At 44.1% G+C, this 229,410-nt stretch overlaps 1 protein-coding gene across 1 annotated transcript; it reads left to right on the forward strand.

The window, feature by feature from the left end:
* Positions 1–30,864: 30,864 nt before the first annotated feature.
* DRC11 (dynein regulatory complex subunit 11) lies at positions 30,865–200,476 on the forward strand (the record flags this gene model as incomplete). The annotated part of the gene is made up of 18 exons (XM_079710231.1): positions 30,865–31,185; positions 34,803–34,922; positions 38,728–38,919; positions 41,370–41,441; positions 63,453–63,658; positions 92,704–92,788; positions 101,770–101,892; positions 118,148–118,223; positions 125,301–125,407; positions 125,572–125,673; positions 143,876–143,943; positions 147,389–147,471; positions 155,136–155,243; positions 159,147–159,346; positions 172,969–173,055; positions 183,060–183,237; positions 190,427–190,665; positions 200,261–200,476. The coding sequence occupies 18 exons, from the start codon at positions 30,865–30,867 to the stop codon at positions 200,393–200,395; spliced, it is 2,502 nt and encodes an 833-aa protein (XP_079566357.1). The 3' UTR covers positions 200,396–200,476.
* Between the last annotated feature and the right edge of the window lie 28,934 nt (positions 200,477–229,410).

Consider the following 229,410-nt stretch of genomic DNA (forward strand, 5'->3'; position numbering starts at 1 on the left):
GAAAGAAAGAAACTAAATTTGTTGAGGAAATTATACCTTTTGGGGAAAGTGCAAAAAATAATAAGAAAGTAGTAGACGGGAACACTTTGATCATAAAATCATTATGCACTTTTCCCTCTGTAGAACATCACTAACCTTGGCTCATAAATAACAGTAGTAAAAAGATGAAAATGTGAAATTAAAAGCAGGCCACTTCAAAAAAGTGAAACTCATGGAATCTAAAGCCATTCTGAAGGACGGACGGGTTGTAACGCTCTCATTGTGTCCAGAGGTGTTCCAGGGGGCCTGCACCTTTTGTATTTATGTCAGGGTGACCCGACTAAAGTGGCTTTAAAACTTGGGGTCATGGGGCTTCCCTGGTGGTGCAGTGGTTTAGAGTCCGCCTGCCGATGCAGGGGACACGGGCTTATGCCCCGGTCTGGGAAGATCCCACATGCCGCGGAGCGGCTGGGCCCGTGAGCCATGGCCGCTGGGCCTGCGCGTCCGGAGCCTGTGCTCCGCAACGGGAGAGGCCGCAACAGTGAGAGGCCCGCGTACCGCAAAAAAAAAAAAAAAAAAAACTTGGGGTCATGGGTCATTAAGATGCTAATAAAAATTATGAACCTGCTTCCTGGAAAAGTGCACATACACCCATGTGCACACAGCTTTACGGACCATTTCAAGAGGTTCAGACACTGCCCCTGAATTTATTCACGGAGCCCTGGCCAAGAGTCCCTGTGCTGAGCAAAACCCATGTGTTCACCATTCCCTGCTTCCTGATGGCTGATCCGCACGCGACCTCTCGCACTTAGAGCCGAGGCAGGCTGCCCGCGGGGCTCATCTTGCGCCCTCCATCTCCCTTTCAGCAGCTGCCAGTTTCAGTTTCCCGGCACCAGCGTTCCCAGAATGCGATTACAAATTCCAGGATGCTGGCCTCGGTGTCACATGGCCAGGTGACACCCACCATGTTTTTTCCAAGACAGAGAGAGCAGAGGCAGTGGAAGTGCCCCTGTGCCACTCCCCGCGTGACCCAGGGCCAGTCCCTTGTCTCTTCGAGTTTCTGTTTCCCTATCTGTAGATGGGGACGATGATGGTGACCACCTTAGGGGCTGCAGTGAGGATGACATGACATTAGTATATAAAAGTTCCTGACATGCAGCAGGCGCTCCAGAAGGGTTAAGAGGCCATCTATTCCAGCTGTCACATAGTTTAGATTTTGATGTCTGCCTTTAACTGTCAGTGTTGCTTCACCCTTGGACAGTGATTAACAAATGGCAAAGCATCTCCATTGGAAATTAATTACTGATAATACTCACAACACCCACGGGATAGGAAAACTCGAGATTAATGCTCCCATTTTACAGGTGAGAAAGTTAAGTCTCAGGTTAAGTGAGTTGGTTCCTCCAGAACCAGACCACCGGGTGGAAACCTGATGTTCCCTCCTCCAGATAAAAAGACACAGGTCACCCACAAGCTACCAGTGAAGTTCATGACAACCCAGGGGCTACTCAGTCCTGATGCCCAGACCCACCAAAGGGCCCTGGAGCTGCATTCCAGTCCCTCCTTGAGCCCCACCCCATGTCCTCTCCTCCCACCTTCTCCTGCAGCTGGGTTCCTGCCGTTGCTACCTGTCGGCACCTCCATCTGCGGCCTCAGGGCTGCCCTGTGTCCATGACACCTGCCTGGTACTCACATAGCCTAGAAGTACCGGGGAGGGACGCCCTGTAGTGAGGTTCCCGACGCGGGGCGCAGGAGCCCCAGGGAACTGCTCCCTCTCCCTCCTCAGGTAGAGCATTCTGTGAGGCAGGCTCCATGTGGCGCTCAGAGGGTCCTAGGGGATGGGACCCGACAGCCCTCAGTGGTGGCCAGTGTCAGGAAGCACCTAGTAGGGCCCTGCCCTCCCAAGCTTCCCTCTCTCCAGGGCCCACAGCTGCCCCCTGAGATGACCTACCCAAATAAACTCCATCCAGCTCTGCTTTCTGGAGGGGAATCCAGGCTGAGACAGGAGCCCACTCTCGGCCTCCATCTCCCCCAAATGCCCACCCTCCTTCTGTGCCCACCTCCCTCAGCTGCCCCTGCTGATGGAGCCCACAGGCCAGTAAGAAAACCTACCTTCGAAAAAGCCACTGCAACTCAGGACTTAGAAGATTGCCGTCCAAAAGTACTGGGTTCCAATGTCAAGATTCCACACCTGACCGCCTGAGACGGCGCTGTCAGCTCTCCCGTTGCCTAAGGAGGCCCCAGCTGAGGCCTGGGCTTTCCTCGGTCATGGCCAACCAACTCTGGGGGGCAAAAGCACTGTTCCTAAGCCCCCAACCCAGGGCTTCGGGTTTTTCCACCACAGAGGAGATGCCGGCGAAGGCAGTGGCCTGTGTGAGCTTCCACTAAGCCCGCCTTTCCCTGCTTTGATCACCGGTGGGCTGCCTGACATGTTAGCCAGGACCCTGGTCCCCACCCTGGACTGGAATCAGGTCGGGATGGCTGAGTCCTCGGAGACAGAGCCTTCTTCTGGGAGACCCTTGGCTTTCGGTGGGTTCCACACACAGCCCCACATAATCTCCCACACCAAGGCCTGCTCATCCTGGCTGGCTACTCCAATGCCAGGCCCATATCTGCCCTGTATACTTCACACACACTGCCAAGCTCTGCGCATGAAATGTTAGCAGTGTGATGAACCAAAACCATGGTTTTCCCTGGCACAGCTTCAAAAATCCTGCATCACTCCCAATCCCCCTGTTCTAGACACCAACCCAACTCCCTGCTGAGGTTTAGACTCTCTTTCCATCCCCTTCAAGAAGACCTCTAATCATGGGGGAGGACATGCCAGGAAGCACAGCAGGCAGGGCAAAGGTGGCCCCTGCCTTCAGGCTGGTATGTTTCTTGTCTCTGCTCCGCCCACGGTTGGGATGGGACTCAGTTCAACCCTCCAAGTGCTGTGGGTAAGTTTGCTACTGTTTATGCTAACTGGTGGTCAATTCATTCTGAAACTCAACAAGCCGCTCACTAAGCTCTGTCTTCTCTCACAGAGAATTCCATACCCTTCACACTTCTCTCTGGATTTTCTTACAGTTGTGCCTCTGTTCAAAATCAACTTCCCGGGCTTCCCCGGTGGCGCAGTGGTTGAGAGTCTGCCTGCCGATGCAAGGGACACGGGTTCATGCCCTGATCCGGGAAGATCCCACATGCCGCGGAGCGGCTGGGCCCGTGAGCCATGGCCACTGAGCCTGTGCGTCCGGAGCCTGTGCTCCGCAACGGGAGAGGCCACAACAGTGAGAGGCCCGCATACCACACACACACACACAAAATCACTTCCCTTGGGGGATGGGGGATGTAATTATGTCCTTTGCTTACTCATGGGAGGGAACATTTTTCCATCTTATTCACTAATTGTATTTATTCTTGTGAATAATACTCATAATCCTGTGCATTTGTTCACCAGCTACTTGATGCGACTCTTATCAATTTGTGTGGATGTCAACGTAATATGGATATTTACTGTTAGTTTTCATGCAATCCTTTCCCTCGTGTAAGTTATGATTGTAGACCTGCCTTGACCTTCCAGTTTGGGAGCTATTTCTGGATCCATCTCTGTGGTGAGCATTGCATAAGAGCATCCCGTGAAGGCCTGAAGCGAGTCAAGTTCATCATTTCCTGACTCAGCTCAGATGTTCTTATCCATACAATGGAGAAAGCTGGGAGACAGAGCCTCCTGGTACTGAGGTCTGTTCCACCATCTTCTCAGATGCCCATCGCGAAACTTTCTAAACAACATCACTACTGTTTTATAGCCTCATTTTTATTTACTAATTATGTTTTCTCTTATATAAAAAAACCCATGATCTACCCTTTTCTTTTTTTTTTTTTTGCGGTATGCGGACCTTTCACTGTTGTGGCCTCTCCTATTGCAGAGCACAGGCTCCGGACGCACAGGCCCAGCGGCCATGGCTCACGGGCCCAGCCGCTCCGTGGCATGTGGGATCCTCCCGGACCGGGGCACGAACCCGTGTCCCCTGCATCAGCAGGCGGACTCTCAACCACTGCGCCACCAGGGAAGCCCGATCTACCCATTTTTAATGTGTGGGTTAAATTTCATATTCAGTGTTGAGGATCAGTAATAATTCTCTGTACTAAAACTCCTATATTGAGAAGATTCTATTAGAAAAATGAACGAGCCCAAAATGTTTAATACAGATGGCAACGTATACATGAAATTCATCTGACGTACTTTGTGAAGAACAATTTCACCTTGTTTAAAATGATTTGCAATTTAAACTTAATATATAATAGTGGCCTTTCTGATAACCTTTCTTGTTCTTGAGTAAAGAATCTATTAGAATGTATACTATATTTTATCAAACCTGTGCTTCCTACTTGTGAAAAGCGATGGACTGGGAGGCTGAGTTTACACTCTGAAATCTGACAGAAGAGAAGAGAGTGAAACACAGAACAGATGAGCCGAGGGAAGCAGCTCCCCAGGGACGGAGCAGGTGGGGACGCAGCCGACCTTCCTCTGGCAGTTTTTCTGGAACTCCGGCCCTCGTCAGGTCCAAGTAATCTTGGATTCTGGTTATGTCCTTGAATCTTCTTTTTTTTCAGGAACAATTGTTTATTCTTGTCTCTCCCTAACTCCCAGCACTCACGGTCCTTAAAACTCTGTGATCATATTCAGCAAACTATCAAATACAAATCCAAACCAACATGAAGGGCCTAGTCTCTGCCAGACTCTGTGTCACACAAATAGAAAAATGTTTAAGGGAAAAAAAGCCAAGTCTCTTATTTTAAATCCTAGATGGACAGTCCGAAATAACTTGTGGTGGCATGTACATAGGTAACTTTAGACTGTAATTTTTTTTTTTTTTTTTTTTTTTTGCGGCACGCGGGCCTCTCACTGCTGTGGCCTCTCCCGTTGGGGAGCACAGGCTCCGGACGCGCAGGCTCAGTGGCCATGGCTCACGGGCCCAGCTGCTCCGCGGCATGTGAGATCTTCCCAGACTGGGACACGAACCCGTGTCCCCTGCATCGGCAGGCGGACTCTCAACCACTGCGCCACCAGGGAAGCCCTAGACTGTAATTTTTATGGCACTGTTAGTTCATGATCAGTCTTCTTCAAATGGGCCACCACTGAACCTTTTTAACAAACCCTTCTTTTTGTGTAAGTTAGTTTGTGCGGGATTCTTTTCCTTTTACCATGCGGTTCCAATAGGAATGTACTTTCCAAGGCATTGTCAAATGCCATTTCTTATCGTAGGAGGCTTTGGAGTATGAAAGTCTTAGGGTAACTCCACTCCTTGCTAGCTGTGTGACCTTGAGAAAGTCACATGACTTTCTTTTCCATATTTATACAATAATAATAATAAGCTTGCCTCACTGGTATGACGACTGAGATATATATGAAGAGTGCTCATAAGCTATAAAAGGCTACATAACCCTTTGATATTATTTTGTCCTCAAAACAATCCTGAGTGTTTTGTAAGGAAAATACCATCACAGCTGCTTTCTGGGTGAGGACTCGTGTGATGTGGAACAGGAGGCCCAGCCCAGAGCCTGGTCCACTAAAGCTTGGGCACAGAATCAGGGCTGAACCCCAGGCTGGGCCCTGGTCCAGGCTATTTCTACAGGTCCACAGCGGTGAGGACCTGGGGAGGTAAGGCAGAAAATGAGTATGTCTGAAGTGATTTGGAGCTTTTCTTTCTGGAGAAAATACAAATATAAACAATAGGTTTTAGACATGGCAACAGACTCCCTCATCAGACCCTTCCAGGCAGAGAGCCAAGGCATTTCCAGGAATCCTTCGCTGAGTCCCCAGCCAGGGTATTTAGACTATTGGCATTCAGTGCAATTATTGACATGGTTGGGTTGAGTCTGCCATCTTGTTCTTTATTTACTTTTTCTTCCTTTTTCCTCTCATCTTGGAGAGGTCCAAAGGCCAAAAGCAGAACAGGCTCCATGATGGAGTTGCCCCAGGAAAGAGGCCCCATCTCAAGCAGGGAGGATGGGAAGGGCTGACACAGCCTCGGATTTTTTAGGCTCCAAGAAAACACAGAACACCCACCATCCTGTCCTTTGCCACTCAAACCAAGTTTATTTGATAAAGTTAAAGACATATTTTTGACTTGAGTAAAAAATGATGATTTTAGTTATTCAAATTGCCACTGTCAGTTCTATTTTTCTGGTGGCACAAAAAAACATTATTTTGGCAAATGCTTTGAACTCATTTCTTCAAACAGTATTTATAAACATTTAGCAAAATGGATTATTTCCTTCTTGTAAACTGGAAAAAGACAGGCAATCATCACCACAGATCAGAGACTGCAATGCGAATAGTATATGAAAATATCACATGTCTTAGGTTTTGAATGACACTGACACGAAAGACTTTAAAATTCAAGCACAGATTTTGTGTCTTTTACACTGTTGCAGCTTTTCCCCAGTCTGTTGCTGTGCAGTCATCATGCTAATATTTGTTAAGAACACTAGGCACGTGTGAATAGGTGACACTGCTTCAGGATGATTCCAAGGTAAGAAGCAGGAAGCATATTCTTGTGCTAATAAGTCAATTCAGTAAAGATTAGCCCCTCCTCAAAGAAATGCAACAATAATTTTAAAGTAAAACATTTTCATTTGCCATAAGTCGTAAAAGAAAAAAGTTCTCATCGTCTATCAATTAATATTACTTTCCGTCATTAACAACATAAATCATTACTGCACTTCCCAGGGCCCAGAAAAACAGAAAAGATACTCCAGTAGTCAGATCTTCTAATCACACATGGAGCGAGATCTGTTCATTCATACACAAACAAAAAGAAAGAAATGAAGAAGTGATCCAGAGGGAAATATTAGAGGCCCCATAACTCTTTAAATGAATGGATGGGGGCCGAAGCACGGCTGACGCGGGATCAGCTAGAGAAGTGATCCATCCCAGGCCACCGGGCAGGGACTAAGAATTCAGTCGGAGATGAAGAGATGCTCGTGTTTGCAAAAAGGAAAGCAAACCCCAATTTCAGCTTTGTGTGAAGGCTGCCTTAACCCCAAGGCTTTTCAGGTTTGCAGCCAATAAACAGTGCTTGTCGCTAAGCCCACTGGAGTTGGTTTCTCTGCCATTTACAACCTAAAAAAATAAACAACAGCCTCGCGGAGTTTAGATGAAGGAGAGATTGCTGTGGCTGGGCTGGTAGAAAAGGCTTGTGGCAAGTGCTGGTGGGATTCATCTGGTCTTTGAAGGTCACAGAAGAATGAGGTTAAGTGAAGAAAGGGGAGGGTGAGATCATTTGTGATGGTGGCCAGGAAGGCGTCATTCAGTAAAAAGTCTCAACTTGGTGGAGAAGAAAGAGAATTAAAATTTTGTTCTTCAGAAGGCTTCAATATTAAGAAAACAAACGTGGATGTTCTGGTGGAAGGCTTGGTTAATCTTTCACTGAGGAGATGAGAAGCAGCCCTCGTCTGATAAACAGCTTGAGATTCCAAATACTCAACATTGTGAGAATTCATGGAATAAGGTTAGTCTTAAGTACAGCATAAAAAACCCACCCAGTGCAGCTACTCTGTAGAGCGACTGAGCATTCTCTCTTAAGTTAAAGAGAGATACATCCTTCAATTCCACTCCGCTCCACTAGGATATATTCATTCAATCAGAAAAGCATTCTTGTACACATACACAATGGATCATGGGCCACAATGTTGGTAGCAGCATTGCCTGTATTAGAAAAACTTGGAAATGATCTAGATGTCCCACAAAGAAAGAATGGCCAGATATATTTTTACAGTAACTGTATAGCAGTAAAAATGAATGAACTAGAGCTATGAATATCGGATGAAGCTCACAATATAATGCTGAGTGATAAAGGGAAGTCACAGAAGAATACTTACATTATGATATCATTTCAGAAAAATCTAAAATCATGAGAAACTAAAGTTTGTCGATACTGTAAAGAAAAGGAAAAGAATAGAAAGAATAGGTTCATAGTTACCTTGGGGGAAAGGAAGGAAAAGAAGATGATTGGGGAGGATACATTGGGGTCTTCAACTGAATTAGCAAAGATATTTTAAATCTCTGGAGTGGGAATCTATGTGCTCATTATGTAAATCTTTACACCTTTTTAGTTGCGTAAGATATGTTATAATAAAATGTCAAAAAAAAAAAAAAACAAACCAAAACCCTACCCAAGCGGGAACTTCTAGTCTAAGCTGAGATGTGGTTGATGACTGTTATGGAAAGCATGCCTTGTGTGCCTATATTTAAGAGAAAGGTAACTCTCTCTGAGCCTGGAAAAGGAGAAAGTCTTTCAATAATGCCTCCTAACTTGCTACAAGTTCAAACCAGGTCAACATGTCACTCATAATTCCTTCATTCTGCAGAGTACGTGGCTCCACCACCGGTATTTATTTTATGCCACGAGCAATAGCCTTGTTGCCAACCCTCAGTGAGCTGATTTCAGCAGCCATGAGGATGCTGATGGTATCTGTGCCTTACACCACATGACTGTCAAAAGCCCACCACACTGCCAGATTTCCCTGTAAACCAGATTCACCTCCACCTGGGAGGTTGGCAGCTCCAGGCTAGTGCAGCTCACCCTAGAGGCCACTGGTTACTACTGTGAACTTATAAAGTATGTCTGTGTTCAGTTTCTTTTTTTTCTTACAGTAAGTCAAAAGTAGTTCAAAATGGTATTTCGTGCCATGATGAAAGCCTCACTTACTCCTGCTTAGAGTATATTGTTTTGTTTTGTTTTAACACAGAAGCGTCTCTAAGAAGGCAGAGACCCTGAAGAGTCACTGCCTTTGGTGACATTTTTCCTGCTGACTGAGGGCACTCAGTAAATGCTCCGTAAAGGGAGCCAGTGAAATCGGCTGAGGAGGACCCGCCAGGACCGCGGCAGCCCCTCCCCGCTGCATGATGCCTGCACTCAGCCTCACAACATGCTGCTTTTATGGTGGATTATTGTCCCTTTATTTTTTGGTGGCACTAAAGTGGATGCAAAAATGATTAAGGTGCAAACTCTACAGTTGGAAAGGTTCCAAACTGGTAAGGAACAGATATAAAGTACAAAAGAAATGACAAGAGAAGGTGGCGTGTGTTAACTTCCTATAAGAGGCTGAAAAGGTGATGGGGGTGGACTTCTGGATGGGGACACGAGGAGGCAGGTGACATAGACGCAGGCGCACGCGCGAAGGCACACATGAGTCCCAATTCTCTTCTACTTGTGGAAGCTTTGCACGTGCAGGAGTCCAGTCAGTCTTGTAACAGCCGCACTTAGGACCAAGGTTTGAAGTAGCATCTGCATTTTACAGAGGTTGCAATTAAAAGACCTAACTCCTAATAATGTCTACTAATTGTTTTCTTTATTAGCCAAAGTGGTGGGTTGTTTTTTTATAATTGAAGTAGAGTTGATTTACAATGTTGTATTAGTTTCAGATGTACAGCAAATGATTCAGATATATATACATACATATATATATATGTATGTATACATATATGTGTATATCTGTCTATTCTTTTTCAGATTCTTTTCCATTATAGGTTATTATAAGATATTGAATATAGTTCCCTGTGCTATATAGTAGGTCCTTGTTGTCAGAATGGTTTTTTAAAAATCACCTGATTTCATAGCCTGTGGCAGGTAGAATTCTAAGGACTTCAATAGTCACGCCCCCTTATAAGCCCCTCCCTGAGAGGGGGCAGGCTGGTGCCTGGGATGGGAGAGCCGCCCCCTTGATCAGGTTAGAAACTGTAAGACTCCCTTGTGGCTCCCACAAGAGAGAACGTCTCTGGCTGGCTTTGGAGAAGTGAGCTGTCTGTGCTGTAAGCGGGCCCTGGGGCTGGGACCTGAAGGTGCCTTCCAGGAGCTGAGTCCTGGGGCCTCAGTCCACACGGCAGGGAAGTGAATTCTGTAACAAGCTGAATGAGCTTGCAGGGGGACCCAGAGCTCCAGCAGGGAACGCAGCCCAGCGAACACTCACCTTCAGCCTTGCGTGACCCTGAGCAGAGACCCCAGCTAAGCCGTGCGGGACCTCTGACCAATAGAAACGGTGAGATACACAATGGATGCTGTTCAAAGCCCCCCGGTGTGTGATCATTATTACACAACAATAGAAAGTGCATGGAGAGCACATCTTCTGTGATTTGTATCCACTTCTTTTTCTTTTTGCCTTTTCTTCCCATCTGGCCATTTCTTTTCTCCATTTGCTTCTCCCTGAATTCTACACCCATTGTATTGTTTAATAGTAATACAGCCTCCAAATCACACAAAAAAGGAAAGGTGACCCGAGTCCAGCTCCTTTTCTAATTCATCCAGGCCTTAAAACAAGCAGAAATAAAGACAATCCCTGGATGACTTCTGGTTGTGTAAAAAACAGAATTTTATCCTCACCAGAGGTCTCTGCATCTCTCTGCAGATGAACTTAAGCGATTGTCAAGATGCAGGCACTGTCTGGTGTAGGAGGACAGGGCAAGGCCTCTGTGCTCAACCCTGACTCTGAGGAAACCAGAACCTCTTTCAGAGTCTGCAGACCTTCAACATCCCACTGCCAGCCAGGGAGATGCGGGTCTGTTGAATCATGAAAATAATAACAACAGACCTGGTCTCACCCAGGCCACCTCACCCTTTTATCCTATGAGCCATAAATTCAGGCCTCTGGGGCACTTTGATTTTTTCTTGTTCATCCTAATGCCTTTTTAGAGGAACATGGATGATGGCTCCAAACTCAAGAGGCTTGGGAAAGGAAGCCCTTTCTGGGAGGGGCCATAGGTTAAAAGTTTGGATATTCTAATGCCAAACCCTTCTGCACAAGGAAACGAGAGATGGACACACATTTCAAATAACTTCTGCATTTGAAACGCAAGATTGGAAGGAGTATTCATGAACAGTGACAATAATACATGGATGAAACATTTTAAAAGTTCAAGGAAATAACTGAAAATAATTTTGACTGCATATCTTTCAATTCTAGATTATTATGATTTCATAGTGTAATATCATGTGATCCACCACGTTTCTGAAATGATTTTAAATTCAATCAGTTACAGTAATAGGAAGGTTATCAGCACAGCAAACGGAGGCGCTGCCGTTTCTTCTTAACTTCCTGTTATAGTTACTGTCTCTGCCATTAAATCTAGATGTAGCTAAAGCATAAAAAGAACAGATGTTAAGAAAATCGTTCTGAAGCAGAAACTATAAAGGAAAAATATTTGGCAAAGAAGCAGTCTCTCAGTTCGCTGGGAAGAGGAAGCTAAACACAATTATTTGTTAAAATAAACATAATAATTCTGTCCAGCCCTGTTGAATTCATTGGTACTGGACCAGCCTCCTGCCATAAACAACCATACAACTGGATAAAAGTTGGGGGTAAACTGTTTTTCAGACAGTAGGTAGTGAAGAATCTGAGAGAAGAGAAAAGCAAGGGTGGTGGGAATCACCTCCAAGATTAGGTTAAAGAAAGTCTTACTCACCCTCTGGCTCACTCGCTCCCATGGAGTCCAGTCCCCTTCTGTGAGCCGCCCTAGGGAGAGGTCTATATGGAAAACCCAAGAGCCAACACGGAACTGAATCCCTCCGTCCAAAAGCCCAAGAGGAACCTGATCCTGCCGACAACCACGCGACTAAGCTAAGCCGACTCTGCCCCAGCCAAGCCCTCAGATTTGTATTTCGATTAATTTTCAATAAATATATTTTCAATAAATATATTCAATAAATATATTATTTATTTTCAATAAATATACTCAACATAGACGTGTCAGAATACATCAACATCATCTACAAATTAATAAGAAAAAGGCAGAAAATTCAATAACAATCGGTCAAAGATTTCCATAGACAAATGCCCAAATGGCCAAAGAGGCTTATGAAAGGGTTCTTGGGACCTTTATTTAGCAGGGAAATGCAAGTTAAAACCACAATAAAATAATAATACCACAATTTCAAAGAAAAAGAAAAAGAAAATACCAAGTATTGGTAAACGTGTAAATTGATCAAAATTCTTATTGGTAAAATTGAAGAAAATGCTACAACGACTTTGGAAAACTTTTTGGCAGTATCTGCTGAGGTTAGACCTACGCATACTCTATGATCCAGCACAGGATGTGCAGTAAGAGATATGCAGGAGATTGAGCACAGCAGCATTGTTCATAATAACCTCAGCCTGGGACCGTCCCAACTGTCCCTCATGGTAGAATGGATAACCAAACTGCAGTCTGTTCATACGAGGGAAGGCTGCACAGCAGTGGAAACAAATTGCATCTCCGTGCAACAACGTGGATGAACCTCACACTCATAAGTAGGTCAAAGCTGCGTTCAAAATAATGCACATCATCATATCATTCCGTCTTATAAAATGTAGTCTTCCTTTTTAAGGGAAAAATTAATCTTCGGTGTTCAGCAGTGTTTGCCTTTGGGAAGCAGAGCCAGGAAGACATTAGGAAAGGCTCAGGGAAGCTCTGGAATTGTGTCTCGATCTATACAAGTGTTTGCAAGCTGAGAAGTTTCATTGAGCTGGATGCTTAAGAGTTTCACAGTTTTCAGCACTTATTATACTTTAAAGTATTTTTCAGATAGTAACTATTATTTTTTTATCTGCATTTCACCTGTTAAGACAAAAGAAAAGTATGAAATATTTTTCTTAGCATAAAAAGCATACGGAAACAACTCCCTGGGAATATCTCAGGCAGGCACATGCCCAAGATGACATTAATATTTAAGCCTTAAGCTCATCTAAGGCTGCGCTGGTTATCTGAACCAGTAAGATGCCTCAAGGAAGAGGACCCCATCCTGAATGCTGTGGGGCCTCTCATGTCCCAGCCCTGGTACAGGGCAATCCCACATCTCAGGAGGACCACACTTCTAGGGAGAAAGGATAAACCGAGACGGGCAAGCAGAGAGACAACTGGAAGACATATGAAGAAATGCATATAAAAATTCTTACTAGGCTTCTGCCTCATTTTTTTTTATTGAAGTACAGTTGCTATTCAATATTATATAAGTTACAGGTGAACAATACAGAGATTCACAATTTTTAAATCTATACTCCATTTATAGTTGTTGTAAAATATTGGTCTATGTTCCCTGTGTTGTACAATATATCCTTGTAGCTTATTTGATACATAATAGTTTGTACCTCTTACTCCCCTCCCTGCTTCCCTCTCCCCACTGGTAACCACTAGTTTGTTCTCTACATCTGTGAGTCTGGAAGACGGATGGTGGAAGAAATGTGCATATAAAAATTCTTACTAGCCTCCTGCTTGATTTTTTAAAAGCAAGATTATATTTCTATTAAGTCTGGCAGTGTAAATTAATTGATTAAGTAGGTGTTTTCTCTGCTGTTAAACTTCATCTTACTGCTGTAGTCAGGGCCATTGGCAATGCAAGTCCCTAAATAAGCCTCATTAATGTACCACTTTTGTTTTATGAACAATACAGCTGCTATTTGTAATTGGCTCTCTACCCTGGGTACCCAAGAACTATTGTTTCATTATAAGCATTGTGAGAATAAAATAGCAAAAGAGGAGGGAACACGTATGAGAGTCAAACGGAAACAAAACAAAACAAAACAGAAATTGGACAGACACATGCTGGTTATTCAGAAATAGTATCAAAATATAGGAGACTGTCATTTTTGAGGAAGGTTTAAGGTTGAATTTATCAATGGCCTGTGGAAATCGTATTCATTTTAAAAGACAGCAGGTGTTAAAACAATGAGAAGTGACCTCCTTTGCACCTGGGTTACAAAAGCTGCCCCAGTGTGTGTGAAAAAACAGGATAATAATAATTTGAAAAACATCCTGCCTCCGGCTAGTTCCTTTTTATTTTTTTCTCACACTGGACAGTTTTATTTACAGATAATAAAGGCAGCTTATAAGAATCACACACACACACACACACATACACACACACTCTTACACTCATTTCCCAGTGGAAGTGATGTTTATGTGACGTAAAAGAGCTTTGGTGTTTGTAGACTCTGTTATCTTTGGAATCCCATCCAGAATGTAATGTTCAGATTGCTCATATCCCTTTTAAATCAGTTTACTAGCATATTCTCAACAAACTCTACCAAATAAGACTTATTTCCAGTCCAAAACATCCTTTGATATGTGATTATAATGGACTAGAGAGAAGCCAAGATTCACAATCAAAACTTCTTGCTGTTTGGGAATGTCGATTTCATCTGCTGGAGGAGTTTGCAACTATCACTGTGGTGAACCCCACCTATGGAGCAGGTCTTTGACACCCAAGATTTCTGTGAACCCCTAAATTAGGAATACTGCTAGCTGAGTTGGGGACTTTGAGCAGACACCTAGGCTCTCCTAGGAGCTTAAGGAACAAGCTGCCACACAACAGCATGTGGTTCTAATTAGTGCCAAGTGCTTTACCTACATTATTCACCTAGTCCTTTTCATAATCCTTGGAGGTAAGTGGAACTGTCCCTCTTACAAATTATGACATTCATGGACATTGGGGGTTGGTCAGGAAGAGTCAAGACAGGAAATATTTCAACAATAGAAGTCTACCAACGCTTACTTTAATAATTATGAATTAATGAAATCCATTCTTGATTCATTTCCAGTTGCGTATGCAAACATAACAAGTTAGCACTTTATCGATTTGCTTTGGTACAGACATAACATCAGACACAAAAGCTGGCGTGTTACAGCAGAGTTTAATATCTGACATTTTAAAATATGCCTCTTCTGTAGAATGACATTTTATACTTAGAAACATAGAAAATGCTTCTTACAGCTAAGTTGAGAGGAGAAGTCCTTCAAATTCGATTTGAACTTGAGACCTTTACACGTTTATCCATCCTGCTTCCTCTGCCTGCAGCCCTGCAGGCCCACCTGAGGAACACGTTGGAACTGAACCAAGGTCCACTCTGCTTCCTTCTCAAGGTGCCTTCAAGGCTCATCAGGCCAGGGAGGGAGCACAGCCATCACTCCCCAAACTCCGTGGACACCTGCATGCCAGCCTCCTCCCAGGCGGAGGGAACTCGCCTCTGAAAGATGATTCCTGTCCCAGGCGCTCAGTGAGGGAAGTGGGGAAAACTGCCAACAATGCTCAAGCACCGAGTTTTCAGAAAAACATCATGAACTAAACCTCCAGAATCCTAAGTACACAGAGTCGTAACATCCAGTATTCCAGCACAGGGCAATTCAAAGACCACTGGAGGAGGAGGTTCACCACGGGCTTTGAGTGATGCAGGGTTTGTTCTCACTGAGGCTCAGAAATGGTACGCAAGCTGCTTCAAGTCACCCTGTTAGAAAACGGAAGGACTGGGACGAGGTGTCTGACGGTTCCAATTGTCCGCTATTCCATTCATAGTAATAAAGCCCCCAGTTTTTATTTTCAAATGAACTATGGGCTTACAATTTGCCTAATTACACTGTAACATATTTTTGAGCATCAGTGGAGCAATTAAAGTATTAAAGGAGAATAAGCGACATCCTGTGCTCTACAGACTAATAAGCATGATCCTCACACTGGTGGTGTTTCAGGAAATCTGTAACTGGGCAAAGGATGGAAGAGACGCAACGTGACACTGGGCAGGTCCCCGCCGAGAGGAACACACGTGTGCTGCTCCCTAGAGATGGATGTGCTGTTTTCTGGGTACATCTGGGGTGCTGGGGGTTACAGAAAACCCACAGAGACTTACCCAAACTGCATTGTGCTACTGACTCCACTCACCCTTCAAAGGTCAAATTCCATTGTATATATGGCACAACATTTGCCATTTTAACCAATTTTAAGTATATAATTCGGTGGCATTAACTACGCTGACAGTGTTCCACAAACATCAGCACTATTTCCAAAATTGCTCGTCACCCCAGACAGAAATTCTGTAATCGTTAAGCAATAACTCTCCACTCCCTCCTCCTCTGCCCCAGCCCCTGGGAACCGCTAATCTCTTTTCTGTCTCTATAACTTTGCCTATTCTAGATATTCATATTAAACAAAATCATATGATATTTGTCCTTTTGTATCTGGCTTATGTCAAGGTTCATCCATGTTGAGACACATATCAGAACGTTATTCTTTTTATGGCTGAATGCTATCCCACCGTATTTACACCTCATTGCGTCTATCCACTCACCTGTGCTTCTTGACTTTTCATTGGTCTCCCTGCCCCACGATCATGTGAGTCCTCTGCGCAAGTGGACCTCCACAGTCGATAGAGCTCAGTCCAACTCCTCGGGCTCTCCCTGAGCACACACACCATCTGGCCGAGGGCTAGGATGCCAAACCTATACCCAGATCAGATCGAAATGTCCACCATCCGATGAATAGCTCCCCACACTTCTGCTTTTAAGCCTTTGCCCATGTTGTTTCCCCTGCCTGGAATGTTCTCCTTTTGTCTCCTCAGGTCAAAACCAGTTCAAATCCCACCTGCTGCATAACCCCTTCTACTTTCCCAAGGGCACGGTGACCCCTCTGGCTCTTCTAAACTCCCAGGGGACTTGGCACGGTGGCATTTAATCACCTTGGACCTATCTCTCTTCTCCTCTCCTCTTTGAAGGCAGGATTCACCAGGGTCATCTTTTTTTACTGCCCAGTGTTGAGTACTGGGCTCTGTAGAGAAGGGACATCAGTCAACCTCTGCCCAGTTGAGGTCACACATACCAAGAGGATGATGAGTTTCCCCAGAGGGCTGGCAGTTGGATTATGAGGCTGTGTAAAAAGATATGAACATTTTAAATGAAACAAAACACCAATTATTAGGACAAAGCATAGTCACTGCGGAAAAGATACTGATCAATTTAGAGGAAATTACAGAAAGGTGAGTCAGAATAATGATTTGGGCCTCAGCTGTCCAGGGAAGCATAGAGCATGGTCACTACACAAAATGAACTTGGCATTTTCCTGCCAGAAGAGGGAGACTCTAACACACCTGGGCATGGCAGGAAGGGGCTCTGGGATAGACTCGGCAGGACAGAGAGAGGTCAGGAGGAGAGCAAGGGTCTCCCAGGAGGCCCAGGGCCGCGCTGAGTCCTTCAGGGAGCTGACCCCCAGGGCCATGTTGCTGCATCTGGTCAGTCCCCCAGCCGCACTGCCTGGCTGAGAGTTGGGGCCTTTCCTGGACAGGGTGCTCGGTCCAGCTGTAGAGTCTGATCATAGGGTAGAGTGCCTTCCTGCTTTATGTTCTAGTCTTGCTGTTAGTGGGAAGAGCAGAAGGGGGTCTGCTGGTAAAGGAGGAGGGCAAGGAGGCTGGGTCCTTGAGTGAGAAGGTGGCCCTGGGAAGCGGGAAGCAGGGCCCCATGCTGATTGGTTAGTGGCTTGTGCACCACCTGGTGGTATGAAAAGGCCCTGCTCCTGCTGGCAGCTGGAGTTGTCCTGGGCTGAGGTTTGGACAGATGAGCGGCTCTGGGGTGTTTTAACTCTGGTGCAGGCCTTTCCGGAGACTCCGGTGTGAGTGAGGACCCAGGTCCCTGGGGCTGGCTGAATTACCATGCTTCACAGGAAAGCAGGGTCCGGTGGAGAGGTTCTCAGTGACTGGTGACTCAGAAAAGAAAAGAAGGTCAGGGCTTCCCTGGTCGCGCAGTGGTTGAGAGTCCGCCTGCCGATGCAGGGGATGCGGGTTCGTGCCCGAGTCCGGGAAGATCCCACGTGCTGCAGAGTGGCTGGGCCTGTGAGCCATGGCCGCTGAGCCTGCACGTCCGGAGCCTGTGCTCCGCAGTGGGAGAGGCCACAACAGTGAGAGGCCCGCGTACTGAAAAATAAAAAAAAAGAAGGTCAGGTTCTGGTCTAGTGAACTTCATGCGGATCCAGAACAGATCATTAAAACGATTTGTGGGTTCTTAGAAAAGGAAGCAGAGACAAGTGGGTTCTCTAAAACAGGGCACACCAGATGACCCTAAGTTTCAATTTCCATAGTGACTAGCCTAGTAGAAAAGGACAACGCTGCAGATGTAAGAGGGCTGTATGTTAGCGACAAACTTGACAGCACCCTTATCTCATGGACTTGTTGAGGACAAAGAGGAGACAGGGTGGCTGGGGAGGTTGATAACTTGTCGACTGATGCTAACTTGGACACATGTCTAGTGCTGTTCTGTCAGTCTGCTCAGCTTTCTCATAGAGAATGTTTTCATTGATGGCCTGGACCAGATTTGAGGGATGACATGGAATTGGATGGAAAGGTGAGCACACGGAATGACAGAGGGCTCAGCAGGTTGACTGTGGTTGACTGTGGCCGCCCAACAATAGATGGAAGGGGTGGGAACCAAGGTATGGCCCCTGATGGAGTGCCTACCAGCCCCCACCTGGAAGGTTCTGTCTCATGGGTCCATGTCTAAAGGACACTGACAGTGGACAGAGATACAGAGGGACTGATGGCAGGGGAACTTGAAATCTGCTGTTGAAGAACGTGGTCGGGTTTACTCTGTAATTAAGACGGGCGGGGAGGGGATACATGGGTTTAAATGTTTAAGAGTCTGCTCCTGGAGAAGAGGGTTGTTCTGTTTTGCCCTGGAGCTTTGATGGAAAAGCCGAGACTAATAGTGAGAGTTGTCCAAAACCAGATGGACTTCGTAGAGTGGCCAGTGGTCCCTCCCGCTGCCAGAGTGTGGGCAAGAAGGGATGCTCAAGAAATAGGAATGTCCTGGGGGCTTGAAGCATCTGAGACAGAAGTAAATCAGACAACCTCTGCTGGCTCTTCCAGGCCTGTCATTCCTCCAGGAACGGGATGATGAAGCCTGAGATCATCATCTCCTGGATGCTTACCGCCTCTACTCCTGGAAGGCAAGACCCGCTCATGCCAGACTCATCTTTTCCTGATGAAAAGAAGAGTGGGAGCCATTGTGCTTTGCATATAACAGGCATCATTTAATATTTGCCCAAATGACTTCACATATATCCAGAGGACCGAGGAGATGAATTTGCCCAGAGACCTGGCAGTCTGATTAGTAAGCTGCATAAATTATTAAATACTGAGGACAAAGTCACCTTTTCTACTGGATCTACATAATTAAGTAGCAATGTTTTTTTCGTAAAGGAAAAGTAGTTTGGGGAATACTCTTCTTAGTAACATTTGCCTCACAGGAAACCAAATTTTTAAACAAATATCAGTTAAGGTAGGTGTGGTTACCAGCACAGAGATAATGATTAGGGGTGTGGTCTTTAAAGGGAGACTAGCAGGTGGTCCGAATACCAACCCCACCATGAACTGGAGGATGGCCTTGGATACACAGTTACTAAACCTCTCTGAGTCTCAGTTTCCACGTGTGTAAAATGGGCATGAAAATATTACTCAACTCATAAAGTTAGTGGGACGATTTAATGAATGAATATATATCAGGTCCTAAACTGTCCCTGGCGTAGAAAAAGTGGTCAATAAGTGTAGCTACTGGCAGAGCTCAAGGGTTATAATCAGAGAACAACTATGTTTGTTCTCCTGGTATGCAGAGTTGGGAGACCTTGTTTCACTGTCTTATACTGAGTACCTGCTCCTCCTTTTCACATGACTTGTATCTTTCAATCACTGGATTTCATCATCAAGTGTTTTATTTTCCATAAGAGCTCATGGGATTTGGCTCACATGGAATGTTGCCTACCCAACAGCCCATACTGCCTGATGCGCTGCTTTCATCTACCTCTCTCTCTCTTAATGCAGGTAAATGCGATTATGACAATAATGGTGGTCACATTTCCCAGCTGGTCCTTTTTCTATCTTGAGATGTTACAGAGTAAGGCTGTAACATCTAGAGCCACTGTAGAGGGAAGCCATCTGACATCCCAGGGATGACAGCTCCAAAAGATAGAAAGACCATCAAAGATTGATGATGTCACTGAGCCACTGAAATAATTGGCTCCAAAATAGCCTCACCTCTATTCTTGTTAAGGGAGATTATAAATCCTCTTTTTTTTTTTTTTTTTTTTGCGGTACACGGGCCTCTCACTGTTGTGGCCCCTCCCACTGCGGAGCACAGGCTCCGGACGCGCAGGCTCAGCGGCCATGGCTCGCAGGCCCATGTGGGATCTTCCCGGACCGGGGCACGAACCCGTGTCCCCGTGTCCCCTGCATCAGTAGGCGGACTCTCAACCACTGCGCCACCAGGGAAGGCCTATAAATCCTCTTATTGTTTAAGCCATTGGACACTGGGTTTTCTATTACTTGCACTTGAAAACATGCCAACTTATGTGAGTGCTGTATTACCTGAGAGCTTTCATATTTTGGAATATTAATTGCAATGAGTAGAAATATCCTGGTTTACATTTTCCCCCAAGAACTTTGTAAATACCTCTAGCTTTTCATCTGACATTGAAAACTACTGCGGAGAAATTCGAGGCCAACCAGATTCTCTGTACCACTTCTCCTTGAAGTTCAATAACATATCCAGGATATCTTAGGTGTTGGTTGTTCTATGTCAGTTTTTCCTGGAACACAATGAGAACTTTTGATCTGTAAGTTTCATTCTTTTATTTCAGAAATGTTTCTTTAGATCTTTGAAAAAATTAACTGGAGCTTTCTTTTTCAGGAATATCAAGTAAACCTTTCTAATTGCTTAAACATCTGTCTTTTCCTTTTACCTTCACTGCAATTGATTTAAGCTTTTCCTCTAAGTCAGTAATTCAGATGAATTGTGCCCAGTCCATTCCTTGGTTTTTCTAATTTAGTTCCTATATTGGACTATTTTTGATTTTCATTTGTTTCATTAGCTATACAATCTTCTTTTCCTTCTAATTCTGTTGTTTTATATTCTCTCCCAGCATTTATTCTATTAAACTTCTATTCTTATTAACTTATTCTATAGTATAAAACACATGTAAAGAATTTTCTTCTGTTTGGTTATCTTTTTTCCAGGCTAGGTTCTTCACCTGTTCTCACCCATGCTGTAATCCTTTTTTTCCTTCCCCTTTTATTGAAGTCTTGGATTTGGATGGTGGATATGCTGCTTCTTATTCATATTTAATATGGATTGCTCTTTGTATATCTTCCAGTTCCTCAAATATAATGTGAGCAAATTCTCCTTGACTGCTTTCTCATTGTATCTGACTGAGTTTGAGAGCTGGAAAATTGTATTTTTATCCACCTTTCTATAGCCTGGATACACGGTAAGGATAAGGACTGATCCACTGAATCTTTGCAAGGTCTGGGCTCTGCTTTCTCTTCCGAGATTTTGGTAAACTCTTTTACCACCATCCCTCACCCTTCTTGGGAGTATATCCTATTCCTGTGACAAAATGTCCTTTGACTTTGAATCTTTGCCTCAATTCAGTGTAAAGTCCTAAAAAGTGGCAAGCCCTAGTGATTTTTTTCTAGTTCCGGAAGGGCCCTGTGGGTGGTAGTGGCTGTTTCGACTAGTGATAGTTTTATCTCACCTGGATTTCCCCAGGTGGCTCACTTACCCTATTCACCTTTCATCTCAATTCTCAGATTCCTGTCTTCCTTGTATTGAAAAGTATTAGTGAGAATTCTTGGTACTTTGCCTACTTGATACCTTCTCTCCCTAGTAGGGATTTTGGGGGGAGTGGGGATGAGATTAGATGCCATTCTCCACTGCAGGTTTCTATTTCATTGAGTAGCTTTTGAAGTTTATGGCATGAAGTTGTACTTAATTTTTTGTTTGGCTCTCCTTTTCTTTTCCTTTTTTTTTCTTTATTATTTTTTACTATTCTTTTGTTCATTTCATTAGTAATTGTGGGAGAAGGGTTGTGTGATCCAGATTTATTCTGTCCCTTTTACGTGTTTGCCCTCTATATACTCTTTCAAGTGCATTAGTTCTGAAAATGTTCCACTAGTAATTGCAGATTATAAAATTTGCAAATAAACCTCAACAGTTACCAAAGATGATGAAAGAAGAACAATGCACACAAACACAGTGACTTGCTAATAACTAACATCCACACGGCATCTTACGTTTACAACGCACTGTCGCCGTATTTCATTTTCATTTAGCCCCAGAAGGGCGTCTGCATCTGCCCTGCACCCCCAGAACCTAAGTCTGCGCTAGCCCAGAGTAGATACCCAGTAAGGTTTCGAAGGAACGAATGACTGTTACCCCACTTTACAGATGGGAAGGCTGGGGCTACCATCATTAAGGACCTCGCCCAAGGCTACATATCTGAAGGTGCAGGAAAATGGGCAAACGGGAAAGCGGAACAACGGCGTGGAGGACAACGTGCGAGGGGACAGAAGCTGGGGCCGATCCCGGGGAACGCTGGGCGGGTCCTCCGGGAGGCGGGTACTACGCATGGTTCCGGCGAGGAACGCCGGCCTTCGCATTCGGCGCGGTTGCCAGGGAAACAGCAGGAGGCGGCGCAGGCGCCTAGCGCGAAGGGGGCGGGAGCGCGCCGGCGGCGCGGACCTGCGCTGCTGAGGCGTAGCGTCCGTAGCTAGGTTTCGCCTTGCGCCTTCTCACTGCCGGGCCACAGTAAGGTTCCGGAGCCTCGGGGTCTAGACGAGAAGGCTCGAATCCCCCTCTCGGCGGCTGCGCGCATCCCTGCCTATCGCCTTTCCCTTCCCGAAGTGAAAAGATATCCCCAACCCCAGTCCCTCCCTCCAGAAGGAACTTACCCCAACGCCCTCTGGCTGTGTCCTGACCCCTGCAGCCAGCCGCCCTTCAGAGGACAACAGAAGAGCTTCCCAGCGGGCGAGGGAAAGAGGGAAAGTAGCCAGCATGTCGAACGCGTAAGTGATGGGCTGCCCGGCCATAGCCATGGGGTGGGCTTCTCCAGACAAAAAGATAGCCTGCTGTGCTTCTTTTCTCCCCCACCTCTTCTTTTTGCAGTTTTAGCAAATAAAGATACACCTCAGCAGAGAGCATCAGCTTCTGTGGACAGGGAATGCCATACACTTAGACCTGCCAACTCCCCTGGTGCTATCCCTGCCCCGCATAGAGATGAGCTCCTCCAGGCCCAGTGCTTATGCCCGCTAAGCCCTTGTGGATGTATTTTTGAGGAAGCAGTGTCTATGTTCAGTTCATTGCCTGCTTTTTTGTTAATCTAACCCGGTACTATACAGTGCTTTGTGAAAACACCCAGGTCCCGATATTTAAGTTAAGAAAGATCTTGAGGAAGCTTTATTGTACCACGTTGCTTTTCACCAAGAAACGCCAGTCAGGTGGCAGTGGCACCAAAGAGTATTCACCCAGCACTGTGCCATTTACACCGCACCAGCCCAGCAGTTATTTCATAATGGTCATCTCAAACATCTATTATAGTGCTGACTCTGCAGGCACTGTCTGAGTGCTTGAATATAATAACTCATGACTCCCCTGTAATGTAAGAGCCGTTAATATTATTTCCATTTCACAGATGAGGACTTAGGCACAAAGAAGCTGAATAGTTCATACACAGCGAGGACACAGTGTCAACCAGGCACTGCAGCTCCAGCCTGCATTCCAGCTCTCAGTAACCCTGTTTTCCAGGCCAGGAAATAAGAACCCCGAGTCTAAGGGCTTGCCAGGCTTTGCGGTTGGGGTAGATCAGGAGCTCGGTTTTGGACGTGCTGAGTTTGAAGTGCCTGTTGGACATCAAGTGGACACAAGTAGACAATTGACTTGAATTCAGATGAGAGGACTGTGTGTGAAATATAAATTCGACAGCTCTTGGCATACACGGTCTTTATGAGACATGGGATGAGTGTAGACAGAGGAGAGAACAGGTCCAAAGACTAAGACTCGGTCATCCAATGGCAAGAGATGGAGGAGGAGAGACCAGCAAAGGAACCAAAGGTGTGGTCATTGAGAAGGAAACAAGATTGTGGTGCCTTGGAAGCCAGGAGAAAAAGTAGAGTTTCTTGGAGGAGGGAGTAACAGACTCTGTCAAATGCTGCAAGACAAGCCAGAGGAGAGCTGAGAATTGACCATGGATTTAGCAGTGTGCAGTCCAGCGGTGACCTTGACCTTCACGGGGGTGATGGAGTGGAAAGATGGACTAGAATGAATGTAGGAGAGAGGAAGAGGAGAGAAATCATAGACAGCGCAGCACTGGCTCTTTAAAGACATTTCGCTGTAGCTGGTGGCAAGGGAAATGGGGTCCAGAGACAGATTTTTTTAAGATAGGAAACAATAGCCTATTTGTTTGCTGAAGGGAATGGCCAGTATAAAGGAAGCGGGATGACATGGGAGGAGGAAGGAGAAGTGGGGTGACATCCTTGCTAGTGGGGGCACGGGCCCCAGCAGACAGACAGAGGAGCTCAGGTGGTTTATGGCGGGAAAATGAGACAGGGTAGAGGCTGTTTTGTTTTGTTTTGTTTTGCGGTACGCGGGCCTCTCACTGCTGTGGCCTCTCCCGTTGTGGAGCACAGGCTCCGGACGCGCAGGCTCGGCGGCCATGGCTCATGGGCCCAGCCGCTCCGCAGCATGTGGGATCTTCCCGGACTGGGGCACGAACCTATGTCCCCTGCATCGGCAGGCGGACTCTCAACCACTGCGCCACCAGGGAAGCCCGAGGCTGTTTGATAAAGATGCTGTTCGGTGGGTAGATGTCCTGGTGGGGCCTGGAAAGATGATGTAGATGGTAGATGGTGGTGATGCTGAGGGGCCGAGGGCGATACCCTCTGATGAAATGAGGTTCCAAACCAGGGGGTGTCGGGGGTGGGAGGGAGAATGGTCTGGAGGTGGGGTCAGGAGCCAGGATCTGGCCCTGCTCCGTGCTGTGGTTTGAGGGCTCTGGGACGGAGGGAGGGCTGAAGGAGAGGCTGTGTTCTGTGGGGAGAGCCAGGCCTCCCTTAGAGCAAGAATGCCAAGGAATATTCCAGAAACAGTACAAACACCTAGATAGTATTGGAAGAATTTGAAGGCTTATCATATATAAAATAACTTGAGGAGAATTCCCATTTTGCAAGGTTTTGTATCGAAGTACATGTTTATGTCTGAATATTTAAGTCTTTTTTCCCCCTCCGCCCACCTATGCATCATCCCTCCATCCCCCAGTTATAGGAAAACTGCCAAGCTGTAGAAATAACAATCTGGTCTTTTTCAACTGTCATATTCAGTCTTCTGCACCCACAATCCTCCTAACTTCAATATCTGTAACATTTCTAGGTCATATGCTGAAGTCTGAAACCAATCATGTACTTTAAAAAAATTCTAAGTGGTCTCATGGATAAAATACTACCTTCTCTTTACAAGGCACATTTAAAATTTCAAGAACACTTTCACATCTGTTATCCCATTCCTCAGTAATCCTGTGGGGTGTCCACGGTAGGTGTCATTATCCAGATTTGCCACTTGAGGAAGTGAAGGCACAAGGTTAAGTGACCCTCCTGAGACTGACTACCTCAAGAGACGGGTTCTGATTTTAAGCTTGGAGCACTTATAGCTTTAAAAACCACCTTGCCATACCCCAGAGAAAGAAAAACATAGGTCCACACAAAAACGTGTATTGGAATGCTCATAGCAGCATCATTTACAAGAGCCAAAAGGCAGAAACACCCCATATGTCCATTCACTGATGAGCAGATAAACAAAATGTGGTATATACATGCAATGGAACATTATTAGACAATAAAAAGAAATGAGATAGTGATACACACCGCAACACAGTGGGCTTTGGAAAAGTTACACTGAGTGAAAGGATCCAGTCACAAAGGGCCACCTGTTGTATGATTCCACTTATGTGAAATGTCCAGAATAGGCAAATAAATAGAGACAAATTAGATGAGTGGTTGCCAGGGACTGGGAGGAAGGCGGATAAGGGCAAATAGGGAGTGACTGCTAGCGGGTGTAGGGTTTCTCTTTAGAGTGATGAAAAGGTACTGAAATCAGAGAAAGGTGAAGGTTGCCCAACTCTGTGAATATGCTAAAAAAAAAATAAACCCACTGAACTGTGCACTTTAAGAGGGTGAGTTTATGGTATGTGAGTTACATCTCCATAATGGTCCTATTAAAACATCATCTTGCCACATTCCGTGTCTCAGATCATCTTCCTGGGCACTGGCTCAGCAGAAGGATGCTGAGACCTTGGCTTTGAGGCAAGGTGGGGCTCAGGCTGGACTGAGGCTTCGAGGGACGTGGAGGCTGCACTGGCTGGGGGTCCAGGGAGTGATAGGGTTGTAACCAGTGGACACACGTGGAAGGGCAGCAAGGCAGCAGGGAAACTGGAAAGCTGAAGCCAGTCTCCAGGGGAAAGGGTAGCAAATGCAGGGTTGCATGCTCACACAGCTACTGAATATCTCCCCATCAACCAACCACCTTGCCTGGTCTCTCCAAGGGTCCCCCGAAAGACAGCAGGTGAGGAAGAAAGAGGCTGCAGCCCACATGTCAGGACTTGGAAGGGTCAAGCCACCAGGATGGTCTTTGGCCCAAAGTTCCAGTTAGGAGTCAGCTCTGCCCTGGCTCTGGAGGCATTCCTGCCTCGTTGACCCTGGGTAGAAGCCCGGGAGTGCACTGAGCTAGGGCAACAAGGCTTCCCCAGGCTGGATCTGCCCCAAAGCAAAGTCTTAAATTCTAGGTGTGTCCCATCCATTAATTTGGCTTTTGTTTCCCCTGGTGGAAGCCTCCTTTACCCAAGATCCCTTGCTAATGATTGGTGTGGGTCTTTATGGGATTCAACTCACCCCCCTGCACCCTATGGAAGCAGCCTCCATGGGTGGCATAACACACCTTAATGCTTACTGGTGCGTTAAATGCTTTGAAGTCTGATAAATACCCTTTATCTTTTATTATCAACTCCACCCCTACATATAGAAATTATGACTAGATTTATTTACAGAGTCTCCTGGATATTATTACCAAATTCTTGGTAATATTAAATCTGCCTGTCAGTCTCAAGAATCTGCTTTCTTTTTATCTGTTCTCTCCAGGCAGGAACAGAGACTGCCTTCTGCCTGTTCCAGTCCTCTGCAGCTAGCATTCCAGAATTTTCTTCAGCTACGTCTTGTGTGGCTCTAGCCATATTTATTCTTTTTTTTTTTTTTTTTTTTTTGCGGTACGCGGGCCTCTCACTGTTGTGGCCTCTCCCGTTGTGGAGCACAGGCTCCGGACGCGCAGGCTCAGCGGCCATGGCTCACGGGCCCAGCTGCTCCGCGGCATGTGGGATCTTCCTGGACCGGGGCACGAACCCGCGTCCCCTGCATCGGCAGGCGGACTCTCAAGCACTGCGCCACCAGGGGAGCCCTGGAATTCTAACTTTTGATGGTCACTTTTCTCTGTTATAATGAAGGTGTCTATCACAGTGCTCTTTCACTAGCAGTATTTTTAAAATATTGCCAAGTGTGGAGAAATCTAGTACTTGAACCTGAGGAGTGGAGTGCCAGGGGCAACATTTAGCATCCAGCCTCAGTCGGGTGCTGGGAGGGAGGAAGAGTTTCGTTTTTAGCTATAAATCTTGGTTTCCTTGTGGTGTCCAGCACCTCTGCCCTGGGATTTGTCCTGACGAACTGGAGGCAATAAAGGTTCAGAGCCTGTACTCTGGAGCCTGGCTGCCTGGGTGCAAATCCTGTGTTCAAGTCACACAACTTCAGGCAGTCACTTCTCTGTGCCTTGGTTTCCTCATCTGTAAACTGGAGTAATAATAATACCCACCTCATAGGGTTTTGAGAATTACATGAGTTAATATATGTAAAGTACTTAGAACAGTGACTGATACGATGTAAATATGAGCTATTACCCGTCATCATCACCAAAACCCTAAAGACTTCACATCAAGAGAAGCTTTTCACTTTTGGCCAGGAAGATAAAAATCTCCCATCTCTGCTCTAAGCACATAAAAATGATAGAAACAGCAGAAATTAATACAACTTTGTATATCATCTATACTTGAATAAAATAATTTTTTTAAGTATAGAAGTTAGTATAGAAACAGTAACAGATTTAAGTTCCTTTCTTGTTTTATGAACACTAACATGTCAGTAGGTTTAGAAATTAAACAGAAGTCCAACGAACTGAGGTTTTATTAATACTATGATTTCCATATTTATCTTTCTCTAAAATTAAGGATGTTGCTTTGTTCTTAAATTATTCCAAATACTCAGAATTAACAAAGGAAATGTTTCTTTTGAATTTAAGGTGATTTATTTAGAGAGCAGAGGTAGCTCAGTAGAGTCTAGCACAAAAAATGAAGTGACAACACAGTACTTAATTTTGAAAAATGTTCAGAGTATAGCTAAGTGGCTTTCCATATTTAAATAACCTAGTGTATGACATCTACTTAGTAAATGTTAATTATTTTTAACTTGGAATTTCGATCAATAAAACAAAACAAATTATAAAAAAAGATAGAAAAATATTTTTAAGGATTATTTTCATTTTTTATCTAAAACTTTTATTTTTAATATTTTTATTTATATTTTAAATTTATAATATACTAATATTAGTTTATATTTATATATATATTTATATTTTTATTTTTATTATATATATTTAATATATATTTTATATATATATTAGTATATATTCAATGGTATAATATTAAATTATAAAATAAAACTAAAATATTTAAAATTGAAAATAAAAAACTTTTTTTTTTTTAATCCAAGTTGAAAATCTCTGCACCAGGAACAGAGTGGAAACCCAGGGCAGTGAGCAGGCCAAACCAGGAGGCCTAGTCAGTTCTGGCACAGGGGTGGGCAGTGTACTCTGGGATTTCAGCTCCTGAAAGGCCTGGGATCAGACCCTCCAGGAGGACTGGAGCTGGACTCCCATGGAATCCGGGGCAGGACCACCCTTCCCAGCTGGGTCAGAGGCAGAGGGAAGGGCCACAGCCCATTCTGGGTCATAGTGGGAAGCCAGCTTTTCAGCCAGAAGGCAAGCTGTGGAACACATAAACTCAGAATACATAAAGAAGCCCCACAATTTAGTAGAAAAACGATCCCATGTAAAAACAGGTAAAACAAATGGATGAACAATTTAAGGAAGAGAAATTGCAGATGACCAGTTGCACGTGGAAAGATACTGTCTCGGTAGCAACCGGGAAAATGGACACAGAAGTCTTATTTCTTACTTGTCATCGTGGCACACATTCTGGCTGTGTGTCTCAGGGAGGTGGCAGGGGCTCTTTTATTTTGGGGAGAGGTGGAAGTGGCAGTGTGGTTTGAATCGTGGTTTCAGCTCAGAATCGTGTAGACCCGGGTTTAGACGCTGACCCCGCCTCTGAGGGGCATCATCTCCCTCCCACCCCAGTGGAGCAGTGGGAGGCTTCCCCAGGGGTGCTTCGAGGATGACACGCAGCATGGAACGTGGCAGGTGGTCAGTTTCAGCGCGAGATGTTCACACTTTTCTTACCCACGGGAAAGTGGGGCGCATGCTTGAGGAAGGGCAGATAGTGGATCAGAGGGCCAGAGGGAATGCCTGGGAATGACCTCGGGAAGGGGCTGGGGGATCCCCAGTGAAACAAGGTGGATTGACCGGCATATTTATCTCCGAATGGCCTCCGAAATGGCAGTAAGGGATTTAAAAGGCTGTAAACACACGAGGGCCAAGAGAACATTTGAGCATTTGACAAGAGACATCAGGAAAATGTAGGCGGAGGGAAAGCAGACTTGGATGAGAGGGGAGAGGTGGGGTAGAGAGCGTGGCCTGCAGGCCAGCAGAACCCTGGGAAGGTCTTTCAGAGGTGGGGGGAACTGGTTGGAGATCAGCAGAGAGCAGGTGCTAAGCTGCTCCCATCCTGGTGGAAGAGGCCGGTGCAGCAGCCTGGACCCAGGATGCAGGACACAGGTGGGCGTGGGAACGGGAGGCCGGGCTGACAGCAGAAAGGCAGTGAGAGCCCGCAGCCCCCTGGACCCACTTGCTTCTCAGGCTGGAGGTTGGAGCCGCCCTCACCAGTGCATCCTGGGAAGACCCTACAGACAGAGACGGGCATTGGCGGGTTTCACCCTCATCCCAGGGAGATGGCCAGGATCCTACCCACCCCATCATCCCCGGTTAAGCCCACTGGTTAAGAAGTGCCTTCCCAGACACAATGAACTTCTGGTTAGCTTTTCAGAGCTGGGTCTTGGATATAAAATAGGAGCCCAAAATCAGCCAAATTTTGAAAGAAAATAAAAGTCTCTGCCATGGTGTATTGGTCAGAGTCCCAGCAGGAAAAAGAGGGCATACTCAGCAGGGTGGCTAATAAAGGGACCGGTGACAAAGGTGTGAGCTGAATCTCGGGAAACCAACAAGGGATGGGGTGGTGTCCTGGGGGTGGCAGGGCTGTCACCACCCTAAGGCTTTGCTAGAAGGAGGATCGTTTGTTGACTCACTGGGGGGCCGCGAGAGAGGACACATCCCCATCTCACTCTCCCACTCCCTGGGCTTCCGGCTGCACCCTCCACTGAGTGGCTCAAACAAGAGCGCGGAGCCGGCCTCCCCAGCCACAGTCTGCACCTTACTTCCTACAGTCAGTGTTATGGTTCCGAGGTTCATAGGTGTTGCTTAGAGCTGTAAGTCGTTCATTTCTCACTGCTGTGTATTAGTCTGTTGGTGACTATACTACAATTTATTTATCCATTCTCTTATTGATGGACATTTGGGATATCTCCAGGTCTTTGCTTTTATCAAGAAATGGTACTGTGATCATTCTTAATGCAGATTTACAAGAGTCTCTCCAGGGTATAATTGTTCATTCGTAGTTATGCCCATGTTCAACTTTACAAGGTATTTTCCAAAGTATGTGTTCCAATTCGTACTCCACCAGCTGTGTATATGGATAAATCAGGTAACTATTCTGGTTATCAACTTCCTCATCTTTTAAATGGGTATAATAATACTGGCTTTACCGGTATAGTGAGGAATCACTTTATACCATTTAGGCAAAAGGCTTTTTTAACTATTTATTTGATGATAATAGCCATGGTCATATCCAAAAATCACATGCATAACAAAACAGGACATAAGTGGTCTAAAGAGCCTTGCAACTATGCTCAGTGTTCTTAGCTCACAGTTACGGTGTGTTACATTTTGTTATACCAGATGCCCAATGTGTATGCCTTGCAAAGTAATTTTTTCTTCTTGTATTGTTGACCCTGTCCTCCCTCAGAATGTATAATAAGATGTGGCATCAGACCCAAGAAGCCCTCAATTCTTTGCTTGATAAAGAATCTGAGATGATGAAACCACAAAGAAATCAAGTTTTCATCTTCCAGATGTTAGCCACCTTCTACATAAAATATGTGCAGATCTTTAGAAACCTGGAGAACGTCTATGACCAGATAGTCCATCCACAGAAACGCATACTGATCCGAAAAATCCTGGATGGGGTGATGGGTCGCATCCTGGAGCTGAAGAATGAGATGGTTGAATTGGAATTAACCGAGTTTCATTACTTTGATGATATCTTACAGGATCTAAAGTTGGTTCCTGTAAGTACTCAGGGTTTTTTTCATATTGGTTTCTTCTTCTTATAAATAAGATATATAGGCCTGTAACCAATACTCTGCAGACTTTCTGGTCGTATTTATTAGTTACATGTTGTATTGAAAGTCGAAGCATAGCCCTTCAATGAAACTATACTGCCATGGACAAGGATTGGGTTTGCTCAGTTTTTGGCGCAGACAGATCTTTGAATGGTCCTGGGGTCTGCTGGACACCGCTGTTGTGGTCTTACCTGTCACCATGGTGTCTGCCCAGGTAGGTTGGAATGTAGTAGGACGAGCCTTTCCCAAATATCCTCCCAGTTTCCAATAGCCACGCCCCTACTTCTGTTTCCAAAGGAAATCTCTCTCTGGCCTTTGTTTCCCATCATCTTCTAGATGAGCAGCCTGTTGGTTGCTGGTTCCTAATTCCCAGGAGGATGCATCTCCTCCTTTGCTTTGGGTCAGTGGTGACTCAGGAGATGTATGACAATGGGCCTTTGAGCCTCCGACACCAAAGAAGGGCTCCCTCCCCTTCTCTCTGATGCCCTGAGCACTCCCTGCCAGCACCTGTAACCACAGTGCCTTCCTGTGAGCATTCTGTCCTGCAGCTGCCCTTACGACCACTGCCTGAGGCCCGGGATCTCTTCTGGCTGGGTCTGTAGGGGCTGGTGGACACCCTGCATCAGTGTCAGGAGTCATATGAGTTCAGTCTTCATTTTGAAAAGATCATTTCCCTAAAATAAAATTGGGAAGAGAAAGTGTTTAGTTTTCTACACGAGGTTTAATATTTCTTCCTTTTGAAAATATTCAGGCTTCTATAAAAGGATGTCCCTATCTGGGATAAACTTTCCTAGCATTATTACTGTATTTAATCAGAATGGACTAAAGAGAATACCTGGAATGAGTGAAGATGTTGAAGATTGTCTCAAAATGTTCATGTTTCTTGCATTCATGTATAAGAGCAGGGGTTAAAGCACTAGATTTTTTAGGTCAGGAGTACTTTACCCACCCCCAGTGTGAAAATATCAAGAACAACTCAGGACAAACATGAAATAAATAGTCATTAAGTCATGATAATAAATTTAATTAATGAGGTAATATTCAATTTATTAATTGAATTCCAAGAATATTAAGTAATACTCCTAAATTTAAGGAATAAGCGGTTTATGAAATTTAAATGGTGGGCTCCTTTAGTTTTTTTTCCCTGCTTTTCATCCTGCCTCAGCACCTGTGCACTGGCCGGTTCATCTTCTTGAAGGCCATGACCATTGAGAAGGATGATGACTGAGTGACATCATCCAGGCAGCCTTCCTGATAGGAGATGATGAGCTACGTGTTCTGCCAGCCCTGGAGGGTGTTGAGCTCAATGACACTGAGCTCCAGGTGCTTAGGGGGTGCATTATGCAGCCTCAGCACGGGCTCCAGGAACAGTGCCCTTGCCAGGGAGACACACATGGACCAGCCTCTGGGGATACCTGTGTGGCCCAGTTCTGCATTTCAGGGTGAAAGCTTGACCAACCAGCATCCTCTGTGGCTGGGCCTCTGTGGCTATCACCCACAGCTCCTCTGTGTTTTGTTGGGCCAGCACGCAGATATTCATACAACATGACCAACCCTGACCATAGCTTATTGGCTCAGGGATGGAGACGTTGGTGGCTGCACCAGCCAGTCCATCCTTGAGAGATTCTGAAACTGGGACAGAGAGAGACTACTTTCTGTCTCCAATTCTGAACTGTAGTCTCCCAAACTTGTAAGTAGTTGGAGCCTTTGTTCACCAGATGCTCCAAAGAAAGAAGCTTCAGGGAGAGAGAGTGAGAGAGAGAGAGAGAGGAGAACAAAGCAGGATCACCAAGAGGAATAGAAGGAAATGGCAGATTCCTGAAGGCATCGTCTCCCCTGGACACATCCCTGTTGCTGACACACACCCAGCTTTGTTCCTGCCCTTGTTCCAAGAGGTCCCAAATCCTTCCATCAGTGTCCCCTTTGGCTAAACTAGCCAGAAGACTGTTTCTTTAGGTCCCCATAACATAGAGAAACACGTAGAGGAGAGAGAGAGATTCTCTGTTCCAACAAATTTACTTTGATTCCACCCCATGGAGAATGGAAACCCCAAGGCATCTGTGATGGGCATAAAATATATCACGGATGGGGGCTTCCCTGGTGGCGCAGTGGTTGAGAGTCCGCCTGCCGATGCAGGGGACACGGGTTCGTGCCCCAGTCCGGGAGGATCCCACATGCCGCGGAGCAGCTGGGCCCGTGAGCCATGGCCGCTGAGCCTGCGCGTCCGGAGCCTGTGCTCCACAATGGGAGAGGCCACAACAGTGAGAGGCCCGCGTACCGCAAAAAAAAAAAAAAAATCACAGATGAGATGCAGCAGCAAGCCTGAAGCAAGGGATACCTACATTCCCCTCTCTTGCATTCTCAAGTGCTCTGGTTGCTCACCTTCAAAATCCTAACTGTAACTTCATTGGTCCATGTGGACCAGACAGAGCCACGTTAGTAAAGTTTCATCTTAAAATTTAGAAAAGCACAACACTTGAACATGCTTATTAATAAACAGAAATCACAACATTAGATAAAAGTGTCATCATTCTCCACTGACTGTCCACACTCACCCACTGGACCCTAGAAGCTCAGTCTTAGTTCACCCCAAACACTCCATTAGCCTAGGAAAGTTTTGGTTTTCAAAAACTGCTGCCACTTCCTGGAAGAAAGTCCTGGGTACACTATTCCACCAAGTCCTAAAGGGACATTCCTGTATGCTAAAATGCTTTTTCAAGGGAAGGCCTCTTCAGAATTCTCTGGGCTGAGGAGATGTGGGGAGTCACACCAGAATGGGAAAAGGCAGAGCTGATCCCAAGGACCAGAACTTATTTTCCCCCAGTCAACTGGTCTACCAGAAGGCAGCCATGAGTGTTCTCATAGAGTATCTAGGACAGTGTTTCTAGATACTAGGGCCAAAGGCCCACCCATATTCTTGAATAACACTTCTACAATCTTGATTATTGACCTTGGAATGGCAAACATTCATCTGACCTCCACTAATTTGAAATATCTGTACACAAATGAAGAACAGAAGTTTATATTAGCGTATAAAAACAAGTTTCCTAATAAAGCAAATTAATTTTGTAAATGATTTTTGTAATGGGGTAATTTAGGTCAAAATAAAACCAAATTATTTTTTTTTAATTGTGACTGTTCACGTACACATGGTCAGTGGTGCTAATGATAAATTATTAGGTTTAATTCAAAGATCTCTATAGCTCAATTCTATGCTATCCTAATTTGCATTATTATTTTAGGTAAGCTCAGATAATATTATATTTCTTTAAAGAAAATTTGTTAAGCTATCGTTCGTTAATTGAGGCCTAATTGGTACGAATTACTGGAATTTTACAGTAATGATCAAAATGGGATATGGTTACACTTTCTCCTTTTGACTTCATTTATGTCTCCTTAGCGGGAAGAAACTGTCTTCACACCACTGGCTTCATCACCTCTTAAGTGAGGATGGGAAGTAAAGCGAGTCTCTGATGCCCCTGTCCTAACTGTATATTTTAAATGGATTTGAGTCCTGGAATCATGACCAAAATGCTCTTTTGCCTCTTCTTTCTCTTCTCTAGCAACAGTTAGATATCCCTATACCGAGGTATTTTCTGAAGGAGAAGTTGGAAGTAATAAAAGGAAGAGAGGAAATGCTTGCTCAACTATTAGCCGACAGTGGATTAGGCGTAACTGAAAAGGTTTGTATATCATTTTAACAAACATTATTCCATAACCTGTAAAACCTCCTTTTCTGCTGTTCCTAATTGTGTGAGAAACAAGAAGACTGTTTTCAATGCGAGGAACATGGCACCCTTTCTCCCGTGTTATTCAGTCACTAAGAAGTTGCATAACCTTTGGGTGTGTTTTTGATCAGTCATAACCATTCTTTTTTAAGATCAAAACATAGTACTTCGTTGGTTAAATCAGCATCTCTAAGCCTGAGTAGATTATTGACTCAGTTTACTGGTTCATCTCAAAGTCACCCAGCCTACAGTCAGAAGCAGAATGTTGTTCATATAAAATAATTAAGTGCTGAGATAACTAGGAGTTAAAATTACAACACTCTCTGAAAATGCTGATTGACCTCTTGTACCTTCAAGCTGAGTGGCACTTAGATCACCTCGAATGGACTCTCTCTGGGGAAAGCGGGGGAAACCCTTAGAGACCCCCCTGGAAAGTCAAGGGCAGAACCCAGTGGGTGTTCTGGCCCCATTCCTCCTATATCCCCAGTATGTGCATGGCTGCACCCTTCCCTGTTTCCGCAGCTGTCTTCGCTCTGACCCTCACTGCCTTCTCATGGATTCTGTGGTCATCTCTGTTCAGCCTTCTGGTGGGCAGCCCTTTCCGCAGGGCACTGCCAGATCAACCTGATCAACCCCTCACTGCCGGCAAAACAGTGCCTCCCGCCTCTGGCTGGTCTTCATGGCCCAAGCATTAAGGCGGCAGGTGAGCATCCACACAGGGACAGTTCAGAGTGACAGGGGCACTGTTAGTAGCTATGCTGAGACTGTGCGTGCAGCCTGGGTGCACAGGGCAAACAGACACCTGTGGTCTTCGGGCAGGTAGGCCCCGTGGGGTACTGCCAGCCTGGGTCGTGGTGTGAAGGAAGATTCCAGGTGCACCCAGGATGGCAGGGGGGAGGGAGAAGCGTGTGCCCTGTCTGCCTGCCAAGGGACACACCTGAAGTGCATGCACCGGATCAGCACACGCACCACGCCCCGAGCTGTCTGTCCTTCTGCACAGGCAGCGTCTTGCTGCACAGAGGGTTTGGTCTCTTCGCTGTATCCCTGTCAATGTGATGCTAATTCTTCAGAGCCCAACGTGGCACAGCATCCCTGGAGAAACCTCTCTTGACCCACCTCACTCACGACCACCCCTCCTTCCTCTGCCCCTTCTCCAAACGACCGGCCCCCCTTCTGCATTCTACATTGCTTGAAGTGGATTCCTGGGAATCTGGCCTGGGGGTTGTCGAGCCGTTCCTTCACCACAGGCTCCTGGGTCTGTGCCTTCTGTCACCGCATCATCACCAGAACGGAGCCCTCCCTCCCCAGGAATCCACCCCAAAGAGGCCCTGGCCCAAAGTGTTGACAAGCAGTGCAGAATCCGCGGAAGATCTCCTAGGGAAGACAGAGAAGGGAGGTTACATGGCACACGCTGCAGTCAAACCCAAAGATGTCCTCTCTGCCGTTTCTCCTCTCCACTGTCCCTCTCGGTTTGTGCGGGGTCAGCAGCAGGAAGGTTTCTCTCCTCCCTCGCTCCACATCCAGCCCTGGTGGCTCCTTTCTCCTTGTTAGGTCGAGCCGTTCATCTCCGCTCCAGGCCCTGTTTCAGGGGTGCCTAATGCCCCGCAGAACACGGGGCTTCTGAGCAACACCCAGGCATCTGTGTGACTTTCCCATGCCCTTCAGTGTCTCACTGGACCCCCGCTCTCACCTTAAGCCGCTTATTTCTTGCAGGTATATGCAGTGTACACCCCAAGAAGAATTTTGATAAGGGAAAATTGCTGCCCACGCCTATAGTGGTCATGCTGAACATTTCACTGCTGTTCAAAAAATCTTTGTCGAACTGAGTAGATGACACCAAATCCCTCACAAGTATCCCATAAAAGCTGAAATTATTTTTAGAATGACAGTATGGAATCTAAAGGAAATAGACAATAATAACTAATGTTTGTCGGGCACCTGCTCTGGGCTTAAGGGTTTTTACATACATCAACTGCTTTAATGCCAGCATAATATTCATTTTACCCTCACGTGCAAAACACATTATTGAAAAGGAGTGCTCACTGAAAATTCGAAGCAGCAAGATCCCTCTGAAAACCGAACCCTGAGCAATTGTTGTGTGAAAGAGCTTCCTCCTGTAAGGCTCTAGGTGTCCCCATGCTGAGGGGCAGTGGGTGCTTTCGTGGAAAGAGGGTGGTCCGGCTCAGTTCCAGTGGACTCCACCCGTGACTAACCATGGGAACTTGCGTAAATTATTTTACTTTTTCCACCCTCGGTCTTCTTAAGTGGTCACAGTAATACCTGTCTTGGCAGTTGCTCTGTGAACTGGATGAGAACGCGTGTGAAAAGCATCTGGCATCTGTAGGTCCTCAGTAAATGTCCCGTTTCTCCCCTACTTGCCCCTTTCTCTGCACCGCCCCCTGTTGCGCAGAGAAATGACGGTCCCGGGAAACTTTGGTCCAGGGGATGAATTGGAGCACCTCTACCTGGTCCCACAGTGTCTTGCCCTGGACCCTGATGGGGTGGCCATCGCTGTCCTCTGAGGCCTGGAAGAAGGCTCAGCCCGTGAGTGTTGTTCGAACTCAAAAGGCCTCTCCCTTCTGCCTCTATCCACGCAGGAGGCTTGGGTGAAGCCAGGCTAGGTCCACAGCTTATCCCTCCTTCTGGGAACAACGCCTGAGCTCATGCAGGACCCAGGACGCCCCCAGCAGCCTTGCTCTTGTCCCTCTCCTCAGAAAACAGCACCGCGCCTCGCCGGACCTTGCCTAAACACACCCCACTTGAGATCTCCAAAGACAATATCCTATTGCACGAGCCTGATTTCTCAGTCTTGATAGTAACCATCCCATCCAGATGTTTTAAAGTGCAGGTGTGCAGGTACTGGCACACATTTCCCACATAAAGGTTTTTTTTATTAATTTTTATTGGAGTATAGTTGCTTTACAATGTTGTGTTAGCCTCTACTGCACAGCAAAATGAATCAGCCATGCATGTACATCCATCCCCTCCCTTTTGGATTTCCCTCCCATTTAGGTCACCACAGTGCATTAAGTAGAGTTCCCCGTGCTATACAGTATGTTCTCATTAGTTATCTATTTTATATATAGTATCAATAGTGTATATATGTCAATCCCAATCTCCCAATTCCTCCCACCCCCGCTTTCCCCCTTGGTATCCATACATTTGTTCTGTGTCTGTGTCTCTATTTCTGCTTTGCCAATAAGGTCATTTATACCATTTTTCTAGATTCCACATATATGTGTTAATATACGATAAAGTGAAATACTCCTAAAGTGATTCCAATATTAGTCATATTCACTAGATCATCCTGTAATTGATATTAAAATCAACATTTGACTTCATCTGTATTTCACATTTCAAATTCTCATAGTAGATATGTTTTGAATTTGTACATTTCTACTATTAAGTTAATGAAACAGTGACAGCAATTTCAAGTTTATTTCAATCCATTTTTATTGGCATTCCTCGTATAATTTGCTGCCAACCTAAAACCTTGTGGAGCTAATTAGTATTTTGTTCAAAACGGTAGAGGAGAGCTTAAGGGGTCCTTAAGTATGGGCCCATGGCGTGAATGTGGCATAGTATCAAAATATACGTATTCACAGGAAAAAATGATTCATATCGAATGGCTATCATACTCTCTATCAGCAGTTTGGAGACTCTCAGCAGGGTGGTGTTAGAAGTTAGCATGTGATGTTTCTGGAATCAGCTGATGTCATGAACATGTTTAAACACTGATTTATCTTAAATGTTTTTGCAGAAATACCCTGTAAAGCCTGTCCCCCTAGAAGAGGCTGTTAAATTAATCCAGGTCGCCGAGAGGGCACGGCAAGGGCGCCTAAGAGCCATGTTCATGAAGCAAATCTATCTTCAAGAATACAGAGCAAAGCAAGCAGGGTTACTGGGTGAGAGAGTAGCAGACGTGGAGACTGCTGCACTGTGTATCCAGAAGGTATGAATGGGGCGCTTTTGGACTTGGGGGCAAGGTGTCTTGACACAGCTGGAGATGCAGACCAGGGACGGGGGCGGGGGGAGCTCTGAAACTCAAAATTCCCACATCCTACCTTTAGTAGGACTGGCCTAAATTCCAGAAGGACTGATTATCTTACCCTGGGGAAACTGTTAAGCAAGCTTCGTTATATTTTTTTTAATTTTGTTATAAATAGGTATGAAACTCAGGCATTTTATTGAAATATTTTTAAAGATCACCAATAACTGTTGGAAAGAATGTTGCTATATAAGTCCTCACTGAATTTTTAAAAATACATTTACACGCAGACGTAATTATAGAAGGGGAGCGGGTTAACACCTGGGAGCTTGCAGAAGCGTGTGCCATTTGCAGAAGCTCCAGTGACCACCACTAATAACCAGAACACAGGTGGTCCTTTCAGAAGGGGCCCTTGAAGTTTCCTTCGCTTTGTCAGATGACCACCCTCGAGTTCTACCCCATCTTTTTTCAAATTGTGACTAAGGTTGCTCATGGGAAAATGCAGAAGATGGCAACGTGACACAAGTTAGAATTAGGTTGCAGAGAAAGTAAGTATAAGGACATAAAACAGAGCCAGAAGATCAGGAATCTTGTCCCTAATTGTGTTTGAATGGGAGTGGAGGGGATGCTGGGGAGAGACAGATAGACTATTTTCTTTCAAGTTTCTGTGGGGATATAAGGTTTTTTAATATTTATTTTATTGAAGTATAGTTGGTTTACAATGTGTTAATTTCTGCTGTACAGCAAAGTGATTCAGTTATACATGTATATATATTCTTTTTCATATTCTTTTCCATTATGGTTTATCTCAGGATATTGCATATAGTTTCCTGTGTTCTACAGTAGGACCTTGCTGTTTATCCATTCTATACATAATAGTTTGCATCTGCTCATCCCCAAACCATCCCTCCCCACCCCAACCCTTGGCAACCAGAAGTCTGTTCTCTATGGGATATAAAGTTTTAAATGAGCGTCTGAGTTCAAAGCTTGAGTTGTACAGTTCTTGGGTGTTGCTGTGTTATATTTCTCCATGTTACAGTGGAAATTTTTCTGTTAAAACTCTGAAGTGCCACCCTTAGATTTAGCCCCACACTTCTGCAATCTAGATGTTTCTCTTGAAGAAATACAGGTAGAGGAACCTCACTAACAAAAACTATAGGCTATTTCTTTTTGCTCCCCAGCTTTATTGAGATATATTTGACATATAACGTTGTATAACTTTAAGAGTACAACATCGTGATTTGATATAAATGTGTATATCAAAATGATTGCCACAGTAAGGTTACTTAACACATCCATCACCTCACATAATTGCCATTTTTTCTTGTAATGAGAGCATTTGAGGTCAACTCTCTTAGCAATTTGCAAGTATAAAATACAGTATTGTCAACTATAGTCACCATGCTGTACATTATACCCCCAGAATTTATTCATTTTATAACTGGACGTTTGTGTCCTTTGACCACCTTCACCCATTTCCCTCATCCATCCAGCCCCTGGCAGCCACCGAAGCTACTCTCTATTTCTATACATTTGTTATTTTTAGATTCCATATGTAAGTGAAAGCATAAAGTATTTGTCTTTCTCTCTGTGACTTATTTCTCTTAGCATAATGCCCACAAAATTCATACATGTTGTCGCAAATGACAGAATTTCCTTCTTTTTGTAGCGGAATAGTACTTCACTGTATGTATGCATCACATTTTCTATATACATTCATCCATCAACAGACACTTAGGTTGTTTCCATATCTTGGCTATTGTGAATAATACTGCAGTGAGGTACATGGGGGTACATGTATCTTTTCAAATTAGTGTTTTCCTTTTCTTCAAATAAACACCCAGGAGTGGCATTTATGGATCATATGGTAGTTCTATTTTTAATTTTTTGAGGAACCTGCATACTGTTTTCCATAGTGGATGCACCCAGTTACATTCCCACCAACAGTACGGGAAGGTTCCCTTTTCTCCACATCCTCGCTGACACTTGTTATCGCTTGTCTTTTTGATAACAGCCATCCTAACAGGTGTGAGGCTGTTGCTAGGTCAGCAGCGGACCCTCCAGTTGCTCCCAGGGACAAGGGTGGGTCCTGTCTTGTCCCTGGGTAGACAGAACTGCCTCTAGTACCCCTTGTTCAATAGGGAGGCCCTGGACAAAGGTCCTCATCAGGGTCCACAGTTGGGTCCTGGGAGAGTAGACAATGGTATAGGCCACTTCTGTGATTCATACTTTCTTTAAAAATTTTGCTTGTGATCACAAAAGAGAAAATACTCCATCAACACACACAGGTGCACAACCTTGACCACATAATCATTACATCATTTGGGATATGCAGGTTACATGGGAGAAACAATATGACCATGTTTTCTTTATTTTTTTATGTATTAAACAAGTGACCATTTATTTATTTTTAGGTTTGGCGAGGTTTCCATCAGCGCAAGAGAACAGAAAGAGAGAGAGAAGAGGAGATGATATTCCTGGGCATGGTAAGTTTTCTTATAGACAAATAAGCATCTGGTTTTCTCAAAGACAGTAGAATCTGTAAGACTTGTGTCTTCCTTAGAGAGTTTTTGAGAGAAGAAAGGAAAGCAAAATACATGACCGGTGACTTAAGAGAATGGAATCACCTGTATTATCTAGAAGCCTGCCCCAGGTGATCCAGAGACAGCAGGGTCTTGTCTGTTTACACATCTGCTGGAATACGTGGGCTGCTCCAAAGGTGGGACAAGCTGTGAGCTGCCCACCAATATCAGCCGTGCCCTACACTTTGTTAATATATGTTAGTATTCGTGGTCCTGAGAATGGGTTTGCCCTGATACAGCTGCCTTCTTTTGGGTGATCTCCATGGTGATTACTGAATCAGAGTTGAAAGGGTATATTACTTAGTTACTGCCACAAACTTAGCAGCTGCAACAACACACGTTTGTTACTTCGGTTTCTGTGGGTCAGGAGTCTGGGCTTGACTGAGTCTTCTGCCCAGAGGCTCACAGGCTGCAGTCAAGGTGTCGGCTGAGGATGGGGTCTCATCCTGAGGCTCAACTGGGGAAGGATCTGCTTCCACGGTTGTGTGGTTGTGGGCCGGGTTCAGTTCCTGATGGGCTGCCAGACTGAACGCCTCAGTTTTTTTGCCAGTTGTTAGCTGGAGGTAGCCCCCAGCCCCTTGCCAAGTGGGCTTTCCATGTGGCAACTTGCTTCATCAGAGCTGGGGGGTGGGGAGCTGCTTACAATCCCACGCAAATGATTATAGAAGTGGTATGCATCACCTTTGTCCTATTCTTTTGGTTATCAGCAGGTCATAGGGTCCACCCCATGTTTTTTAAGACAAAAGTGTTGAAAGTTATAGAGCAATACCCTGAATGTGGGACCAAATGCTATATTTTCTATTTACAGTAATATCACTGATAAGATCTTCTAATTTACTTTAAATCCTAAGACCTCAGAAAAGAAAATTTAAATAGTCACGTTTTTGGTTGATCCCAGAACTCACTCTTTGCTCTTGCATCACTTTTATAATGGCCGGTTCTAAGCGACAGATGACGTGGTTTTAGAATAGCATATATTCTCTTCCGGCCCCACATCCTGACTGCTCCACATGCACTTCAGCCTCTGTGCATCACCTCTGTTGTCAGCACAGAATGGAAAACAGGAATTATTTTGTTTGAGGAAGGGATTCATGTCCGTGGTGCAGACACCTGGAAGAGCATCTTTCCCTGGTGAAGGGGCGTATGCTCACTGCACCTGTGTGCGGAACCTCAGTTGTGACGTCCAGGCTTTATCATCTTAAAAAACATTGTGACTCATATCAGAGTGGCATATATGATTCAAGAAATACCCTGATTTCACCGCCTGCATTCTTGATTTCTTTTTGACCTTTGAGTTTCAAAAATAAGTCAACATTAATTTTTGGAATTGAAAACCCCTAGGATCCCAGCCCATCTTTTACTTCTTGGTTGTTGAGGTGCCATGAGAATCAAGTGGGTGAGCCCCTGTCAGTTGTTATGGATCTGTATGATTTCAAAACTGTGCTGGGTGCAATATTATTCAGCCATAAAAAGAGGGAAATCTTGACACATGCTTCAGCATGGATGAACTTTGAGGACATTATGCTAAGTGAGACAAGCCAGTCACAAAAAAGACACATGCTGTATGATTCCATCTTTATGAGGCATCTAAAGTTGTCAAACTCATAGAGACAGGAAGTAGAAGGTTGCCAGGAGCTCGGGGATGGGCAATGAAGAGTAGTTCAATGGGTATCAAGTTTCAGTTTGCAAAAAAAAAAAAGGTCTCCAGATCTGTTGTACAACAATGTGAATATACTCAACACTACTGAATGGTATACTTACAAATGGCTAAGATGATAAATTTTATGTTATGTGGTTTTCACCACAATTTAAAAATTGTTTTTAGTTCACTGACCATGGAAATGTATATTGAAATGGTTCTATAGGAATCATCACTATTCACCAATGGCCAAAAAATACAAGTTAAAAATTAAATGAGATACTGTATTTCATTGAATCTAAGATGTTATTCATTATAAGATACATCATGATTGAAAATGAAAGAAAATGGGCAAATAAACCAAAACACATCCCTGATTGTAATATACAGCCATCCCTGTATATTTAACATTTCAGATATGTTAAACCCTGAAAAATATGTATGTTAGAACTGATGATAGAAGGTGATTTGTATCTGTCTTATTGGGGGGAAAAACGTTTTTTCAAGTTATATTGGAAAAATCAATATTGTTAAAATAACCACACTACCCAAGGCAATCTATGGATTCAGTGCAATCTCTATCAAATTACCAATGGCATTTTTCACAGAACTAGAACAAAAATTTTTTGAATTTATATGGAAACACAAAAGACCTCGAAGAGCCAAAGCAATCTTGAGAAAGAGAAATGGAGCTGGAGGAATCAGACCCCCTGACTTCAGACTATACTACAAAGCTACAGTAATCAAAACAATATGGTCCTCACACAAAAACAGACACATAGATCAATGGAACAGTATAGAAAGCCCAGAAATAAACCCACGCACCTTGGTTCAATTAATCTATGACAAAGGAGGCAAGAATATACAATGGAGAAAAGACAGTCTCTTCAATAAGTGGTGCTGGGAAAACTGGGCAGCTACATGAAAAAGCATGAAATTAGAACACTCCCTAACACCATACACAAACATAAACTCAAAATGGATTAAAGACCTAAATGTAAGATCAAGTTATAATTATTGACAAGAGTGTGATGAGATGCTTATTCTCATACACGGTGAGTTAAATTGATTCAGCTTTTCTGAAAGAGGCAACACAATCATTAAAATATTTCCTTCCCCCTGAGGTCTAGTTCTAGCTTAAGGAAATCATCAGAAATAAAGGTTTATGTGCATAGACATTTCCTATAGTGTTGTTTTTAATAATGAAAAATTGGAAATACACAATCCTAGTGTTCTAGAGTAGGGATGGAGTTAAATGATTTATGGTGGACCTACCTTAAAGTAGTGATAGACCACCATTAAAAAAATATGTTTATGACTCATTTTTGATGTGAAAATTCTCAGAGTGAAAATACAGAATTTAGAATTGTACATATAATAGGATTTCAACTAAATATATACACACATACATGCACATACAAAGAAAAGAAAGTTTATATCGTGTTCCTTTTTTCATGTCAGAACTTTGGAAGTTTTTTGTTTTAGTTGTATTTTCCAAATTGTTTAAATTTTACTGCATTAACTGGGAAAAAAAGGCACACATTTAAAAATAAAAGCAAACAGCCATAGAATATTATCAGTTTTTTCTATTCAGATCTCCAGATTGTTTGGTGTATATACATAGGTGGACAGTTTATGATACAAAATTGTTTCTCTGTTCTACCCATTAGAGACACAGAAATATGAGATGAAATGATAAAAACAATGGTTATCTCCAATTTTCTACTTTAAAAATTAAACTTGCGGTCAGAAGATTCAATCTAAGATAATCTAAGTTTAACATGAAATTTTATGTAAGCAGCAGTTTGACTCAGCCACTTCCATTTAATTTAATTCAGCTGACATTTACTGAATATGATGTGTAACAGGCCAGAAACTTAGGGAATGGCCCAATGCTATTTTTTTAACCTAAAGTTTTAATGGCTTACATTGATACCACAGAAAGATAGAGTAACATGTTTTTTACTGTAATTTTTCTGTTTTACTTTGTCATTTGTATATGCTCAGCTCAAATAAAGGAAGTCTGCTTTAACTTTTCAGCAGTACAGAGTTTGGATAGTAAAGAGGACAGCTTGTCTGTTTTGTATTAAATGCGACTTTCTCCAGTTTGCTTTTTTTCCAAGCATGTCTCCTCTTGGTATTACATGTTCTATGAAATTTTACACCATTGTGAAATATATGCATTCAGTTTTTAAAAGAATGGTATCTTCTGTTTGCTGGCTGATAACCATAAAAATCCATTACCCCAAATCCTGGGAATGTTTTCAATTAAATACATTTTCCACTATATCACTAATTAAGATAGTGTCTACTCATTTTAAAATTTCATTTTTCCATTATTTTACTTTGTTACGTCATATCAGTGTATAAACCATTGACTTCTCTGATCAAAACAGTATTTGTATCTTTGTGGGAAGCTTGGCCTATTTCCAGGGGTGAGTATTTAGTAACTGAAATGAGAATTAGAGCAAACGACATAGTTATGTTCTCAGTTCCTGACTAAATGTTGCCTTTACCATTGTCATATAAATTATTTTTTGATATTGCCATTTTAAATATTTATATTCTAAAATCTACAAAGGAAAATAAATAGCACTCTAAAATTTCATGTGCAGTTATTTTAATTGGCAGAGCCAATGGAGTGGATGAAGGAGGACACTTAATGAATGTAATACATTTCATTCCGTGGGTCCCTTTGAAATAACGTGTCCTACAGCCATGACCATGGTGTATTTTATGTTACCCTGAAGCTATCAATGTTTGCATTATAATAAAGAACACTAGGGGACACTTATTAAACACGAAGAACTGTCACTTTGAAATGCATCCGCTAAATCCTCAAAACACCATAACACCCTGCTCACTTTCAAATTCTAACATGAAACAAGCTACATTATAGATTATTTTTCGGTCAATAAATTAGACTCGTTTCTTATGAGCAAATAACCCCAGGTAGGAGCTCGGGCACCCAATGAATGCCCCCAAAAGGCGGCTCCCTCCTGAGGCTCCCCTTGGTCCGGGGCCCTCAGGGGCTCCTCTTTGGGAACTGCTGTCAAAGCCAAAATGAGCGAAGGATCAAAATGAAACGGTCTTTACGATCACACTTTGATTTCAGCCCCAAACCATGGTATCCAGCTTGGTCCTGTGCATTATTCATTATATTTGGCTCCAAATGACCTTTGGTTGTTTCTAGAAATAAATGTATTAAAAAAACAGATTTGCCATGATTTATGGGGTTTTGTTTTGCTTTGTTTTAGTTGTATTTTACTTTTTAAATACAAAAAAAAAAAAAAGCTGTTTCCCTAAGTGTCTGGGGACGGCAGCATCTTAGAAATGAGTGTGCGTCTCCCCTCGGCCTTTGAAGGGTTGGCCTGCCAGGTGGATGGAGAGGCAGGTGTCTGGGGTGGCCCCTCTACCACGTGGGTCAGGGGTGGGGACACTTTGAGCCACTCACTCCCCCTCCCCCTGAGCCTCAGTTTCTCCTTCTGTAAGAGCAGGATAGTGCTACCTATTTCACAGAGCTGTTAGAAGGGCCTCCGGACCTGGCCTAGAGCTTCGACGGGTTGCCTTCAAGGAATGGTGGCTGATGTTCATCGTCTTGGAAAATTACATTACATTGTCCCGATAACTGAATGATTTTGTACAAAGGAAAACTATCACGATACGTCATAACCTTTCTATGTAACAAAACAAAATATTTCAAAATACGTTGTTGCCTAACACATGCATGCCACTGATTTCAAAATATAAAGTAACTTGGCCCTTGTTATTTGCCGCTCGTGTTACCGACCAGGATTCTTAGCCTCCTTAATCAATAGAAATTGAGAAGAGGCCCAAAGAAATTCAGGCTAGGCGTTATTGGGGCCCCTGCTGCAGCCCTTGTTCACTCCCTGAGTGCAGGCGAGCTGGTTCCTTGTAGGAGGTGAGGGTAGGGGTGTGTCCAGGGGTTGGGCTGGAGGTGTAGCTTAGGTGTTTTGCCAACCCCTTTGGTGGTGGTGTGCTGGGGGCATGCGCAGTACCCTGCTTTTGCTCCCGGCTCCTCAGAAGTGGCAGTTGGGTTTTTGGTCTTTATGTATCTGGTTGTTCATGATTCGCCCCAACTGTGCATACACGCAGTTATTTTTAGTCCCTTAGAGTTTCTTTGCTTTTTGTTGCTGGAGGAGACATTTGTCCAAGTGCAAGCACTGCAGCAAAGGGTCCCAGGTCCCAGCCTGTCTCACTCAGATTTATGAACTGAAATTAGTCTATTAAAAGTACGATCTGGGGCTTCCCTGGTGGCACAGTGGTTGCGAGTCCGCCTGCCGATGCGGGGGATGCGGGTTCGTGCCCCTGTCCGGGAGGATCCCACGTGCCGCGGAGCGGCTGGGCCCGTGGGCCATGGCTGCTGGGCCTGCGCGTCTGGAGCCTGTGCTCTTCAACGGGAGAGGCCACAACAGTGAGAGGCCCGCGTACCACAAAAAAAAAAAAAAAAAAAAAGTACGATCTGGAAAAGCAGTGCCATTGGAACAGCCCAGCAGGGTCCAAGGCTTACCCAGCTGCAGAGGGAGAATTCGGAGATCCCTAGGGCAGCGGGTACTGCCCACCACGTACACTGTGTGTGTTGCACCAGGAAAATGTTTGAAAACCAGGAAAAACAGTGATCCTGATACAGGCATGCATGGAAGGCTCTTAGGTTGAGCAAGGGAATCAGAGCCCGAGGAGGACACCCTGAATAATTTTTGTGATTCAAAAGTCCACCTCAAGATGCTTTGGGAAAAAAAGAAAACTCACCATTTTCTTGTCTGTTAAATGAGATCTTACAGTCTAGTTAACTGGGAACCTTTAGTTTGATTGTAAGTATTTTTTATTGAAGTATAATTGTCATGCAGGATCATATTAGTTTCAGGTATATATCACAGTGATTTGACGTTTATGTACATTTTGAAATGGTCACCCCACAAAGTTATTACAATATTATTGACTAGATCCCCTATGCTCTGCGTTTCACTCCTGTGACTGACTTATTTTATAACTGGAAGTTTGTTTCTCTTAATCCCTTTCACCTACTTCTCCTGGCATCCCTCCCCCCACCCCGCCCAGTCCTCCTCTCCCCTCTGGCAACCACTTTGTTCTCTGTAACAATGAGTCTGTTTCGGTTTTGGTTTGATGTCCATGTGTATTGATTTTTAGATTCCACATATAAGTGAAATCATATGGTATTTGTGTTTCTCCGTCTGACTTATTTCACTTAGCATAATACCCTCCAGGCCCATCCATGTTGCCACAAATGGCAAGATTTCATTCTTTTTTATGGCTGAATAATATTCCTGTGTGTGTGTGTGTGTGTGTGTGTGTGTGTGTGTGTGTGTGTATTATATATATATTCATTTATTCATCTTCTGTATTCATTCATCTATGTATGGACACTTAGGTTGCTTCCATATGTCAGCTATCATAAATAATGCTTCAGTGAACATGTATCTTTCCGAGTGTTTTTGTTTTCTTCAGATAAATACCCACAAGTGGGATTGCTGGATTGTATGGTAGTTCTATTTTAATTTTTTGAGGAATCTACACACTGTTTTCTATAGTGGCTGCACCAATTTACATTCCAGCAGCGTAAAAGGGTTCCCTTTTCTCCATATCCTCACCAACACTTGTTATTTTTTTTTGGCTTTTTGATAATCGCCAGTCTGACAAGTGTGAGGTGACATCTCATTGTGGTTTTGATTTTCATTTCCCTGACGATTCGTGATGTTGAGTATCTTTTCATGTGTCTCTGTTGGCTGTCTGTATGTCTTCTTTGGGAAAAGGCCTGTTTATGTCATCTGCTCATTTTTTAATTGGGCTGCTTGTTTTTTGACATTAAGTTGTGTAAGTTCTTTATATATTTTGAATATTAACCCTTTATCAGATACATAATTTGCAAGTATTTTCTCCCATTCAGTAGGTGGCCTTTTAGTTCTGTTGATAGTTTCCTTTGCTGTGCAAAAGCATGTAGTCCCATTTGTTTACTTTTGCTTTTGTTGCCCTTGCCTGCAGAGAGAAGTCTAAAATAATATTCAGATTGATGTCAAAGAGTTTACTGCCTTATGTTTTCTTCTAGGAGTTTTATGGTTTCAGGCCTTACATTAAAGTCTTTAATACATTTTTAATTTATTCTTTTTTTAAAAACTGTTTTTTTTAAATTTTTTAATCTTTTTGGCTGTGTTGGTTCTTTGTTGCTGCATGTGGGCTTTCTCTAGTTGCGGCGAGCAGGGGCTACTCTTCATTGCAGTGCGTGGGCTTCTCACTGCGGTGGCTTCTCTTGTCATGGAGCATGGGCTCTAGGAGCACAGGCTTCAGTAGTTGTGGCACACGGGTTTAGTTGCTCTGCGGCATGTGGGATCTTCCTGGACCAGGGATCGAACCCATGTCCCCTGCATTGGCAGGCAGATTCTTAACCACTGCGCCACCAGGGAAGTCCCTAATTTATTCTTGTATGTGGTGTGAGATAGGGGTCCAGTTTCACTTTTTTGCATGTAGCTGTCCAGTTTTCCCACCATTTGTTGAAGAGACTGTCTTTTCTCCATTGTATGTTTGTGCCTCCTTTGTCGTAGATTAACTGACCATGTGTGTGTGGGTTTATTTCTGGGAAGTGTTTATTGTTATTCTTATTCTGCTTTATTCTTGCCCTGGGTTGCCAGGTCATCAGAAACTCAATGAGCAAAACAATTCTCTTCCTTTAGTCACCTGATCCCAGGATTCTTTTATCCCTACTCTAGGGCAGGATATTTGCCCTTATTTATCTCAGATTAGGGCCCATTACAAAGTCCTTTACTGCAGCGTAGTAGAATGGTTAAGGCCGGGAACTCTGGAGCCAGACTGCCTGGGTTCAGATTCTGGTTCCACTATTTACTCGCTGGGTGAACTGGGGTGGTGTCTTGGCTTCCTGGTGCCTCGATTTCCACATATGCAAAATGGAGATAGTGCTAGCTCCTAGGCAAAGATGTGTGTTAAGTATTAAAGAAATTGGTATCTGTAAAGCATTTAAAATAGTGTCTGACACACTGCACCCTGTGAGCACTAGGTAAGTGTTCACTGTTATTTTTTTGAAATGGCTTATAATCGTGGGTTTAAATGCTCACATCACTCATGATTTAAAAATGCTTATTAAATTGTCATTTTTAATCTATTTAAGTTGGCCAAGATCAAAATGGTTAAGGTCACAATGTTGGCAAGGTGTGGGAAAAAAGGCTGTGTCATACACTGTTGGGGGGAAGAGTAAAGCAATCCTGCAACCTCTTTGCAAGGCAGCTCAGCAATATCCATTAAAATTACAAATGTATATTCTTGAAAAGTATGATCTATAGTACCCATAAAAAACCATTTTCAGACAAACTATTTTAAGCCAGAAGAAAACTATCAGTGCAGAGATACAAGAAAGCATACAGGGTAAGAGCAGAGATTCTGGAGGTACATGCTTCGGGTCAAAGCTCCAGTCTGCCACTTCCTGGCTGTGTGACCCTGGACAAGTTCTTTGACCTCTCTGTGCCTCAGTTTCTGCATATATAAAATGAAGATAGTAATGGTACTCATACATAAGGCTAGTTATTATGAGGAATAAATTAGTTAATATTTGTAAACCAGTTAAAATAGTGTCTCGCAAACTTTAAGTGCCATGGAAGTGTTTATTTTAAAACATTTTTAAAGAATGTAGGACACAAAAGTAGCAAATTTAGCTCCTACCACTAATCAATTACAGGCTCAACTATACAGTTCTATTCCAGCTCTTAATTAAGCAAATCTTAAAACTACTACAAGTTTCCAGAAAATAGATTTAACGGGCTAGAAATTGCTCTATTTTTAATTGTTTTACACCCACTTGAAGTTGTGGCATCCTAAAATAAAGATTTACCATAACTGTAGTATGAGCAGAGGGCAAAAGGAAACCATCAGTGGGCTTCCCTGGTGGTGCAGAGGTTAAGAATCCTCCTGCCAATGCAGGGGACATGGGTTCAAGCCCTGGTCCGGGAAGATCCCACATGCCATGGAACAACTAAGCCCGTGCACCACAACTACTGAGCCTGCACTCTAGAGCCGGCGAGCCACAACTACTGAGGCCACGTGATGCAACTACTGAAGCCCACATGCCTAGAGCCCATGCTCCACAACAAGAGAAGCCACCGCAATGAGAAGCCCGCGCACCTCAACGAAGAATAGCCCCCGCTCGCCACAACTAGAGGAAGCCCGCCTGCAGCAATGAAGACCCAACGCAGCCAAAAATTAAATAAATAAATAAATAAATTTTTTAAAATTAAAAAAAAAAAAGAAAAGAAAACCATCAGCCCTGACTCTCCCCCACAACTTTTTTCCACTTCTTCTTGCTGGGTTCTTCTTTCTGAGTAGATGTGTTTATATAAACACAGATATACAAGTATAGATATATTACTGTGAAATGAAATGGTGAAACAAAAGAGCTTATTTTTATAAACTAGGGAACGTCCATGCACATGCACGCACACGATCTTAAAATGGACCAACCAAAGAGCAGTTTACTCCACAGCATGAGGCATTCCACGTGTAAAACTAGCGCAGGAAGCGCACAGCGCAAGCCCATGGGCTGATGGGGCAGCTCTGAGTGCTCCCTAATGATGACCGACCGGGGGCTGCGTGGAGCTGATTAATCTCTGCGCTGACCACAGTGGTCATTTGTTGGAATAGACCCTCTCCCTTCCCCTCACTGCTCCATCCTCGCCTTAAGTGACTACAGTACCCCCAACACCATGAGCTCCTCCAGGAAGTTGCCAGCATTAAATCACTTATTTGCAAGGGGATTTGTGACTGATAAATTGAACAGATTGTCATTTGGACAAATGTCCATTTTATCTTACTAATTTGACCAAGGATTTTTAAAGGCAAAGCCCATCAAACATTAGATAAGCATTTTAAGTTAATGGACCATAGAGTCCTATTTCTCCACAAACCCAGGAGTCATCATCTTATGTCCTATTTTTACAGCAACATCAATTATTAATATGTATATTTTTGCTGACGGAGGACCTTGCTATAAACTTAGGTTTCGTTAACCAGTTCTGGGTCATTAACTGTGGAAAGCTTGTAAATATAATGGTTTATTCACATGGGAAGCCTTCATTAAGATGCATTATTCTACAGCTGATGTATTTCCATATATAGTATATTATTGTGTTCTCTATTTCCCTTTAATATTCGTAATTTATTTTTCAATGAGTTGCTGTTTATGCGGTGAGTTAACAAATTTGAATGCCATATGACCAAAGTTGCTAAACAGGAAAAAGATGTTGTAGCCCAAAGGAAGAGCTACTCATTAACATAAGAATCTAAATATATTATAACCTTTAAATTCAAAAGCAACTAGCGAAAGAAGCTACAAATGACCCCAAATGTATTTTTGTCAGAGAAAGTCTATCTCAAGCAACACGCATGAATACACACATATTAACAGCCCAGCGTGGTGTAATAGGAGAAACACAGACACAGAGGAATCCGGAAACCTTATTGCCAGCCTTTTCATTCTCATAGGATGGCTTGGGAGAGTCATTAAGTGATGGACCTCAGTCCCCATCTGTTCAATGGGATAATCAGGTCCTTATTTCTGTCTCAAAAGATGGATGTAACATCAGTAAAGAAATGTAGAGAAAGAAGGTATGGGACAGAGTGCCGTGGCAATTATAAAAGATCTGATGAGCGCTGGGGGACGTCTGTTTCACTCGTAGCCCATGGACATGTTATGAAGTTGGCTGCACACTGTGTGTAGAGCTTTGCCAGGACACCAGTCAGAGTTGCCTACTCATTAATTCACTTTTAGGGATTCAAAGGGGAAAAGGCCCAGCTAAAATATAGTTTGTATGTGTGAATCTATGAAAAAAATATGCTATGATTTACTATAAGAACAATGTAGTGGGGGGGATTTCATATGATTCACTGATAAAAAAATCATAACATTAAAGCGAGACTTCAAGACAATTTTACACGCTCATCAGAGACAAAGAAATTTGGGTCATTTGTAGCAGAGATGCATTTGAACATCTTCACGAAAACAGTGGACTTCAGGGTAGTCATTGGAGAGATCAGATAAAAATCTCTGTGTGAATTATAAACTTCTATTTCATAACACTAGGAATGTGAAAAATATGAGAATTGGATACTTCTTTGAATGATTAAATAAAGGGAATTCTTATCTCTTTATTTTGACACAAAGTAGATAATATAAAGTCATGGCTTTGAGCACTTACATCTTGAGTCAATTTAGATCACTGGCTTTTAACATTGTTCTTTAAAATGATTCTGTAATTCTCATTCTAGATCCACTTTCAAAGTCGTTTTAGGGGTTTTTCCATATCCAGAGTTGTACAGTCTCACGTTCTTATTATACTAAACTTAGACAATTTGCTTAGTTTGTTACACATTCTAATACATATTTTTATCAAGTATTATATGTGTGATTTTCTTTTCATTTTTTTTCACCTGGCTTTATGTCATTAAGTGGATGCTGTATTCTGACAGCATCTCAATTGTGGATTCAAGTAGAGAAGTCACAAACCAAAACAATGGTCACATTCCCACCAACAGTGCAAGAGGGTTCCCTTTTCTTTACACCCTCTCCAGCATTTGTTGTTCGTAGATTTTCTGATGATGCCCATTCTAACCGGTGTGAGGTGTTACCTCATTGCAGTTTTGATTTGCATTTCTCTAATAATTAGTGATGTTGAGCAGCTTTTCATGTGCCTGTTGGCCATCTGTGTGTCTTCTTTGGAGAAAAGTCTATTTAGGTCTTCTACCCATTTTTTGATTGGGTGGGTTGTTTGTTTTTTTAATATTGAGCTGCATGAGCTGTTTATATATTTTGGAGATTAATCCTTTGGCCATTGATTCATTTGCAAATATTTTCTCCCATTCTGAGGGTTGTCTTTTTGTCTTGTTTATAGTTTCCTTGGCTGTGCAAAAGCTTTTAAGTTTCATTAGGTCCCATTTGTATATTTTTGTTTTTATTTCCATTACTTTAGGAGGTGGATCAAAAAAGATCTTGCTGTGAATCATGTCAAAGAGTGTTCTTCCTATGTTTTCCTCTAAGAGTTTTATAGTGTCTCATCTTACATTTAGGTCTTTAATCCGTTTTGAGTTTATTTTTGTGTATGGTGTTAGGGAGTGTTCTAATTTAATTCTTTTACATGCAGCTGTCCAATTTTCCCAGCACCACTTGTTGAAGAGACTGTGTTTTCTCCATTGTATATCCTTGCCTCCTTTGTCATAGATTAGTTGACCATAGGTCATAAATCAAGCCTTAGGAAATTGAAATCGTATCTAGCATCTTTTCCAACACAACACTATGAGATTAGAAATAAATTACAGGGGAAAAAATGTAAAAAACACAAACACATGGAGGCTAAACAATACGTTACTAAATAACCAAGAGATCACTGAAGAAATCAAAGAGGAAATCAAAAATACCTAGAGACAAATGACAACAAAAACACGACAATACAAAACCTATGGGATGCAGCAAAAGCAGTTCTAAGAGGGAAGTTTATAGCAATACAATCCTACTTCAAGAAACAGGAAAAATCTCAAATAAACAATCTAACCTTACACCTAAAGGAACTAGAGAAAGAAGAAGAAACAAAACCCAAAGTGAGTAGAAGAAAAGAAATCATAAAGATCAGAGCAGAAATAAATAGAAACAAAGAAAGAAAAAAAGGGAGAAGACTCAAATCAGTAGAATTAGAAATGAAAAAGAAGTAACAACTGACACTGCAGAAATATAAAGGATCATGAGAGATTACTACAAGCAACTATATGCCAATAAAATGGACAACCTGGAAGAAATGGACAAATTCTTAGAAAAGCATAACCTTCTGAGACTGAACTAGGAAGAAATAGAAAATATAAACAGACCAATCACAAGCACTGAAATTGAGACTGTGATTAAAAATCTTCCAGCAAACAAAAGTCCAGGACCAGATGGCTTCACAGGTGAATTCCATCGAACATTTAGAGAAGAGCTAACACCCATCCTTCTCAAACTCTTCCAAAACATTGCAGAGGAAGGAGCAGTGCCAAACTCATTCTACAAGGCCACCATCACCCTGATACCAAAACCAGACAAAGATACTACAAAAAAAGAAAATTACAGACCAATATCACTGATGAATATAGATGCAAAAATCCTCAACAAATTACTAGCAAACAGAATCCAACAACACATTAAAAGGATCATACACCATGATCAAATGGGATTTATCCCAGGGACACAAGGATTCTTCAATGTATGCAAATCAATCAATATGATACACCATATTAACAAATTGAAGAATGAAAACCATATGATCATCTCAACAGATGCAGAAAAAGCTTTTGACAAAATTCAACACCCATTTATGATAAAAACTCTTCAGAAAGTGGGCATAGAGGGAACCTACGTCAACATAATAAAGGCCATATATGACAAACTCACAGCAAACATCATTCTCAATGGTGAAAATCTGAAAGCATTTCCTCTAAGGTCAGGAATAAGACAAGGATGTCCACTCTCACCACTATTATTTAACATAGTTTTGGAAGTCCTAGCCATGGCAATCAGAGAAGAAGAAGAAATAAAAGGAATACTTGGAAAAGAAGAAGTAAAACTGTCACTGTTTGCAGATGACATGATACTATACAAAGATAATCCTAAAGATGCCACCAGAAAACTACTAGAGCTAATCAATGAATTTGTTAAAGTTGCAGGATACAAAATTAATGCACAGAAATATCTTGCATTCCTATACACTAACAACAAAAGATCAGAAAGAGAAATTAAGGAAACAGTCCCTCTTCTTTTTCTTTATCATCATCATTTTAGGCTTTGCAGGCCATATGGTCCTTGTCCCAACTATTCAGTGTGGCCGTTGTAGTGTGTAAGCCACCATAGACAGCATGTAAATGAATGGGCATGGCTGCATTCCAATAAAACTTTTTTTACGAAAATAAGCAGTGGGCCAAGTTTGACTTGTGTGCTATAGGTTACCAGACCTTTTTCTAGAGCAGTTAGTTTTTCCTCAAACCTGGATATTATCAGAATCACTTGAAGACTTTCCCAAACTACTAGTTTCTTGCTTCTTCCTCACCCCCAGGATGGAACTGAGAATCCATTTTTTTTTTTTTTTTTTACTGCTTTTCAGAATTTTGAGGAAAAACGTGAACTTGGAAAAAATAACTCACTGGTATATTTGAAGATGTGTTGCATCTAAAATAATTTCCCTGAACAAAGTGACTACTAAAAACAAGAAAAGAGCAAATATAAAATAAGAAGGAATTTTGGGAAGATAAGAGCATGCTCAAAAAAGCAAAACAATAATAACCCCTCTAAAATTCTAAATAAATCCAAATAATAAATGGACATAACTCAAAGCCAAATTAATTGTGAAAGGTAAAGATAGAGAAATCTTCTGTAACATAGTGCATGCAAGTAAAGGAGAGATGGAAAATACAAGAGAAAAGGTCAGATCAATCTGGTGCCCTGCCATTTATGTAATATTTGTGGCAGGGAGAAAAATGGAGAAAAAGAAATAATAGAAGGAAAATTTACAGAGGAGAAGACATAATTCTTTATATTGAAAGGACCCACCAAATGGAGAATGTGATGAATGAAGAAATGCTCACACCTAGATTCATTTTGATAAACTTTGAAAAGACTAAGTGTAAAGCATCATAAGAGCAGAATAGCTTACCTACAAAGGAACAATCATCAAATTTCCAACAAGCTAGTCACTGGCAGCTCTGCCCATTAGAAGAAGTATCCTCCAGGGTAGCTACTAAACTGCCATTCAAGTGGGAAGGGCCAAATGAGGACATTTTAGAAGCGCAAGTACTTAGAATATTTATGGCTGACCCTATCCAGTCTGAAAGTTACACTCAAGGACATGCTTCACAACCTAAATGTCCATCGACAGATGAATGGTTAAAGAAGATGTGCCACATATATACAATGGAATATTACTCAGCCAGAAAAAAGGAACGAAATTGTGTCATTTGCAGAGACGTGGATGGACCTAGAAACTGTCATACAGATTGAAGTAAGTCAGAAAGAGAAAAAACAAATACCATATGCTAACGCATATATATGGAATCTAAAAAAACGGTACTGATGAACCTAGTGGCAGGGCAGGAATAAAGACGCAGATGTAGAGAATGGACTTGAGGACATGGGGCAGGGGAAGGGTAAGCTGGGATGAAGTGAGAGAGTGGTGTGGGCATATAGACACTACCAAACATAAAATAGATAGCTAGTGGGAAGCAGCCACATAGCACAGGGAGACCAACTCGGTGCTTTGTGACCACCTAGAGGGGTGGGATAGGGAGGGTGGGAGGGAGATGCAAGAGGGAGGAGATATGGGGACATATGTATACGTATAGCTGATTCACTTTGTTATACAGCAGAAACTAACACAACAATGTAAAGCAATTATACCCCAATAAAGAGGTTAAAAAAAAAAAAAGGACATGCTTCAGCAAAATGAAAACTGAATAGGAGAAAGAAGACTAAAAAATGAAACCAAAACAATGGTTAAATTTAAATAGTTACTGGTTTAAAAATTAATCACAATCTGTTATTACACAATAAAAGTTTGGGGGAAAAATAGTGAACACATGCAGAGGTCCTAGGCTTGCTTAAAGACAGAGTAAAAATACTAATTCTAGACATAAATACAAATATAGGTGGTAATTATGATGTTAAAAATTTCAGAATAACTGGCAGAAGATTATAAATGAGATGTATAGTTTCTTAACCACTGCACAGCAAGAATGAACAAAGTTAACTGCATAGACCCAGCAAAAAGTAGGAAAGGAAAAACAAGAAATTGTGTTAGAAAACATAAGATGGCAGAATTAGCTCTGAATATTTTATTTATAGAAATGAATAAAATTCCTCTTTTCTATAATTTTCAGATTGAGTTTTTAATGTACAGTTATATGCTATTGAAAGGGAGAAACTTGCTGAAAAGTTCAAAGCAAAGGGACTTAAGAGCTGTGTCAGTGAATTTGGTTTAACTCGGTAGAATAAGCGATTGTGATTATCTTGTTCTTTCTGCCCAGTGGGGAGCGAGGTGAGATCCTGTTCTTTTTTTTTTATTTATTTTTTTATTTTTTATTAGTTTCTGCTTTATAACAAAGTGAATCAGTTATACATATACATCTGTTCCCACATCCCTTCCCTCTTGTGTCTCCCTCCCTCCCACCCTCCCTATCCCACCCCTCTAGGTGGTCACAAAGCACCAAGCTGATCTCCCTGTGCTATGCGGCTGCTTCCCACTATCTATCTACCTTACGTTTGGTACTGTATATATGTCCATGCTTCTCTCTCGCTTTGTCACAGCTTACCCTTCCCCCTCCCCATATCCTCAAGTCCCTTCTCAAGTAGGTCTGTGTCTTTATTCCTGTTTTACCTCTAGGTTCTTCATGACATTTTTTTTTCTTAAATTCCATACATATGTGTTAGCATACGGTATTTGTCTTTCTCTTTCTGACTTACTTCACTCTGTGTGACAGACTCTAGGTCTATCCACCTCATTACAAATAGCTCAGGAAGTTTATAGCAATACAATCCCACCTTAAGAAACAGGAAACATCTCGAGTAAACAACCTGACCCTGCACCTAAAGCAATTAGAGAAAGAAGAACAAAAAAACCCCAAAGTTAGCAGAAGGAAAGAAATCATAAAGATCAGATCAGAAATAAATGAAAAAGAAATGAAGGAAACGATAGCAAAGATCAATAAAACTAAAAGCTGCTTCTTTGAGAAGACAAACAAAATTAATAAACCATTAGCCAGACTCATCAAGAAAAAAAGGGAGAAGACTCAAATCAATAGAATTAAAAATGAAAAAGGAGAAGTAACAACTGACACTGCAGAAATACAAAAGATCATGAGAGATTACTACAAGCAACTCTATGCCAATAAAATGGACAACCTGAAATAAATGGACAAATTCTTAGAAATGCACAACCTGCCAAGACTGACTCAGGAAGAAATAGAAAATATGAATAGACCAATCACAAGCACTGAAATTGAAACTGTGATTAAAAATCTTCCAACAAACAAAAGCCCAGGACCAGATGGCTTCACAGGCGAATTCTATCAAACATTTAGAGAAATGCTAACACCTATCCTTCTCAAACTCTTCCAAAACATAGCAGAGGGAGGAACACTCCCAAACTCATTCTATGAGGCCACCATCACCTTGATACCAAAACCAGACAAGGATGTCACAAAGAAAGAAAACTACAGGCCAATATCACTGATGAACATAGATGCAAAAATCCTCAGCAAAATACTAGCAAACAGAGTCCAACAGCACATTAAAAGGATCATACACCATGATCAAGTGGGGTTTATTCCAGGAATGCAAGGATTCTTCAATATACGCAAATCAATCAATGTGATCACCATATTAACAAATTGAAGGAGAAAAGCCATATGGTCATCTCAATAGATGCAGAGAAAGCTTTCGACAAAATTCAACACCCATTTATGATAAAAACCCTCCAGAAAGTAGGCATAGAGGGAACTTTCCTCAACATAATAAAGGCCATATATGACAAACCCACAGCCAACATCACCCTCAATGGTGAAAAACTGAAACCATTTCCACTAAGATCAGGAACAAGACAAGGCTGCCCACTCTCACCACTCTTATTCAACATAGTTTTGGAAGTTTTTAGCCACAGCAATCAGAGAAGAAAAGGAAATAAAAGGAATCCAAATTGGAAAAGAAGAAGTAAAGCTGTCACTGTTTGCAGATGACATGATACTATACACAGAGAATCCTAAAGATGCTACCAGAAAACTACTAGAGCTAATCAATGAATTCGGTAAAGTAGCAGGATACAAAATTAATGCACAGAAATCTCTGGCATTCCTGTACACTAATGATGAAAAATCTGAACTGAAAGTGAAATCCAGAAAACACTCCCATTTACCATTGCAACAAAAAGAATAAAATATCTAGGAATAAACCTACCTAAGGAGACAAAAGACCTGTATGCAGAAAATTATAAGACACTGATGAAAGAAATTAAAGATGATACAAATAGATGGAGAGATATACCATGCTCCTGGATTGGAAGAATCAATATTGTGAAAATGACTCTACTACCCAAAGCAATCTACAGATTCAATGCAATCCCTATCAAACTACCACTGGCATTTTTCACAGAACTAGAACAAAAAATTTCAAAATTTGTTTGGAAAAACAAAAGACCCCGAATAGCCAAAGCAATCTTGAGAACGAAAAACGGAGCTGGAGGAATCAGGTTCCCTGACTTCAGAGTATACTACAAAGCTACAGTAAGCAAGACAGTGTGGTACTGGCACAAAAACAGAAAGATAGATCAATGGAACAGGATAGAAAGCCCAGAGATAAACCCACGCACATATGGTCACCTTATCTTTGATAAAGGAGGCAGGAATGTACAGTGGAGAAAGGACAGCCTCTTCAATAAGTGGTGCTGAGATCCTGTTCTGAAAGAAGGATTAAGAAAAAAAAAGGTCATGAAGAACCTAGGGGTGAGACGGGAATAAAGACACAGACCTACTAGAGAGTGGACTTGAGTATATGGGGAGGGGGATGGGTAAGCTATGACAAAGCGAGGGAGTGGCATGGACATATATACACTACCAAATGTAAAATCGATAGCTAGTGCGAAGCAGCCACATAGCACAGGGAGATCAGCTCGGTGCTTTGTGACCACCTAGAGGGGCGGGATAGGGAGGGTGGGAGGGAGGGAGACGCAAGAGGGAAGTGATATGGGAACAGATGTATATGTATAACTGATTCACTTTGTTATAAAGCAGAAACTAACACACCATTGTAAAGCAATTATACTACAATAAAGATGTAAAAAAAAAAAAAAAAAGAACAGTGAGACCAATAGCTCCCTCCCTCTGCTTGGCTCTTGCAGCCACACTTAAACCTCTTCAGGAGCAGATGGGAGGATTTCTGTCTGCAGAAACCAGCTCAAAAGAAAGACATTTGGATACTGATACGCAGATATCTCCAGTAAAGCAGCTCTGACCTCACCAGTCAGCAACTCCCCTACACAGGTTCCAAACAGCTCTGGGAGCCTCCCTGCTAAATAAGCATGAACCACAAAGGGTCACCAGTCACTTAGGAAAGACAGAGACCCAACAGAAAAGAAATAGGAAGGAAAAAAAGAGGGGTAAAATAAAACATAAAAAACAAAATTCTAGAAGTAATAACCTTATGGAAATAAAAGAGGATTATCGAATCCAGAAATTAGAACAAAATGCCCCCAAAAAGAAGAATCAAGGAACAGTTGAAGTGCTGTTGAAGAGTTAAAATATAATAATAGAAACTTCAAAAAATAAAGTTGTAAGAAAAAATTAAGAAAATCTCCTAGAAAATAGGAAAATGACAAGGAGATGGATGAGGGATACGTGTAAAGAAAATTGCAGGAGTTCTGAGAAGAAAAGAACTAAGAAAACAGAGGAAGGAAATTGTAAAGGAACAGTAACCAAAAAAATCCTTGTAAGGAAAGGATATGGATTTTCGGATTTAAAATGGTCCCTGGCTTTAGTTAGGTTGTATCCATACCTTGGCTATTGTGAATAATGCTGCAGTGAACAGGGGGGTGCAGATATCTTTTTAAGATCTTGATTTCATTTCCTTTGGATGTATACCCAGAAGTGGGATTGCTGGATCATATGGTAGTTCTATTTTTAATTTTTTGAGGAACCTCCATAGTGTTTTCTATAGTGCCTGCACCAGTTTACATTCCCACCAACAGTGTACAAGGGTTTCAGTTTCTCCACATCCATGCCCAACATTTGTCATCTTTTCTCTACTTGATACTAGCCATCCTTTGCTGAATCAGATTATAGTTTTTGGATTCTGGAAGAATATTTCCTCAGTTTTGTGTGCTTTCACAATGTAAGTGACACAGACACGACACACTTTTATGTTTATCTGCATTATTATTTTCTCTACCACTTTCTTAAGTCTATACAATCAAATCACAATAGTAAATCAAGCCCTCATTTGTAGCATTTGCTAATTTCGATGGTGTAAGTATTCCTATAGCCAACTGCAAGCTTCTAACCTGAATGAACACAGGAAGATACGCACAAAAGTGACAGCATTATTAAAGTATTTTCACCTTAGAGATACAACAGACATAATGACATCAAGAGCATAGGTGACAATAAAATCCAGTAAAAATAATTATGAAGCAATGACTTTTTGGTATCGGTAACTTGCACTGTTAACATAATTTAATCCTAAATTTATATAATTTAGCATTTAAAAATAACTGTGCCTAACAGCAGGCTTGCAAAATTTCTGAAAATCTATCAACTGGATCTCATGAGTCATTACAGGCTGGCTCCAGCACACCACTGAATTTGTCCTTAATTTGCTAACTTACCTGCGCTGAATCTCTGAACTCCTTAGAGCTCAGGATCTTTAGCTCATACCTATGATTCCCATGTGTGTTCTTCTTCTCCAAGTCCCTTTTAGTTCTTTCCAACCAAACCCACAAGGTAGCACTTTTATAGACTATTTGACATGGTTCCCTACTGTGACGGACATTACTCTTATCCCACCAACCTCGTTTCTTTAGCGGTTCTAAAGAACAGGAATTATGTCTCAAAGTGACTTTGTATTTTCTGTTACAACAACCCTCCACATGTTGCTGGACCAGTGCTGAGCATTTGGTTGGCGTTCCATAGCCAGACGTTGTTGCCTTTCTGATCAGCAGATGTGGAGAGAGAACATTCTCACAATAAGATGTAATAGCGTGAATGTCTGGAGTCAGCTGAGAATTTCCTGCTCTGGAGGTCTTTAACAATAGAGGGGATGTTTTCAGAGTTGGTTTTGGTGTCATTTTTCTTGAAATCAGAACACCCAAACTCTTTTCATCAATTCTTGCTTCATTTACTTTCTAATGCTATATTCTTTTCTCTCCCACTGACCAAGAAGATTTGGAAAACTTTACCTTCTGCAACTTGAATGATTTTTTGAATGATTTACCGAATAAGCATTTTTTAAGCTAATAACCAGTTTCTGGGAAATAGTACAGAGTGATCCCATACTTCCTCCCCAGGGTTGTGAATTACTCCTTCAAGCTCTCCTGCAAGATCTGATTCTGTTGTTTTGTTTGTATTTCTTATGGGTCTTTGGTAGGACACCATTGAAGATACTGACATATTTCATTATTGTCTAATATTTTTCACTGCTCTGTAACCTTTATGATCTCAAACCTTTTGGCTTATATTTTCAGAACCCACCTCCTTTGTTTAATGAAGTCAGTGCTGCATTAATCCAGGCTGACAGGGTGACCCACCTGCGGGATAAGGTGCAGGTAAAGCATGAGGAGGAATACAAAGATGCCTTGGTTACAATCAAGGATGACTTGAAACTAATAGAAGGTCCCAACATCAAGGAGAACCTCCAAGATGAGATCCGGCGTTGGTTCATCGAATGCAGGTGAGTGTAGGACATCTATCCTGACAGTCTCTTCTGTGGTGGTTGATATTCTTGTGTGTTTTTAAGCACAGAAACATGTTGATATAGATTCATGTGGTTTTCTGGCTTCATTTTAAAAAAGTAGAATGTGAAGGCTAAGAATTTAGGAACTAATTCTTATTTTAATGAAATTGCTTTTGTTCCTGATTTTTTTTTAAAATACAGTCTATATAATACCTCTGTAGCCACATGAAATTGAACATCATGGGTGGATGACACAGCCCCAAGATGGTAGGCTTTCACAAGCCAGGTCTGTCTGAAATCCGAGGAGTCCGGCCACAAGCAATTCACTCTACCCTTCCTTCTGGGATTTGACCCTAATTGTATGAGGCTCCACAGTCTCAGTTATGCTCCTTCTCTGTCATAATCCCTTGAAGCAGCTGCTGACTCTAGGACCTGATGCCTGGCCCCCAGGCCTCCCATGAAATGATGGGAAGGTAGCAGTTCTGGGGACAAGGCATTATGTATATTAAGGCCTTCCTGTATTAAGGGTCTGCCTATATTAAGGGTCTTCTTTAATGATCTTAAGTGAAATGTTAAGCAATTTAAAGCTTGTTTTCAAAAGATGGTTTTTGTTTACAAAAGATGTGCTCCTTTATTAGAGAAGTACAGTAGAACAAACACTTATAGGACACAGTGCAAGTTTCCACACAGTAGAACAAACGCTTTGTAGGCAACCCAGTTGGAGCAGCTTTAAAATCTATTTCAAGAGGGGAAAGGAAAGAGAGCAGATTGTTGTTGATCAGTCCCAGGGCCATGGAAGCAGTCTCGCCACCTGTTTTCTTTGATGGGTATTGTGCTGTACACATTAGGTTCAGAGACACTCAGATTCCAACTTTGATGAGCTCGTCAGGACCAGGGAATTTAACTTGTTGGCAATAGAAAACCAAACTCCTTCTCAAAACATTACATTAAAAGATGTTTATAACTGTGGTAGGCAGCCTCCCAGATGGCCTCCGCTGACCCCAACTCTTCCTCTGGTAATGTCCTCCCTTTGAGTGTGATGTAGACCTAGAACTTCACTGCTAAAGAAAAATATATGGGGAACTTCCCTGGTGGACCCGTGGTTAAGACTCTGCGCTTCCACTGCAAGGGGCACAGGTTGGGGAACTAAGATCCTGGTCAGGGAACTAAGATCCCACATGCTGCGCAGCACAACCAAAAAAAAAAGAATAAAAAGAATATGGCAGGGGACTTCCTTGGTAGTCCAGTGGTAAAGAATCCACCTTACAATGCAGGGGACGCGAGTTCGATCCCTGGGCAGGGAACTAAGATGCCACGTGCCGCGGGGCAACTAAGCCCGCACGCCACAACTAATGAGCTCACGCACCTCAACTAAAGAGCCCTCGCTCCCTGGAGCCCTCGCACCACAACTAGAGAAGAGAAAACCTGCACACCACAACTAGAGAGAAGCCCAAGCACTGCAATGAAAGATCCCACGTGCTTCAATGAAGATCTCGCGTGCCGCAACTGAGACCCGACAGAGCCAAAAATAAATAAAATAAATAAATAAATAATAAAAATAATTAAATCTTAAGAAAACAAATACGGCAAAAGCAGTGGGGCGGCACTGCCATCTTGCTCGCCTCTCGCCCCCTCACTTGCTTTCACCCCTGGCTCTGAGAGGGGTCAGCTGCTGCCCAGCAGAGGGGCCCCATGGAAGGAACGGAGGGAGGTTTCTGGTGACAGCCAGCAAGCAACTTGGGCCTCCTTCCAGCCTGAGAAGAGCTGAATCTTGTCCACAGCCACATGCGTGAACTGGAAGGGCATTCTCCCCAAGGTGAGCCTTCAGATGAGGCTGCAGCCCCAGCCAACACTGTGTGCAGCCTCGTGGGAGACCCCGAGGCAGAGATACCCACCTGAGCCACATCTAGTTCCCTACCCACAGAAACAGTGACACAATAAACGTGTTGTTTCGGTCACTAAGTGTTGGGGTGACTTAGCATGCAGCAACAGATGTCTAACACACATCAGTTATTTTACAATGATTCAGAAAAACTTGAACAATCATAAGCTTCTCTTGTGTTAATTCCGTATGGGATTCTAACATGCTATCTCCTCAATAATACATAAATTTTATAACAAAGTTTCTTCAGGAATGTTTGATATAACAGTTACTTGCTTTTGATTGGAGAGTTCTGTCCTTTATTATATAAATAGGGCTTTTAAATAGTTAGTTATGATTTTTTAAAATTCAAAATTAATTTTGTGAACTTTTCTCTTTATATCGTATTTATCAGGGATATTTTATTGCCAAACGGGATATTTTAAATGAAAGGAATATTTTAAAATGAGAAATTGGACATTGTATTAATTCTATACTGAAACTGATAATAATAAAGAGATAGAGAAAAGATGCTAATAGGGAGGGAGATATTTATATATGCATATATCCCCTCTTCACTTTATCAGCTTCCTCCTTTTAATTCTGGTGATGGCTTCATGGAGACATAAGATAGACATATACATGTGTGTGTGTGTGTGTATATATATGTATATATATATATACATACAGGCAGATAGATAGATATCTCAAACTTATCAAATTGTACACTTGAATATGAAAAGTTTATTATATATGACACATCCATAAAGCTGTTAGAAATAGATCAAAGATATTATATCAGCAGAGATGTTAGTGTTTGAGTTTTTTAAAGTAGCTTGGTTTTTTGTTATTCAAACACCAAGACCCAGTATTCCAATCACTAGCCTTGTTCTCAGACTACTCCGCTCCCACCCCGCCAACCTCCCACTCACAGTATAAGAAAAACTTAATCAGTAACAATTACAGGTAACAATCTCTTCCAGCTTAAATAGTCTCTTTAAGGTTGACTGTCTATTTGGAGTAAATTTGCAGTCACTTCAGATGCCTCCCTATCATGAATGTCCCTGTTTTTCTTCCCTCTGTGGCATCTGACTGCAAAGGGAAATTACCAACCTTCACAGCATTGTCTGGGGGCCAGGAGAGTGAGCAGCATCTGGGCTCGGGCTATGTCAGTGCCCTGGCTGGTTTCTGCAGGCGGGTGGTGTAGCCATCTGGTCCACGAGGAGAGACCAGTCCACCTGGTCTTTGGGGACCTCCTCCTGTGGCCTGTGGTTTCTGCCACGTGCCCTCACTCACTGGGCAGCTGCAGTTCAGGCCTCTCACCTCCTGAACAGCCCTCATCCCGCTGGGATGCTGGTTCCTTCAGGACCCACATTCCCCAGGAGTGTACAGGGTGCCCTTCTCAGGCCTTGGGGGAGGGGCAGGATCTCTCACACCCTCCACCAGCAGGTCCCCTCCTCCTGGCTCCGTCCAACCCCATCACATGCTGCACACCCAGGAAGACAAGCACTGCCCAGATGGGCCCTGATGCTCTTCAGCCACTCCACGGTCTCTGCTGGGATCTCAACACTCATCCCCTCCTTGGCTGAGACCGCTGGAGGATGGGGCCCAAGACGCAGATGGTATCCCCACTTGTCCACCTTCTCCTCCCTTCCCCCACCACTCTGCCTCACCAACTTCTTGTTCAAATCCATCCTCCGTAGGAAACCCTCCCTGAGTGCTTCCCCGCAGTTCCTCTCCATCTCCTCCTTGAGCTCTGCCCGAGTCTTCCCCTTCCCCCTCTAGGCGATCTGCATAATCACAGAAACTAGAGCCTTGCTTCCTGAGAAATAGCTGTGCCACCTTGGGCAAGTCGCTTAACCTCTCTGTGCTGTCAGTCTCCTCATCTGTGATAGGAGAACAAGACTCAAACCTATTTTGTGGGGTTGTTAAGATATGGGAGACTTCGACCCCAGTATGCAGACCATTATTATTTCTGCCATATTGTACACATCTGCTCATTCATATGCCCCTCCCCCAGATAAATGGCAAGCCCCGTGAGGACAGTGCCCGGTGCTGAGGAGAGAGTGGTGGATACAGTCCCCATCCAAGCAGTGGGTAGTGCAAGCCAGCAGCACTGCCCTTTTCCTTTCTTATCTAATTACATAATTGTGCCTGGAGGAAATATACTCAGGATGATTTTGTGCAATCATGGAACTTTAAGTAGAAAGGCATTGTTTCAAAAGAACTGTCTTCTGATTAAATCACCTTCATTTATAATTGAAACCTTCATTTTCATAGTTAATGAAGATGATATGCCCTGTGTTCATGAATTTTCCTTATCAGCAACTTTCCTCCCTTTTCTCAGGACATCAGAGAACAGATGCCCACAACCATGTTTTCTACAAATGAAATACTTCTTTACTTTTAGATAGACTTTTATAATCCAATTTATTGTTAGGTGATATAGCCAAGTTGAAAGCACTATGTACAATTATAACTCCAAATAAGCTAAAATGTATAAAATATACGTATACACACATATACATATATACAAAGGTATATTCACACATGCATTTAATTTATTAAATATATGTTTGCAGATGGATGGAAAATTTCTGGAAGGATACACTAGAAACTTTGTTAGCATGGCCACCTCTGGGGACAAGAGTAGTGATGTTACTTTTATCTCATATTCTCCTGTACGCTTAGAAGTCTTTCTTTCCATAAGTATTATTTTTATAATGAAAAAGCCTAGTTAAAAATATAGTAGAAGAAAAAGAAAGGCAAGAACTTAATTTGGGATAATCCAAAATAAACATTTGAAATGTTAAAACACCCTAATTTTTTTAGAAGTATATTGATGCAATACCTGCAGAACACTCCTGGAAATTCTTTTGATGAAAGAATAGGGTGCCTTGAGGCTGGCAGTAACTGTGGGTTACTCCCCCGTCTGAGGTGCTGGGAGGGTCATGGGAGACTCCTGATGGCCTCCTGGGAGCAGCCCCTCCCATTGGCTCTGGGCTTTCTTTGAAGACGAAGCCCTCCCGGCCAGTCCCCTTGAGAACATTCCATCCTGCTGTTACTGACCTGACAGTTTGGAGGCTGAGTTAGAGCAGCTCCCATGGGTATATGCTGTGTGTAATTCACAGAGACGTAAAGATACCTCCTTTTGAAGTAATGTAAGGTCGAGGGCGGATTTATTTTCATAATTGGATTACATTTATCTGATTGACTTTGATAAAATCCCTTTCCTTGCTTTTTTAAATCAAAGACAAATAAAAAGCAAATATTGTCTTTTGAAACATGAAACATGATCAGTCTTCAGGATAAATTCCAACAGGACATACAGTGACAAGTAAAAAATGACTAGAAGTTACAAATATAAACTCCCACAATTTTGAATACTAATTCTTAGCTGATTTAATCAATACTTGTAGTTGACAAAAGTTGCCCGGTATTTTATCAAATACTAGGATTTGTGGTTCAAGTTGATTTTTAAATTATTTTAAAGGAAGTCTTTTTTTTTCCAGTGTTAAAACTAATACATGCTCATTGTAGAAAATTTACAAGACAGAGTTTAAAGAAGAAAATTTAAATTGTCTATAATTTTAGTAGACAGAGATAGCTACTGTAAAAATTTTGGGTAAATTGCTTTCCAGTATTTTTCTCTCATATATTTTATATATATATATATATATATATATATATATATATATATTTTTTTTTTTTTTTTTTTTTTTTTTTTTTTTTTTTTTGCGTTACGTGGGCTTCTCACTGTTGTGGCCTCTCCTGTTGTGGAGCACAGGCTCCAGACGTGCAGGCTCAGCGGCCATGGCTCACGGGCCCAGCCGCTCCGCGGCATGTGGGATCTTCCCGGATCGGGGCACGAACCTGCGTCCCCTGCATCGGCAGGCGGACTCTCAACCACTGCGCCACCAGGGAAGCCCTCATGTATATATTTTAATTACAGTTTTATGAATCCTTTTTCTAATTTTTAAAAATTTAACACTGGGTTTCCCTATGTCCTTAAAATGTTTTGCCAAAAGATGTCTTTCATGATTGCTTAACATTCTGTTGGATGGATGGACTAGCTAATGAATCAATGATTATCTTTTTAATATTTTGTCAAATTGATAAGAGACCAGTGCTGTCCCTTAATTTGCGTTTATTTTATTATTTGGAGGGGTTGAAAAATCTTTTGGACTTTTTGTCAATAGCATTTCTTCTGTGAACTGCCCTGTCATTTATATGCTTCCCTTTGTGATGTCTTTTTTCTTAAGTGACCTCTAAAACGTAGTATATATATAAAGTAGCTTAACCCTTGCATTAATTTGTGATTACTGCTGTAATGCATGACCACAAACTTGGTGGCTTAAACCAATAGAAATTTATTTTCTTCCAGTTCTGGAAGTCAGGAGTCTGAAATCACGGACTCAGCAGGACTGTGCTCCCTCTGAAAGCTCTAGGGGAGAGTCGGTTCTTCACATCTTCCGCTTCTGGAGGCCACCGACACTCCTTGGCTCGTGACTGCATCACTCCAATCTCTGCATGATGGTCACTTGCCTCCTTCTCTTCTGTGTGTCCAATCTCTCTCTGTTCTTCTCTTATAAGACACTTAGGATTTCATTTAGGGCCCACCAGGATAATCTTATCCCAAGATTCTTTTTTTTTTTTTTTTTTTTTTTTGCGGTACATGGGCCTCTCACCGCTGTGGCCTCTCCCGTCGCGGAGCACAGGCTCCAGACGCGCAGGCTCAGCAGCCATGGCTCACGGGCCCAGCTGCTCTGCGGCATGTGGGATCTTCCCGGACCGGGGCACGAACCCGCGTCCCCTGCATCGGCAGGCGGACTCTCAACCACTGCGCCACCAGGGAAGCCCCCAAGATTCTTAATCACATCTCAAATATAGATATCTTTTTTCTTATAAATAACATTCAGAGACTCCAGGGATTAGGACCCAATATCTTTGGTGGCTGTTATTCAGCCTACCACAATCCTCAACAACCCCATGAGATAAGTACTCTTCTTTCTTTCATTCGTTGGCAGCATCCTAATGAAGGACAAAAGGAGAAGTTTGTAGTACTCTTGATCAGCACTGTCCAATAGGACTTTCTGCAGTGGTGGAATTGGTCTGATGTGTACTGTCCACTCCAGTAGCCACCAGCCACATACAGCTCTTGAGCACTTGAAAGATGGTAGGGTGACAGAGGAACTGAATTTTTAATATTTAATTTTAATTCATTCAAATTTAAGTTTAGATAACCATGTGTCATTAGGGGCTACCATATTGGATGGCACAGTCGTGGGGATACTTGTTTCCAGAAAATCTCTTGCTATAATTAGTATTCCTTTTGGCTTGGGACCTGTCACAAACCGTCATCTAAGTGTTACGATCCACAGATGAGCTTCATTTTAAGTATCATAAAGTAACCTCATCCAACCCCTTAGGGTGATAAAGGAGAACCTTGAAGTCCGTGGGACTGTGGGCTCTTGTCCCCGAAGATGCAACAGCCTCTTCCCCCATTTCCCTCATGAGCATCAGAGCCACCTGAGTAGCTGTCAGCTCTGAAAACCGGGCCAAATCCAGGCCTTTGTGTCTTTGCAATTGGCCCTGTGTGGACCATTTCTCCCCACCTGCATTTTTTAACTGAGTTTCTTGAAACTGTGCCCAGAAACCTTCAATCTAGAGAGAAGTAAGACCCTCAAATGGGGTGACAGCTCTAGGATTGGCCCTGTGGCAGTTCTCCTGGGATTTTAGCAGATTCCTTTTAATCCATGTAATCTTGAGGAATCTGGAAGTGATAGTAAATTACATAGCCTTATTCCATTTTTTAAGCCAACACACAGTCAGTCAGAGGTGATGGCTAAGAGGAAGAGCTCTGGGGGCTTGGGATGATCTTCGTCCTCAGCAGGGTGAGCCTGACTGCAAAATAAAATGCCAGTGCCTTTTAATCTTATGATGTGATGGCATCTATCATGCTCTCTAAAATAAACAAATACATTACAAATCACACACATACACAGGAGGAGTGGTCTGAGAGCCAGGCTGCCTGGGTTCAAGTCCCAGCTCTTACAGACTGTGTGTCCTTGAACCAGTTGCTTAACCTCTCTGTGCCTCCATTTCCTCAACTTAAAATGAGGATATTCACAGTATCGACCTCATAGATAGGATAACATAGAATAATACATATAAAGCCCTTAGAGCAATGTGTGGCATATGATACAGCCTCAATAATTATTTTAAACATATAGGAAGGCCGGCACATTCTCAGACACACAGTTTGCAGTTTGGAAGAGGTGGCATAGCCATATTGCCCTGCGTTTTCACTCCTGGGTCTGGAGCCTTTATATTCACAGCCGTAAGCATCTTTTCAAGTGCTGCATCCTGATCTGCAGGAGAGACTGGCTGGGGATGGAGGCGGGGGAGGAAGGGCTGCCAGGGCTGGGGGTGGGGATAAAACTGAGGGATAATAACAGGGTAGGCAGACAAAAATTAGACAGGGTGGAATGTGCTCTTAGTCCCCACGGCGGGGGAGTCAGGACGTGACATGTCTACAGATCACCAGCGGACGTACATCCTTCTTGGAAGAGGCCTTGGAATGCTTTGTTAATGTTTTTGATTAAAAAAATTAAGATATAATTTAAATGCGGTAAAGTTCACCCTTCTGTGTACAGTTCTGCAGGTTAAGCTTTGTCATTTTAAGGTATGTGGACCTGGAGAGACCTGCAGATTTGTCTCTCACCCGCACGGTTTATGCCAATTTAGGGCTCCAGGAGTTTACACTGGAGGGGGCTCAAGTATTATCTGCAAGTGGAGAGAATGGTGCACTCACCGCCCAGGAGAGCTCCCAGACACGTGCAGAAATTTGCTGAGGATGGGGATGTGTTTGGAGCGAGGCGGAACGACAGAGTTTCCTATCAGCCTGGAAAAGTGTATGTCTCTTTTGGAAAAGACTTTCGGATCTCTCCCATCCAGCCTCCAATGCTGTCCCCCTGACAGGACCTCCCGGGCCTGCACCAGCTTCCATCACTGTTCACTCCTTCTGAACTTGGTACCTGTCTACTGCTCCTCCAAGAGGGACCTCGCCAGGTGCTTCCATGGATGCTCTTCTGGGATCCTGAGGCTTAGAAAGGCTGAGTGCCTTACTCAGGGTTCATGGCTCATGAGAGGCCATTCATACTCCAGTCTCTTGATTCCAAAAGCCATGATGCTCCCACAACGGCAAACGTGTCTCCTTGTTCTGAGCATTCCAGCAACAGAAGGCTTGTCCTGTGTGTCTTGGACTCCGTGGTCATTTCATAGGAAAAGATGGCAGTTGCCCAAGGCCGAGTTGCTCACTAGGTACCACCTGGAAACCAGGAGCTTCCCTTGTTCCTGACTCCTTCTCTGTCCCTGCTTCAGAGCCTCTTCCTGCAGAGTGAGGTGATGGTCTGTGTGGGTAAAAGGGAGAAGGACAGGGCTTCCCTGGTGGCGCAGTGGTTGAGAGTCCGCCTGCCGATGCAGGGGACGCGGGTTCGTGCCCCGGTCCGGGAAGATCCCACATGCCGCGGAGCGGCTGGGCCCGTGAGCCATGGCCGCTGAGCCTGCGCGTCCGGAGCCTGTGCTCCGCAACGGGAGAGACCACAGCAGTGAGAGGCCTGTGTAACGCAAAAAAAAAAAAGGGGGGGGAGAAAGACAAAGAGGAATCGTGGGATTTGAGAAAACTGGCTGACTCCAATTATTTTACAGGTGACAAAAGGGACTCAGAGGGGTCAGGCAACTTGGCTAAAAACTTGGGTCGCTACGGGCAGAACTAAACCCAGGGTGGGCAGAGGCTTTCTGAAGGCTGATCATTGTGTAAAACGAGACTGGTTCTCAGGGGAAGGTTCAGAATTGTTCCGAGGGCTTTTAAGGACATCGGAAAGAAACCACTAGAATGTTCACGGTAGATATCTTCCCGGGACTGGGACCACGGTTCTGTTTGTTCTTTTCCTTCGTATTCCAAATTTTCTACATTGAGCATGAGTTACTTTCAGAAAGAAAAAAGAAACTTCAGGAGGACAGTGGGAAAGGGATGGCCAGGGGAGGTGATTAGGGGTCGTTATTTTGAATTCCTTGCGTAATTATATTTTCAGTGAATTCTCAAAAGCAGCTGTGGTCTGTGGAGGAGGTGTGAACACATGTGGATTACTCCTATGAGAAGGTGAATAGCTTTTTTTTTTTCTGCCGTTCGCTTTGGTGGAAAATATATTAGGTTGAATGGAGGGCATAAGAAGAGGCGGGTGAGAAATCAAGGTTATTCACAGAGGCCTTGGGGACAGGTGCACACCTGCGTGAAATCACGTATTTTGCTGTCCGTCGTCACAGTAAATCAGACTAAGAACACCCAGCAGCTACAGGCCCTCTGGGCTTATCCAGGCACCACGTCATGACGAAAGACAGGCCCTGAGGCTCTTTTGCAAATGCAGTGGCCAGACTTTCTCTCTATGGTCCATGGTCGTATCCCTGGCTCCCAAGGTCCCCCCACCCCCATTGAGCCTCTGTCTTTCCCTCTAGATTGCAAGCCTTTGGGGGGACAGGGCAGTGATGTCTTCTTTGGTTTTCTTCAAACCCAGCAGAGTGCCTGAGATTCAGCAGATGTAATACGTGTGCTGAGCTGAGCTGAGGTCACGGGCAGAGAAGAGCTGAAGGTCCAGCGAGATACTGTAATAAACGCTGGGCCAGATTGCAGTGCCCCTCAGGCTGGTGCGTGCTTCAAAAGCAGCTGGACAGCCTGTCAAAACGGGTTTGACCCCCCACCCCCGAAGTTCTGATTCAGTAGGCCTTGGGTGGGAGCTAAGAGTCTGCATTTCTCTTTCTGTATAATTACTTCCCATTCTTTTACGGATTTATTATTGTGTGTATGATAAGAACACTTAACATAAGATCTACCCTCCTAGCAAACGTTTAAGTGTGCAGTGCAGTATTGTTAACTATAGGCTCTATGCTATACACTAGATCTCTAGAACTTACCCCTCTTGTATAACAGAAAGGTTGCACCATTTGACTAATACCTTCCTGGTTCCCCCTCCCCCCAGCCCCTGGCAACCACTGTTCTACTCTCTGCTTCTCTGAATTGGACTACTTTAGATTTCTCATATAAGCGACGTCATGTAGTATTTGTCCTTCTGTGTGTGACTCACTTCACTTAGCACAGTGTCCTCAAGATTCATCCATGTTGTCACCTCTGGCAGGATCTCCTTCTTTTTATGGCTGGATAATACTCCATCACATGTATGTACCACATTTTCCTTATCCATATATGTGTCCACGGATTTTTGATTTGACTCCATATCTTGGCTTTCATGAATAATGCCGCAGTGAACAAGGATGTGTGTAAAGAGAAAAACATTTCCTCCTGTGTGTGTCTCCTTTACTCACCCACTACATCCACGCTGTCTTCTGACACCACGTGTGTGTGGGTTGTCCACACATCAAGCAACTCTCTGCAACACCAGCTGGGTGTCCTACAATTCAGTGGAGTTCTGACACTCCTTGGAGAGAGCCTCAGGCCCCCCAAGTTAAGGGCTCAGTCCCACAAAACTGCTTCCCCCAACGTCAGATGTCAGTGTCAAATCCCAGGTTGTCCCCTGTGCAGCTGACCAATCGGCTATAAATCGGGGTCCCCACGACTCCCCGCTTGGGTTCCATAATTTGCTAAAATAGCTTATGGAACTCAGGGAAACACTTACATTTACTTATTGATTATAAAGGGAAATGGTAAAGGATACAGATGAACATCCAGATAGAAGAGATGCACAGGGCAAGGTGTTGGGGGGAGGGGCACGGAGCTTCCATGCCCCAGGCACCACCCTCCCAGCTCCGCCACGTGTTCACCTACCCAGAAGGTCTCTGAACCCCATACTTCGGGAAATTTTATGGAGGCTTCATCACGGAGGCGTGATCGATCATAAACTCAATTTGCATTCCTCCGCCCTTCCTGGACAGTTGAGGGTGGGGCTAAATGTCTCAGCTTCTAATCGTGGCTTGTCCCCGCCCCAGGAACCCACCCAGCATCACCTCGTTAGAACAGAACGCTCTCCTGTCACGGAAATCCCAAGGGATGTAGGAGCTCTGTGCCAGCAGCCAGAGGCAGAGACCAATCGATACCTCTTCTGTTATTTCACAGTGGACGTGTAACTCTTTGAGATCCCAGTTTCATTTCCTTTGGATATATACCCAGAAGTGGGATTGCTGGATCACATGGTAACTCTATTTTTAATTTTTTAAGGAACGTCTCATACTGTTTTCCATAATGACTGAACCAATTTACATTCTCAGCAACAGTGTTCAAGGGTTCCCTTTTCTCCACATTCTCCTCAACACTTATCTTTCCTCTTCTTTTTTTTTTTTTAATCAATCAATCTGTTTTTTTAAACAGAACAGAGTCACACATTTATTTTTATTTTATTTTTGGCTGTGTTGGGTCTTCGTTTCTGTGCGAGGGCTTTCTCTAGTTGTGGCAAGCGGGGGCCACTCTTCATCGCGGTGCACGGGCCTCTCACTACTGCGGCCTCTCTTGTTGCGGAGCACAGGCTCCAGACGCACAGGCTCAGTAGTTGTGGCTCATGGGCCTAGTTGCTCCGTGGCATGTGGGATCTTCCCAGACCAGGGCTCGAGCCCGTGTCCCCTGCATTAGCAGGCAGATTCTCAACTACTGCGCCACCAGGGAAGCCCCATCTTTCCTCTTCTGATAACAGCCATCTAACAGATGTGAGGTGACATTTCATTGTTATTTCAATGTACAGTTCCCTGATGATTAGTGATGTTGAGCATCTTTTCATGTACCTGTTGGCCATTTGTATGTCTTCTTTGAGAAATATTTATTCACTTCCTTTGCCCATTTTTAAGCCAGGTTATTTGGGGGTCTTCTGCTATTGAGTTGGAGGAGATCTTTATATATTTTGGATATTAGTCCCTTATCACATGTATGCTTTGTGAATCCTTTCTCCCATTCTGTAGGCTGCCTTTTCATTTTGTTGATGGTTTCCTTTGCTGCACACAAGTTTTTAGTTTGGTGTGCTTCCACCTGTCTATTTTTGCTTTGGTTGCCTGTGTTTTTGGTGTCGAATTTCTAACACGCTCCTGGGAGATGCTAAGAGTCCTGGTCCTGGGATTATACTTTGAGTAGCCTTGGGCTAGAGGCACTGCCACCCTCTGCACGCCTTCCAGGGAGGTGGGAAAGTGTAGGAAATCACCTTAAGGAGTGTCAGAAAACCACTGAAAAATTAAAACCAGTATTATCCTGGGGATGTGAAAGCCTCCAAATTTACTGACTCTCTGCTGAAGTCACTGGAAGCCGCCTCCGTCATAGGTACTTGATACACTGCAAGGCAAGACAAACTGTTCTTTGGATATGGAGCCTTTGGGTTTGTTTCAGCAGGCTCTTAATTTTTGTGTCATATGGTGACATATGTCAACACACGTGTTGCTTCAGACAGAAATTATCATGCCTTTATGTTTCATAAATAGGTGCTTGTCACTTGATAGAATTAAGGTCAGAGGATCTTCAGAATTAACCTGTATACTCTAAAGCTTCCCTTTTCTGTAATTCACTCTGTTGCTGTTTATGAAAGGTTAATTTTGAAAGTAATGCATAGGAAATGAGTTGAAAATGTAAACATCTGTAAAGTTTCATTTCCTAAACTTTCTGGACTCTTGAGTTAGGAAGGACAGTGCCTCACTCCTTTAAATGAGGAAGAGTCTATGGATGAATGATGTCTGGGGTTTAGAACTACAGGTGCATGAACAGAAATGGACGGCCATCTACTTAAATGGAAAATTCTCTCCATTCCTTCCTAAAGTGATTTGTTCTTGCTTGGGTATGAATTTTTCTATACAGATAAATATTTCAGACAAAAGGTGAAAATAAAGCATATGTATCATTTTCTCAACAAAAGAGTAACCAAAGTGTAAATAATCAATTACATCATCTTTAGTATATTGTTCCTTTTAATAAAAAAAAAAAGTGAGTGCAGAGCAGGGAGGTTCCTGTAGGATTCAAGCATGAGCAACGATAATACTTTGGAATCAAGAAGGAAGCTTCCGGGCTTCCCTGGTGGCGCAGTGGTTGAGAGTTCGCCTGCCGATGCAGGGGACACGGGTTCGTGTCCTGGTCCGGGAAGATCCCACATGCCGCAGAGCGGCTGGGCCCATGAGCCATGGCCACTGAGCCCTGTGCATCCGGAGCCTGTGCTCCGCAACGGGAGAGGCCACAACAGTGAGAGGCCCGCGTACCACAAAAAAAAAGAAAAAAAAGAAGAAGGAAGCTTCCTTCTGGAGTAGTAACTGCTAATCATAGCCCGCTAATAAGTAGAACCATCAATGAATAAATCAGATTTCGTAATGTGCCACTGAGAAATCGCCTTGCTTTGCACACGACTTTTTCCACCTCTCCTTTGAGAGATGGCAAACCCCTCAGTTTCCCAACAAGGGCCATGGTAATTAAGTCCATGTGTAGCCAATTGCCTTTATTGAGTGTAAGTGAATTTATAGGCAGCAAGTGACACTTTTGGAGGCTTCTGTGCGGTGGCACAAGCTGCTTTCTTTAGAACGCAGGAGAAATTTATGAGCCTGCTGACATGAAGGGAGGTAGTTGGATGACTTGGGGGGGACCGGCCGGAAACCCCTCCATCCATATATTTTTCATACTTGGTGAAACACAGATAAATCTCTGCCCTGGACGTCTGAAACGGTGGGACCGCTGAAGCTCAGTGTCAGAGCTCAGGGGAAAAATTTATCATTTTAGTGGTTCTGCTTTCTAAATCACTGCAGACTCTAGAGCTGGTCCTTTTCACGTTTGTGAAAGAATTTTTGACAATATGCATAAATTTTTAATCAGCTCTAACTTTACCAGATGTTCTGTGCCTCACATTTGCTGAAACATAGAAGGCATGGGTGTTTTTCTCTTCAGGCTCCCTCAAATAAAAGAATATAAAGGCAGGTAGGTCTGTTGGAGGTGATTTTTATAAGAAAGTAACATTAATCATTGAATATTCTGTAAGAAATTAACATTGCCCTTCCCCCATTAACATTGTCATATATGAATTATAGCTTCTAGAGCTGAAAGGAACTTTAGAAATTGTCTGATAGACACACATTACTTACTTTTTAATAACGAATGAATAAACCTAGTTCAACAGCATCATTTGGAGGAGAGGGAAACCTACCAGCCTCCCACAGTGATGGAGCGATTTGCTCAAATCACACCTCTGGTTAGGGGGAGCAGCCCGCTTTTTATTTTTATTTTTTTTAAATTTTTTTGATGCGGACCATTTTTAAAGTCTTTATTGAATTTGTTACAGTATTGCTTCTGTTTCATGTTTTTGGGGGTTTTTGTGTTGTTTTTTTTCTTTTTGGCCACGAGGCATGTGGGATCCTAGCTCTCGACCAGGGATCAAAGCCACACCCCCTGCATTGGAAGGCAAAGACTTAACCACTGGACCACCAGGGAAGTTCCTAGAGCTTTATTATTGGAACCTAAACCACCCGTGTGCCTTCCTTGGCCGTCGGGTCTCTGCCTGTGTAAAGTGCCAGGCAGGGGAGTGGAGCCTGCAGGTTCTCTAGTTGCTCCAAGCTTGGTTCTGCTGGGGCAGCCGGTGAAACTTGCTAAGCTTCAGTCTTCTCATCTGAAAAATGTTGATGGCAAAAATAGCACCCACCTCACAGGGCTGTTGGGAGGATTAAAGGAGACCATGATATCAAGTTCTGAGCGCATAGTGCTTAAAAAGGAATATATTACCATGGAAGATTCTTTGCAAATCATTTCAGTGCGGTCACTAGATCAGGTTATCCAGAAATAACATTGCATTTAAACATAAAGATCCAAGGTCATCTCATTTAAGCCATTCAGTATATAGGAGAGAACCAGCAGCCAATATAGAACGGAATCTGCCCAGTGGGGCCCTAGGACCTCGTCCTTTGTAGCTGGACAGGCCATTTGACTCGAAGGAGCCGCTGCTGCTCGTGAAATCATCAACTTTGCCCAACACATCCCGTCTTGAGGCTGATTTTGGTTACGTGATATAAATGACAGTCCTGTAATCTGAAAAGAGAGGAGAAAAATCCTTGGACGCAAAATATACCCAAATGCGTTGCTGGCCCCTCCTCTTAACAGCCGGAGGCCCAGGGCCTAGACCCTGCCTCCCTCTGTTCCCCGCCCTTCCCGGTGTCCATGGTAACCTCATCCAGGCTCACACTGTTCCACTCCATCCCTGTTTGGTTGACTCCCAGATGCGAATCCCCAGCCTGGAGCGCTCGCTCTGCTAAACTCCAGATGTGGAGATCCCACTGCCTACTCAGTATCCCCACAGAGATGCACTTGGCGGGGCGGCATCTCAGGCTTATGGATGTGTGCATCCAGAATGGCATCTTATCCTCCCAAACCTGCCCCACACAGCCTCCCACCCCAGCAGAAGTGAACCCACCCGTCCAGTCTCTTACCATCACCCTGACTCTTCATCTCTCAGCCCAGCCTGCAGTCAGCCAGAAAATCCCATTGGCTCTACCTTCCATATATGCCCCAGGCCCACCGACCTCTCAGGCCTCTGACTTTACCACCACCTGAGGTCTGAGCTGCATCAGCCCCAGCCTGATGAACCCACCTCCCCGCAACCACCCAGGCTCCCCAAAATCTGTTTTCAGGATGAGGACAGTGTATTCACCACCTATCACTGTGTACGTAACAGTCATCACTCAGACTTACAAACTTAGTGACTTAAAGACCACACCCACTGCAGCTCCCACAGTCTCTATGGGTCAGGAGTCTGGGCTTAGCTGCATCCTCTGCTCAGGATCTCACAAGGCTGCGGTCAAGGTCTCATCTGCTTCCATGCTCTCCTGGCTGTGGGCAGGGGGGTTCAGCCCCTGAGGGCCTCGGTTCTTTACTGTTGCCTGGAGGCCACCCCCGGCTCTTTGCCAGGTGGGCCTCTCACCATGGCAGCTTGCTTCACCGAAGCCAGCAAGAGAGAGAGTCTAGGAGAGAGGTGGGAATTACAGCCGTGAAGAACCATCGGGGAAGTGACATCCTGTCCTCATGCTTGCTGTGTTCTATTGGCTACAAGCCAGTCCTGGGTCCCAGCCCCATTCAAAAGGAAGGAGAGACACAAAGGTGTGGACACCAAGACACAGAGAACTCAGGGGCTGCCTCAGAGTCTGTGGACACAGAGAGGAAGAATCATCCTTCAAAAACCTAAGGCAGGTCTTGACCCTGCTTTAAAAAGTGGCTCCCTTTCCTCTCCAGAAAGGCAAGTTCGGGCTCGGTGTCCTGTGGCCACTGACAGTCCTGGCTTTTCTTGGGGCAGCCCAGGGGCACCTCCTTCTTGGAGCATCACCGTGACCAGGCCCCAGGAGCCTCCTCCACGGGGATTCTAGTGCCTGGGAGATATGCTTCCACAGTTTCTGCTCCCAAAACTGTCCCCAGTGCATGTTTTGTTGTTTCCTCTAATGAAATCTGGGAGAAGGGAAATTAGAGGCTTCCACTTATGTTACTGAATTCCCATTCTGCAGGATAGAAAATTATGTGTCACGATTATTTTTCTTGATTCATTTCCAACTTGTTTGTGTTTTGATTTTTCTGACTCACTTGTTCTTTCAGATAGGACTTCTAGGTTTCCAAGTCATTCAAAATTAGACACAAATGTTTATTCCTAGGAATAGAAATAGTTCAGTGGTAGGAGAATGCAATAGTATGTACATCAGGGAAAACAATATTATCATTTCAGGTCATGCAAAAAAAAATTATTTGATGAAATGGAACGCCCACTTCTTATTGTAAAAATTTAAAAACAGGGCCTCCCTGGTGGCGCAGTGGTTGAGAGTCCGCCTGCTGATGCAGGGGATACGGGTTCGTGCCCCGGTCTGGGAGGATCCCATATGCCGCGGAGCGGCTGGGCCCGTGAGCCATGGCCGCTGAGCCTGCGCATCCAGAGCCTGTGCTCCGCAACGGGAGAGGCCACAACAGTGAGAGGCCCGCGTACCGCAAAAAAAAAAAAAAAAAAAAAAAAAAAAAAAATTTAAAAACAAAGACAAGGGTTAATTCTTAGCATAATAAAATGTAAGCTGAATAAAAACAAGGATTTTTTAAATCTTCTGTTTACTGCTTTTTCCCTGTGCCTAGTACGGTGTCTGGCACGTAGTTCTAAATGAGTGAATGAATGAATGAAACATCAAGTATTCTTTAAAACAAAAGAGAGCTGTACACTTAATGAGGAAACACTATAGGTCGTCTCACAAAAGGAAAGGAAAATATAGATGACTTTGTCCCCTAATAATTAGTACCATAATATAAATTATTATCAATATAATGACATCAAAAGGAAACAATATTTTTTTAAATGTAGCAAAATGTATTTTTTAAAAATCAACCACAGACTAAGTATGAAAGAGAAGTATATGAAAGTTTAAGAGGTCTATAAATGTTGGGCTTCCCTGGTGGTGCAGTGGTTGAGGGTCCGCCTGCTGATGCAGGGGACATGGGTTCGTGCCCCGGTCCGGGAAGATCCCACATGCTGTGGAGTGGCTGGGCCCGTGAGGCATGGCCGCTGAGCCTGTGCGTCCGGAGCCTGTGCTCCTCAACGGGAGAGGCCACAGCAGTGAGAGGCCCGCGTACAGCAAAAAAAAAAAAAAAAAAAAAAAAAAGTCTATAAATGTTAATAGGAAGAAATTTTAAAGGACTTGAATAAATGGTGAGACGTGCCATGTTTCTGGTTAAACAGAAAGATGACATGATTGCTCTGGGTAATTTATAGAGAGGACACAATTTCAATTAAAGTCCCAACAGGATTATTTATTGAACTTGAAAACATAATTATTAAAGTCATTAGGATTAAAATAAGAACCATAAGGAAGAACAAATGACACTTTATTTTCAAGAATATTATAAAGAAAAATAAGGTATTGATATAAATGCATTACACTAATATAAAAGCACAAGCATAAATCAGTGAAACAAAGTTGAGAGCCCAGGAACTGACAAACATAAATGGAAATAAATAGCATATGATAAATTAAGTTTAAAAAGTAATAAGAATGGAAAAAATATACTTGCAATAACTAGATTGCCTTAATTGCTAAAGCCAACAAGCAGTCGAAAGCTGAATGGAGAACTTAACTTCCCTAGAGAAAGGTCACAATTTTCTAACTATGGAAACGAAAATGTTTTCTGCTGGCTATAAAACTTACAAGGTCTTTATAATAATCAACCCTAAAATAAGACAAAAAAAGGAGTCAAACAAAAATAAAATTTATTTTCTATTGGACATTATTTTACCTTACCATTTTATTTAATTACAAACATGATTTCTATCTGTCATAGCAAGGAAAGCAATACTGAAATATGTACAGAAAAAAATGAATGGTCTCCTCCCTCCAGGCCCCGTCTCGGAGCTAATCCAGGTGCACAGTGCACGCGTTCCTCCTGCACCTGCAAACATAAACACAGGCACACAAGGCTCTCCTGTCCCCTTTTCTCTTGATAACCCAGGCCGCTCCCCAGCCCAGTCTATCCCCTTAATATTCTATCTTTAACATCCCCTCTGTCCACATAGAGCAGACTAGTCTTTATGAGAATTGAATTTATTCATCCACCTAAGTATTTATTAAGTGCTGGTGGTGAAAAGGTAAAGAGGAACAGGTGAAGTCTAGTCCTGATGCTGGATTCCACAGTGGGGCTTTACCATAATTACATAAGCACTCCCCATTGGGTGATTATTTGCAGTTTCTTATTACAGTTTTTATTTTTTACAGCTTTTGCTAGTACACATTGTGCATCACAAAATATCTCTGCTTTTACTTCAGTAAGGATTCCCAGTAGTGGAATTGTTGGGTTAAAAAGTTGTGTACATGTGAAAGGTATATAACACAAACTTGATAGCTAAAGAATTAAGGAATCCATTGTCTAAGGGTTTATGCAAAGCCAGTAAGTGACTTTGATTAGTAGAGACATCCTGGGCTTCTTTTTTTTTTGTGGTACGCGGGCCTCTCACCGTTGCGGCCTCTCCTGTTGCGGAGCACAGGCTCCGGACGCGCAAGCTCAGCGGCCATGGCTCACGGGCCCAGCCGCTCCGCGGCATGTGGGATCCTCCCGGACTGGGGCACAAACTTGTGTCCCCTGCATCGGCAGGCGGACTCTCAACCACTGCGCCACCAGGGAAGCCCCATCGTGGGCTTCTAGGCAGAATCCCAAGGTTAGAATTGAGGCACTTCTGTAAGGAACAATTTGCCTTTGGAAAAGTCACTTAAACTCTCGGATTTTCCAACTTCCTCCTTTGCAAAATAGACAAAAGTGCTTATCTCACAGAATTTCTGTAAGGATGAAATGAGAAACAATTTGTGAAAGGCGTGTGCGAAAACACTTTGTAAACCTGCATGCAACAAACACACAGTCGATCATTTCTGCTAAATAAGTGGGTCCAAGAGGTAAGGAGACAGTTACACAAATGCACATGCATATAGCAGGTAGCAAAGTGCCAACCTCAGTAGCAGCTAAAGAAAAGCAAATTCAAATTGGGCTTCCATTTTACACCCAAAACCCATAAAAGCATCCGAGGAAGAGGAAAGCTAATGCGTTGGTGTGGTAGGTGAAACAGACTGCAGGGGGCACTCAGAACTGCCTGGTGGGCTTGTGTTTGAATTCTGTTCTTTCCAGAAGCGACCAGGGCTTTTCTCTGTGTACTTCCATCATGGGCGCCCCCTCCCCACCCCTGGCCCCAGAATAATTGGCTGGGACGGGGGGTTGTAGTTATACCGAATTTTAATTCTTCCTGTTTAAAATAATGAGTCATCAGCATCCTGCCCAGAGCGTCCTGACTTTCAAGAACAGGTTGCTGCTGTTAGGAGATGCCTGTGAGGTGTGAACTAAGGTCACCTGAATTGATGTGAGTTTTGACGCTTGGACGGGCCAGGCTGGCACCTCGGTGTCTCGAGTGCTCCGCCGCAGAGCCCAGGCACCTGCCTCCAGACCGTGAAGCCATTTCTCAGGCACAAAAAGGAAATGGCAACAGCATTGCCTGAGTCACGCAGATGCCAGACAAACGCTACTTGTACAAGACAAAATGTGGGCTACTTCCCACCTCCCTGTGTGAGATTAGGGAGGGGGCAGGTCTGTTTGTCCCTGGCCTCAGACAGAGTGGAGACAGGCTTCCACAGTGCCTCAGGCAGGAGTTCTTCACTTAGGCTACAAGATGTGCAGGACACATATCATATCTGCAGGACCAAAGACAGATTGAAAGCCCAGTCATGGACCAAGGGTTTGGATGGGGTTTGGGGAGGAAATTAAGTGGGAACAGTTTGGGATCAGACAATGGGATGGCTGGGGCTTCAGAGTCATTGCTTTACACACGTGAACCCTGCCTGGAGGCTCCTTTAGGGGAGAGATGGTGCAGGTCCCACTTAAGAGCCAAGGACTTGGAGGCCGTTATCCTAGATAACTTTGATCATAAAATGTGGATGGGATGCTTTCTGAGTCAGTAACTAAGACTGGTATCAAGAGAAGAAGCTGGGGGCTTCCCTGGTGGCACAGTGGTTGAGAGTCCACCTGCCGATGCAGGGGACACGGGTTCATGCCCCGGTCCGGGAGGATCCCACATGCCGTGGAGCGGCTGGGCCCGTGAGCCATGGCCGCTGAGCCTGTGCATTCGGAGCCTGTGCTCCACAACGGGAGAGGCCACAACGCTGAGAGGCCCGCGTACCACAAAAAAAAAAAAAAAAAAAAAAAAAGAAGCTGGAAGAAATGTCAGATTACTAGAGCTTTCCAACCCTGGAGCAACTGCCACGTGACATCACTTAGAGGGCTAATTCTCTGGTGGGGAGGGGGGCTTGGTGGCTTCTCAACGTCTTTCTTTTGTAAGTTTCCAGGGGAGATCCAAATGTAGTGGTAGGGAGGTGTCACTTGTTTTTGAAAAATATTCAACAATCTCTAGTTTGTTGATAAATCTAAAGTTTGATAAATAATATATTTCATATTCAGCATTCCTATTCCAATTTTCCTAAATACTTATTATTTTACTTTTTTATTTTACTTTATTTTATTTTTTAACTGACAAAGCAAAAGACTTTTAATGGGAAGGGGTGCCCGGGTGGAGAGCAGCAGGGTAAGGGAACCCAGGAGAACTCTTCCTAAATACTTTTTAGGCAATGGATTTAATGAATACCTGGAAGTTTATCTTTTGGAAATTATACTTAATACTAATTAAATATTGTTCCAAAAAGTTGAATTCTTGCTTTTAGAAAAAAATGTAATCCCCATGAGACGTGCCAGCATGTGCCTGGTGGTGACTAAATGGGGACTAGGAGTGCAGAAATATCTGGTAAATCCTGTCTTGTCAAGTTCCAGATCCGTCTCTCAAACTTTGTGTTCTTGGGTGGTTTTCACCTTTCTCGTTTCTCCTGTTCTGCAGATGCGGGTGGAATGTATACAGTTCAGGTGATTTTTCATGCAGCCATGTGATGAGATCTATTTTCTGCATCACTTGGTCCATCCGATGGTTTGGATGCCCATTTGAAGAACCTGCTTTGGCCTTGCCTATTGCAGCAATTGGAGGGCAAATGGAAATTAGTTGGTGGCGGGTGGGGGGAGGGCACGGCACGGGGGGAAGATACTAGCACACGCCTGCACGTTAACTTTGAAAATCAGCCAGACGATGAAAGTTCAAAGGTAATCAAATGTCTGTGGAATTCAGATTCAAGCTATAATTGAGGGAAAGCTGTGATTGAAATAATCACCATGTACCACATCAGGATCTTTTACCATGTAATGATTTTGCAGAGGATTTTGTGTTAACATTTCTTTTAAGTAGAAAAGAATTCCCACATCTATGCAAGTACTTTCCAAACTACAGAGAGAAACCGGGGTAATCATCCAGAAACAACTTAACATCCCCTCTCTTCTCCATCCCAAATGCACATCCCTCAGCAAGACCTTTGGTTGTGAGATAAGAGGGAACCTATTTTATTTGGTCAAACACGTACGTCATGCAGGGTAGTCGGGGAAGGCCTCTGTGATATGATGACATTTGAACAAAACCTTAAAACCAGTCGGGGGGGGGGGTGTTTTCTCTCTGCACGTGAACATCTCTCTGAGGAGGGGAGCATCGGGGTGGATGGAGAGCAGCTGGAATGCTGAGAAGGTGGGGGAAGGCAGGAAGGCGGCAGGGCAGTACCGGGGAAGCCGTAGTAAGTGCAGGAACCGGGTCCATCACCATCCAAACCAGGAGACTTGTAAGAATGAACGGGGGTGCTGTTGTTAATTACACATAACTGGGCCTGTCCCCAGGAAAGCGGGCCACAGGTTAACCTAATTATGTGGGCGTTGGTTTCATTTGGAGGGAGAGTTTCGGCAAACTTGGAGCAGAGAAACGGCACGACGTGACTTATGTTTTAAGAGCATCACTCTGGCTGCTACGTGGAGGGACAGCAGGGAGACTAGTTAATCCCAGTAACACGAGTACAGGATAAGGATGGCTTGGATCAGTGCGGGTGAGAAAAGTGGTTGGATTCTAGGCATAGAATTGGAAGGTAGAACCAGCAGGGTTTGCTGATGGATTGAACTTAGGTGTGAACGAGGGAGACGAGCCCAGGATTCTAGGTTTTGGCCCTTGCAGCAACTGGAAGATGAGTTTCCATGTTCTGAAATGGGGAAAGACAAGAGGAGGAGGAGGTTTGGGAGAGGAGGTGAGCACAAGGGTGGAGGCTGGGGCATTTAAGTCTGAGACACTCACCGCGCTTCTGAAGGGAGACACTGGGCAGGCAGGCGAGTGTATGAGTGTGTGGTCCAGGGCAGGGAGGAAGGCAGGAGACATGGTGATGGGGCAGTGAAGGCAGCAGGGGGTGTTCAAAGCCAAGAAGCTACATGAGATCCTAAGGGGTGAGCATGGAAGAGAAGAACCCAAGGGCCAAGCCTGAGGTCCCCCAGCATTTACAGGTGGGAAGGCAAGGTTCTGGCAGAGAAGGCTGAGCAGGTGGTCGGTGGGGGGAAAACTCAGAGGGAAGCTAGTCACAGATCATTTCAGGAGGAAGGGAGGGCCCAGAACTCACATTGCTTCCAGGCCACGTCCTGTGAGTCCCTTCTCTGTAAGGCAGAGAAGGGGGTGCCAGATAGACAGAAGAGGAGGAGGTGAGAGATGGAAGGAAGCCAGGAGGATCCCGAGCTGGAAGCCGAGGAAGAGAACCTTCCAGAAAAAAAGGACTTTGTCATCTGATGGATCAAGAGAGAGGGATGTGGTAAAACACCCTGGGAAGCCAGCACATCATACTCACTGGAAAACTTGTTTACTTAGTTTGTGGGGGAGATGGAAGCCCAAGATCACGGGGTCAGCAGGGTCGGTTCCTTCCGAGGATGAAGGGAGAAGCTGCAGGTGCCCCCTTCTCCCTGAGTCTCTTCACATCATCTGCCCTCTTGGGGTGTCTGTGTCTGTGCCCTAATCTCCCTTGTTTATAAGGACACCAGTCATATTGGATTAGGGCATCACCTCAACTAATTCCATCTGCAAGGACCCTATTGCCACAGGCGGTCACATTCTGAGGTCCCGGGGGGTGGGACTTCAACCTGTGGGTTTGGAGAGGGACACAGTTTGGTCCGTAACACCTTGTGGGAACTATTTTAATGGAGCCAGTGAATGTGAAGGACTTGAAAAGCTGGAGTGTGGAGGTGAGCAGGGAGATGCGTGAGAAGCTGGGGGATGAGTGTTCACAGACGTAGACCACAGACTGGTGGTTACCAGTGGTGGGGGGGAATAGAGGGGTGGTGAGTGGGAGGTACAAACTACTGGGTGTAAGATGGGCTCAAGGGTGTATTGTACAACACGGGGAATAGAGCCAGTATTTTGTAATAACTGTAAATGGAGTGTAACGTTTAAAAATTGATTTGAAAAGTTTTAATAAAATGAAAAGGAGGATGATAGTTTTCTAAATGAGAGAGGCCTGAGCTTGTTTCAGATTCACAGGGAAGCATCCAGTCAAGAGAGAGAAAGGGCCTGGGGGAAATGAGAGGAGTGAGACAGTAGGGGGCCTTGAGACGCACCATCAGGCTGGTCTGGGTCATGGGAGCAGCATCCCTTCCACTAATGAGGGTGGGAGAGCCGGAGGGTCTGGGCTGGACCATCGTCCCCGTCTGATGGCAGCTTCCCTCTCCTCCACCCCGCTGCAGTTGGGCAGAGCCCTGGTTGGGGGGCGCGGCGGGGAAGGGGAAGGATCCCCTCTGGGCCGAGACCCCATCACTCTGCAATTCCAGTTGTTTGAATAACATCCATGTTCACATGATGTGCCAGCCCTGAGCTCCATGGCGGGTTTGATGGGCCTGAACAGACACCCCGGGTCTCCCAGCAAACATAAACCAGACTGTTTCCACTTTGAATCTTTCCTGACACCATGTCGTTAGGGGTCTTCGGCTGCTCCCCTAGAGGTCCCCACACGGGCTGTCACCTGTGGTCGATGCGGTCAGCCCCCCGGCTATTTGCACCTGAAACATCGTGGGAGCCAAAATAGTATTTCTGGTCACTCGTCTCCAAGTATAAGTCATCTGTGCCCGGAGCTCTCCAGCTTCACACTGTGCTGAGTTCCAAGTGCTAACACGCTCGTCACCTTGCAGCTTCCTTATGCTGAGCAAGAGAGGAGCTGACTGTGTCTGGGTTCTGAGCATCGTTATTCGGGAGAGGGAAGGCCGTGTCCCATCTCTGCCCCAGAGCACAACTGAGAATGTGGTGGTGAAAAGCCGGCAGTCAAGGAAACGTGAAACAGAATTCGAAAACTGTTTTCTCCCAGCGTGCTCTAAGTGACGGAGTCTCAGTGCAAACCCCGGGCAGCCTTGGACATCACAAAGCAGGGGTGCAGTGGCTGTGGGAACAGAGGTCCCCTTGCCACAGAGCGGGGCGTGGGGTGTCGTGAGAACAGAGAAAGTGTGTGTGTGAGATAAAGAGCTGTCAGGTTAGGCTGTCATTTTCTACATACAAATTTTAAAAGATATCTTTTAAATGTGTGCCTGACAACAGTGCTTACATTCTTTAAGGATAAGGCATTCAATTTTAAATTATGATTAAATATTTAAACTGTCACTAAAAAACTAAATACGTTCATTTATCTATTAGAAATAAATATATTTGATAGTATATTTGCAAAAAGTACTCTGAAAAATATAAAATTATCAAATCTTACTCTGACGATTGATGCGTAACATAGCTAATAAGAGTTCCATTTTAGTAATGGCACATGTAAATCCTTTTTGGTTTTAATTTATATAAGTTTCTACGTTTGTTTTGAGTCCTCAAAAACACTCAAACTTTACAATGAAACAATAACACTTTACAATGGAATTGCTTGTGAAGTTGGTCGTCAAAGGAATAAGGTGAGTGGGTGTGAAGAAGGAAAAGTGCTCTAACTTTTAATTCAATTGTATTCCTGGTTTTTACCCAAGATCGTGTAGGCTGAATGATGCACAGATAAGACAGAACTCGGTCAGGCAAGTTAACAAGGTTTGAGATACGAGTCTTGTAGACAAGCAGGGTCTGGGGCCAAATCTATGCATCAGCCCTGTGGTTGTGGAGTGTGAGCTGCATGAGGACAAGGTCTGATATCTTTTAACCTTCAGATCACTGTCTTCCATTGCAACATCCAGAATCTAGTTGGTACTAAATAGATGTTTGTTGATTGACTATGTGCATGAATGGATGGATGCCTAGAAGGAAGGATGGATGGATGGATGGATGGATGGATGGATGAGTGCATGAGGCCGCTCAAGTAGCTGCAGTCATGGTAGCTCCATTGACAGAATGGCACACGTAGTGTGTGACCACCCGACGTCCCCACTGCTGGTGCATATGTCCATAGAACCCCACCCCCACCCCAGGCAGTGCACTGTGTTCAGTTCCTTTCAAAGCAATGTGAGTCACATGCCTGCTGAATGAGCCCATAGGAAAGTTTCAAGAGACCTGAGAGATTTTTGTCCAGACAGTGATGTAACTGTCCTAAGATGTTTGAGAAGCAGTCTATGAAAGGGATGCGGCCAAAGCCCTGTGGTGGGGACGGTTAGGGAGGTGCTGGCTGCCGACCTCTACCCAAGGCAGTGGCCCCAATTCAGACCCAATTCAGACTCATCGCAGTCTTCACTGTCATGCAGCTGCCTTTTTAAAAAGTTCCTTTAACATATCCTTGAGGACACCGTAAACAATAATTGTAAGACTCAACCCTTAAATACATAACTTTTCAAGATTGTACGTGAGGAACCTGGCGGTCAGGTGGCTGCCTTCTGCTGCAGCCCAAAGTATGAGGGCCGCTCAGGATGGGCACCTGCCACCTGTGCAGCTTCAGACTGAACCAGACACTTTTTCTGGAACCTCATTTTTCCTTGAGAAAACGACTGATGCTCTGGCTATTCAGACTCAGGTTTGGGGCAACATTTTCTCAAAAATGAACCAAGTGAGTGTGAAGGAAAACAACTGAGGGCATTTGCTGCTAATAATAAAATTCAAGCTTTCTAGCGAAAATTACAATTTTGGAAATCTTGGAGTCACCTCTGTGAGTCTGAGAGCTTCTCGTTACTTAGCTTTGGGGTATGAGATTGGTGGCGTTATTAATGAATGAACATGATTTTTGGTACGGTGAAATGTGTAAGCATTGGGAAGATCCACATAAGTCAATGAATCATTAGTTTTGAAATGACCAAGATGTTACAAAGTCATTTTGGGGTGAAAGATCTATTCAGTGCACAAGGCACATGGATTTTGATGTGACAGGGAAGGGAAAGTTCTTGATATGCTTTCAGATTCCACATCACCACCAGCCTTTAGGAAGCTACCACTTGTCGAGTTGTGGTGTAGAATCAAAGCAGAATACTCACAGCTATCTAAAAGGCTATTAAAACTCTCCTCTCTTTTCCAATTACACAGCCGTGTGAGGCCAGATTTTCTTTCTGTACTTCAACCAAAACAACATACTGTAACAGATTGAATACAGAAACAGATATAAGCATCCTGCTAACTTCCATTAAGCCAGAACAGTAACACTGTTCTCACTAATTTGTTTTGTTCTGGGAAATACATTCTTCATTAAAAATGTTGTTTATGTGAACACATAATGGGCTTATTATTGTTATTTTTTAATGAAAAATGCATATTTTAGAAATGTGTCAGGTTTAATGTTTAATACAGTAAATATCAATAGCTAGAACTCATATAAACAAAAGCTTTTGGGGATCATCAAAACTCATCAAGGGTGTCAAGAGCAACTAAGGCCAGAAGTTTGAGAACCGCTGTTACAGAGTCATCTGGAGCATGGGCATCTCCTCTAACGCTCAGATTCTGTTCTTCTGTGGATTAATGGAACTAACTTGGTTGTTTTTTCTTTCTATATATGGAATAAATATAACACTCGTATCCAAGTCAGTTTCTCTTGGAAAAATTAACTTCATTTCCCTTCTGAAATCCCTCAACATTAAATTTCAAAGTCTGCATTTTAAAACATAGAAACTATATGGTTACAGAAAAAAAATTACTATTCGGAACTCAACATATGGAGCCTTAGACTCGCTAAAATCTAAAGCATGCATGCGTATTTCATGTACTAGTCCTAAATCTGTAATTCGAACAATGCCATGCTTCTGTTTTATGTTAAAATCCTGTGTTTATCCTAAATTTCAAACAGGAAGAAATAGTTTGTGCTTCTGTCTTTTTTTTTTTTTGCGGTACACGGGCCTCTCACTGCTGTGGCCTCTCCCGTTGCGGAGCACAGGCTCTGGTCGCGCAGGCTCAGCGGCCATGGCTCACGGGCCCAGCCGCTCCATGGCATGTGGGATCTTCCCGGACCGGGGCATGAACCCGTGTCCCCTGCATCGGCAGGCGGACTCTGAACCTCTGCGCCACCAGGGAAGCCCCCTGTCTTTTCATTTTTAACCCAAGCACAGAGTATCTCAGTAATTAAAAAAAGAAAAAAAAAGGCAGAAAATTACAATCTGCTTCAAAGAGAGGTGTGTCTGTCTCACAGTCACAACTGCCTTGAGGAAGGAAACCTGTTCCTGAATGTCACCAGGTCCTTCTGCTTCTTAGAGACCGGAAGTCCGGCCAGCAACTGGCAGGGAGCTCCTCTCCTAATAACTATCACTCATTGCAGTGAACTTGACCAGAGCCAGCTAGTGGGGAATGCAGCAGAGAGGGCTGTGCTCATGGATGTTCATTCTGCCTTTTTTCCTCCTCAGGAACTTAATGGGCACATTTCCCGACTACCCTAAAGAAGAAGAAGGAGGTTCAGCTATTATTTTTTCCAACAAGACACGACAACAGGTACAAGTATGCGTGAGAAATAAAATGTAAATATATCATAATCGCATTTCTTTAAACTTTAGAGATAATGACTTTTGCAGTGTTATTAGGTCTTGGTTATTTCCCTAGAGATGTTTACCTGGAAGTACTTTTGTTGTTTATCAGTTAATGTACTTTCAAAATTTTTTAGGTGAATTCCTGCTTTCTCCTGTCTTTGAAAGCGATGTGACAACACATGAGTCTCATCTTCTTAGTCAGTGATGAGCAGCCCGATTTCAGGAACCCTTTACGTTCTGGTCCCTGCTTGCCTCCCAGTATCATTTCCTGTCCCCTTCACCCCATCTTCACACCATCAACTCCAGTGGTCCACTTGCCCGTCCTCCTCGCCACTCATGCTGCTGCACCTTTAGTGCCTTCGTGCATCTCATGCTCTCCCCTCACTCCAGGATGCCTTCTGCCTGTCTTCCTCTGCTTAGCTCCTGCTTGCCTGTCAAGACTCAGCTCTTTGCCATATTAATGTTCTTCAAGAGAAACACCCTTGGACCATCTCTGTAGATGCTCTAGTGGCATTTGATGATTGACATCCAAAGCTGCTTTTGGAAATGCCTTAATAAACCAGAAATAGGAAAACTCTTCTTAACCTCAGAGTATTTATCATAGAAACCAAGAGAAGATGTGCATTACTCAACAGTGAAACGTTTAGAAGCATGACCATTAAAAGTGAAACTCAAGAAAAGAATAATTGCTATCAGCACGATTAGTTAATACTCTCTGGAAGTTCTAACAAATGCAATAATATAAGAAAAAGAAAAGAAGTTACAGATATTTTAAAAGTGACGATTTTATTATTGTTTTCAGATTATGTGATTATATTCCTAGAAAACACAAACTTATCAAAAAATTATATTGACATATTATGCAGAATTGTACAGAATTATACAGACAAAATTCACTGAAGAAAATGAAAGAAGACATGAATAAATAGACTGATGGTTTGTTTCTATGGATAGAAAGATTCAATAAAATACAAATACACATTATCTTTCCATTGTTTATGTAGTTAGTGCAATTCCAATAAAATCAAAACAATTTTTTATTGACAAAATTATTCTCAAGTTTATAGAGAAGAATGAATGCGTGACAATATCCAAAAAGTTTATGAAAAAGAACTGTAATCAAGGGAACTTGCCCTACTTGGTATAAATCAAATTATAAAGTAATTGAGCCATCACCGTACTGGGAGAGGAATAGACAAATAATAGCAATAACAAAAATAGTACGTCATGTGCAGCATTTATTGGACAAATATTCTGTGCCGGGTCCTATGCAAAGAACATTATGTAAATGAACTCATTCAATCCTCCTAACCCACGAAGATCAAGCCATTTGGCCAGATTCACAGTTAATAAGTTGGGGAGCTGAGATTCAAACCCAGATAATCTGACTTCAGGATAGTGTGCTCAGAAATTGATTCAGGTACTAGTTGGAACTGAGAAATATAATCATGACCTAAGTGGAGAAGGATGAACTATGCAATAAATAATATTGGGACAACTGGCTCTCCATTTGAGAAAATTAGTTGATCTTTACCTCCCTTAATATACAAAATAAATTTCAGATGCATTAAGTATTTACATGTAAAATATTAAACCACAAATTACCAGTAGAAATTGTTTGATATTTAATAATAATGGGGAGTAATTTTATAAGTATATCACCATAGGCAGAAATCATAAAGAGAATAAGCTGGTATCTCTGAATAAATGAAACTTAAATAGCAAAAAATATCATAAATTAAAATCATATGATAAAATGGAGAAAATATTAGCAACGTAGCTGACGTTAGGTATCTTTCATATGTAGAGTTCTTAGAAAGTAATAAGAAAAATCTGAACACCTCAGTAGAGAAGGCAAAAAATATTAAAGTAATTAAAAAATTTTTTAACTCACTAGGAAAGAAATTTAAATATAATGTTACTGTATCTCTTTTCACCTATAGGATGGCTAAAATTTTTAACTTGTGATAATAATTGGAGTTGGTGAGCGTGTGGAAAAAAGTCACTCTCGCACATTGTGGCTGGATACATAAATTAGCATGACATTTTTTGAGGGCCATGGACCAAGTAAATATCAAAATATTTACTGTGTATACCCTTTAACCCATAAATGCTCTTCAAGGAATTTATACTAAGGAAAAAATAAAAACAAGTTGCCATAGATGGGCAACAACAGACTTTTTCCATTAGCAGCAAAATAGTAAATATTTGTTGAACATAGAGTCTCTGCTGCAACTACTCAACTCTGCTATTATAACATGAAAGCACAGACAATATGTAAATGAATGGGCATGGCTGTGTTCCAATAAAGTTTTATTTACAAACATGGACAGCAGGCCAGATTTGGCCCATGTGATGTGGTTTGCTGATACTTGCCATAGGTGACTGAAACAGCTGTTCTTGTCTGCACTGTTCACAGCATTGACAGAGAAGAAACAGGCTAATGTTCGTTACTAGGGAATTAGTTAAGTAACGTGAAACACTAACTAAGCAGCAGTAAAAACCATGCGGTAGATGAGGTTTTGTCAGCACTGCTGACCCCACAGTCAGCATCCCTGGCTTCCTCTGCTTCCCCACCTGAGCCCTCAGGATCAAGGGGAAGAGCTCTTCTCCCAACTCCCTGTCAAAAGCCAACATCAGCTCCCAAAGCCTTCTCTCCACCCTCCTGTCCTTCTCCCCTGAGCTGTGTGACCACTTAATAACCACCCTCTTGTTGACAGTTCGAGCCCTCCCTTGAGTGACTGCCATTTTGATGTGATGTTATTTCACTTTTTTACATGTTTAGGTCTTGTCCCTCCAGCTAAATCATCCGGCACAAGTTGTGTCTTGAAAGCCCATGACAGGCAGCCAGACATGTTTCATGTTAGTTTTTAAAGGTAACAATTATAGAATTAAGAATGTTGGTGGAATGTCTAAACTGTCCATCAGAAACTCTCAAAAGTAGAGTTAACGTCCAGTCAAACTAAAAGCAAAAGAAAACTGAAGACGTCTGGTTAATACGTACACTAAAATCAAACAAAGGGAGCCACAAAACAACATGACTTTAAAAGGCAGATGATTGAAGAGTCAGGACAGCATTGTGGTGAAGAATCCGAGTTCCACTAGGTCTGCAGCCTTAGGCAGGCGACTTCCCCTCTGCATCTCAGTTTTCTTGTCTGCGGATGGAGATGCTAAAAACACCTGCCTCCCTGGGCCGATGCAATAATTAGATGAGATGGTACATGTAATGTACTCAGAACAGACCTTGGCACCCTGAAATCATTCAGAAAGTCTTAGCAGTTGTTACTAATGGGAGGAGAGGGAGGAGGAGGGAGAGGAAGAAAGGAAGAGGAGAAGGAGGAAGGGGAGGGGTGGAGGCAGAAGAGATAGACCAAACATAATCATTGTAACATACACGTAAACAGTCAACTTTATATTTGTAAAGACAAAACAGTGCAAATACTTTTTCTGAAGTGAGCATAATCACATTGATGCCAAGCCCCCCAAAAGATGGAATACAAATAGAACCTCAGATCAATCTTCCTTATGAGTATAAATGCAAAACTTCAAAGTGAAATATTAGCGAAACACTACAATCAAGTGGTGTTTATTCCCGAACGCAAGCACTGTTGTGTTTTGGATGTTCTGTGAATACATTGCATCATATAAAGAGATCCAAAAGGGAGAACCATAAGCTCATCACTGTGGATGCTGAAAGGGCATTTTACAAATTCAACTCCCTTTCTTGATATTAAAAAATAAAACAAAAAGTGGAATATATGGATACTTCTTCAACATGACAAAATATTTCTTAGTTCAAAAGTTAATATCATGCTTAATGAAATTCACAGGAAACATTTCCACTGGTGTCATGAAAAATACAAGGGTAGCCATTATCTCCATTGACCCACAGGATCTATTGAACACTATTACACAAGAGAAAGAATGTAGAGATAGAGAATTGGAATGGAAGAGGGGAAATCGTCACTTATTGCAGATATGTTCTGTACTTAGAAAAGCAAAGAGATAAACTGAAAAACACCTTAAACAATATGAGAAGTAAGATGGGGAGTTACAAAATTAATATGCAGAAAGAGAAAGCTTTTCTATGTTCAAACAGCAGCTACATAGAAAATATAATAAAAGAGTCCATTTACAATGGCAACAATGGCACGAAGATAAAATATCCAGGAATAAATTTAATAATAAATGTGTGTTCTATGGGAAGAAAAGCTTAAAACATTCTGAAGGGGCTTCCCTGGTGGCGCAGTGGTTGGGAGTCAGCCTGCTGATGCAGGGGACACGTGTTCGTTCCCCGGTCTGGGAGGATCCCACATGCCGTGGAGCGGCTGGGCCCGTGAGCCATGGCCGCGGAGCCTGTGCTCCACAACAGGAGAGGCCACAACAGTGAGAGGCCCGCATACAGAAAAAAAAAAAAAAATTCTGAAGAATGAAAATGAGCAGATAGAAAAGCATATTCTGTTCTTAGGTAGGAATACTCAATGTTATAAATACTTCAGCACTCCCAAACATCATCTATACATGTAGTACGATCCAAATAAAAATACCAATAGCATTTTGTTGGAGTGGGGAGTCAGGGCATGCAGAGGGTGACTAATTTGATTCTAAACTTTAGGTAGAAAGTAAATAACCAGGAATAACTAGTAAAATTCTGAGAATGAAGGGTAATGAGGAGGAACCAGCCCTGCCAGATATTAAAACATGTTTTAAAGAGCCCATTGATATAGGCAAATGACTAAATGAAAAAGAATAGAAAATCAAGAAATATATCCAAATACACATGGAAATTTAGTATATAATAAAGAAGCATCTCATCTTTCTTGTAGAAGGAAAAGAAAAAGACCATTTAATGAATGGTATTATAGTAACCAGGTTGTCAACTGGAAAAGAAGAAAATTAATCTCTATCTCTTGATACTTTAGCCCAGAATGATTCCAAATGTATCAAAGGTTTAAATGTCAAACAAAACAAAAACACAAAAGGACTAGAAGCAGCCAACAAAGAAATATGTCATAACCTCAGAGTGGGAAAGACCTTTTTACCTCTGTCGCACAACCCAGGAGTCATAGAAGAAAAAAAACATAAATTAAACTACGTTAAAAAATTTTTTTAACCTGCATGGCAAAACTGACCCCAAGTAAAGTCAAACGACAGATGACACACTGCAAGAATTATTTGTAATGAATATCACAGGTAAGAGATCATTTTTCTAATATATAAAGAGCTCCTACAGCTCTATAAGAAAAAACTCAATAACCCAATATTTTTAAAGCCAAAGGATATGAACAGTTCTCAGAAATGAAAATCTAAATGGATTTGAAACATAATAAAAGATGTTCAACATATGAAAAGACAACCAACCTCACACGTATAAGAGAAATGCAAATTAAAGCTACACTGACAGACAAAATTGACAGATTAAACCTCATCAAAATTCAAAACTTTGGGACTTCAAAAGATGCCATTAAGAAAATGCAAATACAAGAACAGACTGGAAGAAGATATTTGAAAACTTATACTTGATAAAGGATTTGTATCCAGAATGTACAAAGAACTCGTACATCTCAATAATAAGACAAACAATCCAATCAAAAAATGAGCAAAAGACTCGAATAGACAATTCACAAAGGAATATATATGAATAGCTAATAGGCACATGGAAGGATGCTCAACACCATTAGTCATTAGGAAGATGAAAATTAAAACTATAATAAGGTACCATTTCACAACCACTAGGATGGCTGTAATTAAAAAAAAAAAAAGACAATAACAAATGTTGAGGATGTAGAGAAGAGGCAATCCCCCTACATGGCCAGTGGGGATGTAAAGTGGTGCAGCCACATTGGAAAACCAGTTTGTCAATTTTTTAAAAGTTAAATATAAATTTACCAAATGACTCAGCACTTCCACTCTTAGGACTTTATCCAAGAGAAATGAAAACATATGTCCATGCAAAAAAAAATTGTATGTGAATATTTGTAGGAGCATTACTCATAATAGCCAAAATTTTGAAACAACCTAAATATCCATCAGTTGGTGAATGGGTAGGTGAAATGTGGTATATCCATGCAATTGAATATTATTCAGCAATAAAAAAGGAACAAACGATTTATACATGGTATAACTTGGGTGAAGCTCAAAAGCATGATGCACAGTGAAAGAAGCCAGACATGAGAGACCACATAGTATACAATTCTGTTTATATGAAATGTCCAAAAAGAGTAGATCTATAGAAGCAGAAAGTTGATTAGAGCCTGGGGAGAAGGGCAGGAGAAGGAAGACAGATTAACAATTAATGGACATGAGGGGATCTTAGTGGGGTGATGGAAGTGTGCTAAAACTGATTTTTGGTGATGGTTGCACAACTTGATAAATTTACTAAAAAATGATTGAATTATACACTTGAAATGGGTAAATGTAAAATACGCTTCAATAAAGTTATACATGTATTTTCAAAAAGAAAAATAAAACAGGTAGCAGGCCAGATTTGACCTTCAGTCCCCTTAGTTTACCAAAAACGTGATGGTTGAGTTAATAGGCACTGAAGTGCACCTCTAATTTTAGGAGGTTTTGCTATAGTTGAAGAGCACAAGCAAAATAAGTTCCATATTGACACCTAAAAAAAAAACCCCAAAACAAATACAACAACATGCCATTTTTCACCCGTTCAACTGGCAAACATAAGCGCCGTGTTGGTGAGCATGTGGGGAAATGCGTAGTTGCCCGCATCGCTGGCAGAAGTGTAAATCAGCAGAACCCGGTAGAGGCTGTTTGATGGTATTATACATGTATGTGCATGTGATCCAGCGTTTCTCCTCGTGGGAATTATCCTGCACGTATGCTCGCACACTTGCAAAATGACATTTGCATGCGTTGATTCATGGCAGCTTTGTGGGTAATAGCAAAAGATTGGAAATAACCTTAATTTCCTTTGGTAGGAGAATGGTCAGATAAGTTACGAACGGGGAGGAAACATTTCACTACATGCTCTTTCATAACTTCTGAAGTGTGGATGTTGTAAACGTTTTATCTATTCAAAATAGTAAATAAACTGGGTAAAGATCTAGAGGAGACAAACAATGCTGTTGATGCAATCGATACACTGAATTTTATGCTTCACAAATAAGGATTTTATCCTCTTTTCAGATGCATATGTATATATATATATTCAAGTTTCTGAAAGTTTCCAAACTTCCGAGAACCAAAACATGTCCATTTTCCCTAAGTGCACCAGAGCATAAAAGTCCTGGCAGCCACAGTTTGGTTCTATGAGTGAAGGTGAGCCTGATCCCCAAGGAAAACATTACTCCTCTGATAACAAGGGACTTCTAATCCTATCTAAAGACACCCTTTTTATTACCAGATAATGTGCACAACATATATGTCACCTCAACTCCCCAGTACCCCCTCGCTGAGCACCCCCCGCCCCTGAAAAATCTTCATTAGAGCCTAGGGGATGGGTGAGCCTCAGGATGGTGTGGAGTTAGACACATGACTATAGTTTTTTTTTTTTTAAGTCCAGATGGTGCCTGAATAGTCTGCTTTGTTCATGATAAAGCTGTTTTGAACACTTTTAAAGGTATGAAGTAAGCTCCTAAAAATAACCTAGCTATAAATTCAAAAATACAATACTAGAAAATAAACTTCAGCATTTTAGTAAATCACAGTAAGGCATAATCAAAGTAGGCTTGATCCCAGGAAGATGGTTTAGTACAACACACTAGGGGTGAAATGATATTAGCCCTTTTTTTTAAGTGCATACCTTGCTCTCCAGAAGTAACCACTGTACTGAATTTGGTGTTTATCATTCCCTTACATTTCTTACACTTTGACTATGTATGTATGTATCCTGAAACCGTAACCGTCAAGTATCATTTTTTTGTTTCACTAGATGCGTTTCACAATGAAGGATAAATTTAGAGATGTCGTTCAGCATCTTTTTTGCCTCTTTACTTTCTACATGATGCAGGTCATCCTGGTTAGCACCTGTTTGAATCCCGGCTCAAGCTACTTACTAGCTGTGCAGGTGGACCATGTGACTGAACGCTTTGTGCCCCATTTCCCTCATCGATAAAACAGGTCGATAACCACTTCCACCCGTGGGCTGTGCTCTGCAGTAACTGAGCTCGTCTTTGTGAAGCTCTTAGAGCCGTGCCTGGTGATCATTAGTGCTGTGGATGGAAGTGTTGACTTCATTCTAAAGCTGAGCAAACTGAGGCTCAGAGGGGTTATGCTGCTTGTCTCAGTCACATGACCAGTGATGAGCAGAGCCCGAGGGTCAAACAGGCTTGTGTCCCATCACGGTCACCATCCTACCTCCCAGAATTCACAGTGGGAGAGAGCTCAGTAAATACCTACTGTATTGAATGGAATTATATAGTTTTTACAGACTTCCACTAATTCTCCAGTGACGCTAATCCTATGTGAACCAGCTATTTTTTAACCAATATTTTAAATTTTAGGAGGACAAATGGATTTTTGTAGGAAATACAAATTAAATCACAGGTAAAAGACACCAACTCTGAGGAGAGATGCATGATCATATATGGAGTCCAAGCAGGAAACAGCAGGAGTTTTTGGCTAGGATTTGGGGAAGAGGTGTGCGTGGGCCCGGCGCTTGGGCTGCGGCTGAGATGCTGACGGAGCCGAGACCTCTCCTGGAACCCCTGGGAGCCAGAGCAGCTCTGAACCCGCAGGGAATTGGTTCAGAAATGTCCACCCTCCCTCTCTATCTGCCCTCCAAGATCCCACTGCTGCCTGCACTGATGAATCCAACGAAAGGCAGATGGCAGGAGGGAGACCAGTGGTGCTAGAGGGCTCGGTCTGTGGGCCCACAGCAGGGCAGAGGAGGGACACTGGCACAGATACTTCCTTCCAGACAGGAAAAATAGTCCTCATCTCCATCCAACTCTATGCAAATGCCACGATGATTTTGTTTTTTACCAGGTTATTGAGGATATTATTGCAAGCCAAGAAGAGGAGGAAAAAAACAAAAAGAAGAAAAAGGAAGAGAAACCCGAAAAAGGCAAAAAAGGAAAGGAAAAGAAAGAAACAAAGGGAAAAAATAAGGTAAGGTATTTGGAATTTTAGAAATTGGGGATTTTTTTGCTTTTCTGCTTTGAATCCGTGGAATAATCTCGAATTTGTTGAGACTGTAGTCACTCGTTTCCTTGGGAACCATGCTATGTACCAGCTGTTTTTCTTTTTTTTTTTTCACCTTTCTTTTTTTTTTTCCCCAATGTATTTATTTATTTATTTATTTATTTATTAGTTTCTGCTTTATAACAAAGTGAATCAGTCATACATATACATCTGTTCCCACATCCCTTCCCTCATGCATCTCCCTCCCTCCCACCCTCCCTATCCCACCCCTCCAGGCGGTCACAAAGCACCGAGCTGATCTCCCTGTGCTCTGCGGCTGCTTCCCACTATCTATCTACCTTACGTTTGGTAGTGTATATATGTCCATGCCTCTATTTTGCTTTGTCACAGCTTACCCTTCCCCCTCCCCATATCCTCAGTTCCATTCTCAAGTAGGTCTGTGTCTTTATTCCCGTTTTACCCCTAGGTTCTTCATGACATTTTTTTCCCCTTAAATTCCATATATATGTGTTAGCATACGGTATTTGTCTTTCTCGTTCTGACTTACTTCACTCTGTATGACAGACTCTAGGTCTATCCATCTCATTACAAATAGCTCAGTTTCGTTTCTTTTTATGGCTGAGTAATATTCCATTGTATATATGTGCCACATCTTCTTTATCCATTCATCTGATGATGGACACTTAGGTTGTTTCCAGCTCTGGGCTATTGTGAATAGAGCTGCAATGAACATTTTGGTACATGTCTCTTTTTGAATTATGGTTTTCTCAGGGTATATGCCTAGTAGTGGGATTGCTGGGTCATATGGTAGTTCTATTTTTAGTTTTTTAAGGAACCTCCATACTGTTCTCCATAGTGGCTGTACCAATTCACATTCCCACCAGCAGTGCAAGAGTGTTCCCTTTTCTCCACACCCTCTCCAGCATTTATTGTTTCTAGATTTCTTGATGATGGCCATTCTGACTGGTGTGAGATGATATCTCATTGTAGTTTTGATTTGCATTTCTCTAATGATTAATGATGTTGAACATTCTTTCATGTGTTTGTTGGCAGTCTGTATATCTTCTTTGGAGAAATGCCTATTTAAGTCTTCTGCCCATTTTTGGATTGGGTTGTTTGTTTTTTTGCTATTGAGCTGCATGAGCTGTTTATAAATTTTGGAGATTAATCCTTTGTCAGTTGCTTCATTTGCAAATATTTTCTCCCATTCTGAGGGTTGTCTTTTGGTCTTGTTTATGGTTTCCTTTGCTGTGCAAAAGCTTTGAAGTTTCATTAGGTCCCATTTGTTTATCTTTGTTTTTATTTCCATTTCTCTAGGAGGTGGGTCCAAAAAGATCTTGCTGTCATTTATGTCATAGAGTGTTCTACCTATGTTTTCCTCTAAGAGTTTGATAGTTTCTGGCCTTACATTGAAGTCTTTAATCCATTTTGAGCTTATTTTTGTGTATGGTGTTAGGGAATGATCTAATCTCAAACTTCTACATGTCCCTGTCCAGTTTTCCCAGCACCACTTATTGAAGAGGCTGTCCTTTCTCCACTGTACATTCCTGCCTCCTTTATCAAAGATAAGTTGGCCATATGTGCATGGGTTTATCTCTGGGCTTTCTATCCTGATCCACTGATCTATCTTTCTGTTTTTATGCCAGTACCACACTGTCTTGATTACTGTAGCTTTGTAGTATAGTCTGAAGTCAGGGAGCCTGATTCCTCCAGCTCCGTTTTTCGTTCTCAAGATTGCTTTGGCTATTCGGGGTCTTTTGTTTTTCCAAACAAATTTTGAAATTTTTTGTTCTAGTTCTGTGAAAAATGCCAGTGGTAGTTTGATAGGGATTGCATTGAATCTGTAGATTGCTTTGGGTAGTAGAGTCATTTTCACAATATTGATTCTTCCAATCCAGGAGCATGGTATATCTCTCCATCTATTTGTATCATCTTTAATTTCTTTCATCAGTGTCTTATAATTTTCTGCATACAGGTCTTTTGTCTCCTTAGGTAGGTTTATTCCTAGATATTTTATTCTTTTTGTTGCAATGGTAAATGGGAGTGTTTTCTGGATTTCATTTTCAGATTTTTCATCATTAGTGTACAGGAATGCCAGAGATTTCTGTACATTAATTTTGTATCCTGCTACTTTACCAAATTCATTGATTAGCTCTAGTAGTTTTTCGGTAGCATCTTTAGGATTCTCTATGTATAGTATCATGTCATCTGCAAACAGTGACAGCTTTACTTCTTCTTTTCCAATTTGGATTCCTTTTATTTCCTTTTCTTCTCTGATTGCTGTGGCTAAAACTTCCAAAACTATGTTGAATAAGAGTGGTGAGAGTGGGCAGCCTTGTCTTGTTCCTGATCTTAGTGGAAATGGTTTCAGTTTTTCACCATTGAGGACGATGTTGGCTGTGGGTTTGTCATATATGGCCTTTATTATGTTGAGGAAAGTTCCCTCTATGCCTACTTTCTGCAGGGTTTTTATCATAAATGGGTGTTGAATTTTGTCGAAAGCTTTCTCTGCATCTATTGAGATGATCATATGGTTTTTCTCCTTCAACTTGTTAATATGGTGTATCACATTGATTGATTTGCGTATATTGAAGAATCCTTGCATTCCTGGAATAAACCCCACTTGATCATGGTGTATGATTCTTTTAATGTGCTGTTGGATTCTGTTTGCTAGTATTTTGTTGAGGATTTTTGTATCTATGTTCATCAGTGATATTGGCCTGTAGTTTTCTTTCTTTGTGACATCCTTGCCTGGTTTTGGTATCAAGGTGATGGTGGCCTCGTAGAATGAGTTTGGGAGTGTTCCTTCCTCTGATATTGTTTGGAAGAGTTTGAGAAGGATGGGTGTTAGCTCTTCTCTAAATGTTTGATAAAATTCGCCTGTGAAGCCATCTGGTCCTGGGCTTTTGTTTGATGGAAGATTTTTAATCACAGTTTCAATTTCAGTGCTTGTGATTGGTCTATTCATATATTCTATTTCTTCCTGAGTCAGTCTTGGTAGGTTGTGCATTTCTAAGAATTTGTCCATTTCTTCCAGGTTGTCCATTTTACTGGCATAGAGTTGCTTATAGTAATCTCTCATGATCTTTTGTATTTCTGCAGTGTCAGTTGTTACTTCTCCTTTTTCATTTCTAATTCTATTGATTTGAGTCTTCTCCCTTCTTTTCTTGATGAGTCTGGCTAATGGTTTGTCAATTTTGTTTATCTTCTCAAAGAACCAGCTTTTAGTTTGGTTGATCTTTGCTATCGTTTCCTTCATTTCTTTTTCATTTATTTCTGATCTGATCTTTATGATTTCTTTCCTTCTGCTAACTTTGGGGGTTTTTTGTTCTTCTTTCTCTAATTGCTTTAGGTGCAGGGTCAGGTTGTTTACTCGAAATGTTTCCTGTTTCTTAAGGTAGGATTGTATTGCTATAAACTTCCCCCTTAGAACTGCTTTTGCTGCGTCCCATAGGTTTTGGGTCGTCGTGTCTCCATTGTCATTTGTTTCTAGGTATTTTTTAATTTCCTCTTTGATTTCTTCAGTGATCACTTCGTTATTGAGTAGTGTATTGTTTAGCCTCCATGTGTTTGTATTTTTTACAGATCTTTTCCTGTAATTGATGTCTAGTCTCGTAGCATTGTAGTCGGAAAAGATACTTGATACAATTTCAATTTTCTTAAATTTACCAAGGCTTGATTTGTGACCCAAGATATGATCTATCCTGGAGAATGTTCCATGAGCACTTGAGAAAAATGTGTATTCTGTTGTTTTTGGATGGAATGTCCTATAAATATCAACTAAGTCCATCTTGTTTAATGTATCATTTAAAGCTTGTGTTTCCTTACTTATTTTCATTTTGGATGATCTGTCCATTGGTGAAAGTGGGGTGTTAAAGTCCCCTACTATGATCGTGTTACTGTCGATTTCCTCTTTTATGGCTCTTAGTATTTGCCTTATATATTGAGGTGCTCCTATGTTGGGTGCATAAATATTTACAATTGTTATATCTTCTTCTTGGATCGATCCCTTTATCGTTATGTAGTGTCCTTCTTTGTCTCTTCTAATAGTCTTTATTTTAAAGCCTATTTTGTCTGATATAAAAATTGCTACTCCAGCTTTCTTTTGATTTCCATTTGCATGGTATATCTTTTTCCATCCCCTTACTTTCAATCTGTATGTGTCTCTAGGTCTGAAGTGGGTCTCTTGTAGACAGCATATATATGGGTCTTGTTTTTGTATCCATTCAGCCACTCTGTGTCTTTTGGTGGGAGCATTTAGTCCATTTACATTTAAGGTAATTATTGATATGTATGTTCCTATTCCCATTTCCTTAATTGCTTTGGGTTCGTTATTGTAGGTATATTCCTTCTGTTGTGTTTCTTGCCTAGAGAAGTTCCTTTAGCATTTGTTGTAAAGCTGGTTTTGTGGTGCTGAACTCTCTCAGCTTTTGCTTGTGGGTAAAGTTTTTAATTTCTCCATCAAATCTGAATGAGATCCTTGCTGGGTAGAGTAATCTTGGTTGCAGGTTTCTCTCCTTCATCACTTTAATTATGTCCTGCCACTCCCTTCTGGCTTGTAGAGTTTCTGCTGAGAGATCACCAGCTGTTTTACTTTTTTTTTTTTCCTCTTTTTTTTTTATGAAAGCTGACACTTTTTTTTATTTGTTATTTATTTTATACATATTCGTGTATTTATGTCAATCCCAGTCTCCCAATTCATCCCACCACCACCACCACCCACCACTTTCCCCCCTTGGTGTCCATACGTTTGTCCTCTGCATCTGCGTCTCTATTTCTGCCCTGCAAACCAGTTCATCTGTACCGTTTTTCTAGATCCCACATTTGTGCGTTAATATACGATACTTGTTTTTCTCTTTCTGACTTACTTCACTCTGTATGACAGCATCTAGGTCCATCCACGTCTCTACAAATGACCCAATTTTGTTCCTTTTTATGGCTGAGTAATATTCCATTGTATATATGTACCACATCTTCATTTTTTTTTTCATGTTGGTCAACAGTTGCCATCTTTTCTATGACTTATAAATACCTATTAGGATAAGGAGTGGTTTCAACAACTCAGATACTTTACATTATTCACAAATGTGATAGCTTTGAATTTTCATTCTTCAAGATAAATGATTCCACTCATCTTTTCTCAAGGGTAGAGATAAGTAACAGTTCTTGGCAAACTAAGTCACCAATACAAAGTCAAAATAATTGCGTCTGCTTTCACCAAAGTGTGTTCATTTCAATTTATCACTTCACGTAGACATGTTGGACCTGTTTTAACAGGACTTGTTTCTTACTACCCAAAGGAAAGCAGAGTCCAGAGTCACTGCGGGCCGGGCATGCCCTGTGCAATGGGGTTGCTGGGTGGTGGGCGGGCAGGGGGGTGTTGCTGTCCTGGGTGCGATCGGAGGGCTTTTCACCCTCAAACATGTGGAGAGACCACTGCCAGGGTGGTGGTTCTCTCTGCATAAACTCCTTCTTTGGGAAATGGAATTCAGGCTGAAAGCTAGCATCATCTGAAAACGTGAATATGTTCACTATAGCGGCTGGCCCAGACAGATACTGCTTCACAGCTGACCAAAACCCTGATCTGAATCAGAGTGGATCCTGAAAGGTTGTGTCCCTCTGTGACTGTCCAGAAGCAGAGGCCCAGCTCTAGCTCGGGTAGCCGTGGCCATGATCCTCATGTTCTGAGGATTCCCACTGACGCTCAGACTCGCAAATTTCTCTGTGGGAGAAGCAACTCACTGGGGTCTGGTAGATGCATCTGGGACTTTTGGACGCATCACAGTGAGAGAGAAATTGGACAGGCTTTGTAGTCAAGGAGTGACTGGACCAAGGAGGCAGAAGTTGTGAGCAAAGGAGAGGGGGTGATGGTGAATATAAAATGTCCATACCCAAAGTCCACAAAAATGCAAGTGATAAAAGCCAGCCTCTTGTTTAAAATCCTTTGGCTTGATTGAGGCCGACATGGCAGGCGAGGGTCCCTCTCCAGTGGTCACGCCTGCACGGTGATATGCGGAAATCAAGCACCTGGCCCTGCTGTCCTGCCCTCTCTAACTGTGTTCCATTGTTTTGCTGTGCGGACAAAAGAAGAGAGACCCCTCCCCACTCATTTTGAGAACAGCCCACTCCACTGTAGTGGATGCTGAACGGGGCCCCTCTGATGCCCCCTTCAGGACCAAGGGGCTCAATCCCCAGCTACCCAGGATGCGGTGCTGACCCCTCACACTTAGTCCCTCCCCAGGAACTGTTCAGGGTCTAGGGGCGTGCTTCAAGTGAAGTGAGCCACCGCCACGGGGCACAGGCCTTCAAGGACAGTCGCATTAGGGCCTTCCCTTGAGGTCCAGTGGTTAAGAGTCTGCACTTCTACTGCAGGGGCATGGGTTCAATCCCTGGTCGGGGAACTGAGATCCCACAGGCCTGCACGGTGCAGCCAAAAATAAATGAATAAATAAATAAACAAACAAATAAATAAATGAAATGAAATGAAGAAATAGCATCATCTTAGGAAAAAAAAAAAGATAGTCACGTCAGGGTACAAAGACCCAGCCCCACACCTCCCAGGACAACTCTGAAGGGTTCTCCTAGCTCCTGGGCTCCCTGTGGGATCAGCTACCACTCTCTTGCCATTGCATCCCAGTTCAGCTCCCCCTCTGCCCAGTTCTGCTCCCCCTCTGTCCAGTTCAGCTCCCCCTCTGTCCAGCTCAGCTCCCCCTCTGTCCAGTTCAGCTCCCCCTCTGTCCAGCTCAGCTCCCCCTCTACCCAGTTCAGCTCCCCCTCTGTCCAGTTCAGCTCCCCCTCTGCCCAGTTCAGCTCCCCCTCTGTCCAGCTCAGCTCCCCCTCTGTCCAGTTCAGCTCCCCCTCTACCCAGTTCAGCTCCCCCTCTGTCCAGTTCAGCTCCCCCTCTGTCCAGCTCAGCTCCCCCTCTGTCCAGTTCAGCTCCCCCTCTGTCCAGCTCAGCTCCCCCCTCTGTCCAGCTCAGCTCCCCCTCTGTCCAGTGCCACTTCTCTCCCGCCCTCCCTTGCAGGTGATATTCCCAACAAACCACCTGCACGTTCTCCATCTCAGTGTTTCCAGGGAGCCCCACCACGGGACCAGCTATTTGCTCTGTCTCATGGACTTACAAAGCTTTCAACCTTGTTACCTTTGTGATATTTTAAGTCTATTTTCCCTTTATGGAGATTAGTTGACATATTCAGATGTTTTTATATGAGGTCTTTCCCAAGTTTTCTGACTATATATATGGGGCTGGCAATTGAGAGATGACCAACTGTTATAAAAATACTCAAAGAATAACCATACAGCTCTGCTGTTGTGGTTAGGGGTTAGAGTTAGGGGTGAGTCAGTATCTGCAAGTTAAACAAAACTCGTTTCCTCTGTTTCCTGCCTTACCCTCTAACCAGGATGAATAATAGACGTCTTTTTCTACAGGTCAAAATACTAATTTCCACACAAGGATTTGAATAGCTGGTCTCAGGAATGCTTCCTGATTCTTTAGAAATGATTTTAGAATAAGACTTTAAAAGTCAATGGAAAAGGTAATCTGATCTGTAAGAAACATACCAACATCATTTAATTGTATCAAGTTTTCATAGAGATTAACATTTCACATTTTAATAATCACATTGTCCCTGTGTAGACCTGTACTTTTCATATAAATTCATTTCTAAGTAATCCTGAAGGATTTTCCCCATCATTTTCAGCTACTTCATAAATGCTGATGTACTCAAACTTTGCTTTTTTGTCCAAAACCATTCATCATTAAGTGACTATTTAATAGCTAGTTAATAAAACACTATCACTCAACAAAGACCAGATTGTGTAGCAGATAGTTTCAGATTTTTATGGAACAAGCTTCACTAACAGTGAATTTTAATTTGCAAGTGTCAAACTCACTCATGCATATTTAGAGGAAGAGATGCTTAGAATAAAATTGAAATTCTTCCAGTTGTCCCTTTTCTTAGGCAGTGCTTCAAAATTATCTTGCCAGGTGGAGGAGGATTTTAAAAATTAACTGTATCAAGTGAGCTGTCTTTTTGGTTTTGGTTTTTTTTTTCTGGAACAAGTTAGAATTTTAGGGGTGCAGGCAGATGAGTAGGGCAATAGGTGGTCTGTGGGTTCCCTGGAAACACTGAGATGGAGAACGTACAGGTGGTTTTTTGGGAACATCACGTGCAAGGGAGGGAGGGAGAGACGTGGCACCGGACAGAGGGGGGAGCTGAACTGGGTACAGGGGGAGCTGAACTGGGATGCATTTTCAAAGGAGCATAAATATCCAGGGAGGAGCTGTTGGGAGGGGCCTGGAGGGTGAGTGGATTAGAAGGCTGGGCGGGGGCAGTATTCCAGGCAATCTCCAAGCCACAGAACCAGAGGACAACTTCAGAGCATGGATGACAGGAGGCCAGGATAGGTATGCAGTGTGTGGAACCCGAAAGGCTGCAGCAGGCAATGAGTGATCCCTTGGGGGGCCTGGCAGAGACTTCTTCAGAGAGAAGATGGACAGAGAGAAGACCCTGTAAAGAGGCTGAAAAGACAAGCTATAGACTAGGAGAAAGTATTTTCAAATTATATATCTGACAAATAATTTGTATCTAGAATATATAAAGAATTCTCAGAATTCAACAGTAAGAAAAAAATGTCTTTCTTTTAAATCTTTTGTTTTAAATCCCTCTCTGAAAGTATTGAGGATTGCAGATAAGGAGATCCCCTTAAACGAGGGCTTTGATAGCAGAGATGCTGGTGCCAGAAGGACATTTTCTGCCGACCAATAGCAATCTCTGCAAATATGCTTTCAACACCAACATAATTTTATTTGCCTCACTCTGGGCCTCGTGTTGGCTTTAGAAACAAAAATACAGCAAAAGAGCACTCTGTAATCCATCCCTACAGTTCTTTTCTCTTTCTTGTTTTTCAATGTTCCATATGTTCAACCATTTGGAACTACCTTCAGTGGTTTTGTCCTGCCCATAACACGTGCTCACGCGAATGCTAAGGAGTCTTCTGTAAGTTTCCTCCAGCCATAAAATGACTTGACTTGGTGCTCACTTCTTCTGGAAAGATCCTTGGACCTATCCGTATGCAGCATGATTAGCTTGAAAAGCTATTGTTTGTCTGCAGTGCCACCCAGCCGTTCTGGCCACAGTGCCCCTTGGCCCAAGGAGGTGCTCCACATTGAACCGTGGAGCCAACCACGTTCTTACATAATTTTAGAGTATTTCAAACCAAATGTTGCACTACTTCACACAGATGGAAAAGTGAGTGTCATGGGTTTCCAGAGGCTGCTATCAGGAATAAGGATTTCATTATGGAAATATACATACGGAGCATCTTCTGTGTCCACTGAAGTGCAGTAAGAGAGGGGATATAAGGATGTGAGGCTTCTGGGCTGTAGAGGCAGGAGCTCTTAACCCAGGGAACACGGACCCTATGGATACACACCCTGAAATTGTACGGAATTACGCGAGATGCATTCTCCTGGGAACAAGGTGTATGGGTTTTCTTTGTGTTTTCAAAGGATTCTTCCCTCTAAAAAGCTCAAAAACCACTGCATACGGAAAGGACATATTGGGTTGTATAAGGGAAGGGCCAAGAGAAGCACTGCAGACTCAGAAGAGAGTGAGGCTCTATAAGCATTGGAAAAGGTGGAAGCTTCCCGGAGGGGGTGGCATCTCAGGAGAGCTACAGGAGTCTACGCACGTCTCATCTCAGGGGAACAAAATCTCCTGGCCGATGCCCCACTTCCTGTCCTGCACGTTCAATCTCTTCTTCTCGCAGCAGCCAGAGTGACCGGACTCCAATGTAACTCTGATCAGCACTCCTAACAACGCTTGAAACTCAGGAGCTGTGCAGTATTTATTTCTGAAGGAATGAGGAAGTACCCGGGTGAGGACCCTAGGGTGGAAGTGGTGGATGGAAAAACATGGAAAAGATGCAGGAGATATCGCAAAGGATGACCAGCCTGGTGGACTGGGTGTTGGAGGAGGAGAAGGAGGCCAGGAGTTGAGGTGGCTTCCAAGCGTCTTGAGCAACAGGAACTGGCTTCAGAACCTTGATGATGGGACATCCAGGTAGATGTCCGACAATCAGCTGGAGGTTCAGCATGAACTCAGGTGGGGTCAAGACATGATGTAGATGCAGGAGTTGCCCCTGTGCAGGAAGCCCTGTGAAGGCGGGAGGATGGATGGGTTTTAGGAAAAGCAGTGTGCATGTTTGTTGGAGCATCTGAATTACATCCATCTATGAGGGCAGGGGGAAGAGGTGAAACCAACCAGGGAGATGGAAACAGCCTGGCGGCAGGGAGAAATTCAGCACGATGACCTTCCTATTTAATTTTCCACCTGGGTGAATTTCTAGAAGGAGGAAAGGAACGTTTTCCTTCTGTTCCCCTCAGTCCATTCACCATGAGAAGTGAAAACTACGAATACGTTGGAGGCAGAGTCAGGAGATTCTTTAAAGAGAAGGAACCACTGGTGTCAAATGCCACAGAAAAGTCAAGGAGGAAGCTTGAGAAAGAAAGTATGGTGACGAGCACATCACTGGGACTGTTTCAGGAAAGCGGAGCAAGGGCAGGAGGTGCAGAAGGCAGGTGACAGGCAGGCAGGGGACTCTGGCTGAGACATGTGGGCAACTGGTGGACGTACCTTTTTCAAGAAGTTGCAAAATGATGACTTAAGTCAAGAGAGGACTTTAAGATGGGGGGCTTCCCTGGTGGCACAGTGGTTGAGAGTCCGCCTGCCGATGCAGGGGACACAGGTTCATGCCCCGGTCCGGGAGGATCCCACATGCCGCAGAGTGGCTGGGCCCATGAGCCATGGCCGCTGAGCCTGCGCGTCCGGAGCCTGTGCTCCGCAACGGGAGAGGCCACAACAGCAAGAGGCCCATGTACCGGAAAAAAAAAAAAAAAAAGATGGGGAAGAAATGTAAATGTACTGGGACAAAGGGAAAAGTGCCCGTGGCCTGGGAGAGCTTAAAATTGTCAGGAGGTGATGCCGAATAGAGTCAGACAAGGTTTCTCTGCAGCAAAGAGCAGCCGAGGAGAAGCCGGGAGAAGCACAGGCATTTGAAGAAGTGAGAAAAGTGTGGAGAAGGGGAGACCATTGTATTCAAATGGCCTCTGTTTTCTCAGTATAACAGGAAGCAAGTTTGAAATGGGTGTGACACTGCTCAGCTAAGAAGGACACAGCGAGGTACATGCAAAGACGACAGGCAGGGGGAGAACCCACTCACACGGGGACCGTCTCGGGCTTCAGTTGCTACAGGTGTCCCACCCCACCAGCTGGGTGTAGCCCGGACCAGAACCAGACTGATTCAGGTGGACTGTGTTCTCTGGACCCTGATTTCCCAAACTGTGACTTTCTGGAAAGGTCATAGAGATTTCCTTCCAGGAGAAGTAAGCACTAAAGACTGGAGGATCCCGAGGTTCCTTTGCGGGCCTGGCCCTACCCTGCAAAGGCTCATCTAATTAGCATATCAAGCAATATATAACGTCACTCAAGCAGTACGTATTCAATGGAGAGGGGAAAAGAATCATTGATTAGCAGGAAGAGAAAAATAAATAGAAGTTGCCCTTTTGCACCCATGACCCAAAGTTAATGGTCATTAACGTGTTGGTGTATATACCCTTCCAGAAATTTCTTTATGCATATATATATATATAGTTTCTTAAGATACATTATTTCTAGTAACTGTTAATTGTCACGTCCTGTGGAGATGTGAAGTCAGGATAAAGGTAAGGATTCTAAGCAGGAGCATGTCAGTTAAGCTGTGAGAAGGCTGAGTGTTAGCTTGAGCTAAGTCTTCTTAAAGGGCAAGGAGGTCAGCCAGGTGGACAGAGATCAGAGTGGCTCCCCCAGCAGAGGGGGCCTGTGAGGACTACAGAGGTGGGTGCAGAGCCTGGATGGTGGTGAGTGGGCTGGGGAAGGAGACAAGCTGGCGGTCTGGATGGCCCGAGGGAGAAAGTAGTATATTCCACAGTAATAGCCAGGAAGCTCCTTCTGACAAAAATTAAACCTAGATATCCACAGAGAAAATTGGGACAGATGTATTGAGGACACAGCTATACATTTTTAGACTTCAAATTGTAGGTTTTGTCAGATCTGCCATACATCTTTCATGTGGGAAGGCCAAAAAGGTTGAGGTAACTGATTCTCCAGTCTCAAAGGAATGTGAGAGCAGAAAAGGCAAATGACATTCTAAATGCAAGCTTGAAAACAGTCATGAGAGAATGAGGTATTTTTACAAGTCAAATTTCATGAGATATCACATTATTTTCATACATGTTTATTTTAAAAGGCAGTTTTGAACGATGATAGCTTCTGGGCTGATTTTTTCACTTCTGGATCTAAAAGCAGATTATAATTTCACTCTCAGCTCAGTGGGAAATAATCAGCCTCTTCCCAGTCACAGCAGCCTCACTTCTACCCCAGGACAGAGACCCTAAGGGAACCATCAGATAATCTGAAAGCCACAAGTGATCAGTCTGACATTTGGACTTGTATGTTAATAGGTATATGCTGAAACACATACCCCCATTTAAAAAATGGAACAAGGGGCTTCCCTGGTGGTACAGTGGTTGAGAGTTCGCCTGCCAATGCAGGGGACGCGGGTTCGTGCCCCGGTCCGGGAAGATCCCACGTGCCGCGGAGCGGCAATGAAAGGTTCATTGGATAAAGGTGACAGTGATGCAGCTGATTATTTCCTTGGATTTTTAAAATCTTTATTGCATTGTTGCAATGGTGTCTTTTCTACAGTTAATAAGCATTTTTGCAAAGCGTGCAGCGTAGCTGTGCATTAGCTCACAGGAGGAGCTGGGGTGGGCCAGTCCCCCTCTGGATGTCCCTGGCTGGCATCTGCACCCAGCAGACCCTCAGTGGTATTTATAACATTTCTGAATGAATGGAAAGGCTGGACATGTCTAAGACGCTGTCTCTTATTGGGACTCACTGGGCTTACTGGTGGCACCACCAGCGCACTCAGGTCGGCAGACAGTGAGATGGAGCCAGGGCGCGTGGAGGGCTCAGGACCTGGCAGGCGTGGGCTGGAGCTGGGAGTCTCAGGACCCAGGTCCACCGGGACCAGCTCCTCTGTCCACCCCCTTCTCTAAAGAAGGCCGTATGGTGGCTGGGACCACCTGCAGGCAGAGTCCCCTGCCTGCCTGTCATCTGCCTTCTGGCAGCAAGTTCTCACCTTGCTGCCAGCTGGCTGGTCCACCTGTGTGTTCCCCCACCAGTGCAGGGGGAGCCAATGTGGCTGCCCAGTCCAGCTCCTCCGGGTCAGGCTGCTCCAGGAGAGGCGCGTCTCTCTGGTTAGAACACTCTCCAGCCAATCGGCTGAGCTGGGAGTTGTGCCCGAGAAGCTTCCATCAGAAAGGGATGTTGGTCAAGGCAGGCACCATTGACAGGTGCAACTGTACTTGTATGACCCCTTCGCAGTGAAAGATTCAGAAAAAAAAAAAGTGACTTTGGAGTTGAGAGGGTAAAACCTCCTCATGGAATTTCTCTCTCCCAATAATTGTCAAAATGAGCAAGATATTAAGTGTTTAAAGCAGCAACCAAAGGAAAGGATATGTCCAATAAACTGTTGACGAAAGGAAGAAATATCTCTAAAAAGGAAAGCAGACGTGTTCCATCGTGCTTTCTCTCTGGTTAAAAGGTGTCTCCTGTGACGGCCAGTTATGTCATTACCACATGGAAAGTCGTGAGAACCGCTAACGTCCACTGTCATTCTGTGCAATCAGGATCAGATGTTCCCAAAACTGGTCTTACAGTGTTTTACTCCCCTTGAGAACTTGATATTTATTATAGAAATAAAGCTGTACAAATAGACCTATAAATCTTATTTTTACTTACATGCGTTAAACGCCTAGAGAACAGGCCTGATGCTGGTTCCATATAGGGTACAAAACATCAACAAGACGGAATCCTCCTCCATGGGGGCCCACAGCCCAAGAGAGCAGCTAAGACAGGCACACAAATAGCCAATAATATGCACAGAGAAACAGGCTCCAGGAAGGATAAGCAGATCCTACTGAGCGAGGGGAGAGTCTTTGTGACCGGGGAGAACCCAGGACGGCTTCACAGAGGAGGGGATATTTGCCTCAGACCTAAGAAGAATTTTCCACAGAAGAAGATGGGAAAATGAATTCTGGTCAGAGACAGGTGGGCACCCTGACGCCCTCCGGCCTGTGCCCATGCTCCAGCCAGAGTCATGACCCGACAAGCAGATCCATTCATGCCAGGCTCCTGCGGGGACCCCCAGGTGGCTGCCCTGCTCTCAGACCAAGTTCACACTCTCTGAGGAACACGGCTCACGAGCCTTCCAAAGTCCGTCCCCTCTCTGTGTCTCTGTCTCTATCTCTCTGTCTGCTGGCCCTGTTCCGTACGCCCCTGCCCTACTAACTTCCAGTTACCAAAGGCAACGCGGCCTTCCAGCTCAGACTCCCACGAACTGGTCCCTCTGCTGAAAGCGCTTCCACGGTGCTCCCTCTCTGGAGCAGCACTCCTCCCCTCGCTTTCCCCTCCCCCCCTCCTGCACCTCTACCCATGAAGGCGCACACTCACCACCTATAGGGGCTCCCAGAGGCCAAATACAGGACGATCTGAGTATCCAAAACCAAAAGAGCAACAGCACGTCCGTCAGCAACGCACTGACTAAAAAATACAAAAGATCCGTGAACGTTTAGCGATACCTGGAGAGAGAGAGGCGGGGAGAGAGATGAGTAATATCTCTGAGAGTATTAATTAGCTATTTTAGATGCCCCTTTCTGTCTGTGAATCATCTGTTTCATCCAAGGACATGCCTTTTTCCAACACTGGTCTTCTCCATGCTTCTCGGGCTGATTCTTCTCGAATGACTGGGTGTCCTCGGCTGTGGGAGTGAGTGGGGCTCCTTCCCCCGTGAGCTTTGATTTCCTGTGGGTGCTGGAAGGTGGGTCAGTTGCTCCGTAGGTGTGGAGCCCCCAGGAGTTCTGGGTCCAGGTTCTCCCCCCGGTTCTGCAAGGCAGGTGGCCTCTCGAGGAGGCTGTGTTTGCCCCTGCGTGTTTCGTGAGCTGTGGTTCAGGCAGGTCTCCCATATCACCCCAACCCTGCAGGACTCAGAGTCCTCCCGCCACCCTGACTTCCTGCTGGGGGCTCCCATCGCTCTCGTGAGCTCGTTTCACGTGTCTTCCCGACTGCCACGTGGAGTACGGGAGGAGAGGTAGGCGGGGATCCGGTACACGGGCGCTGCTGAACCACGGCCCGTGGCGCGTGGGGTCCCAGAAACGAGGGCACGTCCTGAGCCCAGAGTCACCAGAGATGCTCACCATCTAATTGCCGCTCCTCCTTCAAGCTGCACAGAGAGCGCTTTGATTGCTTTGGGAAACTCCTCATGGACACATCGTGTAGACCAGCATCCTTCCTTTTGCCCTTTGTGGGGTGACCATAACCAGGATTTTGGTCATCGGGCACCTGACTCTTAACACAGTACAAACATTATTGCCCAGAAACGTCAGATGGGGCTTTGCGAGGTATGGCTGTTCATGATGTGGAGCAGCCCTGGTGGTGTAGGGCGAAGGGGACTTCCGCTGGGGGTCGGGGAAGAGACCCTCCAGCTGCAGTGGCCGGTGTCCCTGCAGCTCCGATCTGGCTGCACAGAAGCACCCGGGACCAAGGGTGGCATGGCCGGGCTCTCTCTGCAGTGGGGGCCCGGGGCAGGGAGGCTGGCAGGACCTCCAGCTCAGGCTGGGGGCTCAGGACTGGCTTCCTGGCCCAGGGAGGGGACAGGCAAGCCAAGAGAGGAGCAGCCCGGGTGCTCCTACAAACCGCCACCTGACAAGTGGCGGAGCAGAACGCAGACGGAGAGCGGCAGCAAACCTGGGTCACGGGGACGTGGCGAAGGAGGTGGCAGGACTCGGGTGGGCGTCGGCTTCCAGAGCAAGAAACGAGCAGAGCATCAGAGGACGGGACCAGCCTCGGGGTGGGGGGGCCCCAGGGGGCCTGAAGGCAGAGCCACGTCTCCAGACCATGCCCGCCCTGGTCGGTGGGCACAGCACTCCCTGCTCAGACTGGTCAGCAGGGAAACTGCCCAGGTGGGCAGACGAGGGGCTGGTCCTTCGCCCCACAAACCAGAAAAGAGTCTGCGTGCTTTTCTGTAGTCAAAGCAACCACGATGTACGTGCCTTTTAATGTCTGATCGCGACAGATAAACTCTGCCTGTAATTAACAAGTGTACTATTCTGCTTTCACAGGAAGAAGGTGAGGCCTGGAAAATGTCACCGAGTGTTTTCCTTCCTATGATGGAAGAAGGAAATAACGTATACAAAGGTCAGTTTAGCAGAACAGGCGTGCTGACGGAGGTGTCCCTGTCCACCCAGTGTGGCCTCAGCCTCTGTTGGGCAGAATTTGGTGCCCAGGCATAAGAGGCTGCAGACGTGCAATTCACAGCCAAGACCTTCTGTCCGTCTCTCTTTTAAAATTCCTTTGGGTGGCTTCAAGGCATATAACTGGTAAAAGAGCAAGATGAGAACATAATCTAAACCTCTGTTCTGTTTTAAACCCTTGAGACTTCAGCTGAACATTCTTTTGCTAGGAATGAAAGGGAAGAAAGATTTTCCCTGGATTGTTTAAATTAAGAAAATCAATGCCGTATGTACAGTAAAATGTTTTAATCTTATTAGACTAAGACTCGTGCCTGAACACTGACACCTAAATCTTTTCTCCCATGTTCAGCATACTTAGCAGAGTATAATCTGGCTCATTCGGCAAGTGTATGAGTTGGTCTTTGAGATACTCTCATTATACTTTACTGGAGCGGTTATCCGATTCCTGTGGTTCCACTCCACCCTCACGACAAATCCCAGCACAGGATGACCTGCCAAGGTGACCCTGGCCATCAGCGTTATTTGGAAATTCCTGAAAAATGCAATAAGGGCGTGAAGTAGAATATTTCCAAACTCCAGTCACATGAGTGCCTCCTTCCTAATTCTGGTCTTGGGTGGACAGCACCGCTACTATTATTTACTTCATATCTTTTTTTAATTGATGCACGGTTTTTACCCCAATTCATTGAGCCTCATCCTCAGCAACTGTATCAAAAGTCGTTGCGGGTTTGATATGCCGGTTCTATAAAATAAGAATGTCCGTGGACTTGCCCCCAGCCATCCAGTGGTTAAGGCTCCACGCTTCCACTGCAAGGGGAGCGGGTTCAGTCCCTGGTCAGGGAACTAACATCCCGCAGGCTGTGCAGTGTGACAAAAAAAAAAAAAAAAAAGAATGTCCGTGTACCTCCTGAAATTCTTTCACTTACCACTAGTGGCAAGGGTCCCACTCTACCTGAGATGCTGAACGAAGGCAGAAGCACAGGGATAAGATGACCCCAGCAGGATTTAGCAACTGCTTTAATTGGGGAGGAAGGAAGTCAAAGGGTAAATTAACATTGATTAGGTGCCCGAGACGCAGAAGGCTTTGTGTTTTTGTTCCCATCTTACTTACCTTTATAATAACCAGGAGCGGTAAACATCACTTACCCACGATCAGCAGGTCTGACCTTCTCTCAGGTCTACTGATAGAAGCCCTGCCATCAGTCACGTCTGAGAACATCAACTTTTTCTTTTCCATTATGGTTTATTACAGGATATTGAATATAGTTCCCTGTGCTATATACAGTAGGACCTTGTTGTGTATCCATTCTATATAGTTTGCATCTGCTGACCCCAAACTCCCACTCCAACCCTCCCCCATCCCCGCCACCCCCTTGGCAGCTGCAAGTCTGTTCTCTATGTCTGTGACTCTTTCGAAGATTAGTTCATTTGTGTCATATTTTAGATTCCACACATAAGTGATATCATATGGTATTTGTCTTTCTCTTTCTGACTTACTTCACTCAGTATGATAATCTCTAGGTCCATCCATGTAGCTGCAAATGGCATCATTGCATTCTTTTTTATGGCTGAGTAGTATTCCATTGTATATATGTACCACATCTTCTTTATCCATTGCTCTGTCGAGGGATATTTAATTTGTTTCCATGTCTTGGCTATTGTAAATAGTGCTACAATGAACACTGGGGTGCAAGTATCTTTTCAAATTACAGTTTTGTCCAGATATATGCCCAGGAGTGGGATTGCAGATCATATGGCAACTCTGTTTTTTAGTTTTCTGAGGAACCTCCATGCTGTTCTCCATAGTGGCTGCACCAACTTACATTCCCACCAAGATAACACCAACTCTTTAACAAACAATGGTGCCAAGCAATCACTATCAAAGCATCCATTCACTTACATATTCACTCAACAAACATTGATTGACTCCAGTGTGCAGGTGCAATGCTAGCCTGGAGCTACAAAGCTGGCACATGCCATCAGCAGGCTCACAACACACCAGGTGCTGTGGCGGTAGATGGGTGGGGACAGTGGCACAAGTTGGATGGCTTGTTAGGCTGGCCTCAGCCGCCTCCGAGAGACCCAGCTAGGAATCGCAGTAAGTCACAGGCCTGGCTGTGGTGCCCCCGGAGCTCAGGGCTGGGTCCCAGACAATAGCTGCCATTGTGAAGACACCACTTCACATGACTTCATGTATTGGTCTGTACACACTGTCTTTTGTTTCGTATTCTGCATATCTATCACCATCCTTCGAGATAATTTTCCAGGCCTTCGAACGCGTTAGGTAATTGACCAGCTCATCTTCTTCTGAACACCTCCCTTCTGGAGCCCTGCCAGCTGTCCTCCTTGGGGCTTCCTTTGCCTTCCCTGACTGTCACCCCTTCATTTTCCTGTTAATCCCTCATTTTGGTGGAGCCTGTCCTACTGGGTGTCCAGAGAGGGGCTGCCGGTGGGGAGTCTTAGGTGCCAGGTACATCTCAATGCACTCACACTCGGGATTTGGAAGGCCTGGCTCCCTTGGCCTCTGATGTAACTGCATATGGAGAAAGAAAGAAAAGTGGGGAAGAGAAAAATTCTCACCTACCTTAACAAGGAGTCAGGAGCCCCTGTCTAAAATTGATGCATCAAGAAGCAGCAGTATACGTGTATTATCTAGACATTGGGAGAGGAACAGACAACCAAAAGAGCCCACGTGAAGCTAGACCACTTCTCGCCCCCCTCCCCTGGGCCCTGTGCTCTTCCTCCCACAGGCTGCTCACACGCCCACCCCAGGGCTGTCGTGCTTTCTGTTCCCCTCGCCTGGAATGCTTTTCCCTTCAGGCCTTCTCCTGCCTCACCTGTGCCTGCCCCTGACCCCACTTTACTCACCTCCCTCTGACTTCCGTGTGTGTGTTTGCTGTCTCCCCGCAGGGGGTATGAGGGGGGCGCCAGGTCCATGAGGGCAGGGCATGAATTTCATAATTTACAAATAGATCAGATTTATGAATAAATCTGAATCTAGTCAATGCATTTTTGAATGAATGAATGTGGGAATAAATGCCACTGGACGGTGTAATTGGAAGGCAGAGGTTTTTTATTATAATCTTTTCAGTACTCTGACTTTAAAATAAGGTGCATGCATTATTTTGATAAAAACAGTAATTAATTTGGGGGACATCTAATGTTCCCATGGGAAGCCTGCAGACCCACCCAGCAAAGCTTTTGAAACGACCCACACCTGGTATGTAATATCTGTTTCCATCAAGACTAAGAAAACACAAGCCACTCGGGAGCAGAAAACATGAAGCATGATTTTCCTAGTTGGCTGTTGGGGCATTTGATGAGTTACTTGTCAGGTCTTCGGTAGCTTACAGAAATTAAATGTTTTCATCTGAGAATTCTTTTCATAAAAATCAAAGGTTTTCTTTCTCAGACGAAACATTAGCATTTTAATCACTGAGATTAAGCCCCCTCCTCGGTCACCCCTCAATGTGCAAAAACTGCCGCAGCTCCCGCTTTCCCAATTCTGGGATAAAAGCTCATTCTCTGCTGTAGGAAAGAGTGGGCAGTTGTTTTCCTTTGAGAGCCATGAACAGCTTCCTGCATTTAGAAATGTCCATGAAACTCTTGAAGGGATTGAGAAGTGCCTTGTACAAAAGTGTCATGAGAAAAAGTTGCAGTGGAAAACTAGGTCCATTTACATGAACTAGAGGTGAAACCGGGAAAGGCTGCTACAAACTGCTTTGTCTGTAAAATATAGTTACAGCTCCAGAAATGGGAATGTCACAAGTTGCCACTGCTTTTACAGAAATAATCACATGGTACTTTCCTTTCTGTTGAATATTCTGTGTTTCTTTCATTATGAAAACACATTGCTTCCCAGTCTTAGTAAATCTATCCCATGAAAAAGCAGTGTAGCTTCCTTTAAATAACAAAGCAGTTTTGCTCTAAAAGATCTTAATGAAACAGGTGGGTTTTGCTGTGGGAGGAGATTTAGTCATCATACAAGGGGGAAATCTGCTAGAAAAGAATTGTTATTAGTGAATAGCACGTTTTAACACAGTTATAGTATTTTCAAGGGGGAAAACTTACAATTTTAAACCCATAAAAAAGAAGCATTATATTATTCCTGCATTTCAAAGTTTTCCACAGTCTAAGCTTATGTAAATTTCAGAAAACGTACAGAGAAGGAGCAGTGGCCTTCAAGCCCGAGAGCCAGCTTCGCCTTTGTGTACTCACACCTTACAAGCTCGCTAATCCCCCTTCTGCGGGGGGGGGGGGGGGGGGGGGGGGGGGGGCGGGGACAGGCATTCAGGCCAGAGCAGAAACTGAGGCCACCCTCAGACAGGCATACAGGAGGCACACCCCCAAACCTCTCCTGCCGTATCATCCCGTCCCATCGTCTGAGCCCTAGCGGCTGGGCCACCTCTCACATGGCCACCCTGCTTGGGAAGGACATGTGGGTGAATCAATTCTATGAAAATTTTACCCCTTCTGTGATGTGTTTCTTGTCGATTTCTTATAAATCCACACTAGCCACCCTAGAAAAGCTTTGGGTACTTTCATCATCCTCATTTTCAAAAATCTGCCCCTGAAACTTTGCATCACCCATAGGTTTCTCCTTGCTATCTTCCTGGCACAGACTGTGACCAGCCAAGGACTGGCCCCATCCAGGCTGCACTGCCCTTGGTTTGCTAGTAGGAGGCCGGTAAGCCTAAGAGCCCTCGCCGGGCCTGGAATCCAGACAGGCCGACCCCTCTGCCCAGCTAACTGTCCAGGAAGTGAGCCAGGCCTGACCTGTGTGTGGCCATCACCTTGTGGTGCCCCTTCTCGCTTCCAGAAATCTCCATGCCAGCCTCTGGGAGCAGCGTCAGGGTCTCCAGCCTGTGGCTTGTGGACCCGACCCACACTTTTGGAAAACTGGAGCTGCGCACCCACATCCCGTCTTGCTCCCCTTGCGTCCTGTGTGGTCCTGACTCGGACCCCTCTAAGAGGACATGCCCAGTGGTCCTCAGCGTCCTCACTTCCACTGGCTCTCTGGGCACAAGTGATTTTAGAGTAGCCGCTGTCCTGCCTGGTTCCTCGCCCCTCGAGAGGTGGAGATTGTTGACAAGGAAAGGGAAGACCGTGAGACCAGCAGCTGGAAAGCGGTAGCACGGGGGGCCCACCTGCCGGGGCTGCCGCCTGGCTGGAGCCCTCTGGGCGATGCCCTAGCCCAGTCGCCCGTTCTTGTGCATCTGCGTCTCGTCGCCCTTTTGCTCCATCTCCCCAGGATCTGCAGCCATTCCTGGCTCACACCACGTGCCATCCCTTCTCCTTTCCTTTCTCGCTGCTTCTGCTCATCCCCGGCCTCCATGATTTACGTGGAGATTCCACCCTCCTCTCTCATCTGTTTGCCCACTTGACTCTCCGAGAATCTTCTCTGCTGTCCGCCTTCACAGTCCGCCTGTGCGCCCAGACGTGTGTTTCTGCCTGTGACCGTGACTGTCCTCTATGGCTTGTCCTTTAATGCCACCCTTCTTGGTGAGCTGTGTCGGGGGACACAGTCCTGGCTAGTCTCAGGATCCCGTGCGGTGCTTGTAGGAGAAGCTGTGCTTGAGAAACTTCCATCCCATCGTTCACTGCCTGCCATCCAGGTCCCGCACGACCCCCTTTCTTCCCAAGCCATAGCCATTGTCAGACGGAGGTGGGGAAACCCCTGCCTGGGGCCCCGTGGCCCTCGGTTGCCTTCCCGAGTTGCATGGCATCCGTGCTTCAGGGATGCATTCCCAGCAAAGTGGCCCAGCAGAGTGGTGGTTGCAGGTTTGGTTCCAGAAGCTTTCCATCACATTCTGAACACAAATTCAAGGAAGAGATCTCATTTCCCAAACTGGCAAGTCTTTTTCCCCTGGGAGGTCCCCCAATCCCACAGCCAGGATCCAGTGATGTGCACCTCTGTGCAATGTGGAATTCCCCTTCTGAGAAAACAGGTTTATTTCCATTTATTCCAGTGATACAAAATTACCCTTATTTCCTCTAGGGTCACATTTCTCTAACCATCCTCCTAACTGCCAGGCAAAAGGGAAATGTAAAATGTGTATGATTTCAAAAACATCCAAAAAGTGATACAAAAATAGAGCCGTTGAATTAGGGGCGAGTAGTGGGTACTTGTGTGTTCAGTGTTGGCTTTTACTAGGAGCCAGGGTAAATTACTGGTGAGTTGAAGTAGCAACAAAATCTCTCCTATTTTAGTGAATCATTTGAATAATAAAAATAATGTAAAACATATTACAGAAACAGTCACCTATAACTGTATAATCCCACAATTAACATTATTTTTTGCATGGTTTTAATCGTATGGAAGAATACTGTTTGTTTCATACTTTTTTATTGGATCTTTTCACATTAGCAGTTTCCTTCTTTATTTTTTAGATACTATACAGGCACAATCCTTCTGTTTGGGAAGTGGAGAAGGATGTAGAGCAGAAAACTGAGTTTGTGTTATATATCACAAAACTGCATTCCTTAGTGTCAACCACAAAGGAATGGGCACTTGCCATCTACCTCTACAAGGATTAAATCATGAGCCGCTGCGGCTGCTGACTTTCAACACCCCTGAAAGGAGTTCAAGGTGGAGACCATACATGAGGCCCTCTGTGCTCTGGGAAAAACTGGCAGAGCAGTTCTTCAGAATAGTTAGATATTTTCAGGAGCCAATTTTATGATCCCAATTCTTGTATCTCCTCCTATCTAGAAAAGCACTAAAATCCTTCATGGTGACGACTGCTCCTCGAGACTAGCAGAAACCTTCTGCAAAAAAATATGTGCTCAATTGCATGTACTCCCCCTTCACCAAAATCACATATATGCTAACCTTACCCCCTACCTCTTTAGAGCAGTTTCTCAGAGCTATCTGAGACGCTGTCTCCCGGGCTATAGTCCTCATTTTGCCCCAAATAAAACTTGACTCACAACTCTCATGTTGTACATTTTTTTTAAGTCGACATTAGTCTTCACGCTGAAAAAATTTCATTTTCTTTTTCTTTATCCTTCTGGAGTACAGACCTGTGGAAGAATAAAGATGAATCGTGGAATGTCCCCCAGGGCTATGATCCCGAACTGATCAAAGAGGACAAATGGAAAGAATTGGAGTCGGAGATCAGGCTGCAGGTAAGACTGCTTTTATGCTGTAGTCCCAGTAAGTCATTCACTGCAGTGCTTTGTTACAATTTCCTGTTAATAACCTACCCAGAATTTAAGCTATTTTTAACCTCACAAAGAAAACACAAGTCATGCGAAGTCACCTAAACCTAGGGTCTTTTGTATTCACCTAGGTTGACGAGCTGATGAGACAGGAACTAAAAAACTTAAAACTAGCTGTGAACAGAGAGAAGGAATTATCGGGCAAAACAGGAAGGGAAAAAGGAAGTAAAAAGGTAAGTGGTTCTTATGCACGGGAAGCAGAGGGCAGATGCAAACCGTGACCAGGAGCCCGGCCCCCGTGGGCGGTGGCCCGTCCAGGCGTGCTGCCCGGGGACCCTGGCTGTCCCAGGCTGATTCTCCGGGAAACGTGCCTACCTTTGGTGAAGGGCTACCTGGTAGCCCTCAGGGTTGTGGGCTCATAAATGAGATAAATCCAACAGTCTGGGAGTAACTTTCCCAGTCCCCCATCACTGCAGATCCGTGGTACCCAAGCCCCACAAGTGGGTTGAGACCTATCGGAGGAGCTGGGGCATGTGTCTCAAATGCCCACCCATCTCTCCCTGTAGAAGATCTGTAGGGGAAGCCAGTGGCAATGCGCAGGTTCTTTGTGAGTCGGGGAATCCGATGAATTGAATTTTCAGTTGCCACCCATCTGTCTCATGGTGGTTTAGAGTAGCCAGTTGGATTCCAATATTCCATGTTCACATACTAGGGTCCTGTGAGATATTAGAAAATATACATATTGGTGTCTGCCCCTGGTTGTTGGCAGGGAGCTCCTGGAACCCTTGTAAATTCCTAAGTGATAAGCACACTGGAAGCGTCTTTTGTTACAATGAGGCAATGCTGGGTGGGTTCCTAGATGGCTCCCAGGTGGGGGCTGGTTACAGGAAAGACCAAGCCATGATCCGAAGCCTGGAATTCTCAGCTCCACCCACCCCCATTCTCTAGAGAGGGGACAGGAGATGGAAATGGAGTTAATAATTGATCAAGCCCACATGAGGAAGCTTCCATGAAACCCCAATAATAATGGGATTTGGAGAGTTTCCAGGTGGGTTAACACATCCACATACTGGGAGGGTAACACACCCCAATTTCACAGGGGCAGAAGCTCCTGCACTCAGGACCCTCCCAGACCTTGCCCTACATACCTCTTCATCTGGTTGTTCTTCTGTATCGTTTATCATATCCTTTAATGAACTGGTAGATGGAAGTAAGTGTTTCCCTGAGTTCTGTGAGCCACTCTCACAAATTAATCAAACCTGAGGAGGGGTTTATAGCCGGTTGGTCAGAAACATAGGTGACAACCTGGACTTGGCAATTGGCATCTGAAATGGGGTGGGGAGCAGTTTGGTGGGACATCACCCTGAGCCTGTGGGATCTGACTCTATCTCCAGGTAGACAGTGTCAGAATTGAGTTAGATTGCAGGACCCCCAGCTGGTGTTGCAGAAAACTGCTTGGTGGGGGAGAACCCCGCACATCTGGCATCAGAAGTGTTGTGTACATGGTCCACTTTGATCCAGAGCCAGCCCTACCTCTGGGACCAGGATACTCCAGGCAGAGGAGCTGGCAGGATTGTGGGCAGCCTTTGCCCTTTGAAGGCTTTCTCAAATTTCCATGGTCCATCAACTCTTCCTGGGACTCACACACTCCCTCAGAGTTTATCACACTCCCAGATACATTAGTGATAGTTTCGCCAGCCCAGGGCCTGTATGGTGTCTTTACAGTGGCTCTATCCTAATGCTTTTTGTGTTGACTTTACAGTTTACAGTTTAACTCTGACTCTGAATGTCCTTCATGGGCCTCTACTGAGGCTCCATCTCTGTAGCCCACTGAGGGCTCTCTATAGGCTATTCCCTCATCAAAAGGAAATAAATATGCCACCCATTGACCCTATTAATGAATTTCACGTCTTCAGAAAGTGATACTTTCATGACTGAACATGGAAATCAAGCCAAACAAAACGGGAAATGAAGCCAGGAGGTGACTGTACCCCTCCAGCTGAGAATAGGCTTCCTCCTCTTACCCAGCAACTGATTATCAGTCTGGCCCAAGGGCACCCTCTGTACTGCTGCCCCCTCACTCCTTGCAGCCTGGTGTCTGCCCTCCCCATGTCCTAACTCATGACATGTCACAAGGTGAGAAATTGCTATGAATTTCTCTCTTGGAATTAAACTGGTTGAACACACAATAGATGCACTCAGGGTACCCCAATAGATTGATGGTAATTGTGTAACTGTAGAGTTTTCAGTTCTCAAAATTCCAATCCAAATGACCTTGGGAGACATAAATATGATTTAATTTCATAAGCTGAAACTTAATTAACTATACTAAATCCCCTCCTTAAGAAGACCATTAGCAGAAGGGGAATGGGCAACCTTGAACATAGAAAAGGAGAAAGAGGACTCAGAGGGATAGAATTTGGCAGTATTATTTCAGCATTATCCAGAAACAGTGACTTGATCAGAGATTATACAGCGGCCTGAGTGCTCCTTTCAAAATATAAATATGACCTTAGCACTCCATGCTGAAACCCTTCAATGACACCCCAGTTCCCCCAAGGATAAAGATGACAGGCTTACAAGGCCATGACCAACCTTGCCAGTGCCCTCTTCTTCAGGCTCATCACCCACTTCTCCTCCCTGGCTGCACTCCAGCACCCTGATCTTCCTCTTTGTGCCTCAAACACCCTGTGCTCCCTCCCACCACAGGGCCTTTGCACATGCTGTTCCCTCTCAAGAACTGTCTTTACCCCCACACCCTCAGTCCCGAGTGTAGTTAACCCCTACTCATCACTGGGGTCTCAGTCCAAGCCCTTCTTCCTCAGGAAAGCCTTTTGGGACCTCCAAAGTAAGTCTGGTTGCTACACATACACTTGATGCTGAGTACCATGTCTTCCTGGTGCTTTATCACAGTTTTAATGTTACATTTACTGGTGAGATCATTTTGTTTGTTTCTGCCTTCCCAAATCTACTGAAGGGCCATGAGTCCAGCGACTATGTGACTGTCTTTTCTGCTCACCTTTGTAACCTTTTCTGGCACATAGCAAGTCCTCAGCACATAATATTGAATGAATTAATTAATCAAATCTAGATCCTATGCAGATTGACCCCTATAGGCTAAATAAGTGCCTCAAGATGTCACAGTATGGCATAGGTAGCAATTCAGAGCATCCAGCCACCTCCTTTGCTTATTCCATACTCAACAAGCAACCGTTTGATGAGTTATTGTAGTTTCATGTTCATTTTCTTACAAGAAGGAAGGTTACAGAGTCTGTTTCCCTTGGCAATTATATTTCACATTATAATTTAATCTACTTACATTGCAATCTATTCCACCTTCTCTTGTGATTTAGAGATCCAAAATCAGATCTTGGGGGACATATCATCTTTACTGATTGTTTCATTTAATATTATTTATTGAGCACTATATGCCAGGTACAGTTCAAGGCATTTGAGGTACAGAAGATAACAAGACAGATAAAGGGACTGTACTTGCGAAAACAAGTTTGCAGATATGCAGGACTGTGAATCAACCCTGAATTTGCTGTCACCCCCATTATGACATAACTGAGTGAGGTCCTGACTCTCAGAGGCCATCTCTCTCTCTCGAGCTCCTCTCTTGTTCTAATCACAAAAACTTTAAGGACATAGGAGTTCCTGAAGTGGCCATGAAGCACCTTGAGGATAAGATTCTTGACTGGCTCTATTTTTTGCATTCCTGAGTGCTAGCATATATAAATGAAAAAAAATGCCATATTTAAATAGAAATTTAGAATCTACATTTAAAAGAAACAAATAAACATTCTACAGTTGAAAAATATAGTATCCAAAAATAAGAAGTCTTCTAACTGGTTTAACAACAGCATAGACATCGCAAAAGGCAGGTTGACCTCAAAAACAAGTCAACAGGAAATCCAAACTGAAGTACAGAAAAAACAAATACTATAAACAGCAGAACAGAGAAGAAGAGAGATCTGAGACGTGGTCAAAAGTTGTAACATATGTGTAATTAGAATTTGCCCCAAAAGAGGAGAATGGAACAGAAGCAATACATGAAAAAGTAATGTTTGTGAATTTTCCAAATCAGCTGAAATATGCACAGCCACAAATTCAAGAACCTTACTGAGGTCCAAGAAGGATGATTACAAAGAAAACCACTTCTAGACACATCACAGTCAAATTACTGAAAGTCAAAGATAAAAGGCAAACTCTTACTAGATTTTTTTAAAAGACACATTTCCTTCAGGATAACAAAAAATAAAGACTACTAAATCTCTCAACAGTAACCACAGAAGTCAGAAGGAAGTGTGAATAGCATCTTTAGAGACTGGAAAGAAATAACTGCCAACCTAGAACTCTATACCCAGTGAAAATATTCTTCAAAAATGAAAATAAAATAGAGACAAACAAAATCTGATTTGACTTAGCAGCAGCAGACCCATAATATGAAAATACTAAAAGGATATTCTTCACGCTGAAGGAAAATAATCCCAGATGAGAGAGCAAAAGTGTAAGAAGGAATAATCAGCTCTTCAAAATGTAAACTTTGGGCAAGTATAAAAAGCTAACTATTATTATATTAAACCAGAATATTAAAATATTCTGGTTTTTAAAGCAAGAATAAGGGTCTGTACCATACATACAAAGAAAATATATAACAGCAGCAACAGAAAAGTTGGGTAGGAGTAAACAGACTTGTGAGATTGCTGCATTGTTCAGGGAGCCAAAAAGAACTAATTTAAGGTAAATTGTAATAAATTAATGATGTATTTTATAATTTTTTAAATAACACTAAAATGTATAGCAAAAAAGTAATAGTGAAGATAAGCAGAAAGATTTTAAATAATTAATCAAAAAGAATACAGGAAAGGAAAAATAGGAATAAAAAGAAAAGAAAATTAATAAGTAAAAAGAAAGCAAATATGAATTTGATAGAATTAAATCCAATTAATTTAATCCATAATTACCTAAAATGTAAGTGGACTAAATGTTCTACTTTAAAAGACAATGATGGCCAGACTGGAAAAAAACAAAACTCAACTATATGCTATTTATAAGAAACACACTTTAAACATAACAAATAGATATGTTGAAAATAAACTATAAACTATAGATGGTAAACTATAAACCATCAAAGTACTAGCCAAAAGATAGCTAGTGTAACTCAGTATCAGACAAAACAGGCTTTAGTTAATAACCACTCTGCACCATCCAAACACCACAGAAAAAATGTGGCCCCACTCCTGTGCACACCAGCAAAGTCTGCATGGGGAGCCTAGACTTCTTCCCTCATGAAGACATAGGAGACAACCCAACACCCTCACTGGAGTGGTGTCAGAGAAGATCAAATAAGGAACAAAGACTTTCATTCCTGCCCATTGGTTGTGAAGCATTCCCATCCACTATGTCAGTGGAGACCACATGGGGCATCTATCTGGACTCCACCCCCAACCAGTGATAACAAGGCACCCCTCCCTCCCTACTGGGATGGATCAGAGGAGACCTAGTGGAGAGTCAGGACTTCAACAGTTCCCAGTGGTAACAAGGCCACCTTTACCTCAGTGTGAGTGGAGACCACATGGAGAGCCAGAACTCCCACCCCCACCCAGAAATATAAGGAGCCCCTCCCACAACGGATTGGGTAACCTAGACTTCTACCTTCCTGGCAGTAACAGCACAGCACACACACACACACACACACACACACACACACACACACTATTCCCCTGCCAGAGCAGTGTCAGAGTTAAAACAAGAGATTTAAATTAAGTTCAGAGCCTCATAACATAATACAAAAATGTTTAGGTTTTATTGAAAGTCACTCATCATAGAAGAACCTGGAAGATCTCAGACTGAAGGAAAACAGACAACAGATGCCAAGTCTGAAGTGTCAGAGATGTTAGAATTACCTGACAGAACATGTTAAGGCAGCCATGATTAAAATGCTTCAGTGAGTAATTATAAAGCTGCTAGATACAAATGAAAAAAAAATAAAAACAGAAAGCCTCAGCAAAAAAGTAGAAGATATAAGGAAGAACCAAATGGAAATTTTAGAACTTAAAAGTACAGTATGCAAAATGCTGGATGAGCTCAGCAGCAGAATAGAGGAGACAGAGGAAAGAATTAGTGAATTGGAAGATAGAACAATAGAAATTACCCAATCTGAACAACAGAGAAAATCAACTGGAAAAAAAAAAAAAAAAGCTAAACAGAGAATTAGGAACTATGGGACTATTAAAAAAAAATCTTATATTCATGCCATCAGAATCTTAGAAGGAGAAGAGAAAGAAGATGAGGCTGAAAAAGCATTTCAAAAAAGATAGTTGAAATCTTCCCAAATTTGACAGGAGATATAAACCTGCAGATTCAAGAAGCTAAATGTAGTGGGAAGCAGCCGCAGAGCACAGGGAGATCAGCTCGGTGCTTTGTGACCGCCTGGAGGGGTGGGATGGGGAGGGTGGGAGGGAGGGAGATGCATGAGGGAAGGGATGTGGGAACAGATGTATATGTATGACTGATTCACTTTGTTATAAAGCAGAAACTAATAAAAAAATAATAAAAAAAAGATTAAAAAAAATAAAAAAGAATAAAATTATATGCAAGTAATTTATTCAAAAAAGAAAAAGAAGCTAAATGAATACCCAACAGGAAAAATCCAAAGACATCTGATCTGAGACACATCATAACTAAGCTTCTAACTACAGAAGACAAAAAATCTGGAAAGCAGCCAGAGGAAAAAATGACCCTTTACCTATAGGAGAAAAACACCTTAAATGACTGTGGGTTGCACACCAGAAACTGAGACGGAAAGAAAGGGCACAATACTTTTTCAAGTGCTGAAATAAAATAACTGCCAACCAGAATCTATACCCAGCAAAAATATTCTTCAGCTGTGAAAAAGAAATCAAGATATTTTCAGATGAAGGAGAACTAAGAGAATTTTTCACCAGCAGATTCACCCTGAGAGAATTTCTAAAGGAACTTCTTTAAATGGAAAGAAAATGTTTCAAAAAAAAAAAAACAACACCTGGAGCATCAGAAAGGAAGAAATAACTTGGTAACCAAAACTATAGGTAATCTGGGTATCAGTGAAATCACAAAACACTCCATGTCATGGACCTCCTGGGTACTTCAGAAATACTAGAGGTGGCAGCTGCTCAGTGATATAACCAAGGATCATCTACCTCGGGAGTCTCAAACTGAAATGCCTTCAGTGTTAGTCAAGTTCCATAAATGAGAGAAGCAGGCAGAGGACTGTGATGAACTAAACAGCACACGTGACTCAGCTCTAGCCAGTGATTGCCAGGCAGGAAGGCATACCCTGTCCTGCCAGATCTTCCCACTTTTCAAGAAAAGCCAGAAATCCTAACACAACATTGTAAGTCAACTATACTCCAATAAAAATTTATATATATATATATGTAAATAGAGTAGGCTTTTCTTCCCTTTCTAAATTATGTTATTTGATTGAAGCAAAAATTATGACACTGTTTGGCTTGGTTCTCAGTGATGCAGAGGAAATATTTAAGACAATATTACAAATGACAGGGGATGGGTAAAGGCATGTAAAGGGAATTAAGATTTTTCTACTTCACTCAGAATGTGACATGAGTAGACTGTGATTCACTATGCATATATAATGTAACACCCAGAGCAACCACTAGAAAAGTATACAAAGAGATACACTCAAAGAACACTATCAAATGAAATTCTAAAAATGGTCAAGTCACCTACAGGATGACAGGAAACGCAAATAAAGAAATAAAAAATATAACAAAAAAATAAAATGTTAGACAAGTCCTAATATATCAATAATTACATTAAATATAAATAGTCTAAACACATCAATTAAAAGACAGAGAATACCAAAGTAGATTTAAAAACATGACCCAACTATATGCTGTCTGCAGGAACCTCATTTGATATATAATGATATAAGCACCTTGTAAGTAAAAGGATGGAAAAAATATATCATGCAAACAATCAAAAGAAAGCAGGAGTGGCTATTCTAGTATCACATAAAGTAGATTTCAGAGCCAAGAAAATTATCAAAGTCTGGGAAGAACTTACATATGATAAAAGAACCAATCCATCGAAGACATATTAATCCTAAATGTGCATACACCAAACAACAGAACTATAAAATATAGGAAGCAAAAACCAACAAAACTGAAAGGAAAAACAGACAAATCCACATTCATTCTCAAGAACTGATAGAATACTAGACAGAAAATCATCAACAAGGATACTGAAGAACTCAACAACACCATCTACAAACAGAATCTAATTGAAATTTATAGAACACTCCACCCAACAAACAGAATACATATTCTTTTCAAGTGCCCACAGAATGCATTCCAAGACAGACCTTATCTTGTGCCATTAAACAAATCTCAACATATTGAAAAGAAATGAAATCATGGAGAGTGCATTCCCCTACCACAATGGAATCAAACTAGAAATCAATAACAGAAAAATAATAAGAAAATCTCCAAACACATGGAAACTAAACAGCACACTTCTAATTCATAGGAAAGAAGAAACAAGAGAACTCAAAACATATAATGAAAATACAAGATATCAAAAATATCTGGAACACAAATAAAGTAGGCCTGAGAGGGAAATTTATAGCACTGAACACATACACTAGAAAGAGGGAAAAGTTCAAATCCATCATCTAAGCTCCCACCTTCAGAACGTCAGAACCTAGAAAAAGAAGAGCAAAAGAAAAAAAAACCCACAAAGTGAGCAGAAAGAAGAAAAAGATAAGAGCAGAAATCAGTGAAACTGAAAGCAGGAAAACAACAGGGAAGTCAATGAAACAGAGCTGCCTCTTTGAAAATTATCAACAAAATTGACAAACCTCTAGTAAGACTGACAAAGAAAAGAAGTCACATATTACCAACATTAGGAATGAAACAAGAGGTATCACTACTGACTGCAGATATCAAAAGAATGATAAAGGGATACTACAAACAACTACACACAAAATTTGACAACTTACAAGAAATGAACACACTATTCCTAAAAATACAAACTACTACAACTCATTTAATATGAAATAGATAAATTGACTAGCCCTACGTCTATTAAGGAAGTTAAATTGTAATTAAAACAATTCTCCAGGTAGAATCTCCAGGGCCAGATGGTTTCACTGGAGAATTCTACCAAATATTCAAAGGTAAATTAATACCAATTCTACACAGTCATTTCCAGAATAGAAGAAACACTTCCCAACCCATTTTATAACAAGCTAGTGTTACCTTTAAGTGAAAACCAGACAAAAGCAGTACAAAAAAAAAGAGAAAAATATAGGCCAATATCCCTCGTGAATATAGATATAAAAATTCTTAAAATATTTTCAAATAGAATGCAAAAATAAAGAGAATTATAAACCATGACCAAGTGGGGTTTATTCCAGGAATGCAAGCCTTGTTCAATATTTGAAAATCAACAATGGAATCAACTATGTTAACAGACTAAAGGAGAAAAAAAATCACATGATCATATCAATTGATGCAGAAAAAGTATTTGACACAATTTAACGCTCACCCATGATAAATCTCTCAGAAAAATTAGAGAACTCCCATGACTTGATAAAGAGAATCTACAAAAACACCTACAGCTAACCTTCTACTTAACAGTGAAAGACTAAATGCTTTTCTCCGAAGACTGGGAATAAGGCGAGTGTGTCCACTCACTGCACTTTTATTGAACACAGTGCTAGACGTTTTAGCCAGTGTGGTAGGACAAGCAAAGGAAATTTTAAAAATAAACAGTCCCTATTTGCAGATGACGTGATTGTCTATTTAGAAAATCTCAAGGAATCTACAAAGAAACTCCTAGAAATAAAAAAGTGCGTTCAGCAAGGTTGTAGGGTACAAGGGGAACATATAAAAATCAAGCATATTTCTGTTTACTAGCAATGAACAGATGGACACCAAGATTAAAAATATAATATCTCTTAAAATCACTCAAAAATGAAATACTTAGGTGTAAAGCTAACAAAACGTGTGTAGGACTTGTATGCTAAAACTACACCATGCTGATGAAAGAAATCAAAGAAGATCTAAATAGATAAACATATTATGCACATGGATTGGAAAAAAAAAATGTAAAGATGTCAATTCTTTCCACATCAATATACAAGATTAATCCAATTCTTATCAAAATCCCAGATAGATAGTTTATAAACGTAGACAAGATTATCCTAAAATTTATATGGAAAGACAGTGAATCTAGAATTGCTAAAACGATTTTTTAAAAGAGGAATAAAGTAAAAAGAATCCATCTACCTAATTTCAAGGTTTATTATACAGCTACAGTAATCAAGACTGTTTGCTATTGGTAGAGGTTTAAACTGTAGATCAATGAAACAAAACAGACAACTGAGACATAGCCTCACACAAATAGGCCTGACTGATTTTTGACAAAGATGCAAATGCAGTTCAAGGGAGGAAGGATAACCTTTTCAGTAAATGGTGCTGGAGCAACTGGATATCTACAGACAAAAAAAAAAAAAAAAAAAGAACCTTGAGCTAAGTCGCACATATTGTACAAAAAATAACTCAAAACAGATCATGGACTTAGATGTAAAATGTAAAGCTGTAAGTTTTAGGAAAAAAATACAGGAGAAAATCTTTGGGATTTAAGGCTAGCAAAGAGTTCTTAAAATTAACACTGCAGGCGCAAATCCACTAGAGGAAAATTTGAACTTCATCAGAATTAAAACTGTTTGTTTGCTCTGTGAAAGACCCTGTTAAGAGGGTGCAAAGACAAGCTACAGACTGGGACCAAACATTTGTAAAGCACATATCTGACAAAGAGCTAGTATGTAGAACATACAAGGAACTCTCAAAACTCAACAGTTAGAAAACAAAACAATCCGATTATAAAACGGACAAGAGATATGGAGACATTTCACCCAAGTGGATGTACAGAGGGAAAAAGAGCACAGAAAAGGTGTCCAACATTGTTAGCCATTAGAGAAATGCAAATTAAAACCACAGAGAAATCAGTTCATACCCATGAGGATGGCTAAAATAAAAGCAATGGCAACACAAATTGCCTAAGATAACGGGGGACAAACTAGATCACTTTTACATGATTGGTAGGAGTATAAAATGGTATGACCACTCTGCACAAAATCTGGCATTTCTTAAAAAAAACAAACATACAACTACCATAGAACCCAGCAATTGCACTCATGAGCATTTATCCCAGAGAAATGAAAACTTCCACATACACACACAGACATTTGTTGCACCTTAATCAACTCATGATAGCCCAAAACTAGAAACAGCAATAAAAAAATAAAAAGAACAAACTATTCATGCATACAATGACCTGGACACATTTTCCTGAGAATTATGATGAATAAAAAGCAGGAAAGTAACATACTCTTTGATTCTGCCGATAGAACATTCCTGAAAGGACAAAACTGTAGAAACAGAACAGATTAGAGGTTTCTAGTAAAGCTGGATTGGCTGTGGGAGGGAAGCGGGGGTTACTCTGAAAGAGCAACTGGAAGGACCCTTGGGGTGATCGAAACATCCTGGATCTCAGCTGTATCAGTATCAAGTCAAGATCATGGTTGTGACCTTGTGAGAAAGTTCTGCCAGATGTTACCCTTAGGAGAAACCTGCTAAAGGTTACATCTCTCCATAGCAGTTCTTACAGCTGCATGTGAATCCACCATTATCTCAAAATAAGAACTTTAAATTTTAAAATACTGAAAAACATGAAATATAGCTACGTGCAACCGCATATGTGAATCTTGGAATTGTAATACTGATTGGAGGAAGCCAGACCTAAAAGAGTTTATGGAGTATGGAGTCAAGATGGCAGACTAGGAGGACACAGAATTCACATCTCCTCACAACTAGGGCACCTACCAGGCACTGCTGGGGGACCACGGACACCTAAGGGGACGGGAGGAATCCTCAGCGACTGGGTAGGACATGGAGCGGGGGAGTGAAGGGAGAGGAGAAGTGGAGGCTGGAAGGGACTGGCGTCTCTGAGGGGCAGCTGGGGGAGGGGAAGGGATCCCATGCCCGAAGAGGGAAATTGGGGGACCATTGGGAGGGCAGAGGATCAAAAGGGAGCGTGGCCAGGTTTCCCCTGCCCACTTGGGACCCTGGGGGCCTGCTGAGATCCCGGGCCTGATCCTCTGGCCACCGAGGACCCCTCCAGCTGCACAGGTCCTGAGGGAGTGGGAGGGAGGGAAGGGGAACAAAAGTAAAGGCCGGACCTCTGGGACTGGCACCCCTGATGGGTGGCTGGGGGAGAGGAGGAGTTCCTACACCCAGCGGGACCCACCCACAGTTAGGGGTCCAGCGGCGACAGAGGAGACCCTGGGGGAGACAGTGGGGGAGGGGCATGAAGGAACGGAAGGGGATGGGGCCAGTGCTTTCCCTGTCCACTCAGGCAGCGGGGAGTCTGTTGGGCTCCTGGGCCTAATCCTCTGCCCTCGGAGCCTCCCTCCTGCCTCACAGAGCCCAAGCCCCGCCCCTACACCCCCAGCCAGGGCCCCACCTCTACACTCGGAAACCCACCCTAACGAGCTGGGCCTAAACCCCACACACACACCCTCACTCAGGACCCTACCTCCAAACTCTGGAACTCCACATTCCAGAGACCTTCCTTCCAATGTGCTGCCTCTCCCCTTCTGCACAGGTCCTAAGCAGAGGCCCCGTCTCACGCTTGAACGTCACCCTCCACCTGCCTAGGCTCCACCCCACCCAAAACCCCACCGCTGCCTAAGTTCCACCCCGCACCTAAACTCCACCCGCATAGCCAAGGCTTTTGGTTTTTTCCTCTTTTCAATTGGAGTTCTGTTTAACCTTGTTGATTCATTGTTGTTGATTCTTTTATATTTTTATTTTTCCTAATAAATCTTTTATTTTTCTAATTTTGTTTCAATTCTTTATACTTTGGTATTCTCTCCTTTTGGCTTCTTGCCCACCCAACCTTTTTTTTTTTTTTTTCCTGTTGTGGTTTATTTTATCTTGCTGCAGTTGTTTCAACTGTAGTTTTATTTTTCCTAATATATTGTTTATCTTTCTAATTTCTTTTTGTTTTTTATTCTTTGATATTGTACTGCTCCTTTTTTTCTTTTCTTTCTTCCTTTCTTTTTTTTTTTCTTTTTTTAACCACGCCACAAAGTTTCCGGGCTCAAGGTTGGGCTCGAGCTCCTGTGATGGGAGCTCCAAGTCCAAATCACTGGACTAACAGAGAACTTCAGACCCCAGGGAATATCAATCAGAGTGAGGCCTCCCAGAGGTCCTCATCTCAGCACCAAGACCCAGCTCTATCCAACTGCCTGCAAACTCCAGAGATGGACGTCTCAGGCCAAACAACCAGTAAGACAGGAATGCAGCACCACCCATCAAAAAAAAAAAATGAACCAACAACAAAAAAATGTTACAGACGAAGGAGCAAGGTAAAAACCTACAAGACGAAATAAATGAAGACGAAATAGGCAACCTGCCTGAAAAAGAATTCAGAGTAATGATAGTAAAGATGATCCAAAATATCGGAAACAGAATTGAGAAAATACAACAAACATGCAGCAAGGATCTAGAAGAACTAAAGAGAAAACAAACAGTGATGAACAACATAATTACTGAAATTAAAAAAACTCTAGAAGGAATCAATAACAGAATAACTGAGGAAGAAGAACAGATAAGTGAGCTGGAAGATAAAATGGTGGAAATAACTGCCAGGGCGCAGAATAAGAAAAAAGAATGAAAAGAATTGAGGACAATCTCAGAGACTTCTGGGACAACATTAAACGCACCAACATTCAGATTATAGGGGTCCCAGAAGAAGAAGAGAAAAAGAAAGGGTCTGAGAAAATATTTGAAGAGACTATAGTTGAAAACTTCCCTAACCTGGGAAAGGAAATAGTCAGTCAAGTCCAGGAAGCACAGAGAGTACCATACAGGATAAACCCAAAGAGAAACATGCCGAGACACATATTAATCAAACTATCAAAAATTAAATACAAAGAAAAAATATTAAAAGAGGCAAGGGGAAAGCAACAAATAATATATAAGGGAATCCTCAAAAGGTTAACAGCTGATCTTTCAGCAGAAACTCTGCAAGCCAGAAGGGAGTGGCAGGACATATTTAAAGTGATGAAAAGGAAAAACCTGAAACCAAGATTACTCTACCCAGCAAGGATCTCATTCAGATTTGATGGACAAATTAAAACCTTTACAGATAAGCAAAAGTTAAGAGAATTAAGCACCACCAAAGCAGCTCTACAATAAATGCTAAAAGAACTTCTCTAGGTAGGAAACACAAGAGAAGGGAAAGACCTACAATAACAAACCCAAAACAATTAAAAAATGGGAATAGGAACATACATATTGATAATTACCTTAAATGTAAATGGATTAAAAGCTCCAACCAAAAGACATAGACTGGCTGAATGGATACAAAAATAAGACCTGTACATATGCTGTCTATAAGAGACCCACTTCAGACCTAGGGACACATACAGATTGAAAGTGAGGGGATGGAAAAAGATATTCCATGCAAATGGAAATCACAAGCACTGAAATTGAAACTGTGATTTAAAATCTTCCAACAAACAAAAGTCCAGGACCAGATGGATTAACAGGCAAATCCTACCCAACATTTAGAGAAGAGCTAACACCTATCCTTCTCAAACTCTTTCAAAATACAGCAGAGGGAGGAACACTCCCAAAATCATTCTACGAGGCCACCATCACCCTGATACCAAAACCAGACAAAGATGACACAAAGAAAGAAAACTACAGGCCAATATCTCTGATGCAAAAACATAGATGCAAAAATCCTTAACAAAATACTAACAAACAGAATCCAGCAACACATTAAAAGGATCATACACCGTGATCCAGTGGGGCTTATCCCAGAAATGCAAGGATTTTTCAATATATTCAAATCAATCAATGTGATACACCATATTAACAAATTGAAGGATAAAAACGATATGATCATCTCAATAGATGCACAAAAGGCTTTCGACAAAATTCAACACCCATTTATGATAAAAACTCTCCATAAAGTAGGCATAGAGGGACCCTACCTCAACATAATGAAGTCCATATATGACAAACCCAGAGCCAACATCATTCTCAATGGTGAAAAACTGAAACCATTTCCTCTAAGATCAAGAACAAGACATGGTTGCCCACTCCCACCACTGTTATTCAAAATAGTTTTGGAAGTCCTAGCCCTGGCAATCAGAGAAGAAAAGGAAATAAAAGGAATCCAAATTGGAAAAGAAGAAGTAAAGCTGTCACTGTTTGCAGATGACATGATACTATACATAGAGAATCCTAAAGATGCTACCAGAAAACTACTAGATCTAATCAATGAATTTGGTAGCGTAGCAGGATACAAAATTAATGCACAGAAACCTCTTGCATTCCTATACACTAATGATGAAAAATCTGAAAGAGAAATTAAGGAAACACTCCCATTTACCATTGCAACAAAAAGAATAAAATACCTAGGAATAAACCTACCTAAGGAGACAAAAAACCTGTATGCAGAAAACTATAAGACACTGATGAAAGAACTTAAAGTTGTTACAAACAGATGGAGAGATATACCATATTCTTGGATTGGAAGAATCAACATTGTGAAAATGACTATACCACCCAAAGCAATCTACAGATTCAATGCAATCCCTATCAAAATACCTTTGGCATTTTTCCACTGGTATGAACCAAAAATTTCACAATTTGTATAGAGACACAAAAGACCCCGAATAGCCAAAGCAATCTTGAGAAAGAAAAATGGAGCCGAAAGAATCAGACTCCCTGACTTCAGACTATACTACAAAGCTCCAGTAATCAAGACAGTATGGTACTGGCACAAAAACAGAAGTATAGATCAATGGAACAGGATAGAAAGCCCAGAGATAAACCCACACACATATGGTCACCTTATCTTTGATAATGGAGGCAAGAGTATACAATGGAGAAAACACAGCCTCTTCAATAAGTGGTGCTGGTCGGTGCTTTGTGACCACCTAGAGGGGTGGGATAGGGAGGGTGGGAGGGAGGGAGACACAAGAGGGAAGAGATATGGTGATATATGTATATGTATAGCTGATACACTTTGTTATAAAGCAGAAACTAACACCATTGTAAAGCAGTTATACTCCAATAAAGATGTTAAAAAATAATAATAAGTGGTGCTGGGAAAACTGGATAGTTACACGTAAAATAATGAAATTAGAACACTTCCTAACACCATACACAAAACTAAACTCAAAATGGATTAAAGACTTAAATATAAGGCCAGACACTATAAAACTCAGAGGAAACATAGACAGAACACTCTATGACGTAAATCACAGCAAGATCCTTTTTGACCCACCTCCTAGAGAAATGGAAATAAAAACAAAAATAAACAAATGGGACTTAATGAAACTTAAAACCTTTTGCACAGCAAAGGACACCATAAACAAGATGAAAAGACAACTCTCAGAGTGGGAGAAAATATTTGCAAATGAAGCAACTGACAAAGGATTAATCTCCAAAATATACAAGCAGCTCATGCATCTCAATATCAAAAAAACAAACAACCGAATCCAAAAATGGGCAGAAGACCTAAAGTGACATTTCTCCAAAGAAGATATACAGATTGCCAACAAACACGTGAAAGGATGCTCAACGTCACTAATCATTAGAGAAATGTAAATCAAAAGTACAATGAGGTATCACCTCACACTGGTCATAATGGCCATCATCAAAAAGTCTACAAACAATAAATGCTGGAGTGGGTGTGGAGAAAAGGGAACCCTCTTGCACTGTTGGTGGGAATGTAAATTGATACAGCCCCTATGGAGAACAGTATGGAGGTTCCTTAAAAAACTAAAAATAGAACTACCATATGACCCAGCAATCCCGCTACTGGGCATATACCTTGAGAAAACTGTAATTCAAAAGGAGTCATGTACCACAATGTTCATTTCAGCTCTGCCAGGACATGGAAGCAACCTAAGTGTCCATCGACAGATGAATGGATAAAGAAGACGTGGCACATATTTACAATGGAATATTACTCAGCCATAAAAAGAAATGAAATTGAGTAATTTGTAGTGAGGTGGATGGACCTAGAGTCTGTCATACAGAGTGAAGTAAGTCAGAAAAACAAATACTGTATGCTAACATATATGGAATCTTAAAAAAAAAATGGTTCTGATGAACCTAGGAGCAGGACAGGAATAAAGACACAGATGCAGAGAATGGACTTGAGGACACGGGGAGCGGGAAGGGTAAGCTGGGACGAAGTGAGAGAGTAGCACTGACATATATACACTGCCAAATGTAACATCGATAGCTAGTGGGAAGCAGCTGCATAGCACAGGGAGATCAGCTCTGTGCTTTGCAACCACCTAGAGGGGTGGGATAAGGAGGGTGGGAGGGAGATGCAAGAAGGAGGGGATATAGGGATATACATATGCATATAGCTGATTCAGTTTGTTATACAGCAGAAACTAACACAACACTTTAAAGCAATTATACTCCAATAAAGATGTTAAATTTTTTAAAAAGCAGTTTATATTGTAAGATTCCATGTTCAAGAACAGGCAATGCAAATCCCCAAAGAAGTCAGAGTGGTGGTTACCTATAGACCGGAGAGCAGTGTGAGCGAGAATTCAGGAATGGTGAAATATGTTCTGTATTTTCAGCTGGGTGGTAGTTATTTGTAAAAATTAAATGTAAAATATTAATCAACCTGACGTGGGTATACTTTATGTACATTACGCTGCAATAAAAACAATAAATGAAAGCCTGAATGAAATATAGGGAGCAAGAGTCACCTGAGAAGGCCTGGGATAGAAGATGAGACAACAAAGGAAGATAGGGGCCAGGCTGCGGAATTTTAACTTTATCCTGTGGGCAATGGGGAGGTACTGGTGGATATTTTAGACAGAATAGTGCAGCGATAAGCACTGCTTTCACGGACCACATTCTGAGCCCTGCCCTCCCGCCGGCACAAGGATCTGAGTGCAAAGCCCTTTGGGAACCAAAGTTGGATGGTTGCCTCACTCTTTGGGCTCCAGGTTTGGGTCCTGATGCTAACAGAGAGGTGATCAGATACCAAAGGAAAGCACAGCTTGATTGCCTGTGCACTCGGCACTCTCATCCTTTGTAGCAAGCGTCCCAGGGTCCAGAAGAAGAACCAGAACGCTCGGGGCCTGTTGGGACTCACAGTCCGTGCAGGTTTCCGGGTGGCCACCTCACTTGGCAGTCCCTATGTTCATGAAGTAAGTGTTGCAGCTCCATGTACCGCGATTGACTTCCCACCTCCCATTCCCCTACACCACCACCCAAAATCAGCTTCCTTAGCTCATTTCTAGAGCTCATTTTTCTTGTTTGCACGAAGTTTGTTTTTACGAAATGGGTTTTTTTTTCCATTTTCTTCCAGAAAAATAAAAAGGAGAAAGACAAAAAATGGAAAGTGGGGAAGGAGGGTAAAGACCCAACGGCTGACAGGTGAGGGGTGCACACTGGGGTGGGGGGCACCGCAGAAAAGAGCATAGGACATGGCCTGAGTCCTCGGCCTGGTCTGGGAAAGGCAACCCCCCCACTGCTCTGTACACCACACCCCTTCATCCTGGAAGAGTATGGTGGGGGAAAGCACGGAGACCTCTCTGCAGTCCTGCCTGCAGGCCAGCAGCCTCGACTGGGGAGACGCAGTGGAGAGTGGGGGCCTGGAAGGCAGACTCAGGCCCCATCGCTTCTAAGGCCGTGTGACTTTTTTTAAGTTTTAAAATTCATGGGGTTCTCAAGAAATTTTTTTGAGAAATAGCATCCTGCTACAGCTTTTGAGGGAACACTGAGACTGCAGTCCTTGAGGGCAGAGACGGTTCATATTACATGCCCACCCCTGGGCCCGGCCCGCTGAGGCCCTTCATAAATGCTCCTTGAAGGAAAGGATGAGGATTTGTCTCATTGTAAACGGATACTTCCATTTCCTTGAGCTTCATCAGCTGAACTTTGATATTAATGAATAATTATAAATGCTCATTTTTAAGCTGAAATGGCCTTCAGTGCTTTAATATTGGAAATAAATAGGGCCTAGGTTTTCAAACATTTTCAAGGAATTTAATTAAAATCCCTAGGAAGTGAATGTCAGAAATCATTTTGCACGTATACCTTTTTTCCCATGGGTTTGTTAATGGGTAACAGGTGTTGCTCCCTGCTTGGGGTGTTCCCTTGTTCCCCTTTTGGTGCGCTGATACAGTCCCAAACTCTGCTTGAAAGAAGACCCACGAGAGAGGAAGCCAGCTTGGAACCATCCACAGGAGAAGTGGGGGCCAGAGCACCCCAGAGCTGGTGCACACGCCCAGGGCCCTGGCAGGCAGCCTCTGCAGAGACACCCAGCCTTGGTGTGGGCTTTGGCTCTGGGGAGAAAAGCCTCCCACAGGATATCGCTAGAGGGAGGAGCTGCAGGCTTCCTCACATGACGTTCCATTGTTTAGGGAAAAGTTCAAGGTCAAGAGCTTTGGCTGACCGCTGCCTGGTCAGCATTCTGAGACTCAGGCGCCCAGTTCCTGGGGAGAACCCAGCTACCGATGCACCAACACTGACACCTCCTCGGGGGGTGTTGTAGTCCCTTCCCTGGAGGAAGGTCCAGCCCCTGCCTACCTGCAGGGCCACTGCTGTCTTTCAGTGACTTTCACGTGCCACTTTTCTCCTTTGTCCTGACCTCAGTCTTTCAGGAGAAGAAGATTCTGCTAAGTGTCTTACTGAATGACCACCCAGAGCTACACTCAAATCTGCCAAGATGAGCTGACCACTAAGTTAAAATTATCTATTCACACTCTCTTCATTTAAAGAGTCGCTTAACTGAATACAATTCTGCTTTAACAGCACAGAGCACACACGGGTGGCTCATGGACTGTGTCTGTTAGCCAATGAATGTGTTCTTTGCATGTTTCTTTACAGTTGAACTATTATAAATGAGCTACAGCAATACTCTAGTGAAATGAAGAAAGACCAGTAGTATTTTATTCACTTTTATACCCAAAAGTACAGAAATACCTGATCATCCTATTCCTGGAAGGCTTTTCATTTTAATTTTAAAGACTCAATGTTATTCATTAAGTGGGATTCAGTAAATGGGCTAGTTCTCTGCCAAGACACTGTAAGACAACTTATGTTTCTCTCATCCAGTTAGTATGAACCTTAAATCAGTATTTTTATCATAGTTTATAAGATGGTTTTATTTTATTTATTTTATTTTATTTTATTTTATTTTTCCCATCACAAAACTACTCAGCAGTGTGCTGAGAGTCAAGGTGTTCAAGGGACATTTCATGCTCCCTGCCATTCACAGGGATTGTTATTGTTGAGTATTGTAATGGCCTCCTGAAAAATCAATTTAAATAGATTTATCACTCTTAGGTCCCTCATCTCTTCCTGGTCACTGTACGTGGCCGTGCTCAGAAAGGGACCATCTCTTCTCAGCCACTTCCTGGTTAAAGATTCGTATGATCTATTATTAGTTTACAATTTGGGATTCCTCCCTGACCATTCCTGGGCATGATGCTTTTCTGTTCACTCAAGGCAGCCCCAGGCTGGCAGGTTGGCTGCCCAGACAAAAGGGGGACCTAAGGCTTTCAAACTGGCTCAGCCATATAAGGTAGCCATATAAGGTAGTTTTAGAGTTGAAATTTTTTATTCTGTCGCAAGAGTTTATTTCACTGGAAAGATCCAAATATAGATTTGTGTTCCCGGAGTCTTAAGATATTTGGTTTGGATTATTTTAGAGAATCTTATTCAATTTTATGTTAATATTTTACGCATATGTTTATGTTAAACGAATATTCAAGTCAAAACACTACAGTTGATACTTCCTTGGTATAGGTCAGATACTGTCATCCCAAATTCTATTACAATTAAAACTTTCTTAATTCTCAGCTGGGGGCACACTATTTTAAATATATTTGATAGAATAAAATTTCAGTCAACCAAAGACTGGAGTCATTGAATTAACATATATCCCGATGGTATTTGGCTTGAATCTCACTGATGTTCTTGAGTCTCTTTTAATCACACTAATTTGGATCATTGAACAATCAAAGAACAGTTTAAAAATAGTTATATTTACAATTCTTCAGTCTAAAGAAAGACTGGGGTTGAACCAAAGCATCAGGCCCCTAAAAATGAAAAGGGAAAAGACAAAACATCTCAAAGGACTCTGCTGAACCGTATTTGAGCATGATCTATCTGAATTCCAGCAAGCCAAGCCCCAGTTAATTTCATTGGGGGTTTCATTCATTAAGTGGGATACTATCTCCATTTTTTCCTCAAGTAGTATAAATTACCACTATGCTGGCTACCTACCCAAGGCCCCCTTAGAGAAGAGGTTTTGTCATCTGTAAGCACTGTGGAAGAGTATACCATCCTCCTAAAAAATTATAATATTTTGTCTTTCATATTAAAATGATTTCCATTATAAGTCTTTGTTTTTTATAGATATTTCTTTTAAACTATTATGCTATGGAGTTAAAAGGAAATGTCAGTTTCACGAAGGATTGATGATTTACTACAGCTTGCAGATGCTAACTGAATATATAATTATGGCCCTGTTACGTTACTATTATTGGGTAATTTCTAATTCATATTTGTGCCATCATGAAGGCTGACGAAAGGGCAGACTGCAGGAGTCATAGCTGGTCTCAGATGCCCAAAGATATAATTCTTATTAATGGGAAACATCAGGTATACCCGTGGACGAGTGCAAGTATTATTTTTAAAAAGCCTGATTTATCCCCAAATTGTAGTAACGCTTCAAAAATCAATTTATTTGCATACATACAAATGTACTTTGAATGAGATCTGGTTAAAGTTCTCTTGAGTATGTGATGATTAACATCAGTACTGCTGATTTGATGTGTTTGCTCACAGAACAGATGGTCTGCTTTATCCCCAGGACCATCGAATCTCTGTATAAGGAACTAGTGGAAGAAGGCTTACTTATCCAGGCTCTGAAAGTCAACCTCTCTGATTACATTGGTAAGGTACACAAAGAATAATGCATGTATGTGTCACAGATGCATGTCACCCCTTGGGTTTTGAGGACCCAACAGCCGGAAGTATGTTTCATCTGTGCTTTTGTCCAGCCTAAAATCTGGCCCTTAGTGGCTTGCAGTAAATGTTTGTTGGATTGAATTGATTTGAGTTCATTCTATGCTGTGATCTAATGGGTCCAGCTCTCTCCCCTAATGTGGTAGAAGCAGGTTTCCAAACCTACTAGCAAGGTTCCTGGAGGCATTCTTTGTGGCTTAAGCTGACTTGAGGAAATGAGGAATTGTTCATGCTCTCTGGTTATCAAAATGCCCTAGGGGGCAGCCCCTGGTACTTCCAACACAGAGTCCTCACAGGAGAAATTCCTTCCAGAATTCCATCTAGGGGCCACCACAGGAGTAGTTGGGAGGAAAAAGAGGGGACATTTGCTATCACCACCTTCAGCTAATGTTTTTCTCTTAATTTTTAAAAATACCATGAGGATCTGAAAACATATTTAAAGCTTAAAATTCTTCATCCTCCTACCACCCTAATGCAGATATCATTTTCACTTTCATACATCTACAATCAACTGAGGACATTCGCCTACATAACCACGAAAAGATAATCACACTCAGAAAATTTAACATTAATGTCGTACTGTTACCACTAGGTAATATCTAGTTAATAATCCGTTTTCCTGATAGTCCTAATAAATAATGTCCTTTGTAACTGTTTGTCTTTCTCAATCCCAAATGCAGTCAGGGATCATGGATGTGATGGTCATATCTCCTTCGTCCCCTTTCATTCCTTTAATCAGCACCAATTTACAGGCTTTTCCAGTCCTTCACAGCATTGACATTTTTTTAAAGTCTGAGCTGTTTTACAGACTCTCCTTCAACTGAATTGGTTTGATGGTTTGATGGTTTCCTCCTGACTTGCTTCTTGTTAAACATTTTTTACAGGAAAACTACAGGTCATAGTGTGTCCTTCTCAGTCTTTCACATTGAGGGCACAAAAATGATGCTTTGTCCCATCACTGGTGATGTTAAGTTTAATCACTGGTGAAGGTGCTGTTCCACAGACTTCTCCATTGTAAAGCTCCATTTTCCACTTTGTAATCAATGAATAATCTGTGGGGGATAGTTTGAGGCTCTGGAGATTCTGTTCCCAACCATCTTAAAGGTTTAGGCATCCGCCGATGACTTCTGCCTGCCTCAGTTTTTGCTATGGTGGTTGTAAAGTGGGAATATTCTATTTCTGCCTCCTCTTCTAGCAGGTACCATTCTTCTGGAGAGATTTCCCTCCCACCCTCCTTTCAAAATTATTTTGGTATTAGAGTAGACAGATGGATTCTCTCTTTTTAAAATTGTATTACAACCCATTTCCGAGTTATTCATTCCAATGTTTACACTGACCCAGTTTTGGCCTGCAGGAGCAAAAAGGCTGACATTTCCCTTGGATCAAAAAAATGATCACTTTAATCCCTTTGAAATAAAGCCACATTTCCTTCTTGGAAAGGCTTGGAGGAGCCTTCATATTTCCTAATGGTGTAAGATTTTACCAGAATATGTACTGGAATATCTGTTGGGTTTCTATTTATTTTATGTGGTTCTTATTCAAGTACTGCAGGGTTTTCTCCTGGATTACCTTGATTATGTTCTGTTAATTCTGTTCATATGAAAAAATAACACTTTTAGCAGAACCCTACCTCTTTACTTACGATTGGGATCTCTCAGTGCTCTCTCTCTCCTTGTCTGGTTTCTTTCTTCATATCATGTCTTTTTTGCTTATCACTGAATCCCTAGTTTTTAGTACAGTGCCTAGCACATGGTAGAGTCTCAGAGAATTAATGGTCATATTTCTCATCTTCTTACTAATTTCTTATCCATCTTGGACTTGCTCACTGATCTCTTTGTCAGTTTCCAAGCAGCATCTTGAAGATGCTTAAGGTCAAAGCAAATGAAATCAACCTCTTAAGAGTGACCTCAAATGTAAATGACCCAGTCCAGCAAAATCAGTCAAATGGCCACAAGGACTGGCTCCATTTGGTCTTTTCCACGTTTGTCTTCTTTTTCCCGGTTAAGATCCTTAGCTTGAAAAGATGGCAGTGGATCTTCCCAGATCCCCACATAAAAATAGACAAAGCAACTAGATGGCAAAAGCAAAAGCCTGTGGACAACATTAACACAAAAACGAAATAACCAAGTTTCCCCTCAAAGCCCAAAGTGCAAGCCACTGGGGACAAAAAACAAAAGAACCCCGGAATAGCCAGCAAGCACTCACTGGAAGGCACAGCAGACCAGGGTAGTAACTGCAGCTGGAATTGGGAGGGGTTTGCCCACTTCAACAGCAGATGCGTGAAAATGGATAGAATCAGAAAGTATGAACGGGCGAGAACAGTCCAACCTCTGGACGCTCTTGAAATTGACCCTTCCAAGACACGGCCTTATACTGAGAAGAAACTCTTGGGAGTAGAATCACAACTGAATAGGAACAACAGAGATGAGGGAGAGAAAAGGTCCAGAATAAATTTGGGGAGGGGAACGGAACAAGGACATCTCAAAAAGCAAGCCACCATACTAATAACATATATGAAAACAACAGAAGAGGGGACTCTATGAAACGTAAAAAGCTACCCTGACCCAAACTATCTTCTAAACATATAGGAATATTAACTCATATAAATTTAAGCAATGGAAAATGTCAAGGTCAAAGCCCATGCCAGATGTCTATTAAAAAAGAAAGAATAAGGAGCAAAGTGTCATCACAAAAAGACATGCCCACAAAGCAGACATAACTGGAACCTACTCTTTCAAACCAAGCTAATATACATTAAGAAAATTATAGAAGGTATGTACGAATACATAAAATGGAATTAGAAAAGTGCAGAAATGAGTTACACAAAATTCCAGGAATATTTTAAATAAAGGAGAAAAATCGTTTTAGGACAAAACTAAATTACAATGAATACAAGAATGAATAAAATCCACAAACCATGCTTTAAGAGAAATGAAATGTGAAAGACAGAAATTTTTTTTAAATAAGACTAGAAATGAAGAACAAGATTAAAGGTTTCAGAAGAAAGTAACAAGTACTAAAGATAGGCAAAGCAAATTCACATATGCAGGCAAAGATAACACACATCCCCGAAGAAGAAAACCAAAGCCAAGGAACAGAACAAATACTAAGAATTTTTATTCATGAAAAATTTCCTAAAACAGAAATGCAAACCACATAATGAATGATCATACTTTGTATGTGAGAATATCAACTCCAATTGACCAACACCAAGATGTATTCTAATAAAAGTACCAGACCTTAAAGTAAAGGGGAAAAAGAAACCTTGGGGCATTACCCCTTCTCCTTTTCCAGCCAGCCCAAAGCTGGACAAGCAGGGCAGGGTGGGTGTTGGCTGTGCCTCAGCAACTCCCCATGCAGGCGGGGACGGAGCACAAACCCTCAGACTCAGAACGTGGCCGCAAGGTTTGGACATTCCCCACAGCCCAGGAACCCTGGATTCACAGCCAGCCCGGCTCAGCACTGCCGGGACACAAGTTGTTTGGGGGGCTTCCACTCTTTTCTAAACACCACTCAATTCCAAATACGCACTAGAATCACAGCAGTTAGGGCTGAAAGAGACTTGGAAGGCAGGAAACTCAAGTTCATAATGTCTGGCTCCCCCAAGGCCCAGCCCCCAACTCCCCCCACCCCCAGTTCCTTGCTCTGACCCTGCGCACCTGCCCAGCTCGGAGCACTGACCCTGTGCCCAGGAACAAGCTCCCGCCACAAGCTTGGGTATGCAAGAAATAGCACATTTCCTTATTCTTTAAATCACCGTAACTTAGCATCACGAGGGCTAAGCTGCCAAGGTTATTCAAATTCAATCCTTCTTATAAGCCTCCACCCCTGCCCCCAGGTACCATCAAGGTCCCGGATTCCCAAATGGTGCCTGGATGCTGGGGAGAGATTCTGGGCACTGGCGTCCTCCACGACCCCTTGGTGCCTGCGGGGGCCACTCATGCCTGCCTGGGGCCCTCTCTCAGCGAGGGCCTCTTTCCCCTGCTCCCTCGTCCTCCGTGCTACCAGGACACAGGGCTGATGCCCACTGACCAGAGACCCACTGACCAGCTGTCCCGCCCAGGCTGGGAATGTCTTCTCCCTCCTGCCTCTGAAGCTCCCACCCTCTGGGTTGCTGGTCCTTTCTGTAATCTTTCTGTGCCTCAGTTTCCACAATTATGAGGATAATAACAGCAACCGCCTCACTAAATTGCTGCGACAGTTTAACGAGTGAGGAAATGGAGCGCTCGAGGGCATGCTGGCACAGAGCTAGCTAGCTGTCTCCCTGTGTTGCTGCGGTGGTGATCTCACCTCTCCTTCCACGGGCTCAGGGTTTGCCAGCAGGAGGGCTTGTGACTTCCTGGTGCCTCCGTGCCCCTCCCTCCCTGTGCACATCGCAGAAGCACAAGGCACCTAGGTCAGCCACTGCTCGAGGGGAAAATACAGAGGGAACAAACACAGCCAATACTCCCCTAAATTACCTGGCTCTGCCTATGGTTCTGGAGCTGCTGCGTTCGGTGGGAACATTGACACCTAGGCCAGGGCTGGTGCTTCTCACTTTCTCCTTGGCATCCAGGGCCTGTCCTAAGAATAAGAAGATTCAAAGGGTTCCTCAAAATCCCACCTTAGAAGACTTGACTTAGACATTACATGTGAAAAACATCTGAAGCTTCGGAATACCTGGGCCCCAGGGTGCATAGTCTTGGCAGAGCTGTTGCAACAAAAAGTTAACCTGAGAAGTCTCTCTGTCGACCTCATTCTGGAAACTGGTAGCCTGCATCCAACATAAATTTTTATTGTATAAACAATTCAGCAGCCTGGATTGTAACCATGTAGCATGTGTCACCGTGCTCATCATCATCAGAAGATGCTCTGTGCAGCCCTGGCAGTGCCCAGGGCAGAGCTGGCACATCCTGGTGCAGGTGGGAGGCCCCAAGTCCTACGAGCATTGTCTGCTGACTTGAGGCCTCCTGTGTTCTCTCACTCCTTTTCTTTGAGTAACTTTTTAAAGAGGCTATTATTTTTTATCAATTGTCTGTTCTTTATTCTCTTTTCAATGCTGTGTGGGGTAGAATGGAAACGTTAGAAGCTGATTGCACCTTGATTTCTCAAATATTTTTTAAGTGTGCTCGTATGTTCCTATTCTCTACAATTAGTTCCTCCTTCTGTGTTCATTTGCTAGGACTGCTCTAACAAGTACCACAGTAGGGCAGCTTAAACAGCAGAAAATTACTGTCTCCCAGTTCTGGAGGCCAGAAGTCCAAGTCCACGGTGTCAGCAGTGTTGGTTGGTTCCTTCTGGAGGCTCTGAGAAGGAATCTGTTGGCTGTGGCCTAAGAGCCCCTTCAAGCCCCCACCTCTGTCCTGCTCCCTGGACTTGTCAGCCCTCCCCTGCCAGGATGCTGAACTGCCCTGGGGCTCACATGGCCTAAACTGACCTCTTCCTCTCATCCCTCGTCTTGTCCCCTGGTGGTTTGCTGGCAGTCGTTGGCGATCCTTGGCTTCTGCTGTATCATCCCATCTCTGCCTTCATCCCTCACATGACCTCCTCCCTGCCTGTGTGTCTGTGTCCAAACTTCCCCTTTTTATAAAGGACACCAGTCATATTGGACTAGGACCCACCCTGATAACCTCAGCTTAATTAACTACATCTGCAATGATCCTGTTTCCAAATAAGGTCACATTCTGAGATACTGGAGGTTAGGCTTTGACATATGGATTTTTTTATTTTTTATTTTTTATTTTTTGCAGCACACGGGCCTCTCACTGTTGTGGCCTCTCCCGTTGCGGAGCACAGGCTCCGGATGCGCAGGCTCAGTGGCCATGGCTCACGGGCCCAGCCGCTCCACGGCATGTGGGATCTTCCCGGACCGGGGCACGAACCCGCGTCCCCTGCATCGGCAGGTGGACTCTCAACCACTGCGCCACCAGGGAAGCCCTGACATACGGATTTTTAAGGGGACACAGTCCTACCCCTAACACAGTGCTGTTTCTTTTCCCGCTGTTGTCCTAGGTTTCCTTGCCCTTTTTCATGCTTTCTATCTCCAACACCTCTTCATCTGCTGTTTCCTTCTTCCCTCGCTCGTGGAAGACCTGGTGTCTGTGCAGGGAATCCTGAAGTCTCTAAATTCTGAATGAGTCCCTGGGAAGAGCTTATGGCTTCCATGCTGGGCAATAGCAAAACGTAGTAACACACTTTCAGAATGAGTTTCCTCACTTGGCAAAGGGTCGTGCCTTCTATCAGAACCAACACCCACCAGTTCAACTTCCTTTGTCTAAGTAGGGTCTAGAAAGTATGGCGCATCTGGGTATTAACTTGGATTTACTTAAGCAGGAAAATAGGGTCACTTTTATGCCCCCCCTAGTGTCATGTTTACAGCAGTAAGTGCTGGATTTAACAGTGGCTGCAGGATCCCTTCCTGCTTTAGTGAAGGCGAAATGAACTGCTCTTCTATTTATTACCTGCTCATTAAAAAGCGTGCAGATCGGAAGCCATAATAGATGCTTTCATTATCACTCATTTCCCTCACCAAGACCACTGCCCTTGCCAAGGACTTTTTTTCATGCGGAGGCTTTGAAAGGCTGTGGCCCACAACAAAACAGCCATCATTATCTGGATTTTAACTCTCATTTTCTTAGCATTTGAAAATGCTTTAAAGCCCTTGATATCTTCAGGATTTCATAGACACCTACATGTATTTCTTCAGTGTTTTCATACACACATAAAGGCATTTGTTGTACATATATAACATTGAAAGCTATGCAAGATCCATACATGTTATGAAAAGAAAAAGTCAGGAAAAATAAACATCAAGAGATTGTGATTCGTTTATCGAATATTTTTCCTTCAGATTCAGGTACAAATCAAGAGAGAATCATATGAGCATGTAAAAGTCCATCCTCATGACAAATGAAGGCAGCAAAACTAATTTTCGTGGTGACCTTATCTAAATTAGTTAGAAAATAACACTTCAGATTTATGACTAGTTACAATTAAGCTCTTTGATGCCTTCTAATTAAACCTGTAAAGATTTATTTCGATATTATTCCTTTGGTAATCCTTTAAAAACGATAAAAATGTTAATGAATATCGCCCTCAATAGGAGATGTTTCTATTTATCCTAAATTAGACTCAGATCCTACCTTTCAAATGATTGCATTTCACGTTCAGATTTACACGGCTTCAATACAAATTTCACATCCATCTTAAGTAAGTTATTTTTAAAGTTTGTGCAAATGTTAGACATAATCTCTTGGAATAGAAATTAAACCAAACCTGCCCTATTTTAGTTTACTTTGTATGTTCTTCATTTTAGAACTTTGCTCTTCACATATTCAACATTCAAAGGTTATTTCTTAAAATACTGGGAGGTTAGTATCATACTCAACATAATTCCCAGTTACTGTAGCGAGTATAGAAATGTTTTTGTGGCTGGACAGTTTTTCTTCAAGCCTTTATCTGAGAAGTTCTTTATAATGACTCTCCATAATATAATTATATCTGCTCAGAAATGTTAAATTTGTATCCTGTGTTAATTTTGCAAGTGTCCAAATTATGCAACTCAGAGTAGCATAGTTTCCCATTCATTTGTCCTCTATTTTTTTTCTCCCCAGGTGAGTACAGCTACTTGGGGACTACTCTTCGCCAGGTGTCCATAGAACCCATGCCTTCCCTCCTGGATGTCCGACAGCTTGTCACCCTGTACGGGATCCTGCCACTAGGTAAGGACTCCACTTGCCCTGTCGTGCCTTTTCTAGAAGAAGGCATGTCTGCTCGTGTGTTCCTGGTCGTCAGTGTGCATTGCAGCTTACCTCTTCTACTGAGAATTGTGAGTGAGGGTCATTCTGCTGGGCTAGAGCATCCTGGAGCACAGAAAGGTACCTCCCGGGAAGCATATCTGTAGCACCTTTGAATGTCTGGTTAGCATTCTGAAGGTCCTGGAAGCTGTCATCTGGAGAGGTGGTAACCGAGGCAAGCACCTGCGATTCAAAGTGACCAAATTAGACAAAGGCTGAGGTTAGGCTTGCCTGTTACACACAGGCTCTGTCACTGGGTCCTTAACAGAGCCAGCCCTTCGGGAGTCAGTGAAAGTGTATTTCTTGGATCTAAAGAATCAAGGCTCTGCCGATTTCCACGGAGATTCAATCATGGTTGTTCAGACAGACGGACCAGAGTCTGCAGAAAAGTCGGGGCTCTCCGTAACAGATACCTGCTCCTCTCGTTCAGTTTAATTTATGTTTTCATGACTGCGTCGCCTGGGGCAGGGGCAGGAACTCCACCCAGGCCGTGCTCTGATGACCGTTCTGAACTAGAAGTCGCATTTTGTTTGTTTAATTTGCTTTAAAGTAAGATGGGAATCGTTTGGACACTACTCATCTTATTCCACTTTGACTTAAATAAGAACTTGAACCTATTGGCAAGAAATAGTTCCTTCTTCTTTCAACTTCATGTCAGAAGCAGCCAATGGAATAGGGGTCAACATAAATAAAATACATATATAGCACAAATATATAATACTTGGGGATCAACATAATTTGGGGTCAACAAAATCAATGTACAATATTTAATGGGGTCCGTGTAAATAAACAGATTAGCCCCCAACCCTCATCACAGAGTGATGGAAGGCAGTAGAGCTGAGAACATCAAGAGGTGTCGAGATTCTAAGGGAACTCCTCCCAAGTGAGCGCGTGGTGTGTCTGCATCCTCCACCGGCAGATACAAGGTGATGGGTGTCGTCTCCAAGCTGACTTGAGGGTTCTGGAAGAAGCATGCCTGGTAGGCATCCCACCCGGACCCTCCCTTTGTCAATGAGAAACCTGAAGTCTCCCTGGTGGCTGACCTCCCCAGGCCCCAGAGTCAGCGGGGCGTTTGTTCTCATGACCTGTTCATGAGTTTGCACTGTACAAACAAGTCAGACAGAGAAGTTCGCTCACACGGCAGCCTGCCAGGGCTTCGTTTGAATTTCATACGTCTAAACTAGTATCCGGTCACAAGAGGGAATGCGTTTGCTGGTCTGGTTATTCAGGTCACCACGGCCAGGACTAGCCAAGGCAGCCCCTTGGAAGAGGGCACTGAGGTCACACCGCAAGGCCACTTCCCACCCTGCCAGGCAACAGAGCTCGCACCGGCCTCCAGGGTTCCAGGAGCCTCAGCCAGGGCTCCCAGGACGAGGTGTGAACTTTCAATGCAGTAAGGGCAGTAAGGGAATGCCCAGGAAGCATCTGGTCAGCATTCACCTGCTCACTGCCCCCCGCCCCGGAAATATCACTGTCCCCGGATCGTGGAGGGAGAGAGAGAAGCGAGGGAGGAGGGCGCTCACGGAGCAGAAGCTGCGTTTTATGTGCGGTTTCATTTCCCAGCGGAGGTGGACGTTGAACAGCTCTCACGGATGAGTAAGCCTTTCCAAGATGTTGAGGAACTCGCTCCAAGTCCGGGGTTGGAAGGGGCAGAGACGGGCTTGGGACACGGACCACTGGCTTCCTTGTGACTCTTTAATCCTCCGAAAGTTGAAAAGGGTGAACGCACAAAAGCCTGGAAATTTCCTCTGTCTCTTAGCAATTCTAGGCGATTTTTAAAACTGCCCTTGAAAGGCGAGATGAGCAGCTAGAGCCATGGACGCCGTGGCAGGTTTGTCCCCAGCAACTCCCCGGCCTCTCCCTGCCCTGCCGTCTGACGAGCTGTCCAGAGGCCAGCGAGGCCCCGGTGCAGAGGCCCTTCTGGACCTCCCTCTCCACCTCTGCACGACGCTGGTGACCACCCCTTCCTTCTGGAAAGTCACGTCCCTGGGGTAGATGACGTGTCCGGGTCTCCCCCGCCTGTGCCCCTCCCCTCCTGCTGCCCCTCCCCCAGCTCTGTGCTCAGCGCTGTTCTCCCCTCCCTCCACCCGTTCCGGAACTCTCCTGGCCCCCTGGCTTCGGCCACCACTCTAACCCTCATCACCTTCCAGGGACCCCGACAGCTGGCACCACTCTCCGCCCCGCCCCCTTGCTGACCCCAGCTACCTCGCCAACCAGAATCATCTGCCCCCCCCAGGACCTGCCTGACCTTCCGCTGCAGGCTGTGGTCACTGCGTCCCCCTACTTGCATCCTTCTCAGACGCCCCCTTCCACTCTGCCCGTTCTTCACCGGCCAGCCCAGACGCAGCCCCTCTCTCTGAAGTCCGGCCTGACTCACGCCCATGCACCCACCTCATCCCCCAAATGGGAAGTCCTTTCTTCCCTGAATCTCTGTCTCTCTCACGGATCTTAGCACGGATCTTTTCCTCCCCTTCTAGTTACTTCTCAAGTTTAGCTCCCCCCGGCCATAAACTCTTTACAGCAAATCCTGTCTCTTCCGCATGAGCGGCCCCCAGCCGAGGCCACAGACTGAGCCCTCGGTATCCAGTTGTTGAGCGGGAGACGGGAAGAATGGCAGCTCTCTGCTGTCGTGGAAAACGAGGTCTGCTTCACCATAACACATTGCCGTTTCCCACGCTAACCACAATGGAAGCGTGCCCGTTTAGCTTCATTTTAAAGAGAACTTGCTCAAAACTACTTTCCAAGTTTTTGCGGAGTGTAGTAGGTAACTATAAAAATGGTTTCTAATGATTAGATAAATTCCCTGTCTTGTCAATCACACAAGAAAAAAGAAAGAGAAGCACAATAATAATTAGAATGTTGATATGTTTACAGCTGATCCAGAAGAGCCCAGCAGTTGACCAAAAGCAAACTAGTGTGATAGCCGATGTTCCAGTCACAGCCTCCTACAGGATTTCATTCTGTTCACTCTCTAATTACTCAGTGCCGACATCTGCTCTGCTCGTGTTCAGGATGATGGAAGAAATCCAGCCCGAGTTCCAATGTGGGCTCGAAGGAGATGGGCGATGCAGTTGAGAGCACAGGGCAGGGACCTCTGAGTGACCTAATAATTCACGTCCTTTATTATCCAGGGTCAGATTGACTGTGCCCCTACCGACAGACTAGAAACCAGGACAGACGAAACCAACAGGGACCTACTGCATAGCACAGGGAACTCTGCTCAGTATTCCATAATAACGTGTACGAGAAAAGAACTTGGAAAAGAATAGGTACATGTATATGTGTAACTGAATCACTCTGTTGTATACCTGAAACCAACACAACATGGGTAATCAACTATACTCCAACATAAAATAAAAATTAAAAAAAAAGCCAGGCTACTGCTGCCTGGATCTTGTTTTTTCCCCGTTTTCCCCTGCATCTTCCTGTCTATCTCACATTCATCTTCCCGAGCCTTCAAAGGGTGTAGTGCTGCTGAGAAGCAGAGAAACCCCCAGCCCCTTCCCGCAAAATGCCAGAGGTTAGTTACTGCAGGAATGTTCTCTAAAATTATGAGTGTGGGGGGAATGCTGGGGTGAGGGGTGAGAGAGAAGCAATGTATTGAACACCCAAGGAGACCTGACAGCTCCACCTTGACATACAAATCAAAGGTGTCACAGAGCTGGCTGAGACAGGAGGCGTGCCCCTGGTGAGAAATGCCTTCCACACATCCATCACTGTTGCCGAGACTGGTGTCACGCCATGGAGTCATGGCCTTGAGGAGTCCCCGTCTAAGAACCCCTTACTTTCTTGGCGGGATCTTAAAGCCTCTCCTTCTGCATTTTTTAGGTTCTGAAGCAGTGCATGAGAAAGCTCCTTTGGTGAAATCCCTGCTCTTGGCTGGTCCATCTGGGGTGGGGAAGAAGTTGCTGGTCCATGCCATCTGTACCGAAACGGGAGCCAACCTCTTTGACTTGTCCGCAGCTAACATTGCCGGGAAATACCCAGGCAAAAATGGCCTTCAGATGATGCTTCACATAGTCCTCAAGGTATTTATCACATTTCTTCATCTCCAGTTCTCCTCCTCCTTTCAAATTGCATTTTCAAATGCTGCAGTTAATTTCCCTAAGCCAACGAGCACAGAGCCTCACAGATCATTTCCTTAGGCAGACATGCACACCCCTCTTAAACTTCCCCATTGCATCCTCCTGTAAATTACTTTATTATTGCATCTGGCTGAGCGTCCAACAACCAGACACAGCTTCTTTCTTTGCGTAAACGCCCTCCTGTGCCATTCAGATCAGCCTCCTTCTGCCACAGGAATCCTTCCTGCGGTGCTCACAGGTCTCGTTAAAAATTAAATTCTTTTTCAGCCCACTTCCCTCCAATAATGGCATCACATATTTGCATTGGGGGGTATTCCTTCTCACGTGGCATAAATTGAAGTCAGCTTCTCACACAGGAAATAAAGGGGGAACCCACAGGAAGCTAAGCTGACCGCAGTAGTGTAGATATTCAATTACATACCAGAGCCAGAGGATGCCATGTCCTCGGAGGTGCATACACAACCCAGCATTGTGACCTTAGATAAGCTCTTCACCTCCCTGGGTCTCTGTTTTATCGTCACTGAAATGAAGGAGTCAAACCAAACGATACTGTCAGCCCTAAAAGCAATGATTCTCTGATATAGTTTAGATATAGATGATGATGGTGATGGATGATGATGAAGATACATCGATGGATGGATGGATGGATAGATAGATGATAGATAATAGATAGATGGATAGATAGATAGAGACACAATATACATATGTACACTTGAGGATTACCAAGTTTTAGAGCATTCTGATAGTCAATATTTATATTTGATATTAAAACTTCACAGGATTTCATTGTTTGAGTCTCTCAAGGTTGTCCTTAGGCTGTTCAGTTCACTTTTCGTTGCTAGCATGTCCGATAAGCCAGCTTTTACTATATCAAAATGTACACAGAGGGCTTCCCTGGTGGTGCAGTGGTTGAGAGTCCGCCTGCCAATGCAGGGGACACGGGTTCGTGCCCCGGCCCGGGAAGATCCCACATGCAGTGGAGCGGCTGGGCCCGTGAGCCATGGCCGCTGAGCCTGCGCGTCCGGAGCCTGTGCTCCGCAAAGGGAGAGGCCGCAATGGTGAGAGGCCCGTGTATGGCAAAAAAAAAAAAAAAAAAAAATGTACACAGAGCAAGGACTGTCCGGTACTTGGGGCTAGATGTCAGCTCTGCATCTGCTTTCAGGGGAGATTGTTACACAGGAGCACTGGCTCATAGAAACGGTTCCTTTTCCGTCTCCTCCAAACAGCCCCAGGGAGGAAGTGATGGCAGCAGGGTTTCCTCTCCCAGCCACATGGACCCCACGCTGTGCAAGTTAGGACATCCTCCCCTACTTTTGTTCCTTGCTTGTCCTGAAGGAATCCATGGAGAGAGAAGTTTGGGGAGCTGGGAGGCGAGAAGAAGGAGGGTGGGGAATAAAGAGCGAGCATTAAGCTATTTAATAGAGCGCCTCATACACACTAAGTGCTCCACGTCTTGTGTCATTGTATTTAATCTTCACAGCAGCCCAGTGAAGAGTTCATTCTCATCCCCATTTTACAGATAAAGAAACTGGGGCTCTGAGAGTTTAAGTAACTTGCCCAAGGCCACCGAGATCAAGTGGCTGAGCAGGGTTCAAACCTAGACCCTTCTCTTCCTGACCATCCTGAACTATTTTTATTAAGGTAAAATTTATATACAGTGACATGCACAGATCTGAAATATGCATATTAAGTGTGAGCTTTGAAAAAATGGATACAACTGTGTCACCACCATTTTCATGTGCTTTTTGGTCCTTGTATAACTTCTTTGAAATGTCTGTTCAGGTCATTTGCCTACTTTTCACTGGACTGCTGATCTTGAGATTTGGAAGAGTTCTTTATATATTCTGGATACAAGTTCTTTGTGGGACACACATATTGCAAATGTTTCCTCTCATTCTCTGACTTGCTTTTTCGTTTTCTAATTTTTTTGTTGTTTACTTGTCCTATCATTTACTGAGAGGGGATATTAAAACCTCCAACTATGATTGTGGAATTCTTTATTTCTCCTTTTAGTTCTGTTGGGTTTTGCCTCACATATGCTGAAGCTCTGGTATGCATGAGATGTATCCACACTTAGGATGTTATGTCTTCCTGATGGGTTATTTTATCATTATGAAATGTCCCTTTTTGTCCCTAGTAATACTCCTTATCTTGAAGTCTACCCAGTCTGATATTAATGGTGCCACACCAGCTTTCTTTATACGCTTTTATTTTCAATGTCTTTATAGTTAAGATGCCTTTTTGTGGATAGCATACACTCGAGTCTTGCTTTCTTATCCAATCTGACAGTATCTACCATTGAATTGGAGCATTTGCTTCCATTACAGTTATTCACATGGTTGAGTTAGGTCTCCCGTTTTGCTGTGTGTTCTCCATTTGTCCCATTTCTTTTTTATTCTTCTGTTTCTCCTTCTTTTGGGTAAAGTCAGTACTTTTTATTATTTTATTTGAATTCCTCTATTGTCTTTTTAGCAATGACTCTTATTTTTCATTGACTGCTCTACAAATTACAATAGTCATTTTTAACTTAACACAGTCTACATAGCATTAATATTGTACTATTTTCCTTAAAATGTGAGAATCTTACAATATAATCCATTTATTATCCCTTGTCCTTTATGATTTTATCGTACATTTTACATCTAGAAATGTCAACAATACAATAAAGTGTTGTTATTTTTGCATTGAATAGTCATTTGTCTTTTAAAGAAATTCAGCAGAAAAATTTAATATTTTATACTTACCCACACATTTACTATTTTCAGTGCTTTTCATTCCTTTCTGCCAATCCAGGTTTCCATTTGGTGTCATTTCCCTTTCAGCCGCACAACTTCTTTTACATTTCTTTTAGTGCAGGTCTGCTGGCAACAAATTTTCTCAGTTTTCATTTTATTTTTAAATGTTTTTACATTGCCTCCATTTTTGAAGGATATTTTTGATGGATATAGAATTCTGAGTTGACACATTTTTTCTTTCAGCACTTTAAAAATGTTATTACATTGTCTCTGTAACTCCATTATTTCTGATGAAAAGTCAAAAATTCGAATTATTGATCTCTTGTGTGTAATGTGTCAATATTCTCTGAATGGTTATAAGATTTTCTCTTTATCTTTGTTTTCATTCATTTGGCTATAATGTGTCTAGATATTTTTGTTTGTTCTTTGTACTTTAACTGCTTGTGGCTCACTGTGCTCATTGAAACTGTAAATATATGTTTTAAGCCAAATTTGGGAAATTTGAGCCATTATTTCCTCAAATATTTTTTCTGCCCCACTTACTCTCCTCTCCTTCTGGTATATATATAAATATATATATATATTTGACTGCTTCATATTGTCCACAAGTCACTGAGGTTCTGTCTCTCTAGTTTCCACATTGGATAATTTCTATTAATTAATCTACATTCAAGTTTACCTACCCTTTCTTCTGCTATCTCCAATCTGCTATTAAACCTATCTTGTGGATTATTTTTTTGTGTTTCTGATATTTTGCTTTTCAGTTCTATGATTTAAATTTGCTTATTCTTATAGGTCTCTATTTCTCTGTTGTAATTCTCCATCTGTTCATTCAATGTAGCTATCTTTTCTTTTAAGTCCTTGAACTCAGTAGTTGCCTTATAGTCCTTATCTGCTAATTCCAATACTGTGTCATCTTGTGGTTTGTTTCTATTTGTTTTTTCTTGACTATGTGTCACATGTTTCTGTTTCTTCGTATGATTAATAATTTTTTATTGTACATTAGACATTGTGGATGATACATTGCTGACACTCTGAAGCATGCTAGGCTTGGTTCTCTCAGGCAGTTAAGTTGCTGGCTGATCAGCTTGAACTTGCAGAGGTTTTGTTTTCTATTTTGTTAGTGTGGGTCTATTTTGAGTTCGCCCCTAGTCCTGGAACCTTGTCTTTACTTTGAGGTCTAAAAGGACAGCTTTAGGTGTTTACCAAGCTCTTTTAACTTGGCAGAAGCTAAGGTATGTGCTCAATTATTTTAGTTTTCCAGCTGTTGCTTTCCACTGAGCTTGGAATCTTCCCTCATGCATGCACACTTGCAAGGTTACCCAAGAATTTGAAGATGAGCTGGAATTTGAAGCCCAGCAACCTGACTTGTGGCCTCTGTGTACTTAACCACCAAGCTCAAAGCACTAAGTTCTTCAGAGGAAAAGTAAGAGAAACCCATCCTCTTGCCCAAAAGAACACCTAAATGCACTCATTCTAAATGCTGAATTTTGTTGACATCATCAGGTAACCAACAGAAGCACATGAGTTTAAAAATATTGGCATTTCGTGAGCATCTATATATCACAGACCTTACACTTCCCTCTGTTTTAACTCATTCACTCCTCACGACAACCTTTTGAGGTGGGCATTATTCCCATTTTGCTGATAAGAAAACTGAGGTACAGAGCATTTAAGTGATTTTCCTGGGTTGCAGTGCCGTGATGTGAGCCTGGTCAGTCTAGATGCAGAGGCTCCAGGTCTAACAGCTGCATTATTCAGCCTCTGAATTAAGCCACTCTTCTCCAGCCACCAAATTGCTCAATTGCTCAGACTCCAGGACAGAGCCAAGGACATGATCATGATGTTCTCACTCTCAAGAAAGTATTTGCTCCTGCCACTGAGAGGTTTGTCCTGATATCAGACCAGCTATCTTTGCATTAATTAGAATCACTGCAGACTGACATTATGTGGACCACAAAATGCTGGATGTCAGATTATCAAAATGCGGAACAGTACATGCATCCACCAAGGCCACTCCACGTCGGAGAGCCTGACACACACCTCATTAAGCTTCACCTTTACTGTGTACATAGCTGATTAATGAAAGACCAGGAGGTCTCTGGAGTGAAAGTCATTCAATTAAAGATCACGTACAGTGAGCCTCTGTGTCCTGGCAGGACTGGCAGAGCAGCTATCTGCATTGCAAAGAGGTATTTGCCTTTGATTAACCAAAGGAAAGGGGGATTTTATGGCTGTGCTGGTGAATCAGTGGCAGGAAGCTCCAGTGCGGTCCTGTTATGTGGGCCGGGGCCGCAGCAGCTTGAGGGCAGCAAAATATGGATCTGAGGCATTTGCTGGAGAAGGTGAAATAACAGAAGGGCCCGATTACTCATCACGTCTTCTTATAAAGAATTCCTCTGACTGAATTAATCTCGGCAGAGCAAAGAATGCAACGCTTAGGAAGCTTCAGAATTTCACTTCTGGCTGGAGGCATCTGCTTCGCCCACAACACCCTGTGCACGTGAAAACACGCTGGCGAAACGAGTTTCTGATCTGTTTCCCAAGTACAAGTTCAAATCTGTTTTGTTCTCGTTATTTTGGGAGGGTTCCTTTATTTTATACACGATAACTCTAATGCGTTCCTTTAAGAAATGCCTTTACCGTACCAGTTAACAAATGTTATTTAAAATTCTCTCTTCCAGTAAAGCTATATGTGGAAAGGAATATACATCTATTTAGCTAGGAAATATTAGAAATACATCTAACAATTAAGAAACACGGGATAAATGATTAATATTTAATAGCTGTTTTACAGACAAAAGAAGTTATCAAGGCAGGGTGCCAGCCGCCTCAGGTGTTTATGATGGTCAAGCAGGGGATGGAGAAGGAAGGAAGACTAGTTGTCTGGCCCGAAGTTTTATACACACTTTTAATTGCCCCAATCCCTGATGAGGCAGAAATTAATGTCTCCATTTTACAGACCAGAAAACTGAGGCTCAGGGTGCTTAATTCAACCAAAAATACAAGAGAACTAAGGGGCTGGCATCTGGATTTAAGCCTACATCTGACTCCAAAGCCATCACCTGGCCCCCAGCTGGCCTCTGAGAGAGTGAAGGCTGTGTCGTGCCCGGCCCTGTGAAAGCTGTGCCCTCGTGGTGGCCCGAGCGCAAGGCCATTCCTGGGCCAGAGTGTCAGCTTACCCTTTTCAGCGTGAGACATTTCAGTGTGAGAAGGTGAAGAAACTGGAGGCTGTAGCGTCCCGTTGGCAGCTCCCGCGGCACCCCACGCCCTCCTGATTTCCCCCTTCCCTGACCCTTCAGACCGCCCATGAGAAGGCAGGGGGGAGGCCAGCAGCACCCCGGAGAGCAGGACAGAGCAGAGCATCCTAATCCTGAGCTCTGGGTCCTGGGGGAGATGGTCCCTCCCTCCCTGGGGTCCTGGCTTCCTCCCTTTCCTCCTTTGTCAGAGGTCTGGCCACTGAGGGCAGGACTCAGAGGGAGACCTAAGAGAGCAGGGCTAACGAGGCCGCCCAGCCGGTGTCTGGGCCACGTGGCCCGTAGTGGCCTGCGAATCCGGACAAAAGGGAGCTGAGATGCTGCTCGTGCCTCAGCACCACCCACCAGGGCTCCGTGCTGGGCTCCCAGCCAACGGCCTATGGCAGCTGGCCAAGGGATTTTGCCCAGATGTGCTGGTGTAAACAGCTGGCCCAGGAATCAGCAGATGGGGAGCCCAGCCAATTACATCTCTGTAACTCGTGGAGACTTATACTCCTGGTTAATAACCCAGACAAAGACATCGTGGTTATTCGTGGATGATCTTTAAAAAACAAAACACAGATGTACAATAGCTGTAATAAGTATGTCAGTCCCGCCTTTTCAAGGTGAAATTCAGTAAGGGTAAAGCAAAGACCTACACCTGGCCCCCCAAAACAGAGCTGCTCAAATGAGAGAGGGTAAGAGAGGAGGGGGAGAGGAGAGGGAAACAGGGAAACAGAATTTAGCCGCTTTCGTGCAGCATCAGGTGTGGCAATAAAGGAACTGGGGGCTGCTGCCCGTGAGCCCTCGGTGGGCTGCTCTCAGAAAGCTGGGTCCCCTCCCGCTGGGTCGCGTAGACAGTTTCAGGTTGAAGAAGGGAACGCACGTAGGCAGCAAAACCTTTTTTTTTTTACTACAGACTTTCCATTTTACAGCGGTTTTAGGTTCACAGCAAAACTGAGTGGCAGTCAGAGCATCCACACGTCCCCACAGAGGATGGGCGGCTGCGTTGGGGGAAGGGCGGGTCCCAACCCCCCGATGCCCCGGGCGCCATCTGCAGTGAGGTGTGTGGAAACGCGCTGTGGGCTGTAAGGCACGTAAGCGTGGCTGCATCTGCCCTTGTTCCGTGGTGGGTAATGGGCACGGGGTCAATGTCACAGGCATTAAAGAATTTTTAACCAGTTTGGAAACGCTTAGAGCGGGGAGTGCCCTAAATGTGGCTAAAAGGTGCATGGGGAAGGTGAGCATGGCCTTGCACCCAGGCGTTAACCCCTGTGCTTCCCAAAGTTGGCACAGAGTCAGGGCGTGTGGGCATGAATCTATTAGTTCTAATGGGTTAGCTGGGAGTAGGCTGGGAAGAGGGGGTCCCAGGGGAAAGTCTGGATGATCTGTAAGCCTGACACCTGTCACCATCCAGACACCATCCCCTCGAATTCCACCTGATACTCAGCAATGGTATCAGTGGGTTCCTGGCACCAGCGCTGACCTGGTTCCCCCATGTCACCTGTCCCAGTCCATCAGCTGTGCCTCCCTCCTGGTCCTCTCCTCTGCCTCAGTTTACCTTCCTTTCCATACAGGGTCAGCCCAGCTGGGCTCCTGACTCTTTAATCCACCTCTGCTCTTCCTGTGATTGTCATTCATGGTTTATCCCAACTCACACCCAGCAAGGACTTGAAGTAACTCCTACAATCACATAAAAGATAGTGCAAGGAAATAGAAACTTTGAAAATATCATTTGTAAATAATGGAAATAGAGAAGAAAATGTCTTCACATATTAAACGGAAACAGAATCCAAGTGACTATAGTTCAGAAAGCTAAGCCCCCCCCCAATAACCGCCCCCCAGCTCCTCTCCAGCATGGCAGCACCTTGCTGACGGCTGCCTGACTGCCCAGCAGCTCCCATTCAGACACAGGAGGCCACACACTCTGCAGGCAGGGACCATGTTTCCCAGACATCCCTGCCTGTCACCACAGATGCTCAGCAAAATCTGTTTGGGTTGGATGGATGGAAGGGCGGGCGGACGGACGGATGGATAGGCAGATGGATGGTCCTTTTCAGTTTGGTAAACTAAGACACAACCACTGAAAAACGGAGCTGGGTTTTCCTGGGGTTCTCTATGGCAAACAAAATAGGACCCTTTCAGAAAGAACTTCCAAAGCTTCCAAGGGTCATTTGGGCAGATCTAATTAGTAATTCAAGCATGCCAAACACAAACTGGTTTCCATTGTTGAGCCATTATATCCCAACCAAGAGAATCTAATTCCGATGGCAGATGTTTGACAGCATTTCTTTGGAGAACACAAAAGATCAAATCCATAAAACTCACATGGATGGAGAAGTAACTGTTTGCTAGACCTTCCCAGAATTTGAAAAAGCACATTTTGGTTGAAACGCATCTTTATTCCGGAATTGATATTCAATAGGACTGCAGAGCCCTCTACTGGTGGCTGAAATAAACTATCCCCTGTAACTTCTGGAAAGTTCCATTATGAATTAATTACATTTAATTGCCCATGACCTCAAACTATCTGTGGGTAATTTAAATAAAGCCTTTTCATTGCTAAGTGAAAATTAAAATAGCAAAGGATACCATGTTTCATTAACAAATTGGCAAAGAGTTTTTTATGGTTAATACTTGTTAAGAGAGTAGAAAAACAGATCCACTTATTTGTGGCTGGAGAGAGTGTGAACAGAGGGCCTCTGGGAGGGCAGGTGGACCACACGGGTGAGAATGTGAAGAGCTGGCAGGCCCTCCGACCGACTAGCTTCATGGACCCAAAAGCGCCCATCTAAGCGCTGTTTGGTTTAGCAAGAAGGCGGAAAGCCATCCAAATGTTAAAAAAACGGGTTAGATCAATAAATGATGAGACCCCTTGCTAAAATGATGTTGGAGAAATAAATGTCGTACAGAGTGGACAAGAATATAAAGCAGTGTGTGAAGAACAGTCTCGTGCTTTCAAGTTTAGATATTGAGAAAGGTCTGTAAAGACAGGAAAGGTCTGATGAGCCGTCCTCAGTGGAGGGGACAGAGAGTGTTTATGCCTGTCTGAATATGTATTCCAAAATTTTTACTAACCAATGCTGCTCTTGCATGACAGTAAGAAAGGACTGAATTTCCGGGGCACATGTTTTCAAAAGCTCAGCCTTGCCTGCCTGATGCCTCCGTGGATGTGCCTTGACTCTCTAGCACCTGCCTGGCCCACAGGCATCCTTCCCCTTCCCGTGGCTGTGAAGCAGGGAAGGCGTCTCCCCTGAAGGTCATCCTCTCCCGCCTCACCTCCCCACCCAATGCCATCTCTAAACTCTGCCAATGTTTCCTGTCTCTGTCCCATGCACTCCTCAGCTCCCTGTCACCTGGCTTTTGTCCCCTCCACACCCTGCCAGGGCCACCAGTGACCTCCTGGTTGCCAGGTCCTTGGGCCAGCACGGCTGCTGTCGCCCCCCCTCACTGCCCTCCACCTTCCCTGGGCCGCAGGACGGCTCCCTCTTCTGTGCCCCTTTGCTCTCTCTGGGGCTTCCCTTCCTTCTCTCCTCCATCAGCGTCCTCACCCTTGGTCCCCGCTCCGCAGCCCTGGTCTGGCTTCCTCCCCTCTCCGCGTTTCCTTGGGAATCCCCTCCATCCACTCCCATGGCTCTGCTGCCATCCTCAGAGCCCTTTCCAGCCCCCCACCTCCCTCCTGCCCCCCAGACCCATCAGTCCTCCCGCCTGGATGTTCAGCTGCCCTCGGGCTCCCCTGGCCTAACCTGACCTCATCCTTTCATCCCTCCTCTAGTCCCCTTTTTGGATTCCTGGGCCATCGTCCTCCTAGTCTCCAGGCCTCCCAGCGTTGGACATCCCCTACTTCCTCCTCCCTCTCCCCAGCCATCACCAGGTCTGGCAGATCCTAAACGCCCCTCACGTCCGTTTCCTGCCCTCCCCGCCACTCTGCTCCAGGTCTCACCTCCTCTTCCTCCAAAAGCCTCCGAACCCTCTCCCTGCCCCCAGCCTCACCTCTCGCCATGCCATCTGCACACACACACACACACCCATCTCTTTCCCAGTCTCCAGGGAACAGTCATGCTTCACACCCCACCAGAGGGATTTTTCTCTAACACAACCAGCATCGAAGGTCATGATTCAAGACCCTTACAGACTGTCCACAGCTTCCAGGGTAGAAGCAAACTCTGTAGCACGGCCAAGGCCTTTGTGACACCTTCCAGAATGACCCTGAGCAGCCGCATTCGGGCACACCTAGCCCTGCACCTTGGCTCCTGTCCTGAGCATGGCAGATGCATCCCCTTCTCCAGGCTCTGGGACCTTCTGGAAACCATTGGAAGGTCTGTCTCCTTTAACCCTCGTCTGCAGTCTCCATTTCTACTTACCCTCCTCATCTATTTCTCCCTCTTTCTGTCATCGGTGGTCCTTGCTGACAGCCCATTTTCCTTGTGCCCCCCTCCCAGCTACACATCTGCCCTCCCCTTCTATCGGTGGGCTCCTTGAAGTCAGGGGCCCCAGCACCTACCCCAGTGCCCGGCACATCAAAGCCCCTCTACCAATGTTGTGAATGAAAAATGAGAGAATGGCTTTCATTCTACATGCTGGACCCAAAATAATAAAACCAGACTTTCTTCCGCATGACAGCCTTTCAACTATTTGAAATCAGCTCACTTGCCCCCTTGAGTCTTCTTTGCCCCAAGGAAAAGAGCCTCAGCACCTTCCATTCTTCCTGGTGGGAGAGGTGTTCGGCCTGGGAAGGCCCAGCTTTCTGTACCCCTCTTCTCTGCTCAGAACTGACCAAGGTCACCAGACATCCCCTGACCAGGCACGCCACCGAGGAAGGTCAGCGAAATAGAGATTCATGCTCTGGAGGACAAGACAATGATGGCATTAGAGCCTTTCTTCCTATTGGAATGAAAGGTGATAGAGGAGAACACGGGCCAAGGGTGAGGAGATGCTTTGGAATAGGCATCTTCTCTCCATGGCAACGTGGGAGCCTGCTGCCTGGATGACAATGCTGGCCTGGGGGTGTCGGGCCGACCCAGGGCTTACTCTGGGCTCCACATTTCTCTGTGCTGGGGGAGGAGGGGATTTTACTGACTTCTTTCTCTGCCTCGGCACCTTCTGTGTAAAGGGGAGTCGGGTGGGGCGCGCTTGCCTCCGCATGGGGTACATGGAAGGGGAGTAGCAGTGGTGTCCTAGATCTCAAGGCAGTTTGCAAATGACCATTCTTTGTATTGTTACCGTCAAAGAACTCAGCTTGGGAAATGTTTTCTGCTCACTTGATAATCACTGAGCCCTTCCAAACCATGTGGCCACCCAGGCCCTCTGCACAGCCCTGGGAACCCCAGAGCAGGTGACCGTCCTGAGGAAGGAATTCCTTCACAGGTGCATGTTAGAAACACAGGAAGTGTGGAATTCCCCCGCGGCTCAGAGAGAGCCCTCAAGTTCAGGGAACAATCCATAGCGCTCCCATTCAATGGAATGGTGTGGCCAGGTTTTCAGAACAACTTTAAATAAGGAGCAAGAAATAAGACTGCTGCTTTCAGAGTTATCCCAAACTAATAAGATGCCTGTGTTCCAAGTCCATCTATGTAGCTTACCTTGTTAAAAGCGGAAAGAGAAAAGGGATGCTGGAATACTTGGTACTCACATCTGCAATTTCCATTAAGAACAGCTGGATCTAGAGAAAAGAGGCACACAAATAAGAGCCATGGAAGATCCGGTGTTTGCCAGATGGACACAGGAGAGGCCGGTCTGCTGCCTCGGTGAGCGCACGAGTTCGCCTGAGACAGGAGACAGCTGTTTATGTGAAAACTGTGTTTCCATCGGTTTCCGTTCTAAAGCTAGGATTTTCAAGAGGGATTGAAAAGAATAAGATTTTTGCCTTTGTTATTATAACGTATCTTTGTTCAGAGAAGCTGAAAAGCTTTTTTGTAAAGTATCTCATTTTCTTATTTTCTTTGGGGGCTGGAAGTAGGGAAGCTTTTGACTTAAACCCAGAATAGCTTTTAGTGGCACAGTGGTTCCTTGGGGCCTGCCCCTCTGACACTTGAGTGAGTCCCTCTGACTGCAGTGGGCAAGACAGCTGGAAAGAAGTTGGGGGTTAAAGTCAGGAGCTGAGAGAATGGATGCACTGATGTGGTTGAAAGAGATTAGGAGGGGGGATGGATAGACTTGAGATGGTTAGACGTGGGAGGTGGGTCAAGGGAGGATGCTCAAGCATCTGGCTGGAGGAAGTGAGAGGACCCGAGGACATGGCCACGCCTCCAGCACAGACCCGGCAGCCATCGATCAGCCTGGCCTCGCAGCCTGCTTCTGCCACTTTCTAGCTGTGTGACCTTGGACAGGTCACGTAGTGTCTTTGAGCCTCGGTTTCTCCATCTGTAAACAGGGATGATAATACTGCTACCTGCTACATAAGGGCTGTAGTGAGCGCAGATGAGTTATCACAGGTGACATCCTTCAAGCAGAGGAAGTGCTGGTCTGTGCTGGCCGTAATCTTGCGTGTGATGCCCTGTACAATGCGTGTGGCCCGGGCCTGCCTCGGTCACTATTTTGATTGCTCCACGCCAAGCTGCCTCGGGTACTGGGATTGAAACTTGTGATTCTGAATTCTTAAACTCTGTGGCTCAGGGCCTAAAGAATATCGCTGACCAAAGAGTGGTTTTCTGGTACCGTTTCCTCTCGGAACGTCCTGGCATCCTGGCGTGTGTGGGACTGGAACACAGCCAGCCCGGGGGTCGGACTGGCACGGGGATCAAGCTGAATCCAGTTTTCTCTTTGAACGTGCATAATCTGCTTCGCTTGGTACGTAGTGCTGGCGGAAACAGACTCAGCCAGTGTTCCCGGTGATTTTTCCATCGTTTATTAAATGTCTGCCTTGGTTTAAGAATCATATGTGCCGCCTTAATGATGTTTAAAGAAATATAAAAATAGGAGTACGTAACACTGTATTCGCTGTGGCTGGAGACCGCTTTTATCTGTCACCATTTTGCACAAAGCCCAAATTGTTGCAAAAATACCCGAACTCTGCTCTCACGGGGGCGCTTTGAAGAGATTGTCAGGTGTGTGGCAATTATTCATGGGCCCACGGTAAGTCCCAGCGCTGTCACGAAGCCCCCGCTCGCCCTGGAGGGGCTCAGAGCCACCTTCCAGACGAAACCACGGCCGCAAAGGCGCAGCCACACGGAGACGAACAAATGGCATCACGGGGGCCCGGGGGCTAAAACAGCTTTTCTCGAAATGAGCAAACTTGAATCAACCTGGGAGCGGGGCGTAGGCTGTAATTAAAACTCCTGGCCCAATTCCCTTCGTTTGCAGCAGAACACTATTGGCTTATTTCAAGCCAAACTGAGTCGAAGCCCGGGGTCCTGGAGGAGAACGCACAGGCCCCCAGCGCATGCCGACCACAGGTGGGAGAGGGCCGGGCAGCGCCCCCATCCCGCGGTGAAGGAGGCTGCAGGCCGCATGCGCAGTGCAGCCCCGCGAGTCCCCCACCACCCCGCGCCGTCCCCGAGCCCGCACAGCGGGCCGCCGAGTCCTGCTGTTGCCGGGGGGTCAAGTGTGCACCCCAGAGGGAAATGCATTTACAACCCACCATTTCTCCTTGCAGGTGGCCCGCCAGCTCCAGCCCTCCGTGGTGTGGATTAGAGACACCGAGAAAACCTTCTACAAAAAAGTCCCCAACGCCGAAAGGAAGGTGAGGGCTTCTCATTTCTTAATGTGGCCGTTTCCCTCCTCCAAAGGGGCCCCGTACCAGGGACTACCTCGAATTTTCAAGACGGTCTTGCTTTTTCAAGGGAGGAAGGAAACGGAGGGGCAGCCGTCTCTCTGCCCTAAGCACTTGTCTGCATTTGAAAGGATCCAGTGTCTGATTTTTACGAGGCATAATTTAGAAGAAATGAAAAAAAGTATGGAAAAGGGGGGAAGGGAGCGTTAAACCCAAACCTACCGATTCAGGGGTCAGAAACAATGGAGAGAACTCTGCTCAGTTACAGCAAAGGGCACACATAGGAGTTATTATTAGGATTTCCTATTGTTCATCATAATAAATAGCAAAAGGCCTGCAATTTATGAACAAAGACAGTCCATAGAACTGCCAAGCGCCCCACGTTGGGTGTCCCCGGGGAGTCTCCTGTCAATTGCTTCCTTCCTCCTTTTCTCTCCTTTCAATGGCTCCCCTCCCCCGCACTTCCCCCCGCAAGTCACCAGCAAATTTCCCACAAGTTAAAAAAAATTTGCAGATACACATGATTGTTATTCCACATCAATTTGCACCAAAGCAAATAGTGGTTAACTGTGAATTTCTGATTAAATTTATAAGGATTTTAATCACTTTTGCTCCTTATGTATTATACATCATTTTTAGCAGGTAGAGATGATTTGGATAAAGAATGAAAGCTGAATCTTTTCTTCCCCAAATGAGCCTTGATTGCCCTGTCATTTTAGAAACTCTTAAGAGGACTCATTTATTATTTAATCTGGGAATCTGGTAGGTAGCTCCCTCTGCTGGCGAAGTTGCTACGTTAAAAAAAGTCCACACACAGTAAAGCAACTATACTCCAATGAAAATTAATTTTAAAAAGATAACAAAATAAAATAAATCCTTTAAAAGGCCACATGCATGCGAACTTGAAGGCAGCAGTTACTACGATAAATCTAGAGAGAGATGCAGGGCTTCCCTGGTGGCGCAGTGGTTGAGAGTCCGCCTGCCGATGCAGGGGACACGGGTTCGTGCCCCGGTCCGGGAGGATCCCACATGCCGCGGAGCGGCTGGGCCCGTGAGCTGTGGCCACTGAGCCTGCGCGTCCGGAGCCTGTGCTCCGCAACGGGAGAGGCCACAGCAGTGAGAGGCCCGCGTACCACAAAAAAAAATAAAAATAAATAAAGAGAGATGCAAGGCAGCGTTTAATCCAAGGTGTCCCACACTTCACGTCACCAGAAGCTTTGTCTCATGAATGGGCGAAGACTCTCCCACTGGACATCAGCCTGGAGAAAGAGAACTGAGGAGACGTATGTTCCAGGCCTGCTTTGCCCTTCACCTTAGTTGGCTGTGTGTCCCTGAGCAAGTAATTTAACCTCTCTGAGCCTCCACTTCCTTAAGTATCTAATTAAAGGGCTCCAGAGAGAACAGCCTCTGAGTTTGTGAAGCTGCTCTGGAATTCTCTCCCATGACCCCCTCGAGCTGTCGGTTTGTCGCCAACAATTACGTCTGCTCGTCTGTACCCCTCAGTGGGTCGAGAGTAAGAAGGATGGACACACCCGTTTGAGAGAGCCAGAGGGGCCCTGGGGGAAGGGCTGGCAGGGAATGAAATGTGAGTTCAGTAGACGCCCCCGCTAAGGGGAGTCACTGTGAAAGAGCAGGGAGCCGGCAAAGGAGAGTCTCCAGAACCCTCCCCTGAACAGGCCCTTCCTTGCTGACCCTGAGATGTTCTCTCCAGCACAATCTCTGATTCCCACAAATATAGTCACTGACTAGTCTTATTCCTGCAGAAAAGGAAGGCCTTTGGTGGCACAGTCTTTGTTGTAGACAAATCGGACACTTATTCTGTCCACCTCTGCATTAGGAGAGTCTGTCGTCCGTCCGGGGAATTAACTGCACTGAGGGCTGAATCACAACCTGGGAAAATCCCAGGATGCCTGATGAGTACAAGCAGAAGGGTCCCGGGGTCCCCAAATGTCCAGAGGCCGGCTGGGGGCTGAGCCAGCCCAGGCACAGACAGAGCCGCAAGGGGCATGCACACCCCTGCAGCAGTGCAGGGGCCCCAGCTCCAGTGCCCCGGCCAGGGCAGAGAACCACTGCCTGTGCACCCTCCAGCTCGACGTCCTGGGCCTGCCCCTCGGAGAGCAGGGCTGCAGGGTTCCTGCTGCCTTCCTGCCTCTGGGGCCAGCGCTGGGCCAGCTCTCCTCTCCTTCCCACCCCACCTCCAGCCTCTGACTCCTGTCCTTACCCAAGTCCCTCAGCCTCCAGGGCCTGGGACAGTCATGGGCATCGGACATCCATGCTCTGGAGGTGACCACCAAATTCCAAGGGCTGCAGCTGCATCCGCCAACGAGAGGCACCAGGAGGTAGCACGACCGGCTCCACGTTGCATCACCTGGCCATCCAGGAACCCGGCGTCCTTACGACCACCCAGCCCAGCCTCCGTCCCAAAGGCTGCCCCGATCCCCGGTGCTGAAGAATGTCCTCCTGCAGAGGAACCACCACCTACAGCCACAACATCGAGCACGCCCGGTGTCCGCCCAGGGCATTGGAGAGATTCCAGGAACGCTCTTCGAAAAAAACTCTCACCCACAATGACTAGCTCCACCCTCAAGGCCTCCACTTCTGGGCTCAGGCCCTTTAGGAGGTACAGTGTGGAGGCTCGTGCAGTCATAAGGAGGGAGGCAACGGAGAAGGCCAGGTGGCAGCGATGGCTCCTGGGTGCAGAGCTGGGCGCAGGGACCCCTAGGGCTGCTGCAACAGGCAGAGGACGCCCAGGGGGCACAACGCGTAGGTCAGGAAGCTCCTAGCACCCTGGGAGGGAGGCGGCCTTCTCCTGTTTTGCAGGAGAGGACAAAGGCCCGAGAGGGCGCACAGCTGGTCGAGTGCAGTGCTCGGACTCAGAGGCAGGACCCCTGTCCCTGCCTGGATGCAGCTCCAGTGTCAGCGCTGGCTTCCCGTCTGACCCTCCACGCTTATACTGCACCTGCATCCCCCCTCTTCCCGTCTTCAACCCCCAGGCTACTGTAAACCACATCCTGAAGACTGCCCGCGGAGCCCTCAGGTCTTAGAGGCAAATGTGTCAGGCTCCGGAGTCCCCTGGACCCTGACCACCCCACGTTGGCCTCAACACCCAGCCCCCAGGGACCTGGCAGGTGCCTGGACAGCGCTCTCTCCCTCCCCTCCCAGGAGGAGGGCGCTCCTTTCCACCATTTGAGTCTGGAGCCTTGGTCAGCTGTCGGTGTAGGAGGCGAATGCAGGAAGGAATGAGGCAAGACGGGCTGCTGCTGCATTTTCTGCTCCGTTACCCTCATGACTCCATCTAGCAGGAGCCCTACCCACATGACAGTAGGGCCTCCACGAGGGAAGCGCTGGCTGGGTTGGAGCTGGCTGCTGCCGTGGTTTAGTGGAGCTGGCTGCAGAAAAGCAAATGGAAACTACTGCATGGGTATTAGACACTAATTTGAAATTGCCCACAATAATAAGGTGGTGTGAGGCTGGCAGGTCCAGCTGTAGGGGCGGCTGAGAAGGTTGCCAGGTGATGGTGGGGATGTTGGCTGACATGATGGATGAGCACGCCACCCTCATGCATAATGGACGCAGCTCTGAACCGGAACAGGGGTGGCCCAAGTGCAGAAGAGTGTTGGCTGAATGTACTCACCTTTCATTTCCGTCCCCTCCTAATGGGACTCGCCATCAGTGAAGATGTCACTCTGGACGCGGCCCAGGATCAACATTTGTTATCCAAACAGGCTAATTAAGTTCAGTCATCCCTGCCATTGTCAGGAGACAGCAATATCATCTCCTGCCTCAGAACAGGCAGGACTGCACCACTGTCACCATGGCAACCAGGCTGCTGGGGATGGGCTCAGACCTTGCAAGCATGTGTCTGCCCCCACAGAGTAATAGTCTCCAGTCTCACCAGGTTAACTGTGTGAGGTAGGGGTCAGTCCTTCTTCCACCGGTCTTGGGCAGCTCCATGTGCACCCCACACACGTCCCCGTCGCCCCACCACCTTGCATTATTCTCCATCAAGCTTCTTAAAAGACTATTCTCACCATCCCCGCTCACTCTTCAACCCACCACTGTCCACTCGATGCTCTGCAGCTCCGTGGAAACTGCTCTCACAAATTTCTTTGAAATCCATTTCGCCAGTGGGCCCCAGCTTGTAAAACTGTCCTCCTTAGCCCCCGTAGCCTTCTCCTGGTCTCCTCACACCCGCCAACATTTTCTTCTGTGTCTCCTCCATGCACTTCTACCCGCCCCTTAAATACACTGGGGCTCACTGAGATTCCATCTCAGGCCCACAGACCTTTTTGCTCTCCTCGCCCTCCTTGGGCACCAGCTTAACAAATCGCCCCTAAGCCAACAAATGCCCCCACTCCATCCCCAGCCTGCAGCTCTCCCCTGAGGCTTGGGTGCAATCACCCGGCATCACCCAGAATCACCCATGGGATACCTCCCCCACAATGCTGCCGACTCAGGCAGGGCCTGTCCAAACTCCTCCTCTGTCACCACCTACCACATGACCCTGCCCCTCCTGCCTTTTCAAAGGGTTACGTTTTTCGTATAACAACTTTTCATAAGAGAGCTTTGGATCCACCCTGGTAAAATGAATTCTGAATATCTCCAAACTCTCCAAGCCTTGTCTAAATGCAGTGGGTTTTTTCCTGGCACAGGTGTAGATATTCCTATAAGGAATATTCTTCCAGAATCTCAGCAGAGGTCTTTCCTCAGTGGCATGAGGCCTGGGAGGCAGCTCCTCAGAGATGAGCAATTGACGTCTTATCGTCCAGTGCAGTGGAAACTGGGGGAGATTTTTACACCGTCATTTTCAGCTCCGTTGGCAATATTGCTAGTTTCCTTCAAATCATAAAGCCCCCAGTTTTTCTGACTCTCCACTTTAGAAACCTTTCTCCTCAACAGAGCAGACCTAGCGCTGATTTCCTACCAGCACTTATATTTCAAGCACTTGTCAGACAGACACATTATGCCGTATACTCCTCATGGCATCCCTCCAGGTTAGGACCTATGATTATTCCCATTTCTCAGATGCAGGGACTAAGGCTCAGAAAAGTTGAGTAACCTGCCCAAGGTCACACATCTGTTAAGAGCAGCGCCAAGAATGGGATCAGATCTGTCTGACCCAAAGCCTGTGCACTGAACCATTTGCTACGTCATCTGCCTGTTATTATGGAGTTTTTTCCTTGAGCTTTTCATTTTTGCACAGAGCCCGACCCCTGAGGGAAGTTCAGTAGCAAAGTCAAGGCCCACCAAACATGCCTCCCTATCCTAGGCAGCCCAGAGGCATGGGTCTGAGCAAAGGCAGGTTTCTGCAAAGACCTGGGGTAGGGGGGAGCCGCCCCTTCGAGAGCAGGTTTCCATCCTCATGCCCATTTCCAGGATTTCAGGGAGTCTCATTCTGGATCATCCCTCTCCTGTGCTTTTCCCTCTTTTAAGCTCCTCTGTTGTCCCCAACCCCCATTCATGCTTCCTGGGTGGAGTCCTGCAGGGCCATTGTTCCCTCCCGATGGAGCCAAGCAGCCTCTGGACTTCTGTGAGGGCAGGAGGAAATGATCGGAAGCTGCCTGGTGATCTGGCTTCAGGCCCAGCCTGTGAGATTTATTTTGCTGTAAAAATCCCATCTCTTTCTCTGCTGTGAGTTACATTACAAAACGTCCCTTTAAACTGAATCCAACAACACAGAAAGGATTATACACCATGACCAACTGGGATTTATCCGAGGCTTAACATCCAAAAATCAATTAATGTAATATACTATATCATTAAAAATAAAGGACAGAAACCACACCATCCTCTCAACAGATGCAGAAAAAGCATTTGACAAATACAACACCCCTTCATGATTAAAAAAATAGAAAGAAAAGGAAACTTCCTAAGCCTAATAAAAGGCAGCTACCAAAAAATCCGCGGCTGACATCATGCTTAACGGTAAAAGACTGGATGTTTTCCCCTTAAGAGCACCTCTTCTATCCAACATTATACTGGAGGTTCTCACCGGGGCAATCAGGGAAGAAAATTAAGTAAGGCATCCATATTGAAAAGGAAGAAATAAAACTATATTTGCAGATGACATGATCTTGTATACAGAAAATCCTAAGGAATTCACTAAAGCAGTATTAGAACCAATAAACTAGTTCAGCAAGGTTGCAGGATAGGATACAAGATCAATATACAAAAAGCAACATTTCTATACACTGGCAATGAAAAAATTAAAATTAGAATTAAGAAAACAATTCCATTTATAATAACATCCAAAAAATAGGAATAAACTTAACAAAAGAAGTGCAAGACTTCTACTCTGAAGACTACAAAAACATTGTTGAAAGATGTTAATGAAGACCTCGATAAATAGAAAGATACATCATATTCATGGATTGAAAAACGTATTGTTAAGATGGCAAGAATCCCCAAATTCATCTACAGATTCAACACAATCCCCATCAAAATTCCAGCGACCTTAGGTGCAGAAATTGACAAGCTGATCCTAAAATCCATATGGAAATTCAAAGGACCCAGAATAGCCAAAATAATCTTGAAAAAGAACGGAGTTGGAGAACTCACACTTCCCAGTTTCAAAACTTACCATAAAGCTGCAGCAATCAGGACAGTGTGATACTGGCCTAAGGGGAGACATATGGGCCAATGGAATAGAACTGGTCCAGAAATACACCCTCACATTTACAAAAAAATTGACTTTTTTGACAGAAGTGCCAAGACAATTCAATGGAGAAAGAATAGTCTTTTCAACAAATGCTTCTAGGACAACTGGATTGCCATCTGCAAAAGAATGAAGTTGGACCCCTACCTCACACAGTTAACCAACAATAAACCACAGACCAAAAAGCAAGAGCTAAAACTATAAAACCCTTAGAAGAAAATAGAGACATAAATCTCTGTGACCTTGGATTAAGCAATGGTGTCTTGGCTACAATATCAGGAGCACAAGCAACAGAAGAAGACTTAAACTGAACTCATCAAAACTGACAACTTTTTGCTGTAAAAGACATCAACAAGAAAGTGAAAAGACAACTCAGAATGGGAGAAAATATTTGCAAGTCGTTAATCTGACAAGGGACCCGTATCTAGAACATATAAATGACTCTTACAACTCAATATTAAAAAGACAAGTAACCCAACTTAAAAAATGGGCAAAGGATCTGAATACACATCTTTCCAAAGAAGGTATACATATGGCCATTAAGCACGTGAAAAGATGCTAACATCTTTAGCCTCCAGGGAAGTAAAAGTCAAAACCACAATCCGATACCACTTCACACCCACTAGGTTGGCTAAATAAAAGGAAAAAATAAGAAAAACAGTAACAAGTGTTGGTAAGGGTCCAGAGAAACTTAAATCTGCTCTCTGCTAGGATTGTAAAATGGTGCAGACACTTTAGAAAACAGTCTGGCATTTCTTTAAAAGGTTAAACATAGAGTAACCGTAAGACCTAGCAATTCAATTCCTCTGTACATACCCAAGAGATATGAAAACATTAGTCCATACAAATCTTATACACAAATGTTCATAGCAGCGTTATTCACAACAGCCAAAAAGCGTAAGAAAAACAAATGCCCATCAACTGATGAGTAGATAAATAAAATGTGGCATAACCATACAATGGATACCATTCGGCAATTAAAATGAAGTACTAAAACACTCCACAACATGGGTGAACCTCGAAAATGTTATCCTAAATGAAAGAAGCCACACACACATACAGACACATATTGAATGATTCTATTTATGAAATATCCAGAATGTACAAATCTGTAGAGACAGAAAGTAGATAAGTGATTGCCTAGGATTGCAGAAGGAGGTTGGGGGAAAATGGGCAGTGAGTGCTAATGGGTGGGGTCTTTTGGGGGCAACGAACATGAAAACGTTCGAAAATTAATTGTGGTGATGGTTGCACAACTCTGTGAATATACTAAAAACCACTGAATCATACATTTTCTTTTTTTAATATTTTAATTTTATGGGTGAATCATACGTTTTAAATAGGTGAATTATATGGTATGTGAATTACATCTCAATAAAGCTGATCTATACCATAATAATGATATAAACATAATAATAAATAATATAATAATAATAGATATTTTAAGTCTCCTTTGCAGCCCTCAATCGCTATAGGCCCCTAAACAGGAAGGGAATTGGGGGTGGGGCAGGCAAGGCCCCCTGCACATCCCCTCTGAAAGGCAGGGTCCCCAGAGCAGGGGGAGGAGCAAGGTTGTGGGGTCACTAACTCCGCGCTGGCAGCTGGGGACCGGCTCATGGACTCTGGGTCTCGGACGTCCCTTGGCCTCCTTGTACCTCAGGCCAGCATCTCTGGAGTGAGGGTGAGAACGGGTCCCTCTCCCAGGGTGGCTGCGAGGATAAGGTGAGAAGGTTCCTGTCAGGCGCCGAGCGAGACCCCTGGAGCACAGGAAGCACGCGGTAGGTGCGACCAGTACTGTGGAAGCAGCCTGGGCGTAAGAAGTAATGAGCAAGGCTGACGGGCCGGGAAGTAAGAAACTGCCCTGTCCTGGAAGGTCAAGGCAAGCCCCCAACCTCTTGCCTCATTGGAGCCAAAAGTTTCTGCAACTTCCCACTGGGCTTTCCTCCGCACGGCCCCTCGGCCCGGCGTCTTGCTCTTTCTCATCCAGTATTTTCCCTGCACCCCGTCAGTCCAGACATGGAACTGGGCCTTTCTGTTGGTCAAACAGAAGGAAGGAGAAAGGGGCACACCACTGGGCCCCCTGCATGGCCACAGCCCATTCCCTCCCCGGCATCACCCACCCAGCTCACACCCGCGCTGCGGACCACACTCCTAACACCACCCTCCCTCCCTCTGCCCAGCAGGCTGCCGTCCCAGGCCTGACTCCCAATTCCACGGGGCAGCCACAGGGCCTCGCAGGGAACAGACTCCCCAGCACACGAGTGTCCTTGTCCCAAAGGCCCTGCAGCCGTGCACAGCTCTGTCACCCCCGTGTCTCCAGTTTCCTGCCATTCGCTTTTATTCTCGAGCGTGGACTTTATCCCACACCCACTCCCTTCCCTAGATGTTACCAGCCCCTTTCCTGCAGGCAGACATGCGGGGCTGTCTTCCGGCCAGGTGTGCAGGACACACAGGGCCAAGCAACAGGCGGCCTCATCTCTATAGAGTAGCTCACATGTGCTGGAGCGGTTCCAGGAAAGCCCCAAGATAGGTGGGATCTTTAACTCTGGCTCAATTGCCCCTGAGCCAAATGGGAGCAAAAAAGGCCCGGATTGTTCTTAGGTGCCTCTGTGGAGGTCCTCCCTTCACCCCTAGCCGCTTCCTCTTCTCTTGCTGCACTGGCTGTGGTTGATTTAAAGCCCATGCGTTGCCATGGCAACGTGGCCAAATCTGACATGCGCCCCCCACCCCGCCCAGAGGCCGGAAGTTATCCGCCCTCAGGTACCTCAAGTCTTCCTCCTGTCCCTCGTTAGTGCTGAGAGTATACTGAAATGATACAGGTTCAAACTACACCCAAACTGCTTCAGAGAGAAGTTTCACACTCTTATGTAACCAGCTGTTTTCAGATCTGAGATCCAAGACCTTGGTCCTCATTGTCACAGCCGTCAGCAAAGGAAATCTTGAGTTCACCTTCAAAACAGCTCAGAGGAACACACTGGAAACCAATTCTCAATCCCAGCCAGTTTCCTTCCGCTTGGAAATCCGCCCTGTTTCCCATTCTTAGGGTTAAGATGCTAGAACATTCGGTCAGGTGCTTCCTTCCTTCCCCCTTTCCAAATCTGAATACCAGATTTAAGGAAAGGAAGTACCCGCAATTCAGACCACGCAAACCAGGAACCACGTCCCGAGACCCGACCCAGAACAAACTCTAAGAAAGTGTGTTTGGGCATCACGTTTTAACAAATGTACGCCACAGTGCATCCAAGGCTCTATTTTCTTTTGTTCTTAATTCTTTTTTTCTATGGGTGGGCTCATTGTTTTCCCTCTCTCTTCCTCCCAGATGGAACCTAAGCGCCTGAAAAAACAGCTTCCCAAAATCCTGAAGCTCCTGAAACCAAATGACAGGATTCTGATTGTGGGGACAACACAGCGACCTTTTGACGCTGAACTTCAACCTTTTTGCAAAGTTTATCAAAAAATTATTTTAGTTCCCAGACCAGACTATGCTTCCAGATATGGCAAGTACCCCTCACCCCTTCCAGTATGCAGTAACCGAGGCTGGGCCGTCTTTTGTGGGTTTGCAGGCATGTGGGCTTGAGCCAGAAGGGTGGCCTTCGTCACCAGTGACCATCAGAAGGTGATGTAAGTCCCAGTGCCCCAGGACATCAGCCGAACTCCAAGCCATATACATAAACACCAGGTCCCAAGAGCAACAGATCTCTGTTCTGTTGTTAACGTAATTCTTTTTACCCAAGACAAAAGGAAACTGGACAGGGATTGTTATTTTGAGCCCTGAAGGAGACAAAAACCCCTGTGGGTGAGAATTTTTCTTGTGACAGGTAGATTAGGGTCACTCAGCTTGTCCCCGTGGTGGTGATGTCTTTCCCGTGCAACAGCATTTCTTTTCACCTGGTCGATTTTTTTTTCCAGGCTCAAAATACTAGTCCAAGAGAATGTTGATTTACTTAAACACTAAATACAACCAGAGCTTACTTTTTCTCCGTTTTTTCCCTTGGATAGACAGATTCAAAATCACTTCTTTTGAAACCTATTTTTAGATGGGAACAATACAAAAAAGTGACCCTGGGAGGCAGTGCAATGAAATTGGGAAGAGCCACGGCACGTGGGTTCTGACGAGCCCTGGTTCTGATCCTGGCTCTCCCCCTGAATGGCTGATGACCTTGAGAAGTAGGCTGACATTCTGAGCCTCCATTTTCTCAACTCTAAAGTAGGAGAACTGTTCAGTTCACAGGGCTGTGGTGACCCTTATATGAGATGGCTAGAATGCCCAGCACCATCTCAGCTCCCGGAGAGCACGGGTGGAGGGGAGAAGGCGGTGTTGGTGGGCGTGGAGGAGGAATATTTAAATGGCAGGTTGGTAAATGGCCCAGGGAGCCGGCAGTGGTGCTGGTGGTGGTTTCCATGATCGATTGCTGTGTGACAGACCTCCCCAGTGGCTTGAAAAAACAAAGTACGCCTCTCATGATTCTGAGGGGCCACTGGGCTCAGCGGGGGAGTTCTCCCCAAGGTGTTTCATGATGGTGCAGTAAACGGCGGCTGGGACTCCAGTCATCTGAAGACTGGACAGGGCTGGACGTCCAAGACCATTCCCTCCCTCCATGACTGTGTTGTTGCTGGCCGTCAGCCGGGAGCTCAGCTGGGGCTGGTGATCAGACCTCCCATATCTGGCGCCTCCCCGTGGCCTTCCACAGCACGGCAGCTAGGTCCCCAGGGGAATCATCCTAAGGGGAAACGTTTCAAGAGGTTCAGGCAAAAGCTGGAAGGATTCTTGTGACCCAGCTGCAGAAGTCACATAGAGTCACTTTCACCACACTCTACTGGTCAAGAGAAAGTCACAGGGCCAGCCCAAGTTCAAGGACAGTGGACTACACAGCGTGTGAATACCAAAGGTGCGACTCATTGAGAGGTCGTCTTGGCCGCCCATGGTAGTTGTGGTGGTGGTAGATTTGGTTTAGAGATGATGATGGTGCTGTTGGAAATGGCGGTGATGGTGACCGCAGCCTGGAGGTGACGGAGATGCTGGTGGTCATGACCGCAGCCTGGTGGTGATGGAGATGGCGGTGGTCATGACCACAGCATAGTGGTGATGGAGATGATGGTGGTCATGACTACAGCATGGTGGTGATGGAGATGATGGTGGTCATGACTGTAGCATGGTGGTGATGGAGATGATGGTGCTCATGACTACAGCATGGTGGTGATGGAGATGATGGTGGTCATGACCACAGCCTGTTGGTGATGGAGATGATGGTGGTCATGGTGACGGTCATGGTAGAGGAGATGGTGGTAGCGATGATATGGTAGCCATGGTGCATTGCTGATAATAATAAAAACTATTAGGTCAGATTTGGTTTCTATTAATCCTTCATTAGTCACAATAGCACCACCAAAACAGAGAGGATATATGGCCCTTTCTGGTTGATCTTAAGTTCCTGGTCAGTGTGATTTGCTAGAAGAACAACCCTTTACTCCCCATACATTATAAACTCTTAGCTTATTAGCCACTCCGTTTGCAATATGCATTCGTTTCTGTCTTGATAAAGTGTGATCATAATCACAGTGTTATATGCAAACACGGGAAGACTTTGGGCCCAGTTATTTCTCCACCCATCTAGGGACTTCTCCATCTTCTGGGGCCTACAAGCCCTCCACTGGATCCTTTGCAACCAGCCAGCATCAAAGGAAAAGAAAGAAAGATAGTATAAATGATCTCTTAGGAGATTTAGGGACCAGACTGAGGAGGGGCCAACTGTTCTTCTAGCCACATTGGCCAGAATGACTCACGAGGCCCCACCAAGGTTCAAAGGGGCAGGGATGTGTAGTTTAGCCAAGGAAGGAGTCAGCACAGAGGTGGGTGAGCACCAGCGTTCTCTGCCCACTACAGAGGAGTCCACGCTCCTGGCTTCATCAGAGCTTTCCCACTCTCGTGCCCCTTGGTTAGATTCTCTGTGTCTGTCTCTCTCTCTCTCTCTGTATTGTATATATATTTTAAGCTATCTTAATGGAATAAGGTAGAGTATTATTAATTTTCAGGGGCTAGAACATTATTCTTGACTTTGAACAGTTTTGATTGTTTGACAAAACCATAGGCCCTTTCGAAATGAAGCTATTGATGTATAACAAGGACAGTTGTGTTCTTTTGATAAAGTGCCAGGCCTCTCTAGGGACTCAGATCACAAGACAGATTCCAACTTGAATCCGCTCACGGCAGCATCGTGGGAGAGGAAGGAGGAAGCTTCCCTTCACCTGTGGGCAGATGATAAACCTGCAGCAGTGGTCACCTTGGGCCCAGGGCTCGGTCCACTCAACCACATGTGTCTCACATATTTCTTTCTCGGTGGGCGATTTGTTCAGGCTGCCGTTCTCGCCAACATCATAAATGCTGCCCAGCGTTTCCTCCAGTGACCTTGAAGTTACCATAGCCACAGTGGCTGGGACATCTATCTTAAAGAAAGACTATTCCTGTCTTTGCAATGATCAAAAACGGTCTCTTGCATCCTGTAAAGCCTGGGCTGCAAATCCATAACTTGGGCCCTTGCTTGTCCATCTATCTGCTGGCAGCGGGGGGCCAAAGGTGCATGGAACACTCACAATCCAACTTCTCAGGTTCTCCAGGCGGTGCGGGGGAGTGACAGGGCTGAGAAGAGAAGGGTAGATCAGCCAGAGGAAACACAGTCCTTAAGGTTTACCGAATATAATTCAATATCTACCTCCTTTCCCCAAATGAAGCGGTTTCCTTCAAAATGTCTCTGCAAAGAAAATCCACCCCCAGGTTGATTAATGCCATGTCTAGTCCCCAGAAATCCCTTTGGGCTTCCTTCTCTCCACGTTCCTCATGCCTCCTCCCGTCTCTCTTCCCCAAGGTCTGTTCCGCTAATAACCCGATTCATCACAGGCCCCCCACCTTAGACCCTGTGTCTGCTCAGAGGGGTCCAGCCCATATCTTTCTTTTTTTTTTTTTTAACATCTTTATTGGGGTATAACTGCTTTTCAATGCTGTGTTAGTTTCTGCTGTATAACAAGGTGAATCAGCTATACATATACGTATATCCCCGTATCTCCTCCCTCTTGCGTCTCCCTCCCACCCTCCCTATTCCCACCCCTCTAGGTGGTCACAAAGCACCGAGCTGATCTCCCTGTGCTATGCGGCTGCTTCCCACTAGCTATCTATTTTACATTTGATAGTGTATATATGTCCATGCCACTCTCTCACTTCGTCCCAGCTTACCCTTCCCCCTCTCCGTGTCCTCAAGTCCATTCTCTACGTCTGTGTTTTTATTCCTGTCCTGCCCCTAGGTTCTTCAGAATCTTTTTTTTTTTTTTTAGATTCCATATATATGTGTTAGCATACGGTATTTGTTTTTTCTCTTTCTGACTTACTTCACTCTGTATGACAGACTCTAGGTCCATCCACCTCACTACAAGTAACTCAATTTCGTTTCTTTTTATCAGCCCATGTCTTCCAATTTTTCTGGAATTCTAGACGGCGGAGGCCAGAAGCTCATCCAAATCACATTATTCACCCTCTTGTGCTTTTGCAAAATCCCAAATAAAAATGAATTTTAAGAGACTATGTCATCTCAAGCACTAGCCAGGATAGAATCAATTGGGGATGCCAAAAGCAGAGAAGGGGCCCCAAAGACCAGATTCCTTTCAGCCTAAAGAAGGGGAAGGGGATGTAGATTAGCCTGAAGAACTGAGGAACCCTCCACATCCGAGAAAGGAAGGTTAAACATGGCAGCAGGTCCAGAGAGCCCCTCGGCTCTCTTGAACCGTTTTGTAGCCATGGCCTCTGGTCCTCACGGCCACACCCATTGCCAGTCCCCAAGCCTGGTGTGCTTTTGTGCCCACCACCACCCCTGCTCCCCCGCTGGACCAAAGGCTTGGCAGCCTGCTCGTGGCTCCCGTACAGGCTGTGGGGCTCCCACTGCAATGAGCCACCAGGCTAGAGCTCCCTCCATGCCTGAATCCCCTCTTTGCCCCAGAGCAGCTATTTAAGGGCCAAGAACCCATGACCCAGTGGCTTTGTAAAATCAGTAGAAGCTGTTCTTTTAAAGGCTAGTAAGTCTGGTTCATCAAACATGAGAAGGAAGTCAAGCCTGATTCTCTCTCCCCTTCTCTGGATCTGGAGATGGCTGGGGGCAAGTGGGCAAGTCGCACCGCAACTGTGACTGCACCACCATTAAAAAATGATGAGCTTGGGGAAGTCATCAATGTTTTAGGTATTTTGACGAAGCTTGACCAAGACTTTACACGAATATCATACATGTTCATTGTCAATAGGGTGTTTACATGTCCACACTAGACCAGAGTAATTGTCGTTTTTTGCATCACTATTTTTTTTATTGGAGTATAGTTGATCTGCAATATCGTGTTAGTTTCAGGTATACAGCACAGTGATTCAGTTGTATGTATATATGTATATTCTTTTCCAGATTCTTTTCCCTTATATGTTATTACAAAATACTGAGTAGAGGTCCCTGTGCTATACAGTAAGTCCTTGTTGGTTATCTGCTTTATATATAGTAGTGTGTATCTGTTAATCCCGACATCTGCATCACTACTACTGAATCTTTACTTGCAGCGATTTTTGTGTTAAAATACAGGGAGGCTGTGACTTTCATAGCTTAACAGGGAGGCACGGGAGAGCTGATATTTGTCGCTGGGAAGCCCTCGTCCCTCACTGTTTGTCCCCTCCACGCTGCAGGTAGGAATTTCACCCACGGGTGCCCAAGTCTGAAGCTGCTCTGGGTTCCCAGCCTGGGGTATCTACCAGGTCCTCAGGTTTAGGGGTTCTCACCAGTGACTGTCCCGTAAAACGTGTTCCCTTCTCAGCACCCAGAGTCACCACTCAGACCTATTTTCACAGCTTCTAGATGTTATGAATGAGGACAGGAGACAGACGAGATCCCAAGGGATGGTGTCATCTGGTTGTCGTTGTTGCTGTGTTTTTTTACCACGGGTTGTGTTTCCTGATGTCTAACTCTACAACAATTGTATTTAGATAAGGGTAATCCTCCCCTTCTCCAATCTGTCTTTTACACAGATATGCTTAGAAATACTCTGTAGTTTATTTTGTGTTAGCTTTTATAATTGATGTTTTACTGAGCATTAGGAAACTTTGGTACAAAGTGGAATGACTTGATAGTAATAAAATTACAGAAATAACAGTAATAAAGCTACAGAAGAGAAAGTGTCCACCATATGCCAGAACAGTTTCTTCCAAGTGATTTGTACACATTCTTGTCCTTATTTCTCATAGCAGCTTGAGAAGTAAATCTTTCTACTCCCACTTTTACCTTAGATGGGTTCAGGTTCAAATAAACCCACCAAGGAAGTAGCAGTGTAGACGCAGGAGGAAGATGTTGCTTTAGGCAAATTTGGGTGCCCCCCGTGGCCCTTGCTGGTCTCACTGCAGCTTTCATCCCTTGATAGCTAACCTTCCACCATTGGAAGACACCACAGGCCCCACGATAACATGCACCCCTTCCCAGCAACTCAGCTCACCTTGGGGCCAAGGATCCCCTGCCAAGGAGGACAGCGGAGGCGCATTGTTGGAATAACTCGTGGCCCCAAAAGCCAGACTCTGATGTGGGTTCTAGTTACGTTCCAAGTCATTCTATCCCTTGACAGTTATTGGACCTTTTCATTTCATCAGGTATTTTTGGATCAATGTATTTGGATGATGCAGTCATGTCACACACCTGACAGTGCTCAGATCATGCAGTAATCTTCAATTTTTTTAAAACTGTTTCAAATATTCCTCAAAGAAGGTCAAAATGCTCTAGAGACATCTGGCCAAATCTTCTCAGTACCGCGGCTGGTTCTGATACGGAAGGCCTTACCCTGCCTGCATCCTTCCTCACTTTCTGGATAGAATTAAACACACCACAGCAAGTCTCATTTATTTCCCTGGAGCCTCTCTTGACAGAATAGACATAGTTCTCAAAGTGTAATCTCGTCTCGACTGTTGTATGGGAGACCATCCTCTCTCTAAGGTTAAGTAAACATCAGGGATAATTTCATAATGCATCTTCACAGCATCCCTACGTTCTAAGTGAAATCTCCCGGTTACCCCAGGTCCCACTGACCCACACAACAACAGGACACCCATCTGGTAGATCTGTTCATCTGTGCATGTTTCTCCATTGTTGGGGGCAGAGGATAGAGGGTCCAGTTGCTCTGTCTAATAGGACGTGTGGGACAGTGTCTTACACCCAACGGGAACCGAGCCCTGCCGTGGCTGATAGAAATTGGACCCTGCATTCCAATTCCACGCATAAAAATCATGTAAGAAGCGAACTTTATAGCTCAAACAAGTCAGACTCCTACTTAGCCAGATGCCATAGACACCCACGGAAATTTCCAATTTTGGAAGATTTTGAACATCTTTGAAGGTACCACCCTAAAACTACACTGACCCTAGTTTAATTTTTCCTTGTCAATTCAAGGGGCTCGTAGTCTGTAGACCTCAGGGCCATTGATGTGCATCCCTTAGGTTGAAAATCACTCAGGGCAGAGCATTTGGTTATGTGGCTTCCTGCTCATTTGAATTACAAATTGGAGCAGACCTCCTGTGCTCTCCTTTCTTGGTGAGTCACAGCTTTGTCCTGGGAACTGTTTTAATGCTGCTTTCTCTGTGGTGACTCCTGTTCTCTGTCTTTTCCATCATTTTGGATACAACAGTTTTGTGGAAAGAGATCATTCAGCGCAACGGCGGAGTCATCACTGGTGCCCTGAGCGTCAGTTGCCTGGCAAAGATCACCGATGGCTTCACCCAGGGTACCATCGTCCAAGTGGTGAGGGAGGTGCTCACGGAGCGGAGAATCCGGCAGCAGTCTCACAAGCCGCTCACCGCCCTCGAGTTCATCGCGTCTCTCTCCAGCATGAACCCCGTCTACCAGGAGGAAGAAGAGAGCTTTAAGGTAAACGCAACGCCTATCTGGCCAGGTCCTAGCAGCAAACACTTGTCACGTCACCTCCTCCCTCCAGTCTCCTGGGTTTCATGCATTTGGACTCTACCATACCCAGTAAAATTTAGAAACTCGAAATTTAGGGGCCACGGTATTTTTCTGGCCTTATCAGTAAAGCACATGTCTTCCAAATTTTAGGAAAATTGTGATCCATGACCTTATAAATGAACAGCCAAATTACAGAATTGAGTAGCAGCTTCAAAACCATTGGATTTGCACACACACACACACACACACACACACACACACGCACCCCTCTCTTTGTTCTCACTGGTGTTTACTTCATAATTCACATAATGGAACAAGTTTTGCATGGAAAAAACATTCCCTAAATAGTATACTCCCAGCCAATGCTGCTTTTGCTCCATATTTGCCCTGGTACACTTCATCTTCCAGTACACTTGCGATAGGAAATCACAAGAAAATTCGCCAACGTTTTGTTTTCGTATTTTTGAACACACTCTGATATATTCACAGAACTTTTTAGATCTGGAGGAGACTTTGAGAATTAACTCTTCCATATCCCTCGATATGGGAGGAAAAGAACTAGCCAAGAGTGATGTGCCTTTTCCAGGCACAATCAGTTTTAGACCCTTCGTCCCCAGGGCCCAGGCCAGCAGGCAACACCTCCAAATCCTTTTAATAAGAATGAGTACAGTTGTGTTCTCTTCCTGAACCTAAAGTTAGTTTTCTTGGCCAACTGGAAAAAAAGGGAGGAAAACTGTATCCATGCAATTATATCCACCACCATCTTGGCCATGCAGTCACCGGAAAGAGAGCTGGAATTCCAGTTCAAGCCTCTTGTCTCTGAAAGCCTGCTTGGGATTAGGGGAATTCCCTCTACGACATGTCACTTTTCCACCAACTCTAGAAACTGTTTCCCCTCTGCTTGGCTGCTGATGCTTCAATGAAGGTTGAAAACAGTCTCAATACTGATCCCCCAAATAATGATCTGCACAAGGGTTGATAAACTTTTTCCAAAAAGGGCCAGGTAACAATTATCTTAGGCTTTGAGAGCTATGCAGTCTCTGTCACAACTATTAAACTCTGCATCATGGCACAAAAGCATCCAGACAGAGAACGTAAATGACTAAGTATGACTGAGTTCCAATAAAACTTTATTTGCAAAAACAAGCAGCAGACCAGATTTGGCCCATCAGCCATAGTTTCCTGACCCCCGCTCTAGAAAAACTCAAAAGAAATATTTCCAACTCCAAGCTGGAGCTTTTGCCAAGTGTCTGATATACTTGTTAACTATTTAAACCTTGTTAGTATTAATTGCAAATATTCATCCTCTTCAAGCAATATATCCTTTTCAGAAATCCCTAGGTTGTTTCTTCTTTCTAAAATAATGTTTCTCCTTACTTTGAGGAGATAAGCTTAGGTGTTAAAAGCTATGCTTTCTCTTAGCTGGGTTTTTAACTTTCCGAAATGATCTCTAGAAGTTTTTCTATGTTACAAGTGCTTAAGGTCCAATAACTGGAACCGATCATACTAATCAAAAGAAGGAAATGCTACCATTTTATAACCTGGGATGAGAAAGCATATGCTTCTCACATCCATTCTTGGCACATTTGATCACTTTTCATTTTTCAGGGAAACGAAATCATTTTACCACCATCACCACTAACCCCATCACCCCCATCCATTTCTTTTTTTTTTTTAACATCCTTATTGGAGTATAATTGCTTTATAACAGTATGTTAGTTTCTGCTTTATAGCAAAGTGAATCAGCTATAGGTATACATCTATCCCCATATCTCCTCCCTCTTGTGTCTGCCTCCCACCCTCTCTGTCCCACCCCTCGAGGTGGTAACAAAGCACCGAGCTGACCTCCCTGTGCTATGTGGCTATTTCCCACTAGCTATCTATTTTACATTTGGTAGTGTATATATGTCCATGCCACTCTCTCACTTCGTCCCAGCTTACTCTCCCCCCTCCCCGTGTCCTCAAGTCCATTCTCTATATCTGCGTCTTTATTTCTGTCCTGTCCCTAGGTTCTTCAGAACCATTTTATTTTTTTAGATTCCATATATATGTGTTAGCGTACGGTATTTGTTTTTCTCTTTCTGACTTACTTCACTCTGTATGACAGACTCTAGGTCCATCCACCTCACTACAAATAACTCAATTTTCTTTTTATGGCTGAGTAATATTCCATTGTATATATGTGCCACGTCTTCTTTATCCATTCATCTGTCGGTGGACACTTAGGTTGCTTCCACATCCTGGTTACTGTAGATAGAGCTGCAATGAACATTGTGGTACATGACTCTTTTTGAATTATGGTTTTCTCAGGGTATATGCCCAGTAGTCGGATTGCTGGGTCCTTTAGTACTTCTATTTTTAGTTTTTTAAGGGCCCTCCATACTGTTCTCCATAGTAGCTGTATCAATTTACATTCCCACCAACAGTGCAAGAGTGTTCCCTTTTCTCCACACCCTCTCCAGCATTTATTGTTTGTAGATTTTTTGATGATGGCCTTTCTGACTGGTGTGAGATGATACTTCATTGTAGTTTTGATTTGCACTTCTCTAATGATTAGTGATGTTGAGCATTCTTTCATGTGTTTGTTGGCAATCTGTATATCTTCTTTGGAGAAATGTCTGTTTAGGTCTTCTGCCCATTTTTGGATTGGGTTATTTGTTTTTTTGATATTGAGATGCATGAGCTGCTTGTAAATTTTGGAGATTAATCCTTTGTCAGTTGCTTCATTTGCAAATATTTTCTCCCATTCTGTGGGTTGTCTTTTCGTCTTGCTTATGGTTTCCTTTGCTATGCAAAAGATTTTAAGTTTCATTAGGCCCCGTTTGTTTTTATTTCCATTTCTCTAGGAGGTGGGTCAAAAAGGATCTTGCTGTGATTTATGTCATAGAGTGTTCTGCCTGTGTTTTCCTCTAAGGGTTTTGCACTGTCTGGCCTTACATTTAGGTTTTTTTTTTTTTTTGCGTTACGCGGGCCTCTCGCTGTTGTGGCCTCTCCCGTTGCGGAGCACAGGCTCCGGACGCGCAGGCTCAGCAGCCATGGCTCACGGGCCCAGCCGCTCCGCGGCATGTGGGGTCTTCCCGGACCGGGGCATGAACCGGTGTCCCCTGCATCGGCAGGCAGCCTCTCAACCACTGCGCCACCAGGGAAGCCCTACATTTAGGTTTTTAATCCACTTTGAGTTTATTTTTGTGTATGGTGTTAGGGAGTGTTCTAATTTCATTCTTTTACATATAATTGTCCATTTTTCTCAGAACCACTTATTGAAGGGGTGTCTTTTCTCCATTGTATATTCTTGCCTCCTTTATCAAAAATAAGGTAACCATACGTGCGTGGGTTTATCTCTGAGCTTTCTATCCTGTTCCAGTGATCTATATTTCTGTTTTTGTGCCAGTACCATACTGTCTTGATTACTGTAGCTTTGTAGTATAGTCTGAAGTCAGGGAGCCTGATTCCTCCAGCTCTGTTTTTCTTTCTCAAGATTGCTTTGGCTATTCAGGGTCTTTTGTGTTTCCATACAAATTGTGAAATTTTTTGTTCTAGTTCTGTGAAAACTGCCATTGGTATTTTGATAGGGATGCATTGAGTTGGTAAATTCCTTTGGGTAGTATAGTCATTTTCACAGTGTTGATTCTTCCAATCCAAGAACATGTTATATCTCTCCATGTGTTTGTATCAGCTTTAATTTCTTTCATCAGTGTCTTATAGTTTTCTATATACAGGTCTTTTGTGTCCTTAGATTTATTTATTCTAGGTAGATTTATTCCTAGGTATTTTATTCTTTATCTTGAAGTGGTAAATGGGAGTGTTTTCTTAATTTCTCTTTCAGATTTTTCATCATTAGTGTATAGGAATGCAAGAGATTTCTGTGGATTAATTTTGTATCCTGCTACTCTAACAAATTCATGATTAGCTCTAGTAGTTTTCTGGTAGCATCTTTAGGATTCTCTATGTATAGTATCATGTCATCTGCAAACAGTGACAGCTTTACTTCTTCTTTTCTGATTTGGATTCCTTTTATTTCTTTTTCTTCTCTGATTGCTGTGGCTAAAAACTTCCAAAACTATGTTGAATAAGAGTGGTGAGGGCTTCCCTGGTGGCGCAGTGGTTGAGAGTCCGCCTGCCGATGCAGGGGAAGCGGGTTCGTGCCCCGGTCTGGGAAGATCCCACATGCCGCGGAGCGGCTGGGCCCGTGAGCCATGGCCGCTGAGCCTGCGCGTCCGGAGCCTGTGCTCCGCAATGGGAGAGGCCACAACAGTGAGAGGCCCGTGTACCACAAAAAAAAAAAAAAAAAAAAAAAAAAAAAGAGTGGTGAGAGTGGACAACCTTGTCTTGTTCCTGATCTTCGAGGAAATGGTTTCAATTTTTCACCACTGAGAATGTTGTTGGCTGTGGGTTTGTCATATATGGCCTTTATTATGTTGAGGTAAGTTCCCTCCATGCCTACTTTCTGGAGGGTTTTTATTATAAATGGGTGTTGAATTTTGTCGAAAGCTTTTTCTGCATCTATTGAGATGATCATATGGCTTTTCTCCTTCAGTCTCTTAATATGGTTTATCACATTGATTGATTTGCATATATTGAAGAATCCTTGTATTTCTGGGATAAACCCCACTTGATCATGGTGTATGATCCTTTTAATGTGCTGTTGGATTCTGTTTGCTAGTATTTTGTTGAGGATTTTTGCATCTATGTTCATCAGTGATACTGGCCTGTAGTTTTCTTTGTTTGTGACATCTTTGTCTGGTTTTGGTATCAGGAGGATGGTGGCCTCATAGAATGAGTTTGGGAGTGTTCCTCCCCCTGCTACATTTTGGAAGAGTTTGAGAAGGATAGGTGTTAGCACTTCTCTAAATGTTTGATAGAATTCACCTGTGAAGCCATGTGGTCCTGGGCTTTTTGTTTGTTGGAAGATTTTTTATCACAGTCTCAATTTCAGTGCTTGTGATTGGTCTTTTTATATTTTCTATTTCTTCCTGGTTCAGTCTCAGCACGTTGTGCATTTCTAAGCATTTGTCCATTTCTTCCAGGTTGTCCATTTCATTGGCATATAGCTAGCTGCTTGTAGTAATCTCTCATGATCTTTTGTATTTCTGCAGTGTCAGTTGTTACTTCTCCTTTTTCATTTCTAATTCTATTGATTTGAGTCTTCTCCCTTTTTTTCTTGATGAGTCTGGCTAATGGTTTATCAATTTTGTTTATCTTCTCAAAGAACCAGGTTTTAGTTTTATTGATCTTTGCTATTGTTTCCTTCATTTCTTTTTCATTTATTTCTGATCTGATCTTTATGATTTCTTTCCTTCCGCTAACTTTGCAGGTTTTTTGCTCTTCTTTCTCTAATTACTTTAGGTGTAAGGTTGAGATGTTTATTCGAGATGTTTTTTGTTTCTTGAGGTAGGATGGTATTGCTATAAACTTCCCTCTTAGAACTGCTGTTGCTGCATCCCATAGGTTTTGGGTCGTCATGTTTTCATTGTCATTTGTTTCTAGGTATTTTTTGATTTCCCCATTGATTTCTTCAGTGATCTCTTGCTTACATAGTAGTGTATTGTTTAGTCCCCTTGTGTTTGTATTTTTTACAGTTTTTTTCCTGTAATTGATGTCTAGCCTCATAGCATTGTGGTTGGAAAAGATACTTGATATGATTTCAATTTTCTTAAATTTACCAAGGCTTGATTTGTGACCCAAGATATGATCTGTCTTGGATAATGTTCCATGAGCACTTGAGAAGAAAGTGTATTCTGTTGTTTTTGGATGGAATGTCCTATAAATATCAATTAAGCCCATCTTGTTTAATGTATCATTTAAAGCTTGTGTTTCCTTATTTATTTTCATTTTGGATGATCTGTCGATTGGTGAAAGTGGGGTGTTAAAGTCCCCTACTATGATTGTGTTACTGTTGATTTCCCCTTTTATGTCTGTTAGCATTTGCCTTATGTATTGAGGTGCTCCTATGTTGGCTGCATAAATATTTACAATTGTTATATATTCTTCTTGATAGATTCCCTGATCATTATGTAGTGTCCTTCTTTGTCTCTTGTAATAGTCTTTATTTGAATGTCTATTTTGTCTGATATGAGAATTGCCACTCCAGCTTTCTTTTGATTTCCATTTGCATGGAGTATCATTTTCCATCCCCTCACTTTCAGTCTGTATGTGTCCCTAGGTCTGAAGTGGGTCTCTTGTTGACAACATATGTATGGGTCTTATTTTTGTATCCATTCAGCCAGTCTATGTCTTTTGGTTGGAGCATTTAATCCATTTACATTTAAGGTAGTTATCAATATGTATATTCCTATTACCATTTTCTTACTTGTTTTGGGTTTGTTATTGTAGATCTTCTTCTCTTGTGTTTCCTGCCAAGAGAAGTTCCTTTAGCATTTGTTGTACACCTGAACTTGGTGGTGCTGAATTCTCTTAGCTTTTGCTTGTCTGTAAAGGTTTTAATTTCTCCATCGAATCTGAATGAGATCCTTGCTGGGTAGAGTAATCTTGGTTGTAGGATTTTCCCTTTCATCACTTTAAATATGTCCTGCCACTCCCTTCTGGCTTGCAGAGTTTCTGCTGACCCCACATCCATTTCTGCTTCCTGTCATATCTCCAGGACTTGGCACAGTGCCTGGTCCCACCTAGATGTTCAGTTAACTTGTTTAGCGGCAAATGGATTGAGCAGATGGATAGAAGGAATGAAACTGTCACTCTGCCGAGTAATGTGATTCCATGGCTGTAGTTGCTGGTAATCAGGTCTATCATTTTCACCCTGAGAAATTTCACCCAACTGTGTTTCTGACAACATGTCAGACTAGGGTCTTGCGGATTCTCCAAACACATGTACCTGCACAATGGACATGATGGAGAAAATATTGAATGATAATGATGTAATAGTTTTAATAGTGTTAGCTAATATTTATGACTACTTATGTGCCAGACACCCTATTAACTCAGTTAGACCACACCATTTACCCTATTTTGCAGATGGGGAAACTGAGTTATAATGAGGTGTAGTAGGCAGAATATTGGCTCCCCAAAGAGGTCTACATCTGGGTCCCTGGAACCTGGGCCTATGTTAGGTTACATGGCAATGGGGAATTAAGGTTTCAGATGGAATAAGTTTGCTAATGAGCTAACCTTAAAACAGACTACCCTGAATTATCCTTGTGAGTCCAGTGTAATCATAAAAGTTAGAAGAGGGCACAAGAAGAGAAACCAGAGAGATGGCAGTGTGAGGAATCATTGAGACTCCAGGTAGCACAACACTGCTAGCTCGAAGCTAGAGATGGGGCCACAAACCAGGATAGCCGGTGGCCTCTGGAAACTACAAAAGACAAGGGGACAGATTCTCCCCTGGAGCTCCAGAAAGGAACACAGCCTGCAGACACCTTAATTTTAGCCCCATGAGACCCATTTTGGACTTCTGATCTACAGAACTATAAGATAATAAGTGTTTTTTTAAGCCATGTGGTAATTTGCTGCAGCAGCCAAAACAAAACAAACAAACAAACAAAAACCACAAGAGGCAAAAAGACTTGTTCCAGGTCACACAGCTTAAAAGGGGTAGAGCTAAGATTCACATCTCACTCCAAAGCCAGTTTTATTGACCATATTCCCTACTGTGCCGCAGTAAAGGATTCCATCACCTTAAGTACTTGGCCGCCTCACCTTACGTTGAAAGGTGAGTCAATGCTAAAAGAGTAATGAGAAAATCCCCAAGTGCCAGAAACAAAGATAAATCTCAAACACAGGGACAACCAGATGCCTGGCATGTAGCATAAAGAGAAATAAATGATCGAAAACGAAGATTAGGAGTTGTAGCAGATAAAATGACAAATCTGCTGCTTCTATGACTGGATCTTTGATATCCCAATATCACCAAGGAGCATTAGCTTCTAAACACCCTATAAGTCCTGGTTCTGGATATGGGTTTAGAGAACCACGTGGAAGCAAGTGCAGTACTGCTAGGGAGGTAGGCATAATGAGAGACAGAAAGAGAACAAAATAAATCTGAAAATCAAAATTCCAAAACATTTTAGGAAATCTAGTGTTACATGCAATCTTCAAACAAAAATGATTAAAAGACAGTAGTTTAAACAAAAACATTTAGATTAATATGATTAAGATGTTCAAGAAAATAAATGAAGGCATAACTTCCATTAGGGATGCACACGAAATTTTGAAACAAAGACAGGCAGAAATGGAATAAAAACAGATAATGAAAAAAATCACAAAAAGAAAGCTTTGAAACGAAAAATAAGGTAACTAACATAAAAAGCCAAAAAATAAAAGAGGTGTGAACTCTTTTCACAACTCTTTCACAGCTCCCCCCAGAAGGCAACATAGAAAAATAAAAACATAAAACCTATAAACTGCAAGTAAGAACCTTTGAAGACACTGACACCCAGCTAATAGCAGTCCTAGAAGAAGAGAAAAAATGTCAGAGCAACAATTATTTGAAGAAATACTTGCTGAGAATTTTCCTGAATTAAAGATGTGACTTCTTAGGTTAAAAACAAACTCCACATGACCAGCAGAACACATGAAGCAAATCTACAGCTACATGCATTATTGTGAACCTAAGAACAAGGCAACAAGCCAGTCTTAAGATACCAGATTACCTGCAAAGAAGCAATTGGGAGATCAGACATCTGCTTGGCAAAAATAGACACCAGAAGAAAGTGAGAGTATATCTGCAAAGCGCTGAGGAAAAATAACTGTCTACCTAAAATTTGTATCCAGCTAAACTAACATCCAAGAGATTGGAAAAAATAAAGATACTTTAAGACACACAAAGACTGAGATAGTGTCCTACTCACACACTTCAGAGTGCAGTTTGGAAATATCAAGTAAAATTGAAGATGCTCATGACCTACAACCAGGAATTCTATTTCTGTGTATATGCCCCAGAGAAGTTTTCTCATTTGTGTATAAGGAGATATAAAAGTTGTGAATTTCAACATTGTTCATAATAACAAAATATTGGAAATGACCTATATGTCCGTTAATGGGAGAATTGATAAATAAGTTGTAGCATAGTCATTTAATGAAATAATATAACCACAGAGCTTATAAACCAAAGTGTTTCTCAGATTTCAAATAAATGTGAAAGTTGAGAAAAATGTCATCACAGGGCCAGTTGCAATCCTTAAGTGCTTTGGGGTATTTTGGCTCCAGTATTTCTGCCATGTTTTTAACAGTATCCCTCAGTCCGGCTGCTGGTGGCCTTGTCTGAACCATAGGGAGCCATTCATATTACCAAGAAAACCCACACCTTCGGGATAGAACAAGCTTCCCAGGAAGTCAGGTGACTTAGTTGGGAAGGGTCGTTGGTTAGATCTGGCCAGTGATCCTCCTTAACTGTTAACTCCTTGAGATAGATGTTTCAAATTGTATAGAAGTACAGGTTGGTAAACCCACGTAGAAAGAATTTGTATTGAACATACATTAAATGCCCAGCGTTTAATGACTGCCTGCCCCCTTCCGTTCAGTGAGCTTTTCTTTATTTTTAAGGGCATACTAGTGAATTCACAACATTTTGATATTTTCCTGAATGTCTGTTCGATTTCAGGACTGGTACGCCAAGACCCCTATGGGTAAAAAGCGAGCCTTGGCATTAACAGGAGATAACAAAGAAAATGAAAAGAACAAAGGAAAAGAGAAGGAGAAGAAAGGGATAAAGGAGAAAAAGAAAAAGAAAAAGTAATGCCTCTCTGAGGAGCCAGGGATGGAGGTGGGCCCAACTCTCCAGGGAGGAGATTGACCATTGCCTGTCTGAAGACCCACACTGATGCCCTACGTCCACCAGCCCTGCCCTCGCTCAGTTAGATCTTTGTAAGCTGACCACCAAGTTAGTTGTGCATAAAAAGCATTTCTAGAGCTTGTAATTATTTCTTAATCTATATAAAGTTTGTATATAAGCAAAACTCACTCTTCACACACTCCACAATCTATCCCAGTTGGACACGTCATCTCATCGGTACTAGTTGCTAAATTTAAATTTTGATAGTTAGAAAATACTCTAATCTGACAACTAGTAAATTCAGTCAGTCATCGGTACTACTAACTTTTTATTAATAATCTGTATATTATCTTGCACATATTTTAATAAATTAATTATTTGCTCTATTCACATCTTCTATATAATGGAATAAAAACTTTTTCTTGGACTGACTCAATAATTTGGTTGCTGGAGCTAAAAAAGATCTCTTAAATTAACGCTTTCAATCTTCTGACTTTGAAGATGGGGAAACTAAGGCCCAGGGTCACACAGCTAATATTTGAACATTGGGACTAAGTCATTGCCTCTTAATTCCTGGGTTCCTGCTCTTGAGAAGCACTGGAGCACTGGCAGGCCAATGGCTAGATGAAAACTACCACCCAAAAATGGGGTAAAAATAGGAGAAGAGAAACTCTAAATAAAGAAGTAAGAAATTCTAAGAAAGAAAAAGATTAAAGAATAGAAAGGTGAGGGTCAAAAGATAAATTTCAATTTTGTAGGAATATGAAAGGTTACTTGGTGGCATATTGTAAGTAACCAGCTTCTAAATTGTGGTGAGAACACAATCAAAGGAAGGAGACAAATTGAGGTGCAATAAATTTACTGGAATTTAATTCAGATTAACTATTGTGCAGTTTTTGGTTACACCACAGAAAGTTCTACAATCTCCTACTCCGTAGACCAAGCTAGATCTCCTGGCTTTCCTGGGATTTTCAGTGGGTTAGATCTTTAATGCCCAAAACTACCAGGGGTTCCCAGCTGTCTTCTGGCCACCAGCACATCCCCCTCAGCCTGTGTCTGTACAGGACATAAACACAAATTAGACAGAGACAGCCCAGGCTCCCGTGCTCTGCATGTGCTCTGTACAAACTGGAAAGCCATCCCTCAGAGTCTGTCCTCTTGAACAAACTCCAGCTTCCCGGTGCCCCGCTGTAGATTTGCTTCTCATACCAAAGGAACCCCAATTTCTGCAGACTGTCTGCCTGCCCTCGCCTTACCCACCCCATACTGTGTCTGGCCAAGGCTCAAAGTGGCCTGAGAGGTGGGCGGACTCCCCATCCTAAGCTCAGAGAGCAGTGAAATGTTCGTCTCTCCAGGGTGGTCCACGGAGACCCTTTCTTTCACATGTCATGGGAGCAGACTCTTGGTTTTGACCCAAGATGAGAGCTCCAAGGCTCTAGGGTTTGGTGTTCATTGCGAAATAATAGGATCTGGATTGTAAAGCAATGAAAATCATGATTGTAAAGGAATAAGCGTTATGAAAATGTTAATGGTGGACAACACCTTTTAACTTGGTCTGACTGTGGGAACAAGCACACTTTTCAGAAATCATACAAACCTGTGTAGGTAAAGCTTACTAAACAATTACTAATTAATTTATAAAAAATGAAACAGACCCACAAACATAGAAAACAAACTTATGGTTACCAAAGGGGGAGGTGGGAGGATGTTAGGAGTTTGGGATTAACAGATACACACTACTGTATCTGTAGCACAGGGAACTAACTGTATTCAACATCTTGTAATAACCCATAATGGAAAAGAATATGAAAAAGAATATATATATATATATATATATATATATATATATATATATATATATATATATATATATATATCTGAATCACTTCACTGTTCACCGGAAACTAACACAACATTGTAAATCAAGTATACTTCAATAGAAAATTAAAAAATTAAAGAATTTAAATGGCCACATGTGGCTAGAGTGCCTAGCATACTGAACAGTGCAGTTTGGAGTAATTTTGAGTCTTAAAAATTGGTAAAGATCATCTAAATATCGTCCCTATGGGCTCACTCTCTCATGGCACATTCACACTGAGACGTGATCTCCACTGGCCCCTCTGTTTTCTCCCAAACTGTGACTCCCTGCCCTTTCCAGTGCTAGGTTTTCACTCTGTTCCACGTGGCTCCCATCAGCCAGCCCCACCTGGTTACCAAGAACCACTATGTCCTCCCACCCCAGCCGGCTTTGCCCAGCTCACAGGTGCCCTCAACTCTGCACAGAGTGGGCCCCCTTGTAGGTCACTGCAAACTGCACAGGAGCCTGACAAGCTATAGCCCAGCACTTTATGGTAGTTGTACCATGGCCTCCTGCTCTGTGTGTGTGCCAGGAGATGGGTAGATTCCTGCACATATACTCACAAAAATATATTTCACTTTTTTTATACAAGCGGTAACATAGCATATATATTGTTCCACCCCTTTGCTCTTTTCACTTAATAATATACCTTGGGTATTGTTTCATATCAGCACACACAGATTGGCCTCATTTTATATTAGCTACGTAATACCCACTTGGTGGATATAGCATAATTCATCTGACCAGTCCACTCTTGGTCAGACATTTAGATTGTGTCCACCCTTTGCTATTCCATCAGTGCTACAATGAATACCTTTATACATTCTTCTGTGTGGACATGTACAGGAGAAAGATCTGCAGGATAAATCCCTAAAAAAGAAGTTATGGCAACGGAATGCTATGCAGTCATTAAAAAGGATGAAATAATGCCATTTACAGCAACATGGATTATTAACTACAGATTATCATACTAAGTGAAGTAAGTCAGAAAGACAAATATCACGTTATCACTTACATGTGGAATCTAAAATATGACTCAAATGAACTTATCTATGAAACAGAAACAGACTCACAGACATAGAGAACAGACTTGTGGTTGCCAAGGGGGCGGGGGGGTGGGGGAGGGATGGGGTGGGAGGCTGGGGTTAGCAGATGCGAACTATTATATATAGGATGGATAGACAACAAGGTCCTACTGTAGAGCACAGGGAACTATACTCAATATCCTGTGATAAATCACTTTGCTGTACAGCAAAAATTAACACAACATTGTAAATCAACTATACTTCAATAAAAATAGAAGAAGGTATTGGGCTAGATTGGCCATGCACTTTTATTTTTTAGTTTTTTTAAGATTTTAATCCTGTTGGGACAAGTCCCTTTATTTATTTTTTTCAATATTTATTTATTTATTTATTTGGTTGCGCTGGGTCTTAGTTGTGGCAGCCGGGCTCCTTAGTTGCTGCTCATGGGCTCCTTAGTTGTGGCATGTGAACTCTTAGTTGCGGCATGCATGTGTGATCTAGTTTCCTGACCAGGGATGGAACCTGAGCCCCCTGCATTGGGAGCACGGAGTCTTATCCACTGCGCCACCAGGGAAGTCCCTAGCCGTGCATTTTTAATTTGGGTCACTCTTGCCAGGATACCAGGCGTTCACCCACCCGTCCTGCAGGAGGATGCTCATGACGTCATCATCCACTGGGAAGCTCATCAAACTATGAGCCTGTCAGCAATCCATGTTTAAAATCCAAGGTCCCCCTGGGAAAGCGATGCAGCCATGTGCTACAACTCCCATTCTTATCTGACGCAGAGACAGGAGACATGACAGCCCTGACGGGAGGAAAGCAAATAAGAGAGTGTGTGGGGTGGAAGGGCAGAGGGACTGGGAGAAAGAAAGGGAAACAGACCCTTCCTGGGAGTTCTGCTGGGGCCTGAGCTGAGCTGTTCTGGGGTCATTATGTGACAATTAGCTCCTCTGGAGTGTGTTCTGAAATGAAGGGGACAGTAATTAATGTCATTAACCCTCATTAAGGGAGCATCTATGGAATGCAATCTGATTAAAGTGGAATTAAAGCTCTCGGTGGCTCTGCCCTCTGCTTGCCCTGAGGAACCAGCAGGTTCCGCGTCCAGAACCACTGCGGGCTAACATGGCATTCCTTCAAAGATGTTCTTGAGACCATCTGGGCTTAAACAAACACCTCCGTCCAGAACTAGCAAGTTTAAGACCCCTAACGCTGAGGAAGCTACTTTTGTTTTTTTTTTTTTTTTTTTGCGGTACGCGGGCCTCTCACTGTTGTGGCCTCTCCCGTTGCGGAGCACAGGCTCCGGACACGCAGGCTCAGCGGCCATGGCTCACGGGCCCAGCCGCTCCGCGGCACGTGGGATCTTCCCGGACCGGGGCACGAACCCTTGTCCCCTGCATCAGCAGGCAGACTCTCAACCACTGCGCCACCAGGGAAGCCCTGAGGAAGCTACTTTTGAGGCTCTTCCTAACCCTCCATCCATGTGTGATACGAGGACAGTCGTCGTGGTCGGTGTCACAGGGCTGTTCCAAAGAGCGAAACTATTTTCAGCCACTAAAGACATTGTGGGACCCAAACAACTGAGAGAAGTGGCTTCTGATGTCCTTGCAGGTCTGAAGATTTTAATTTAAGAGAGGCATGGATGATGCTAACAAAAGCAGAGGAACCAGGAAAGACCAGTGGGCTTGAAACCAAGCTGGCAGCTACCTCAACAGTGAGGTTTGGAAAATCAAAGGGAGCTTGACCCAAAATATGTGTCTCCAAGCACCTAAGGTCCCCACCATTAGAATCACTCATTCGCCAACGCATGGTCCCCTTAACCATCCCAGGTCACTAGAAGTCACGGTTGCAGCATCGCAGCGGTGTGGGGTTCACTCTCCAAGACTTTCATTGAGCGCCTTCTACGTGCCAGGCACCGAAATGCCCAAGGGAGCTGCTTTGCAGTCTAGTGGGGGAAGGGACATCAATGAAACGGTTGTGCAATGAATGTGTGTGTCCAGATCTGCACAAGGGGTGGGCACTGGGCACCCGACCTAGGACCTTGTCTAAGGGATCCGGCTTACGGCCGCCTGGCCTCATCCCTACAGGAACGTTTTCCGGATGGAGACGCTGAGGCTCCACGAGTACCTGGCAGGTCTGATTCCTTTCCTCTTCAAAACGGCCACACTTAGCACCCATATAACTACCTGAGATGGTGTATTTCGGGCCCCCGGCACATGGGATGTCCTCAGTACGGGTTTATTGCCTCATACACATTCTGCAGTGCACTTTTCATATGGGGCTTTGGGAGGCAAGCGGGAGCCCAGGAGTCGGCCTCCAGGAGTTCTGGCCTCTAGCCCCCGCTCCCCTACCCCACGCACTGGACTGCAGTGGGATGACTCTCTTCTCCCCAGCTCACCCAGTTCCTCCACATGGCAGACAGACACAGTGCCTCGCTCTTCCTTTTGGCCTAGGGATTAAGCATCTTAGCAATTTGGCCTCTGCAGTCAATTCTGGTGGTTTAGAGCAAAGGCCGTGACTGACCCAAGCCCAGGCTGCCCAGCTCTCGCCCTTCCTGGCCCTGCATCCTCCACGTTCTCACCAGGCAGGCAGTTGGCCTCCACCCTGCGAGGCTGCTGGGAATAGTGACCCCAGCTATGACCCGTGCACCCAGCACAGCGGCCGGCCCCAAGTGAGGTCTCTGTGAGCACCGCTGGCTGTCCCATGACCACAGAGCTCGCACTGCAGGGGAGATGACAACACAGCACTGCGATGAAGGTGGGGTGGGGGAGGGCAGGGGAGGCGCTCCTGCAGCCCCAGGGCCAGGGTGCACGGTCCTGTGAGAAGCCAGGAGGCTCTCTGCCGGGTCCTCCCTCCCCCTCCATCACCAACCATTTCACTTGGCTCTGTTTCCCTCGTTGAGGGCCAGTTTGGGGGTCTGGTAGACCTCCGTCACCCCTCTGGGATACCCCTGCTCCCTCTCTAGAGCCCTTGGGTAGCCTCACTCCGACCCGTCCTCAGGCCTCTCGTCGTCTGTCTGGAGGGAGGTCAGCCAGTGTCTGGGACGAGGGCCGTGGCTCCTTGGAAAGCACCGTAGGCTGAACTGGGCTGCGTCCAAAAACACAAATGAGCTGGGTGACCTCGGGCCAGCCCAGCCACACATACACACACACACAACACATATTCACACTGCACACAGAAACACACACATGCCCCACAAACACACATGGCCTCATACATAAACACACCAACAGACATAAACACACATGCACAGATACACGCATATATAAATACCCCACACTTATAAACACATACCCCCACACACATGCACATGTTCACATGCATACACGCAGTACACACATGCTATACACACTATGCACACGTTCACATGCATACACATGCTATACACAACGCACACGTGCTTACACACATGTACACATGCACATGTTCCCATGCATACACACACGTACACACTGCTATACACACACCCACACACATGCGTGCATACACATCCCACACATGCACACGTTTACATGCATACACGTACAGACGTGCTGTACACACACTACACACATGCACATGTTCACATGCATACACGCACGTACACACATGCTATACACACATGCGCACGTTCACATGCATACCCACATGCTATACACACACCTCACACATGCACGCGTTCACATGCATACACGCACGTACACACATGCTATACACACATGCGCACGTTCACATGCATACCCACATGCTATACACACATGCGCACGTTCACATGCATACCCACATGCTATACACACACCTCACACATGCACGCGTTCACATGCATACACGCATGTACACACATGCTATACACACATGCGCACGTTCACATGCATACACGCATGTACACACGTGCTATATGCACATCCCCCTCCCGCAGCCCCCATTTCTTCAGCAGGGCTGATGGCAGATGCCCGTGACCCTCGCATCCCTGAGCCTCAGGCCGCCCCCCAGGGGAGGAGTGGGCACTGGGAGCAGCAAACTGGGGAGATGCCCCCACAGGTGCTGCTGGGCTCGGAGCTGTGTGTTTACCGTCTACACTGAGCGAGTGTTTCGTGAAAACATCCGCTTCCTGCTCCTCGAGGGAGGGAGTTGCGGAGACCCCAGCTGCGCAGGAAAGGCTGACGTGGACGCCCACGGCTCCCGGCTGCACGTGGAGCAGGTCGGGCAGGAGGGCGGCCCAGGAGAGGCTGCGAGTGCATCCACGGCAAAGCGAAAGCAGACTCGCTACTCCCCAGGGGGGTCAGAGGGGCCGGCAGTCTTCCCAGCGTCACAAAGAGCTGCTCGCCAACACAACCAGACCACACACTCAACTCGGAGGAGGGAAGCTGAACGCAGGGTGATGGAGGGCCCATCCTGGGGGCGCCCAGGGAGCCATGTTTGTTTCCTCGTCTATAAAAGACCTGGGGTGAACCCCATAAGGATCCTTCTAGCTCTGAGTTCCTATTGCCCTTAGGACAGAAGCATTCCAGAGATGACGGATCTGTAAGCCTTAATCCACGACAGTCATCAGGGTCATTTGTGATAAGAGGACCATGACCAGGTTCACCCCGCCTCCTAAACAATTGGGATCCAGCCACGTTCTTGAGAAAACACCCAAAATATCACAGGGCAAAGTCCTCTACCTGCAGCTGAATGTTCAACATCACACAGCAAATGGAGCCAAGCGCCGAGGGTTTTATCCCGAGAGAAGCAGACCCCGTGCTGATGAAGAAAGTAAACAGCTGGAGGTCAGAGCTGGCGTGCTCTCACTCCGCATGTGATTCTCTGAGCATCCTGGCTTATTTTATGTCCCAGAGCTACAGCTTTAGGGCTGGAGCCCTATCTGGTCAGAGGTGGCCCTCATCTTGGAGAGCAGGGGCAACTTTCATCTTTGACCATTGGCGTCTGACGACGGCTTACTCAGGCTGCATCAGCACCGCTCAGGTGGCCCCGTGGGGAGTTCGGCTGCTTCTGCATCCTCCAGGCACCAGCCGAGCATCTTGCTGGCCCCGCTTCGGGGTCAACTCCCTCTCCAACAGTAGTGCCCCCCCTGCCGCTCTGTCCTCCTGTCTTGCTTCATGTTGTGTTAACCACACTTTGTTTACTGCCCCCGACGTGGTAGACATCCATCTGTTTTCCATCCTGCTCCAAGCTGCACTAGAACATACAGTCCACCAGAGGAGCAAAGTGAGAGCCTGGACGAATCCAGGGAGAAGTCCTCCCTCACCTTTAGGTGGACTCCGAACGGCCGAGAAACTTCTATTGTGCGAAGCCCCTGAGAGCTTCTCGGGGTGGAGGAGAGCAGAGAGGACCAGTGGAAAGGTTTTAGGGGCCAGACCTGCAACAGTGTACACATCAGGTCTATTTCCTTGGTCACTATGCAGTCACACGGCCACGCTCAAGAGCAGAAGAGAGGGAGAAATACAGGAAAGCCGTATGCCCAGCCTCCACCACAGATGGAAACATGAAAACTTACCTCCAATGTTTAAATAGTGGACTCAAGTGGGTGAATTCAAGAACGTTTGCTACTTCCAAGCAAAAACACTAAAGATAAATGAGTATTCCCTTCCGGACAATCCCATTAATATTTGCTCTCTGACTACCTGAAATTGCCTTTAGAGAGTCGTTCTTTTGAAAGAAAACTTTCCAATAGTCTTTTATCAAAATGTGAATATCCGTAAGAGGGGATGCACATTTGTGTTTTTATTGAGTTATGACACAAGTAGAACAAAGGCACAGTCCAGGATATGAAGGGGAGGTGTTGTCAGCCCCTTAGAAGCCCACTTGCGTAGATGTACATCGACAGATGAATGGATAAAGATGTGGTATTATATACAATGGAATATTACTCAGTTATAAAAAAGAAGGAAATAATGCCATTTGCAGCAACATGGATGGACCTAGAGATTGTCATACTAAGTGAAGTAAGCCAGACAGAGAAAGACAAATATCATATGGTATCGCTTACACGTGGAATCTTAAAAAAAAAAAAAGACACAGATGAACTTATTTACAAAACAGAAAGAGACTCAGACATAGAAAATAAACTGATGGTTACCAAAGGGGAAAGGGGTGGAGAGGGATAAATTAAGAGTTTGGGATTAACATATACACACAACTATGTATAAAATAGATAAACAACAAGGACCTGCTGTATAGCCCAGGGAATTCTACTCAATATTTTGTAATACCCTATAAGGGAAAAGAATCTGAAAAAGAATATATATATATAAATAACTGAATTATATATATATGTATATAAATAAATGAATCACTGTACTGTACGCCTGAAACTAACATGATACTGCAAATCAACTATACTTCAATAAAAAATAAATAAATAAATATTTTTAAAAAAGAAGCCCACTTGCAGCGCTTCTGCACTGGGTGTGGTGCACACGGGCCACTTACAGTGCCATCCACCCAGTGAGATGTGGTGCTCTCCCACCAGCCAGGCTCCCATGTTTATGGGTCTCAGCAGTGGGGAGGTCTCGTTGGGTGGTACCCTAGCGGGGCTGGGTCTGAACAGAAGCTGATGCCACCCAGAAGCCTCAGTCTCCCCGTGGCACACACGGGGCTGCCATGCTCGGAGCCTAGACTTACACCCAGTCCTGGGGGCTCCCACAGCTCACTGAACACAGCATGTCACCCCCAGTGACCATCGTGCTTGACTCAAACAGCCAGAGCAGGGATGACATCCTCCCTCCTGAAAGATAATTTTACTCCAAGTGGAAACATTGATTCTGCCTCAGCAACTTTCCCAATTTGCGAGAATTCTACAACTGACAGATGAGCTGATGGGGAACGTTACCTTTATTATAAAACAGTGAGCCACAGACTTCAAAGAGCTCTCAAAGGTAAATTTAATTACGTCCTCCCCAACAAGACATCCAAAATACCCTCGCTTAGCTTTTGTATGTGTACTTATATCAAGCACAATGCCCACGTCCTGTGACATTAGTATTTCTCTTAACATCATTGAAAATAGGAGTCCTTTGGAACTGGTTGGAGCAAATTATAATGCCCCTAGCCAGGGCCTTTTGTTACGCAGCTCTTCAAAGGGGGTGCCTGCCTGGCCCTCTGAAAGCTGTCGGACCACTGGAGTTCATTTGAGAACCCTCTACCCCAAGTTGGTCTTGCAAATTATTTCTGCCCTATGCAGAGAGTCTTTTTACTTTCCTCATGGCATCAAGTGACTTTGAATCTTGCATAATACATACTCACACATATACAAGGAAGGGATTATTGTGTTGCCAGGATTAAATAATGCTTATGATAATGAGCTGATAAGATCTGGAATGACAGAGGTTTTGTGTTTGTCCCTGGAGCACGGTGGTGCTGTGTCCAGTGAGGGAAGAGCTGCAGGGCTGTCTAGGCTCAGTCTGCACCTACAGACTGGCCTGCGCCATCCTTCAAATGCTGCACATCTGGATTGGGGCTACATTTGACCTTGGTGAAACCCATTCCTGCCTTCTCTCCTGGTCCTGGGAAGGGAAGAATGATAGGTCAGCTAACACTAAGATGACAACCAGACCACACCAGAGTCTACTGTTACTTCGTGAGCTTGGTTTCCAAGGCTGGGCACCAAGGGGCACTCCACCCCAGATCCTCGGCTCTGTGAGGAAGGGGAATCCAGCCTCTCTCCCACCAATATGGAATCAAACTGGGACAGTCACCCATGCATGGATGGCAGCAGGGAACTCACTGCCCCTGCCGAGACTGGCATCGCTTCTCCAATGGCCAAGGACATCCAATGCTCTCTGTGCAAAGCCAGCACAGACTAGCCAGTCACTTGACTCAAGGCCTTTGTCCTTGACGAGAATGGAAACTTCTCCTGTTCCTCAAGGAGCACATTGAGAGTTTGATGAAGAGCTGGACCAGTCGGGCACTTGTCCAGGGTTCCAGTTGAAAGGGACACCAGAACAACACTGGGACCACAGTGCCCTCAAGTGGAGATTTGCAAGCACCGCTCTTGGTCAGTTCCAGGTTGAGAGCGTGCTCTGTTACATCCAGGACACATCGGGAATCTTATTCTAAATGTAAAGATGGTGGCAAGTCATTCTATGAATAAGTATCCTTGTTTACTAATAGAATATAAGCTTTTCTACCATCTCCAGTAAGTAAATATTTACAAATATTTAAAGAATGCCCATTTTTTTTGTCTGCTTGGGGGGTCTCCACACCTCTGCTTGTCCCTGACATCTCATCCATTCTGCATATGCTCACAGGAAATGTCCATCACAATGCTATCCCTTCCTTGGGACCATGGAACTTTTGGGGGATGGACAAGTACATGTCGAAAAAGGAGAAAAGAGTGACCATGAGTGAGAAGAGACACTTAGTGAACCGTCAATTCCTTTAGTCCTATTTTGTGCAAGGCACAGGCATCTATCAACCTCGTGATGAAGGTGGTGCTCAAGTGTGAGCTGACTGAGCGCCGCATGGACTTGGACTCGAGGTGGATCCTGGCTGCCGGGGGAAACTTGGAGCACAGAGTTGCTGTGGCCTCGGCTGACTGTGCCTGGTCCTGTGGTCCCAGCCAAGCCCTCGCCTGTCTGATAGGAAACAGTGCAAGTAAGATTCTGGAGTCCTCCTTGTGTGTTTCACCTGGTCATCAGTCACTAACTTCTATTGGATCTTTATCACTGGCCAGGGTCTTCCGGGGAAGACCATGACTTTGCCTTAAAAGATGGATCCTGAAGACTGCTGCCGGCCGTCCACCCTGCAGCTCAATGACCTATTCTTTATCTCAGCAGTATTAGCATCAGCTGACCACAGCTGACCATCTGGGCCATAACAGTCATGCCACAACAAATGTCAGCTCACACAGAGCTTTGTTCAGTGCCTCATCGACTTCTGCTTGATAGATTCTCAAAAGTGGCCCAGCTGGGTCAAAGATTCATCTACACAAAAAGCAGAAATTAGAAGGGAGTGAAAATCATAGACTACAGGGCCGTGGCCTCCTGCCAGCCCTCCAGGGGTGAGGTCCCAGCCTGGGTCATGGACACCCCCAGCAGAGGATGCCTGTCAACCATTTCTGTCATCATAGGAACTGGCCAAAGGCAGATGTGAGCAAGGTCGGGAGAGCCAGCCCTCATTGGAGACATTCCCTGAATCATTCGCATCTGTAGATGCCTTCAGAGGGGCCCCAGCGCTGCCATGGTTCCACCCTCTCTGGGGCCATTTGCCAGTGGGAAAGCAGGTGGGCCATGACACCTGTGCTGCCGTGTGTTGAAAAGATCCAGCGCCTCCTGCCACACCAGACACAAAGGGAAAGAGAAAGGGACAAGGAAGCCATTGTCAGGAAAAGGTTGAAATAAACTCCAAATACCGTGAGAGCAGAGTAGGAAAAGTGTCTCAGTCAGATTCCCATCCCCTGCACTCACTGGCGGATGGACATCTCTGGAAAGCAGCTCCCTAGAGGATTGCTGCCGGGAGCTGGGCGTGTGTGCACACCTTAACCCTGCTTGTGACGGTCGCAGAGGATACCACTGCTGCCCATGCTACGTGGGATTGCTGGCAAACATCTGAATTTGCATCAAAATGAGGCAGTGGGTGGGGGGAGGAGGAAATGGGGAGCTGCTAATCAATGGATGTAAATTTCAGTGAAGCAACATGGATAAGCTCTAGAGATGTGGTGCACAGCATTGTAACTACAGTCAACAAGACTATACTGTGTGCTTTAAAAGGGTAGATCTCATGTTAAGTGTTCTTTCAAAAATGAAACAAATTTTTTTCAAAAATTAAGTGTTGGGGAGAGGAGCTTCAGACTACAAGGGATAGGAAGTCACCATCTTGACGGTGCACTTAAAAATATGCTCTACAATAGCGTTTTAACAGGAGTCACTCAAAAAGAAATGGAGCATGCTGTACAGGGCAGCTGGCTCAAGGGGCAGAGACCTGCATTAACCAGCCTCTACCTGTACCCCTCCTACCTCCTGGGAGGTGCTGTACCCTCCCACGTGCTCTTAGGACTGGTGACCTCAGGATGCAGAGGAGATGCTTGAGACGGGTGCTCTACAGGGGCTACGCCCACACTAGACACAGAAGAAACCAATCTTTAGCACAGAGAATCCAGGAATGGATGAATCCATCTAAATGTCTCCCCTTGAGTCTAAACACACTAAGGGACTGTCCTGCTTCAAGTGGGCAGCCCTGCATGCACAAGGTGGGGAGAGGACAAGACCCACCTTTGAGGACAAACAGCTCTGATGGTCAAGTGCAGATTCCACTGCAAGCTCACTCCCCCATCCCCCTTAAAGAAGCCCCCACTTTGTCACAGGGGTATGAGTTGTAATGGTGGAGAAAATGGGGTGCAGGATGGGAGGGGTTATGCAGTGAGGAAGGGGACATAACTTGTTTTCACTTCTCTGATAATTTACACACAGAGTAATAGTAGTGAGTTAAAGCTGCAAAGAAGTGTGATATTAACCAGACAGGCTTAATAGTCAAATGGATTTGGACGAAAGGCAAAAGAGTAGAAAACTTGGCATCTGCTCTTTCTTCTCTCCTTGTCAGAATTGCGGATTCGACAAGCCGTGCCCAAAGCTAAATAAATCTGTGTTTGCCCATTATTTTCTGTTTGCCTTGGCCAATTACATTAGAATACGACTACAAACCGCCATATCCAGATGCACATACACACACACATGCACACATCTCAGCTGACGTATATAATTGGGAAATGTTAAATCCTAATGACTTCCATTGACGGTGGAGGGAAGAGCTGAGGTCCTTTGAACAGAATGCATTTTTCAAAGCCTTCCTCCCTGTTGCCTTGGTGAATCCCAGAGGAATGGAAATTGTCCTGGTGATAAGAGGAAGCCAAGCCAGGAGAATGGAGGAGATGGTATATTAGGGCCAATAAAACCTCCTTGAAAGTTGGTTTCTTGGAGACAAGTTGGGGACACCACGGTGGTTTCACCCAGCTGTCCCGCTGGCATTATTAGGTCAATAAACTCTCCTACGTTTCCAGGAGCCAAATGGCCTCTCTCCCTGCACATTACCCCCTAGCCCAGGCCCCCACTTCCACGAAGGGGAGGGATGCTGCTGTCATGTGACCACCTCTAAGGTGCCTTAGGGCATCTGCAGATCAATAAAATGTCCTCAGACCCTGCCTGCCAGACCCCATCTGTGCCTGAGTCCCTGGGATTTTAGTGAGAACACAGCTTGTAAGATGGGGAGAAGGTCCACTGTACAAAACAGATGCCTATTAACTAAGAAGACCACCAGGAGGGGGAAGGGAAGAAGGAGGGAGCAATGGTGGGTCATCAAGTTGGCCTGAAAGGAAAAAGCATGAAAGATCCAGATTGATCTCAAAGAACCTGCCTGGGTACCAGGCAGGCTCCTGGCAGAATCTCAGTGCAGGTGCTGTCTGTGGATTGTCACCAGAAGCTCAGGGTTCCTGCAGTGGTGGCACTGCTGCATCCCTGAGCAGCTCCTCTTCATGTTGGATGTGCATCTGAGTCTCCCAAGGAGCTTGTTAACATGCAGGTTCCTTATCCATGGGTCAGGATTGGGGCCCAAGATGCTGCATTTCTGAAAAGATCTCGGATGATACTGATGCAGCTAGTGCCTGAAAACTTCATTAGGAATAGAGCATCTTGGGCTCCACCCCAGACCTAGGGAATCAGAATCTGCAATTTATCACATCCCCAGGTGACTCAAATGTACATAAATTTTCAGCAGTTTTGTTCTAGACACTACTTACACACTGGAAATCAGGAAGGAGGCAAGTCAGAGAAAATTGTGCCTGAGCACCCATGTTTGGTACGCTTGAAATGAGCCAACCAAGGGACCATATGGAGCCATCACCTTTGAGTTTCTGCCATCGGGGAGCAAATCCATCACACCTGCAGATGCCACCAGACTGAACATGCCAGACAACGGTGGACAGTTCACTAGGCAGGACTCGTGTTGTATACTTTGTCCCAGGGGCCCCTAAATGTCATCCATTCATGTGGCCATTTGGCCATTTGTCTCATGGCACTAATGCCCACAATTTTCTCTGATTTTCAAAAGGTGAGAAACCAATGGTTTTCATTAAAATGTAGATGTACCAAAACATGTTAACACAAAGTTCCAGAAATTAGTCCTTACAGGTCAAAGTCACGTGTGCTTACGTGCAAATTCAATGAAGTCACTAGAACACAAGTGGAAAATACTTTGGGAGCCTTTGATTTTAGGCCTGGCAGGAAGCAAAGCATTGTTTGCATAAAGGAATAGATATAGAAAAGCATTTCAAGAATCTTCCCACTGATAGAAAAACCCTAAGGATTATCAGCAAAAGGAACTTCCTTAAATTAGTAAGAAATGAAAGTCAATCTATGCTTTATCCAAAGAAAAAAAAGAAAAAAAAGTGAGAATAAAGAACACAGAACAGGGAAGAAGACCCCAGTACGAGCTCAGTTCTGTCACCAATGGGTGTGTACAGACCTTTGGCAAAACTCAATCTGCTCAAACCTCAGTTTCTTTGTCCCCAAAACTAGTCACCTGACTAGTCCACAGCTCATTCTCAGGCCTAAGAATCAAAATTTTCAGAAGTTATGACTTTACATTTTGCTGCTTTTCTGTGGCTTTCAAAGTAGACATACAAATGCATTTAAAATATCTTTTCAAAAATAGGGAAGTGGGGCTTCCCTGGTGGCGCAGTGGTTGAGAGTCACCTGCCGATGCAGGGGACACGGGTTCGTGCCCCCGTCCGGGAGGATCCCACATGCCGCAGAGCGGCTGGGCCCGTGAGACATGGCTGCTGAGCCTGCGCATCCGGAGCCTGTGCTCTGCAATGGGAGAAGCCACAACACTGAGAGGCCCGCGTACCACAAAAAAAAAAAAAAAAATAGGGAACCCACAGAATGTAAGAAAATATTTGTATTTGGGTTTTTTCAGTTGGGGCTTATTATCCAAAAAAGCTGCTATGAATGTTTTTGTACAGGTTTTTGTGTGAACACAAGTTTTCATTTCTCTGGAATAAATTCCCAGGAGTGAAATTTCTGGGTCTATGAAAATCACGTGTTTGGTTTTATAAGAAATTGTCAAAATGTTTTCCAGAGTGGCAGCACTGTGTTACATTCTCAGCAGCAATGGATGACCCAGTTTCTCTGCATCCAGGTCAGCATTTGGTGTTGTCACTATTTTTTATTTTAGCCATTCTGATAGGTGTGCAGAGATATCTGACTGTCATTTTTTTTTTTTAACTTGCATTTCCCTGATGGCTACTCACGCCGAACATTTTGTGTGTGTGCTTATTTGCCATCTGGATCTCCTCTTCGGTGAAATATCTCTTCATGTCTTTTGCCCACTTTCCCTCCTTCTAACTAAATTTGATTAACTAAAAAAACTCAGTGCTGCTTTTAGAGGAATAGGAAGCATGCATCCCTGACCAAAAAAAGTGGGGGGATGTGCATCCTCAAACATTCACGGGAAGACCTGCAGAAACAGCCATAAAAATCAGCTGAATTTATTAAACAGTCATTGTTGGGAAGAGCATCCAAACACAGAAGCCAAAGCCCCAATAGTTTCTGCCAGATTTCAGAAGGCTCCAGAAGAATATTTCTGTACAATGCTCTTCAACAAGTTAATGTCTGTTCTTATTTGAAGGGGGGTGGCGTTTTCATACTTGGGCTAACGGGTCTTAGAGAATCCATTAGGATTCAGACCACTGGGTGGTCTGAATCAATACCCAGTGCTGATTCTAATACATGGTGCTGTAAGAGGTGTATTAAGATTCTATTTTGGTGGAAAATGGACATTAAGGAGCCCCTGGCTTCCAATATTGCAGACCACAATCATTTCTTCTCTGCTCTGTGTTGCAGCATTCTGGAATATACATGGGCATTCCAGAAAGTAAATAGATCAGAGTCGCTTTTGCTTGAGAGAAGTCCCAGGGCTGGGAACAGGAACTCCTGCAGCCCCTCTGAGCAGGGGTAGGGGGTCCACAGTGAAAGCAAGGCACAGGGCAGGCTCATTGCATGGGCACCCGTATTCACAGCAGCATTATTCACAGTAGCCACAGAGATGGAAGCAACCCAAGTGCCCAGTGATGGATGAAGGGATAAACAAAATGTGGTCTATATATACAGTGGAACTCAGTTTTTAAAAGGAAGGGAATTCTGACACAGGCTACAACATGCATGAACCTTGAAGACGTTAAGCTAAATGAAGCAAGTCACCAAAGGACAAATTGTGTATGATCCCACTTCTATGAGGTCCCTAGAGGAGTCAAAGTCATAGAGGCAGCAAGTGTAAGCCAAGGGCTGGGGGAAGGAGAATGGGAAGCTGGTGTTAATGGGGACAGAGTTTCAGTTTTGGAAGATGAAAAAAGTTCTGGAGAGGACGGTGGTGATGATTGACCAAATGATGTGTATGTACTTGAAGCCACTGAACTACACACTTAGAAATGGTTAAAAGGGCAAATTTCATGTTATGTATATTTTCCCACACTTTTTTAAAAAAAGGTAAAGAGGGCTTCCCTGGTGGCGCAGTGGTTGAGAGTCCACCTGCCGATGCAGGGGACACAGGTTCATGCCCCGGTCCGGGAGGATCCCACATGCGGAGCGGCTGGGCCCGTGAGCCATGGCCGCTGAGCCTGCGCGTCCGGAGCCTGTGCTCTGCAACGGGAGAGGCCACAGCAGTGAGACGCCCGCGTACCGCAAATTAATAATAATAATAATAATAATAATAATAATAATAAAAAGGAAAAGAAACGATGGGTTCTTTACTTTCAGGCACACTTTGATCTCCCCTTCCCAGTGACTATCCAGGTCTGTTCAGAAGCAGCCTTGTTTTGATTCCCCAAACCTCCAGGAAAGAACAAAGTGTAACAACCTGGCAACTGGTTCTCGTTACCTTTAGGAAGCAAAGACTGTTCTCCTATTTGCCAGCAGCTGAGTCCAGCTTGATTAGGTCCACTGGCAACACTCCTCTGCCCTTTGGAACAGCAGGAAAAACCGGCTTTGGGGCAGAAATTTAATGGAAATTCAGGTCTTGTTGGCAGAGGAGAGATTTGCTGGGTTTTTCTTATCTTCACCATCCTTGGTGGACTCTGCCTTGGGGGATTCTAAGCATTAACTTTGTTCGGATAGCAAAGTCTTCTGAGCTAGAATGGACCCTAAAGATGGTTTACTCCAAGCCCAAATGGAGGAGGAGACCCCACATGACAACAGGAGGGGACAGGCCCAGGCCACTGCCCTCTGTCCTCCATCCAGCTTTGGACTCTTTGTGCTTCGTTTATCACACCGTCTAGACCCCCGGCGAGGTTGTTATTACAATCAAAAAGCCCTGGGAGAAAAATGCCTGACTTCTTACCTGTGTCAGACACGTGAGCTGTCAGCAAATAGATCCACCGTCCTCTGCAGGGAGGAGGGAGAAAGTCCTGCCCTCACGAAGGTCACAGTCCTGATACTGTACACTCAGTGCCACATTGATGCCTCACTGAACGATGTTCAGATAATCAAAATAGGAACATTGACTGCGCCCCTGCCTCGGGGCCACACCGTTCATATATCAATGCACAGGAAAGTGCTGTGTCCCTCCCATCTTGCAGAGGAGACAACTAAGGCACAGAAAATTCAATTAACCCACAAGGCACGTGGCTGGAAGATGCTGACCCAGACCAGCTCCAAAGACTGAGATGGCGAGGGGTGTTGCCCAGCCTCAAGGTGACTGAATGTAAATCCCAGGTCCCTGTGGTCCCAGCTCTCGCTGCTAAGCCTGGTCCTCCTTCGCAAGTGGACGTACAGCATCCCAAGGGCTGTGCCCTGTCATCGTCATGAAGGTCACTCCTACCAGGGGTTAGCTATAGTTCTCTGAGCCGGGGTGTGAGTGGACCACGTGGTGGGTTAGCAGGACGGGCATCTGGCCGCTGCTGCCCCCTGCTGGGTGGCCTGGGCTCAGCAGCCATTTGCTGGGGGGCCCACCCTGGAGAGAAATCCCCTGTGGCAGCGCTGGGGGTGGCCACTGCTGGGAGGTCACCTCTCCCATGCCTCTCCCCGCTGCTGGTCCTCCTCCCCCCCGGGGAGAGTGGATGGAGGAACTGTGAGTGGATTTCTCAGCATCCCTAAAACAGCTTCACCAGGGTAGCCTGTGCTGGTCCAGGAGCCCTGGACACGAGCCTCTCCTCCAGCCAGGGGAGGATTTCCAACTCTACCTCGAGAGGGGAGGGGCTGAGGTCGGTCACAAACAGAGCCAAGCACCTGGACAGTGTGGGCCTAAATTGTACACAATCCAAAGGGGGTAAGCTCATCCTTCCACAAGAGTTGTCGACCTCTTTGGATTCACCATGGGGAGCTTTCCTGAACCAGACCTGGGAAGCAAGGTACTCCAGGTGAGGTTTAGGTGATGAAATAAGCCGCTTGTTTCTGCACTGCTTAGATTCAGAATTGTTGTGAACTGCTAAGCTGGTTTCAGGCTCCTTGGGCTTTAAGCTGCACCAACCAAGTTGCCAGCACATCACACAAAACTAGTCTGAGGGAGCGGGTCAGGGCTGGTGAGGAGGTTTTTTCATTTCTGTCTGAGTTTTGGGGTGATGAAAACATTCTCTGTCTCAACTGTAGTGTGGTGACTTGACTGAATACATTTGTCAGAAAATTAATTATATAGTTAAAATGAGGGAATCGTATATAAGTTATACCTCAGAAAAGTTGAGGGTTTTTTTTTTAATATCCATGTCAGGGCAATTTCTTCTTTTGTGGGAGGTTGACTGATTCACTTTCCCTGGTTATGTGTGAATCCCCAGGTGGAAACCTGATTACCTGGTACCATCTTTTGCAATTCCTTCCAGGGGTGATTTAGCAGCCTTTGTGGATGGATGTGCTCATTGGCCAGGTAGCAAAGTAGCCCAAAGATTGGAATGAACTAGATCAAGGACGACCCCTCAGCCCGAGGCTCAGGGCTCTCCACTCCCAGGCAGCCTCTCCTCCCCTCACAACTCCCCGAGGCAGCTTTCCTGTCAGTCAAACATGTCTCCCTACTTTCCTCCTTGTCTTCTTATCCCAGATGCCCAGTCCTTGACTTCTCTTTCCTAACATCATTCGCTCCCTGGATAATATCCCATCGAAAGGTCCCAAGTATCTTCCAAATGCTGGTGACTCCCAAGTTCCTATCTCTTGCCTGGATCTTTTTCTCAGACCAAAGACGGTGGATGTATCTCCAACTGCCAACTCAACGCCCTCCTTGGGTATATAATGGACAACTGAAACCTAGGTCCAAAATCGAACTCTGGTTTCCCCCCAAAACCTGTTTCTCCCCAAGTCTCCCCCAGCTCAGTGCCTGGAAACTCCATTCTCTAATTGCTCAGCCCACAAAACTCTCCATTCATCCTTGACTCCTGTTCCTCTCACTGGCCCATCTGTTCCATCAGGAAATCCTGACTCTTCCATCTTCAAAATGTACCCAGAGTCCAACTTCCTCTCATCTCATCCATGGCTACTGCCCTGGTCCAAGCCATCCGTGCTCACCTGAATTGTTGTGATAACTTTCTAGGTGTCTCCCTGGTCCTACCCTTGTCCCCTGCAGCCCTGCCTGAGCACAGCAACTAAGGAAGGTGAGTCATCCCTCTGCTCCAATAACTTTCCATTTCCCAGAGCAGAGATTCAACATCCTTACAATGACCGTTAAGTCCTTCCATGACTTAGCCCCCCATCCGCGCTCAGTCTCGCTCCAGCCCCGTGGCAGCCTGGATGTTCCCAGACACACCTTGCCTGTTCCTTGCTCGGGGACTTTGCACCTGCTGTTCTGTTGGCCTGGAAAGCTCTTTGCTCCGATATCTGCATGACTCTCTCCCTCCCTTCCTCCAGTGTTCGCTCACCCTTGCCTTTGACACAGTGCATTAAAAATATTTCTAGATTTGTAACTAGTTGTGTAGTTGTCTTGTCAACCATCATATAAAGCCTAGAGAGGAGGGGTGATGTGGTTTTTCTGTCTCGACTCTCCAACGTCTTACAGTGTCAGGGAACAGAGAAGGCATTGAGCGCAGACTTGTTAAATGGGACGACTCTCTATTTCATCCTGACCTCCATATGGGTGCTCCCAAACTCAGCGGTGACAGACTCCCACTCAAGGAGAGTTACCCTGGTCTGGGGCCCTGCCACTCCAGGCCATCTGGCAAGGTACCAGAAGAGCGAGCCCTCTCCTCTTCCCAGGCACACACTCCTCACCCCAGTGATAGTGTCGTCTGGCTGCTAGGACAGGCAAGGTGATGGGATTACCTGTGCATGATGGATTATCCCCATGGCCCATCGGTCTGAGGGGACATGACATCTCTGCAGAACCACACCTTCTCAAACACCCGGGCTGCTCTTACATGTCTGTTTGAAAACAGCACCCCCTCCTTTCTGTGTTCCTTCTTTTGATTCCTCCCAGCTTTCCCCTTGGGACAGTGTGAACCCCCCACAGAGGTTCAGTGGTGGTGCTCATTTCCCTGCCCAGCTGGATGTGGACATCCACCTCCTTGAGTGTCCTAGATGACCTTAGGTGGAGCCTGGAAATTCTTCTTGGTGACACTGGACTTCTCATTTACGCTATACATGGAGGCCAGTGAGCCCTTCCAGACTACTCCCGCTGGACCCTGCAGGCTAAAGACCTGGGGAGGGCTGAGAGAGCCAGACTAAGCCAATCACTGCCTGAGAACACAGTCCACATCCAGGAACAGCAAGCTCCCAGAGAAGGCAGAAATCGGCCGGGATGGCAAATGGCGAGCACCATTTGAAGATAAGATACGGGGGGGACGGCTGCTTGCCCTCGGAACTGTTGAGTAGAAACTACAGATAATTCTGACTGTTGACTTGTGGTTACGTCCCCTCCTCCCTCCTCTCCTCTCACCACCAACAGAGAGAGAGCTTCAAGCCAGAATACATTTGAATGGCAAAATAATTTATGCTTAATTAGGGTACTGGATTTAAAATTAGAAGTTTCGATGCAGAATCACATGGCTTGTTTAATTGCATTGGTTTGCCACTCATTAGCCACTCTTCTTAGATGTCTGTGACCCTGGAGCCTTCTCCCTATTCCTAGGCACCCCCTTTCTTCTCTATTAACAATGGCAAATTAATCTTCCTAAAATGCCACCCTGGTCATTTCATAAGCTGCCTCCAAAAAAATCGAAGAGTTGGGCATCAATGGCATTTAAGACCTTGCATGCTGACCATGTCCCCTTCCCACGGCATCACTTCCACTCCTGCTGGCCGGGTCTACACAGCTGGTGGTCCCTCCATATCCCTTTGCTCACTTTCTTCTCTACATCTGGGAGGGAACATTTTTACCTAACAAAATTCTGCCCATTCCTTAAGACTCAATTCAAAAACCACCAGCCCATGAATTCTCTGGTGACTACAACAAGAAGTCTTCTCCCCAGCACCACCGCTGATGCCCAAGCTGATCAAGTTCCTTATTATATCTTCTTATCCAGTTGGCCCTGGAACCAGACACCTCATTCTACAAGCCTTTGTAGCCTACAATAGGGGCTCACTAAGATGATTCTTTTGGATTAAGGGTAAATGAAAGACAGGCCCTGTTTCTCCTTAGCCCTTTGTGATAGCTCGGAGAACAGTAAGATGTGTGATATGCTCAAAGCACGAAGCTTCCCCTACTGCAGATGCCACTAAAAATCACAGGCTCTCGATGCCGTACACAGATTTTCTCTTTGCTCCTAGTCAGCTACCTCACCCACCAGCCACACCAGATATTTCTAGTTTGCACTGCTGTGTTCAAGCTCTTTGCCCCAATCATCTCTCCCACCCCTCAGCAAATGACTTTGACCCTCATTTCAAAGAAAAGACACCATTAGCCCTCCTCCCTTGCTCTTCTGGACCTGGGGACAACCTTACCTCTGTCTTTGGGGCATCTGTGCCTTTCTGCTTCCCTCCAGCATCAGGTGTGCTCCTGCTTCCGCTAGAGGCCAGGGCCCCCAACTCAACCTTGTGACAGCCCATGTGCTCCATCATTTATTCCACTTTCTGCAGTACTTACAATAGTTCTCTCTCTATAAGCTTTATAACTCGTAGAATATAAACATGTTCAAATCTCTGCCACCTCACACAATTACAGTCCTATCACTGGAATGGTTAATTTTATGTTTCAATTTGACTGGGCCACAGAGTGTTCAGGTATCTGGTTAAAGATTATTTGTAGGTGTGTCTGTGAGGGTGATTCCAGATAAGATTGGCATTTGAATTGGAAGACTGAGTAAAGCCAATGCCCTCCCAATGTGGGTGGGACTCATCCAGTCCACTGAGGACCCAAATAGAACAAGAAGGCAGAGGAAGGGACAATTTGTTCTCTCTGCCTGTCTGGGCTGGGACATTGGTCTTTTCCTTCCCTTGGACTAGAACTTATATCACTAGTTCTCCCGGTTCTTGGGCCTTTGGACTCAGGCTGGAGCTACCCCACTGGCTTTCCTGGGTCTCCAACTTACAGAGATGATGGGACTTCTCAGCCTCCATAATCATGCAAGATGATTCCTTATAATAAATCTAGAGAGCTAGTAAAATGATTCAAGTATGTCATGGCACTGGCCAGGGCGGCCTCAAGCTTCCTTCTCACAAAATAGATGGTTTTTCCCGTGGGTCTTTACCACTTGGAGTCCAGAGCCCAGAGATCTTTTCCCTTTAACAGGAGACCGCTGTAAGCATTTTGCCTAATTGACTTTGTCTCGGATATATTGGTTCATCTAGTCATTTTATAACTGAGTCTTGCTGACCTGAAAACCATTCTCTCCTTTTTTACATTTTTATGGAAACTATATCTATTATGTGTTCTCTTATAAAAGATGTAGATGCTCATTATAGAAAAAATATAATGTAGGTAAGTGAACGGAGTAAAATAAAATACATCCTTCAAATCTTTAAATAAATAAATACAGGGTTGGTTTTTTGGGTTTTTTGTTATTGTTTTTTACAAATATTGGATCACAATATGCATTCTGCTTTGAAACCAGATTTTCACTTAAAATAAGCTGTAAACAAATTTCCATACCATTAAATATTCTATCGTCACAGATTTCCATGGCTCTGTAGAACTCCATTGAATCAATGTACCATAATTTATTCAGCCAATTCCCTGTTAATTGGATATTTGGGGTTTTGCCAACTTGCAGGGGTTCATCAAGTAGTGCCTCCTAAAGAAAAACCCCACCGCAGAAATGGCTTGCAATCCTCCAAATGATAGTTTTTCAGCTTCAACAATTTTTAGATCCAGCATCCATGGAGAACTAGTTCTGACCGTCTCCTCCGCTCCATGGGTCTGTTAGTCCCTACACCCGTACCACACCACTAATCATTGTTGCTTTCTACCTTCTAGGGAAATTCCATCTTTTACACGTTCCTCAAAGTTTTCTAAACTATTCTCATATATGTATTCTTGTTTTTGGGTGGGGGGTACTTTCTCAGCATACTTACAAAAGTATCATTTTATTGCAGAAACCTGAGAAAATACAGTTTTTTTTTTAAATACTCATTTAGAGATAACCACTGTTAATGTTTGGAATCCGTCCTTCCAATCTTTCTCCAAGCTTAATTTCATATATGCTTTACCAAAACTAAAATCATGCCATGGCATGCTGCCCTCTGGTAATTGTATATCTGCCAGAAATGTATGTAAATACCCCTTTCCCTAAAGTCATCTCAGCACATTTTTAAAGATTTGTCAATTTAACATCTGGTTTTAATTTGCATTTCTCTGAATACTAGTGAAGTTTAACATCACTTTAAGAGATTTATTGGCATTTTTATTCTTTTTTGTGAGACGGCTATGAATGTCCTTGGCCCCTGTTACCACTGGAGACTGGGAGTTGTGCTTATTGAACAGTAAGAAGCCCTTTACATGTGAAGGTTCAATCCTCTGAAATATTTCTCACAAGTGCCCTTACCATTTGTTTTTAGGGCTTTTTTATATTTAGAAGTTTCAAATTGCTTATTTGAGCAAATCTATCTTCTAGATTCTGTCTTTGTTTTAATATTTAGGGAGCTCTTCTTCAGCCCAAGATAATAAAAACATGTATTTATATTCTTCTTTAGTGGTGATATGATTTTATTTTCAGTATTTTATTTTTTTAATCCTCTGGGTCTTCTTTTGGTGCATAATATGACAGATTTCACTTTTTATTTTTTCAGCTACCCCAACTCCATTTATTGAAAATCCTTCCCTTCCTGGTGAATTAAATGCCAATATTTCATAATCTAAACCTATTTATTGTTTCTGTTTCCAAGCTTCCTACTGTCTTCCATTGGTCTGCCATGGAAGCTTTTGCTGCTAACGCACCTGGAAGAATTATTGGTACTCTACCCTGTGTTTCGCTATCTGGTGAGGCAGATTTTCTCTCAACATTCTTCTTTTATTGAATTTCCTGAACATTGATGTGAATTTATTTTTGCAGGATTCTCTCCTCTACACCTTGCCCAATTTTCTAACTTTGCTGGTATATAGAAAAGCCATCAATTTCTTTTTATTTGGGGAGGGACATAGGCTAGCTTACTGAACATTTTTATAAGTTCTAATATTTTTTCAGTTGATTCACTTGGATTTTCCAAATAACTGTATCATCTGCAGATAATGGTTGCTCATTTTGATTTTTTTAATACTTGTTCTTTTTTCTTTCCCTGACTTATCACACACTGGCGAACTTCTTGAAGGGTGTAGAATATTGTTAGAGCTCACCTTGGCCTCATGCTTCCATACACCAAGACTTTTACTTGCGTGATGCTTTTGGCCTCCTTCTGATCTCATACCTTTCACTCTGGGAGTACTTTATTGGTATCTCTGGGAGAAAGAATTTGTTTGCATGGCTTAGTCACTTCTAGATTCATCTGGGATCTGTGTATCTAAGGAGAGGGTACTCTGGGTCTCTCTGCTTCTTGGGAAGCGTCAGTCCTTGTTGGGTGTGGGTGGGGAAAGGAGGGTCAGAGCTGCCAGGGACTGTGTACATTGCCTAATTCACAGATTCCTAGCAAGCTCCTCTGGCTTCAGATCTAAAGCCACCTACTTCAGTTGGCTTTATCAGTAGTGAAGCTGACACTTTGAGCCCCATCTGTCTGATGCCTCCTCTCAATTGATTCCAAACTGATACATGGAAGACATAACAATACAGGGTTGGCTTGCCTGTTTTGTTCTTGTCAAAATAATCTCTGTTTCAGCATTAAATATGAGGTAGGTTGTTAATTTTAGAAAGATAATCTCTATCATGTAACAAAGTATTTTTTGACCTAGTTTACTAGAAGTTTTAATACACAATATGTTAGATGTTATAAAATATTATTTTAGTATCAGTTGAGATGATCATATTGTTTTCTCCTTTGACATATTATGAGATAAAATATATTAGTAGATTTTTTTAAAAAAAACTAAAAATATTTGGCAATCCTACAACAAATTCTACTTGATCATATGTATTATTCTTTTAACACATTGCTGGATTTGATTTGTTGATGTTTTACATAGAATTTTTGCAATTATATTTGTAATTGATATTGATCTAGCTTTGTTTGTTATTATTGCTATGATTGCTATTATGTTTATTATGTTTTATTTTGGCTTTTTGTGAATATTTCTTTGACTTTTTTTCTTTTACTTTTGTCGACAAAATTGATGTACTGTGGTTTTCTACTCCTTCCTTATTTTGTTTTTGTTTCTTTTTATTTTCCTGAAAAATCACCCATCCCATTAAGACTTTCAGACAAATTAAAACATATTTTCTTAAAGATTTAAAGTTCTATTCCTTATCTAGCTATAGCCTCTTTTCCCTTAAGGTTATGTATTTGTGCCTATTCTCTTGGCTTCTTACTGAACTTTTTTTTTTTTTTTTTTTTTTTTGTCTGCTTTGGGTCTTCGTTGCTGCTCGCGGGCTTTCTCTAGTTGCGGCGAGCAGGGGCTACTCTTTGTTGAGGTGTGTGGGCTTCTCACTGCAGTGGCTTCTCTTGTTGCGGAGCACAGGCTCTAAGCACGCAGGCTTCAGTAGTTGTGGCACGTGGGCTCTAGAGCACAGGCTCAGTAGTTGTGGTTCCTGGATTTAGTTGCTCCATGGCATGTGGGATCTTCCTGGACCAGGGCTTGAACCCATGTATCCTGCATTAGCAGGCAGATTCTTAACTACTGTGCCACCAGCGAAGCCCGGCTTTTTACTGATCTTGCTAGAGATTTTTTCATGTCTTTTTTCAAAATAATGTTGAATTTTTAAATCATCTTAACTATTTTTAAAAATTATTCATTTCATTATTTTCTAAATTTATTGTTTCTACCTTCTTGCTTTCTTGGTTTTATTTTTATATTACTTTCTCTGTGCTGAGATGAATGTTTAATTCCTTTATCTTCCTTCTTTCTTGTTTCATAACAGAAGCATTGAGGGCTATGAATTTTCTTCTGAGGATAACATTGGCCACCTCCCATAAAATTTGTTATGCAGTGCCTTCACTGTAATGCATTTGAAACAATTTCTTATCACTGATTTGATTTCTCCTATAACCTATGAGTTGTTCATAAAAAGTACTTTTGTTTGTTTTTAATATCCAAGTGCTTTGATGATTTTTTGCCTATCAAAGGCTATTGCTACATTTTCATTTTATTCACTTGCAGTCAGAGAACATAAATACATTTCATTGGAAATTTATTAATATTTTCTGTACGGCCTAGGATATGAACACATGTCCATGCAACACGGACATTTGAAAAGACTGTGTGTTTTTGATTTACATGCTACAAAGTGCAATATGTATCTGCTACATCTATGTATTTATCATATAATAGTGGGCGACACATCTATCCTGCCCAAGACACTGGGCAATTTCCCACTGATTTCTGTCCAGCTGTATCTTGGTCCATAAGTGCTTTTCTTCACACCATTATCCAACTGCAAGTCTCTTGCCCATTTTTCTACTGGGTTGCCTGCCTTTTTCTAATTTATTTGTAGGAGTTCTCTTTTCAGTGGGCTTGTGAGTACCCAGCCCACTAAGGGTGAGTTTACCACAAGTGACAAGTCACTGAGGGGAAGAGCAGAAGGACTGGACAATCTTGGGGACATCAAATATCATCCAAACCAGGGGCTTATTGGCTGACAGGCTGACCTTTGATACATGGGGTCTGGAAGGTGAGCTAAGGGACCCTCTTTCCCTGGGTCAGTCCCCATGGAGACTCCTGGGGTTAGCAGTGGAAGGTCTTGCTCATCATCTGTCTGGGGGATTCCTCCACCCGCCCTCCACCTACCCCAGATCAGGTCTTTTTTGGTTTCAAAGTTTGAAGAAGCTCTCAGCAAAAGCTCCTCAGAATATTTCTGTCTGGTTTCTGTTTCAGTTGCTTTTTTCTTTGAAACAGTCTGTTTTTATCTTTTTGTATTATGAAGTATAAGATATATACAGAGAACATCACACACACACACACACACACACACACACACACACACACAACTGCTCAATGAATCATCACTAATGCCCCTGTAACCACCAGTTCAAGAAGTAAAACACTACCTGAAATTTCCCAATTTCTCCCTCTTCTGAAAAGGCAATCACTATTTTGACTTTGTTCACTGTAATTTACTTTTGCCCATTTTTAAAATAAATAAATAAATTTATTTATTTATTTTTGGCTGCATTGGGTCTTTGTTGCTGTGCGGGCTTTCTCTAGTTGCAGTGAGCAGGGTCTACTCTTCGTTGCGGTGCGCGGGTTTCTCATTGCAGTGGCTTCTCTTATTGTAGTGGCTTCTCTTGTTGCAGAGCAGGGCTCTAGGCACACAGGCTTCAGTAGTTGTGGCACACGGGCTCAGTAGTTGTGGCTCACAGGGTCTAGAGCACAGGCTCAGTAGTTGTGGTGCACGGGCTTAGCTGCTCCATGGCACATAGAATCTTCCCGGATCAGGGCTCGAACCCATGTCCCCTGCATTGGCAGGCGGATTCTTAACCACTGCACCACCAGTGAAGTCCCTCACCCATTTTTTAATCTTTACATACATGATGTCATATGGAATTCACTCTTTTGTGTCGGGCAACTTTCATTTATTCAACACTATGTTTGTGAGAGTCAAGCACTGTTGCAGGCAACTGTAGTACATTCCCCTTCATCATTGTATCTTTTCCATCGTAGGAACACCATTTATTTATCCATTCTACTGTTAATAGACA

This window comes from Hyperoodon ampullatus (genome assembly GCF_949752795.1).
Source record: "Hyperoodon ampullatus genome assembly, chromosome: 8".
NCBI classification, from domain to species: Eukaryota; Metazoa; Chordata; class Mammalia; order Artiodactyla; family Ziphiidae; genus Hyperoodon; species Hyperoodon ampullatus.